General features: G+C 38.1%; 1 protein-coding gene across 2 annotated transcripts; it reads left to right on the forward strand.

Annotated features, from left to right (window-relative positions):
- Positions 1–704: 704 nt before the first annotated feature.
- On the forward strand, positions 705–222978 carry FTO (FTO alpha-ketoglutarate dependent dioxygenase). Of its 2 annotated transcripts, XM_066194285.1 has the most exons (10): positions 985–1039; positions 29806–29893; positions 39141–39218; positions 44148–44805; positions 52817–52960; positions 58986–59065; positions 59399–59536; positions 65234–65353; positions 97880–98004; positions 222384–222978. In XM_066194285.1, exons 2-10 carry the CDS (start codon positions 29867–29869, stop codon positions 222535–222537), a joined length of 1524 nt encoding a protein of 507 aa, XP_066050382.1. In that variant the 5' UTR covers positions 985–1039; positions 29806–29866; the 3' UTR covers positions 222538–222978. The 2 variants fall into 2 exon arrangements, with proteins under 2 accessions (XP_066050381.1, XP_066050382.1); XM_066194284.1 differs by lacking the exon at positions 29806–29893 and having other exon boundaries at positions 705–1039.
- The last annotated feature ends 65380 nt before the right edge of the window (positions 222979–288358 follow it).

The following is a 288358-nucleotide window of genomic DNA, read 5'->3' on the forward strand; positions in this document are numbered from 1 at the left end:
CCCACCTATTTTAGCTTATCACAGCTCTCTATTGAGTCCTTAAAATATATATGTTTGCACTTTATTGGTCTTGTAACCTAAAATAATCTCACTTATTACCTGGTAGAAATATACACACATATCATCTTTCAAACATCATGTGTTGCAGTGCTGTGTGCTTTGGGAGGTGGACAAGAAAAAAAAAAAAAAAAGAGAAGATATGGAAGCTATGGAAACGGGATCACAGCATCCTGCTGTTGCCTGAGGGATGAAACATCTCTCAGACCTGTTAGTCCTGATTCAACACAGAAAAATCGAAACAATCGTGTCTTGCCTTCAACATATTTTACCAAGCTTGCCAATTCTGATTCAGCCGCGCCGGCTCTGGCGGTGACAGACAGGGCTGGAAGGGGCAGGGTCGCAGGGAAGGCAGTTCCTCGTGAGGTTCCTCATGAAGGAACGCCTACAGCGCCCGGGCTGTCCCGCCCCCGGGCACAGGAGCTCAGCTCCCGCTTCAGCCCCGCAGCCTTTCCAGCTGCAAAACACACACAGGGCTACAGGCCTACTGTTAACCAAAGGCTGAGGCTCCCAGCCTTCTCCCACGGGCACCGAGCGAGGAGCCTCTCGGGTCTGGAAGCGCCGCCCGCAGCGCGGGACCCGCCAGCCCCGCTCCTCACCTCCCCGGCCGGGGGCCGCCCGCTCCAGGACACGGCGCCACAGCCCCGGACAGCTCCGGCGCCCCCGTCCTCCCCGCGCCGTGCCCCGAACAGGAGAAGCTCTGCCCATACTCACGGCCCCCGCCGGCCCCGGGTTCGCTCAGCGCTCCGTTAGCAGCTGCCGCTGGTGCCAGCCGGGCCCTTCCTCTTCCGGGCCGCCCTGGGCCTGCCGGGACTTGGAGTTCGGGGCAGGGCCGCGCACTGCCCGCGGAGCCGCGGTGCGGCCGCTGCCGGCGGGAGCTGCGCGGTGCCCCCGCGGTGCCCGGGGCGCTGCTCCGCTCCGGGCGGACGGCTAAGGCGGCACCATGAAGAGGAGAGCAGGGGAGCGGGAGAAAGAACTGAAGGTACCTTCCGTTTGCTTCCTGCTCCCCGCAGCCCCGAGGAGTGCGCCCGTGGCCAGCCCTCTCTCCGCCGCTCGTGGGGCCGTGCGGGGCAGAGCCCGCGGGGCTCCGATGGCTCCGGTGCCGGAGCCCCGAGCGAGGGGACTCCGAGGCCGCCGTGAAGTTCATTGTGAGAAGGAAAGAGCCCCGGCCCCGAGCTCGGCGACGCGGTCACAGAGCCGGGGGTGAGCTCGGCACGGCCGCGTGTGCCCGGCGCCGCCCCGCGCCCCCGGGGGCTCCGCCGCGGCTGCCCGCGCTGGGCGCGCTGCTTAGCCTGGACATGTCCGATCCCCCTCCCCCGAGCGACGGGCGCCTCGTACAGCGTTAGCAGGAGCTAGTGATGCCATCTGGGCAAGATATTTCAATTGAAAACAGAGTTCTGTGCTATATGAAAAAAATAACGTAAGGACTGTACGTTTGTTTTTGTCGAAACACTCACAGTGAGATGATGCACTGTGTAACTGCGCCGAATTCATAATTTTAAAAGTACTCTACACTAAGCCTGACCTAAATAAATACTTTTAAGTCTCTTACACCGCCCGAGCTTTAAAATGTTTCTTTTCTTGTTCACGTGTTTAGATGCAATGCTGTTACATGCTTACATTGAAGATGTTATTTCACTGTCTGTGGGAGCAAACAGGAGTGCTGAATGTTTGTTGTTTCACGTGCCTTTGAAGGGCTTGTTTTACTACATTGTACAATATTTTATTTCAGCTCTTTATGGTTGTTGTACTTCTGCTAATTTTATTTACAAAACAGTAGTACTGAGAATCAGTAAGCGACTTGTTTGAAGGCATACTGCTGATATTAGACGTGTTAATGAAAGGAAGGCTAATTCCATTATAAATGTAGAAGATGCCTTTGAAAATGGTAATCTCATACATCTGAACATGCTGGGTTTGGAACTAATTTACTATTCAGTATTAAATACACTATTCCCTGCAGAGGCAGGGAAAAGGTCTGATGTAAGTTTGCAACTAAGTATTTTACTAGAAAACTTTAGAGCCTTTTTGCCCTAGTAAGTTTCATAGCAACTCCCTAAGGACTACTTGGTCATTTTGTAATTTGTCTTTCTGCTGTCCCAAAGTGGACAGCATTACATCAGTGTTCATTACAGTGTTACATTAGTGTTCTGCCCTTTCCATATATGTCAAAACATATGCAGATGTCCCATCCCATACCTTACAGAAAAAACCTCAACCCATACTCTTTTTAGCCTGTTATATTTGTGCTGTCCATCCAAGGGCCTTTGGCATTTCAATGGGTCTTGAATGTATTTGGGAATCATTTGCGTTAGGAGAATAATGGCCTTTGATAAAAGAATCACTCGAGTACCTGTGAGGGTAAAAGGATGGTGCTGTGAACTCCTTTGGTGAAGGCTGTAGGAGGAAAGACACTTGAAGAGGTGTCAAGAACAATGTATGGGAAAAAATTGAGGTGAAGTGCAAGAGTACTGCTGTAGACACAACTCAGTGTTGTGGGTGAACAGACAGAGAAGAATGAAAGATAAAAGGGTCTTACAGAGAATTTAAAGATGTCAATACTTACAGAATGCCTTAGGGGGGATGTCTTAAGTTGGGTACTACTTGAGAGAAGCTGAGTATATTGAAAGTGAAGCTAAATGAGCCTGCAGAATGTCTTAGAATAAAGGCTGCCAAAGGGGAAAGCAGCAATGGAAGGGGGATATGCTAGAAGGAACATACGGGTTGTTTTGGATTTTTTTTCCATGGAAGCATCCTCATACTGATTATTTTCTACAACTTAATTGGAGATGTAATCTCTGGGGCCCTGGCAGTGTGCCAAGTCACCCATTCAGTCCATTGGCTTAGCCATTCCTAGTTCATGTTGATCACCTGAGAAATGCTGAAGACAAAGGAACAGTGTCTTTATTGTAGTAGTTCTGCCAAGACTGCCATTTAGGTACTGATTAAAATATTTTTTTTAGCAAACCAAATATTAGTGAGGTTAACCCAACCTCTTCTGGAGAGTAAGATTTATGAGGCCTTCTACTGAGAGGGAAGTGGCTGCATAGAGAAGCTGGTTTGGATTATGTGTCTCCTGGCAATGTCTCTTGTTTTCCAGAATTAAATCCTGAATAAAAGTTCTTGTTTTGCTATAATTGTGTACAGTTAAAAGCTGTCTTTCAGAATCCCACTGATTGGCTTTTGCATTGTAATTATGTAGTATGTTTCTTATGTGTGATAAACTTTTGTCTGGCTCAAATTTTCTTGTATATAGCAAGTTTAGATTTATGCTGTTATAGAAGACCATATCTGTTCCAAGTACATGTGGTAGAAGTTCTGTAGAGTGCAGTGCTGTCATACGGCAATTTCCACTTTGCAGATCACTCAGTTGGATTAAATGTGTGGCAGAAATGAAATTGTTTGTGCTAGTATTTGGTGTTCGAAGTCAAGAGGAGGAGCGTGCAAATTCATTCTTGGGAAGAGGGTCTGAAAAAAAAGTAGGAAAACCATAGCCAGAAGTTCTAAACACAATATTGGGTATGCTAATGTCCTGTAGAATATTTCTCTGGGTCTTAAGTGGACAGCAAAACACAGCTATTCTGACGTTTTTAAAGAGACCTTTGAAGCTGTTGCGAGCCATCAGCTACTCTGGTCTTCCCCATAGCAAATTTCTGTGCATAAAACCAGAGCTGTTAGAGTAGATGCTGGTCTTTAGCTGGAAAGGCATTTTTATAAAAGAGTCTGTTGTGGGGTTGTTCACACTTGTTTGTTTTAGCTTAAAATTCCATTTAAAGTAATACAGTTTATAGTTATTTTGATTCTTTTTTCTTTACATTGTTGGTCAGACTTGGTGACTTCTTTTTCACTGTGTGTAGAAATGTACCATGCAGACTAAAATCAAACAAGCCTTCTTTTTGGTGATCTAAGTAGGCTATTTCTTCCTTTTAGACTTGGGAAGAAAGCTTTTTGCTTTTAGGGTGTTTATTATCTTAACTGATGAATTTAAAAAGTTAATATTTAATGTAAAAATCTTCTCAAGACTTCTTCAAAGTGGATTTTTTAAAAGTAAGTTTCAGTATGACAGAGGCCAGGTTCTAGTTATTTCCTGTGTATGCTTCCTCTGCCACTCTTTGCATGTTAATACCCTGTGCCATTACCAGGTGAAAGAGAAGAGACTCAGCTAGTCTGGAGTATTATTTTCTTTTAAAGTAAAGGTATTATCTTGATGGGTCTTTGGAACAGACCACTAAACCCTGTTCACAATTACCTGATGTAGCTGTTTATGCTAATTCACATTATTGTGAATACTGACTGCAGAGAATGTATTCCACAGACACTACTGTTATGTTTATACAGCTCCTGGCACAGCTGGGACCCCAGTCCAATAAAGTTATTGCTGTACAAATAATAAATGCATCAATGTGCACATATCTGAATATTCACAAGGGCTTTTACAAAGATATTCATATGCAGTATCACATTTGTGAGACATGTTGGACAAAGTGGCAAGGAAATATAAAGCTTTAAATAACACAAAGCTTTGTATGTATTTTATTTACAAGGAGAAAAAGGGAATATACTGTGTTTTCTCTGAGATATCATTGAAGGTCCTATTTTCTGCATCATCCTCTTATTTTTTTAAAAGTCATTATTTTTGCTGCCTGCAAAATAATACATCTTTACAACGTAAAACAGATTGCTTCAACATATTAATGCTCAAGGAAAATGAGGAAAGTATTCTCAAAGCACTTCAAAGCATTAAGGGTTTGGTTTTAGAATTAATGCTGAAAGATGGTGCCCATACCATACAATGAAGTTTAAAAACATTGTTACCACAGTTTGTTCTAATATTACAATGATTTATCGCTTCCAGTTACTGTTCTACCTCTTAAGATAAAAAAAATTATTAAAAAGACCCAAACAAAATGAAATTTTCTAATTGACAGATTAGATTCTTTTAGAAGTTGTATTTAGGAAAATTAATGAAACAGCTTAGATGCAGTTAAATAAGCTTCTTGTCATGTCATATTTCTGCGTAGGTAAATGGTGTGCAAGTTTTAGCAGAATCAGCAACCAATACGCCAGTAGCAATTTTTGTGGTAATCACATTATTGGACCTTCCCATTATTAATGCGGCAATAATTAAGAAATAGTGTTGATAGTCACATAACACATGGTTTGTATATTGGAAATGGTCAGGTAGAAGCCTTGCATATGCAGAATAAAATACAAGAAAGAATGACTGGCAAATGTTTCTTGCTTTTAAATTCATCACATTCCTGCTGTTTAAATTGCCTCAGCTGCTAATGCTGGAACCATTACAGTAATGGACTCGGCAAATGAAGGAGAACCGAGACACACACTTTATTACTGGAGGGGTAATTTTCTCTTCATCTGTAATAGCAGCAGTGCCTAGTATTGATCAGACCATCAAGATACTAATCCTCTGTAAAATTACTTGTTATAACTGAAAATGTGTTAATCCAAATCAGTCTGTGTCCTGACTTTCTACTTACTATTGAATACAGACTATTAGATGGTTTATTTTTTGTGATTTAAAGCCTTTACATCGATAATAGTCAGAGCTTCCTTTGCAAGAGCATGTGCTTAATCTTAGCTATGGCCCAGGGTTGTCTTTTTGTTTTAACTAGAACATCACCCACTTAATTAAGAAGTGCAGGTCCACCTCTCTGCTTGGAATTATATTGGTACTTTAGGCTCTGCAGATTTATTAAACGTTGCTTTACATCCAGTCACTTGTTTTTTGCTGTAAATAAGGACAGATCTATGCTTCACATACTGGAATCTATGAAGATCTTGGAGCTAAGGATGTGAGGAGAAAGGCTGCTCAAAATATGAATTTGAGTTTTGTGGATGGTGGCCTGGGAGGCTCTTGTGGATGGGAGTAGTGTCAGGGAAGTTCAATGCTAGGAATCTAAAGGTCTTCAGTTTACTTCTGTTCTGGTGGTCCACGACATGAGACAGTCATATGGTGAGCTGTGCATATCCCAGTTCTGAATATGGGAAGGCTTCTTACTCTTTTTTTTTTTTTTTCTCCTCTGTTTTGTCTATTTTTTCATAGTCTTGCATGTTTAAAATGGAAGCTCACATCTGTAACTTGTATGGCCTCAGTGCAGTGGCCTTTCCCAGTGCACAACACCCTGCTGGACCTGAGTGTGGGAGATGGTTCCATGAACCTTTCATGGGACTCCCTACTCTGGGCTCCTGCCATGGACAGCCGTGGGTATCCTGCCAGCTCATGGTGGCAAGGAGCATCCTAGAGGTGAGGCAGGCTGCCCTACTGGTTCTTTATTTTAAAGACTCTGGTAGGCCATGCATTTTTAGAAAATTTTTATTGTTTTCTAAATTAGCATCTTGCTCTGGTAAAACAGTTTTTTATCTATCTAATTACCCTTCTGCTTTATTTCTTCATTATACTTTAACCAATTCCACTTGTACCATTTGGAGAGACTTCAAGTTCCTGAAAGGTATTGGACTATCAATACCTTTAGACGGATTTTGATTCCTTGCCTGCCTCGGAAGACTACATTTTCCCCTCTGTTCTGAGGAAGAATATGAACACAGCATATGATTCTTCCTAAATTCCACTTTCCTCAGTGAGAAGTCTCTTTACTCTAGTTGTCGAGCTGTAGACTAGAAATGTGTAGAGCACAGCATCTTGTGTAACAATGTGGTTTGGAGGAGTTCACTTATTCAGCTGAAAGCTCTGCTACCAAATATGAGGCGAACTTTAAAGTTTCCTGTTGTCTTAGTAAATTTCTACTTGACTGCTTTTAAACATGAGTATGTTCTCAGACAAGAACACTGAGACAAAGAAAACTGTCATTTACAAATCCAGTGTTAGACATGAATTTCTAAAAAGGTGGTGATAGTTCTTTACATTATTTTTCAAATATTTCTATAGCTTGTAGCATTCAGGAAAATTAAATTTGCCCCCAGCAATGAGGGAAAGTAAGTTCTGAAAATCCTTCCTGTTTTCTGTAGAAAAATAAAGCTTTATGTGAATAGAATTTTGGGGTTTGAATTAATATATTTCTGAAATCTTGAGAAGCTTGTTAGCAGATTATTCAGTTTCAGAAAGCCATGTAGTCACCCAAACCCCTTAGTCTTCTGGTTCTGAACTGAGCTTATAATCTTAGAAGTTTCAGATGGAAATTAGCATTTTTGAAATAAAGCCATAGTGAAATGTCTCTACTGGAGGTGCAGCACAGGGCCTACTTCCAATTTTATTTTTAGATTTTGAAAACATGTGATGAATAATGATTATACTTTTATTCTTTTACGTCAGAGAAGATTCAGTTTCAGCTGACCAATATTAGTGAAAATGAGACAGCTCAAACAGTGTTTGCCTAAAGCTTGGTTCTGTTCCCTTGCAGTTGATGATCAAACTTATACAGCCTTCAACCAAAGCAGGATTGACCTGTCATGCTTTTAATAATTCATCCATTTCTTAAATTATTTAATCACCTGTAATGACCAAGAGCATCCAAAATATCAGATGATCCTCTTTCCTACAGCCAAGGCTGAAAAGCTGTGTAGTGTTTTACGGTATTCTGTTAGGTTCACTAGTGAAGTGCAAACCATGGTTATGAGCATTTATTGGCATTTAAAGTATGGCACAGATTAAACATATAGTTGAAGCCTTCTGGAAAGAAAATTATAGTGCTGTAACTTCAAAACACTTGTGATTATTTACTGGAGTCTGAGTATGGGAGGAAACTTTCCTCTACCGTATTTAGCTTAGCATTTTTTTGCCTTTGTATACATGCTACCTCAATTTCTGAAAGAATTACATCTTTATTTCCTAGAACTTATTCGGCTTCATTTCGCCCTTTTATCTGCTGCTCTTCCCACCATTTTTATTTAAGACTGTAAAGTTACTTTAGTGAAACTGCTCTTGTCACCTTTGCCCTCAGCTAATCAAATAGTTTACCTTGAGGGAAGCATTTATCTCCCACTTTCATTATTATTATTTTCGTAGCTGTAAAGATATATATTTTATGTCTCCAGAAGGGTGTAACAGTGAAACGAGGTATTGATCTGCTGTATTTGGCAATTTCTTTCCACCTTGCCATCGATATCATGTCAGCCTCTGTCTGTACTGTGGTTGACCTCACAAATAGCTCTTTATGTTCCCATTGGATTCAAATGATATACTATGCTCAAAACTAAATCAATGAATGATTATAAAGTTTTTAGTATTATTTCATAACCCTCAGGCAACTGGTACTTCATGCAGTGAATATTTGAAAAGGTACCTGATTAAAATATGTTGTTGATTCTATTCTAAGGTTTAAAACTGTATTGAAATCAAACACCTTGTAATATTAAGAGATTCCATTCTTCGCTGACAAAAGATTTTACTTAAAATCTCCCACATCTCATGGGTGTTCTCTCCTCTGAGTGCAGAAATTTCATGTGCTGGATCTTGCCAGTGATAAATCATGATTGTACATACCCTGTATATGCTTATGGGGCGGGGGGGTGGGGTAAGGTGATAAAGATCAAATAAAGGTTTTCATCTCCAAAAAGTGAGAAGTAAGTTTAAACAACTTTTGGATTGGAAAACATTACTATTACTGCCATGTAAACCCATACACTTATATACAATTCTAACAGTTTAACTGGTAAAATACGTGTTAAAATGCACATTTAATAGTTTTTTTTTACTCTGATGGAAATAGGTAGGATTTTCACAAGCAGTTAAAGGTCTGTCGAAGCCCAGTCATAATGATCTTGAAAGTGCACTCAAGATCTGGAAAAATCATCAGATTCTATTCTGTGTTTACTTCTAATTTAAATTATGTCAGTGCAGCAGGTAGTGATGCTCTTGTGCTTAAAAGAAATGCTTCATTGTCTGATATCTAAACCATGTGATGACAAACAACTGCAGTTAGTAAAATACTGAGCTGTGATGTGTATGTACGTATGTAATCACTGAATAAAACCAGGACAAACTATTTAGTCTAATGATATTAGGTAGAAGAAAATTTTGGGGGCCTTCATTGTAAACAGTGCATGCAAACATCAGGAAAATTACTATCTTTCTGAGTTGGAAAGCTTATTTAGAGTCAGAACCTAAACAGAAATTCTTAATAAGCTGTTTTAAAGAAAATGAGCGTTTATCAACTGTATCACTTTTGCAAGATATTTATGCAAAAAAATTGTGGGAAGGTGTTCCAATTAGATTAGTTTCGAGTAAAATATTTTATTGTGTATTCTGAGACCATGTAAGTGCCATATTTTTGTATATAATATAAAACCACCAGAAATTATACCGAAGCTCTGATCAGTTTGGAGCTGTCTCTGTAGGCCTGGATGTTATCTAAAATGTAGAACGTTTTCTTTTAATGTACTGCAGCTATTAAGAACTTGTAACCAATTCTGTCTTCTATTTAGGAGCAAAAAAGTAACTTTTTACTAAATTTGTTATTTCAGATACTGTATTTGTTGAGTATAATGTAACTGACCTGACAGGAGGTAAGATCAAAAGGCAATTCTATTCCCCACTTTCCAGCCAATTCCCGTGTCAGTTATTTAGAATAAGATGGGTTGAATCAGTTATGTGGTTCTTTGCATTTGTGGTAGTGGGGAAGGGAAACTGTTTTGGTTTGGATGTTTTCCTGTGATGATTAGTTCAGTAGTCAGTTATCTTTTATAGTTGTTCAGTGCTCTGCTTTTTCGCCTCTGGCACGTGAAATGTAAAATGGGTACCATACTGGTGGTTTGCTTCTTTTTAAACATCATGCAGAAGATGGTAGTTGAGGAAAACTACAGGAACAACTGTTGGTTTGTGTAGACTTCCCCCATGCTTTAAACCAGAAGCCATTAAGCTTCTGCATTGAGAGGCATCTGGTATGTGCTGGCTGTCATTTCTTTGAGCTTCTGTTGCTGCTGTCCAGGAATAGTCCATGATACATTCATATGGACACCATCAATCTTGGTTCAATAGGAAGTGTTTATGGAAAGCATTTATAAGTAGGCATAAATGAAATAAAAACAGATTATGAGTACAGCCAATGTTTTTATTTCACAGTCTTGTATTCCATTTAAAAAAAACTTCAAAAATATTTTTCTTGCATTAGTAAAAACTCCTATTCCTGGGTGCCTATTTTGCTTGAATGTGCCATGGGGAATTTTTTTTTTTAAAGGGTTTCTTCTGAGTTTCTTTGCATTCTTGATATTCAAATTTTCAAGTTAGATTCCTTAAGATTCCATTTTCTCCAGTATTGTTGTAAAAAGGAGTTGAAACTTGTAGGAAATTTTCTGACCATGGGAAGCGGTACTTTAGAAAACTTGGTCATAATCACTTGACTTTAGCAGGTTGTGCTTGATGAGAATGTATAGCAAAGTTCTTAGTGGTGTTGTAGCTTAAACTTTTATAATGAACTGTAGATATTTGCCAGCATTCTCTGAACTGTCTTAAAAATGGCTTATGTTACTGAAGTATTTCTGAGTGATTGGGCATTGGAGGTGGTGGAATCACCGTCCCTGGAGGTGTTTAAGAAAAGGCTGCCTTTGGCACCTGGTACCATGGTCTAGTTGACAAGGTGGTGTTGTCACATTGATGGTCTTTCCCCAAATTTACGATTTCTGCTCTAGATAGGACAATCTTGTCTATGTAGAAAAGCTTTGAAATTTGCTATTCAGCCCAAAAAAGTTGAATTATAACTTTATGGTTCTGGCTACCTGAAAGTAATTCAGTGTGATCTGGGTAGTAGATTGGTCATTATCTGTGATTTCTGTGATTTGATAAGTGTTGATATTATGATTTGTGCAATAGAACATATGAATGTAATGCCTAAGGAGTTTGTGCTCTGTGTGTGTCTGTGTATGTGACAGACACATGGGTTTATGCTTTATGATCCAAACATATTCCTCATAAATAATGCCAATTCATTTTCTCTTCAGTTTGCAAAGCACAGTTTGTGATTAGGGTCTTTAAAGGCTTAGTGTCATGACAGAAAGTGGTCAAAGCAGTAATGTCGCAGGCAGGAGGATGCCAGTGACCCAGCGAAAGAAACAAGCACTTTGCATGTTGATCTGTTTTGTGAGAGGGCAATGTTTGGCCCTGTAAGTGCAGGAGAGATGGACTGTGCATGAAAAGGGCACAGAGAGCCAACCCGAATGATCCTTTGTCAGCCTGATTAAATTTAGTGTCAAGCGTTCATTCATATGAAAGATGAGACACATCACTGTTTATCTAATAGAAAAAAGTATTTCTATTTTTCCTGAAGTCTTTTATATGTTAATAGAGGCAAACATGACCATGATCACATAATTTAAATGTGTAAGTAAAAATATACATCTTTACCGGCAATGGTTTAAAAGTAAGATGTATATGGTTTATGCAAAATAATGCAATTTCGTTGTTAATCATGCTGTTCAAGCCATAACTCCACACAAAACAGTGCTTTTAAACAAATAGAATATACTGTTATTGGGCCATTTATAATAGAAATGCCTAGAATATTTAGAGACTGATGCAAAGTATTTATTTCGCATGCTTTAATGTATGCTTCTATTGTGATATTAATATACAAATGCAGAATTGAAATTCCAGGTATTAGACCTAATTGTAAGGTGTTACACTATGGTTTTCAATACTGGAAGAAACACCAATATTTAGAGCAAGGGTTACAATGGATATAATTTTGGAAATAAATGTGGGCATACAGGAAAATGGAAGAATTTCTTGTTAAATAATTGAATATTTAAAGAATGAGAAGGGAAAAAGTTTAGATGTCTTTCCCCTCACTCTTCCTACCCTACCAAATGTGGCCAGGAGTTCTGTTTAATCTTATACTTTGCATGCATTTGTGATTTGAAGTAAAGAAAAAAAAAAAAAAAAGCCAAATTTGAGAGAGACAGTTTGAATGGCATGCTGTCAGTTTGGCTCTTCGCGAATTGGCAGCGGTCTCATTTAGGACCTTCAAATATGTGTCTGCCTGGACAGAATGAGAACATTTTGCATGTTCTTGAGAAGACAACCACTCCTTGCTGCCTCACAGTACTCAGTGGTGCATGACAGTTGCCCTTCATCGCTGTCTTCTCCGAACTTAACCTTTGACCGCCCACTTTGTTGCCGCGCAACGCTTGGAGCAGGCCGAGGTGTTGGTGAATGACGGGCATTGGCCTGCAACGTGCTTGTCATTATTTGACTGTCAAAAGTAGCCTGCCATTGGGCTCCATCAAGGTTTGAAACCTATGTGCAGCAGTCCATATTACTTAACTTCCAGGACTGTCAACAGGACGATCGAATGTGCATAAAAAATGTGTGTTGAATATGTCTTTGATCATAATATAGGGAGATATTTTCTGTGTGTGCTAAATGTATTCATATGAGTTTCGCGGGGCCAAGAGGTTGATTCTGCTGCCATGGTAAAAAGTGAACTGTTGTCTCCTGTGGTCTAAGTTTCAAATAGCACAATTTAGATTTGAACAGCTCTGCCAGTTAAACTCTCAGCTTGTCTTGCGTGTCCTATCAGCTTTTCAGCCAGCAGTATAAGCAGCAAGATACCAGACCAGTGGTGCCTGAGGTTAGCTGTCAAACTGGAATGTTATTTTGGATCTTGCTGTAATGTAATATCATAGAAGGAGGTCAGGCTGTGTGATTTGTAAAGCAGTTGTGCAAACTTTAAATGACTGAAATGTTTATTTCAGGTACTATTTTCTCCATCTAAAAGAGTTGACGAGAAAATAGAATTTATCATAAAAAAACCCAAAGGCAATATAAAATGGTCATTTTTCTCTTGAGTACAGAATGCAGTGCATAAAAGAGCATCAAAATCCAATGTGAGGAGCCAGGCTGAAATTCACTATGTAATAAATGCTTGACATTGAAAATATTTAACAGGCAGATATCTGTGTATTTTCTGATAATGAATCCCGAAGAGATTTTGGATGAACCTCGTACTTCATTTAACAAATGGGAATTCTGAATATAATCTTGGTATTTAGGAAAATCACTTATGCAATCTATCATATATTAACAAATACTTTGAATTGCTTCCTGCTTGGAAGCATCATATCCTACTTCAGTGGAATATTTGCTATTCACTTGGGCAACAGTGATCTGTAACTGAAGTTTATTTTATTGAATTTGAAACTTGTTTGTTTTCTCTCAAAATATATCAATTCCTTTGTAATCCTTTGAAATGGTATATTAAAATGGCATCACAGAATATCATCTTAAGAAAACCAGAGATTCACTAGAGCTTGTTCTTAATGACTTCTTTCCAAACCAAAAAAGTAGCATTATCATGCAAGCTGGGTATCAAATTACTTTTTTTTCCCTTCAAGTTTCAAAACATCTTCATGCTAATTTAATAAAACCAGTACAATCACAGTAGTGGTTATTGGTTAGATTGCTTAGAAACAAAAACATGTTATTTTCACAATAGTTTTGCCCTCAGTGTATTTTCTGAACCAGATTTTTTCTGCTCACAGTATCACTTGCAAGAGACCTCAGTTCAGAGGCAACGATCTAAAATACTAGATTGTGTCATGGAGATCTTTTTGGTCTTCTTGCTCTTAAGGATAAATGCTGTTACTATTTAATAGCCCAATTCTTTTAGCCTTTGCCAGTGTGTTGACATCTGGCTACTCTGAAACAGAGTATAAAATACATGCATTCAGGAGTTTGTGTACATATATGTGCACGTGTGCCACAAATGTGCAAAATTCTTTGCCGAATGGACTGGTCTGTTATTAGATGTAGAAACTATTATCTTCTAAACTCTTTATCCTGCCCATGAAGTTGCTGTTAGTAAGTTTTGGTTTATGTTTCCCCTTTCTGGAGTGATGTATATATATGAAATATGCTTTCGTGAAGAGGGACTGAATTTTCAAAGTGTGCAAATATACAAAGGTGCAATCATTTAACTGCATTTAAGTAGACAAATAAATAATGAGCCCTTGTGTTGGTTGATATGGCCTCTGAATTCAGAACTCCTTTTCAGCCTCCACAGTTTAAAAAAAAATGCTACCAAAATTAACAGAAAAATTGACTCGGCTATTTTCAAACTAAAGGAATGTTTGTTGGGTTTTTTTTTTTTAATTTTAGAAAAATGTTACTCTTTTTTTCACTGTACAAATGAAGGTTTAATTTTTGCCGGGAGTTAATAATACTCTTTGTAGCTGTGTTACTGAGGGAGAAAAGTTTAAAATCTTCAAGTGGAAATTTAATTTTTCACTTGAAGTATGGAATACCCGTTCCTCCTCTAAAAAGCAGAGGTTGCTTTTTTTTCCTGTTTTGAAGTAACATTTTACACTCATGTGCAGGAGAAACTATGCATCATTATGCAGTTTATTGCAAGTGTGTTCACATCTTTATATTTTTCCAAATGGAACTACTTTATGAATTCTGTCCAGTCTGTGTCATAACTAAGAGTTTGCTGTGTTTTTGCTCTTGCCCTGCAGATCTTTTTATCTTATCACTATTTTAAAAAGGATATGGAGAAACCAGTTTATTAACATGAAATGCAATAAGAAGTAAGTTCTTATTGACTATTAGGAGCTAGTGTCTTTCCCCATTGCCTTAAAAGATAAAAGGAGCACTATAAAAGTGTTTTCTAACTTTCTTTGAACATTAGTATTTGAAAGTAAAAGCACAGTGAATAAAGATAACAGCAGTTAAGTGTCATTTTTTTGCTTGTGTTCTGAATTAAGAATATCCCAGATGAAAGCAAAATGTTTTAATCAGGCAAAGAAACTTCTGAGGTGGTTCTCAGGATGGCAGAAGGTGTCCATATGCTTTTTATTTCAACTTCCAAAAGTGTTCTAAAGCCATATAAGTGTATTGGAGAGGTTAAACATCCATGATGCTCTGTGGTGTTATAGGAACAAAATAAATCCTATTGCCCAAAATAAAAGAGAGGTAGATACCTTAAGGGAAGTGCTCTGTTGTCACCTATACCCTCTGCAATACAAATATAGCTTGTCGCAAAGGTTGAGACCTTTGTGGTGCATTCTTTCAGGGAACAGATCTGTCTTCTGGCTTTAATGTAAGAGCTGTGAAATATCTGTATTAGGTAAAATAGAGGTTAAGGCACCTTAAGGGCACTGAATTCTTATCTCTTTTTACTAGCAGGGGTGTCAACATGTACTAAAATGTGATGACCTACTGTCCTCTTTGATAAAAAGGAAAATGACCTGTCTACTGTGGATGGTGATAGAGTTGCCTGGGGCAGATTACGTTGTCACCTTCTTTAGTGTTGGTGTGTAGGAAAATAAAAAAGGCCAGGATAGTTCTGTTTACCACGGAAGTATTTGACATTTCTAGCTACTGATAAAATACACTCAGGGGTAGAAACAAGAAGCTGGTTTACAGTACTAAACAAGGTTGTGAAGAAAGGCAGGGATTGTTTATTGTGTGAGCCCTTGGTATCGGAGGATGTATGATCCGTATCAAGAGATTCCTTCTGACCACTTCAGACACTCACGGTTCAAGTTCTGCATTTAACCCTGCTCTCCACTTGTCCAGGGCCTTTTGGTACACAAAAGGCTGATGTGTCTTGGGTCACGTCTTGAAATTCTGATGTACCAGTGGACTGTGCAACTTAGAGAGTCTAATCATGGAATTAGCTGATACAAATAACGATATTTATTGTGTTCTAGAAATAACTGGTGTCACATTCAAGACCCTTTCCCAGTAGCATTTCAGAGCATTTATAATTTGTAACAATTAATTTAGAAGTCATTGTTAGTCATTGCCTGTTGCTGGGTGTGATGAAATACAAATAAATTAGAGAGCTGATTTAAATTGTAGAACTGAAACAAACTGTTAAGTGTACTTTAAACTTTAATTAATACTTCTTTGCAATTCTGTAAAGGAAGGTGTGCTTCCTGCTAATCAGAGACTGGACTTAAGGACAAAAGAAAGATTTCTGTTGCACTCTTTATCAGTATTTGAGTAGAATGGGTTTCAGCATTTCTTCATGTTTTGCACAATGACAATGAAATTTAGATGTCTTTTGTGTGAGTTCCTTGCATAATAATCTTGTCTCTTGTTTGCATAAATAAATTTTAGAAGTTTTGTTGTTAGAGGTGTGAGACTCCAAGGGATGGGAAATTGAATTCTTGTTGCCAAGCAGATACTGGTTTTTACATTGTTTAAAACTGAAATCTGTGCCCAAAATGAGTGAAATTATAAGTGAACATTCAGGAGAGACACTGAGAAAGTTTCTTTAAAAGGCATGGGAGCCTTTTAAAAGAAGCATAAACCCCCATAACTTTGGTCTAGTTTTGGCTGTTTGCAGGTCAAGCTCATGAAGGTATTTTTGGCCTAAAGCTTTAAGTATACATGAAGAAGGTAGAAATCTTTTGGTATTTGGTTTAATGTCAATAGGAGATGAAATTTAGAAAAATCAAGGTTAACTTATTTAAATCAGGTCAGTGAAGTGTGTCCTGTTAGATCCTGAAAATTCTGACATTATATTCATCTGAAGCGTAAATAATCAACTTTGTCTTTCCTAATTGTTTAGAATTTTTTTATAAGGCTGGTAGCTAAAGTAAAAGCCTATTGCTTTACAGAACTTTCCTCTTTCAATTTTTAAGTGTTTACAGAATTCAGTATTACGTTTGCTTGTACTTAACTGTCCATGATTTTACTTGCATTTGCAATTAAAGAGTGTTTTGAAGTGTACGTTAACAAGCCCATGTAGTTATCATATTTTTTGTTTGTTTCATAATCAGTGGAGGATTTGTTATTGCTTTCATCTAAATATTTTTATTCCAAGGAATTTAGGTAAAGAGCAGGAAATAATCCAGTTCTTACAAAAAAATTAGAGAATGAAGTCAGTAGAGAAGGTGGGCAATGAACAATGAAGGAACAAAATAACGCAAGAAAGAAAGACATGCTGAAAGATGATAAAATACTAAGGCAATGTGATATTTTGGAAGGAAGATTAGATAAGGAAAAAAGTAACACAGAACTGAATGATAGAGAATCAATAAGAAGTGAGTTACAAAGCCACATATTTGGTGGATTCCTGTGTAATATTCTAGCATTTATTTGACTGAAATGTAATGAGCCACTGTTGTGTACTGTATATATAAGTGAATTTACATATGTGGTTTGCTGTTTAAGAGAGGCTGTTTGGCAATGTAAGTCATCAAAAATTTTTAAAGCCAAGTTATTTTTCACTGCTGAATCATCTGCTGATTCTTTTTTTTGTGAGGAGTAGTGAGGGAAAGTAATTAATTGATACTGAGGAAAAAAATAGGAGTTTTTTTAAAGCATGGAATGTTAGCATAGCTACAAATAATAATAAAAATAAAGAAAAATTCAAACAAACAGTTGTGAAGAATACGTAACCTGCTTATGTATAAGTACCTGCTGGGCCTTGGCCATTGAGTCCTTTAGAGAGGTACCTGGCTGACATAGTCTGAACTGATTAGAATGGATTTATTATTCTTAGAAAATCCCCTTTGCATGTGGAATCTTCTCTATTATTGTGGCCCAGGGCCTGATCTTCTCTCCTTTCTAATTTAGTTTTGAAATTCTTTGAGAATTCCCAATTTCATCTGTGTGTGCAAAATGGCAGAACTTTGCATGCATAATAAAAGCTCAGTGACTTTTTGACAGTGCCAATGGTGTGATTAATTTTCTTGCATAAAATATTCAGTCATCCTATGCATATGCAGTGACAATATAAGCAAAGGGGACTGAAGGATCCCTATGGGTGATGTCTGGGGCAGAGCTCTTGTCTTGCTCTTGTCAAATACGTTTGTCTCTCCCCACGTCCCCACAGATTTCTTTCTCCTTGGGCTTTATGCCAATTGCAGCATCTTCCCCATCTGGTCAGTATCAGGAAGGTGGACCACACCTCAACCTCTTCCATCACGTGCTGGAAAGTTTGTATGACTCATGGTACAGAGGCAGAAAATAGAAGAAAGTTGGCATTTTCTTAGGGAGCCTTTATCTAATAACCCCTAGTGTTTGCCACATTGAGTCTTTTCCTGTTAAATAAATTAATAAATAAAAATAAATTGCTCTGTTTGCAGAAAATCATGCCAGGTGTTTTTTACTGAAGCAATTTTGCATTGGTGATGTAGTGCCTCATATCCCAAATGTTAGGGCTTTGATTGCATTTATTCTTAGGGATGATCCAGACCTTTCTTGGGTAGCCTTACAGTGTTAATTAATTGTGTTTGTAGCAGCCACATGGGGGTTTTTTGTGCTTCTAGAGTTAATTTCTTGGCATTATTCCAAGCACAGTAGTAAAAGTGTTAAGATTTTTAACTAGGATAACCAAAGCTCTCAAACTAGAAAGTTACTTCAATCTCTTTTCTGACATGAGCAGTTGCTCTTGCAGGCTCTAAACTGGGATTATGTGGTGCCTGTGAATGTTAACAAGAAGCCTTAGAGAACTTCTCCTGACAAGCCAGTATAGCTTTATGACACTGTGCTGGCAAAACTCTGTATGTCATGTTTGTATCTACATACGTGGAAAGGTACAGTGCATTTTGCTAGCTGTAGTTTTTAGGCAGGTATGGTGATTTGATGTCATGCTGCACATATTTCTGTATCATAGTAAACAAAATACTTGTATCTCATTAAATTAATAAATCAAGTAGATTTTGTAGCCGTGTTTTAGTAACTGGATAAAATATAATTTAAATTCTGGCTGGTTACCAATATTTATCAGTGATGACAAATTACAGATTAGTCTGTGTTTCTATAATCAGAACATTTACACAATGGATATATTGTTACAGTTGTCGTTTTAGTTCTGATTATTACTCAGTATGTCTATTGCAATTTTCTCATTTACAGCTGTTATTGAGCTTCATGTGTAATAGATGGAATTACTGTGTCTACCATTTATTTAATGAATAGCCTACAGAAACATTAGTGTTAATAATATTATCCACTTAATGTACAAAACAGTTTATAATATGGATAGATGAATAATGTGTTGCACTATTTAAATTTTATTGGAATGAGATAAATAGATCTAGAGGATTTTTGTTTGTAAATGCAATGGTGGAGTCATCTGGGGGATTTAAAAAAAGTTAATTCTAAGCAAAGTGATTGCAACTAGGCAGTTATCTAATATATAAATAAAATAGTTTATGCCTAAAGCTCTTTTTTTGGGGGAGGGTGAAATTTTTCTTTTTAAAATAAGTAAGAGTGTCAGCTGTTCAAGTTCATTCTTGATGGGGTTATTCTGCTAATAAGGAGAGCTGGGCTGGAAAACTAACAATTTGGTTTCTTTGCTCAGTAGCAAGGAAGTGTACATGAGACACACATTAAACAGAATTAACTGAATTTACCAATTTGATAAATATGACATGCAGGTCTGCATTAAATAGCATAGTAAGCAAAGTCAGGCCTTGTCCAATGCAGGCAGCTTTCTGGCTACTCTTGCTCTTTGTCTGCTTTTTTGGCTTAGATCAAAAGTAGAAAGGTTTGATTTTGTAAGCCTGAGGGGAAAATATTCCCCCCACCTCCATTTTGAGTAATTTTGATTGTATGCAAGAGGAACTCCTTGGCCTGATTTGTCAGACTTAGTAGGGCTTCTCTAAACGGACTCTTCAAGATAATATTTTTGAAAAAATTGTTGTATTACAGATAATAAAGATATGCTTTGATTTCATGAAAGAGCATGTAAAATTGAACAACCATAATTAAGGGGTTTCTCCTTTTTTTTTTTCTGAATAAATAGGCACTTAAGCAAAATCTTCAGTAAATGTTACGTAGAAGTTAGGCTGTTTGAGTCAGAAAATGTGGATTTTGAGTTTCTGACAGCAGTATTTAAATTCTGGCATTTTCCTTGCTGCGTTGAGACAAATTTGATAGGGAAAGGTAGTAATGTAATAGACCAACATGTAAGAGTATAAAAGCTAGACAAGGCTTATGTGTCCTAAAGCTAGACTGACCTTGCCTAGTGGCTCTGGGTGGTCCATGGCTATTGTAGCCCAATGTATTTTGGGTTAGTTGCCCCCACACCCCCAAAATGTTCTTTATAGCAGACAAGCTGTGCTGTGCAGACCAGTGAGTCTTTGCTGCTGAAGTTACACAGGTCACCTACTGTTTAATTCCACAGATCTCAGAGGAAATCTGAGAGATGTTGGCATATTCAATTGTGAAATTTTAATGGATTCTTTAATTATAGTTTTAACTCTGTGCTAAATGGTTTAAACTGAGTGTGTACAGAAAACAGTCTGTGCATTTATGTACATCTGAGGAGTTCTTCTACTAAGTAAAATACCCGCCAAATCTTCCTACCATAACACTTATGTCCTCATAGCTGTGTATCCAAAAATTCCTTAATGTAACCAACACTTTGTCATTTAAACACTCTTCATTCTCAGCTATGTTGTAGTGCAGGGACTCATGAGCAATGACCTGCCAGCATTTCAGGACTACCAGAGGACTGCGGAGAGCTGTCTGGTATTTTAACTCAAGTTCCCCAAAAATATCTGGTGTTTCAGAGAAGGTAAAACATGTGCATCACATACACATGCTTTTCTTCTGGCCAGTTGTACAATGTTGTGGTTTTCTTCCTTAAAAGAATGTGTTATGTGTTACTTATTTGGGCCATCTATAATTCTATTGCAATGTAAAGTAATTTACTTCCAGCTTTTATGTGATTATTTTCTCAAAAACGCAGGGCATTCCAGAAGTCCTGTAACATATCATATCACATGAAGAATAGCACAAAATTGATATTTTAGCAGAATAAATAATTTTGGTATCTTCAATGTTTCCTCTGGTTACTCTATCAGTTCTTTTCACAGATTTTTTTTTTCCTTTTTTGCTTACTACAGAAAAATTACATCAAATGCAGGATAACAGAACACTGTCAAACTAAGAAGGTTTTATATGGACAGCATTAGACAGGAGCAGAAAGATCCAGTGCGCTAATAGGCACGCTCACATGAGCTACCTAGTCCATTGACAGTTTTTTCCTTTGTTCTCCCTCTCGACCCACTTTCTGCCAGTGATTTGTGACATATTTTTTAAGAGATCAAATAAGCCCTTGACACTTGATTGCAATGTAGTGCTTGTTTACAGTTGCATTTTTGAAGGACCTCTAGACAAGATGGAAGGTTTAACTTAAAGTAATTAAATTTGCATCTGCTCTGTGACAGGAATTTTCTTATGTGTGTATCCTGTTGAGCAACTTCTACTGTAATTGGCCATGAAGTACCAAAAGAAGGATCCAGGTAGACAAAATCATTGTTGCCTACTACTAAAATCTGTCATGGTATTTCTTAAGGACTGGCTTGTACTTGGCTTGTGCCATGTTCTTTGAAATATAGTAATACCTACTTTACTTTTTTTTCCCCTGTTATTCTTAATGTGGACCCTGACTTGAAACACAAATTAAGCTGAACTCGATGAATCGCATTTTCTATTCACATTTTAAAATCTAAAGAACTATTTTATAGCTACTTTGAATTCAACATGATTAATTCATATCTGTTTTTTGTGGTATATTTTGGCCAGATTGATATTGTTGAATTTCCTCTGATCTGTGAGATTTGAAGATACCAGGATGTTCACCTAATACGAACTGAAGTGGTTTTATGAGGACCAAGAATTGTTTGCATCTTGCATTACCTGTCCTTATGGCTACTTTTGAGTACAGTATAGGTTAGAAGTAGTTATTTTCAGCCTACTGACTACAAGCAAGATTAATAGCTTTTGGAAGGGCTGTAATGAAAGGCTGACCCAACTGGCTTTTGTATTATACCTTGTTTATCCTGCTCTCATCTCTATCACCTTTGGGCTACAACAAAACGTAATTTATGTTAGCAATGCTTCATTGAAGGTGAAAGGTCACATTTTTAATGAGGGTAGCCCTGATTGGGATTCAGGTTTTAAAATGTTGTGTGGTAGAGTACAGTCAACAAAGTCCATGTAAAGAAAATGATTGCAGAAAGAGGTGAGAAGAGGGGGAAATAAGTCCATTTATTTTATTTAAAGTTCAACTAGCAGAAGTTAAACAGCTAGGAGAAGGAATTTAACAAAGTACCAGGAATGTGATGTTCAAGTTTAATAAGCCTTTATAATTTTGGCAGAGTGGTGGGCTGTTTGTACTGAGAAAAATACTTTGCAGGTAATCACTTTCCTCTTATTTTGATGCTGTTTGCTAGAAATATTCTCCCTCTCTCAAATCTTTGACATGAGTGGGACAGAAATGAAATGACCACCTGTGCTTGTTCCAGTGAGAACTTGTCTGTATTTGGAACAGTTAACCATAATGCCCAACTGGGTCTGACTTTTCCCTTTAGAAGGCCTTATGTTCATGAGATTGAGCAGTGGTGTCCATTAGTGGTATGCTTTAAAAATGATCCTGTTGAATGGTGTTAATATTAGAATTCACTTCGTTGACTCACATAACCAATTTTATGAAACATGCACTTTCTTATAGAAGCCAAAATCTTTTCGAGATAAGTTGAAACTTTAAGAGAATTCTCGTCAAAAGAAGTTTAGCAGGTACGTGGAGAAGTTTTAGGGTATAAGCAACAAAGCTAAAGTTGTCAACTCAGAGTAGTCAAAAGTTGATTTGAAAGAAGTTCTTGGATTTAGGTTTTACCAACATTCAAATACTTACCCTGTGTGACTGGTGCTTGCCAGGAATCTCACTCTTATCTTTCATTTACGTGTGTTGTTTGCAAGTGACAAAGTGCTTCAGATATGTTCAAGAAAGGAATGGGAAACACATCAGGGATTTTGAATTTCATTACTTTTTGTGGAAACGACTTCTAACCTGAGCTTAGTTCAAAGTTTTCATAGAGAAGAGTGGTGGAGTGGGCGTCTTTGGTTCTTCACAGCTAAATTGTCTTTCATGGAGACACAGATTATCAAAGCCTGAGCTTTTATATATATATTTTTTTAACTCTCTATATAGACTGTGTGACAGTAACCACTGTGAAAAATCTATGTAAGGCCCACAGGATTCACTTTGTGAATGAAGGTTTAGGAAGGCTGCAGGTTAGATTGCATGAGAGCTGCAATACTTTGAAGTGATACTGTGCCAATGTCAGAAGCTTTTTTCCCCAGTTTTGGATTGTTTTCTGTGTATCACGCTGCATCATAACTGGATATTGGATTGTGCCTCTATATGATAGGAACTTTTCTTTTTTCCCGTGGTGATATGTGAAGCAATCTATTGAGGCCGTGCTGTAGCAGTTCAAACACAGGGTTTCCTTTCCTTCTCCCCAGAATTCTCCTACAGCTCCTGTAGCTGCACTTGATTTTTAGCAGAGGCCAGCCTTGCAGTGCTCCTCCTGCAGTGCCTCTCCATCCCTCTCTCTGCCTTCTTCCCTACCACGGCACTCCCCTGTGCCTGGGCTCCTGCTGTCTCTTGGCAAGAAATAGAATCACACTGTGCTTTAAAGCAACATAATGTCGGGATTCCCCTTCTTTTCATCCGTGCCAATAGGTCTTGAACTATTAATGCAAATCTTCAAAATGATTCTTTTAAATTTACACTTGTTTTACATTATTTTATAATTAAGTTTTAGTGTTTAAAGAGAAGAAAGGAATAGAAGTTTTTGAAGTGATTAAATATTAATTTTATTCACATTTAACCCTAATTTACATTAAGGATGTTAACTGAAAGGCACATCTTTTGAATTCAACATTTTCATTTCCTTTTAGCCTCATTGATGAACAGTTAGATCTTGTCATATAAAGTGTCAGGGTCCACTGGGATAGAAGGAATAATTGTGCAGTCTTGTACTTGTTAGGATGGTCTGTTTGTGATGCTTACTAAGAGAATAAAACAAACAAATAAATCAAAAATATTTTGTCTAAACTAAAACTGAGATTTGAAGCAAAACCTTTTTTCAAACTGCTGGAGTCCTGCTTGAGGACTCTGGTGCTTCTTCTTGTCTGTCTTAACAGGACTTCTGTGACTTAAAAAGCTGATTTCTATTATATTTTACTGGAAGGTATATCAAAGGGTAATATTGGTGATGAAATCTTGTATTACATATGTGAGAGATATTTATATTACACCTAGGGCTATGAATTTAGATAAATACAAAAAAATTGTGCTGCATGCAGCCACAACTAGGTGTGAAACTGACCACTGATGTTTATTTCCTTTCAGAGAATAAATTAACTAAAATGCACTCTGTATCCTTCTGTTAAGATCTATAGTTCTTACCTGAGAATTCAGGAAATATAGGATTTATTTCTGTGGTTTAAATTGCTTATAGGATCCTGGATAAAAGTTCAGGTGTAGTATGAACTGCTGAAGCCTTTTGGATGTATTCAGTGCTTACACCTGCACAAGTAAAATCCTGTGAGCGATACAGGCCTTTGTGCCGTGTTTAATAAATTATGGAACTTTGAAGAATCTTTGAGAAGTGGGGCCTGCATGTGACTGAGCAGCAGACATGAATAAGTGTTATCCTCGAGTGTATCTAGCAGACAGTAATAGATGCTTGAACAGACAATATGAGCACTGAGTGAGTGATGGTAATAACATTAAATATTTACATATAGCAAAAGCATTTTGACAGCAGAAAAGAGACTGTCTCTGCAGTAAGGTGGGTAAACCCCAGTGTGATACAGTGCACCTTTCTATAGGACAACTTTATATTAATAACTAGCAGTGTTTCTCTGCAAGACAGATTCTATGATCTACTGTCATACAAGACAATTCTCAAGACTTTATTGGTGTAATCTCCAGGTGCCAATATCACTCCATACCTACCATAATGCAAAAACAATTACTGAGTTCAGAAATAAGAATTGATAATTGGATAATAGCTAAATGCTTAATACTAATCAAAGTAGATTTTAACCTGTTACCAAAAGCCCAGATTCACTCTACTTTGCCTTACCTCAGTTTTATGTTGCATTTTCCAACACAGGAGCTGTCTGGAGAACTGTGTCCTAAAGCATATTGTACTGTGGCTGTGCCTGAAAGAATTGATGAAAGCAAGAAGTCTCCTGCCCTCTCCACTGCTGAGCAGTTTCATAGGAATAAATCCATTTTATTGATTCTGGAGTTCTTGAAGTGCAGCATATTTGGTTTTGCTGCCCTTGTTTTGTTTTTTTTTGAGGGAACCTACAAATTATGATTATAGAACAGTTGATATTGCACTAGACTTGTTAAAATAGGTGATGCTTGATTCACACATAATTTTAAAGGGAAATTACTTTATCAGAAGCATAGGATAACAGTTTTTATGCTGAGGAACATATGAATATTGTTAGAGGTTTTTATCCCTGTAAATGCATTTCAAAAACCTTTCACTTATAGGAAAGAAATAAAACAATGGTGACAGTACATTGAATTTTTTTTAATACTGTATGAAGCTTGTATTACCATGATGAGCCTGCTTGCATTTAATGATCTGTCATGTCATGTAATTAAAACAAATTAATATTGAAAATGAACTAAAATTGAGTAGTATCAGGCCACTTTTTCATATATTCATTTTCTTGTCATAGCAAAAGACAACATAGACCACAATTCTAGAATTTTTTGCATTAAATCATCAGTAAGGTTGGTTTTTGTTTTGTTTCAATATTTTATGGCAAAGATAATTTTTTGGAAGTGGATAAGGGAAACTTGTAAAGATGATTGGCAATTCCTTTCTTAGTGGGTATCCAATCAATGTCTGTGAGTAATGTGCATCATTTGAGAGTATGAATAACTATGAATATCTGCAATATCTAAGGCATATGACTAGTTGAGCTTTGGTCAGTCGAGCATTTCATGAGCTATAAGGGCAAATACATTTTTACAGCTTTTAAGGAAAGAATCTTAATCCTGTGGAGGAAAGAGCTGGTATAATGGAAGAGGGAAAAAAATGTTCTATTCCTGAAAATATGTGAATGATATGCTTTGCAAAAGGGATGTGACAGAAATATAATGTGATGTGTTCTCTTCTTGGAGTTTTTCTTCGAGGCAAAAACTTTTGCAGGTGATAGCTGTTCTGAGGAGCATTCCTCTGTGGCTGTAAAATTGATGTGGGCTACAGAGCTAGAATGTTGATAACTTGATGCCAGTGGATGTGAGTTGAGATGTTTCGAGTGGGGACTGCACTGAAGATAAACCCAAGTGGGCTCATTTCACTGTCTAAAACTTTAACCATATTCCTTGTTTGTTTCTTGAATATCAAGAATTGGAAAATAAGCAGGATTTATATTTCAGATTAAATCTGGAATCTAGTACAGGAGCGTGCTGCTGGCTTTCAGAGGGCAGAACATCTCTGGTTCCTTAAGAAACAACACCTGTAATGGAGTAGATGATCTACGTGTGTTTTTCAAGACAACTACTAGTTTGGGATCTTTCTGGATTAAAACTTCTAACGTGCTGGTCAGAGTTACTCTAGTTTAAAATCCTGTTTCATTTTAACACCACCTCTGTATTAGAAATAAGTAAGTATTCTTGTAAAAACAATAAAACAACAGGTTCTTAAAAGCTGGAACAGTCTAATACTTCAGTGACCACCAGACTTTGCATATTTTTGTTCAATGCTGTGGTAAACAGGGGTTACACTTGGTTTTCTGCTGTTAATGCTGCCTTCTTGGTGGTGTGCTCTCTGCACTTCCTCACCATTTTTCAGTGCTTTGTATCAGCACATCTCCCCTCCCTCTGCTCATTTGAGCTTTCCAAGGTGTCAGGCAGTGAAAGGGCTCCAGAAAGGACACGTACTTTCTTTGAATCGGGAAGAGCAATTTTAGAAGCCATGAGCAGAATTTTATATGACGTAAGGAACGAGTTTATCTTCCTTTTTTAACTTCATATTTAAAGTAGGGACAATGTTGGTTCTTGTGGCAGCAGTTTAGGTCCTAAAGTAGGGTATAGGTTCAAATACTTATATTGTATTTACAGAAAAGGTTTCCAAACATAGAGCTTAGAGTTACAGTGTGCTCTGTGCAGTGTTCACTCACTGAGTGAAGTTTCTCCCATTTGGATTTCTAAGGGATTTTAGTACTAAATTTGGATTTCTAAGGGCTTTTTAGCAGTATTTATGCACTTCACATCATAACTGTTTACCTGATACAATGGAAGGTTTAGTCCATGCAGTCATACTGTCCTACTCTAACCATCAAAATGAGAATTCTCGTTTCAGAAACATCTTTCATCACACATAATTTCAGGGTTCCCTGATGCAGATACATAACTGAGTAAGATTCTGTGTTCATAATATAACCCTCAAAGTCTAGACCATGTAATGATCAGGACCTGAGATCATACAAAACTTTGCTGAAGTTTTATATTTCCATTTCACTGAGTTTGTGGTGGGAAAATTAAATTAGACAAACTCTGCAGCTGTCAGTCCGTTGTAGTCTGAATAATGTTTTCAGGAGCAGTGTTTTAAAACTTGTTATTCCTCCTCTTCATTCTCACCCCTCACACTTCTTGCAGCTTCAGAATTTGGAGAAATTATTTTTAAAGCAACCTTTAAGCACCTTGTGATACAAGTGCTATTTCAATCAGAACAGACATTTGGTGTCCTCCTGTAACAGAAAGCCTGCCTGGTGTGGATTTTTGATTTTTTTTCCCTTGTTTTGTAGTATACAGTTCTACATATGCTGAAGTACATTATTTTTGCTTAGTTTAATGAAGCACATGAAATTTGGAGTCATGAGATTCGAGTCATGGCAATTTAATGCCAGTAATAGGAAGCAGCTTGGTTGAGGGTGATTTTCTGCTGAAATTAGTACTATAAAGTATTAATATATTGCTGTTCATTTCATGATGATAGATGTGGGGTTCAGATGCAGCATTTTAAATTTATTCATCAGGATATATATAGAGTGTCCATAAAAAAATGCTGTCCGTGTGCTAAATGGCTAGAGAACACAGAGGTTTTTATTCCCTTTTCCTGTGAAAGTGTTGTGAAATAAAAATGTAGAGACTAATGGCAGGGATTGTACTTGCATCCTTTTTTGCAGTCTTTGCTTTTAACTTGATCTAAGCATGTAAGTGAATCTTTTAACTTGGTAGACAATTGTGCTGGTATTCACACTTTAATTTATATTCATCATGAAACATGAAACTCTTAATGCCTTTTCATGAGCGAGGTTGTGCTGCAGTTTAGTTTGTTTGCATAAACTTAAACACTGAGCAGAACAGAACCAGGGTAACGGACATGGGGGTGGCTGTGACTCCACTGTAGTGACAGTAAATATGATGGCAGGAGTAGTCCAAGTGTCAGCATGCAAGCAAGGAAAGGAAAACTGTGCAAGTTTGCAGGCTCTAGAATACTTTATTAAGCTGTGAAAGCACTCCAGATAATTAGTAGTGATAAGAGTCCATTCAACGCAGAGGGGGGGGGTGTTAAAAAAAAACAGTCGATGAAATATTTTCCTAAAATCAATGACAAAAACTGTCCAAAGCTTCCAGTGCGTAGTATAGGCTTTAAATCCACTGGCTTGGACTGCAAGGGCAGGCTGTAGTGGAACTGTGCAAAGCGTTCCCAGCTCTTTCAGGGCGGGTGGAAAGCAGGCAGGGTGCGTGTCCCCAGGCCCCCTTTGCCCGGTGTTCGGTGGCAGAGGGACACGGCTGTCCCGCAGTGCCGCGCCGGCCCCGGGGCGCTCTCCCCGCCCGGTGTGTGTCACTAGGTGGCACCGCGGCACCGCGGCACCGCCGAGCCTCGGGGAAATTGTTTTATTGGGGAAAGGGCACGGTGTAATGTATTCATCTCCATCCCAGGCAGCCATTAATGCCCCGAAACATGCCCTCTCACAGCTCTGGCCTGTTGACTATGCTTATTTGGTGTAATAATTAGCAGAATTTCTCGCTAACAGCGGTACTTACCAACACCTCGCATTTTCCTCTGTGTTTTTGTACGTGATGGATTGTGCATTCTATGAATAAAGTTAAGCGGGTCACAGCCTAAGCCCTGTACAACACAGCTATTTTCTGCACAATAGTTCTGAATAGATATATATTAACTCCTTTTTAATCCCCGTGGTGCGCAATGCAAACAACTTCGGGTCTTTTTGTAATGGGCCATTGAAAACTTGTAAGCACGGAACGCTTAACTTGTCAACTTAAAGAACAAAAAAAAGAGAAATGGAATGAGGAGCTACAGAAATCAGAGTACAGTATCTTTTACCGATGGCAGGCTTTAGGAGCCTGTTCCAGTGCTCCATGAGCTCGCTGTACCTTGTTCTAGAGGAACAATTCTCATATGCATGTTGAAGGTGATCGCTCTGCTGTCACGACGTTCAAAATTAATCTGCTTGGTATGAAAATAAAGGTTGGAATTCTAAGTTAAACATTTATTGGGTTTTGGTGTTTTTTTTTTTTTTTTTTTTTTTTTTGTTTTTTTTTTTTTTTTTGTTTTTTTTTTTTTTGTTTTTTTTTTTTTTTTTACATTTTCCTAGCTGAAAATTGTTTTGCTTAAATTTTTTGTGACGGAAATAAAAAGAAAAGGTTCCTGAATAAATGCTGTGGGTAGGGATCCTCATCATGGTTCTTTCCAAATGCATGTGCTGATAAAGTTAGGGGGTCCCAAAATTATTAAGTAAGTCTATTCTTTTTTCAGTTAAATCCCCAAGCAAAATGTAATGGAATCCTTATATAATGAATTAGCCCAACTAACAGTGGTTTGAGGCATATTTCATGTGGAAGTTCAGCTCTGCATGGAGACTATCAAGCCTTTGTCACTAGTTTAGTTGGGAATTGCAGCATATGTAGTGCCAAATGTGGGTCATAAGCTCTTACAGTTGTCGGTTATTTAATTTTAAAATCCTCCCTTTGAATATTTTTTTTTTTAAAATCCTACATTGTTCATTTTTCTTTTTTCATTCAGCCCTTCTTGAATTCGAGTTACTGCTGAAGCAGTTCCATTGTAGAAGGGGAAGTAATACAGCATGTTAAGCCAGCAAATAAGAACAAAGGTGGGTCTGGCAGCTTTCTCTTAATGTCAATTCCTTGCCCTCAGCATCCCTTATTAATGCAACTGAGCTGCTGTCACTCAGCTGGTTTTAACACAGACATGCAGGCTACGTGTCAGAAAGGGTGGCCTAGATTTTTGAATTTCAGGTTGAGAGTACCCCAACATACAAAACCACTGTATCAAATTATAAAATGGTTGACTCCAGTCCTGGCAGGCATTCTGAAGGAAGTGAAATTTATTTATTGTTGTCTTTGACATAACCTCTAAGGAAGCAAGAGAGTTTAGATTTTAAGGTGTCTGCAGTATTTTCAGTTGGATGGAGACTTTGCTGTGTGCCTTTAATTTTATGATAGTTCAGAACAATCCTTCTCTTTGTTAAGTTGTGCGTCCACATTAGGATTATTTTTTTGTGTGCTTATATCTCTTTATATAAAGGGTTTTTATGTTTTCTCACTGTTCCTTCACTTTTACTAATTTACTGTGGGCTTTTTGATAATGTTCTTATATATCATATACAGATATTTACTTAAAAATACAATCAGAAATTATTTGGTACTTTTTCTTTACTGGGTCATTTCATGGATTCAATTTTGATTGTCACCACACAGTTCATTAAACGTGTCTGTATTTTCCTATCAGTATGGCTGCCCCTCTTCCTTTGTTTAGACAACCAATCCAATCCATTCTAGAGTGAGTTAGTACTCTTGGCAGGAATTGTTTATTTATTAAATTTGGCAGAAGAAACATGCAGTAGTGTAAGTTTAGGATATTTTGTCAGCAGACGAGAGCAAGTAGGGCAAAGGAGAGTTGAAATGGTTGAAATCTGGAATGATCCTCCATGTGCCAGCCTCTCTCTTTTTCACCTTCAGAAATCCAGCCTGTGTTTGAGAATGACATGGAGAAGGGAAGAGATGATTTTGAAAAGATTTGTTTTTAGTTAATTACTTCACATTCTCAAAATAGAGGCAGAGGTAGCAGCAGGACTATTTAGATTCTTAGACCAGTTAGGAATGTAAGTGTATGGGAAGAAAGGACAAGCAAGAGTTTCCTGAACAAATGTACAAGGAAGACTTTAGAAATAATTTTTGTGCATCTCCATTTTAGTTGAGTATTGCTGCTCTACAAAATTATGCCTGAATATTGCAAGTGAGGGGAAAAGTTAACGAGAAATAAGGTCTGTATATGCAAATAATAGAAATGAAAACTGGAAATTAAGTATTAGCCTTTTCATAAGTCAGAATAGCTTTATTAAAACAGCATTATTTGATGATTTGGGAGTTCTTAAATTTGCTCAAAAAGTGTATTCTTAAGCAAAATGTTGATTTGCATTATGAAATTCGCCTGGATTTGGCCCAAAGAAAATGGCTTAGCAAATTTATTTTCATAGCACATCAGTGTTCTCTTGTATTTTACCTCTTATACCCTAACATTATTTATGTTGTGCAAAGATGGCCTAAGAATAAAATGTGAGTAGCCTTTCCTTTAGCTGTGGTTCTTTAACCTTATGATAGTACTGTAAATGTTCTCAGTACTGTGAGATACAGATCCCAAACTCCTGGTTTTTTGGCTTGTGAGGCAGAATGGAATTTCTAACACCAGGGTCTCCTGGTTCACTGACCACTGGTGACTGGCAAAGTGATTAATCAAAACCAAACTGAGGAACGAGATGCGTCAGACTTTCAGTCGGTGTGGCTCTGCTGCCTCCAGTTTATTTGGTTAGACTGTACGTGCAGAACTTCTCAAAGAAATATGGATGATTCTTTGAAGTCTGATGGTCTGAACAGTTTGGGAACCACTCATTTAGAAAAACTTCCAAATATGATATAAGAAAAAATTCCCATGAGGGAGAATTAAGGTTTCTCAGAAGTGCCTCTCCAATGCCTGATGATCCTTTTCTTTCAATTGCGCTCCCTGTTTCTGGTTTGAACTTGTCCAGCATTTCAGACCCCGAATTTTGCTAATTGTTGCCTGCCAACTTAACATTTGGATGTTAGCTTTTTGTCTACCCTGTGGCTTATTTACCATGAAGCCTTCAAGCTTCAAAATGAACCAGGTCTGAATTGTTCACTATGAGGTGATTCTTTAAATTACTTTTGTTGAAAAAAACCCCCCTTTTAATCAGCAAACCATATAGCAATATCTTCCTTTAATTTATATGCCAAAATTCAATCCAACAGTATTTTGTTAATAGCTGTCTTATTATAAAGCTGAGTCAACAACTGTAGTATATAAGTTTTCTAAGTGAGTGTTTCTACCATATTACTGACGGTGTAGTGCATGCAAAGTTAGGAAATTCGTATGTGATAAATACAGTCCAATGTCTGTGCATTTATTCCACAGGTCACTCTTATAAATCATAAAATCAAAAAATACCAGGTCGTAAAGGGACCTCAAGGATTCCCTCATCCAGTTGTGTAAAATGTTACAAATTGCACTTCACCTCACTTTAAACCGTCTTCCTGTCTTTGCATTCTGCACTGAAGAGTACAGTTATGCATTCTGCAAATATGTACATGTGATGTCTTGGAAGGCTGTAAAGGTCTTCAGATTTTCACCAAGTTTGTAAGTGCTTTTAGACTTTCATAGTGCTTACTGTGCTAATAAAATCTCTGGAAAATAATTTGGTTCTGTAAAAAATACCAAGAATCAACAATTTTGCAATGGCCTGCAAAGATGTTCAAATACTGTGTAATGGGCATGACAGTTACAGTATGTGAAATTTAATGCTCTAGCTCCTTATTGATCTTCCTTGTAGCCAATTGCATGGCACATGCATTTGCACTTAACACCTGCTCTTTCTACATTAACACTGTCTTCTGCCGTGTCACCAAGGGCAGGTTAGAAGCTGCATTTGATGCTAAACTAAAGTATTTAAGGAAATACCGATATATTTTCATATCCTTTTTACTTCACTTTTGACTGCTTACTCTTCTGGGTGATATTTTAACACTTGGAGTTTTTTCCCCCTTTTTAAAGTGTTCATATTAGACGTTGGTTGCTTCTACCATTACTTATCAATATATAGGGAGACCAGCAATCCTACCAGGCTTGTTATTTTCTGGAAATGATGTAAAAGTGAAAGAAGACTTATTTTATCTTTGATTTTGCTGATAGTTCTGAAAAACTGTATTAGTGTGACCTGCCAGTGTTTGTGCTGGAAAGTTCTTTGTCTGTATGTACAGAAGTTATGAGCCTGTTGTGAAGGTTCTGAATCTGCATTTTGAGCTGTCAGCCCTCGTGTTTCAGTCTGGAGGTCCTTAGTCTGTTCCGTGGTTGTTGGTCAGTGTGTTTGCTCTTACTTTGCTACATTAATTGGATACTGAATACCAGGGAGGGTTGTACGGTTCCACATTGCAGATATGCAATATTTCCCAAAATAATGTGGAGATTCTTAATGTTTCTTTCTGTTTCCTTGGGGCCTTCAGGGAGAAATAGCACCATGTCACCATTGTTTTCCATTCCTGAGCATCATATGCAGCTCCTAAGGCTACAGAGATCTAGTGTCATGTGTCCTAGTAATAGATTTCCATGGAAGTTAGGAACCAGCTGTATATTCATGTCATTAGAACATGAGGTGAATAGCAACACCAAATGTATCATTGTTTCAACATTAACCCTTGTTATAGTTTTTATTTTATCTGTCTGTAATCTTAATTGAATCTTTTGTCTGTCAAATACTGTTGCTTAGTATTTCACAGTCAGTCAAACCCCCTCTGTTTCTTGGGGCTGGGTGTGTAGGGCTATTTTTGCTAAATCATGGAGAATCAGTTATTGGTAACAGTCACTAAGGTTTCTGTCTGCTGAGTCTTTGGAGGTGAGCTGGTTAAGAATTGCTAGATTAAGAAATCTGGTCTCAGAATCTGTTGGCCAGCTTTTAGAAACTATGCAAAGAATGACATGCAGACATGCCTCAGTGTCCTTATCTGTTCATAAGGATTCACGGCCAGTTGAACTAGACACTGTCTTAAGTGTTTTCTTAAATACACGTGTGATCTTGTGTCCATATGTATAAGGAGAAATTAAGAACTGGAGATCTGATTAAAATTTGGTAAATTTGAAGTTTGAATGTTCTAACTTCTCACCTAATATAGAGCTGACCATTTACTAACTGCTACCTGCTGCAAGAGGATGCACAAATGCTGGGAGGGAGCCAGATGTGGATGATACTATCAGGATGCTTGCAGTCATGGTAGAAGAAGTAGAAGTTTATTCAGAATTACACAGAGGGGCCTTAGGAACATTTTGTCAGCCCAAAGCGTCTGTGTTTGAGCTATTTATTACTTCATATTTTTATTATGATTACTTACAGTGCTAATCCGTGTGTGACAAATCTGCACTCACCTAGGTAAGGAAATTGCCAGTTCTGTTTCATTAACAGCCACTGGCCAGAGGAACAATGTTCCTGTAGGTTAAAACAGTAATTAAGGGGCCCTTAACACTTCAAGGTGGGGAAAGAGGGGATACTGGCAGCAGACATTTTTCACACATTGCTAAGCTGCTTCAATGCATAAATTAACTCTTAGTTCAGTTACATCAGTTGAGTGTGTTGCGCATATGCATGACCGGTCTGTGAGTGTGTGAACCAAAACCTGGGCCTGTTGATTTATGGGAAAGGGTAAGAGAGGTTGAAATTAGTAAGCAAAGCCAAACAGTACCTTTGCAGCAGAGAATATCAAACAGGCTTTGAGACAGCTACTCACAGATGCTGATGTAAGGCCTGAGGTCTTTGCATGGCAGTGTGTTGTTCATTACGTAATTTTTTTCACGCCCAGGTCACTTGAACTGCATTTTGTTACTTCTGTAGCTGGATCCATTTGTTCAGTGGAAGAACAGGATTCACTGTGGTTATATTAAATTACAAGTATAATTGGAGTATAATTAGCAAGTGGATATATGAGGCATGAAGTACTGCTGGACTATCGTAGATATTTTTAATGAGTTTACATAGAATAATAATTAATAATAATAGTAATAATAATAATGAAGGTGATGATGCATATTTTTGCCCTTAACATAAAAATGTTTTTGACTTATATTAGGGGGAAAGGAGGGCAGCCTGTAGTATGCAAAGTGTGATACAGTATGGTCATATGTCTACCAGTGTTTTTGGGAGGCTGTATTGTAGAATGTGGCACAGACAAGGTTTTTGGTAAGTCTTGAGTGTAATGAAGAGTAGACTGGCAATATAACATTTTCATATCAGTAAATGGTGCTGTAAAATTGGCCAGTCCCTTAAGATCTTTTGATGAGTAGAGTTTACAGAAATTATTTGAAGAAAAAAGATTCTGAATTCTAATATATGTGATAATGGAGAAATAAAAGCTGTAATGGTACATTTGGGGTGTATTTTTTATTACTCTAGTTTCATTTCTGACATAACTTGTTTGAGTGAACCACGTGAATGATTTTGGTAGCTATGAAGTCTTAGTAGCTAACACTTGGAAAGCCTTGTAGTTCAAACAAATGTCAACTTCAAAATCACATTCCTTCCTTAAAAACTACCACAATTTTATTTTTTACAAAAAAACCCCTAATGTGTGAAAGGCTGTTAGGAGTTAATGTTTTGGAAGTTCCTGTAAAATGGTGGCTTTTTTCTTGATGGGGTCTTAGTATTGTGTCACAAAATTTTTGCTCTATGTTTAATCTTCCTCCTTTATAAAATTGTTTAATAAGCATTTCAGAGCACTAGGGCTTTGCTTCATGCGGGATTTGAAAGAAATGCATTTTTTATTAGAATTCATTAAAAAAAAAAAGAATGGAAGGGAAACACAGGCCCTAATGGACATTCTTATGTGGGTAAAAAAGGTAATAGGAAGGAGAGATTTTTGAGGAGCCAAAGGTTTGCATCTGAACTGTGAGTCAGATCTTTCTTTCATGACAACAGGCATTCTCAGGCATTCTAAACCTGGTAAATTTTGGAAAACAAAAGACTGTTGGGAAAAACTGTTGGAGAAGGAGATGATACTTTCTTATGCTTTGAATAGTGGCTCTTTTTTTAAAGATCTATCCCTGAAATTTCTGCAAAAACTTTGAGTTGCATTAAAACCAAAAAATTTCAAGTGTTTTTACTGGTTCTGGTCCCAAGTAGTGTCAGAAGTGTAAAAACTGCAGCAGGCAGTTCGCAGACTTTTTGAGATGAAAAAATGGGCAATGTTTTAAGAACTTCTGATGAAAAGAGTTGAGGCAGGGGGGCTGTTGTAGGCTGGGAGTGGAGAGGATGTTCCAAAGCTGCTACATCATCCTCTCTGCACTCTCACCTCTCATCTGTGGTTCTGTTCATTTTCTTGCACTGTGACATACAAGGCACCACTTCTCTTGCCAGGAAAAATAAATAATTACATGTACAGTGATTGAGAGATTCCAGTTATTAATATTCCACTTCCTGAATTTTACAACCAACCGTCTCATTAATAATCCTATTTATTATTAATAAATGAGCAGAGATTAATGTCTGCAGAATGTTCATTGCACACTCTAAAACTGGGCATTTGTGTTTCTTATCCTCATTGCAGTCACTTAAAATAGCTCCAGTAACACTCACAGCAGCCCACAAAATAAGTATTTTCGGAGGTTTTTTGCATTTCTGAAGGCCCAAGATGAACACTTAACAAAGTTTCTAAAGCAGTGCAGTGTGTGGGATGGTGCACATTAGATTGTCTTTCACGTACTGGCATCACTAATGTCTGTGTAAAAATCACATTGTTTTCTAAAACATAAGAAACATAATCTTGATATCCGAATAAACCATTACACTGCTGATAATTTTTAAAATTTAAAATGCAGATTTATAAAAATGCTTCTTAAGAAGCCTGCTACCTTCAAGTAAAAGGATTTTTTAGTTTTTACTTAGGGGGTTATGTGTTTGAAGAGCCAATACACAATGCTTATGTAACACTGCTTAGACTTTCACCTCAGCCAGCTGGTGTAGCCAGATACTCAGTTTTTCTTTTATTTTTCACTTTTTGGAGGTATTTGTGAGCAGCTTGATGTTTTTGACATTTGTGTGACAGCTTCTTGCATAAGAGATGAGCAGCGTGTTCTACCACCCAGCTGTGTGTATTAGTCTGCACATCAAGCTGAAGAGCAGCACTTAGCCAGATCTGACAATCAAATGTGAACTACTACTACCTATACACAAGAGTGCATTTTAATGTTGTGTGCTTTTTGCCAAGAGCCTGATACTTGACAAAGAAATTGTCAGAATCTCTCTTCTTCCCATTTTTTTTCTTCCCACAGATGTGAGTCCATGTTAAAATATCTTATTTTTTTATTTATTTCTTTTCCCTGCAGTTTAACATGGTTTGTCTTACAGATAACAAAGCCAACCTAATGTTTTCAGCAATTTCATGTCATAAAATTCTGACAAGCTTTCGATAATAGAGGAGTGTAATTGTTTTACAAAATGCAGGCAATCGGTGTGTCATTTTCTGCCAACTTAATCTGAAGTTACAATCTGCTGGGCTTCACCAGTGACTTCATGTCAACATACCAACAACCTGTCCCCAAAGAAAGCTGAGGACAGAAAGAAATTACACCACTAGTTGAGAAATGTCAGTGCTGCTCTTCTCAGGCTCGTTAAGAATTGGTGCTCAGCACGTGGTGAGTGTGGAGATGAGTGAGAGGCACCTGCTCTTATTGTAGTTTGACTCATCTATGAACCTTAAAATCCTCTACATCTCCACCTGACTTTAAGCCTCTGTTGTCTTCCTCGATGCTTAAATTTGGATAAATGGAATTCATTGTGACAGAATGCAGTTAAACTCCATAGCTCAGCTTTCCTTGTTTATGTGCTTGCTATAAGCCAGGAGTTAGTTAATACATGGGATTTCTCTTCCTTTTTTAAATAGTAGTGCCAGAATAACACAGATCTGTTTTGACCTTGTTTTGAACTTGGTTTTATGAAAGTGTTAGTCATCATACCTTTTTTTTACTTACTGTTTCCCTTTGTATTATACCCTTAATATTCTTTTAAAAACAGTGTTCCATTTCCATCTGGTCTTTCTCATACAACATAAAAATATTGAGTTGTTTCTTGTGCTAGTGTTTATGTAATTGAAAATATTGCAATAAAAATAAGAATTTGAATCCTGTTTTATATTTAAGCATTATGGCAGATACAGTTTTATGATCTTTGAGTTGCATATAAGTCAAAATTTGTTAATAATCAAAGTTTAATGTAAAAAGCAATCCTAGCAAGCTAAAAGAAAGAAGAAGAGGAAGGAGTTTATTAATTTTCTAGGCCAGAACTTCCGCTGTAATAATTTTTACGCTGTGGCTAATATGTGTTTATACTGAGTTAGTGTTGAGTTAGTCTGTGACTAGGTAAGTGTGAATGGATCTGTTATGGATCAGGATTGTTTAATTCCAAAAATTCTGATGGCATGTTTCACTCATCTATTGCACTTGGCAAATCATTAACACAATTAATTGTACACTGCCACAAAGAATCTGCTTTGATTAATAAAAACCTGAAAAATACAGTTTGGAGAGACATCAGGCTTTTATCTTAGCAATTTACTAGTGATCACATTGACACAAACCTGGGTGGAGATGCTCTCAGTCCAAACTAGAAGTAAAAGTGGAGTTAGGAGAACAAGGGGACAGAGAAAACCTGCTTTTACAGGCAGTTGGTTCTTTGTGCACTCCCAGCATCAAACGGGATTTCTGGCTGTCGCTGGGATGGCAGGTCTCGAGGATGGCATTTTAGATATTGTCATGCTGTGGGGGCTTCGGAGTACAGTGGCTTGTGCTTCCCTTTTCTTTCATAAACTATTTCAGGAAATATTTTAGAGTACCCCCAACATTGGGGCTTATTGTTTTGGTTATTGAGCCATTTGATGAAATATGAGCTTTAAACCTATTGGCTGCACAAATTGAAGTAAAAAAGAAAATGGAAAGGGAACAAGAAATTAATGTGTAGTTATAAAGCATGCCTAGATCTGGAGAACATAAGGCCTAGATGAATTTTGGTCAGTGTAACAAGGACTGATTATCTGAAAAAGAAGTTGGGAGTAAAAGTACTCATGAGCTCGAAAACTATCTAAACTGAATCACTGCTTTGTAAGCAGAGAAGTTCCCCTGGTGATTTTTTAATTTGTTTTTCCTTATGTAATTTTCCAGAATTGAAGGTAGGAAGAGAAGTAATTGCACCTGGTTTTGCCATTTGTATACAACTACTTTTATACTTCTCTGTTTATATCTTGTTTTTTAGTCTAATTTTCTGTTTCAATTTTACCCCTCCAAAACAGAAGAAAAAACTTCTTGAAGAACTTGGGGAGAATAGACTTCCATATCTGACACCAGCCGATGCTGATTTCCACCAGCTGGTAACGTATTTATTTTAAATCATTTTAAAGTAAAATGGCTGTTTGCACTGAACAACAAATAAATCTTCCTTCAAAGAGACACTGTGAAATCTGATACGAAAAAAGGTATCCTGATGGCTGATGGTGCACTTCCAGGTGGTGTGAAATAAGATCTCTAGAACTGGGATATTCACAAATGAGAACTTGGTGAACTTTCTTTATTTTAATGTGTGTGCCCTCACTACAAGTACTGTATAGCAGTTAATCACAGTTTGTTATGCTTTGTTGAAGCAAAATACATGTCACCATTCTTTTAATTTATTTTTTCTGAGTGGTGAAGAGACCTCTATAGCTCACGTTTGGCAAAATAGGGAAAATATTAACACAGAAATTTAAAGTTTGGGGGGCTTAATTCTACTTTCCAACAATAAGTAATTATTAATACTTTGCTTACAAAACAAACTGTGGAAACTGGTATGCCTCAAATGAAACCAAGCAGAAGTAAGGTCAGGCCCAGTAGCCACGTGGGTAGTAAACCAAGTGAGTGTATGCAAGAATATAATGATTAAATGGAATTTTCTGCATCTATCTTGGATCTTTCTAGATGAGCTACAGAACTCAGGGTAGGTTCAATCAGATCAAATTGGATCATGATAAGAGAAAAAGCCTAAGGAATACCCTGGTTGAACAGCTCCAGTGACCATGCTCACATTACACCACACAGGAGTGGTGCCTGCCTTGTGCTGATATATGGCTCAAAGATGTGCAAGTGTAGAAGAGCTGGGAGAATTTATAAGAGCAATACAGATGGATTTTATTATTTCTTTTTTCTTTACACAAAACCCCAAACATGTTCTTTTCAGTCTCAGGGCTCATGAAGAAACTCTTCTCCCTTTTAAGAACTGGGCAGCTGACTTTTCTCCTTCCTAGTCCTGTTGCATCCCCTCCTGTTTGTTGCCTTCTGCCTCTGATGCCGCCAAGAGCTGCTGTGCCCAGCATCTTTTTTCTTTTTCACATCTTTGTAAACTCAGCTTCTCATGGAGCTGGTGTAAAAAGAGGAGGTGGAGCCAAGGTTGCCCAAGTGACATCTTATTTGCTCTGGGTCGGGAACCCATAAATATAGAGGACAATGGGAACAAGATACGCAGTAAAATCACACCTGTTCAGTCCTTCATAAAGTTTTGACACATTCTTTTTGCAAATATAGAATTACCCTTTTTATGTAGTGTATGTGTAGACACTAGATATTTTTAAGCATGTACTCTAATCACAAGCATCACAAGCACCTTTTGAAATCTCTGGTGGTTATGAAATGTTACTGGAATCACAGCTGTAGAAATTGCAGGTTCCATGGTGCTTAAATGCACGGCAGCTGCAGAGGAAAAGAAGAGTGAGAGCTTGAAGACAACAAATCGGCAAAGTAAAATATCACATACAGTTTAGCTTTATAGTCTGTCTTTCCTGGACAGACCTGCCCTACTCCTTGAAGGATCTACCTCCTATAAAACAGTATTCTGTGAACATGTTGGAAAAGTTAGGGAGGATGCAACTGAAAAAAAAAAAACCTGTCTTATCCTGTCGGGTGTGGAAGTGTACAGCCTGAACTGAAGTAAGAAATTCCATCACAAGCAAAACTGACATCCTCTTTCAATGTGTTTTTCCTGATAAAGGATTTTGGAAATGGGCCCCAAGCCATAAGCTGAAACAATGTAGTGTTTAAAGCCAGTACAGAACAAGAAAGGGGCTTGAAGAAAGGTAGTTCACAAATATTTGAAGTATGGACTATCATTTCACGATGCACATAGCAGTTTGCTTATCAAGGGTCCTTGTTGCTGCTTCCTAACTTTATTCTGTCACTCAAGTCCATAGGGTGATTCTCTGTGTTGAGTGTCACCATCAGAAGTGAAAGCATATTTCAGATCTTGTGTGTAACGTTCACAAGAAGATTGGGGCATCAAATGTGCTTTTTTTTTTTTCTTTTCTTCTGTGCTGTAGTTGCTTGTAATGCTGCCACTTCTTTCAGAGTGAACAGTGAGTTGACCTTTAGTACTGGCTGTCAGAGTTACAACACAGAGTACATGATTGCTGCCCTTCCCCATCCCCCCGAAACAACAAGGTGTCCAGTGTGAACCCAGCAGTCACCCCATGTTCTGATCCTGTAATTCTTTCCTTATGGAGGGCACAGCACAGGCACTGGTTGGGGATTTAAAGAAGATCAGGCTGTTTTCATGTGTCGGAAATGTGTTTCCACTTCCTGATTCCTTTTGAGATACTTTAATGATAAAATAGTTCTTAAGCATGTGATCTTTAAGCACAACCCAAAGGTAACAGGCCTCTGACTTGGCTGGCAGCAAAATGTGCAAGGCATTTCCTCTGCAGTTCAGGAGGGGAATACAATGTTGTTGTGCCTTTGTAGAATCTGTGTTCTTCCTTTCTAGTGCATGTTTTCAGGGATTTAATTGCTTTACATCATATTGTTATTTCCCTCCTTCTGTTTCTAATAATTGTTTGGAATTTCGTGTGTGTGATTAATGTGAGAAATTCAGTGTGTTTATATTTTCATAGAAATGGTTTAGAAACATATTGTATTAGTGACTGTTCAAATATACCATAATAGCATATGTAATGTGGTATGAGTACAGTGTACAGAATTATTTAAAGAAATACTGGGGTACTGCTACAGAACTGTTAGAGCTCTTTCTTTAATATAGGGCATTTGCATAGTGAAAGAAATAATGAAGTAATAATCTTTATAGGTCATAACACCTAATATTTTGGCATTCTTAAGTAAGATTATGAAAGAATATTTCTGATTCCCATCAGCCTGTACCTTCACATCTGACTGCAGCCTGTAGCTCCAAGTCTTCAATTTACAGTTACTGATTTCACTAGTTGATGTTTTTAAGGATTTTATTCACTGCACTGTTCAAAGGCTGGAGATACGCAGCACTGATAGAAACAAGGGGCAGTTCAGTACCTCTAAAGGAATCATTTCAGGCTTTTGACAGGCTCAGGTGAATTTAGTTGATCTAGTTTGGATTAATTTCTTTGAATGAAAGCTGTCGTCCTGTGTTCTGGGGTTGTAGAGGGACCTTCACACAGATCTGGGACTGTCCTCAAGCTTTGGTGTTTGAAGCTAAGCATGTAAATACAATTGTCAGAAATCATTATCTGTAGATACTGTTACAGGGTTTGGGTTTTTTTCCCTTCTCTCTAGGAAGTTAATTTCTGGAACCATAAGAATGTATAAAGAAAAGGAGTTAGCGTCACTGTAAAAATTTCACAAGGAGTGGTGACGAGGTTTATAGATAAACCAAGATTTATTATATGTAATCATTATTTTTCAAATAGGCTTCCTTTTATGTTCTTCTTTTTAGTAGAAACAAATGATCCTATAAAGCCAGCTCTTCAGTATTTTAGGATAACAGTGCGTTATGGTCCAAAAGTCTGTTTTCATGCAGTGGAAATTGTGCACACTTACTGCCTGGTTTGTGTTTTTTAAGGGCACGTTCTTTATATTTGAAAATTCATTTCCTGAAAGGCAAGTTCAAATGAGACTTGGGAGTAGATAGTACTAGTAAAGGGGATTGAGCTGTACCAGAGGGAGCTCACAGATGGGTTGTAGGTCAGTGCGGTGTTTTGTGCCGGTGACTTTTATTTGTCTTTTTAAAAGCACTTTCAACATAAGCTAGTAGACTAATAAAAGTTTTGGCAGATCAGTTTTGCGCGTCCACGTGCTCTTTCCCCATTGCCTGATGCCTTCAGATTTCAGTCTACCTTAACACGTGTCCCCACACCACCATCAGTACCTACCTTTTCCCCAAAATACCGACTGATATCTGGACTAAAGGAAATAGGTGTGGTGAGTCCTTAGGAGCTTCACAAGTGCTAATTGTTGCCTGATACGCTCACATTACAGCCCTTCCCTTACGGAGGGCACTAGTGTGCATCTGTTTCTTTTGTTTATCTATTAATTTTAATGAAATACGTAAGAACTCAGTCTTTTAAAGAACTTACTCTCCAGCCTTTGTCTAGTTTGCCTAACAGTCTCAGCAGTAGCTGAAGCAGATTTACAGGCAACCAATAAAAGGTGTGATTATGTGATACTCACTTCCTTAGAAAACCAGATTAACAAAATAAAATTATCCAAGCCTTCCTGGAGTGGGAAGCAGTATTGTGCATACAAAGCAAGAAGCTGCTGATTAGCAGTGTTATACCTTGCTGGGAGTTCCTGCCTCCACACGCTGCTGGATTCTGAACTCCAGCTGATACCAGGGCTGGTGTGGTCACAGGAGGATGTGAGGAAAAAGGACACTACAGGTAGGGAGCTGGGGAGGAAAATAAGTTTGGACATTTTCTGTTATCAAAAGAGAGCTTTTGTATAAAATGAGAGATAATTGGCAGGCACTGGGGAATGTAAAAATAGAAAGCAGCAGAATGTTAACAGCACTTTTTTTTTTTTTTTAAATGTACATTTTGATTTTGTTATTTTCTCCCTGAAAAGTATTGTTATATAAAACTATTGAGTTGATAATTTAGCCCTCTAGGTTTCCGTACATCAGAATGAAACAGAAAGGGTCTTTGCTACTATTGCAAAAAGAGGAATCGCTTTCTTACTGCTTGATACTCTGTTGTTTATATACTTAAAGGTGGCATTATCTACAGATTCATCAGATGAGCTGTATGTTCTACTGACTTGTTCTAGAGTCTTTGTATTTATTTATTTATTTGGAGATTTGCCCTGGTTGAAGTCACTGGTACATATCCACAGTTTGTGCAATATACTGAAATATGAATATACAGGAAAAAGTGCTGGCATTTGTATCTTCACCACATTCTAGACTCATTCTTGTTAACTTGACAGCTTTGTCTTGTCTTAAAATATCTTGACTCCTGTAAAAAGAATAATTATTTTCTTCTTTTTGTTGTTTGGGTTTTTTCCTCCTGTAGTGGAAGACCAAGTATTCCAAGCTGATTTTCAGGAAATCTGATACAGTACCTGAGGAGCTCCATCAGATGGTACAAGAAAGCTTTCTGACCTTGCGAGAACACAACTGTTTCTTTCAAGATCTTGTAAGGATCAAAAGAAAAGACTTTCTTACTCCAGTGTCTCGTATATTAATTGGAAACCCGGGATGCACTTATAAGTACTTGAACACAAGATTATTTACAGTTCCTTGGCCTACAGAAGGTTATGATATAAAATATTGCAGTCCTCAAATACATGATGCTTGTAAAGCATTAATGAGACTTAATGACTACTTGCATATTGAAGCAGTCAGGGCATTACGAGGACAAAATTTGTCTGAGACCAAAGAAAGTAAAGCTACTACTGTAATAGATAGGGAGCAAAGTTCAGATACTTCTCTTATGGAGCAAGGGTCTGTTTCAAGAGATCAAAGCAGTGTTTGTGTACCAGAGGATGACAGAAGTCTAAAGAACAGAACATCTTATAACTTGACTTTGCTAAATTACATGGATCCACTACAAATGCTGTACTTGAAACAAGAGCCCTACTTTGGCATGGGGAACATGGCAGTGAGCTGGCACCATGACGAGAATCTGGTGGAAAGGTCAACGGTGGCTGTGTACAATTACAGCTGTGAAGGTGAGTGATGGGACTTGAGCAGTCACAAAAATACCTGGAATCCCTGAAGCTCTCCTGTGTTCCCTTGTGTGTACACACATCAGCATACCTGAATGCTGGTCTAGCCTTGTCACCTGCTTCTGAATGCATTGTGGTACCTGTTGTATTTAAGCCTTATCTTCATTTCCACTAAAACCTGTACAAAATACCTGTGTTTACCGCAGCTGGCTTAGCAGTTGTTCTCTAACTAGATTCAAAAACTGGTATAATTAACTCCCTGACTAAGAGCCAGGAAATCAAAATCTGTCAAATACCTTTCTTAGGTTAATGCATGTACAAGTTTTCTATCCTGTAAAATGTTTCACTGTGTTTGGCATCACCATTTTCATAGTGTTATTTATCATATACGGACTTGCTTTGCTTTATGCTGATTTTTCTGCTCTTCTTTCTTTAGAACGATCATTTTCGGTTCGTTTTGGATAGAAGTATTTACTTAGAAATATATGCATTTTGTCTAGGCATGCTGTAGTGTTAATGTGTGTTTCATGAAGGGTTTGCCAACATTTCTCTAGCTGGGAAGGGTGGACACTTTGCATTAAAACAACTGTTGTCTGACAGGCTTTGTAGACTCTTGCTTATTTTAAAACCAACTGCATACAGTATTTTAGGGGTGGTGATGGTAAAAGTGCAGTTGGAGCATCATGAAATATTTCATTTTTAGTTTAAAGCACCAGTCACGTTTTTATCTTTATCGAAGAGCAGACTTGAGGATTTTTTGTTTGTTTTTTTCCTAACAATGCTTGAACAAAGGCCTGGATATTTTTTTAATGACTCTTAGTTTTGCAAACATAAGATTAGAATTTAGACACTTGATCTGAATTTGCAAATGTTCTGTTATGTTTCATAATTCGCAGTGGATTTTTTTCTTTTTCCAAAGCCTTGTTATGTTTGCTTTAGAACAGGGGAAGAATTATGTTGACTTCTGTAGGTTTTGGCTAAAGACAGTAATATTAAACTAATAGTTTATACTCCCACGGGCATTCTCTTACTGGTTTTGTTATTAGTTTTGAAACGGCATGTTACTTTGTTACTTAATGTACAACTGAAGTCAGATTATTTATATTTTCCTGGATATAAAACATCAACTGGCTTAACAAATTGAGTAGAAGAGATTTCCTGACTGGGAAAAGTGTAAATTTCTTCATGAACTTCTTTCTGTCCTATTTGTCACTGGTGTCAAGTAGATGTGTTGGCATTTTTTCCATTAGTACTGTAGAGAAATATTTTTCCAGCAGGATTTTAACTTAAAGAAACCTAAACATGAACTTGAAGCAATAATGTTGTGTATGAGGATTTATTGTAGTATGCTTAAAACTTTTTTATTTTAACATAAAGTTTGATTATGGAGAGGGAAAAAAGTGACTCCCTTTAAGTTCTGAGAGCTATAAATTAACAAAAATGAAAGCTGCTATGTTTATTCATAACCTGTCAGTTGATTTTATTTATTTTATTCAGCAAGTTAAGTAAGTAAAAATTAAGGTGTTTTAAAACCACTGCAAATTCTGTAGAAGATTTGATTGATGTGGGTAGAAAGAAATTTTTTATATATTTAGGCTAAAAATAATTTTGATATCTATCTACAATTAATACAAGGTTTATTTCATAAATACAAGGTTTTTTTCATAAATACACTTACAATTAAAAGTTTGTATTTTTTTGTCTGAAAAGTTTGGAAATGGACATAAAAAAAAGAAGGCAGGATCTTTCTAGTAAATAAATTGATCTATCATTAAAAAAAAATTAAAGTCACTACTTGAAATTTTTCTGGTTTTGCATTGCACAAGTTGGGTCCTTGAGCTTTAGAGGGAGTTTCAGGCGCCTGCCATGGCTGTAGAGCATCGTGGAGAGATGTCCTGCAGTCCAGCTCTGCGTGCCGGCAGTTCACTCCCATCTGTGTTCAGGGTGTGGCTGTCATTGTATATCCCTAAAGCAATGACCTGCTTATTCATAAACTGGAGGAAATGGATCCTGTTTAGAGCTTAGGAATATGGTTTTGTAACTGGAATATCAGTAAATATCTGTTTATGTTAAAGTTTTGTACCCACTGCATCCAAGAGGATTTGAGTTTAGAGAAGTAGATTGTCTTTTTGCTCTTCTAATTTTCCATTTACAGCATTCCAGTGCTGGTGGTTATAAGCTCATCAATGTTTATAACATTATTCTTTCCAGTGCTATATATAATGTCAATGTTCTGATGGTTTCTGCAGTTCACAAAGACTTCCAATATCCCTATATTATCAGGTCTCCATAACCGTGAAACATGAGGAGCTCAACATCTTTTTGAAGAATATTGTTATATCTTTGTAGGATCATGTCTTGACTTCTCTTCTTATTTTCCACAAATATGGTTAGTTTTTATGCTGACATCTTTTATTAGTACTTACTCCATTAATTAATTTAGTATTGAATTAGCATTGAATTCTCAGTGTAGTGAAAAAAGACTGTCATAAATTCATTACAGAATACATAATAAAAATAAGAGATGTGGTCAGAATTTTTTTGTTGGAGCTATTTTTCCTTAGAAGATGTAGATGAGCCAGATTAGTAATTTTCTTGGAGAAAACATGGATTCTGTGAGAAATGCAAAAACAAATTAAGCATGTTGATTTTTGTTGGAACTGGTTTGATTCTGTTTTCTGCCAGGTTGTGCAAGTTTGCTTTGTCAGCTCTCAATTCCTCAAATCCTCACTGGTCTCTGAGGTACTGCAGACGCTGGGGGTCTGTGGCAGCTTTTGCACGTGGAAGCTCAGGCTTCCAGAGCTGCGTGGCTGCTACTGATCCACCCTGCTGCAAATGCAGAATCCCCAGGTTGGCAGAGTTGGAGCAGCAGGAGCCCTTGGAGTCAAGCAGTCTTACTGAGCTATGGCAGCTCTGTTAGATTGTTTGGAGATGCACAACTCAGGTTATATGGTTTTCTTTTTGCTTTCATTTACATATTTATATTAGCGTTTGCTTTGTACCTACTTACTGGATTAAATGGCATTAAAACAGATACTACTGTAATCAAACCAACTTGTTTTCTTGTTCATTTGTTCATTGTTTGATGCCATAATGAAAATTTCATGTTTGGAACTTTGATCAGTATTAATTGGAGTAGAAGCAGTTTTCAATATGCCAGAAAAGAAATTTAGACATCAACTTAAAGATATTGAAACAAGCTGATATTTTAATTGGTATCAGTGTTTATTTTCTTGTTTCCAGTGTAAAATTCTTTCAAAGCAACTTCAAATGAAGTAAATTTCTAACAACAAAATAAGGTAAACCTTTTGCTTGATGCTTTTCCTTACATTACTTTATGTTAAGAGTAGGTTGTCAAATGATGAGAATGGGGTGTCATAAAAATTTGAGAGGTTTCCTTTTAGTGTGTATGTTGCATGAAAGTGCATGAGTGGTAGTCAGGGTGCATATCCAGAACTGAATAGGTTACAGAATGTGTGTTCAATTAGACTGCCACTAACAGTATTTGGAATTAATTTACTTTTTAAAATTTATCAAGGAACAGGAATTTCAAATTTTGACCAATTCAGCATTTTTAATAACACATTAGCTTACAAGTAAGTATCCTGTCACCTGAGAGCATGAAGGTAAAAAATTGTTCAGGATTTTAATATAGTAAGCTAACAACCCATATTTATTTCCTTCTGCAGTTATAAAAGTGGATTGCAATCCAGTAGAATAAGGGCATTATCAAAAATTGGATTTTATCCATGAAAAGTTCCTAATGACTAGCTTTCCATCAGGTCAATGCAAGTTTTGTAGGAAGTTTTATTACTTAGCAGAGCACTAGTTGGTTCTAAATCTAAAGATGTTCTTTGAAATAGGGACTTGTTGCAGTTATGAACTTACAGGAGATAGAAAAAAATGTAAACACTTGAAGTGTGTCCATCTTGCTGTTACCTGGATTTCCCACAGAGAAAGAGATTAGGTAAGTAGTTTTCTCGGAGTTCTTTACCATGTCTAGTTTGCTTTCTTGCTCTAAGGCCTACTTGCCGTTTAACTTTTGAAATTTTGCACAACTGGCTCTGTCTGCTGACAAGGTAATGTTAAAACGTTTAACAAACTTACTGTTAGTGGCAGTGATGACTAATCTTCAAGGACTTTTTGTGCTTGTTTCTTTTGTGAAATGCTGTTTGTATGTTTTTACTCTGTGAAGTTAGAAGCAACGTCCTGGCATGTAGCCTAATGATGGCTATTTCATTTAATTGGGAGTAAAAATAATTGAGATGCGCTGCAGATGTATATTTCCCCACCATATTAAAAAAATATCCTGTAACTACAAAAGTTGTTCAGCATTGAAGTCAACCTGACTTTGTAGTTGACCAATAACCCTCTTTATGTACTGCTTAATGGGTAAAAGTAATGGAGTAGATGTTTTTCGCAAGATTGGAATGGTTTCTGATGTCAGTAATATAACAGAAATAACTACTTGTAACAGAAATAACAGAAGTGGTATGTAGAAAATTTTATATTACTTTTAAAGAAATGAGTAAGCGCATAAAATGGTCACAACTCTTAACTTGTAGAGTCTGACCAGTTTATGTTCTTAGAGTCACAAATTTTTGATGATCGTCTAACTTTCACAATAACAGATTAGAGTTCCTGTTGTCTAAAAAGAAATCATCACTTGGATAGACTCTTGTGGTTTGTGGGGTTTCTTTTAAACATGTTCCCACTGATGAAATGCAGCCTCTCCTTCAGAAATGAAGGGATGACAGAATATTGTTTGTTCTTCTTTTAATGCTTTTGTTCCTGATACATCTGGATACATTTGCATTCCAAACATGAATTGATAGGAAGATTTTTGGCAAAATATTACAATTTTTTGATTTTGTGAATGTCAGTTGCAAGAAAATTTCAAATATTAGTAGAATTTAACCTCTTATGCTATGGCTTTTCAGTAATGAAGTAGAGGAAATAACTTTGAGTAGATACTTCATCTTTCCCAGAAGCTGCTGAGAAGCAAAGCATGCTCTGCCTCTTTCACTTCTTGCATGTAACATGCATAAATTGCTATTGAAAGACAGTGATAAGTTATGTACTTGTTTAATTGAGGAACATGTGCCCAAATTCTTTTACATTCTGGAAAAAAATCAATCAATCTGTAAAAAAATAATATAACAATTGTCAGTTGGATTTAATGATGAAGTAAATGCTTACAGTCCTTGTCCTTAGTAATGTGTTGGCAGTGATTCTGTTGTCTTAAGAAATGGTGTGCAAGGTTACATTTAGGATATGATTTGGCATTGCAGTTTGTCTTGAAGAGAGATCATTTCGGTTTCAGAGCATCAAAAAGCCTCAAAGTCTGGAAGGTTTTGGAGCCAAATAGCAAAGAAACCTTTCAAAGCTACTTTTCCTTTCTGTGCTCTGGAACAATAACCAAAGTAGTTCCAGGAAAACAAGTTTCATATTGTTCTGAAACTAACCCTGACCCAAACCTGATAAGATCAGATCTAAGTGCTGGGACATCTCTGAAATTTGAGCTGTCTTCTTAAAAGCATACTGCTGTGGCCAATTTTCTACAGCTACATTCTCTCTTTCATGGTTCTCCCATAATTACAGGTTTGATGAGGTATTGTTGTTATGTTGTGGTAAGCTTTTTACTTCATTGCCCGATTTTATTTGGGATTCCAGCATAAAGGTTTCTTGCAGGCCCAAGTCTGTAAACCTCTGCTGACCAGAATTCAAATCTGCACATAGTTTTGTTAGACTTCCATTAAATAGTTTTATATTTGTCCATTTCTGTATGGCTTACTACAAAATAAGTTTGTGTTCTTAAGGTGATGGGTATGCGATCCATGATTTATTCACATGATTTATTCTCAAATACTTATGATTTAGATGTGTCCAAATGTTTTCACTTAAATGGCAACTGTAATTATACCAATAAATATACAGCATCCAGTCGTTCTTGAGGTGTCATAGAGAATTTAATAACAACTTCTTTTTATGTAGAAGTTTGTCAGTGCTACTTGGGGATATGCCACAAATGTTAAGGTGTCTATACTTTTTCCTTGCTCTCAGTTTCAGGGTAGCTCACCTTTAAAAGCAAGTAGCAGCTTGCTTCCATTTGTTACCAAAATAACATGGTAGGAGCAATCAGTTTCAATTGCTGCTGATAATTATAAGGTGCAATAATTGAGAATATAGAGAAAAGGAGACTGTGAGCTGTATTTGAACTCAGTACTTAAGCAATAAAAAATTTATCAAACTGCAAAAAATAAGTCATTTTAACGAGCACATTCCAAAGGTGCTGGATTTATGAGGAGACCCCAGGAAACTTTGATTGAAATTGCTGTCTCTGATTGTAGTTCTATATTTTATTGGTGCCATATTGTGAACAGTGCTGCTGCCAAAGTGAATGGGAAGGCAGCATAACAGGGAGAGTTAACCCAGAAAGGTTACTTCTTTTTATAATATCCATGATGTATGGCATTAAAAATGCCTTGAAAGCCATCCTATTTGCAGTTTTCAGAAAACATTTTTCTTAAATTAAGTTACGATTTATCTGAACAGGGTAGAAAATATGAAAGCCCCTTGAAGAGTTTAGTATTGATTTTCCTGAGTATTTGCTAGCTCTTGTTTTCTCATTCATGTGCTCCTTGATGGAAGGGCCTAGAGCTGCTCCTGAGCCAGAGCTTCACTTGGAGAACTGCAGCAGTGAAGGGAGGGAACCTGGGGACTCTAAGAATTTTCACTTAAGAACATTTAGATTGGCTCTTTAATAGGCTTTGTCTCTCTGCTTCCTGAATTTAGACAACATTTCATTGACATAATAGTTAATAAATTTTCTTAATTTTCTGAAGGCTGCCCCCAGCTAACCTGCAGTAACCATATGAGATAAATGACATGAGTATTTTAAAAGTGTGAGTTTCTGGTCACACTTTGTGTGTGCCTCTTATAATAAGAACCATGCATCTTTAATATTTTTCTTATAGAATTAAATTAAGACAAAGGTAAGTGGACAGTGAAATGGACACAGTTACTAAGTTGTAAGCAAGAATTGGGCATGGTGCATAGTTAATTTCTAAGTGTTCACTGTTGTTCTGTGCCAACTACTTATTAAAACTTCATCCCTCCTCTGTCAAAATGCACTGTTACTTAAGCTGTAAAACTGTTACACCATAGCTTCCAAATACCTTGTTATAAATGCTGACTGTATCTTTCAATTTATACTGCAGTGAAGTAAGCTTATGAAAATAGTTCTGAGGGATTAAGCTCTAAATACTATTTCTATGCAGTGGATTATTTTTTCCCCAAGCTCAACACGTTCATGTTGCATAATGATAAGAAAAGTGTTGTGACAAATGTATTGAAGCTTCATTGGCTCTTGCACATGTTATCTAGCGTGTTTGACTAGTAATTTTGAGAAAAGAATGACAGAGATGGTTCCAAGATTTGCTCTGTTGGTCTAGACTGTGTTTTGTAACCATTATTTCACCTTACTTTTCCCCAGTTTATGATTTGGTGAAATTGTGAGTACATAAACAAAAATAAATTGTTCCTGAAATGCTTTGGCAGTTTATGACTTGAAATTCTTTCAGAAGTTATCTACTGTTATATCAGTGTTGCGGCATTTTTTGATTTTTTTCTTCCATGCTTGTAGTTTTAGTAATGAAAAAAATGTAGTGATGCTTAACTGAAACTCCCCTTACATGTGCTTAAGAATTTCAGAAAACTTTGAGTCCATTACAAGCCTACACTTGATCAGCCTTCACTTGGTAGTTAACTTAAAGTTTTCATCTTGGGAAAGTTAGTTACAGAAAAAATTTGATCTCATATGGGGTTTTTTTTTCTTTTTTACATAGTGCACATTTTTGAATTTGGAGATGATGATTATAGCAAATGGAGACTATGGAATCTTTAGGCCTATTAAGATTGTACCAATATGGGATATCTTTAAGTCTAAACCAGATTTTGTGTTTATGATTCTTACCTGTTTCCTCATTTTTGTGGTCTCTTTCTCTCTCTCAAGATTCAGCCGTACAAGAAAGCCATGAACAAGAACTGAAGGGAAGAGATCCAGCTGTTTGGCACGTAGGCTTGAAGGTAGCATGGGACATAGAGACACCTGGGTTGGCAGTACCACTTCACCAAGGAGACATCTACTTGATGCTTGGTAATTTTCAAGGACTAAGAAGTTGAACTTTCTGTTGAAAATAGAGAAAATTATCCTATCTTAAAATAAGTTATCATACCTCCCTTACAGTTAGGACTTTTCTTATTTACTGTCTGGAATATATAGTAAATTCCTCCTCCTCTGCCTACTTCCTGAGTGTTTTGGGGAACTTTTTTTCCTAATATTTCTTTCACTTTACAGCTAAGAAAGAGATAGTCTTTTTTCATCTTTTCTGTCTGTCGTGCAGTCAGAATTACTAGTCTGAGTTAGGCTTCAGGCCAGAACTAGAATTTCCCCAGATTTTGCCAGAAGTTATGCTGTATCTGTCCCATCCTTGTGTTTCTAGATTCTTTTTGTATTCTTAACGCAGTTTTTCTGGGCATCCCTTATGTTCAACAAATGAGTTTCTGTTCTTCAGCTTGGCTTATCAAGTGACACCTCTATTATGTAAGATGTGAATGAATGTCCTAAAGTTTTCTGGTACCGTGTTCCTTGAGGTTTCAATCATTATGCCAATCTGTGGATATTTTATTAGTCACCTCACCTATTTTGCACAGACACTTCTCTTCTTTTGCTACTATGTCTGTATTCAAACATGCTGTTTTCTAGTAGTGGGATTATACTAAGATCATAATGAACACAGCTGTCTTACTCCAAGAATGAGTCTCAATGTCTCAAGCGTAGAGGATTAAAAAAAGAAAATTAAATTGAGTTAATTTGCTTGAGCAGCTGAGCTCGTGGGCTAAGGTTTATCCATTGAGAGAAACGAGGCGAGAACTGTTGCTAAGGTTTGTTGGCACAAAATCTGTTGCTTTCCCTTTGGATTCTGCTTTTCTTGGTTATAATTTTTTGTTGAAATAAATTTCGTTATAAATCACACAAAAACGAACAAGGCTTCTGACAACATCATGTTGGCCTGTATAGTGTCTTGGCTTGTCAGACATCGTCTTTGAAGACTGAGAGCACTTGCAGAGCACCCTGCTTTTGTGATTCTGGCTTGGAAGGCATATTCCATGGAATGTCCCTAGAATGAATTGTCTCACTCCCAACTTTATGGGCAGAACAGTCTTTTGAACTTTACCTTTCACAGTTTATATACTAAAAACAATGCCTTTATGAGCCGTCATAAAAACCGTGTACCATTCCTTGTTCTTAGTTATCAGATCTTCTGCACTGTCATCAGGGAATTGTTGCGTAAAAGTAATGGTCTAATTGTCCTCTGAAGTATATTCAGACATGGAAAGATCAGGTGTTAAGATGTGAGATCCTTTGGCACAGTGGTCTGGATGTGCCTCCTTTTTTTTTTGTAAGGTATAAAGTAGAAGCCTAAAGGGAAAGAGGGATAGTGAGAATGAAGTTTAAGTGGCAGCTGAACATTCCTAGAAAGGTTATTATAATCTATTTTTGTGCAATAGCAGTTAGGGCATCAAGTAAACTTCTTATCTAATCCTTGCTGACTGGAAACTTTGAGCATATAGAGCAATGCTGGCCAACAGATTCAGAAGGTATTTAATAAAAGAAGGGGACTAACTTTAGTATTTTATTGCAAAATACTCTAGATTGTAGTTGATTGAGTTACCAGATCATAAGGGTGTTTTTTATTCCCTAGTGGAATTTATATAGTAACTAAAGTATTTTCAGAGAATCTATATGAAGAGTAGATCAGAAAGTTAGTTTATTTAATGAGTAACATCATGAGCATGTTTAGATGGAAACAAAGGATATATTAAACATTCTTTTGAAGATGATGTGCAAATCACTTTCATATTAATACTTTTGAAGAGCTACAGATTTGAGCTCTGTAGGCCAGGTGTTTTTTTAATCTCTTCTGCATTTCCATGGTCTTTATATTTCTTTTCAATTACTTGGAAAAAAATTACTCTTCTAAATAGTCATAGAGAGTATTATGAAAATGACCCTTTTATTAGGTTTCTTTGTGTAGCAGAACTGCCTTTATCATTTTGACTTGGGGTGAAAGACAATATAAGGAAACGTGTAGTTTTAGTGCATTTTTTACTGTTCAGATTTTTTGCACTAATTTTTAAGAGGGGGCATCTTGAGGATGTCATCTAAAAGACAAAATATGAAAACTTTGTAAAAAAAGAAACTTGGCAATAATAATAATAACAATAATAATAATAATAATAAAAAATAATTTGTCGAATGCTTTTTTACATGCTATATTCCAGAACCTCATTTCAGTTAGCAGAGTCCTCTTACTGGCATTATGTTAAAAGCAGTGGCAGAATGCAAGACATCTAGAAAACAGAATCTGGAAGAGTCCTGCAGCTGATGGTGGTCCCTGTACAGACAGTCGTTGATAGGACTGGGAGGACTGGTTGTGGCCACCACTGACTCATCCACCCTAGCACAAAACTCAGCCACTCTGTAGGTCTGTTCTTCCAGCTGTTGGAGTGGTGTAGTGTTACTGCTTTATATGAATGTTGAAAATGCTGAAACATCACATTCAATATGTTGCTTATAATTTAAAAGTTAGGTCCTATCAATTCCTGTAGCTGTAATATCACTAGTATTTCCTGTGCTACATACACACAAATCTATAGAAGAAAGTGTGGTAACTGGATATTTCTTACAGTAATGTGCAATTACAGTAACTTGTAAATCAAGATCAATGAGTAGAGCAAAGTAATTTAAAAAAACCCTTTTTTTTTTCTTTTTAGTATTTCTAGTAGACATTTAATAATGTTTCTGTTCCTCTCTTCATTGGCTTTATAAATGTTTTTTGTTATTCTGGGGAGAATTTAGTAAAATGTCTTACAATTTAAATTTACATCTTCCTTCTCAGCAGCCCTCTTCAGATGAAATCATGAGCCGTAATTTAGATGTATGTTAATACTAAACATAAGATGATCACATCCATTCTTCTTGTAAGCTATTACAATAATAAAAATATATATTTTTAAGCAAAACCATCTAAACATCAAATTTACTTGAACTAATACAGACTTTTAAAAATAAGTTTTTAGGCTTTTCTTAATATGAAGAAAAAGGTCTGGTGAATGGCTGCAAGTCTGCTGCCTAAAGATTCAAATCTAAACTTTATATCACTCATGAAACGGAAACACTTTAGCTCAATTTAGAATAATATATTGGTCTGCAGAGGAAGTGCACCCTGAACCCTGCTGTCTCAAGTACACAGTCAAGGGGTGTCTAATACGAAACGTGTTGGGTGCATGCAATAAATCCAAAACGCGTGGAGGTGAGCAAAGGGCCCCATCTGCTCTGTCCTAGAGCATGCTTAACTAGGCTTGTCATGGTCCTACTATTAAATTGGAATTTTTCCCCTAATCTTTGAGTTAGACATGACCAGATTTGCAAGCAGATTTACAATTTTCACTAATTTTCCTACCATGACTTCAAAACATGCTTAACAAAAATACATTCTGGACTCTTTCAAAGGCAGATTTACTTTTCTGCAGCTGTTTCCCATAGATCAAACTCTTTCTTGAAGGTTAGGGTTTTAAAACAGCATGAAGATGAACTTTGAATCTTATACCACTCCCCACCCCCAGAAAATTATAGTTTGAGAAGCATCAAAAATTATTTTCATAACCAACCAGAAGTAGGGTGCACACATTGCAGAGGTTGGATTGTGGTTAAAGATAAGTATTTAATGGAAACACTTCCACATGTATATAGTGAATCATTAAACTATTTCTAGATATTTAATCTCCGTCTATTTTCACAAACTAACTTGAACCCTCTTTGCTCTCAAGCATCTTGAATGTGTTGGAGCTTTTCATCCCCCCCTCCCCTTTTTTTTTTGAGTCCACGTTTAATCCAAATGGTATATTCCCTACTATTAAGACTTAGAACTCCAGAAATGTATTTGTCATTACTAAACTTTGATCGTGAAGTTTGACAACTCTAACATACTTCTTTTAAATCCATTATTTTTTTAGTGTTTGGACTTTTAACCCATTCTGTTTTATTTGTGCATGGTTTTCTTGTTTGTTAAAGGTAGTTAAGAAAATTAATACCAAAAGTCTATTTCACTTTTGTTTGTAGATATTTGTGGTGGTTAGAATACCAAAGATTTTGTCAGTGCTTTAAACACCACTGTATCTTTTATTTGCCTCTTGAATTGTCTAAAAAGTTCAGGAGAAACACTAGTGAAGATAGAAAAGACTACATAAATCCCTGTTGGTAATTCTGGGAGCCATTTTTTTGTTATGATTTGTATTTTCCTGGGAAATACTTTACCTCCAAGTAATAAGTTTAGGGCCTTAAGGATTGGCTAAGAGTTTCTTATCTTTCTACCCTTCATTTGTGATGTTGCTGTAGTCTGCAGTGACAGGGGTGTAGAGTCGTTTCTCTTGAGGTGCTTCGGCTCCTCAGCTCACTGATAATTAGTTCAGTAGTAGAATAAGAATTAAGTGTATGTATGTTATTTCAGTGTTTGTGCACAGAAATATCCATTAGTCTGTTCTTCTGACAAAGGCTGTGCAAGCACAGGGCTTTTGGGGCTGCTGGTGGAGCCTAGGTCAGAAGGAAGCCCAGAGTGGACAGAGCAGGGGCAGGGACTGAGAACAGGATCAGAGAGCAAAGGGAGAAACTGGCAGTAGGTTGGAGGAGAGGAGAGGACTGTGCTGAGGTTCTGTGCTGGAGGCATGCATTTTGAGAAAACAAGAGGCAAAAATCCCTAGACGTCAGTACAGTGCTGGGAGAGACAGATCTGCCATGTGGACTTGCCTCCACAATTTAAAATTGAATATGCAACATCCAGATTCCAAAATGGATCTGCTATCTGTAAATAACAGGAAAATCGCTGAGAAGTTTTACTGATAGGGGGGTCCCACACAGAGACTAATAGCCTGCATTCTTTCCTGAAGAGTCTCTGTTTTGGTTTTGCAGACCTCTTGGGTCAGTGCTTAGTCATGTAAAACTGAGGCTGACTCCTTAAGTGTTGTTTTTTACTGAACCCCACAAGAGCACTATGGTACTTCCAACATGGGTGACCAAGGAATGGAACAGCTTTGGTTTGGCTCTAAAACCAAAATAGTCTTCTGGGTGTAGTGTTCTGTATCTGAATAAAAGCTTTTAGTGCCAGATGGACAACAGCCAATTTAACAAAGAGTGATTTTTCTTTTCAGTTAATATATATTTAGGAAAAAAAAAAATCTTTGCCACAATCTTTTAAGACCTCAAATGTTTTTTTTAAATATGCATTGAGGCATGCAATCGATGAAGCTTCAACTGTTTTTGTACAATTGGAGTTTTAGATTAATTGTAAACTCTTAAATTAAAATTACAGGCTTCTTTCTGAGATTGATAAAGGATTAGAGACAGTTGGAAGCAATTCCAAGGTGGAGCTCTACAATGAAAGATTTGCCAAGGGTTTGAATAAAGGTGCAAATCAAAATGTAATCAGTCCACTTCTATGTTTGCTACATACAACCACAAAGAATGGGCACTGAAAGGGGTAGTGGAAGTGTTTAGGTTTGTTTTCTCACACAATTCTTCTTGAAAGTGATTGCGGTATTTAAATATTGCAATGTCCAGAGATGATAATGTTCTGTGGCCCTTGCAAGACTGGGTTCTGTGCAATTTACCCTCATTTGTGTTTTCGTAAGTTACCCTATAGTTTTTTCATAAGTTCTTTTTTTTTATTTTGTAGCATTTTTTTCAAGAACTTTCAGTATTTTTTTAGTGATTTTGGGGAAAGAGATTGTAACTTCCTAATCATCTGTTTAATCTCCTCAGTAGTCTAGACTCAGTGTTCTCCTCAGCTTCGGAAGAATTAAGTTGTTTAGTTGAACTTTCCCTATAAGTAGTGGGAAAATTCCACTTCTAAATTGTCTTGGAGAAAACCAGTGTAAGTAGAAATATTTCTGACTCTAGGATAGTGAATAGTTATTATGCTCTGCAAAACATTGGAGCAATGTGAATGAATTCTCTGAGCATTAAAGCAAGAAAAGTAGTGTACTTAATTCGTGTTCAACCAGATTAACTTTTATTAAGTATAATTTTCCCCTGTACTTAAGGTTTTCTAATCTGTCTCTAGATGATCTCAATATGACACACCAGCACTGTGTTCTGGCTGGTTTATCACCTCGGTTCAGCTCAACTCACAGGGTGGCAGATGTAAGTATCAAAAACATTTCACTGTTTGGTCCCTCATAAAACCAATATCCTGGTGCCATATACGCAGCACCAGGGTGTCTTATCAGAATTGTGGTTCCTGTTATGTTTTTGACTCAAAGTCTTTTCATTAACAACTGCTGTTGTTTACTTTTGATTGAGGTACACTTGGTTCTGTGTTGGTAGTTGGCCTTAACTCCCAGGTAGACTTATCAGATGTGAGTTGAGAATGTGCTGCACCACACCTCATGGATTGCTGATGAAATACAGTTGAGAAATAGAAATTTTCTGAAGTGGCTATATATTTATTTTATATATTTTATTGTATCTTTCTAGTCTTCAAGAGGAACATTGGAATACATACTTGGACAGTGTGAACTGGCACTCCAGAATTTACAGACTGATTCTGATTCAATGTCTTTGAAATCACTGGAAGCTGCCGTGGTGAAGCAAGTAGAAGAAATACATAATGAGGTGAGATGATCTGCACTGAAAATACTTCAGCCAGATCTGAGCAGTGCAGTCTCCTCATGGAGTTAGTGGCAATTAAGTGTGTTCAGCTGCTCACAAGGCATTGCTTTGTACAAGTTTGCAGTGTGGCTTTTATGGGTACGCTAATTGGGATTATAGTGGAAGTTTTCATTTTTCCTTCTTAAGATCCCTCTGCTGGTAAAGTAAGAGAAGTTTCACAAAATCCTACACCAGAACTGACAGTGTGGTGGTCAAACAGACTACTCTAGCCCTTCTCTAGCAGAAAGGAAGAGAGAGCAGGGATTGGAGGATTAGAGGGGAGGTAGCAGGTAAATTTTTTCAGTTATTCCTCCTCCCTGGTTTCTGTTGAACCAGGTTTTTGTGTAATGCCATGGGTGGCACAATTGTGAGTGTGGGCTCTAAACTATGTTCTAAAGAAAATACAGTGGAAATAATTGTGAGGAACATATTTAAGCAGGTCATTTAGTGCTACAAAAGATGCAATGTATTCATGCACTTTAACAGGATTCCACTGGGGCTGGCAGTGCTTTCTTGCTTGGAGCTGTGCTGTACTTCTACTAAGATAAATTAGAAGCTCTGCACTGGTCATTTGCACTCAAATTAGAATTCGTGTGAAATGTTTAAATTGCTGTCTGCTGAGGAATATAATATTGTGTAGTGCTACTAAAACTTCGTAGAATGCATTTTTATCTGTATTGTGTTTACAGTTAGCAACATGGAGCATAGTGTTGGCAAAAGATTTGCGCCCTTGACTTTTACCAAAACAGCTCCTAGGGCAATTTAAAGAAGTCTGATGCATGCAGGGGTTTACAAAACATTAATCAGGCTCAGTCCATAAAACTACACGCATATGTGGTTTGCACAGCAAGGGCCACAGGCCCAGCTGGTGTAAATTTGCACGGGTCCTTTAACATCAAAGCCGTGTGCTGTTTACATCAGGTGAGAGAGTAGCCCCTGGTGTTTGCAGTCACCTGAATAATTTTGCAATGTGACATACAGAGATGTTTCCTGTTACACATATGGGAAATACTGTAACAGCAATCCTTGTTTAACTTGTACATATTGTGCACTTAGCAGACACACTGGATCTGTATTTAATTTGTAAAGAGACTACCCATCCACCTATTTTACTATCCTTTTCGTTTGTTTTTTTTTTCCTTAATTTTTTATCCCAAGGTCAAATCTTCACTTGCTACTAGAGTGCTACTTTAATTTTATTTATTGCTGCACAAGTAGACACAACTTCGAGAGGCTTGTCTCTGTGGTAAATGCCTATTTCTTTTACAAACATCACTGAGCTGAAAATACAAAGACCTTTGAAGCTAATGCAACTTTTCTTGCATATAAAAGCTTTCCACTTTCCTGTATAATAAATCTTTGTCTTTTTAGGCACTAATACAGGTTTTAGGTTCAAACTTTACCAGGCAGGTGGGAGAACAAGAGACTGTTTTGTTTCTTTAATCAAACTGCTTACTGATGAAAATGAGCCTTTCATTTCACTTTCCTAGTTAGCAATTTTTAATGAAAAATCAAAATAGCTCTAAAATCCAAATCTCCATAGGATTAATGAAGAACTGCCACCCAGTTTCCCAATTTTGCCTGTGTATTTCTGATGTACAGCTTTCTGTGCTATTCCTAAAGCTCCTTGTGATTTCTTTTTCCCTCTTTCTCTGAACCAAAGACCATGAGTTTGAAATGAGATAGTATATAGAGTTGATGATATTGTATTTTATTTTAAAATATTGTCATAACTGAAGTTCTTCAGTTTTAACTCTTATAACTAGATGCAACCATTCTTCTTGGTTCTTTATCTTCCTGAAATGCTACGGGTTCCTTCTTTTTACCCCCTTGCTGCTACCTCCAAAGCAATCATCAGAGAACATTAACCAGAACAGAACCATCACAGGACCAAGCTAAAATATACTAGTTTAGCAGATTCTCAGTCTGTGCTGAAATTAACTGCTCTGCCAAATGAGGCCTGGATGAATTATCTGTGTCTGCTCGAGGGAAGAAGCCTAAGAGTGGGTCTGAAAGAATGAGGAATGATTCTGTGCCTTCACTTTTGTACTCCCGGGCAGGAAAATTGACTTGCTGTGCTGATAAAGTGTGTTTGAACTGAGGATCTGAAGCATAGGTGGAGACTTCATTTTTTTCCAGTTTTGTGGTGGGCAGAGAAATCTCTGAAAGAGTATCTGGGGGGTGTCCTTACTTGATGTTAGATTTCCCAGAGTTCATTTGTCAGGGCCTTTTCTTGACAGAGGTATTCCTGCTGAAAAAGTGAGATGCTAACCTGAGGAGGATTTTAGCATCTCTAGTGGGCAGCCAGGTGGAAGTTTAATATTTCTTTAAACCTAGCTTTGTTGTCATGGTCTCCCTCACTACAACAGCCTTCAAAGGAATATCTGAGTAATTGCAAGGTATGTGCTGTGTGTTAGATGTGTGTCACTTCGCTCCCAGTGTGTGCTTTGTAGTTTTAAGTAAGGATAACCTTAATTAAGAGTATTCACGTGCAGTTTGTCTGCGTAGCTGATGGCCTTGCAGTCTGAACAAATACTTCAGTGGCAGGGGTGTAGCAGGGTGAACAGATGTAGTTACCTGCCAGGTGTGGAGCACAATAGCCTGACAGCTCGCACACAGTCACAATCAGATTGTTGTTTGGTCGGGAATAATTTATCCCAAAAGAAATGATCTTGCACAATTCTCTGAATGGGAACCTCTTGCTCCTACTACTACTTTCCTCCTGCTTGGCTTTCCTAAACTTATGCAGCTGCTGAATACATCTCAAACACAGCTACAGGCCGCCTGGGGAAAACCACTGGCAATTAAATTCTTTTTAAAGGAACTAAATACTGCTGGACAGATCATGTAAATGCTCATACACATAAAAATAAAATCTTCAGAAAAGATCTTCACCAGCCTATTCTTCACATTTCAAAGAAAATTTTTCTTGCTCTGACTAATGCGAAATCTGCTAATAGTTCATGTTGATGTGAGATATTTTCAAGGCTTCTGTATTTGCCAGCACCAAATATTCGGATGTCCTCAGTGTAGTAAACCACCAGAGGAAGTCTTCTTAGTGTGATGAGATTGTGTTGAAAGTATGGCAGGTTTCAAACTAAGTACTTAAGTTTGGGAGGCAGGGGTTTGTTCACGTCAGGGTGTTTGCTCAGCAGTGATAATCAGATCCTGGTTACCATGATTAAAACTAGACACTGAGTTGGTTGCCCTGTTGCTTGTGAGGTACAGTCACTTTTGCCTAGAGCAAACCTGGTTTTATGGCAGCAGTAGATAAATTGAGCTTGGAGAATGCACAGGGAGGTAGAAAACCTGGGCTAGCTGAGCTGAAGGGGTGTGGAGTTAGACACTGAGGTCACGGATGAGAAAGGGAGAGGTGTAGGCAGCCAAAGGAAGGTTAATATATTTAGCACATTACAGTGAGCTGGCAGCATGGTTGGTGGCTGCCTAGTATGGCAGAGAGAAAATATAGATCACCTACATGTGTGGCATTTAATAACCAGTACTTTTAAATAATTGACTGAGGAGCATTGCCTCACAAAATGTCAAATGCTACTGTTGGCCTTTTACTACCCAGTATTGACAATAACCTAAAATTGGCCTTTAATCATTGCTTAAAGGACAGCTTGAAAATTTGTTGAGATTAGACATATGAAGCCTGATTCTGAGCTTACTTGCACAGATGTAAGTCATAAATGAAAATCAGTTAAAAGATTAAAATTATTCCTCAGACACTCAGCCTATATATTTTTATGTGTAAATATATTTAAGCTGTGTCCTCTTCAGTCATGTAAAATACTTTCTAACGATAACTGAAGTTACTTCTCATGTGTGGGAGCCTCCAAATTAAAACTCTCTGACAAAATCCTTAACGTGAGCTGCTAAACTGAGAGTTTTGTCTCAGAAGATGAATGTTCTCTAACTTCCATTCCACTAGGGCTAGAAATGAGCTTTCTGTGTCTCTCCAGTATTTAGTGTTGAGGTTTTTTTACTTGTACAACTTCTCCTGTGCATGGAAGGAGACAAGCCAAGAGGAGTGAGTTCCTGCTACAGAAAAAAGTTATTACAGAAGAGAAATCATGTCACCCTGGCTTCATCAAGATAATTTTCTTTCTCAGAATCAACAGTTATCTGTTCAGAGGTCATAGTTCAGAGCAGACACTTGTCAAACAGCTTGGTGGCCACCTTGGAGGGTTAAATACTGTTTTTCTCCCCAACCCCAATTTATTAACCCAGGTTAGAGCTAAGCAGAGATGCTGTGAGATGAATGCAGAGCAGAGTTTGATAGCTGTGTGAGATGGCAGTCCACATCATTAAACAGCCTCTTGTTGCAATTACACACTGACCTCTGATGAGACCAGCTAATTCTGCAGAAAATGAATTAGCTTGTTGCTATACTTTATCTTAGACCTAAAAAGTGACTCTTTTGTGTCAAATTATAAATATTCTGTATGAGATCAAGATACATTTAAATTCTGGCCAATATGCCAGAGCAATTAGAGTGAAGTTATATAGATTATTGCAACAAATCAATATGACTAGGTAAAAATCAAATTGACTGAAATAGATCTATGAGGAGTCATATTTTAACATTGATTTTAATAAAAATTTTTTTCATTGATTAATGACCCCATGATTAATTTCATGGAACCTGTTTGCCAGACATCACGTGGTAGAGGCCAAGAAACTGAAAAAGAAGTGAAGAGAGAAAAAAAGTTCTTAAACTTCTGTGCTAAAAAGTCATTGGCTAGCAGTCAGGATGTTTTAAAAACATTTTAAGATCTGTGTCTGCCCACTAACCATGTTATATTTTACTAATAAATTTGCTTTAGTATTCTTTCTATATACTGAAAATTTAAGGTTTTTTAAATTGTGATCTTTAATGTCTTGTCCAAACCTTTAGTTAATGGACCACTTTCAGATTTCTGTAGCTGTTCAGTTTTCTCTTGCAGGAGAGGGAGTGTTAGGTGACAGCTTTGGGCTGTTTTCTTTATTCTTTCACCTTGGTGAGTTGTCTTTGTTACATCTTCAGAGTTGAGCAGGGATAAACAAATCTTCTTTGTGGTACAAATGATGATTAAAGCTGCTTTTAACTCGGTGTGAAACATAACTACCACAACAAAGATAAATAATGGAATTCTAAGCACCAGAACTATGGATTACTCTTAAAGAAAAGCAGCATCTCTGGTAACTGGGCTGTCTGGTGGAGGACGAGAGGCTGTGATTCCTTGTGGGCCAGCTTCTCATTCCACAGCAACTGGGCTGCACTCTAGCAGTGTTATTACTGCAAGTTGTTTTTTTTTCAATCTTCTGTGACTGAAACAGTTTGAAACCCACAGTGTTAATCAAAATAAGCCAGAGTTGGTGCATATTTGTCAGGAATTCTTTTGTGTTTGCTGTACATGTACACCATGTAAAAAGGGGGAAAAAAAGACAGTTGAATTTTGCAACTCTTGGGGTTTGAAGAGACTAGCTCAGGTCACAGATGGATGTGGAATAGAAATAAACAGCTGGGTGTAAGGGTGTGTTTAGGAATGGCCTGCTTTGGTAACTTTCTCCTTTTCTGTGGGACTGTTCAGGTATAGCTGGATTCTTGCATGACCCCATTCCTGCTCCGGATAAGGACTGTGGGTGTTTATGGTGCCATATGTTTTCATCTTGCAGGTTGAATTTGAGTGGCTTAGGCAGTTTTGGTTCCAAGGCAAGAGGTATTTGAAGTGCACTGATTGGTGGCTTAAGCCTATGGCTAAACTGGAAGAATTTTGGAGAAAACTGGAGATTATGGTAAGTACGAGTTTTAAAGTCTAAAGCCTCTACGGCCTAATTCTGAGAGCACTCACGATTGTGTTTTTAATTGTACTGTAGTAATGGGTTTTAAAGTTTATTCAGAACATATGAGAAGCAGAATCAATGTCAGCCTTTCAGTGTCTCCTCTTACTTTTATCCCCCAGTAGCCAGAAAAAATGTCAGCAAAATCAGATCCAAACCCCCAGGATTTTAGTTAGTTCTTGACTTTTCTTGTTTTTAAAGTTTGAAAGCGTCATAAAAGCCTCGTATGAGCCTTTTCGAGCCTCACAAGATGACAGCCGTATATTATACCACACAAATGCTGTGTGTTGTCAACTTTTTTGTACAACACCCAGACAGACGACTTTGCTCGTGTCAACAGTGGTGCATGTGTCTGAGGAAAGCTGGGAACAAAATTGGTGACCTGGAAGTACAACTGTCTGTGGTCCACCTGCACACTTAGACCCTAGCCAGAACCTGCAAGAGGGGATTATTTCAAGAGTAAATGTGATCATGATTTCTGGGTGCTTCAAAGTACATTGTGCATTCCCTGAAAAAGGGATTCAGTGCCAAACACTGTTATCCTGTTGCTGCTGCTGTCCATGTAGCGCCTCAGGTGAGAGCCCGTGCTGTGGAACTTTGAGAGCAGTCGCCAGCGTGCCTGTTCCTGGGTTTGCACTCACAAGGGGCTGTGCTGGCAAACCCGTTGTTCTCCTCTCCATCTGTCTGCAGCAGAAGCTGCTTCTTGGTCATTTCTGCTGGCCACAGCATAAATTAGCCTCACTTTGCCTGTGCTGGCTTGGAAGAGTTTGTACTGTAGCTGGGGGTGCTGAGTACGATTTGTATCAGGGGGGTGTTGGGGGCTCTGGAGATGTGATGCAACAAGAACGTGCTCTGGAGTCAACAGGAAATGTTGAGACTCAGCTGCACAAGCACATTGTGAGCTTCCCCAGCAGTGGCTGGTTTCAGACTTGGAAAAGTGGACATTTCTACTGCGGAATCAGTTGCCACAAGAAATCAGTGAACACTGAATTTTCCTACAAAGGGATAGAAAATCTGCTTGTGTGTTTGGGCTTTTTTCCCCTCATTTTTGTGTTCTTACGTGCTCACATTCTTGAATGACCCTTATAATTAAAAAAAAAAATCTTTTGGTTTGTTTTTCTTTCAAATGACAACTTACTCTCTTGTAACGCAGGCTTAGATGAGGTAGAGACAAGAATGTTTGATATTTTATATCCATTGTGTGTTGAAAACATGGAAATCCAGCAAACTCTGGAGCTCTCAAGGGTTAGGTTTTCTGCAATTGGTGTGACATTGCCATGTGTCTCCAATTAGAAACATGGTGGCGTCAGTGTATCTCCTTTCAACAGGCCTCGGGATGATATTTATCAGCGAACCCAAGCTTGGGCCAAGACAGAAGCTGCTTCTAATTTATATTTTAAGAATTGCTTTAATGTTTTATGACTTATAACATATTAATCACAATTAATCGCAGCTATTGGAGGAGACAGAGGAGAATGTTAATTGGGAATGGCTGTTTTGCCGAGTCTCTCTCTAGGTGAATTTTGGTGGCCGGGCTGTTTTCGGGGCCGGAGTTGTCGTTTTGGGCTGCGGCGCCGGCAGCGGCCGCCAGGGGGCAATGTTGAGCCGCAGTTCCCTCGCTGGGCGCCCGTGGCGGTGCGGCGTCCGCGTCCCGAGTTCTCCCCGTGGCTCCGAGTTAGCCCTGATCTCCGAGATTCCACAACACAGGAAATCAATTGCGGGTTAACAAATTCGGCGGCAATTTAACGTAAAAAAAGTGCAGCGTTTTGGTGCATGCTTAGCTTCCGCAGCTAAGCTAAATCAAGAGGGTATTTTTGAAGATACCCAGTAGCCTGCGGTCGATGGGTTGTTTTGGTTATTTTTTCCTTACAAATTTATAATTTTCGCTGGATGATTCCTTAAAAAAAAAAAAAAAAAAAAAAAAAATAGAGACAGAGAGCGAGTAATGTAAAATGCTAAAAGTAAAAATGGTGGTCTTGTTTTGGAAGAATTTTGCTGCTTAAAAGGAATTATTTCTTAAAAGAAAATATTTAAGCAATGTGTTTTTCCTTTGTGTGCGAGCCAAACAACTGTTGACTTGGTTTTTTTATACACATGTCTAGAGTGATGCAAAAGTCAGTGTCGGGGACCTTCTGTGTGTTTTTTTAGGTTTTCCCCATGTTTAATAAAACAGCTATAAAAGAGAAAAGAAAATTTCAACAGTTATCTCAGATTCTGCTAATTGTAATTGCGCTTCTATCACAGCAGAGTATGATATTGCAGGAAGTTTAGCCCAGTGTCTTCAGAGCTCTGGGCTTTATTTAATATTTTTGTGCATTATAGCAAGCACACAATTTTATCATAATGTTTATTCCTGGCATTTCTTTCCCTGAGGATAGTTTTACTTAGAGCTCACTCTTGTGATGTAAATGTTAAACCTTTCATTTGAATGACATTCTGATAAAACATCACATTTCCCACAATATTACCTCATGAATTTATGAGCCATTAAATCCGAAGCAGTTTAACCAATCTTCCTTTTTTTCTCCCCCTCCCTTGAAAATATGAAGGCTATTCATATGTTGGAGGGTTTTTTTTTAAAAGTCATCCAAGATTAACACGTTATCGCCTGCAACATCAGGATAAATGCTTGCAGAATTCAAAGGGAGAGTTACCATTTGAAAAAAGACCGTACAGGCTTTGCTTTCTGGGTAAAGAGAAGTCTGAAAAGCTGAAATCTCATGTGATGTGAGCAAGTCTTGCTGTAGCTGTTCTGAGATTCAGTGGAGAGACAATTTGTCTCTCAGGGTCTGATATCATGCAAACCTTGCAATCTGACATTTATTTTAGCGAAGAAAATCCGTAACCACCACACCAAATCTGTTAGAACTGCAGAAGTCTGACAGTCTTTTTTTGGCGATTTTGTTTTAGGTTGATTCACATGAGAAAAGTAAAATGCTGATCAATGAGATTATTTTTGTTTGCGGAATGAAAAGTAAACATACATGGGTACACTTGCATGTTGAATTTTTTGAAGGCTTTTTTAAACGTATCTAGTGGTCTTTAAAAAAAAAACGGGGAGGGGCTTACAGTGCTATATGGTGTGAATTGTATTTCCTGCTTTGACAGTCCATTTAGCAATGTAGCAATGTATTTATATGGCAGTTGGCCTTAATAACCTTTATTGACTTCAGTGGGAAAGAGCCAAGACTGGCATTATTAAAATGTATCAATTTCATTGCATTATAAAAGCACAACATATATAATTATGTTAGGTAGCCTAGGCTCCATTTAATCCCACCTATTTCAGCAGGAATTTGGCCAGACAAAAGAAAGTGTGGAACTGAAATGCAGAGAAAAGTATGAGTGACTTGGAGTTACATTTAACAGCACAACTGTTTGCCTGCAGAGAAGGGGCTACTTAAAGGAATGAAACATAGATCTTGAGGAAGTAATTTCGTAATGGGATAACTGAAACACAAGTAGTAGTTACACCATTTGTTTCATTTTTTGGTGTCTTAAAGCAGAGCTGATGATCATGAAATGCAGCACACCTTTTAATTTGTAGTAGTGCAAAAGCAGAAGCTTGCACACTTGGTGTAAGTAGAATGGTCGAAGTGGCATTTCATGCAGACTGGTATCTTCCTGCACAACTTTCATCTTGATTTGTAAAACTTCTTTAAAACTATCTTTAGTCTCGTTTTTACTGTTATTTTTAATAAGAGGCTTTTTGTCAGTTTACATAACTGAATGGAAATCAGAGAGCAAGACCATTTTATTGTAAAATTATTTTTCTTTCCTTTTTGAGGTCTGTTCCATTATTTGCTCCAATTGCTATATATGAAGTATGTCATAGTTTCAGCTATAAGCCACTATTGTCAGGGGCTTACAGCTTGACAGTTAGAATTGAGTCTACGCTGAAACTTGAGCTACAAAATCTCAGCCCAGAGCCTTTTTTTTTTTCTTTTTTTTCCCCCCAAATTAAAGCAAGGGTTTAAATATGTATTTAAATCAAGAGCATTTCAGTTCCCGGATAACCGTGAAAAGCTCTAAGAAAAAAAATTGCTTTTACAAGGAATTTTCCTAGCGTTTGTAGACTTTGGCACTTTAAACAACTAACCGATTATTTAAAAAAAAAAATAGATAATGGGATCACAAACAGGCTGATTGGTTGTTTAGCTTCTTTCAGAAATTGCATAGCAACTTAACTGACACTTGAATTGGTTTGACCTTGTCAGCCAAAATTCCAGGAACTCTGAGGTATTATTTTCATTTCTCCTCTGGTTTTCCCGTTGTGCTCAGATATTGCAGTGTCACACATTATTGGAGGGCCATGTGGCGATGGGTGATCGGATTTGCCTAATGAGCTGTGAAATGTAGGTACAACATGGCAGCTCAAAGACCCAAATTTTACCCATATTTATTGTCTTTTGGGGCTCTCCCTATCTGTTTAGGCCAGAGCCTTTAAATAAATGTATTTTTGGCAGATTATATTTTATGTACAGTGGAAGTCAGATGTTTCTGGAAGTGTATCTTTTATCTTAAACAACAACAACAAAACCTGATCCTGAAGACTTAGTTTTCTTTCTTCTTTTTTTTTTTTTTTTCCTTTTTCTGGCAGTAATTTCTTTGACCCCAATATTTTTAGCTGTCAGAAATGGGAGAAAGGATTTAGCATTGTCTGTAGTAGAATCACAATGAAACTGTAAAACGAAAAAAAAAAAAAAAAAGGTAAAATTGTATTGCACATCTTTGAGGAAAAAAATTATTTACAATTCTGAGGGAATTCAGACTTAAGCTTCCAAAACAACATGTGTGCTGAAAGCACAAAAGACTGTGTTTATGATTCTCTTTGAAGTGTTTCTGCAACAGGATAAGGAAAATTTTAGAAACTGTCTGATAGTGTTCAGGGTAAATACTTAAACCCCTTTAGAGAATTTCACACACAGATACTGTGCAGCAGAAAAAAGGATACTTATGTTTCCTAAAGCTGCTACAGCCTACAGCTTTGTACTTAAAGACAGAGGTGTTGAATAGAATTCTTCTGAGGATACATCCAGTGACAATATCTACAGGAACATCAGAGCAAACCAGTGGATAGCACTTTCTATTTTTAACCCTTACGTGAGCTGGTTGAGATCTGAGCTGCGTTGATATGAGCCGCGGTAACATTTCTGTTATAAACTGGAATTGTTCAAAGGGCAGCCTGCCCACCCCGACAGCATTCTGGGAAGATCACACCGGCAGCATTAAGGTGGTCATGTACCCTGGCATAATCCAGGAGAAGCTGAGGACCATTTCTGTCCTGGGGGACAGCGGGGAGGTGCGTTTCTGATGGCCCCGGCGGGAGCACCATGGGTGGGGTGTGTAGCTGTGCCCGTGGCGTGGTCCTGCCTCTGCCTTCCCCTCCAGGTGGGTTTGCACCTGAGTTACCAGTTTGACATTTGTAGGTGTTCTTGTGCACACAGCTGGATCTTGGTGAGCTGCAGGTTGGGATAACTAGAATTCGGTTGTCTAGTGCTTTATTCTTACTGTAGCAGGGCTTCTTTCTGTGATCCTCACTATTTTTATACTCTTGGGTGTATACACTTGTGTGTTCTAAATACCTGCACTTGCATGTAAAATGCGATGAGCTCTGTGCTAGTGTTCAAGGCATAAATGCACAAACCACAGTCAGCAGAGATCAAATTTGTTCTCCCAAAATGACGGGTACGCACTAGAATAACAGAAGATCTTTGTATCAATAGCGTGTTTATTGAGGCTTATTATTTGCTGCGGAAATAATGATGTTGTAGCACTGAGCTATTGTTTTATCAGTCTCACTGTTCTTTGCAAAGTCTTTCACAGGGGCATGGAGTGACAGAATGAGGGGGAATGGTTTTAAACTGTTGGAAGGCAGGTTTTGTTTGGATGTTAGGAAGAAATTGTTTACTGTGAGGCTGTCAAGGCCCTGGCACAGGTTGCTCAGAGAAGCTTTGGCTGCCCCATCCCTGGAAGTGTTCAGGGCCAAGTTGGACAGGGCTTGGAGCAGCCTGGGATTGTGGAAGGTGTCCCTGCCCATGGCAGGGGAGGTTGGAACTAAATTGTATTTAAGGTGCTTTCCAACCCAGACGATTCTATTATATGCTTTAATGTTCTCAGAAATCTAATTCCTAGTAGAAAAACTTAATAAAGGACTGTATTTGAAGACTGGGAATAGTATTTCTTGAAACGAAATTAATCTGTATTTATATATATATATATATGCTATATAGAAATTGATTAATTATTAACAATATATAAAATTATTTCTTGTTCTTATTTATTCAATCTTAGCAGTGATCATATTCAGAGCTTTTGGATTTGTATTTGTGTCTATATGTTTATGGACATGCTACACAGAAAGAAAGGATTTGGTTTGGTGTTAAAACTGTGAATTACAGTGGTTTGGCAGGAATAATTTGTACTGTGATTGTTATAAGCTGGGGTAAGTTGTGATTTTGAATGAAAGTGAAAGCGAATGGCAGTATGACTAAAATGTCACCATCTACATTGCTGTATTTTTTTCAATACAGCTAGTGTTGCTAATTGTGGTTTTATTGCTATTGTATTTTGGTGGGTCTGTAACCACTATAAAATAGAACACAGCTGCTTTACTTTCCAAATGGCTTTGGTAGGCGAAGGAGGTGACGTCTTCTGAAAAGCTGCAGTTGCTTCATTGGTACCTTTTCTTTCCTATCTGGTCATCAGTCCTTCGAATTCCTAACAAGATTATGGGTGAATAGTATTTTTGTAATGTGTTCTTTAACAGTTACTTCATCTTTGCTCAAAATTGCAGCTTTCATTTTATACATAAAGAAATATAACTTGGCTTCAGAAGTTGCTATGGAGAGCATTATGCCCTGATGAATTAGGTGCTAATTCTTTTACTGACCCTCTGTTTAACTTGTGCAAGTAACTTAGGTGTGCTTTTCAAAATCAGTCTGGCAATCAAAACATTGAGGTCTTACTTTGGTTTTAGATTGCAGACAATTTCTGATCTTAAATTCCTCCTCAATTAAGTGAGGCTATGATTTTTTCTGTATCTGGCAATTACTTATTGGCTATGTCCTAGGGAGACAACATCCTGCATCTGAAGGAAACCAACAAATTTCTGCCTCCCCATATCATGATCGGAAAGTGTAGATGGGGCCACATAGCTTTCTTTTTTTTTTTTTTTTTTTTTTTTTTTTTTTTTCCAGATGGACAAATTCTGTCTGTTTAAGAAAGAGGTTACTGTGTTTTGGCTGACCCTGATTGTCTTCTGGAAGTTCCCAGATCTCGTTCTCAGGAGATTTTGCATGAATCTTTTTTGCACTTTCTGTTTGTCACTACACATGCCTCTGCTTAATGATCCTCAAGCTGTTGTTATAATAATGTTTACTATTCTGCAGTAGAATGATAATTACTGACTTTTCTCAAATGTTACCAGTGAACATCAGATTTTGGCAGTTTTCCTTGGACTGCTAGTCAATATGAACTCTATATAATTTTCACAACAGAGGCACTAATATTAAGTTTAAATATAGCAAATCCTTTAAATTTTTCCAGTTAAATAATGTGATTGTTTATCACAATCAGCCCAGTTTTTGTAGAACTCATTTTGAATTTCTGTAATAGAGTAGAAAGATTAAGAGGATGGTGAGAACAGGCAGGATTGTTGCTGGGGGACAGGAATGGCAGCAGTGGAGCTGTGCTCAAGATGAATCCAGCTCTGTGCTTAGCATGCAGTGATCCACAAAGTGCACTGTTAATAGCTGGGAATAGTGCATCAGTTCATGTTGTCTAGCTGCCTAGGGATCAATATCATTGTGTAATAAACTGAAGTGATTATTTTTATGTGTCTGTGGATATATGTATGCATATACACACTGCTAATAATTACATTTTAGCTCCATCTTCAAGCTGTGTCCTACATGCTAATGGATTAGAGCTTCACCAGCTAGCTAGAAGGTCAATTGTTTTGTGATGTTGTGGTGAGACTCAGCTTGGATAACTGAATTATAAGACTTTTTTACATGGCAGAGGAAGTTAACTCATTGTGATCCTTTTGGTCTCCTCTGTCCAATGTCATGCTTCCATTTCATGTAACAGAAGCTCTTGTGCTGAAATCATTTGGAGTAGCAGGAACACGGAATTCACTCTTTTGCTCAGAAGTAGTGATTGGTTGTGTTGCTGATGGATGATAGAAATTATTTTACAATTAGTCTGTACAAACCAGTTTATGCTGATGCTGTGTGGTACCACACAGAGGTTGTACTTTCCAGGCTTCCGTGAGGTGACAGAAAATCTGAAAATCAGCAGAGCCTTACATTTCTTCATGTCTTCTCTTGTGGGCGAGAGGAAAGAGCATGATCGTGTTGCATGTCCAATGGTAATACATCTATCCTCAGGAAGCAGGGCTGAGGCAAGATGAAATTAGTTCTGTATTGCATTTATGTAGGTGCTCAAAGCAAAGACTAATGCAAGTCCTAACTGAGTCCTAGTCTGAAATGTTATGATGCTTTTGAGAGGATTAAAAAGAAACAGAATTAAGATTACTAATACTTCTCACTTTCAAAAGTCTTCCCCATAGGTGTTATCTTCATTAAGCAACCTTTCAGGGACTGGCATTGTCCCTCAGAGGAAGGACAGCAGAGAAAGGAGAGGTTGCCATGTATGTACACTTGTGCAGTCAAGGCTCTTCAAAACATTTTTCCGTTACTGATCTTTTGTTGGTTTTCATGTAGGGTGTACTTGATACACGTATTTATAAAATATTTATACATTCACGGGTCAATTCCACTGGTGGTTGTTATGCTAAAGGAATTGTGAATTTGCAATAATTAGTAATCTACTGGGGTAAGGCAACAGATGAATCAGTTTTGAAAACTCTTAAAATTTGTGGAGATGTTGAACAAAACAAAAAAATCTCACTAGTTTCTTTAAGAAATCCTAATGCTAAAAAACTTGGTAACAGGGCTGTTTTCTCAAGTTTTGTCTTTGCTTTTCATCTTCTACGTTTTCTTCTTAAATGTAAAATACTGTAATTGAATCACAGCATTAGCTGGCTTTTCCCAACAAAACAGCAGATTTGGGCTCTTTGCTGCTAGTTTCAAAAGTAATATGTGTGGAGTGAGAGTGCAAAGACAAAAATTGAGCACATAGATGTATAATCCCAAAGGAATAAACTGACTTCTACTAGACAAGCTGAAAGCTGATTAAAATATTTTTCATCCTTTGGGTATGCAACAGCTTTTGATGATGGAGAGTGTATTAATATTCAGCTTAGCTGCTTGTCGACACTGCAGACAGGTCCCAGGAAAGACTCTGATACTGACCAGGTTTTCTCACTCTGCCAGAAATCTTTATGAGACACAGAGCAGCAGCCTTGTACCAGGAAAAGCCAAGATAAGAATACTGCTATGTCTTTATTTTAGAAATTGCTTTTATAGATTTTAAAAGGATTGAAAGTTTTAAAGAATTCTTTTCATGATACCAACGCATTTAAATACAACAAAGGAGAAAGATTATTCTTAATTATTTTAAAATAAAGCTGCTGTAATCTATTCAATTTTCAGTTCGTCTGAGTTGTTTGTTAACTTACAAAGATCCCAGTAATAGTATCAGTGATCAGGATTTTTGGAGAGTGTGTTCCTACTTAAATTATTTTATAACAGTCAGATCTGAGGTGGTGGGGTTCTCTTAACTTTGTCTATTCCCTTGTAATGTAATACCTACCTTCCAGACAAGAATGAGATGTAAACAGCTGCTTTATCAGCTGAGACTTCTTCTGTTCTTTTGTTGGCATGCTGACATAGGGTGTTTGCTTTTCTCCCTTCCACAGTGACTAAATATGTACAGTATCTCTGGAAAACATGTCATATGCTGTGCGAGGTGCCTTTAGGATGGCTCCAGGGCTAAATACTTCCTGTAGTAGGTGAAAGAGCATGGCTTAATCAGCTTAGTTAACTTAATTAAGCTGTGCTTTTTCTCATGGTACAGTTTTAAAGTGTATTTTATTTAGAAACTGTATTTTCATAGTTGTGGAATGACACAAGGTTGGATAAATTCTGTGGGATTTTTATAATGGGCTTGAAAAGATAAGATTTGCTAGTTATTCTTCAATGGGAGGAAGTGAACTAAAGGAGTGTGTCCTTTTTATTGAAGATTTAAAGGGGAAATTCTAATGCAGTTTAGATTGTAAAGGCTTCTCAAACTGAGGAAGTCTACTCTCCTTTTTATCCCCATCTAAGTTTAAGATTTTTATACATGGTGAGAGCTGTCCATTTTCATCCCAGCCTTGGCTTGCCTGCTTGTAGATGTGTCACCAGATTCTATCGCTCTACATTCTTTTATTGTTCTTTGGAAGAAGTAAACTAAGGCAGTGTGGTTGTGAGAATGTGGATCTTTTCTCCACTGATCTTTGAGTCTCAGCAGAAAATACTATTACAAATTAAAGTAATTTCAATTCAGTTTTTCTTTCTTGAGATGAGTCGCTCTTTATATTCTTCCTGAGGAAGAGGGTTAGGAGCCTTCTGTTGGCAGAAGGACAGGACTGAAGGCAAGGGGAGTGAGGACTCCTGGGGCAGCAGCTTTGGAGTCAGTGCAGAAATGCTTGAAGACTTCAAACTGGGTGTCTGGGTGGAGTGGACCTTTGGGTACAGTGGGAATAGAAAACAAACTTGGCAGGAAGAACTTTGGAGGTTGAGAAAAAGTAGGAAAAGATGACAAAGGCTCGCAGGCAAAAAGGAGTGGCGTGAGGTCTCTATTTTGAGAGAAAATAGGACGGAGGGGCTTTGCAAGTGGGAAGTGGTTATGGGGAAGATGGCAGAAGATGAGGGTGTAGCTCTGTGTCTCCTTCAAAGCCAAATACTGTGGGTAGTGATTTCTTTGGTTTTTTTCCCCATCCCCTAAAAAACCTAGTGTTTTGATAGAATTCTCTTAATTGATACCTCTGTGCTGTAATAATACTACATTTAATGTGCTGCTGGCTTGTAGTACAGAATCAAATAAGGGAGAAACAATCTTTGTTAAAGCAAAAAATAATTATGTTGAATGCAGAAAACTATTTAAAGTATGTTGGAAAGTATTTGCTTTTGATTCCACAAACATAAAATTATTTCAAAAAACCAAGATTATCTATACATAGATTTTTTTAGAAGTTAAAAAATGCATATAATGGTTAAGGCTTGTGAAATTTTTTTGTGTGTTTATATGGCACATGAATGCATATATGTATGTATCTGTATATACAGCTATGTGCACACATGGAGGGAAAAATATTTGCCTGTTTAAGTACTGAGCTGCTCTCCATAACGCTTGAAGTTGCAGAATCTCTCTGAACTGATACAATGTGTTAAGTTTCTCATATTAGTACTTCTCATCCCACTGCTTGGGCATAGTTCTATTATAGACTTCAGTGTTTCTTGATTATATGGGGTGTTATAATTTCCTGATGACTGGTTATGTTATTTATAATACAGAGGGTGTTAATCCTTTGGTGATTAACACTCTATTTGAATTACCAGAGGTCAAAGGTACGTACTTTTATTTGGAGTTTGGGCTTTTTCAGTGGTTTTTTTCCTTTATTTTTTTTCTTTATCTAGAGGTTGTTTCATTCTCTGTTTTATCTGAAAATCATTTTGAAACAATTTAGGGTAAGTGGAGGAGAGAAGAGGAGCATGGTTCTTTCTCAGGGGCCCAAGTCTGTTGGAACTATAGGCATTAGAACATAAGTTCTCTTTGCACTGAACAGCTCCTCCAGAAATCCTCCATTTAAAAATAATGAAAATCTCATAACCAAAAGAATCATGGGAAAAAGCACATGGAAGAAGATATTCCCTACTTAAGCCTGTGAAAAAGTAGATACCTACCTGTGTCTCATTCTAAGCCTTTTTGCAAAGATTTATTAAAGATTATAAAAGTGTGTGCATATATATATATATATATATTTGTGTATGTATACATATAAACACACACTTTATAAGGTATAAAAATATATGGCTGTCATTTCAGGTGATGTGGAGATATTGCAGAGATTCTTGTCCAGCTGCCAGCTGTATCCCAGCCATTGTGGTTTCAGAATTGAGGAGCTATATTAAAAGCCTTCAGTTGTTTCAAAGGCTGTGGCTGTTCAGAAGTTACCCTTGCCCTAATATTTCAGTCCTTTCTCGAAATACCGTAGTGTTTTTTGTGTTTTTCTCAGCTGTGTTCTTTAAAGTGCTGGAGCTGACTGAGAGGGAAGCACCAAAGGCTTTTTTCTGTTTCGTTTTTCACACACTTCTGGGGTTGTGTAACCATTCCCACAGCACCAGGAGAATTCAGTTATGTGTCCCTGTTTGCTGAATTCCTGTGTCCACTTGCAAAACCTTTAGAGTGGCCTACAGCAATTGCCAGGGTACACCAAAGTGCTGTGACACTGGCTTTGCTCCCTTCTGTAAAGATGACCATAACACATTCCTTGACTGCAAATCTGAGGTACATGTTGGACCTGGAGATTTCTTCAGGCTGTGGTCATTCCAGCTACTCCAAATCTGGAAAAATGTGGGCATGATGGAAGACCTGCAAGAGTTCCCTCACTGGTGTTTTCCCACTCCAAAACCTCTCTGGTAGTACCTGAAACAGCGACAAGCCAGTTGGAGGAGGATTGTGTTGATGCAGCATAGCCCTCTGCAGTGTTCAGGACTTGAATGTAAACAAAGGAGATGGTCAAAGAGCAAAGGAAACACTAAATAAAGCTAGGAAGCCAAAAACGGAGGGAGAGGGGCTCGTCTGGTTGAGCTTGTAGATTGTTCTCAGCTCCAATGATGCCAACCTTGGAAGCTGTAACAGGGTGTAATAAGTCTCCCTCTGCAGTTTTCAATAGAGGCATAACTGCTCCTGACTTGCTGCTTTGAGAAAATTCCGCATCAGACCAGACTGAACCAATGTTAACAGTGTCTCTTTTGCAGGGCTGGGACATGAGTTCGCTGGGGTACAAAAGCTCTGTTTTAACTCAGTTACCACCATGGGCTTAATGCCTGAACTGCTGGATGAAGTCCTTCAGCCTGCCAGAAGATTGGAACATATTGTAGTAATTCTTAAACGTTTAATCTGCCTACCAAACCTGTGGGTGTTTTAATGTTGCTCTACAGCAGATAGGAGGGTTGTTAAATAAATGGAAGCACAGAGGCCAGTTGCTCCTGTCCGGCCTCGTTTGATGAGGCCTCATTTGACTCATCTGATGATTGTGTTTCACTGTCTGTGTGTGCTGGGTTTTTCTCTGCTTTGCTGTCTGGTGTTCTGCTCTGAGCTCAGTGAGGTGCTAAGATTAGTGCTGGTTTGCTTTTGTCATAATCTTTCATGTTTGCTGTGACGGATAGGTGAAAAAGTAGTATTTGTTCTGCTCCAGCATGCAAGGAATCCAGCTCAGACACTGAGGGCAATTAGTCCCTATGTTGTGGGATAAAAAGCAGACATGCTAAAATTTTAGGGGTTCATTTTTCCTGTACATGCTCCAGGGGAATACTGCACACTGCACTGTGGCTTCCTACGTGATTTCTCTGTTTAGGATTGCTGAAGTGCTGAGCCATTCAACTGCTGGCCTGTGGTTAGTGCATATACTAAATACTACACTGCCTTCATTCCTTGTGCCTTTAATGTTTCCCTTCCATTTTAATAGTTTCATTTACGCTTAGAAACTTTTTTCCCCCTATTTCTATGAGTAGTCTGGCACCACAAAATGTATTGAAAGCATTTGGAGTAGTTTGGTAGGAGGCAGAATTAAAGGTCAAAGTGGTTTTGTGAGCAAAGCAAGAAACTGGGAGGAAATAAGTTGCAGAAAAGAGGGAGTAACAATAACCAAGTGAGAGAAACAGGAATATATATAATGGAAGTATAAAGAGTCTTGGAAGTGCACAGGATGCTAGGGTTAAAAGATCTGAAGGTATTAATATGATGACCTGAACTTTCTTCTCTTAAACTTGGCTGCAGCATTTAGTAGGGTCTTGCTCTGGGGATATTAAATAATGTAAACTACTAATATAAATGATACAATTACTTAGAAATGTGAGTTCTGCGTGAATGTATAATTTCACAATATATGCCAAAATATGTTTTTGTCCGCTGACATAGTTCTGAGTCACCTTTCTTGAAGGAGTGGTTGTGTTACAGCCTCACAGTAGCAGAACACTGAGCTTGGAAGTCTGCAGATAGAACATTTGCAATAGTGTGTATGTGTGAAATTTTAAGTGATGAACTGTCTGATCAAAACCAGAATATGTTTTTACTCAAAATTGTTATTGGTTTAGTATAAATCCATTTTTAATACTAAAAAAAGAAAAAAAAAAGGCATGGGGGAGGGAAATAAATCAGTGGGTAGCAAGCAAGACTGAAAGAACATGCAACTAAAGGTTGAGAATAATAGCCATTTTACTAAATCAGATTTGCTTCATGAAAGATGGAGAAAGTTGTTTGCTGATTTAGCTGGTATAGCTAGAACAATGTACTTAGCTGTTTTCATACTGAAGATTATGTTCTGTACAAATACATAGTACATTAGAATTTTGCGAGTCCTGTTTCAAAGTCTGCTGAAATGTTTTATTTTCTTGGGTTGAGCCATAAATGTTTGTAGAAGTGCTGTAATCTTTTTTAAAAGCAACGATTTGAAAATTTGCATAATGGGCTTAAGTGAATAACATGACTTACCAGTGAGGCTATGAATCTGTTGCCTGTGATGCTCTTTTTTGGTGACTTGTACCATAATCAGAATATATATAATTAAATTCATTACTAGACATTCAAGTTAAATACATTAATATATATTATGTTACATTACTAGACATTAAAATATGCTTAGAGATTTACATCAGAAATATTAATTATTTTTATCCTGTTTTCATTTTACACCTACTTTTGCCTTACATTTGTACTAACCCAGTCAATAAGCATATATAAACCATGTCAACTTTTGCTGTTTCATTGCATTTTTGCTATTTAATTGCATTTTTCAAATAAATTTTAATCAAAAAATATTTTACTGCTTGTTTGCACCGCACATCTCCTAAATCTAAGCCACCACTGGGGTCAGAAAATAGCAGGTAGACTATCCAGTGTTTGAACTGGTACTCCAGTTCCTGGTTTCCTGAGGATAAATGTGATTGCTCCAATATAAATGTTTTAGATCACAGTGACAGCTGTGGAAATTAAACATAGCCAGCAAAATCTATTTTCTGTCTAGCTAAGTAAAGGAGAAGACAGATGAAAAAATTCCCTGGGCGAATGAATTCTTATGAACAGTGATGAATCTTTTCCCTTTGCTATATTAATTTTATTGTATTGTTAGGAAAAAAGAATCTGACTTGGATTTCTGTGTATGTTTTTCATATTCAAGTTTATCATATTAAGGTGAAAAATTTAGAATATCTCTCCTCCATGTTGTAGCACACATTACAAACACTTTTCTCACCACAGGGAAAAGTTAGCCTTTAGGATAGCTTCCAGAGAATTGCAATGGTTTGTGAATGGAATAGACTTTAAAATTCTATGAAAATCTGGGGCTTGGGGAGAGGTGAAAAACTTAAAATTTCCCAGGAATTTCCTTTCTCCTAATTTATTACGAACAATATTTTGTTTTCAGAAGCTTTGCCTTTTCTTGCCTTAAAGTATCTTAAAATTTTGGGTCTACAATTTTGTTTCTTAACCACAAGCTTTGATACCTGCTTCAGAGGCTACTGTCATGCAGAAAAATGCGGAATTTTCTCATACAGGCTGCGCAGCGGATTGGGCGCCGAGGAAGAATAAGAAGAGAGAGATTTAGATTTCCCTGCTGAACAGTAAACCTTTGAGTCATTTTCATCACTGGTTTGTTTTCTGCCTGGTGTGGTCCTGGCCTCTGGTTCTGGAGGGTTCCTTTTCCCTTCCAGTGAAACTGCTCAGTCTTGACCAGTGGTTTGAGTCCACTGTATGCACTGAGAGGAGACAAAACAATTCTACCTTTTCAGGTGCTTCTTTCAGCTGGGGCTTGGGTGCTGCTGTTCGTGAGCTTACACTCCTCCTCTCTGAGCCAATTCTTTCTTGTTTCCACAACTACTTCTTAAGTAACTTCCTCTAGCAAAGTGTGCTTCGTAGAAACTCGCCATTAGAAGCAGTTTGATAGTCTTTTTTGTGAACTATGCCAGTCACTGGATATTTCTGTTTGGGCTGAAAAGTCAAAATGAACTATGGAGTGCTCAGTTGTTGCATTGTGATTTTTTTTTTAATTTTTCTTTTTTTTCTGAAGTAGAGGACTTAATATAGGTTGTAGCTCAGAAGTGAGGCTATGGGACATTATTTGTATTTTTTTTTAAATTAGTATATTGTGACTCTTAAGATATATAGGCACTTCTTTTTTTTTTAAGGAGAAAAAAAGCAGCTCTCTTTAAAAAGTTTATTGCCAAGTAAATGGTTAAAACGGAGCTGCAGTTACTTGAAAGAGACAAATATACATTCATTATTTCCTGAGTATGTTGTTTTTACAGGAAAGCAAAGGAAGCAATGGCTGGGTGTCATTAAGGAGTAGCTCGTGGAAAGCGGTGAAATGAGCAATGAGACTTGTAAAGTGTCATGAAAACTGAAACACCAGGGTACAAAGTACTGCTTATCCTCCCAGATATGGATACCATATGGCAACGTGAAGGGAAGTAGAGAGTAGGAGACAAGAATCCTATTATTCCTCACACTTTCATTTGCTTGCTATTTGCTTTGGGCAAATGACTTAAGAAGTTGTGCCTGAACCTTCTTCTGGCACAGTATTTATTGACAAGACACCTGTCTTCCCTGTCAGGTTCCTTGAAGTTTCTTTGGTGTAATTCCAGCCTTGGCACTTCTAAATATAAAGTTATTGTTTTTCTAATAGTGTTGAAATAATCTCTTATTGACTGTTCCTAAGTTAAAATCTATATTAATTTTCTGGTAGGGTATCCCTTTCTTCTCTTACAGCATTTCACTCATTTTCCTGAAAGAAGACAATCTGCTATATCTGCAAGTTGCCATTTCTAGACAACTTTCTGCATTTCTCTTTTATGTATCTTTGGAATCAAATGGACTGATTGGGGGTGCTGGGAAAGATGTGGAAGGGATATGACTTCTGGAACGATAGCTCTGTGGTCCAGGTACCTTTGAAATGGCACAGAGAAGAGTCTTCATCAGCTCTCCAGGGGCTGACACGGCTCTGGGAAGATTCTGGGAAGTCACTTCCTCCCTCACCTGTTTTCTCTGTTCCACCCCCTGAGTACACACCTCTCTACCACCCAGTGTTTTCTTCATTTATAACAGTTTCCCAACAGTTTCATATTTCTCTGAAATTAACAGATCTTCCTTGAATATTGTTAAGCTAAGTCTTACCAATATACAGCACAGTTATCTTCACTGTAGTAGTTGATTGAAATGACAATTCTGGCAAGTTTCACCTTTGCACTTCTGACTTGGTGAAACTATACATGAGGATTTCTGATTATGTCCCCCGAAGTTAATGGTTGGTAGATAAAAAAACGCAAAAGCTGGGAGTGTTGCAAGAGCAGGGAGAGCATGCTTACCCACTCTTTCACTGTTACTCACACTGAAACTTTCACCTATTTTGCCTCATACCATCTGAGGGGATCATTAATGTATTTGGCTTTGCCTTCGCCCTAAGGCTGTGGAAATGAGCAGCTATTTGACTGCATTGAAGCAAGAAAATGTGATTTTAAGAGCAGGTCCTTTTGTCACAGCAATGCATGCTGTGTCAAGAAAGAACATGAAAAGCTGCCCAGAAAGGTGGTATGAGAGGTCTAGAAAATCATGCAAAACTCAACAGAAGATGTTACAAAGGGAGCCCCTGATGTATAAGGTTTATGCTTTGTGTCTTGCAATTCTGAAAATTAATGCTTCGTGTGTCATATCAGGCGGTTGTGGGCATGTAGTGGTGAAATTACAGATAATAAATTACTACTATTTCTACTGAAGCTATATAACCTTCTCCTAATTTTAGCACCACAAGGAAATGCAGTTTAGTGGTTCTCTATGTTATGGAGTTTAGTGCAAATGTTTGAACTTTCCTGTGGTCTAGGAAAGCTGGCATTTTAAGAAGTACTTCATAGCTGCAAAGGTTACCATTACAGCATTATAATGACTTTGCAGTGCTTTGTTCTGTAGAACACTAGCCTATTTGTGGGGGAAAAATGTCCAAAGGACATCCTAACTTCTGTTCTCTACAGAAGTGTTTGATACGACACAGCATTAAGGGATAGAAACAACCCCATACATTCTCAATTTCAGAAAGAGGGGAAAAAACTGAAATCCGAAGCTATTCCCACTAGAAATGTTGTAAATCTTACAAAATATATAAGCTTTCCTCTTGAACATACATCAAAGGCATAAAACTTGGGAGATTAAAATATGTTTTTAATCTTGGTTTGATGAGCAAAACTTTCACTGTAATATTTATTATGAGAGGCTCTACTTGTGTTGCCTCTTCCCTTTGTTCTGTTTATATATGACTTCCTTTCTTCCAAAAAAAAGTAGGAAGTATCGTTTTCACAAAGCTGGAGGATATTGCAATGGTTTGTTCATTTAAGCAGAGTTGTAGGCCCACGTGGCAGACACAAACTTTTCTTTTATTGTCCTGGGTCCCAGAGGACAAGCAATGCTTTCTGATGGCTTCCCATGAATGCCTTTCATTTGTGGAGGAGTTTCAGTGGCTTATGCTGACTGTACAAAGATCAAACAGGCAGGAAAATTGTGGTTTTATGAAACTTAGCCAAGATCTTTGTTATTTTCTCAGAAGTTTTTCTTCTCTAACCCTATTTTTTAAGGACAATATTAGGACAATTAGTTTTAGCGACTGGTGGAAAAAAAAAAAAGATTGTTCTGTCATTTTCTCTTTAAAATTTAAGTGTTTTCTTGGTTATTAGAAAATTTGTAGGCATGTTTAAAGAAACTACTGACCATAATTGCAGTCTGTCTTTATTGCATTTGGAATCAATGGTATCCAAAATTAAGCTTAAAAAAAATATTGTGGCTGTTTGGTCCTGCAATTTGATCTATTTTGGGCCACTGCGCCTGCAGAGTTTTGCTGAAATCGCCCAGTTGGGTTGTTTTTTTTTCGCCTGAGTACAAAGGTCTGTCAAACAGATTTGATTTTGATTTGACCTGTCAAAGTCTCATTTGTTTCAAGAACAGTATTTTTTTTTTCTCAACAGGTTCTCTTAGCATTCGTTACAGAGAGCTCCTTTTTGCTCAGCTGTTGGCAAGCTTAACTATTGGAGAGAGATGTGCAGACCACAACGTCTTTTTAACTGCAGCGATGGCATGTTTTGCCACCAGAACATGATTTTCCTTGTGTTACTCATATAAAACCTCATGTTTGTCATACAAATTCAGTTTTTGTTGAAGGATTACTTTAATAAAACTAAAATGGCCTAAGTTTCTGAAGTGAAACCTGTAGCATCTTTAGGGGTCAGACGTTGCTGTAACTTGAACAGCTGTACAACATGCATCCTAGATTGTTTTTAATTGTCTTCCCTTTCTCTAACAGCAGTAATTCTTGTTTATATTGTCAAGAACCTTTCCACTGAGCACAAGAGCACCATACTTTAAGGTCACATGCTTAACCCCACTGCGGGGTTACAATGTAAATGGGCCCCCTTTGTTTTCATTAATGTGTGAGGGGTGGGTGCAAGGCGAGGCTGTTCACAAGGCTTAAATAACTTATTGTAAAAGTGTCTTAAAGAAAGCATATTTTGTCTCCATACCACAGTTGTTTAGCATTACTCTTGTGCATCCAACCGACAGCCAGTTTGCAATGGATTTTTGTGTGTCATTTTGTTCTTTTGACCTGTGATACTTTTTTCTTTCTTTTTTTTTTTTTTTCTTTTAAACCGAGCTAATGGATTCACCTCAAATAATACAAAATGAAGCAGCTTTTTCTCCTTCTGTTCCTGATAGCCTAAAAGGTAGTAGACAAAGCTGGAACTGCTCTTTTCCGCACCAAACCCTTTACATAACAATTTGCCAGCTACTGTTTCTGTGCTGATGAATAGGTTTTAAATTAGGACTCTCTAAAAATGTCAAATTAAAATAGTATTCTCAGTGCTTCTAATCAGTTAAAAATTAACAAAGTGTAGCCTTTTGAAATGGCTTCAGGAGTTTGAAGTCTTTTTTCTGCCTGTCACTGATGTGTGGAGGAAGAAATCTATTGAAATAAAACAGGTTGTTTTGATTATCTAGAATTTGCCCTGAGTCCCAAGATTTTAGATGATTTCAAACCCAGTCCTGATGGTATTTTTTGGCTGGCACCTTCCGTTGGTTTTGTAGGCCAAATTAACTTCAATAAAGTTGAAGTCATGCTTTTAAGTGCTGCACAGTGTAAAAAATGGAGCCGTTTGGGGGGGATATCTCATTTTTTTCACAGGATGAAAACTCTTCAAGATGAACTTAAGTTCACAGTGTTTGGTTGCTCTATTTTAAATGGAAATGCAGTGATAAGTTTTCACAAATGCTTTTCAAAATACTTCTTTTGCTCCTAATAACTGCTGGGCTTTTGGACTTCGGGCAGGGAAATTTTGTCTTGGGTTTTAATTTTGTTACACTTCATTTCTAGTAAGAGCAACTCACTATACCTAGTGATGTCTCCAGTATGGCAATGACTGATTTGACTAGTTGTGAGCAGCATGAAATCTGCCAACCTTGAAAGATTATTTAGTACTCAAGAACATAGTGGTAGTTTGATATTTAAAGAGTTCTGGTAATAAATATTTAAGAAAAAATTTTTGCGAAACATAAAATAATGTATAGCATTTAAAACAGCAGTAAATATGAGTCTTTCAGCATGCAGTCTTGACAGAGTTGTTACTAAATAGGAAAAAATGGTCAAATATTGTTTAAAAGCAGTCCATATCCTAATGAAAATGTTTGGGGTTGTTTTTGGTTTTTGGTTGGTGTTTCTTTTTTTTTTTTCTAGAGGAATGTAGTTATCCCTGGAGATTGATTTGGTACACATAGAAAGATTGCATAATGAAATTTTAAATTCAAAATTTAAAAGTAGAAGAAAAACAAAGAACACCGACTCCAGCATTCAAATGCTGAGGAGAGACACCAGATTATCAAATTACGTGTTTTCCTCTTTAAGAAGAGAAATATTTTTATAAACTACATTAATAGTGTAGGTGATTGTTGACCTAGGCTGCAGCTCTTATGTGTGGGCTCTGAATGCTGTGAAGTGTGATTTTCCCTGTGGCATCATGGTAAAGCAAGAAGGGGAAGCAGGTAGACAGTAACAGTACATGGAGATCTTTAGAGCTCTGGCAGAGCTTCTCATGATGTATCTTTAACGGTAGAGGTTTTTGTATGAGAGAACACATTTCTGCAGCAGCCCAGGAGATACAAAAGCTTTTCTGGGCTAGTGGAGAACATCTCCATTGTGGCCTGTACTCAGGACGTGTCTGTTAAGGATGCTCAGCCAGTTTGTGTTAATGCATCCTTGACACTGCTTTTTTACCAGTGAATTAACGGTTCCTTCTGGAAGAGCGCAGAGGTGATTAGTCAGCCACCTCTGACCTCTCTCTTAAGTTGGACTTGGCAGCTGAACTTGAGAACCCATATCTTGTTTCACGTGCCTGTAGAAGGAAGCTTGATGAGTAGTGAGGCAGGGGCTGGGAGTGTCGTGGTGCAGAGTAACAGAATGCACTGTTGCAGGGTGTCTGAGCTGTAACAGTGTTGTCTGTTTTCCAAATTGCATTGTCAAAATTTGTGAGCACATCATGCAAATGTCCTCTCTGTTGACTTGCCAGAACCTGCAGCATGTGATTTTTGTTTCAGAGAGAAATCAGTGTGCACATGATTGTGTATGTTTGATCTGGTGATCACACTGTTGATTTTCTTTGTTAGGCACATGAATCAGATGAATAAAATTTATTTTCCCTGACTGAGTGCTGTCATACTAATGAAAATTGTCTATATAATTTTTTTTGATAAAGTGAAATTGTCAAATAGTTGGACATTCAATCTTCTTCTTCAGTGCTGTAGCATGGTGTTTTACTGGAACAAGAGCTCAATCCGACTAATCAATACCTGCCTACAGCTGGCATTAACAGCCTTATAAAATGTAGGTTTTACAGATACATTGCATTCAGAAGAATATAAAGAGCAATATATGTTACTGAGTTCCTGGCAGAATGGAAGTTGGCAACTGAGTCAAAAGGATGAGAACCTCGGTGGGAATTGCTGTGTCCTCAGAAGGATTGGAGGTATCCCTGAGTGTTCCTTGGGTTAATGAACCAATCCATGATGCTGCCCTGAAATTAAGTGGAATGTGATGAAACAGTAGCTGCGGGTGTGTGCTGTCTTGGTGTGTATATAATACAGCAAATATGAGTTTACACATATAAGATTAGACAGAGTTTTAATATTCTTTAGTTTAGGAGGAGCTGTGCTTTGTATATTTTTTTAGATTTTTTTACTCTGGAAAAAAATATGTAGTTTTCTTTTGAGCCTACAGGGTATAAAGTTTGATCAGACATATTAACTATGGTTCAACATTGTAATTTTGCAATTATCTTTTTTTCTTGTAACATTTGTTACCTTTATAAATTAGTAAGATATATTCCCCTTTATAACTTGTAATAGAAAATTAATGTCCATATCTAAGTGGCATATATATATTACAGGTTTATGTAATTTTATGTTCTAATAAGTCAGAATGACATGTGAAAAACTTTATTCCTGAACATGCTCTGAATGCAAGAGAATTAGGAGTAAGTACTTGCCTTGTTCTTTTAGAAGGAATCCATATTTAGTGTAAGTACTGAATCCAAACTAGTGATGGTACATATTTTGGGCAACTGTTTGAAATAAGTTAAATCAGTAGGCTTTTCTGTTTGTTCTCCTTTGACAGCTCCCCCATTTTTAAAATTTGCTAGTACATTGCATTTTATTATACATTTCACACTGCACATCATCAGCATTTTCATGGCCTGTAGGTGAAGTACCTAGCCCATTGTTTGGTGGAAAATATAGTTATGTACTGTAACACAACTGGAGGAGAATAAGGCAGTGAAATCAGCCTAGTTTTCCATTGAGGAATGAGGATCATAGCTTCCAAAAAAGTTTATTTCCTAATGCTGTTGTCATCAGGTACTGGCAATGTCTGGTGGTGTTCTCCTTGCTGCTTGACAATGCCATATTCCCCACACATTAAATACACGTAGTGTACCAGGCTCTGTTTTGGTTTTATTTCCCGTGTTCTTCCCAGCAGTGTGCTCTCAATTCTCTTTCTGTCTGTTTTGCCATGACAGCTGGTATCACTACTGCATTTAAATGATTATGAATTTTAAATCTTCACAGCCGTGTGCCATGGTGTCACTGGGGGTAATGAAGTTGTTACTTGATCCAAGTGTGACAAAACTTTCATTTTTGAAAAAACATGGTGAGAATCCCATTCTCACAGGGCTATCCACAGACCTGGTGCCTTTAGTGCTGTGAGGATGATAAAGGCATTGAACCCCTTATGTCATTTGAAGATATGATTCAGCTGTATGTGGTTATCTTGCATATGTACTAAATTGCTATTCTGCTATGGCATGTGTCTTAGACAAAGCATGCCCACAGGCACTTCTGGACATGTGGCTTGCTGTTTCATTTGATTGTGGCTTGCAGCTTCTTCATTCTGCAGTGTTTAACCCATTCTGTAACTTGGATTTCTGTTTTAAATTATTTCAATAAAACTAATGACACTGGAAATACACTTCAAATTTCTGCACAACTATATTTTAGTAGACAGTGTGTTAAAAGGTGTTAAGACTAAGGCAGTAAGTAGCTTAATGGCAACAGGTAGTGGCTTCAGTGATAGGAGAAAAATGCTGATATTCTAGACTTTTCCATACTGAATAGATGCTGAGATGTGCTGTTCAAGAAAATCAGTAATGTGACATGTAATTAAACACTAAAAGATAATAAAAATAAAAATGTAATAATGATTTCGTAATCTAGCATTCACTGCTTTCCATTTTCCTTTGTAGCTTGGGGATGTTTAAAATTTGGTTTTGGTGACTATTACTGTTACCTTTAGAGATTCCAGTTTGCATTTTGAGTACTATAACGAGCAGTGATTTAGTTTGGGGATTTTGGTACAAGTTTGCATCTATAAGATGCAAATATTTTAAGAAAAGCTCGTATGTAGCTTAGAGAATTAAGGCTTCAGTATAAATTAGGATGAGTCAAAGCAATGCCTCATGTCTTGAATTATTTCATTAGAATCAGTAAAATTATATAACTATTTAATTTGAACTACAGTTCATTTCAGTGTCTGTGGGATAGTATTACCTACTTCTGGCTTTGAAGCCCATAATTTTTTTTCTCTTCTTTCTCTTCCACCCTAAATTATTCATAATAGTTGATGATGTTAATTTTGAGATGCTAAGAAAATTACAGGGTACTCTTTCGACTTTTTTTTGAATGCTTAAAATCATTTGTTGTATAATTCTTCAGTGCTTATTCGAACTGCACATAATTGTTGATGATGAAAATTCAGACTGCTGGCTGAGTGAGCATGTGCAGGTTGTACTCAGCGTGATTCAGCACTGCAAAATCTAAGCTGTCCAGAGTGCAGATTAGCCAAGTGAGTCTTGTAGTGCATCTTAGCTCAACTGATTTCAGCAATAGTAGATAATCAGTGAAGCATACACTGCTGTGCAGTCCTTCAGGACTTAAGTGTTCAGCGTAACTACTGTTTGCATGTGACCAAAATGGAGAAAGGGAGGTGTATACAAAGGAGTGAATTATAACAAAGAACACTTTCTGCTTCAGTTCTTGTTCAGAAAACATATGTTCAGCCATGCAGGCAACAGTTGGGGTAAAGACACACTGTAGGTTTGGAAACAAAAGGCGTGTTCTTTTCTTGCATTCACAATGTTTTCAAACATATTCACTTGTTAGGGACTGGCCTGTCAGCTGGATCTTCTTGCAAGCGTGATTTCTTTTTCCTGACTTCTTTCAAAAGCTTTTCCCCCACAATGTTTTACACTTCATATAATCCACTATGCATGCTAGGCCTGCCTCTGTTTTTGTGCTATTGATGACTCAGAGGTGGAGGGGCCATGCTCTGGGAGAATGTGGCTGAAGGGTAACCTTTCAGTCACCCATACATCTGAAGATGCTAAGCCACTCTTATTCCAAATATCTTCAGTGGTTTAGTTGCTCTTTCATGATGAGGTAGGTTATACTTCACCTTTAGAACACCGCCAAACTGATTAGTGCAGCAAAAATATTTTGAAAGTGTTGATCTTTTTACATTTTTTAGTTTGTAACTACATGTTGAAAATCTTACAGACTCATCATAACTGCTTAAATCATCCAGTAAAAAGAATTATTTTTCTCAATTGGAAATTTATTCAGTTGTGGCATGCCAGAGTAACCAAAAATTACTCGGGCATTACTTCTGTTTGGATTCCTTTTTCCTAAATATATGGTTCAAGACCCAGGTATAAATATTCTTATATAGGCATAACGGTAATGCTTATTTCCAAATAAGCCCAACCTGGTTTAATTTATGCCTTTTAAACTCATATAGCTGGAAAATGTACTGCTTTAGCTCCACAGGTATAGATAAATGGAACAACTTTCTAGTGCAGACAAGACCTACAGTTTCTTTGGAAATGTCGAAGTGATCTACTCGCTGTAGGTTTTTCTGGGTCAAACTACTCATCTATCAAGTCAGGTATTCATCCTTTGTTGTCGGCAGTGAATACCTCAAAGCGAGGCAGGGCTGCCTACATTTTAATGCCTGTAGACTTGTATATAGAGCTTAAGCATATGTCTGACTTTAAGCATTCTGCTCTATAATTGGGTTATGTACATGTTTAGTTTTGAAGTGCACCATTGAATATAGTGGTAGGGGGGAATGTATAATCTTTGTGGTGATGGTTTCACACCAGCAACTTGAGTTTCCATTCCTTTTATGCTACAGAAATGACACTTCTTTTGTAAAATTATCTAATTTTTATATTTTATTTAAAAACAGCCATAATGTTTGTCTTAAAACCCCCGATTTTATGTTGAAAGTTCTCAATCAATAACCAGAACAGTTAGGGAGTTTTAGCTGGCTTGCAGATTATTCCTGTGTTTTGTTGGAGTATTAATAGTGTTATCTGAATTCTCAGCCTGTGAAATTACCACTGATAAATGTCCAGTGATTAGAATTCCCCATATAAGGCCCTTTAGACCTGGAAGATCATTTACTCCACTAGAAAATCCTCAGACAAGAAAATTCCATGTAAATATTTTCTTTTGGAAGGTGCCAGCAAATGCATCCTTGCCAACGTACGTCAAAACTGCCAGAAGATCTGTGAGGATGGGGATTAACTTTTTAGCACTGTCATCTTAAGAGCTTTGACAGGGAAACATTATTTAAATGTTTTTTCTTTGACTGCGTATGACTGAAAAGATGTTAACAGTAGATAAAACTAATATAAAACAGTTAATGATACTGACATATATTCCAGGTCTGCACCTTTTTCTTTTCTTGAGGTCTGTGTCAGAAATCCTTAAGAATACTACGGCTTTAAATTGTCCTTCCTTCTCGAATGAAATTTGATGATTTGTCTCCAGTCTGATAAAAGAAAGCACATGGTAGTATATTGCTTCTTTTGAGGAATTTTTTGTTTTGTTTTATAGGCTCCTTAAAAATAAATTATGTTTTAGATGTTACAGTGACTTCTCTGAATCTCAGAAAGAAAATAGTTAATAATAATTTCTTTCCTTTCAGTTCCCATGAGCCTACCTCCATTGCACAGTTTGCATATAACAGCTAGTAAGAGTAGAATGTACTGAACCTTAAACAAATCTATTAGGATCACCATGGCAAGAAACCGGGAAAATGGCAGGGAGAACGAACAATGATTTTGTAAACCCTCCAAAGGTCAGAAAAAGGCTTTCAGTAAGTATGCAGAGGCTAGAAATCAAATCCCATTTCCTATCATAAGAAACCAGTTGTTTTAGCAGCAGTGGTTAATGTACTGTATGTGAAAGATTTAAGACTAGTTGGAAAGCTTTGCTTCTGTTTTATTAGGCTGCTATTGAAAAGCCAACAGCATAACTTCAACTAGGTGCTTTGAGATTTCTTAATGGGCTGTCAAGGGCAAGACACCAGGTCTGTGCTATACTAGCTCTTTCCTGTACATTAAAACAACAGGGGCCAAATGATCATATACAGAAGTATGAATTACTTGATGCTTTCTCTGTTCCATATGGTCAGCCATGTCTTTAGCAATTAATCATGTACAGAATCAGTTGAGTGCTCTCTGAAGCATTGAAGTCAACATTTAGCTGTACCTGTGCCAGTGGGGGCAGTGGGGGTTGCGAGCGTAAAATAGCAGGATGAGGAGCTGCTGGCGCCGAAGCCAGAGCAGCTGGCTTCTATAAACAACACTTTTTTCTTTTTTACCTTTTTTTTTTTTTAAACTTTCTTTGACAAACATGACTCATTTTTCAATATCATCCAGAACATGAGGGTTGCTGAGTGAGGCTGTGATATCTGGCATAGTGGATTAATAAACAAAAGGCAGAGAATTGGGTTTAATGTGCCCAAATTACTGGGTGATAACTTAAACCATGCTGGCTGTTTCCATCGTATCAATGAAAATGAGTGCATTTGCTGATATTTTAAGTAGAAATTTTAAAAGTAAAGGAGAAATGAGCAGGGTTTTTTAATCAATTACTAGTTATTTTTATCATGGAGGAGTTACAACATATTAAATTAATGTGGCTTAATAGATTTCAGGTTCTTTTTCTCTTCTTTCTAAAAGGGACCATGTTCTAGTTTCATAGAATTTCATCAGGATACTTCTTTCACTGAAAGGAAATAAAATGACAGAAATAACAGGGAAAATACGCAATAACATTTTAGCCCCGTTTACAGATTTTCCTCTTTGTTTTTTCTTTCTCTATTAGTTACTGATTTTTTAGACATGACTGCTATGTTAAAGTAGAAGTGGTTGGTAAAGATTCAGAAGCTTATCCTATTTAAACTGGTGCTGGGTAAATTAAGTCTTAATTTAGGGTGAAAAATCTGATTTGTTGACCCAATAAAGTAGGACCAAGTGGCAAACTCTCCCAAGTGCCACTTTAGTTCAGATTGAAGGCTAATTTGTTTGACAGAACACTAAGCTTCATGTCTCCAGTTATACAGTGTTTCTAACCTTATGTCTGACTCTTCATGAGGTCTGTATTGAAGGAAGGAAAGAATCTAGTTTTATAAGATTGAAAATGTACCAGTGTGGGGTTTGGAATGTTCAGATGTTGGTTTTTCCTTGCTGCTTGTGATATTCACCCAGGACACACAGTAGAGCAGGGTAGTGGCCTATGGATGTTAAAATAGAGTTTCTTCTGCTGCGTATCTAAGGAAAAAATATTACTGTAATCCTGTTACAATACCTAGATTAGCTTTATTAGGTATCTAATTTTGTGTGTATATCCTGGGTGAATAGAAAGACTTGGTTATAGCAGTTTCTATTCAGTCCTGTGTCACTGATAAATTTTGTTGGTGATAATGAGAGAAATAGGGTGTTGGTCTCTTGAAATCTAATCTTAGAACCTTCCTTTCTTACATAATGAGAGAAGATGCTCTGATGGCTCTTGCCTGATATGCCTAAATTTAGCTCTGCTGCTGTACCAGGAGGAAGGCAAAGAGTGCAGTTTCCTAAATACCATGTTTAATGTAGAAGATTGGATTTGCTCCTGATGCACGTGTACATACCCATATACATACATGTATATACGTGTGTGTGTGTGTGTCTGTGCGTGAGTGTACATGGCTTTGGGCTTTTTGAGAGGTGAGTTGTATGTATGTTTTTGAGACTTTGTGCCATTTGGGTTTTACTGGGAAAGCCCTAAATACACTAATAGATCTGTAAGGAGAATTGGGTAAGATTTACTGAAAATATGAGCGGTACTGCTTATTAAATAGGTATGCTGGCCAATGAGATTGGAAGTTGCTTCCCACAAGTGATAAGTGATTTGTGTAATCTCGTTGCTTAGGTTGTCCAGGATATGTTTTTGCCAGCTCAGGAAGCAGAAGAAAGAAAGTTTCACCAGTTTGTAAACATTACCACCCTCAAGAATCTCTGTGAACACAAGGATGAGATAAGACAGGCTGTAGGGCTGGTTGCATTGTTTATTTATTCTACTGTCCTGCAGTCCCAAGTGTGCTGAAAAACCCTGAGTCAGTGCTGAGTCCAGATCAGAATTGTGAAGGCTTCACTCAGCATTGGGCAAAGGGAGCCTCTGCAGGCAATTATCTGTCATTAAAAGAATTGAGACACAAGATCAGATTTTCTTTGATGGGATGTGCAACTGTAGTGATGTTCAAAAGAAGGTCATTCCTGCTCTTTAGAGCAGGGGTGGTATCAGCCAGGTTTCTGATGGATTTTTATCAGTGTTGATGTGAGGAAATGGCTTTCCCAGCTGATAACATCTTTGACCGAGTTTCTTGAACCCTTGACCTTTATCAGTCAAGGTATATATTGAATCCCCTTGTTAAAAATAAATCCCAAAACAAGTTACATGAAAAAAACAACTTTCAAAGGAACATGCTTTATAGTATTATTTTACCCAGAATCCTGCTTTGTTACAATTCAAGTTTTTTATTGCGATTATAAGAATAGCAAGTTATTAAGAAATGCCTCCATAAATGCTACACATCAAGCCCTGCACTGGCATTCCAGGTGACCTTACTGCCCTTTCAGCACTCTTAGAAAACAAGTAAATCAGTTAAATTGCTATGTATTGTTGTTGTATGTTGCTTAATAATACTATTTCACCCTCCAGGTAGCTGTGACTGTACTCACAGGGCTCAATAAAGAAGCGTTTTATGATGTCAGTGTCAAACTATGCGTTTGACTTGAGCCATGTACATCACCACATAAATGAAAGGTGTCAACAGAAGGCTGGAGCAATATAATTGTTCTCTCAGTAAAAAATAAATTATTTTCCGTTTCCGGAATGATGATGTTTCTGTACATGGAGGGGACTTCACTTAATGAAACTCAGGACCAAACTTGCAATTTGACCAGGTCAACAGAATTCATACCATATCACATACAGTGTGATTGTTAGTACTTGGAGAAGTAATCACCCATCTCTGACTGATAATACTCTATTAACATCTTTTCATCAGATTGTAACTGAAAATTCTTCAGCAACTCCCAGTTCTCCATGCTCTGCACTTTCTGAATCATTTATTTCGGAGATCTTGATGTTTGTTGCAGCAAATAACTGTACTTTCAGCTTTGTGAGGCATGGCATCATTAAACTTGGGACTTTCCTGAGAAGCAGACATCTCACCATCACCAGTGGATTTTTCTGTCCCTCTGTGAGTAAAATGGCCATCCAAACATTCTGGAAGGGAAGTCTTGGAGGACTTTGGCCTAGGTGTATGGCTGCAATCTGATCATCCTATAATACAGAGGTAAACTCTGGCTGTAGTGCTCTGTCAAGACTTGTACACAATAAACATGAAAGTTAAAGGCTTAGTAGGTATATTTATTGTGAATGACCAGGAGCGTTAATTTTCACCATTAAAGAATATACACCAGCTCATGTGAGTGTGTTTCACTTGCTGAATTCCTCTATCAAACCCTGCTTTAAACTGTGCAGCTGCTGGAAGTGAGGCTCTAAGGTCAGGATTGTTGAAGTTGGCGGATATTAGAGCTTGTGGAAAAGATGTTGTAGGTCAGTGCAAGGGAAACCCATGTCAGAGAATCCTTATCTGAAAATGCTCTCTGGCTTTTTGTTTGCTTTGTAATGTCAAAGCAGGGTCAAGAATGTGATCTGTATAGACAGAGTTTTGAACATTTGGAGTTTTTACAAGAAAATGTTCTTTTTGATGTTTAAGTCCCATATGATGGGATAATGCCTTTTGGTAGGCCAACTGATAGAGCTGGGAGGTGGGGAGAAAGATGCTTTTTGTCCTTTGCATGTGTTGTTGGTGCAATAAAGTTATTTTCTGTCTCTCTGAACCCTGTCATGCTTCTCTCTTGGAACAACCATAGCAGTAAATCCTACTTTACATAGCTTAAGGAGTGTATAATCTGCATGTTATTGTTTCTTGTGGAAAAAAAAAAAAAAAAAAACAAACAAAAACAAAAAACCCCAAACCTATCAGAATGAGGATAGATCTCTCTGTTTTCACAAACTGAAGATAGTAAGAATAATTTAATAATTTCTCTTGCAGAGTTCCCAGAGGGAATTAGTTGGGCAGGACAAAATGTAATGTGTATGTGATGTTGAGGAGTAGACAAAATGCCATGTGTTTTGTCACGTTGTTCCAGTAAGGGTGGTTATGCTAGGAATAGGAATTGCAGCTCTTTGTTATGTTTGGTTGTGCTTTCAAACTCACATGCACAACTTCCCAGGCTAGAAACTTACTTTTTTGCCTCCTCCTCTATGAACAGAAAACAGGTTTGTGCAGTAATTCCATCTGTTCTACCATCTTTCCCAAAAGCATTTAGATGCTTTGATACATTTGCAGAATGTGTGACTGAAGGTTAGAATATCAAAAATAATTGCATGTATATTGGAGGCTGGTTAAGGTGAAAAAGGCAATATAATATCATCATTTAGGGAAAAGACTCTCAGTTTCTGCCATGGAGACACTGCTGCACATCGAGGAGATGTTGGCACTGGTGGATATAGGACTGGTTGGTCGCTGAGCATCAACTGTTTCCTTCCCAGCTTGGCAGATGTGGGGAAGTGCAGGGAAAGAAGAGGAGAAAATGGTGCAGGATTCAGTAAGCAAAGATGGAGTGGGGGAGCTGGAATTAGCTTGGTGGGAGGATGAAGGGTGGTAAGACCATCCCCAGTTCTCTTACATCAACATTACCTGTCAGTACAAAGTTTGGGAAGGCCAGTACCATTTCATCTGCAGAGACTGTCATCCTTCTTCACAGATTATTTAAATCCATTGCATGTATATAGGTATATGTATATTTTTGAGCAGTTTTTAATTTATTTCATATGTGAAAAGACTTTATTACTTGTTTATTTGAAGTATTTAATGATAAAGAGAACATGTGGACATCAGCAGAAATTGCATTCAGCAGATAATATACAAACAGGTATTTTCTTCAACAGCTTTACCAAGGAGCAAAGGGGAGGGTGAAATCCCCCAAACAAATGCTGCGTTGTGGAAAATACTTCTGATATTATTTGATACAAGATAATATTTAGAAAATAACTATGCCTCAAGAAGGTGTGGGCTAGAATGCACAATGTCTTAGTGTGATACTTAAGGCAAAGAGATTTTAAGGTTTACCTTATGTGCCATGTATATTGATTAAATACCAAATATATGGTGGCCATTTCTAACCATCATTTACTGTATTGATTTGTCAGCAGTGGAACTGTAATAAAAAAGCTATTGATTTACTGTCCTTATTTGCTTATGGGCTTTTTATGAATTTTACACATTGTTTCCTATTTCTAGATTATAATTTTTATGTGTTTCCTCCCTTTAAGACAAGTCTGGTCCTCTCTGAAGTTAGAAAAGAGCAACAAATTGAGGAAGAAAGGAATGAGACCATCAGCTGCTTCCTGCTCCTTCTTAAGGAGAGACAAAACCTGCGTAAAGAATGGACAGCCAGGTGAGAGATACCCCTATAAATCTCCTTGAGTGGGGAAAAGTGACTAAATTTTCACTCTTCAAATAGTAATTCCTTGAATGGGATAGTCCGTGTTCCTGTGGGGTAGACTGCTCCCTTGTTCACAGCACAGGCCACTGATAACAGCTCGGTAGGCAGCACTCAGATCTGAGGAGTGGTGCCACCTGTGGTGCCCTCAGGTTTTCCACCTATTGCTGACAGAATGAGCCATGCTCTTTGCTGGAATGCTCTGCTAAAACTCCACTTCTTGGCTGCTTCCCTCGTGTTTCCCTGTGGTGTCCTACTGGTGTGAACGGGGTGGTGTTGGGTGAGATGGGCAGTCGCGTGTGTACTGCTGGAGTTCATCTCGTGGGATGTTCTACTGCATCCGGGCTCTGAAAGAGAGCTCACTGCTGTACATCAGGAGATGCTATTGGCAGTGTTTGAAAATTGTTCATGTTTGTACTCGGAAAGGTTTGTGTTACTGGAATGTAAACAGCTGAAGGCGTTTCAGAAGCACCAGATACACCGTACTTTTGGTTTGTTCAGAAACAGGTGAATGAAAGAGGATTTCCACCATGTTCCACCTTGTCCTTCTCTTAGGCTGCTGGATGAGTTGATGTCACCTTTTTTCTCACCTATGTCTAAAAACTATAGGTTTATACTAATTTTGTAATCTCTTACTATTTTCTTATTTGATATTTACATAAAATATCTAGCAGTCTATGACTTTTTCTGCCAAATATACAGCTTTTTAAAAAACCAGGAGATGTTCCTTACTTTGAATACAGTTTTTAGTCAAAAGTATTTTTAAATCAGATTTTTGTTATTCAAATTTCGCACTTAACTGGCATAATTGTTTTACTTGCACTAATTAAAGTTAAGGGGGATCTCTTGCATTTTGCTGGTGTAGTTCCTGAAGACTGAGATTGCTTTTAAAATGTTTTCTGTAGATTTTGGGTCCGACACTTGGGTACCTTTTCTGCTCCAAATAATTACAGCAACTGAAACTCAAACATTTTAGGAATTTTAGATAAATTTGAACATATTTACACGTAATTATTTTACTAATTGCAGGCTATGTTTTATAAGTTTGTGTTCCAGTGAGTATTTGTATACTACTCATTTAAGATCTCAGAGTAAGCTGGCTCTAAAATATTTTCCATATTATCATGTGGGGTTTACGTATTTCTTCTGGAACAATTTAAGTCATTTTTATGGGGGTTTTGTTGGTTTTGTAAATTTTTTTTTCAGTTGGTTGGGTTTTTTTTTTTGGTGAGGGGTGGTGTTTGGTTTTTTGCCTTCCATCACCATGCTTACTAAATAATGCAGACGTTTTAGCTATGTTAGAAACAGAGGAAATCACTTAAAGCTTTTCTATGGGACATGTTCATCTTCGTTGTGAAACAGAAAAGAAAGCTTCTAATGAGTGGAGTACCTTTTTAGAGTTAATTTTGTCTAACAATGATTTCCTAATACACAAAGTCATCAGAAACCATGGCAATAATGAGTAATTTAGAAGTACTGTGGGTTCCAGTGTGCCTGGCCTGGCTTGCTGCTCCCAGGGAGCTCCGGGGCTGCAGCCAGGGCTGCAGTTGGAGACGTAGCCCAGCCTCTGACACAGCAAAGCTGCAGCTCCTGGGGGCTGGGAGAGGCACAAGCAGATGAAGTGCAGGCCTTCTTAAAACTAAACACCTGAAAGAAAATTTCAAGAGCGTTGTGCCTTGAAAGTTCTAAAAGAAAGTGTCCTTTGAGTATTAAATATCCATAATCCTTTTTCTTTCCATTTGATGTTTCCCATCCCAGTGACCTATCTGGGAGTCTCATCCATATGATCTGCATAAAGAGGCTGTTACTGTACACCTCACTTGGCTCCATCAAAGCCTCAGCTCAGTGTCTGGAATGAAACACTGGCTGTGGCAGCCATGGAGCACACAGTGCTGAAAGTTATAAAACGTCCGCCGTGGTACGAGCAGGGCTGCCCATGTTTTAGAGATCAGTCTATTGTGTACTTTGGAATTACATGAGAAAAATGTGCTTGGACAGGAAATAATTAGCACTTGTCAAAGGGCAGGCAATAGGTTACAGTACTTTACTTTCAACAGGCTATCAGGGGATCAGCTAGATTAGATAATAGAATTTTTTTTCTTGTGGAAGTTAAATACAGATGACTCTAATTACCTTACATTGTGCATTAGAGAGCAGATTATGAACAGTACAACTTCAAGAAATTTAGGTCAATGAAAGGAGGGCAGCTGGCAGAAAACTGCACTTGGTCTTTGTAGAGTCATGTAGTCATTCTGTTCTTTCTTGTGTTTTATTTGTATCATTAACACCTGAAATGAAAAAATAATAATAATAAAAAAAGACATACCAAAACCAACATACATGTTGGGAACTGGTGACACAGACTGACTGAACTTTTGGAAATTTATCCTTTCCCAGAGAAAGGCATATGAACTGTTCTGACATGTACCTACTGAGTTAAAGCATATTCTTGTGTTATTTGCTTTAAGTTGTACTAGTGTTTCTGCATATTAATGAGCTGAAATGACTCCTTAAGATATTATTCCGGCCCCACAGCCCAAAACACATGGCAATGTGCTTAGTGTTGCACTCACCATTTCATAGACTTGTGATGCAAAGATGTCATCAGAATCTTAAGTATCTGAGCACGACTTCCAGGGATTCAAGTTGTTCTCTGAGTGGTAGTGATCCAAAATACTTCAGGTAGGACTCAGTGAATGTCCTCTGAGTGTTAACAGAAACGGTCCAGAGTTTCCAAAGCCCCAGATTTGTTTATACTGTGTGATAGTGCCTGATGGACAGGTTGTTATAGCTGTTAAAGAGCTGCTCTAGCCCTTTGAACTGACCCCTTCTTGACCTCTGCCTACAGAAGGTCACTGTTCAGCTTATAAAGTGAGGGGAACCTCAGATTCTACTGTAACAAATAGAGGGTGAAGGGAACAGCTGTGAATTTTGGACTAACCATGCAAACCTGGATAGACTTTTTAGGGTCACTGTATGATAATGAAAATTGTTACCAAATTATATGGAAATTTAACAGCAATAGTGGGAAAGAGAGGGTGGAGTCTAATGCATTGGGTTTGATAAATGAAGTGTGAAGTTACCCATCTGGCTCTAGACAGCCCTCTTTTTCTCTACGAAAGGGAAACATTTAAAAATAACCATGGTACATCTAGAATCAATGACCCATACAGAGAGCTGGAATAGATCAAGATTTAATGGTGACTGTGGAAGAAATTATCATTTGAAAAGTGAGACAAAGGATGAGAAAGTACAGTTCAATATCTGCACCTGATTCATTTTTTAAAAAGGCCTTAATATTTTTCCCTGTTGATGATGTTATTGACATTTTTTATTTTACTTTTTAACTGGAACCAGAAAAGTTGTTATATCACAAAGAAACAGGGGAAAAAGAAAAAGTACTTGAATTTCAAGAGAGGATGATGCACTTTTCCTGATCAGTAAATGCCTGACAGAGCTGGGGTGTAGTTAAATAAAATTGTATTTCTCCTAATCGAACTTGTATCATGTTATAATAGCATTGTCTTTAATGCTTGCATGACATACTGCACTTAATTGCTAGTAGGTTTTTGTTGTATTTTTCATAGACATACATTTACTACCAAACTAATTTGTCATCAATAAATCAACAAGAGATTAAATTAAAGGGTAGTGTTTAACTGCAATGAAAATATTGACTGCTGGAAAAAGCATGGTTAGTTAAACCATCACTAAAGTATGGGGTTTTCAAATGGAAAAATTGTATTAGGCCAAAATGGTTTTATTATAACACAGACTCTGATGTCCATTTTACTATTTCCCTCAGTGAAATTGTACCATTTCTCCTAGGGGAAATTTAACTAGATACTGGAAAATGTGAAGTTTTGGAAAAAGACATAATGAAGTGGAAAGTTTGGTAAAATTATTTATGACTGTTGAATTTTCATAGTTGTGCAACTTATCCAAATTGTGAAAACTTAGCTTCTCTCTAAATCATCATCTAATGACGAATTGACATAGTGAAAACAGAAAAAATATTCAATAAATAATCTGTACCAAAGTAAGCACAAAATTCTTCTGGTTCATGAGATAAACTGCAGAAAAGTGTTAATTGATTATATCTTGTAAAAATCAATAACTTATAACCTTGCATCATCAAAATAACACAACGAAAATTTCTTTTTATGGGGTCATTGTATAACCCATAATATTTTGTGGACTGGGTCACTATTTCTAGAATTTTTATATTCTTGCATTTTTGCATGGCAGTGGAAGAAAGAACCTCTTACTTGTGACAAATCATGTTAGTTTCAGGTTTCAAGTCAGATGAGAGCTGTAATTCCTCAGCAATTTTTGCCTTTGTCAAACCTCTTCTTAGATCTCACAATTTTGTCACAACGATTTAAAGGCATATATTTTTTTCCTAGGTAAAATGAACACTTATACTACAGAGGTAGTCTTAGCTCTCAACAATGAAATCTGGATTTTTTGTGTTGATATTTACATAGGAATATAAATTACCAGTACCTAGTGAGAAAATTGAGTCCTAATCTGGATGAAAATCTTCAATTCTATAATAAAAAAATGAAGTATCTTAGAGTGGAAGCCTGAAATAGTGTGCATGTTAAACATGATACAAAGTGGAAGATATTATATATTTTATTTTCTGTTTTGAAAAAAAAAAAAAGTTCATTTTTTCTTCTTATGCCTAACCTCCCTATACCTTGGAATTTTAGATCGTAACTAAGGAGGTAATTGAGATAGATTTTTACTCATTTTAGCTCCAGTAGGAGAAAGTGGTCTTGATGTAAAGAAAGACTGTGTTTCCTCTGTAGCTGAGGAAATGTTGATGGGTTAAGAAGTTAACACGGGCTTTGAGAAAATCAGAGCTTTTTTTTCCTTTCTGTCACAGGCTTTGTGTATTTTCAGGAACCCATAAATGCTATTTTTCAAATGAAATGTGATAATACCAGTTCAAAGACTGGTTGAAGAACATTGAAATTTTTTTTTAACTCTCACAGACCTGGCAAGATGATAAGTATACAAAATAATGTGAACTCCTAAGAAAATACAACAATGGGAGCTACACCAGTTCCCAAGATTTTACAAACCAGAGATATCAAAGTTTGTCAGAGAGCAGGGGGAAGTATTTGTGTTGTTTAAAACTTGTGATTATTTAGTGTAAGATGAGAATGACAGATTTCTTTTTCTTTCCCATGTTGTGGAATCCGGTATCCATGTTTCTGCTATTAGTGAGGATCTCAGTACATACAGCTGTATGATCTCCAGTGTGTTTTTTGATAACAGTTGTCCTCTCTGGACAATGGGTCTCAGTAAGTTAGCAATGAGCATACACCAACATTTTGATTCACCATTTTGGAAATCAGGGGGAGAAAAGGAGAAAATTACATTTGGATTCTTTGACATTCATGCTTTAGGTGTATATGGTGACTTCTCCTTAAAAGAAGAAAATGAAAGTAAGATAAACCAGGTTTTCAGAATGTAAATATATTTAGACAATATGTGGAGAAGGTAATTTGTGGCTGAGTAATCATGAATACTGTATATTAATCAAGAAGATGCTTGGAGTCAGACTGAAAACCAACATTGCAGGTTTCAAATGAATGGAGAAAACACTGCAAAGTCGATGAAGTTGTCCGGTCTCCTGCTGTAGTTATGCTTAGACATCAGCTGCCTTGATTGACCTTTGACTTTCCTCCAGTTGCTTAATGCCAGATTTCTTTTGCTCCTCGTGACCCTTCCTGTTTTACTGCCTCTCTCTTTCACCTGTGTTCCTTGTATGGAGGAGTCTTTGAAGCAGCCAAGCTTGGGATCAATAGGTACAAGTACTCTTCCGAACAATGGAAATGCAGCTTGATTAAATGCTGCTGTTTAGCTGTTCCTTTGAAACTGTCTTGACCCTTTACCCTTGGAAAGGCTATGTGTTTACAAGCTGTGGCTTCTTACAGAAAATCCTGCCTCTTACCTTGTGATGTCACTAGATACACAGAAATATGGTGCAAAAAAGTTACCCGGTGTAGCAAAATGGTATTTTAGGGCAGGCTAAGAAAAGCTGCAGAACTTCAGCTCTGTGTCTCTGTGTGCAGCTTTTGTTTGTGTCACCCTGTCATTAAGGCACTTTGTAGGGATTGTTTACTCTGAGTGTTTACTTAATCATTCTAGTTTAATTTTAATTTTTCACTTCTGAAATCCATAGACAGATGCATCATCCTATACCCGAGTAACTACCAAATGAAACTTCTTTGACATTTTTCTTTTTTGATTTCATGATTTTTTCTTCTTGTGCTAGTCGAGTTTTTCGAATAATTCAATGGCACTTCCAAAACTGGAAATTTACACAAATTTAGCCTTTATTTATACTGTAATTAAGGCTTCAAAAAAAATATGATAAAGAATTTTCCCACTGTACCAGACATTAGACAGTTATTTATGATTTTTATGTTTGGTTTTACTTGGAGAGGCTTTTAAAGTCAGCATGGGTGAAATTTCCTTATTTATGTAAGCTTCCATAATTGCAGTACAAGAAAGATAGTGTTGTTTTTCCAGTGGCTTGACAGTGATTTGTTCACTACCATTGGAAGACTTGAATGCTGGAAATGGAGATTATTGCATTTCCAGGCTACAGGATACTGGAGATTGACTAGATCACAGAGGTGACAAATTTATAATCTGTGGAGACCAAGTGTTAGCCACATCATCAGACAGTTGAACCACAAAGTAGCATTAGCATCAGCTGTCATCCTTTCTGCAGGAGAGAATGGTGTCTACCAGAGGCAGGGGAAAAGGAGAAAGGCTGGGAGAGTTCAGAGTGTTTTACTGTGCTCTCTGGCTGCCCACATTAGATAAAGACCTGGTGTTACAAACTAGGGATAAGGTGTGAGTGGTGCAGTGAATGAAAAATTATCATAGATTTCTTTTACTTTATCCACTGAGGTCTATTTCTTCTGCAGTATCAATCCATTCTTTCCTTTGCCTTCAGCAGAATGTGCTAATGTCATCGTATGTGACATCCATTAAACTACTGGCAAACTTACTGTGAACTAAAACTTTGTCTAAAACTAGACATTTAAAATTAAAAGAGTCTGAAGACAGAGTTCTTTCTTCTGTAAAAAAATAGAAGCCTGATCCAAACAGGACTTTAATGATTTTAGTACCATTATTGTTATAGCTTTACCTGTCATAAAGCTGAATTAAATGTTGAATTTGGAAGTGTGTTAAATAATCTGTATCCTTTACCAGTGGTGGTAACAGAGGGCAACTTAAAGGGTTTACCCAGCCAAATGGTGCTGATCACGTCATACCATGAGTGTGAGTCAGCAGATGCTTACATAAGTTCATGACTTAAGCCTTAAAGGCTGTCAGCCTTGTGTTAGTAAAGTTTTTCCACATACATAGAACTTGATGGCTCCAGGGATTGGCAATGAAATACAAAGCCTTTTGTTTTCAGGTCAGCAGTTTAAATCCGGTTCAGGTAGGTGGTGCCAAGGACCATTCCCATTGGGTATCTGTGTTTGATGGCCTTTGTAAAATGCATCTTTTCTCCAGCCCTGGTAGGCAGGTGCGTGTAACACATAAGGCAACTGCTGCAGCTGACACTAGTTGGTACCCTTGCTGGCGCTTCTGGAGCAGCCAAAAATCAAATGGATGTTGAAACTGAGCAAGGTGCTGTCAGTGCTCTGAGCAGTCCAGGCCATAGTGGTGAGGGGGTGATAAGCCAATGAATGTCATGGATCACTGCGGGTAAAAAAGAGGATCAGGCTGTTGCATTGTTCTACAGTGTACTTTCATTAAAGTTGTGGTAGCACGTGCAGATAATCATGTGCTGGGAGAGGGGGTGCATTCCTGGGCAATCCTAACAGGATTGGTGAGAGAGGGAAGTGCAGTCCACAAGGAGGTCAAAGAATGGCTTGGGGATGTATCAACTAATGTGAGAAAATAAGATGAACCAGAGAATAGGATTTGATTTACTTGCTTATTTTCACTACTAATGAGATCTTTTGGGCATTTGAAGAGTTTGATTTGGCTACTATTATTTCTTCCTTTTATTTTGTATGAATTTTCAATACTTAATGTATCACTGCTGTGGAATTATTAAATTATAAAGTATGCTGATATTTTAATATAGCTAAAAAGGGAATTTGGCATTTCTTAATCATAAGAGGTTCGGTAAAAACAGAGAACTTGGGGACCTGTTACAGTGAATAAGTTGTTTTTATTATATTTGTCTTATTTTGGTAAATGACAGCAGCCACAAATGAGAATAGTGCTTAGAGCATATGTAATAAAAATAGAAGAAAGTCCTATTATAACTTACTTGAGCAGTGCAGAGTTTGTGGGACAAGCCAAGAAAAGTCTATTGAGTGTTAAAGTGAGGGCGGTAATACCAGGAGAAAAGAGTATTCTGTCGGAAAATGAGAGTTCTGAGCATTCTAAGAGCTACCAATAAGAGGGCAAGCTGAATGGATCCATCAGTTATGCCCATGATACGCTGTTCAATTTAGCGCCAAATTATGCTGGAGGGTATTTTTTGTACAGGTTTAGACAATACTGTTAAAAATTTTGCCAGTTGTTTTTTGGCGAGCCAACATTTTCTCGTTTTTATTTTCTCGTATTTAATGTCAGCATTTGGTCTTCCTGAGATATAAAAAATATTTTTATCAGAATTATTTTTGACCACCTAGTTAACATGAATTTGAGCAAGTGCCCAAGAGAGGTGAAGCAATCCAAGTACCCACTGCAGTGTAGATGACTTGCTGGCTGCACAGCATGTTTACTATAAGGCGTAGTGTACTGCATAAAAGATCTAAGTATTTTATATTAGACCATCCTGAAAGCACTTTAGGTATTTGCCCTTCTTTTTCTACTTGGAGATCTGGATAATCCCCAAATCCAGATGTGTATTATTAGGGATTGAGGGGGAGATTGGAGGAGGGGAGGAGAAGGATTTGAGAGGTAAGAGGGTGCAATATTGGAGGAGGTTTTTGACTGTTTTGCTTGCCTGTAGGTGACACTGTTGTATCATTTATCTGTACGTTTTCACGTATGTTGTCCAGGGACAAAAAAAGAAGTTTCATCGAAATAATTTGAAGGATTCAAAAAAATAAATTTCACTAATGATTCTTTAAGCCTTGGCTAGAGTGTAGAGTCTTAGATACAGGTACACGAATTGCATGTTCACCTTCCCAAAGATGGCAGCAGTTTATAATATTATTTCTGATTAACTAGCATTGCATCTTCAGTTCTGTATTCCCTTGAAAGGTGAGATTCTAAAAAGATTGCTCTGCTTTTTTCTAAAGACTAATGTAATAAACCAAAATGATAATACACTGATGAAAAAAAAAATCTTAATTTGCTGCTAAGTTACAGCAATATAAAGTTAAAATGTTTTTCTTTGCTCAAGTCATTTAAATTAATAATGTGTGTCATTAAGTGAAATCTCACAGAGGATTTTTTCTTCTTTGCCATTAAGTCTGCTGGCTGCAGCGAAAATGAAATATTCTATGAGGCTTGAGCAATCATCTATCTCTAAGCTACAGTGTGCCTGCTGCCAGATGTTCAGGTGCTGGTGCTGCTGCTTTGACATGTATATCTCTTCCAGGCAAAAAAAACAATATATACATCAGTCCAGGTGCAACGTGGCCTTGCCAGCAAACCTGCCTCCTCCTAGCTGTGACACTCATCCACTCCCCGTCAGAGTGTGTACGTTGGAAGGGGATTGTAATTAACCCCTGGAAAGCATAGGTTTCACTAAAGTGATGTGCACAGTAATGATATTGTTAGCTTCCTTAATTTCCAGTTTCACCATCAATTATGCCATGTGTTTCATCCAGTTGGTGCTACCCTCCCAGTGTTAATTATAACCTACAAGACTGTTACAGTTAATTTTATGGCAAGCATATTGTCTCTTCAAGGCTCCACAGCAGCTCATAAATTATCTTGAAGGTAAAATGTAACTTGGGGAACTAGTTATGAAAATTCCATCCATCTCGCTTAGGAGGTGCAGCTGCTACTGTCAGCTGCCTCGCTGTTGCATTGTGAAGGAATTATGGTGGGTCAGGTTTAAGAGGCGAGGCCCAGGCTGTCACTGAGGAGAAAGGCTGTCCTGGCCCTGTCAGACAAGTACCTTCTGCCAGTCCCTTGTGGTTTCACTTTGCAGGCAGTAAAAGGCAGGCAGTGCAGGTGGATAGTCCCCAAGCTGTCTCTATTCATTACTTTACAGAAACTTGTTTTAGGTAGGCAGGTACGGAGACCTTTTCACTGTTGTCATAATGTTAGGCATCATCTGCAAAGTGCAAGATAGATAACTCTATAAATAACTCGCTGTTCTGTTGGGCTGGGCTGGTAAAGAAAGGATGATTAGCACTGTAGAGGCCCATGAAATAGCTCGCTGGTTTGTAAAATGACTGTTGGTTTAATTGTAGCAATAGCTTGGTCTGGAAGAGCACATCTGTTCGCCTTTATTTTGCATACACAATAAGAGGAGGGGCAATTTCACTGCTAAGTAATTTGTGTTGGAGTTTCACATTAAATAAATTAGCATGGGCTTATATGGGCATTATTTATGACATCTGTGTGTGTGTCCTGTTTTTTTTGCTGAAGGAACTGCAAACACTCATTTCTTAAAGAGAAAAGTGAGGGGGAATAATAAAAATAAAGCAGCCCATTGCTCAGAACAATGAGATTGGCATTCAGTGCTATTTATCTTTTAGTAATACACTTTTATTATTAGTATAATGCCATATTCCGCTCTTTGTAGCAATAACACAAGACTGCCATAGACCATAATGCCTTGTTCTGCTGTCTTTTCCTTTAATATTTTGTATTTCGGTAGTTTTAAATGCTGTTAAGATTTGGGCGCTCCTTTAAGAATAAAGCCAAAGTGCAAATCAAATTTCCTGAGAGGCTTTTTATTCTTCCACTCTTTTGCCTTTTGAAAGGCCTTCTGTGTTTATGGTGTTGTTTCCTAACCTCATTTACAGCTGGGAGGGCACGTGAGAAGGAATACTGAAAGCTGATACTTTTCCATAGGTAACCACCGTGCAGATGTGAATGTACAGACCCATTGTGAGTGAGTAAATGTTATGAATTCAATTGAGAAAATGAACAAACACAATAATGAAAAACATTAAGGATAATTCATCTAAATAGATATTGTTTGTTTGTTTTGACAGTCTTCATTCAGTTTTAATTATTTTTGGTTATTCATTACACAGGGAAGAAAACATTTTCAAAATAGTGCTGACATTGTAAATTAGACCTCTTATATGTTTAAAAAGGGGGGGAAAAGGCTCAGAGCCTGTAAATCACTACACTTCTAATGTATGGTCTTTATTTCTTTTCCCTTGGAATTTACAGTAAATGTGGCTTGTGGTGTCTTTTAGAGTTCCATCCTTTGAGTCAACAGCACACATTTTGATTTATTCCCAGAAGAAACCACTACATTTCAACTGACCAGTACCCTGTATTTCTATTTGTTTAGTTTATTTAGAGGGAAGGTCTGCATTAGGCAGAGCCTTGGGCAAAACAGGATCACCTCAAGAGTAAACCCAGAGGTGTTGCTTCTCAAAGTTCCGTTTTGGCTTCATCTTTTCCTCACCTCCCACAAAAGAGAAGGGGAAAAGTTCTGTAGTGTTGCTGGAATATTCCATTTAACGTGGGGTTGCTTCACCAGGTCATGTGTGCTATTTTCTCCTACGCTGTAGGATGCCAACCTGTAAACAGAAATTATCCATAAATATTGCCACAGCAATTCCTGTCTTGTGGGGTACTCCCAGTTAGGATTCTGCATCACAGCTGGGGGGGATCTGCAGCTGCTGTAGTGTAATTCTCATCACTTTGTGTATGTGCAGAAGGCTGAGACAGGAGAGAGCTCTGAGAATTCAGGTGTCCATATTGTTTTCTTAGGAGATAGCTTGACTGCTGAGTATCCAAAACTGTAACATTTATTTTATTTAAAGTCGTGTGAAAGTATCTGGATTATTGTCATCATTGTCTCTTCCCAGCTTGATTTTTGCACCATTGCAATAATGCTGAGTTTAAGAGTGTTACTCTTGATTTAAGTTACTGGGGTTGAGAATAGAATTAGAGCACAAGTCTTGATGAATATCCTTCACATTTTCTGGTGATGGAATCTCAGGCTTTGGTTTCGATACTGTTGCAGAAAGGGATGCATCTGATTTGAGAAATCTTTGTGTTTTTAATTTGACACATTAAAAGTGTGTTCTTTTTTAAATACAAGATTTTTTTTAAATTTTGTTTTTTCAATTTAAATGCAATTGAATGAGGAAACCTTTTTTTTTGATAGGAAAAATTGGCATTTGGAAAGAAAACTATGAAGTGTTGAAAAATCATTTTTTACAAAAATGGATTGAATTAGCTGTAGCATAATTGGTGAGAGAACAACTCAGGAGTTGGATCTGAACCACTTAGTTTCACAGGCAGACACATTTAAAAAATATTGCTGTTTCTTGCTTGACATGACTCAATATGTTCTATTATCAACCCTAGAAAAACTGAATTTTCAAAATAGCCTCAGTGCTAGTCATTAGGTTCCAAAAAACACTTGGAAAATAAGGATTTGAGGGATTGGCTTGTGACTTTAGTCTTATTTATGGCACAGAATTTAGACTTTTTTTTTGTTGTAAAATAATTAATTTAAAAGAATACAAACTGAAATGTTTACCAGTTAAGTGCACTATCAGGCAAATGAATTTCCAAGAATAAAAATAATTGTAGCTCAAATATACATGAATATAAAAGGGATTTAAATCTGTGACAGGTTGTGCAAATCAGTGTTGAAGCTTGATGCTTCAAAATGTATAAAGAAATTGCAATTTTAATTGACAAACAAATGGGGATTATAATTTTCTGCTTGTTAATAATTTTAAGCTCAAGTAGCATGGGGGGGAAGGCTGCCCTTTTAAGGCCCTCTGACCTGGTTTTTCTCTAAGTCAGCCATTCTATAATTTGCCTTGGCTGGGAAGTGTACAACTTTGAGTAGGATTGCCTGGCTGCCATAATATTATGCACATTTAGTTGTGTAATCAAACTTGCATGATTAATAAACAAGATGTTGATATGCATTTGGTTCCTGACTCAGCAGAAGTATGAAACAAAATCATTTCAAGAACATTTATAGTTTCTTTGAAGGAAAACAGCTTGAAACAATATAAACAGAATCATGTATGTGAGTTTTCACATGTTCGAGGCAAGCTAAGTGTTTCTCTGATTTTTGCATGAACTCAGGTCCTCTTGTCATTCGGTGTAGCTGCGCACAGAAGTACTTTGTTAGAGACATTCCATTCATGGAGTTGGTCTGTACTTTTCTTGCTGTGTACATTGTCTCTACAAGGAAATCCTCCGGGTATCTCATCAGAGTATTTTAAAGCAAACAAAATCCAGCAAAAGAAAGCCAACCCCCCCTTGAACTTTATTATGTAATTCTGTTTATGAAATATGTGACTTCTCTTTTTTCTCACTGGAACCTATTGGTATATGCATTAGTGTGCCAACATAAATGGTGATCCTAAAAAGTGTTGACTGACTTCTTCTGCACGCTCTTAATTGCTAACTGATACGGAAAACTCTTCCTTCAGTTTTTGCTAATTCTTATTTTTATTCTACGAAAGAAACTGTAAGAAAGCAGTCTCCTATCAAATATTTTTTTAAAAAAAATTTAAGCATACAACTTTTAAAAATGTATCAGTTATTATGAGTTATTATTCAACTGCCATTGAAGATGAATACAGAAAAATAATTTTGTTTGCCTGCTCAATTTTTACTCAAATCTTGGCCTTTATTTAAGCATATTATTTTTCTGTGTCACACACAAAAAAATAACCCTACAAGATTTATTGGCGTTTGTATGGAAAAAATGAAAGGATTTTCATGTTTTGTAAGAAACTTAATACACTCTCACAGATGGCCCAGCTCAGGTGTGATTTTAATTATGAGATAAAACAAAGCCCAACACAGTAGGAAGTAGTCTTAATAAACGGCCTGAAGCTTTTGTCTTCATGTGTCAAAAAAGCCTTTTTATTGTGTGATGAATTTTTTTTTTCCTAACTGTTTCTAAAAATTGGTTGAAAAAAACACAAGGGCTTCCAAAGTTCAAGTGAATTATTTTGGTAAAGTTAAAAATAGGATATTTTTTTTTTTTTTCACTTTTCCTCCTAACAAGTTTAGACTTCTGGCAAATGGTAGAAGAAAATGCATTCATAATAATTAAACCTGCAAGGACAAAAATGCTTTATTTATAAGTAGAATAATTTTCTAATTAGATGTCATCATTGTTTATTGCAGAATCACATTGCTTAGTAGTAACAAAGACTGAGAATTTGCTAAGCTTGGCTTAAACTGCAGTATCAGAAACTAATACTAATTTAAGCCTGGCTATGGTATTCAGCATTCATTATTAAAACACAAATAGTATGATCCTGTTGTTAAATATTACTAATATATTCTAATAATGTTGTACTGTCTTTCCCTTAGTGGGAATTATGAGGACCTCATGTTAGGACCTCAGTGTCCTGACATAGTTAATTATCCATAGATAATGGTTTTCAGCAGTGGCTGTTCTGAACATCACAACCTCACTGTTAAGGGCTTAATAAATATTTGCAGACTCAGGTGCAGAGCACCTATGTCCTCCTCTGCAGAAGCAAACAGCTGTGGTTGCCTTCCTGTGCCATACATCACCCCCAGCCTCTCATTTGTCCTGGCAAACCTAATGGTGCAAATGGCAAGTTTTATGTCCTGTGCTGGACTGGGGTAATGTTTGCTGCAGAAATGCTAGCTTACCTTTCAGGAGTCATCTGTCTTTTCTAATGTAGAAATATCTTAGGAGGCTGAGACTTCAGGGGTTTGTTATTTGAATGCTGTGTGTATTGATGAAATTATTTAAAATGTCACTTTAGAGTGTGTGACTGCTATCGCCACCCATGCTGGAAGGTGGAAAACTACAACCAGATGGTTCACAATTGAAATCTGTATCCACAAGCTTACTTTTAGGGGACAGTTATTTGTAATAATTATTTTAATTATAGGACAGTGAAGAGCTTAATCATAATGAGGTTTTACAAGTAATACAGGTTAGGGATTTTTTTTTTTTTTTTCCTGTGTGGTTGAATACATCTCATGGGAGGAAGTACCCATAAGTTCCAGGTAGCCGTGTATCACCTTGAATTAGGGCCTGGAGTAATGGGTGATTCTTACATAGCATCCCAACTGTAATTGCTGTTGAATAATGGAGTGATAGGAGGAAACTCTAGGTTTATGTACATGGAAGTGAGCCACATTCAGACAGAGACATTCTAGAAATGGCATAACTTACATGGCCTTTGATGATTAGTAGTCAGCGAGCTTCTCTGTCTAACCAGTTACTATAGCAGTCATATTTGAAATGCTACTCAAAAACTCCTGGCATTCAGTCCAAAAGAAACCCACCAGCTTAACTTCTTCATGTTTTTCTTACAGATTTCAATGTTTTCAGCAAAAGCCCCAAGGGGAAGTCCTTGGGTTTTTTCCTCAGAAATTTTTATTCTCTGCTTCCTCCTTGCCTTGCCATCCATGCATTGTTGGTCTTCATCCTTTTCCATTTTTGGATTTTTAATTAATCTTGTCAGGACATATTCGTCATGTATTATGAGAGGGTATAATATAAAGAGTAATTTATAATAAATTAATAATGATGTGGTTCAAGTTTTTGACCATGTGCTGATTAAAGGACCATTTGGAAGAATACTGTATGGTCTATATTCTACAGAATTTATAGTACAGTTTAGACATTAAAATGATCCTTGTCTGTCCTGTTCTGTACTAAGCACTCTGATTCTCAGATTTTCTAGGAGATCAGTTATTGCTGAGCAGGGGAAGCAATCATGGTTGACTTGCATAGATTTCTGTGAGGCGTGGATCCTCAGGATTGGTTACTTTGGTCTCTGGAACACTCCTAACTGGTTTCTTGTTGTCAAACACACAAATTTTATTTTTCTCACCACTCAGCAAACTGTATTGACTACTGGAAATCAGTCTTATGAGTGCTGTGAGCTTTATGTTTCAATTGCAGTTGTGTTTATGGTATTGCTTATTCAGGTATGAATTTGGTACAAATCTAGAGAAAGGAATTTTAATTCTGATGTCTGATTGTCTTTCCTACGTATTAATCCAGCCCTGGTGACCAACTAAGGGCGAAACACAAGCCGGCATTACTGGTCTGTGTTACACTCACAGATGCTGCATTCTCCTTCTGCTCTAACATGTCACTAACCTGGCCTGGATATTATTATCCAAGAAGTTATTAATGTCACATAAAAACCCCAAAGTCAACAAAGGTGCTGTGTTTCAGTAGTGCTAGGCTGTTAGTCCTAAGTGTTATGTCTCCCCATCAAACAGAAAATGCAATGGCAGTGCTCGCTTTCCCTTAACTTTTAATGGTACAAATGCAAAAGTTACATGAAAAACACAGACGTTACTCCAGGATCAAACTCAGTAATTTAAGTCAATCATATTCCTTTCGGATTGGCTGCACTTTAAATTGTGTTGTAACTTTTCTGTTGGTAGCCTGTATCCCTTTGAGTCATTAAGAAAATGTAACTGATCTTCATCTGTTTGGTTGGAGAGGGTGGGGGGTTTAATCTTCAAAATAATCAAGGCAAGAAGCTTTTGGGTCATGAAAGAAAATGTTTTCGATCCTTTGTTGTCAGATACCACAATTTTCTCCACAGCAAACTTAGATGAAACAGAAAACTGATACACTGAGCCACTGGAATTGCAGTCTTGTAATTTAGAAATATCCACTTTATCCTTTATAATTCACTAAGATTCTTCAGTCTGAATCTGATATAGGTAGGAGCCAAGACAAACAGTAACCATTTATAATCATTCAGAACAGTTTGCATTTCCCTAGAATGTAAAGCCAAAGAGTTCTTGGCTTTGTTTCATAAGGATAGAAAGTGTATTTAGATTGTAGTATTCACCATAGCTACATGTTTCTGTAGTATCTGCAAGCTTTTATTTTCGGCATTATAAAGATGTGAAAATATTGTTCACTGAAGTTTCTCACTTTACCAGCCGAAGAACTCGATTTAAGGTCTTTTAACTTGCTAGAAATGCTGTTTACAAAAAGCTGTCTGCAGTCTTTCAAGCAGGAGTGAGGATGCAGTGATACCAGGACTGCCATACGTGTGCTTATATGAAGTAAAGGGCAGGTGTGCATCCCTTCTGTGCGGGGCATTGCCCCGCAGTGCTGACACCTATTAAAAGTTTTGATCCTTCAGAATACTTCTGAATTAACAGCTGACTTGCTGGACTTTTAAAGAACAAGTTCTGCAGCAGAGAGTATTTGCAGGACTGAGCCATAAAATTGCCTTTTTTTTTTTTCCTGTGATTTACTTGTTTTAGAGGTATTTGCCAACTAGCTATAGCTTTGAGTGAGGGTTCCAGTTGCACAGGATAAAAATGGAAACTACATTTATTTTGCCTCAGGAGTTTTAGTCCTAAAATTATAAAGGCTATCAAAATAGGTTCTGCCCCCATTTTTGTATGTTACTGACCTCCCACCCGATACGTGTGTGCGTGCACACCTGACTTCCAGGTAGGTATGTGGAATTGATACACAAAGAGTCCTTCTAGTGAAGAGAGTTTGCCAGAATATCATTCAGAATTTGTCTTGTCTTGCGCTGTCCTTCTGAATTAAAAGTTACTGAAGAATCAGAGCAACAGTGTAATTGCTCTATACCTCCAGAAAGTTCTTTTTAGTGTAGGATAAACTGTTTATTCTACCTTATATGGCATTTTGAAATTCCTAGACGAAATTGCCAACATATATGACAATGAAAAAGAGAGAAGCCTCATGTTTACAAAATCCATGCTGGGAAAGCATTATGGCAAAAAACATTGTAGTACTCTACCCTTTACAACTGAAATTTGTGAAATGTTTTGCCCCTGGACATAGGTAAGTTTGTGGTGAGCTTTCCACGTCTGGGGTCAAGCACCAGCAAAAGTTGTGTTTTCCTTAGATGTGAGCTGGGCTGGCATTTCTGACAGACGTGCAAACAGATGCAAGCGTTGTTGCTAATGACAGGTGATTATAAGTGGCGTGGGTGCCAAGGTAATTAAACCATGCCTTGACAGGAACATTTGGTGAAATGGTATTTCAGCATTAGAAAAATTGTTGCAACACTTTTTTTCCCTGCTAAGCTCTAACCTGAATATCATTCATTCTGATTCTTTGGCCTCAGTGCTCCCAAACCTGCTCCCTGCTTTATGTATAGAGGTATTGAGAAATAGCTGAATAGCACCAATACATATCAGTGGGGTTTTGGAGCTTGGAATTGAAGCATCTGCTTCTAAGAAGGTTTTTAGCATATAAATGCAGTATAAAGTCCAGCATGGAGGGATTGGTGATGTATTATCTTACTTTATGACATGACAATGGTTATTGTGCCAGATTTATTAATGGCTGAATTATTGTGCTACTGTTTGTCATATATTTCTTATTGGACATCTTAACTGCTTTTACTGCTGTGAATTGTAGTTTCTAAATCTATTTAAGATTTTTTTGTGCGTGTGAATGTACTTCACAGTGAAATACAGTTTATTCTTAAAGTGAAAATAATGGTTGCTTCAGAAGTAATGCACTTGGTATTAGAACTTTTATGAACTTCAGGCAGTATCTTCTCAGCTCTTCATACTGCAATTTCACAGTTTAAGATGACTTTATCTTTTCCAATTTCTGTAGCTGATAGTGAATAATGCTAAAGTTCCTTATTGATCTCAGAATTCCAAGCAACACTTTATTTAAAATATTCACTCACATATTGCATCAGAGCAGTGCAAAAATCTGGTTTAATCCTATAAATTAATCAAAATTGATTTAATAAAATATGAAAGATCTAGTTTAGGGATATTTTTCCATTATTCTGTATGAAATTCATTATAATCTGAGGATGGAATCTAGCTCTTCACATTATTGATGTTCCTTTGGTTTTTGCTTCAGCCTTGAAGCAATAAGTGTTTAATATAATAATCTCAGCTGAAATTCTGGGCTTCTACGAAATTTGGGAGCAGAATTTAATCCTGTTCATTTTTTGTTCAGGGCACTCAGGATGGAAAGAAATTATTTCTCTCTGCTCGTTGATCAGGACATCATTAAGCAGAATAAGAACTGCTACAAATATTCAGTTGTAGCTAATACAGTCTTAACATGTGGGCTGCGTACTTAGCAAAGGGTCTTTGAAATCGAGCCACTTTCTGTTTGAAGGTGGTTCTTAAAAATGAAGTTTTAAATATGGTGAATTTTCACATCACTTACTTGGAGAGATGTAGTTCAATTGTTTCTTATGTACCTTTCTTCCACATTCTTTTAAGAAGGTAAAATTGAGGTAAACCCATCAAGATGACAAGGAAATTTTCATTGTCTTTTGTTGCCTTTTTATTTCTTTCACTGATCACCCAATTCAAGTCTCTCAACTTTGCATCCCCTGAATTCTAGTGAATGGGATAATAGAATGTTGATGTTCAGCTCATACAATTGCAGCGTTTTAAGCCTGAGAAAGATCCTGTAAATAATTTGTATCGTTCAAAGAAGCTGCCTTGAATGCATCTGATGAATTCAAGTGTGGCAGAGGTGAGTGGTGCTCCTGTCAAATGCTGCAGCAATGACCTAGCAAAGTGAAGTTGTGTTTTTCTACAGAAAAAATAACTTAGGGGATCACTTGTAAGGATTGTAAAGCTGAGAAGAGAGAGGGTAACTGGCATTTTTGCATTTAGAATTTCTACGTACAGGAGTGTTTCAGAGGTTAGAAAAGCTTGGCTGTTTTCCATTGTCTTCAGTGAAACAAGGTGTGCAAGTTGTGCTCCTGTTACTGTTTGCAGCTTATAAGTAAAAAAACCATAGCAGAGAGAAAAGGATTTGGATGCCCATAGTTAAGAGAGGTGTAATATTTGTAAAGCCTATCCGAAATAAAATCAATGTCATATTGAGGTCCAGAATTAAGTGTGTGTTTATACCTACAACTTTTTCAGAGGATTTTAGTGTTATGTGCAAGTAACATCGGAGCTGCCAGTTCATTTTATTTCTGATGTTGCCTGCTAGTCCCTGAAGCAGATAAACGATGGATTTTTTTTTGATCTTCCATTTGCGAGGCTTTCGTTATATTGTGGTTACAGTCACAATGTCAACACATAAAATGTTAAACATCACTGGTCTGAAAGAAGCTTCCATTGTCTTCTACTTCTGGTGCCTGGGGATTCTTTCTAGTCTTGCAGTGGTGGTTCTGTCAGTGTAACATGTCATGAAGCATTTCTCAGTAATGACAGACATTGAATATGAGTGACAGGAACTCTGACCGAGTGAAATGGGTTCAATTACCAGAGATGTAGGGTTACCTGAGATAAAACCAAATGGTCCAATTGTGCTCGGTTTTGACCCTGTGACTCCCAACTATCCAGCAGCAAAGACAAATGGCTGATTAACCATCCCCTAACCCTCCTTTTCTGTGATAAACTTGTTTGGATTTCCTTGTCTGAATAAAAATCTAAGTGTGGCATGTTTCTAAAAGGAAATATGATAGGAAAACAATAGATACTGGTGCTAGTCATTTTCTTCTCTTACCGATACCAAACAGAAAGCTGTCATTCTATCTTGGAATGTATCTAGGACATAGTGTCCAGAAATCAATACAAGATAAATGATTGCGCTCTTAACCTCACCTTTCTTCTGCTGCAGCGGTTACGTTGCTCCTGTTCACCTGTAGCCAACCTGACGCCAGAATAAATGAGAGAACCTGCCATGAAAAGTATCTTCTTGGGTTTTTTTTGTGTGTTGGAGGGTTTTTGTTGGCTGGGGGGGGGCAGGGGTTGCTAGTCAGTATTGAGAGCCGTTTTACACTTGTTCTAGTCCAGTGCCTACAGCTCCCAGATAGAGTTATAGCAAGCTCCCTAATTAAACTGTCGCTGTCTGCCCTCACTTGACTGCCTTTACAAAGTCATTTAGCTAACAGACATTCCTGACTATTAAAGCTGGGAGCTGCGTGTCTCCAGTGCTGGAGATAAAATGAATGAAATTTGTTAATCTCCACTGACACTTGATCCTAGATGTTGAACTAATGCTGTTGCACCTGAACTTTTTCTTTATTGTAATTACTTCTCGTGTTATTATTTCATGTAATAAATTGGAAGAAAATTTCAACAGGTATTAAATTATTCAAGCCGATTTATGGATGCTGAGTGAGTATGACATTCATCTTGTGCATTCTTCAAAAGCACAATTCAGTGGATGTTCAGAGCTGGATTCAAGGTTTACACTAATAGAAAATGGTAGTGAGAGGATGTATTTCCTTCATCTGAAAGGAATGCCTTTTTAAAGTCTCTACCTTTAGTAATGAAGATAAATGTTGTCTTTGTGATTTTATCTACTCTTAATTTAAGCAAATACTTGGTTGAAAATTTAATACGTTTTCAAATAGCGCATCTAAAAAATTGTATTGCATTGGTAAAATTAGAGGAGCTTGAATTACAGGGTAGCATTCAGTATTGTTTGAAGGAGCAAACACTCTAAAGGAAGATTTGTAGTTTATTTTCCACCTTCTCTATTTGTTTGGTGTTCTTTTTCTGTCATAGATTTTAGGTCCAGAAGGGACATTTAGACCATCTGGTTTGAGCTCCTGTATATTTGAGGAAGTTACATTTCACTTAGCCCTTTTTTTGGGCCCAGTGATTTGTCTTTGGGTTTAAATGCATTTTTCAGAATCGTATCCATAGGTTTGAGGATAGTGGGAAATAGGAATCTACCATTTCTCTGGAAATGGAATCAATTACTAATTAGCCTCACAACTTAAAAGTTGTATTTTCTGTTTCCTGTTGGAATGCTTTGCTTTAGCAGCCTTTCTGTACTACTTCCTTCCTATGACTTTTTCTGCTGGAAGGAAAAAACCCGACATTAGTACTTTCTGTACATTCTGTACTTTCTGCAGAAGGATGTGTAAGCTGCAGTCATTTCAGTCTTCTCTCATTCCCAAACAATAGGGCAGACTGAGATCTAGGAGAGTTTATATTTCATATGAGCTACAGGCAAGAGATGCTGCCGTCAGTCTGTGAGGTTACACCATGTTAGCTCAAGGCTCTGCAACACCTTCTGTAGCATACTTTAAGTCCTGTCTTTCCAGTGCTGTGAAGCTTCTGTGGGATCTTTACTGTTTATCATCTGAAAGGGCACAGCAAGCAAAATACAATTGTTATTATTACTACTACTACTAATTTTCTCTTCCTCCTCTTTAGGAACTCTCAGATTACCTAGTTGTGTGGTTCATTTGAAAATCTTATACACAGCACGTGATAATTCATAAAGCTTTTGATTCCCAGTGAACTTTTACAAGTTCATCACTGTCTTCATCACTTGGTTGTGCTCCTTATTTCCAGGTCAGAGAGTTACATTTTGAACCTTTCTGACTTTTCTGTACAGTGTACTAATAAAGGTGTAAATACTAGGAGATTTGGTTGTTCATATTTCAGCATATTTTTTCCTGCTGGCTTGGAAGGCAGATGTTTCTTTAAAGCACCTAAACACTGTCTTTCCACCCTAGAGATACTTTAATGAACTTCCTTCTGCTAAAAAAAAAAAATAGTAATGACAGTAGAGACTGAGACAGCAATTTGTTGGTCTAAACCAGTGGATGCAATTACTGAGCTCAGGACTTTGGGTGATGATATATATGGTCAATCATTGGTGGTTAAATGTCATTATTTTCCTTAAAAAAAGTTTCTTTACAAGATCCAGCTGTGTTTCCTTCTAGATAGATCAGTAGTAGAAATATTATTTTGTTGTTTTTAAGTTATACCTGAAAGCTTTACTGTAAACCTTCTTGTATAAAAGAATATTAATCACTTGCTTTTAATGGCTTCTTGCATCTGCTGCTGGAACAATGTTGTGTTTTACTCAAGTCCTGGAAGCAGTGGACAACCATGAACTACCTTGTTCACATATTTTCTTTTGTGTGACAGGTAGTGTATCTGGTGCAGTTTTTTTGCTTTAAAAAACTGTTAACTTTTTTTTCATTCACAAATATTGTCCCTGCCACACATAAACAGAGTTCTAGAGAACTTCTGCTGATTGCTGGGTGTTATCTGCCCTCTGTCCTTTACAACTAACAGCAGCCAATAAAAAACCAGTCTGTTTTCTTTTTGGAATAGGATTTGGTCATATAGGATTAGGTTTCTTGAAATAGATGGGTCGTGACCAATATCAATTCTGTTCATGCCAGAAAAAGCTTGGATACAGCTCATCTTTTCTGTTGTATTTTTGCAGGAGAGACTAATGCTGAGTTTGACAGTGACTCAGCAAAAAGCTGTATGCTTATCTACACAGTCTACTTTGTAGAAGAGAAAGGCATCTCCAGGAAGGTCTCTCAGTCTTTCACCTGGTCATAATAATTGCTTAATTCCTCACATCTTTTAATGCCTGTGAATTTGCATCCCCAGTGCAGCTTTGGTGTCCCCACTGTGCCTACCTAAGCAGTGGTTTTCAGATGAGAGATGTGTGGCTGCAAAAGGGCAGTGCAATAAGTTTAGTGGAGTCTTCAGCCGGTTGTACTGTTATTTTTCAAATAAATAAATGGTTTGTTTTTTTTTAGTTGATGCAAAATCTGTCATATTTTGAATTGAATTTACTCTGTTTTAAGTCAGGCCTTTAGGGCTGTTCACAGAAACAGAATGTTCAACATATCAGCTTTTGCAGGACCAAAATACTGAACATCAGCGATAGCAGCCAGAGATGGATTAAAATACATGCATCTTTATTTACAAATCTGAATAAAATATGTATCTGCAAACTTCTTTATAGTATCTATCCAAAAGTGTATATAGTAAGTAGTCTTCTCTGAATATGAGAAATATTTCAATAGCACTGGAGTAGGGAATAGTGTAAATGCTTACTTGCCAGTTATAAATCTACACTTTTTTCCTTAATTTTATTACAGTGTTGTGATAATGTTTCTATGACATCCTTTCTTTGCCTCCTCTTTCCTATTTTGACCTTTTACTCATACCATTATAATTTGTTGTAATTTACAAGATAAATTCTGTGAGAATCAGTGCTTTGGTTGATGTATATTCTTTTTTTCCCCTCGCGTTCCACAGCATCCAACATATTTACAAAAACCGTATCAATATATTGCGGATTCCAGTCCCACGCTGCTCTTGCCTGTGCAGCTATCCAATAAAAATGCCTTCCACAGCTGTCAGGATGGAAGTTTGCAGGAAACAAGCCATTGCATCCCACTTGGAGCACTGTTTGTGCACTGCTCCCCCTGAGCCTTGCGGGCCAAAGTGAACAGTGGGAGCTGTTGATCGATGGATAATATTCAGTTCCAAGCTTCCACAGCACCTTATTCTGAGGCTGACTCATTCACCAGTTCGTGTTCTGTGCCATGAGAAGTCTGGAAAAAATACCCTGGTATTTTGGCATTCAGAAGATTTAATAAGATTGTATGTGTTGAATTATTTTACTCTGTTGTGTGAAGAGCAGTGGATATGGAGTTAAAAGTATGTGACACCATGTCTTTTTAAAAAAAATGATAACGTGTCCAATAGTATATTGTCAAGATTTAAATATGAGCTAGCGAAATCATCCTTCAGTGCCAGGTACACTTTTGGGAGGGCAGTGTGCACACAGTGGTTTATTCACTGTTTTGGGGGGATGTGGGGTGTGTGTGTGTGGTGTTTGGTTTTTTTAAACCAGTAGATCTCCACTTAAATAATTGTGTGTTGAATTAGTAGTATTCTTGTGGTAGTTAGAATGCATTTTATGACTATAAAAATATGTACAGAGCAGGTTTTTCTCTCCTTTCCTAGAGGCCTGTATTTAAAACCAAACTAACCGACCAAAGCAAGCAAAAAACCTCACCCTCTATTATTTCTTAAACTGTGTGTCACAGGCTCTGTTAAAGAAAGCTCTGCTTAATGCAAGGTTCAGGAACACTATGGATTTCCTACATTACTGTAAAGGCTACAGGTACAGTCCCTTGTGTGGCCACCAAAGAATACTTGTCTTTGTGTGTGTAGGACTGTCAGGTGAAAAAAAATTTGTAAATATTTATTGTACTGAAAAGCCAGTTTTTTTTGCAGTCCTGTAAATGGTCAGTGTAAGACGACCTCTTGGGTTTCTTTCACTTTATCTTCCTTTGGAGAGGTTGCCACAATCAGGTTCATAGGTTTAAAAACACAAATCACAAAAAATGCCAGAAAAAGAGGGTCCACGAGGTACAAGTTCAAATATGGAGAATTAGCTTGAAGATTAAACTGATGGAGTAGATATCTTTTTATATAAATGTTGTATTATGCTGGTTCTTCAAATGTGTATTTGAGAAGGGCACAAATTTAAAAATGAAATTTATCTATTAGATAAAATTACCAAGCTTTATCAATGGAATGAATACCTTGGTACTTGGAATAACCCAAAAATATTTTTAGTATTGTAAGCTATATATTAATTAAAAATCATAGTGCAGCTATCATATTTCTAATTATATATTTCCATATAGTAAAATTCTGTGAAAAATAGTATGAAGTTGATCTTTTGGAATCTAATTGACATAATTTTGGTATTGATATTCATTGTATTAGTAGGAAATAATGTCTACATTTCTTTGGCACATTTAGTGAGGGTGAAGTTTCTTTTCACAGATTCTAAAACAGTCATGTGGTCTAGTGAAACTGCTTTATTAGCATTTCTGTAAGGTCAAATTCATTTCATTAAGAGAATAGGACATTTTCAATGCTGTATTTTCTGCATAACCACGAAATTTGGGGAGGATGGGTGAGCATTTTCCCTCGCAGAGACTTCGACCTTTGTTGTTCTGCAAGCTGAACTATATCTCGGTGCAACTTTGTTCGGTGGGTATCCACAAGTACGCACAGTCCTGTTAATTTTAAAATTCTTCTGCTTTAAATCCGCGTCCTCTCGCACTTCATCTGTGTAAATAAAGCTCCTCGTGCAAGCCGGCCAGGAAAACATATGATACCATTTGCGATTGCAGAATGCGGCATGCTGTTCTTCTGTAATTATAATGGCCTGAGCAGTGAGGGGTTGGTTAGCCTTCCTTAACAATCATTAATCTAGCCAGTCTTGGGTACAGTGGCCCATCTTGGAGAACAGCAGTCCTTGGCATGAGGCACCTTGGGCTGCGAGTTTGCTGCGAGCGAGGGATCGCCTTGTTTGTTACATGCTGCTGCTCGCCGCTCCCTCAGGAGTCTGGGAGGAGGCTTTTGCTGTCTCCTGCTTGCTGCCTGCCCTCTCCCTCACTCTCTCGCTTGTCCCTTTATTTCTCCTTGTTGTGAAAGTTTCTTTCTGTGTGACTGGGAGTCTGTTTAGCAGACCATATTGCAAGTGAAGGTGCATCGTTTGTTGCCTGATTTTGGCAACGCTGGGCAGTCAGCTGGGATGTAATTAAGACTCTGAGAACAGGCTGTCTTCTCCACAGGAAGGGCATGTTAGATGTTGCTGGGATTTGGGGCTGTCAGTTTGGCCAAGGCTGGAAACTGAGAGCTAGGGACAGTGATCTTTTCTTTCATTTATAATCCCTTTATGTACAGTGTATGCACTTGGCAAAGTTTACATGTAACCTAGTGGCTGGAGCTTGCAAGCCAGTGTGGCTGAATTAGCATATGTTACATGTATATTTTAGTAATATTTTAAAGCAAGTGCAAATTTCCAAAGTGAATTATGCATGTATGACAGAAATAGGGTTGTGTTGCATTGGGTGTCAAATCCCACAACTTTTTGTCAAGACCATGGATTTTACATTAAAAAGGCAGAGAGACTAAACGAGGTAAAACAGTTTTAATTTTTAACAGTTTGTTCCAGCCCAAGGAACTGCTCTCTGACAGTTATAACTGACATTTGAATAATTGGATTAATTCAGAGAGGGGCAAATCCTGTATTGATGGCTGTGCTTGTTCTATATATTTTTTAACTTAGGGAAGGAGTCGAATGGTTTAATTATTAAAAGGACACTTCTTGCAATATAAAATACTGCTGGTTTGAAACTTTGGTCTAAAATCAAGGAGGAAAAATATTTGTATTATTTCATTCTTTACATATAAAAGCTTAAGGAAAGAAAAAAAAAAGAAACTTACTGCTTTGTGGTTTTTAGGCCAATGTAAAGAAAAACAGGAGAGGCAGAAATTATCATTTGTGGCCCAAAGCACCAGAAATGGAGATGAGCCTGATTTAGTCAAGTAGATTCCAATCTTTTTTAGGGAAGTGTAAACCCTCAGTAATAATCACATTACACTGCAATGCAAGATATTCAATCAACATCATTGCAAAAAGGACAGCTCCCAGTTTCTTTAAGCTAATACGTTGTTTCTTCTTTTATTCAGACTCCTTTTTTTGTTGTTGTTGTTTTGTTTTGTTTAATGAGAAATTTAAATTTATGAAAGTAAATTTTACTGTGCTGAAAACCAAGGGTAGGAAGGGTAAATATTGTCAGGGACGGTTCAGAACACTGGTTTGGTTCTGGCTGTTTACCCAGCAGGACATAAAGAGTATTAACACTCAAGGAGAAAATGTGGATTCACAGCTTACGAAATTAACACCCTGGAAATGAAGTATGAAACATGCCTATGAAATGTCACATGCATATATGGATGCATATATGATTTTAGACAGGCAGAAGTGCTTTTTTAAAGGATTGTGCAATGTGCTTTGGTTTTGTTAGTTCATGTTGCAAAACAAGCAACACCTTTCCTAAGCATTCCTGGCTTCCAGGTTGCATTTATATGTCATACTACCTTAAATTCTGCTAACAAAATTCTGTTTTCCAAAAGGTTTGTTTCAAAATATTTATGTATAAATAACCAAATGAAATTTGAAAGTGCATGAGTGAATTTTAATTTTTTATTCTTAGATGGCAAGGAAGTATTAATGAAAGTGAATATTATTTAGAGCGAATTTTGTAAATTGGCATCCTTAGGAGTTTCTGTAGAGTCTTCAAATGTTTTATCATTTGCTTCGCAAACAAGACAGTTCAGCTTTCCTGTGTCCAGACTATCATTCCTTTGGGAATACTCAAAGCCTTTTAAAATTGTGGGGGTTTTGGTGTTGGTTTTGTTTTGTGTTGTTGGTTGTTTTTTTGGTGTTTTTTGTGGTTTTTTGTTTGTTGTTTTTTTTTTCTGGGGCAGTCTAAGGAAGTCCCAGGAGTGAAGTTGCCATCTGTCCTCTATATTAAAAGAATCTTCTATATTATATACCTGATGTTCTTGTCCCAGAGATAAATGTTGATAATTAAAAGAACAGCATTTGTCCTTTATTCTGGATTAAAAATTCTTTCTTACAGTTACAAAACTTATGAACAATTTTTAGGTTCTTTAAGCTCCTGTTTTCTAGTCTCTGTCCTTTTTTCTCATTACAGAGTTTTGATAAGTATTGGCAAGTAAATCAAATAGTTTATTAATCTAAGCATGTGCTTGTATGATTTAAGGAAGGCTTCAGCAATGCTGAATACAATTGAGTTGTAGATAAATTATTGTTACAGATAACTGTCTTGTGGTAGAGTGGAGGGGAAAGCCATGGACTGAGAATGAGAGATTTACATAAGTCAGACACTAATTTTGGGAATGTTTCCTCCATATAAATTGCAAGTTAGAGACTCCACCTCCCCCTTCAGGAAAGGAACCTTCTTCACTGTACGAACTTCCTTCCCCATCACACATTTGCCCAGGAACAATTCTGCATCTTTATACTTCAGCTGCAGCTCATTAGTGTCCCTAGTTGCTCCTGATAGTCCCTCCTTTCAGAGCATCGTGGCGCATGCATGGCCTGAATACCAAGTACTTCTGTTCTAAGTATTGCACTCATGCAAGGCAAGATTAATATTTTTTAAGTATCATCCTTGTTTCTTGTTTTAGTATTCTCTCCATTTGTGCTTTAAGACAATAATGTAAAGAATATGTCTATCAATAAGAAAGAGTTAGGGCAGAAGAATGCTGTGAAGTTTCTGTAATAATCTGTTGTGCTGCTCTCTTTCCCCCATGGTGAGCAACACCAAGCCAGGTCAGACCAAAAGCCTTTCTAGCTCAGTGCCACACAGTGAGGGACAATAGCACACAGCAAAAGAAAATTTAAAAAGAAAAGGGGAATAAGTGATTTTTTTCTCTGGTTATTGACCTGGCCCAGATAATTTGTGGCTAGCAGAATTTTTGATGCAAAGGTGATACCTTTAGTGGTCCTGCATAGATAGTCGTTCTCAGTGGATTTATGCAGTAGTTTTTAATTCATGTGGACTTTTAACAGCCTTGCTATTCTTTTCCGAGCTATGGCTCTACATACTAAAGATTATAACCAGAGCCTCCCCTACTCCCTCCACCCCAAAAGAGCCAAAACAAACCACCAAACCCAAAAATTCCACAAAACAAAAAATCCCTCCAAACCAGAAGTTCTATCTCCTTATAAAAGCTTGTTGCTTTTATAAGAAAAGAGCAAAAACTTAATTCCCTAGGTAGTTTGGGGGTTGAATTGTGGTTTTTTGTTCATTCATGAAATTAATTAATTTTTCATACAGAGTCCTCTATGCATCAGTCATTCTTGTCTTTCTTAATTTTATTGTATCTGCTTTGTGGCAGGGACCAAAACTATTTAGTTCTTCATGCTTTGCCACCTAATCATATCCAAACTGCACCATATTCCTATAAATTACTTCATTTTCTTCATAGTTTGGATGTGTTTTTACTTCTAATTTGTTTAAAAGATCCTGTGTTTTTTTTGTGAAGTGAAATGTCAGACACAGGATTAATAATTGTTTTCACAACACAGTACAAGTCCAATATCTGCTACGCAGATCTAAAATTGTGTCATTAAGTACACAAGGTGGAACTGAAGTCAGATCAGAGTTTATTTACCTGCCTTAAAAGGTAAAAGGATGAAGACAGTTATGATCTCTTTTCTCGACAGAATACTGGTGTTGGTGTGTCAGTGTACAGGTGAAGGAGCTCCATAAGTATCTGCTCCAAACTGAGGTTGTATTCTATCTGGCATACCTTGAATATAGAAAAAGTGCAGAAATTAAATTCAGGACCTGTGCTAACAAGACTCCTCCTTATAAACAGGCCACTGAAGAATTATATAGAACTTCATACTAATATTTAGTTCATGAAGCTTGTTTGCATGCAGTGACTATCATTTCATTTTAGTGCCAGACTATCAGCCACCAAAATTCTTATACTGACTCCCAAAAACTTCTGTGCAGCAGTTCTGTATATTTCTCTCACAAACCAGTCTTTTATTAAGATAGCAACTGTTGTTAAGTTTAGTTACTACAGATTTTCTTTCAGTAATTTTTAAAAATTATATATTTAAAATGTTAGTCGTCTGAAAAGCATGGAAATGTGTTAACATTCATTATTGCTTTCAGATTTACTCTGACTGCCGTATGTAGTCAGTAAATTTTTGGGTAATCACTTTGCTTCATGTGAAGATAAAATATTTTGCATCGTCCTTAATGGCATAATATTAGGCAAATGTATTCTGTATACAGATCCAGCTATTCCACCTTTTACTCATGTTGTTCCCACAGAGGATTCCTGCTTAGCAGTTTTGGGTGCAGTGAGTTTCCTGCTGTGATATGCCTACAGGACGCCTGTTTTTATGATTCTATGTAGTGAGAAATGGCTTAATTCAATATTTGTTCTTCAGCTCCTTAAGAGTTACTTGTTCAATTTCTGACACCAAGTTTTGGTTTAGTGTATGTGAGGTGGCAGTGCCCAATTGATTAATGACCTTCCAGTGCATGTACAGCATTGTTTGTCTCTTCTTAAATTCATTCCTTGCAGATTTTCTTTTAGACAGCATGCATCTATCTGATGCTGTAATCTGTATGATTATTGAAAACTTAATTAAAAGAAATTCTGTTCCCCAACAGCTTCTAATGCAGCAGGTTTTGTTACCTTAACATTTTTCTTTCATTAATATTGATTAAACTGTAAAGGGTTTCATTGCTGTTAATGGGGGGCACATTTTAAATTTTAGATCATTAACATTTAAATAGATTTTAATTGTTGCATTTAACAAATTTATGCAGGTAAAGATTCAATTTCTTCAATTAATTTACATTTACACGTTCAGAGATCTTTCGCTAGGGCTATTCTCATAAAACTTTAAGGGTCCCAGAAGGATCTCTCTGTACTTATATTCTTTTCATTTTATCCCTGCTACTCTCTCCATATTATGTCTTTGAAATTACTAGGCTTATTTCCATGTGCTACTTAATAAAATAAAAATTCTTTTAGCCTTTTAAGAGGAGGTTTGTTTCAACAGATTTATGTATAAAGAATCAAGTGAAAATTATGTATATGAATGAATTTTAAATTATACAAGTTTCAGATTTGATCATCTTCTCCATCATGCCGTACGTGGGCAAAAAGAAGTACCTGCTTGTTTGATGTAACATGCAAATCAGTCAAAGAATCAATTCCTGGGACTCCTCTTCCATCCCTACAGGTTCCTGAAATCCAAATGATAATAGGTAAACTTAGTTTGGTACTTTATCTTGTACAATAAAGGAAAATTCAGAAAGATGGTATTATGTCTTCCTTGGCCTGGGTCTGGCATTTCTCTGGACCATATTATCCTGGGTGTTGCCACTTTCTACACAGGATATAAACATATAGGATAAGTTTTTATCAGTTCGGTAAAAAGTCACATGTTTTACGTTACCAAACTAATTGACTTGCATGATATCAAAATAAAACATAGTATAGAGCAAGGACAGGAAAGCAGAGGTGGTGAACATCTTATATCTTATGAACAAGAATGCAAGTATCTCTTGCAACATTAAATTTCACCAAGAAGGGAGACAAATTTCTTCATTTTCTTAGAAACAGCCAGATCAGGTCATAATTGCATAAGTATGCTCCCAAATAAATTTCCAGTGAAGATTACATGTGACATATTTTATATTTCTAAATGTTACTGTGTGTCTTGAAGTAATCTTCTGAATTACCTAACCCAACATGGAAAAACAGGGACTCAAGGGATTGTAGAAGATGGATCAGTCGTTTGAAGTTTTTAAGTTGATAAGAAATTTGCAGAGTTGTCAGGGGCACGATGTGAATTTGACAGTGGGGTCAAATCAATATACAGCAAAGTGTTTATTATGTTGGAAAGCAACAGTTTAATACATTCCATGTGGAGGAACTGGTCACTTGAGGAGATGAGTGGACCAAGAATGGGGCAGGGGAGGACAAGGGCCTGCTAGATGACAGTATCAAACTGTGGAAGAGAATATCAAATTAATATCAAATTAATCTTAAATACTCAAACACAAACACATTTTTAGGACTTTGGGTCCAGCAAGATTAAGGCAAATAAAGGAGAATAAAGGTGCACGGAAATAGTGAACGCTCTTAAAATTCTCAAGGCAATTATTACACAGAAACTTGTCACAAAGGTAGTAAATGGATATTCAGTGCATATAAGAGGAATAAAAATGGAGGTAACATTGAAAAGGAAATTGAGACCTAAGATACCTTTTTTTACTCATGATAATAAAACTTAATGTTTTGAGAGGATTTTGCTGATAAGGAGTGAAAAGATGACTGAAAGAAAAAGAAATTAAGATAGGGAAAAGAAAGGACTTCAGCATGATAGAATAGTTCATATGATTGTTAGTTGACAAAATGATGTGATCAAAAGGAGACTATTAGAATATACTGACCATTAATGAACAAAAGTATATAGATGTCTTGAGAGGACCTTGTCTTATGTTACGAAAGGCAGCTTGTGTCAGGGGATGGAGTGTTTATCCTGGTCGTTATTTGTCCTGTCAGACAGTATCGATTTTAATTGTGTAGGAGGTACTAGAGAAAAAACCCAGCAGCTCCACCAGGCTGGGACTTAGTGATGCAAGGTTACCAGAGTTCTAGGAAGAACTGGTGGCTTCAGTTCTGGCAGCATTCAGAAATGTAATTATGGTTTGTGAGGGGCAGAAACTCACTTGAAAGTGTGGAGGTCGCTTGGAAACTGAAAAGGAATTTAAAATAATTCTTCACTGGGTGAATTTCTTGACTTTCTGATAATCAGTGTTCTATATGGCCCCCTCCAAAAACAGGAGTTGCAGAACTATATATTTGTAGAAGAAATATGGCTAAGTTGGAAAGAGATGTAAATTATCTCACAGCATAGATACAATTCAAAACAAAGGATATTTCCCTCCCAGAGACAAGAATATAAAAATGTCTTTCTTCAGCTTTTTGCTGAAGAATTTTCTTATTCATATTTATGATTCTACATTTGTCCATTACCAAATGCAAACATGATTTTTTGCATTTAAGACAGGAGAAGACAATCTGATTTCCAAGAAGGAAAGTCTTTCGTATTAAAGCATCATGTTAGTCTTGGGCTTCTGCTAATGTGAAAATAAGAATGTTTGCTGCTGAGGGACTGAGATCTCCACATAAAATATCTATGAAGGAAATAAATATTTTAAAATGCAAGCACTAAAGTGGTATTGGCACTTCAAAATAGGGTCAGAGGCTGATTCCTCCTTTAGAAGTGTCAGTGTTCTAATGCTTGTGGCTGGATACACTGAACCTTTCATGATAAAGTAACTGCTGTTGATTTTTTCCAATGGAAAAAACACACAGTTCTTTTTTTTTCATTCAGATCACAAGTTTTCTATAAATAGTAATACAGGGCCTCATGTACTGTGAAAATGGAAGTTTTTACAAAAATGATTTATTCTAACCAGACCACCAGAATAACATCTGCCTGGCAAGTTTATTCGTGTTTCATTTAATGAAGATTGTTTCTTTACAATGAGCGAAGAATAGGCTGTGCTTTTGCAAGATAAATGTGTCTTTTCTAGATGATCTAGATCTCATACTGAAACATGTAAAAATGTACTTCAGCCTGTATGTACTCAGCCTCAGTGCACCAAAGGAGAGGTATTGTAAGCCAGGAATTTCTTCAGCCTGCTGTCATCAGCTCTGACTCCTCTTCGTTCTAGGTTGCATAAAGGATGGAGGAGGAGACCAAACCTTTGCTTCAAAAAACTATCTACCTTTTAAGACAGACTGATAATAAATAATAGGACTTTCCAGTCGTCCTATTTCCTTCTGATGAACAGCAGCAACAGGGAATACTCAAATCTCCTTCGTGGCTTTGCATATTCCCCCAAAACTGGTTTGCGCCTCAAAGCACATGGTTTTGGTTTCAACTTTTGGTTTCAAGGTCACATTTTTGTACAGAATCAAAATGTTTATTATTTATTAAATAATTGTCTGTAAATATTAATCTTCTGGTAGTCATGTCTGGATGCATGAAAACAAGAGAAGAGTAGACTATTAATAAAATAGAATGAAAGAATACATATTTTGAAGACCCTAAGCATGAATTTCACTTGGGTCCTGAGCTCAACACATGCTGAGTACCTGTAATTAAATTCTGAGCAATCTGAACTTCATTGACCTTGGAACTGAAGTTTCAAATGTGTCTCTTATCATTTCAACAACCCCCAAGTTTCTCCTGCAAATTACATATGGATTTGGATAAGTGGGAAGGCTGAATACCTTGTGCTTTTACTTACCTTGTCCTGCACTCAAACTGCTGGCAGATGAAACACATGTTCAGCTGTGTTACTCCTTAGAGTTTGCTATAGCTCAAGACTGAAATAACAAAGAGGATGAGAGGGTGGTTTAGCAGGGAGTGGCCACCTCGAGTCAGTCTGGTCAGATGCTGCTGCTTGCAGTGGCAGCAGAGCAAGCTCACAGACAAAAGCACTTCCCAGGTGACATTTGGGGTGTTGATTAGATGTTAGGCAGAGATTCTTCCCTGTGAGGTGGATGAGCCACTGGAAGAGATTCCCAGAGAAGCTGTGGCTGCCCTGGAGGTGCTCAGGGCCAGGTTGGGTGGGGCTTTGCTCAACCTGGGATAGTGGAAGGTTGTAGGAGGCTGGAAAAAGATGATCCTTAAGGTCACTTCCAACCCAAAGAATTCTATGATTTTATTGCTGTTCTTAACTGTTTCTTTAATAGAAAAATAATTTCTTAGGATAACAAAAGGCCTGCTTTTGCATGTTCCTACCAAACTCTGCTAATCAGCTTGTTGAACGTTCATTAGCCATGTGCAGCCTAACAAGTACATAGGAATGTAATAGGATACAAAGAACAATCTCTAACAAAGTGTAGATGTACACAAAAAACCTGCGTAAGAGCTGGTTCATGGCAGGAGATATAAATTTCTTAAACTTATTATCTGCCTACACAAGTCTGTACAAGTACCTTGGATGGAAAAGCATGCAGATGGCAAATTCCATAAAAGTGTGAACAAATAAGGTAATTAAAAGATAGGTTTTATTGCAGATAAAAATATATGATTACGTTTCCCCTCAAGTGGTACTCCAATAGAAGTCACAGCTTTTTCCATGCAATGCAAATATTTTGATACAAAACATTGCCACTATCTTAAGTTCCTGAGAGTGACAGTAGGAATACAGAGTGCTGTATTTGTGTTTCCTTTTCCAGGCTATCTCACTTATGCTTAGATGTACCTTACCAATGCAAGTCACCCTTTTGTATCCAGGCTTTGAAATTCTAGCCCTTTCTGGTAAATGAGTTTGAATGAAAATTAGATTTATTTTCCCTTCATTAAATAATCAAGGAGAGTTGATTTTAGTCCTTTCACTGTACACATTACACTATTCTTCTTATTATTATTAGTCACTCAGATTTATGTCTAGTAAATTTATGTTTGCATACATGGAAATAGAAGTAAATACGGTAACTATTCTGAGATTTTAGCAATTCTCTGCTAAAAATAAAAAAAATCATACTCAGGTTAAATGTTAGGTTGTGATTCCCGAGTCCAGCCAGTTCAGACAGGTCTGCCTAAAACTATAATCAAGTTGAATGCATTGCGTTAGTATTCTAATTTCCAGTTTGGGATTTTGCTACATAAACTCTAGTAGAGTATGTCTAGTCTTTATGAGACCCAAAGTCTCTGTATATACTCCCTGAATTTCCCTCCATGTGTCCCTGCTAAACTGAGATGTGTCTTCTGGCTGAGTTGTAGAGACATTAAATTACTGAGTAAATCAATACAGTGCTGTTATGTCACTGTATCTTTTTCAAAGACCAGCTCAAATTTTGTGTGCTGTAGCTTTGATCCCTTTCATTTAATTCTAAGAACACTTGTTATTATAGTAACTGTTGTTTGTATGTTATTTTAGCTTTTTACTTAAGTAGCTATTTAGCAATTTAAATGAAAATGTAATTGGGTTACATCTGTTTTACATGCATGTAATACCACGCAGATGTAAACTTATATTAAAACCATATTTTCTTTTTGGCAAAAAGACATAAAAATAGAATTGTAGCAATCATGCAATAATTTTTTTTTTTTTTAAGTAGTGTACACAAGATGTATTCCAGTGTTTATGTTGTGATGGTAACAGCCCTTTCTATTTTTATGAGAGCTAATTGGTATAGCTGTACAAGGACAAGTACACTGTTATGCTGGTGTAAATCCAAAGGAACTCCATTGAAGTTAGTTAAAATTCCTTACCAAACTTATCAGTTTCAATAACTGACTCATTCCAGAGTCAAATTCCACTCCAAGGATCTGCACTGAAATAAGGAATCTTTGTGAGGCTACACAGTTATGAATGACACTGATATTTGGTTTCCAATAGCTTTATTTTAAACAAAGATGAACTTCGTGCTGGCTGATCTTACAAAGTGTTGAGTGCCCTCGGCTATTGTTGATTTTGATTGGATTGTTTTCTATGCTATGGAAAGAGAGATAAAAGATATGGATTCAATTCCAGCCTTCTCTCAGCTTTTGTATAGGTACTTAGGGAAGGTACTTAATGTCTCTGTACTGCTGTAATCATAACGCAGAATTTCTTCTGCCCTATTTGTCCTGTCCTTTTTTTTTTTTTACTCTAGATTCTTCATAGCTGATTATTATTCTTTGTTTTTGTGGCGTCTAGCACTATGTTGGGATTGTGAGGAGTATCTATTGGTACAGGTGTAAGTCCCAAGTGAAATACAGGAATGAATTAGGATGCCTGGCAATTCTCTAAAATAACTGGGATCTTTAAAGACATTGGAATTTCTTTAGAATAGCTCTTTTGTCTATCAGCAGTCTAAAAATATTAAGTATTATGTTTATTCTGTAGTCTAGCACGCAGCTTTTTCATAATGGAATGCCTTTAAGCCTGTGTTAGTAAGGGAAGACTTCTTACTCCCTTAGTTTCACTTATAGAAGCCTAAATTCCAAATAAACCATGTGTATTTTACTTGGAGCAAGGATATATTTAACAGACTTTTATTATTTCAATTTATGTTCCTGTTCAATAACTCTGCCTTTTTAAAGAGTAATTGTAAAGCATGCATAGGAAAACTGTTGCACGTTTTTCATCTTGCTTTTTACCTATGAACATTTAAGGCCCTGATTCTATATCCTTGAACATAAACATGTGAGGCTATGGAGGCAGAATCAGATTATAATTTGAATTTATTCCAGTTCTTCATTATTAAGTACTTTTAATAAAAAACTAGATCCTGTTGCTCTGAAGTGGGAATTTGGCCCATGTGAGGACTTTAGGATTGTCTCTGCAGTGTACTTAGGCAGGTAATTTGCAAATGACCAATGAAAAGGTGATAGGAAGCCACAGAGAATCAGTATTAAGATATTGTTTCTCAATTGTGCCCAGTAGCTCTGCTACAGTTTCTGTTTGCTGCAAGGTTTGTATTTCAAGAGTCAGTAATGAATTTATTCTGAACAATCTGTAACGATCCACTCAAAATAATGTTCTTTGAACACTTAGTTTCTTTTCCCTTATTTGTTTGAATTAGCTAAGCCTGGGTCTTCACGGCAAGTCGGCAATCCAAGTCTTGTTTAAAAATTGTTACTAAGTAGTTTTGTAAGTACTGACAATTCATATTTTTGTGAGCATATAGAGTAAACATTTTGAAGTGCTTTACACTGTGTAACTCCTAAGTTTTGTCATTTCATGGAATTTATCTTCTGCTTTTGTGTTAACTGAGCCCAGTTAACTTTGCTGTATAAGATATACTTAATTTTCTTCATAAGTTTGCCAGAGAAATTGATGAATGCAGAAATCTTTACTTCCTACATGCAGACTTCAGTTAATTGGTTGTCTGTTACGCAGTTAAGAGTTGGACTCAAAGATCCTTGTGGGTGCCTTCCAACTCAGAATATTCTGTGATTATACGAATGGTGTGTACATAGGATGGTAATATTAACAGAAAAGAAACACAAAGAAGTTTTATAAGCTTTGTCAGGTAAAGACTGGAAGCTGGGATACTCCACATATTTCCCCTTCCTTTCTGCATGGAAATAATTTTTTTCCCCTTTCAGTGCCATTCTCCTTCCCTGTGGACTGGGCTGTGAATGCCCTCGAGATAATGACTTATAGAAATAGATATAGATATAGATATATATAGATGTATAAATATACACAGAGAGATGTATATATACAGATGTATAAATATCTGTCCAGGGAGATGTACATGTACATTTTTAAAACCTCTCGAGTTTTAGGAATTTTTTGTGGCCCAAAGCCATGCTCTCAGTACTGTAGGAACTGTCTCGGTTTCCAGACCGCTGGTGCCAAGGGCCCTCAGCTGCTGCTGCTGGGGATAACTCTGCTCTCTGCACCTCTCATGGTTTTTGCAGACTGAGTAAACTCTGCAGAGAATGATTCACTGTTAACTCACGTGGTGACTGCCTGTATGATTTATGGAGATTTTCAGTAGGAACTTAGTATGTACAGTGGTTTCTTTCTATTTCTGTTTCCTTCTGGACAGCCGTACCTCCTTTTATTCCGTGTAAAAACTTAACTGCCTGTGCTTGGCAAGGAAAGCCACCTCAGAGGTGTGCTGGGGAGACTTAGAACCTCTAAGTACCCTATCCTGGATCCACAGCTGGTCCAGCCATGCTACTGAGGCATTCCCTCTTTTGGCAATGAGACAGAACTTGTCTCTAACCTGCCCTTTTAGGCCAGTGTGATGTAATGCCTGTGGTAAATAAAAATCATTGTAGTTGAGAATTAATGTCAACTTTGATTGCTGACATCCTGAGTTGACTAAGACAGACCTCTGATTATTAGAATTTTTTAAATAGTCTTACAAAGATACAGAATGTATTTTAAGTTCAATATATTGAGTGGAGGGTGAGAACATAGTTAGATGATTAATAACAATTATTAAAGCACTTGATGTGGCATGTAACATCTTTTCCTTTATGCTATGACAACTTCCTTTGCTGAAGAGGTAAATGAGTGTCTGGTACAAGTGCCAGAGTGGGAAAAGAGCATTGAAACTTGGACTCAGTATCAGATCATGTTTCACTAACAGAACAAGATTGATTTATTGTGTTACATCAGGGTTAGATGGACCTAGTACTGCTTCACCACATGCTATTTCATTCCCTTGTCTACTAAGTATGCAAGTACAAACAGTTTTAACACAATTCTTTACCTAGAAACAAGCCTGAGGCTTCATCCAAATACTTTTAACATATGAAAATTGAGCTGCTTTGAACTTGTATGTTTTTGATAACTGCTTGGTATGCTTCCTGGAGGATCACCTGTAGGCTTTTCTTTCCAAATCCTAATCCCTTTGATTAAGTGCCAGGACAGATAGCTCTCATTGAATAACTCCAGTCTCGTAATTCTTCCTTCATTCAGAGTTGAAAGGGAGCTGCTCAAGCTTCAATAGGTAAATCCTCAGATTTAGTTAAAGCAATTCAGACACTTAGAAACTGAAATTGTTTTGTTCTGAAACAGGGTTCAGATGGGCTACTGAACATTTACATACCACTTGCTGCCAGAAGCTGTAGGATGAAAAAAAAACCAACAAAAAACCAACAAATTTTTTAGCAAAAAGGATTAAGAGCAGGCAAACTTTGAGAACCAGACATTAAAGACAACCTGGCATGGAAATTTAAAGCCAGAAATAGGAACAGAGTTACTTTGCTTGACTGCTCTTGTGGGGTTTTTTTCTGCAAGATCAGACTGTGATGCTGGGCTAAACATTCCATTCCTTCCTTGGCCCTTCTTGTTAGAAACTACCAAAATAGGGAGTAAGCAGGGGGAAAAAAAATTCTTAGTCTTTTTATCATTACAAGTATGCCTGCTGGGAGCAAACCTGAGCCAGTTCAAGATTCTTCTATTTAAAAGTGTTTGTGGCAGATGAGTATGACAGGGAATTAGAACTAAACCTGTTAGCTGCTGATATCTGGGGGAAATAGAGCTATCTATTGCACATACAGTTTTGCACACGTCAGTTTGCCTATGCGCATAATGAAGCAGTTTTCTCTGTGGAGGACTTGCTGTTCACCTAGGAAATGAGAATATTTCCACATGAATAATTTGCCTTGGTTAATTCTAGTACAGCCAGAAATGGAGCAGAACAATTAGAGAAACTACATTCAGTTTGTGTGATACAGATTTTCATAACGCCTTCAGCCTGAAAATCTGTTATATTTAGCAGAATGCAACCTGCCAAAATAGTACATGAAACTGAGTTTTGTGGCACTGTCCTAAAGAGCTGCCCACTCTGTTAACAAGGAATGTGGCTTCCATGGCTATTAGGAGTTTATAGTTAAACTTGAACAAAACCCATTGGGTGACTGTGCACCTTGTTAGCACTAGACTTTCAGTCAGATCCTTTTGCCTCTTTGCCACCAGATTGTTCCAAAATATTCATATGCGGTCATTTACTCTTGTAGGTAAAAAAAAAGATAAATTCTTATACTGCCTCCTTTGTTGTTGTCATGGCAGGCAGTGGTGTTATTTTTCCAGTTCTTTGGCAGGTAAGATGTGTGATCCATTTGAAGATGTGGCTTTACCCTGAAAACAAACCAGCAGTGGAATTAAGTATAGATTTAAACGCTGTAAGATTAGATTAAAAATCAGGAAATATGGAAAGAAAACTGGCCCCACAAGTCTGGGGTAGATCTGTCTGTTCAGATTGCTTTCCATTGTGGCAGTCAATTTTCAGCTTGATCTTTTTCTTTTAAGAGTACTGGGGGTTTTTTCTAATCATATACCACATATCAAGAGATTTGTAATTGAGTTGCAGCTCAGTTGCATCAATACAGTTAAGTCTGGAAAAATAATGTAATGGTATCCAGCTGCTACTAATAAGCAAAGGTAGGCAGGATGACATAAATGAGCTAGAATTTATAAGGACACAAGTACTAATTTCTTTGATCTAGAAAATAATTACACAGGGTAGAGGATTAGGATTTCAGTCTTTTCTGGGAGATCTTGCTGCAAACAGCAGAGCAGCACCTATGGTCTCAAATCAGTACAAACTCAGTGTTGCATCCAGACAAGTTCATCTCAGTCTGATAACATGAGGTTTTTAAAGTTGTTAGGTCTAGCTTATTATTTTTTTCCCTAACTAATTTAATAAATGAATCCAGTAGGTATTAGAACTGTTATTAGGGCAGTGACAACTTGAGGTTTCTGGTTAATAAGATAAAAATAAAGTACTGTGGTTAAATAAACTTTGAAGCGGAAAGCCTGAAGGCCTCTTGTTATTACCTCATTAACAAAAAATGCCATTAAGTTATTATTATTATTATTATCCTGTAATTTTTCTCCTTATCACTCTTGCATTCTGATCAGCAGGGACATTTAATGAAATAGCAATAAATTTTAAGAAATTACATGTACCAAGGCAAGACTATAAAGTAAAAATGGAAATAGAAAGATTTAACTTTTGAACATACACTTTTGAAATGAGAAAAGATTCTGCATGTTCTTACAACAAAGCTTTGGAATGAAAGCAAAAGTTTATGACACATTTTATTAGACCTGTAAATCTGAAAGCTTGGCTGTAGTTTTTAATTTTTATTTTGCCTCCATAACTATTTTTATACGCTCTTTATAGTTGACTGGTCCAAATAAGTTCTGCTAGGAGTCTCTGCCCCATTAGTCTTCTATAATAAAACGTGAACCTGGCTAAAATAAAACATGATGCCTTAAGAGCAATTAAGAATGGTCTTTTGTAGATAACTGTAGCATGAAATACAGTCACTGTTTTTATTAATGGATTTGGGAAAAATAGCTTAGTGATTTATAGCCCAGGAAAGAGTTATTTTACATTTCTATTTCTTTTATTTTATGTCTCACTCTTCAGAAAACCTTTTAAGACTCCTGAAATAATCAAAATCTGTGTTTCTAATGTTTATCATGTTAATGTGAACCTTGGTATCCATTTTATTTATTTAGTGCTAAGGTGACAGCTAAGAAGGTGTCCTTTTTTTGCTGTTACTCCATTCCAAAAAGTGTTGGTTTTGAAAGAAAATCTTGTTGAATGTTTTATAAGAGTGATAAAATGTAAAAGCTATGCATTGTGCTTATAAAGGCAGGATTTGAAGGACACAGACATAATCTACTGGGCATTGTCTGAACACAAAGCACAGCATTTAATTAACAAATAGTTTCTTAAAAAATGTTAGCACAGTTGACATGTGTCTTTCTAATTGTATGGTAATTGTTTCTTTGTGATTATTACATTAAGCTTCTAATAACTTGAAGTCTTCAAGATCAGTGTTTATTATGGCTGGGAATAGGATCAGCACTGTTAAATGTGGAGTTGTTCTTACGTTTGGCACATTTAGAAAAATTCTATCTGGATTTACGTTGTACTAAATATGGCGTTTGCAAGTAAAATTGTAAATTTGCCATCATTATGAATGGGGGGAGAAGGACAGAGAAGAAGAAAGGTCTAAAATGAACAGTGTCTTTTCTTATCTTCTTGAGACTGCAAAGGCTGCCAGTGTGTTCTGTGGGCTCTGTGCTCCTTTGGAGGCTTTCCCAAAGCCCTGAAAGCTCCTCCTGGGTTCCTCCTGACAAAGCAGGTAGCTGGAGGGCTGTCCCACACTGTCCTTCACATCCAGTCTACATCTGTGGGGATTTGTGGATTTATGAAGTCTTGAGGCAGCTCAATCTTGGTTACACAGAGTTAGGAACGTGTTTTCTAGACTTTGTACTAGTGTATTGGTATCTCCAGTAAGAAATCGATTATTATGTGGTAGTAAGTTTTTGAATAAAGGCAGCTCATTTGGTCTGTGTAACCTTTTTCCACAGCAGAGCTGAGTGCAGCTTTAAAAGCCATCAGTGTAAGAGAGAAGGGCCACAGCAATATCCCTCACAGGGTGACTGCTGGCATTTAGCACATCCAGACTCAAAATAAGATGTGCCTTGTAAAGAATGGAGTATGCACTCCTTCAGGCTAGGTAAGTCTAAGTTCTATCTGATGAAACTGAGCTAAATTTCATGTCTGATAATAACAAATGAAAAGCAATCCAAATCACATTAGCAAAACTTTTCTTCAGGTAAATATGCGTACAGTGTTTATGTACATATATGTGTGCATATGTATGTGTAATTTATGCAGATATATTTGGGGGGAGTGGGTATTTTAGTGTACAAGAGGCTCTTTATGCTTCTGAAGGGTAGTAGGGGTATGATCACTGACCTTGTTGTGCTCTTTGTTTCATCTTCCTTAAGGAACAGCAAGTTTAAATGAAGTTTCTTCCACAGGAAATTCTGCCTCCACCACTGTGGAAGAACATGATAAAAATCAGTAGCCGTACACTACACTTCTGCACTTACAGTATAGTTGCAAATGAAGCAATTTATTTGATTTGTAAGCTCATTCACAAATGTTTCGACAACCTTCTAGTTTACTCCACAAATTGTGTGGTAGCGGTGACTTCTGGGGTTAAACTTCCTGGCCCAAACCCAGGGGTGGCCTTAACTGTCTTTGCATGCTTGGCCCACAGTATTATTTGGTAGGGACAAATAGTAGCTGACATACACTGTGCTAGTAATATCCTCTGTCTGCTATAACAAGATCCTTCCCCAGCCAGTGCAGTGCCCTATTTTTGGAATGTGCTGGCTGGCAGTACAAAGTGGGCAGTTAGTCACCTTGAGTTCCACCCGCTTGACTTTCACTCCCCAGGGTCTCAGCTCCGTGCTCAGTGCTAGCTACTGTTGGCACAGGCCTTGAGTCAGTCAAAATTCTGTTCATTCTTCAAGATAAGATCTGAAATAAATGTGCCTTTTGAAAACTTGTGTGGTTGCCATGGCCATAGGAATGCAGCCTTCATTTAAAATCAGCAGCACATCAGAGTTGCTGTCTGTGTCTTTCAGAAAATGTTACGTGGGGTTATCCAGACATTCAGTCTAGAGAATGAGGAGGGACGTGCATTTCCTTAGCTTAGACTACTTCAGAAAGGTAGCAAAGAAATGTTAGACTAAATCAAGAAGATTCAAAGAGTCTGGTGTGCAGATTCTCTTTAAAAGTGATAGAATTGTGCTCTGAACTCATCTAGGACAGCTCTGAAACGTGCCACAGATAGTCAAACGGAGATAAAGGGTAAAGTATCCTAGGAAAAATGACTGCATTGAGACTCAGACTGTGCAAATCCATTTGCCCTAAATCCACCTCCAGAAGAGGCAAGGGAACACTGGGTCCTGTAGGAACACAGGGGTTGTTATGTTATGCTGCATCATCTGAGGTAATTTGGTAATGAAGAACTCAGTTCTGTCTCTGGCAAATCTGAATATAATGGCATTAATGTACATGATAGAATGATCCCCACCAAATTCACACAGGGGTGTAAAATTTGAGGAAAGATATTTACCTTGGCATCATACCACAGGAGCATGAAAGTATTATGTTACTGGTTTAAAAAGTTATATGCTAGATATTTTTCCTTTCTCTACATGGCTCTGAATCGAAATGAATGATAATTGTCATTTTGCTATAGTTATTTATAAGCATTAGTGTAATAGTTCTAGTCAGCTTTCACTTCTAGTGTCAACATGGCCAGTTTCCAAGGGTTTGTCCATGGTTGGTGAAAATGTACTTTCATGTGATCTCTCTCTTATTGCAACTGTCAACACAGTTGGGAGATCTGGAGGATAATTTAATTCTGTTTTTTTTCACATTAAGGTAATTAAAAACGACTTGCAGAACAAGTCAAACAGTTAAACATACTCATACAGGCTAAGAAGAATTCTTGAAGACTAATAGTTCATGTTTGGAGACAGGAGTGGCTGTGGCTGAAGGGAGTGTGTGATTACTGTATGGTTACTGCTCATCACAGATAACCACTTTTTTGTTTTTCTGTCTTTTCATCTTTGCTAAGACAGTTATTAAATGGTTCCTATAAATGCAATAATTCGTCTTTTTTTAATCTTTAGTATTTTTAAACATTCAGACATTATTGAAGGACACCGTACAGTGGAAATACCATGGATTGCATTAAACAAAGTGGTTCTTTGGTCTCTTAGTAGTCGTATTGACTTGAGAGTGAATAATAATGAGATTTAAGATGTATAAATCCATTCAGGGCCTTTGCTTGAGAATTTGTGTTGATGCAGTTCACATGTTTTTTCACTCTCCCTATCTGCTGTTCAGCCTTTTACCTTCAAAACAGGTAGTAGGATTCAGGGATTAGCTCCTTTTTTTTTTTTTTTTTAACTGGAATTTGACATTTTTTATTAATATTTCCATCATTTGAGTTTCCTAACATGAAGAAATCCAGGGCTACTTGGATGTCTGTGAGAACATTGCTGTTAACAACAGCAGGGGCTGGGATTTCATTCAGGTGTTTCACAGAGATTTTTCTTGTAGCAGGTGCAGAGCTTCAAATACTGTCCAGAATCATAGAGAGCATGTGTATCACATCTCAGAATAAGTGACTAATGATCTTTTGGAAAATCAGATGCATGCTAGAGGTCAATTAAGTAGAAATGGGTGTTGGGAATGTTCAAGTTTAGAATTCAGATTCTAGATACTTGGGTTCATTGTTTTCCTGTCGTGCACATACCTAGCCAACACCAGCTAATTATAGTGTTTATGGCACATTTGATGAGGTGGCTGTTCACAAACTAGTGAACAAAAACTGTCATCACTACATAGCATTCTTGGCATTTTCTGTTGGCATTTAATGTATTTTATATATTCTGATGTGTAAGTACTTATTATAGTATCCCAGAATAATTTTTTTCAAGATAACAAAAGAAGGTGGAGGACCGTATGCAGAAACAATGTGTCTATGTAGAATCAGTAAATATATTTGTATATTCATTGAGTTCAGGTGTATTTTAAATTCTGTTGCTGTTAGGTATTCTGTACTGAAGAAAGGTTTTTTGCTCCTTATGAACAGATAATAGGTAAGTGAAGCTTAGTTTGATTTTGATTTATAGGACCAATCATTGATATTCTTTGTTGATGCACAGTAAGACATACCTTCAGCTCCCTCTACGAACAACAGATCTCCAATTGACTCTGTGCTACTTTGCACATATGCAACAGCTTTATTTTCAGCCTACTGTGTTTCCATTCAAGTCTCTGCCTACAACTCATGCCTGTGGTGGGATGCTATTTTCAATTTTTGCAAGTACAGAGTACTTAGGGTAAAGCTTAATTATTAAAATAATAGTTCATAAAAGACCTATACTTTTATATAGAGAACTGAAAATATACGTTTTCCTGTCCACTTAGTTGTTGAGTAGAAGAAGCACAAAAATATTTTTTAATCAATTTCTCTCAGATCTTCGTGTTCTCTGCTAGAAAATCGTTTTGCTTTTTCATAATTCACAGAAGTTACCTTGGGCATGTGCCAGTGTGTGTGACGCTCAGTTCTGCACTGCTTCTACTGAGACACCTAAGTTGTTTATATTGTCCTCTTAAATACCATAAGTGATATGAAATATGCACTAAGGACTTGCACAGAGAGAGAAATACTTCCTTAAAATTTAGTTTACACAGGTTTGGGATGAAACAACCCACAGCGCAGTTGCTGAGATTGCATACACAGACCTTGTGCTCTCTGTAATTTTTAATTGCTTTTTAAATTATAGACTAGAAACTGTTTGATGTCTTGAAAAGGGCTGAGTCTTTCTGTGGTTCGTGCTCTGGTTTGGGGGCTCTGGTTGAAATTTCATAGTCCTTTCAGGAATGCCCTCAGTGAGTTTGGAGGAGTCTCTTCATGAAATGTGAGAAAGCACTAGTTAGCTAACTGTGCAGAGCAGCTTGTACAGACAGGAGAGTGGATGTCTCCAGCCTCCATACATAAGGTATATTTAAAATCATATTCACTTACAAGCTAAATGGTATGTTTGCACTACACTAACATATTATGTTTAGCGGATGCTGGAAACACCACTGATAATCAAAGGATTTTTAGAGAGATGTGTTAGTGCATCGAGGCTGGGTTGAGATACTCGAGTATGAGCGTTCTTTCAGCCAGAGATATTAAACTTGTTTGTGTTCCTTCACTTGAGGCCAAATGTCAGATCATCTTTCAGTAATGCTAGATCTTTTCTGTTCCTTTTTTTTTTTTTTTTTTTTTTTTTTTGCTAGGGCAGATAATGTTGTGACAGTGTTTCAGTGCTGTTATTCCCATAAATTACATTCTGAATGAAAATGTGTCAAGAGTATCAACTGTCTACTGTAAAAGTGTATTTGTTCTGCTGACCTGAATCCTCCTATTTCCCTTGCAAAATTTCTTTGAAAGTCTGTAAAATAATTTTGTGTATTGTCTGTAGATTATAAATAGAAAAGGTACACAGAAGAGGGGGATGGAAGAGCATTTCAATTATGTGATAAATAGAAATGCTTATGTCCTTTTTGTAAAAAAAAATCAGCTCTGTGTGTTTCAGAGTATATTACTGGAGTGGCACACTGAGAGGCTTCCTGCACAAGGGTGAATTTAATCTTTGTGTTGTGTTGGACACTGCCTACACTGGCTCTGAAAGCTGTTTTTTTTTGAGAATATAGTTGCTTTGAGTCAGATGAAAATGGTACTAAGAATGCAATAATGTTGGTAAAATGGAGTTCTCGGGAGCACTGCGTTATCCCTGCTTGGAAAGTTTTAGTAGTTTGATTTTCTCTCAGAATAAACAAGAGGTGAAAGATGACTAGGTCCTACTGATTATGTGCAAGCTTTATCACTCAGCTATTACCATCTGAAGCCTTGTGTAAACAGCTGGACCGCAGGGGACGTTCTCTGAATTGTGAGGTCTTCCTGGTTTGCTACCACAGGACGCTGACTGCAAGTCAATCTCTGCCAGCTCCTGTTAGGACAGTCCCTGTGTTAGGTCATCTACTAGAGATACATCTCCCTTCTTAATCAAATTAAGCTTTTTCTGGGCATCTGCTTTTTATCATCAAGATTTTTAAACCGCTAACACTCATTACCAGGAACAAAGTTGTCTTACTTTGAGGACTTAGTAGCTGCGTATGGGTTTCCTATGCTTTGGACATGAATTTCCATGCTGTATCTACATGCCTTTGAGGAAAGAGGCATTTTGTTGATCTGCTTGGGCTCGTGTTTGTGTCATTACTGCGAATGCTTTGAAGAAATAAAATTTGCTTGTGATTGAAGTTGTGAAGTTAAGGAGACTTCTTGGCCTCAATTGTAAAATTTTTTGTGAGAGCTACCTGCTAGAAGGGCTGAGCAGGACTGGCTGAGAAAGCTACAAGAAATCATTGGTTTTGTTTGTCCTCTTCAGGTCCTGTTGAAAACGTACTAGAAAAAAGTTATGTAGAGACATAAGGGTCTGTGTTGTTAATAAATATAAAGGCAAGTTTAAATATGTTATGTAGAAGTTAGAGAAAGTAAAAAGAAAATCAGTGTAAGGAAATTAACAAACACTGGCATTTTTATTTGTATCATTCTGCTTTAAAATAAATATGTGAAAATCAACATGAGGCTGTACAGACATCTTAAGATCAATGAAACCTAATAATGAAGCAGCAAACTTGTTTACAGCTCAAGTGCTAAAGTCAGATGGCTGAAGGAGTTAAACACCTGGAGCAAGGCTGCCAAACTGCTAAGCTGGCTTTTGGCAGCAGTGGCAGCATGCAGAGAGAGTTTTCCCTTCATTATGGTTCACTGACTAATTCATTCAAAGCTGAGAAACCAATTGAGAGTTGAAAATACAGGAAAGCTTCTTTTCCTATTCTAACCTTTATATATATTGATATGTAAGAGGACTTGATCTGCTGGTTTTAAATGCTTGCTGGTTGTGAAAGACAAAAATAAAAGAATTAGGGTTTTTTTTTCCGTAGCATATCAAATGCACTAAGTTTTATTTTAATTGAAAAACAACTATTCAAGAAATTATCATCTTGTACATATTCAATTTTTCCTAAAGGTAGATGTAAATAATATTTTTTTATCATTTTTACTAAATATTTAAATAGTTAGTAATTATTTCCGTAGTAGTAAAATGTATAAATTGGCTAAATAAGTATGCATTATGTAGAATTGACAAAATGCATTTCTATCAATATGGTAGTTATCATATTGAGTTGTAAAACAATTTTTTTTTAATAGTTACTGGTCAGTTAGCAGTATTTTTGTGAGAAAACAAAAATTAAAACTTTCAGAAAACTGAAAGTTTTAATTATCACTCCTTGGCTTCTTACAAATAATCCCTTCTTTTGGTATTTACTTTGTCGTTCCTCTAAAACTATTCTTCCATGACAAAATATAAGGGTTTTATGTCAGATCTTGAGCATTCACAGATAACAGTAATTGGTTTATGAAAGTATCTCAGGTTTGCCTATTTGAAAATAAATACTACTTTTCAAAGGCTAGAGGTCATATATGTTTTGATAAATTGTATTTTTTAACCGGATCTTTTTTCATTCTGCCTCTACTTGTAAAGGCAAGGAAAAAGTCTCATGTACGTTCTTAAGTTCAATTTAAGCCCACTGCCAAATTTGTTGAATATGTTTGAAAAATTTGGGGTAGACTTCTGGATAAACAGGTGGACTTACAGAGAGTTGAATGACAGGAATACTCAGTTTGCCGTTTTAATTTTAGTTATTCCTCACCTTTGGATTCGGGAAGTAAGACATAAGTTAGAATACTTCAAATTTAATATCTACTTTTGGCTGTGATCTTTTAGTTACCTAAACAAAGACTTAGAGCAGTGTTCACAGGAATGCATCAAGTATTGGTTGGTTAAGATTTCAAACATTTTTGTAGTTGTTTTTTTAAGAGAAGATTGCAATTGTAGATGAGTATTTTTCTAGCTTATTAAGCTCTGTTTCATCCCTCTATAATTTCAAGTTTCATAACCTTTCCCTCTTATTTCCAGAGATATTTTGTATATGAAAAGATCATGTCAAAACTTAGCTCTACCCTTCATCAGGCTTTTTAAAATCTGAGTTAGAATTCTGTTTCTAAGATAAACAGATTTGGATCAGAAAGATTTTCAACTAGCTAGTATTCATTTTGGCTGAGGGTTCAAGCAACATCTTTAATCATATTTTTGTTGATTATTTATTAGTTTCTGTGGGAAATCAAAGGACAGACAACCTAAAATACATCTTCCGTAAGATACATCATGAATCAGAAGCTGTAGCAAAGAATTTCTCGGATGTGCCTTTCATGTATTTATATGAACTGATTGAGAGATAAAATATACATCTTTAGTGTGTGTATAACATGCAGATGAAGGCTGACCCAAAAATGGAACACACCAATATCTGGCTGGAGTAGGATTTGGTTTTCATTACCAGAGTAAGAAAATCCGTTGTGGGAGGAAACAGTATTTCTTTTCTGTTCCTTGGTATCTGAAGGACAGTGGTTATCACTAATGCAAAACATCAAAGAAAATTGGCATAAAAATGTGCATTAAGAAGACATTGTCTACCTTTGGAAATCTTGCAAAACGTGCGTTTCCACAATTGACGTGTACTTGTATGGGGTAGTAATAAAATTTGATATCATCCCAATGTATCTATGAGACCCCCATGAACTTTTAGCAGTCACTGTTATGTACTTTTGAATTATGACAGTCAAAGACTGACCTTAGTACTGATACTGATAAGGAGACAACAGTCTCTTCTTGGAAAATACTCTTTGCATTTTAATGGACTCATCAGTGGTAGAAAAAAAATCAGTTAATTGAAAATGTGATTATGAGAAACTAATTCTGCATTTTGAAACTGCTGCTAAAAAAAAAATTCTAAGATTTTTACAGCTTTAGTAACCCACGTTTCATTCAGGAGGTTCTGTGGCCAGGGAGAAACACCATTGTCTAACAGAACGAGTAAGAGGCATTTAGCTCATTTCTAGCTGCCAGTTCAAGTCTCTGAGCTTTTCTAGCTTCTTCAGCTTGCAGGGGATTTGTCTCCTTCCTGCCTTCCCTTCCCCAGTCTTTCTTGGTGAACATTTCCTAGGTTTCCTACTTCTCTAGGAACAGGGTACCTGTCATCAGTGATGGAAAGTTTTACTGCAATAATTTGTTGATAAAAACAGAGCAGACAAAATGTCCCTCATCAAATGCTCCACCAGGATGCTGCTGGCTGCCGAGAGAAGGACTGAAACATTGAGGAAGTGATGGGTGCCCCTAGCAAAAATGCTAGAGGAAAAATAAATGGTGAGCAGATTGATGCCAGCTTTGTTGTGGAATTTGGATTTGCTTCCAAAATGTACTGACAGTTTAACAAAAATAATTTAAGCGTGGAATTTTATCATTAAAGCCAATTATTTTTCTCATCTTCATTTCCAGTGTGAGTAGCAGATACATTTTTCTCTGTGTATACCAGTTTGGCGGTAGAAATAATTCTATTTTTTTCCCTCCAACACAGGATAATAGAAACCAAAAGACAAATATAAAATTTTTATAAAATAAATAATATAACACATTCTTCATTTTTTTTTATTGGAAAACAATCAAATATCTTCGTACAATAATATTTTTCCATAAAATACATCGAGTTTTTTTTCCAAAAGCTCTTTCTTGTGTGGGGGGAGGTAATGATTTAATTTCAATCTTTGGCTTTTCCTTGTGAAGGTTTCCGAAGGGCAGAGTCTGCTGGAGTATTAAAACAGAGGTTTAGTGCTGTATTTGGAATTGGGTGGTATTTGGCAGTCTGGAGATCAGTGCTGCCAAATATAATATGATTCAAACACCACTAATAGTTTCTACTTAGCCATATGTGCGATTTTGTAAATGTCTATGGAAATTGTGCAATACTCATTTTTTTGGGATGATCCATACAGGCAAACACAAACTGTGTCCTCGTTCTGCTTCCTAAGGCAAGATCTCCAAATAAGAGAAAGTACGAGCCACTAGCCACAGTACAGCATAGCTTTTATTTTGAGGGCTGGTGCCATCTTCAGTGCAGAAGTTCTGTCTATCCAAAAATAAATTCATTACCTTATGCTTCATTTTCATCCAATGAGCCAAATCCTTGAGGAAAGCATCAACTCTTAATTAGAGAATTAAATAAGAATAATTAAAGAATAAATTATACCCAGCCCCATGTTTGCATGCCTTTGTCAAGAAGGTGAGAGAAGCTACTGCAGTTTATTTGTCTTGCATCTTAAAATGAAAGCAAAGCCTGCTGTGTTTTCCTCTGCCCTTTTCATAAATACTTTTTTTTTTCTTCTTTATTGGTGTGATTTAAGGACACTTGGGACTAAGAATTTTATTTTTTTAGAATAGTCATTATTTAGTTTCTAGAAGTATTGGTGAGGAAACAAAGATTACCTTGTTCATAAGGGAATTGGTGCCCCAGGTTAATGTCCAGGTGTTCTTTCAACTGATGGCTGAGACTAATTTCTTCCTGGCCCTCTGGTAACCAGCTGAAGCAGAGCCCAGCTGGTATATCTTCACTCTTGCATACCAACATCTTTCACTGATTCACAGATTTCCTTATATCCTCAGTACTTCCTCTGCTGCTTAACAATCTTTGAGCAGTAGTTTGAAGATAAATGCTGTTTTGCCTTGCAATGGCTGCATCTGAACCAAGGAATTAATTTATTTTTTTGCTTTGGTTTTTTTTTTAATCATAATCTTATAATGATCCTTGTAAGCTCCATTTGTCAAAAGGTCATAAATTTGAGAGCCCATCAAAGGTTTGCTAAAGAAATACTTAACACTGAATATTATCTGGTTTGAATCATGTGAGTTTGCATGGCATTTCAGCAGGTAATGCTACAAAGAAGAGTTTCTGATACGTTTAAGTTAAGTGTTCAGTCTCTTATTTTCTCACACATACTCATGCACACTTTTCTATTACCACCTATCAAAGTTCACAATTTGAGTCAGATTTTGCCTGCTACACATAGAATATGTCAGTCTAAAAATACACTGAGCAGCAGGAACATCTGATGTTTCCTTGTATTCTGGATTTTAGGGTGCATATATCATGTGCCTAGTTTTTAAGCTTCCTTGCAAGGTTTACAGTTTCTTTGTATTCACCATTTGGTGTGTGCTCTGCTTGAATAAGGGAGGTAGTAAATGTTAGATGGGAGCAGGGAGGGGACAGCAAATGGGATGCCATCAGTTTTAATTGCATCTTAGAAAGAATACGCTTACCCCGAGGGTACATGGAAAGTGAAAGCTTCAGAGTTGGAGTTTCTTGTGGGAAAAGGTGGCAAGCAAAGTGATCTTTGCAGGTGGGGTTGACCAGTGAAGTAGGGAGAAGGCAGTTCACTATCTGTGTGGTGGAAAATGTATGATAGGATTGCACAGAATAGAGACAAATAAATTTAACCTCATGCTGTAAACACCAGCTGGAAGAAATAGACTCTGAAGACCATTGTCAGGGCAAAACAGCACAGTCATGAGGGATTCACTGCAGTAGAATAGCTTCAGAGCTTTCATATGAGCCAGAATAAAACTTCACAGTCCTGAGTGCTGCTCAGCACTACTGTAGAGGTATTGGTGTGGTGTTACTTGGCTGTATAGAATTGAATATACAGGCTACGTACATTTGGACATTTAGACCAAATTGAATTCAGAGCGAATTACACGTAACTGCACTGGCTATGAAGGACTCGTAATTAAGATGTGGAAAGAGAAGGAAGTCCTTATTCACCAGAATGTCCATAAAACTCCGTGCCTGCTTTCATTTTGTCATTCAAGACTTTTCTATCCCTGACAGCAGGAGAAACATTTAAATTTAAAATTAAATATTGACAACTGTAGAAGAGGGAAGGTGGAAGCTACCTATAATGGTTTGTGTAAAGGATTTCTCTTTGAACAACTCTTTTGAGAGAACTTCTGAAATTGTTCCTTTTGTATTCTGTAAAAAGTGCAATTCAGTGAGTTATGTTAATTCTCTCAGGGCTGTGTACAGTAGCTTCTGAGGATTCTTCAGTTCCACAAGGACCTTCACAGCATAGCTGCATGTTCTAATTATATAATCACACATTTACACCTCTTATGTCATTAAGTACAATTGCACGTGCCATGTGAACATGCAGTTATAGAGAAAAAATTACTTTTACGAAAATGATACAACAGAATCTTAAAAAAGACATTAAATCTGCAAGACATACTTACCAAAATAAAGTATAAACTAGGGGCTAAGAACTCCAGTGTTGCACAGATATTTGCAAAATCTCAGTGTTTTCTAATGCAAGCACTTGTGAAACATTTGTCTTAATTTGGCTGCAGTTTTTGTCCTTAAACTCATCTAATGTCTGGGCTACACAGAAATAATACTGGTTGTTGAGAACTGTAATTCTGGATGTAGGCTGTTAAACCTTTGTGTATGGATTCTACCATCCTGTTTAGCTAAGGAAATATGATCTAAATAGCTTGATAGTTTTACAAGACTAAAGTTACAGAAAAACATGGTGCAAGAGTTAGTGTGGCACAAGTCTGCAAGTGGCACTCTCCGTTCTGTCCCTGGTGTGGTATTGTCAGTGGGAGCTGTTGTTCCACTGCTGGTTCTGGATGAGACAAAAGTTTGGTCTTTAAGGTATTGGGAAGATTCCTAGCATGTATTCCACAAGCACTCTAGGAAGAGAAGAGCCTTGGTCCCAATGGCCATGCAGATAGGTGCACTCAGACTCATTCCCCACACTTTTTCATATGGATCCCGATACATCTTTTCCTAAAACTGTTGATTTGTGTTGAACAGCTGTTCCCTTTTATTCAGACCTGGCTGGAGTTCAGCAATTTATCTGAAGTTGTGAAGGTAGTCTAAGACAAGTCATCAAAGGCTCAGCAAAAACAGTTTCTTAATGGGAAGTAATTTTCCAATCACCATATAACAGAGCTGTAATAATACATTGGAGTATCCTTTGATGTAGCTTAAGGCATACAGTTGCCTAATAAGAATGCCTAATTGTGAAGGTTTCATTGTACACAGCTGAGGAACAATTTTAAATAGCTTCTAAGGTATTATGAGTTACTTTTGACTGAAATTTAAATTCAAGATTATATCATATAATGAAAATGGAGACATGCTGCATTAGCATAATTATATCTCTCTAGTTGTAAATATTTATATAACAATACTGCAAAGACCAAATATAGCTATGTGCTTTTATTCCGGTTGGTCTAAACATTCAAGAAAAACTAGTTCTTCAGCAGTTCTAGGAACAGTTTACTGTCAAGTTACAAATAAACTTTTAGAGAATTTAGGTTCACCTAAATTCAAGCATAGATTATTTTTTTTTTCCCTTCAAAAATTTCCCTCTTTTTTTAATGGTATCCCATGGAATCTCTTGTACTTCTAAAGAGACTTTTAAAAGTAAGGCACTTTTAAGGGAAAGTTTCTGTTGGAAAAGCATGTTTATAAAGCTCACCTGTACCTTTCTTTCAAAGAGAAGCCCAGAGAAGGGACATTGTCTGCTAGGTATCTCTCTGAACATATGGGCTGAATTACTCAGCAAAGAATTGAACTACACTGTTTCAGATTGGTTACGGTGGTAAAAACTGCCTCGCACTGCTCTGCAGAAGAGGGATGGATAAAATGCTCTTTGAACAGTCAAGATTTTTTAAAAATGTCAGTGCAGAGGGCTTGCATTTGTGTTTGGCTTGCTAGACCTGCCTCTTGACCTTCTAATTACTTGATTTGAAACAGCACTGAGGGTATAATAAAACTGGAGGTTGTCTCTCGTTTGCTTTATCATAAATTAAAGCTGTTAGTTTGGTGAGGTGAAAGTAAAGGCAGAGTGTTCATTACTGCTCAAGTGACGGCTTGTCAATAGCACTGCCTTTTAGTTTGTTCTAGTCAGCACTTGCTGTGCATTTTGTTGGACCACTGGGAAATAAATACAACAAGATTATACATTTGGAATACCACAAGAGTTCATGAAGGGAAAAACCAAAAAAAAATCCAACCAGATGATAAATTATACACTTGGTAGAAAGTGACATGCTATCTTGTGCTATTAACAACCAGAGATAATTGCAGTGAATTGTAATTGCAGTTTGCAACTTACAGTACAGTGTGTCCAACATCAATCTTAATAGTGAACAAAGCAATTTATATTAAAAGTTAATTCACTTGGTAAGTTTCGGCTGTATACAAGGGAGCTAACAGATGTAGCTTTTCAGAAAGTTCAAAGGCATTTGGAACATGGAGAGAAATGCTAATGTAGTAAGCCTCAGAGAAATATTGCATTACTACTTGTAATGAAAACAAATGTATGCCATTATATCCCAGTTTGTGTTTATTTAATAAACTATGCAGTTTTGTACATTGAAGAAATTCTGTTCTTGAACGTAACAAAACCAGATTTTTACTCATAGATTACACAAGAATAGCAATTACATATGTATATATCAAATGGGGGTGTAGATTTCCATGTATTTGATTCTATATTCAATTTTAACCTAATCCTTTTATGAGTCACTACTAAAAGGAGTGTGTTTGCGTATGTGTTTATATATTACTGTAATTTTTAAATCTAGTCTTTTCTTCTGGAATTGTGCAGTAGTGCTCTGAGTATTTGCTAGGTTGTCTGGTCATAATTACCCCAGATTTTGAGCGATATCTTTAATTGGTTTTAATTAAAGTGAAACTTTATTTTGGGAGAGCCTAACACCCCTTCTCATGGAGATGATAATCTAGCATTCACTGACCATCCAGTGGTGCCCTCCTGTCTGGGAGAGCTTCTGCGTACCCACTGACTTTGTTTTGTGGGCTACAGCACTTCACATTTACTTTAACAAGCGTTACCACTCTGAGTGTTGTGGTCAGTCCCTGGTGGTCATCAAATGACAGAGAATTCCCTGATCTGCAGAGTCATGTTCCAAACACGTAGTGACTGCTGTGCTCTGGGACTGGCTGTGCGTTGGTGGGTGACCATCGATGCAGTTTGATGACTCAGGGTAAAAGTGCTGCCATTTTCGATAGTTAGCTGGCAACGTATGAAAATCTCCAAATTCAGACATGGTTATATTTGCCTAACGGAATAATTGCTACGCTTTTTGGAATGTGGAAAAACATTGAGAGGGAAGGGGGTTGAGGAGGGCCTTTTGCTTACTGTCGCCTTACAGATGCTCACTCCATTCAGAGGGTTCCTCCAGCAGAAGGAAGCATTCCTCCACATTTTGTACCATCTTGCTTTTTCATAGTCTTGTCCTTGTGAGAGAGCAGAGTTAGTTTCTGTATAAGCCTTGTCTAGGGTTTTACCCGGTGTCAACTGCTTTAGTTCTACTGAATTCAGTGGAACGAAGACATTTAACACTAGCTAATGATTGATTCTCACAGGAGTTTGGGGAGTAGCTGAAAAGCTGGACTGAGGCTATTTTTCTTCTTCATGTCATTTTTATTTATTTATATATTTATTTTATTTTTGTTCGGTAGGTAAGAGTGTGTAATTCAGAACTAACAATCTTGTTTAGATGAATAGCTTGGAGCTTTGCTTGTGTCTGCTCAAGGAAGTCCAGGGCTGCCTAAATGTCTTATATGTGTATCTTGTATTGTCTCTCTTATACAATATACACATGTGCATTAGGCAGGGGTTTGATTTCAGGAAAGATTTAATATCCTGTTAAAAAGACAATCTTAAATTATTTAATCATTAAAGTTTTAATATGGATGTTAACTAGTGGTATGTATTAGCACACTTTTAAATTTGATTCTAAACTCTTGGATGGAATTTTTAGAATGATATAGAAAATAAAAAAAAAAAACAAACCAAACTTTTGCTTTTTTGCTGGTAATTAATTTTCTCCTGTATAACTACATACTGAATCTGACATAAATTGGCAGGAAAAGTAATTTGAGAAACAAAGCTTAGAATGTTGCATATAATTTTCCATTTGTTTTAGCAAAAGTCGTCTATAGATCTAAGGGATGTTTTGACAGCCAGTCATTCTGGATGTACGTTATCCAGTTCAAATTATTTTTGTTTACTTTTTCATAGGTAATACAGAAAATTATATTTTCCTTAATTTTATGCAAGTTTCTACATATGTGTTACGCTATATATTGTAATTCATTTTGCAGAAAAGGGCATGTGGTGCTGCCTGTAGATATATATATATGCACACACACACACACACACATATATATATATACATATTTTATATGTCATAATAGCAATTGAGTTACTTCCCTTAGCTTTGTGACTGTAAATGCATCTTCCATGTATTATTCTGCTAGCAGAACACCTGTCCAAAAAAAAAATCAAATTAATCCTAAAATGTATGCCTAGTCTGCAACCTGTTTTACACTGAAGAGTAGAGGGAAGCTGGACAGGGGGATGTGTGGCATCACTGCTCCTGGCACTGGAACATCTGCCTGCCAGCGTGGAAACGTGCATAAGCACAGGAATAGTGCTCTAAGTTCAGAGCAAGGATCCCTCGAACTCCTGTTCTGCCTGCAGAAATGGGGCCACGTGGCCATGCATGGGGCCATGTGCAAATACGTAGGGAATAAGAACAGGGCAGGAACAAATGGTATTTTTTTCAGTCTCTAGGTATGAATGAAGGGGATTCTTATCTTATTCAAGGCCCCAGTTCTGTGTCTGGGAAGCTGTTCCAGGTGTGTGCTGCAGTAGCCTTGGGGTGACCAACGCCTGCGCTGGGGCAGGGATGGAGTCCTGCCCACCAGGGACTTGCTTTCCCTCTCTGCGGGTAGCACTGGGATACAGCAGCAGTGCTTGTGCTGGGCAGCACAGGCTGCAATGGAGTAAGATTGCCTTGCAGGAAAAAAGAATTGGAAAACACAGGGAATCAAATTTCTGAAAAGCTCAGCAGTTAAGACTTTCTATTTAACAATCTGGTTAAAGGAGACAGGTTTTCACAGGTGTTCACGTTCCATGTATGTATTTACTGTCCTTATATATACATTCCGTAAAAAGGTGTGCCTGTCTTCTTCCCCAGGCGCTCTTTGAGAAATGTCAAAAGTCCAATTATAGAAATAGACTACTTGGGACCTAGACCTCATTCACCTGGAAATTAACATAAATCATAATCTGGGAACAAACTTTATTCCTAGGTTTTATTGTCTCCCACCAGAACAGTTAAATGGCCAGACATCAAAATTACTGAGTTGTTAGAAACTCTTCACCCAGAACAGGATTTATTTGGTTTTTACACATGCATATCTGTAGAAGGAAAATTCCTGAAAATTAGTCTCGTGAGTCAGACGTGGCTTAGTATTGCCCTTTCTTTATGCAAATGGTGTCACTTTGTCCATTAATGAGAAGTTTAGCATTAATTTGTAGTATCCTTAGCACCTACTTTGGAGAAAAAATTGCAAAGTGTTAAAAAAAGAAACTTAGTGTCAGGAATTTATTAATAATGAAAATGAGCAACATGGGGAAAGCCTGAAGGATTCTACAAGATAAGTAATGGAGCATGCCATGAAATACCTTTTAATGTAATTGAAATGGAAGTAATTTACAGTATTCCTGAAACAGAAAACTGTAAGTGATGGAAGAATCTGCAATGATATTTTTATTTCTTCAAAACTGAAATATATTAGGTTTAAGGAGATGAACAGAAAGCAGAAGACACTGACTAGCAACTTCTTTTTAAATATTAGGGTACTGAAACTAGATTAACTGGTTTTTTTAGTGGAATTGGGGAAATAAAAAGAATAAATTTGATAGTTACAAATTTTAAGTTCCTCTTATTTCTTCACAAGATTCCAAGAAATTGTGTCCAAATATAAGGAAATACTTTTACATTTTGGTAAAAATTCAGTGCCTTGAATTATAGTTTTATGTTTGCATTCTGTGTTCACTGATACAAACAGCATTATCTTACTTCTTCCATATTATTTTTTGGCAGTAGGTCTCTGAACATCTTACTAAGAGATAAATAATGTTACATTTGAGGAAACTGATGAACGAAGAACTCATTCAAAGTGACTTTGAAACATGGTGGTGTTACTTTATTTAACAACTTTTAATTATCCATTCAAACAGTCAAACCAGTATCCTATTTGGATAGCGTGCCACATAATGGAAATGAAAAATACGCACTACAAGAAACAAGATTATAGAGACCGTTGTCTGAAAACAATTTGCTGAAAGCATTTAGGCCATTCTTGCAAAATAAGGATGTGTTAAAAAAAATTTATATTCCTGTAAGGAATTTTAATAAGACTCTCTTTGAACTTGAACCTAGTTCCAGTTCTTAGGACTTTTGTGGGGAAAAACAAGTCTAACTCTGGTTACATCAAGACAAATGAAACCAGGTCAGGAAACCCAGCTCCTCCACCACTACAGTCTGTGAAAACACAATTCAGCCTGAATATTTGGTGTGGTGTCTGTGCTAGGAAGAAGCATGAACAATTCTGGTAAAGTAGTGATAATCGGAATTTGGGGTTTGGATGAGGGTTTTTTTGTTATTATGAAATATGCAAAATGGGTGAAGTTGTTGCAAGCTGGATGTTTGCTACAGTGCATTTGTGTTTCAGGTTCACAAGTTGCTCTCTGGTTTTAGGCATCAGAAAAGAGATGTCAGTGGGGATTTTTTTATTTTTTTTAAGTAAACAGACAAGTAGCAGGGTTAAACAAAGAAAAGTTTAGGTTATTAAATAAAGTTCCAATACTTCTTACTCGCTCAAGGTATTTGCAGCAAGTTCTCTGGAGTAGAAAATGAAGGGAATGTGCCATGCAATTTTTCTTTAGCCTTTTTGCAATGCAACAGGGCAATCGATACAAATCTTTGCAGTAATCATATATTGATTTTCCTAGAATATAACTCCATTTAAAGCATTTTTATCCCCAGGAGTGAAAGCATTGGAGGCTATCAAAGGAGGAAGTAGCTTTCCTTGACCCCATCTGCAGTTCACATTGATTAACAGAGGCTAGGTAAAATAAATAAATATGTGTGAGAGAGAATAAAGAAGAAAGAGTCACAGAAAGGTTAATACTGGCTGGGGAGAAACATAATTATAGTGCATTAGGGTTTTTGTAAAATTATTAGGTCAGGATAAGCTAACAAGTGACTTGGAGAAGGTGGATTCTTCATTAAATCAGAGCCAAATATTTCACTACCTATTTTTCACTGACTGTGCTACAAATTCAAATAATGTGGAGCTTTCTAATGATCTGCCCCTGTGCACATGCAGGTATCAGGACAGTGAAATTGAGTTGAAACTGGTAGGTTTTCACTTTACCCTGTAATGGAACGTCTGCTGTGATATACTGAGCCTGGGACAAATTCATAGTGAGTGTGCAGAGGTGGCATTGAAAGAAGCTTGATGAATCTATGACATTTTATTTTCATTAATTGTAAAAATGCTGTTATTGTAGATGCAACTTTTTAAAAGTCGCAAAAACACAATAGATTTGTTTTCTTTTTTATTTAATTTTATGAAACATTAAAAATAATGCAAGATTTTGTAACACTGAAGCAAGTCTTTTTGATTTTCAACCACTTGCTTTATTCGCTGGAACTGCAAAGTGGATGATGTCACATCTCATGTAAGTGTCACACTCTCCTAGGAGACAGTAAAACCAAAGCCATATGCCATAATTTTTGAATCATATTTTTCTCAAAGCCAGGAATTTTGGGATTTTGTGATTCATCTTAGCTCCCCCAAAAGTCCCTGTTGCCCATCCCATGCTTCTCTACACTTTCAGTCTGGCAGTTTTACCTCCTCTTCTGCCATTTTGGTAATTTCATATTTTTTGTGGCTGAAGCTAAAATCTCATAGATCAGCCTTTATTAAATTAAAAGGTGCATGTAGCCTCATTATCCTTTGCAGTGAGTTGTAGTTGATACTGTTTGTTTTACCAGCAGCTTCAGAGCTTTTTTTGCTTCAGGCAAAGTAACTACTACACATTGTCAGATAAAGTACCTTATCTGTCAGCAGCACTCTTGTGAATTAATCATAATTCAATAGGTTTGCTAATCAAGATTTGAGATGAATGTTTTGATAGAGCAATCAGATTTGTCCAATCTATCATTACTTGACAGTTGCTTTAGGCAGAGTGCTAACTTGGCATTAGGACCTGGTTTGGATCAGTTTGGCCCCACCAGTCAGTGGCATCAGCTATTGAAGTGATGGACTTCTGCATAGATACTAATTAGAGTTCTTTTTCAGTTTTGAGAGAGACTGGAGTGAAGCTGAGATCAGGCAGCTCACATCTACTCTGTTCCACATTATCAAAACATTTTTGAACCAGGAGTTCACTTTGTAATTTTTACAAATAACAAAACTACTCCAAGCTCATTGACAAATCTGAGACATGATTTATGGTAGCATATGCAAACATTGCTCAGGACACAAAGGGTCACTGCAATAGAAAGGAGATAAAGTTAATATATTGTTAAATGTTGCTAATTATGAATCAAGTCACGTCTGATGTCACTAAAATTTGTTCTTTTTTTTGCCTAGTTAAACATTCTTGGGGGTAATTTACAACATAGCTTGCAGCAGTTTCCTCAATTTGAAAGCATAAATGAAGGCTTTCATTGTATATTGACATATTTTTCTTGTTAAGCAATGTTTAAAGTACTGATACAAGGTGCTGTAATAGTGGGTTAGACTGCAAGTGCAAGTTTGGTACATTGTAGTCAATAATGCATTAGTGTGGGAAAATGAAGAGGAGAATTGATGTGTTTGTTTTTTTTTAACAGGGGTGGAGAAGAAAGGAGAAAAAGTCTTCAAACACCCACAGCTAAATATAGACCCATTTTCCTAGCTAGTGCAATTTTAGGGTATGTGTTAGTATGAACACAATATATGTGTGGACATCTAGTTTCATCATCATTTCAACACATATTCTTTATCTCATGCTAATCTTCTGGTACTTGTGACTTTGGGGAGAGCATTTACGTGGTGGTGTGATGGGAAGCCCACTGTGCACTGTTCTCTGTACAGACAGTGGCTGGAGCTGAAGCCTGTTCTTGTGCAGCAGGTGCTGAGAACCTGTCTACGGATTGCATTCTGTTGAAGCTTAACGCAGAGCTAAAACCAGTCCCCTCCCAGTCAGCTCTTCTGTCTAGTACAGTTTCTCTTTTAATAATATGAAAACTTGAAATACATTAGGTGAAAGAAGAAGCTAAAAAGTACTACTTCTAATATAGATAACCAAAAATGTGCAGGCTTAACATTTTATACAGCAGGAATGAGTGTCCAAATGCCTTTACTGTTCCAGTTGGAGTTTAGTACAATGTCAGGGTAACTTGCATTGCTGATATTTTGGTAGCAGTGTCAGTTAGTCATGAGTTCAGAAGACTGTGGTATAAATATTTATGCTCACTTGATGCTAAATAGGCAATAAGAATAGATCTTTGCTATTTTTGCTAGATCTTTGCAGCCTGCTTTAGTTGCTTCCCTGGAGCGATCTGTGAGCTCCAAAGGTTCACTAACTTTCAGAATACCTGCACAGCTGATTTCTAAAGTCCTGCTGCAAACACTTCTTGGAAACTGTGCTGGAATAAGGCTGCCAGCAGCACTAAAGTGTATTGGCAGGTGAACTGAGCCACAGTCTAATGCTCACCTGACCTGTATTGAATCTGTGGCAGACAGTGAGGACAGTAACTCCTCTCAGTAATGATCAGTGAAATAGTTTTCTGCTTAACTTCAGCATGAGTGGAATGCCTTCAGTATCTGCTGCTTGTCAGGGAGAACGTTCCTGTGTCATCTTGTAAAGCAACACTGACTAGTAAAAAAGCCCCAAAGTGATACTCAAGTGCAAGTTAAAATGAACCTCTAATTTTAACATTTTGGATGTTTTTTAGCATAGCTTGCCAAATTAAAAAAGAAAAGAAAATCCATTTTATAACTTTTATTTTAAAAAGAATTTTGTATTTTTGCCAGTCACTGCTGTGCTAAAAGCCAAAATGAATATTATTTGTACTCACTGCTCATAAAATACCATAGGCCTGTTTCTGTGGAGTGATGAGAATTACATTGACTCTGCCACCACAGGATTCCTTCTAATATCCTGTCAACATTCTCGTGCCCTGCATTTACTGCTGTGCTCAAATCCCATCTCTCCATAACATTTAAAGGAAAAATGAAAGAGCATCTTTGCCAATACTAAACTACCCCATTTTTTCATTTGTGCACTGGACTGCTGTTGATTACTTTGCAAGTTCACTCTACCTGATAAACTACCTGGCTGAGAATTTTTTCTCTGCAAATTTGGATGAAGAAAGCTTTTTGATGATCAATGAAGTCCCGTGTATGTAAAGTGGTTAATTAAATTTCTTTCCTTCCTCCATCAAATTCTGCAAGTTAAAAATCCCATTCTGAGGTTCTCCACTCACTCAAAACCCTAGTGCCTTGACAGCTACCTTTGACTTAATTTTCTTCTTGATAAAATCTATCATCTCACGCAAGAGTGACTTGCTCATGCGAGATGAATGATGGTCCTTCATGCTTACCACGGTAACATGAGATTAACATAGATCAAAGATTTGCTAGAGTTATTAAGAGTAGGCAGTCTCCACATACCCAATATATCTGTATTTTTTTCTCTTTTGCTAGTTAACATATCAAACTAATAAATAGCAATGCGTCATTCTGCTTTTTTCCCCCTTTAGAATGCTAATAAATGCATATGAGTTGACAGTTTTATAATGGTGAAGAGATAAAAAATGTTCTCAGTAAAAAGATGCTCTGTGTGAATACTTGTATGCATTTCTGTTCACATGGTCATATATCTAGCACCTGTGTGATCCCTCAGGCAATTCAGTCACTCATTTTTCCTGCCAATTTGCTTGCTTCATTTTGATCTATGTTTGCCATCATTTGTCATCTGACATCTTTAGCATGTTTTCACATCAGTTGTTTTGAGAACATGAATGCTGATAATTACATCAGTGCTGCCCCATTGCAGAAGTATAGACTAGATATTCACCTGGGACTGTTTTTTTATAAGTTATTTAACAGTTATTAATTTCTGGTTTTCATGTATTGCAAAACTGCTGGTTTCTTTGTCCATGTCTCTCATGGCAGGTTTGTAGCAGTAACTACGGCGCCTCTGTTAAGTGCGTGTAAACAATGGCTTCAGTATTGGAGCTTTTGGTTGGGTCTTTTCCCCAGCTGTGTGTCTCCTGCCTTCCCTTAAATAGATGTCAAAGAGCTAAAGAGTAGTCTTGGTTTCCAGTGCCTCAGTTTTTCTCAAGTTCCGTAGTTTAAAGCAGGGTTCCCCAGAGTTTGTGCATGCACACAACCACCAGCTCTGCATTCCTAAATTTCCATGAAAGACCAGTCTTTTTCATGACTTACTGAGATTCCCTTAGGGCTTCATGCAAATATTCTTAATAGTGTCAGGTATTCCTTGTAGTTTCTGGGTTTTTTCTCATTACCATGGTAGTACCATCATCCAGTTCCAGGTGCTGGTTGTTCTTCCTTTCTGTAAGAACAGTCTTCTCTCTAGGGTTCAGTTTTGAAAGTGAGTGTAGGTGAGATCTAGACCAAAACTGTGGTTTCCATTCATTTATGGCTTTGCACAAACAAGATGTCCCAGAAGACTCCTTGCCAAAATTAATTTCCATTTTAGTCAACTGATTCATATGGTTTTCTTCCTCAAACCTCATGCCTTGAAAATGGAAGTGTTCAGTGCAAGGAGTAACTTGTCCTTTTGTGTATGTTGGACTAAACATTTCACCAAAATCTTCTCTTTTTATTTAGACAAAGATCAAAAGACATCATGAAATAAGCCAGAAACTCATTGAAACAGAATTACATCACTGTAACAGAAACACATTTTGTATCTAAGCAGTAGGTGAAGCTCCTTAACACAAGCTTTAAATAAAACAAGAATTGTTCCAGTAGTGTTAAACACTGCTACTGCTTTAAAAGAGACTTACCCCAAAGGGCTTATTACCACAATTTTCCAAGTCTTTAATTTATTATGTGCTTGGTGTTTTACTACCTTTCCCAGATTTTAGTTATCTCAGCCCCACTCTTGAGTGCTGGAAGGTCAAGAGGTGCACTGCAAAGGCTGTGAGTGGAAAGACACATCAATGCTAAAATGTTTAGACTATTTGAAATTGAGGAAAACAATATAAAGCTGTTGACTTCTAAACTGCTTATGCATATTGTGAAATCCAGCATAAACCCTCTTTAAACATTATAATGTGTAATTAGCATTTACCTTTGTATCTGTGCATTTCTTCATCAGTGTCTAGAATGGGATTTACTGTGAATTCAGTATGGGTCCATCAGGTTTTCAGACTGAAATCTAAATGTATGAGTTGTGTGGTTATGTTTTCTCTCTTTTTTTTCTTGTTTTTTTTTTTTTTTTTAACTGAAATTTTGGCTTTTTAGTATGTCAAGGAGACAGAGTGATAAGGCATGCACAACAAAAAGGCTGTCTGCAGACATCTAGATGTACATGTGTTGTAGGGGGGAGACAATTTTGTTGTTTAAAAATACAAATAAATAAATATATAAATATATAAATAAATTTATGTAGCACCTTTTATCCCCAAGGATCCCAATGTATTTTAGAAAACTCTTAACATATGTTGGAACACATAGCATACCACTAAAGTATTGGCAACTGTTGTACAAAGAACAGTAGCCTTTAAAAAAAGGAAAATAATTTTTAAAAATATAGATACAAAAGATGATAAGCATCCAGGTCAAATGACACTGAAGTCTTCCCATCAATTTTGATGGGAGTATGCAAGAAAAAATTCAGGATATGCCACCATTTTATATGGCAGATTAAAAAAAAAAAGCATTTTCCACTTTTCTCCCCCTCCCCAAATCTGTAGTTTTACAGCATCATTAGTTTACTGCTTATGATTTCAGATCATAAGGAGACTTTAAAATCATCTCAGTTTAGCTTCAGTTGTGTGTATTTAAATTTCCACTGTCCAGCTCCTGCATCTGGGGAAGGGACAGGGTTTGGGACAGAGGTGCAGCTGGCACCTGGAGGTGGGGCACAGGTTGGGGTGGCATGATCACTCCATGGTAACACCAGTCGTGTTAACTCTTTTCTGGAAAAAAATATCCTTTATCAAGGACAAATGGTCTTGGGGAAGACTTCTGATAATATATAATGCATTATCATTATTAAAAATGTATTTCACTTGATTTGTTGGAATAGCCACTTCTGGGAAGACAGATGAAAAATGCTCTTCTGAAAGTCCAGTGGATTTAGCTTAGCTTTGGGAAACTTGGTACTCAGCAGTAGCCATCCCAGGCATGTTTTTAACTCTTGGAAAACATCTGTGTGAAAGAGGTTTTTAATTTCTGATGTAATGGTTTTAGTTAAGAAACCTCATTTTTTTTGGCAGTTGCTTGAATGAGTTTAATTTTTATAATTAAAATACTTTGATTAATTTGTTTCATTTCAGTGAAAATGTCAACAACATTGATTACATTTAGATATTTTTCAGTCTAAACTAAGTGGTAAATATTTTTGTAAATGAATTCATCTGTTGTTTAGAGAACTTACAAGTGTAAAAGAAAACAGTTAATTTGTTTCTTACCCCATTGACCATCCTGCTAATATTCACCATCCCTTTGTAGCACAAGTTACAAAGTGTTTAATACCTTAAGCCTGAAAACTATGTTGGCATCCTTACAGGGCCCTTTTAAATATATCTGTGGCTTGGGAATGTTTCCAACCCAACGTATCTTCCTCAAAATCCCCTCCAAAGAGAAGTAGTTTTAAATCATGATTAGCCTTTATCTAAGACTAATGTTTAGCAGAGTGGGATGGAAGTGGTATAATTGCTTAATGTCATTATGTATAATATAAACCCAACTAGGAACTGAAAGATGTGATTATTTTTTTTCTAATTTTTTCTCCTTACAAAGGCAAAGGGCAAAGTGGAATAAGGCAGCCATTGCTCTAGGAAATAATTTAAGAAATATCCATGATTATCCTGTATCTGTTTCATTGATTTCATGCAAATAATGCCTTCTGCATGTTTTTAGGGATGCTGGTTGGGTGTCATGAGAAATTAATATGCTTTGGAATATGTCCAAAATAATAATGCCATTTTATTTTAATACTACTTATTAAATATTCAATAGTTAAAATAGGTGACAGCTGAGTGTTGATTAGGGTAGGATAAATCAGAGCAAATATTAATATAACTTGCTTGTGTTCTGGATGGGCAAAATTTCAAGTCAATGATAAAATATTGTTAATCAGTGAATTGATTTGACCATAAAGTTGTTGTAAGTTGATGCAGTTGAAGCATTAAATTTGAACATTGTCGTCTCTGTGTGTCTGCGATCTGAAAGCCACATTCTACACCATGAATTCCCCAGTATTGATGGTAATGGAGATACCACCCTCCACAGAAAGGAAAGGGAAGAAGTTCTCTAATGAATATGATGCAAGATGATCAAAGCAGATCATCAAAGTATGCAGGAGGTACTGCACCCGTCATATCTCTACTAATGGCCCTTGCTGAATGCCTGCCACTGAACTGTCGAGAGGGAGAGGGGAAAAGTACTTCAGAGGACAAAGTAACATGGTGGGGAGGTTATTTTCCCACACACATTCATGATATTTGAGTCCCTGAATCTGAAATGGCAGGTCAGAGTATTGAGCAGAAATTTTACATGTATTACCAGATGTATTACTGTTACTGAGCTGGAAGTTGTAGTTCAGGGGACTCTGAGGTCCAGGTTTAATTCTCCAAGAAGTACTGTATGGATATTTATATTGACATTACTCATACACTGATTCACAACCAAAAGCTTTGTCACTTGTAAACTTCTGTTAGAAGTGGGTTTTCATCAGGTGGTCTCTCATGACAAAGGAGTTGCACTGAGATTGGACAACAACTTTGTTTCAAAATAAAGGGACATTTGAGTCTAGGCACGAGGGAAAATGTCTGCTCTTTGCCTCTTTAGCACCTCTCAAATCCATTGGAATATGTTTATTAGTTCTCTGAAGACTATAAAGTCTTTGAATTGTCAGTGGCACACGTAGTCACACACAGAAATCTGAGAGAAGCTGGAACTTTTGTTTTGACTGGCACTTGCGAGACATCAGCTAAGTGAAATGCAGTATGTAATGCAGTCAGTCACTGTGAACAATTTCCTCCTCCTTTTTTTGTGTTCATATTTTATCTACTGTAGCTTGCTCTCAGTGCTCCAAATAATCTTAAAATAAATCTGATCCTATTTGATAAGACCAACAGCTTCTTCCCATCTTCTCTCTTCAAATCCAATCAAATTCCTTATCAGCCTAAAAATAATCAGAGCAAGTCTCTTGAGAATTCCCCACAGACATTACCTGACTTTGCCCAGAATATTTCCTCATGTCTTAGGGAGAAGGGAGTGCCAAAAAAATGCCAATAGTCTGGCTTCAAAGAAGGAGATCTCACTCACTGACTGGTATTGGTCTTCCTGGGGGCTTCTGTGAGCAGTTGCAGCAGTTTCTACTGTGGGCAAATTAAAAAGAGAGGAAGGGCATCTAGACAGGTAATTCCCCAGTTTTGGTAATACACAGGAAAAACCACATTTTAAAAGGTGCTTAAAAGACAGCAGTAAATAGAAATTTCCATTGCAAAGCTTTGCAATATTTAGGGGACCATCACTTAGACAAATTGCACACTCGTTACATTTTTCAGATGGACTCGTTCTAGATGCAAAACATTACGGAATTGTCATTGTCATGTTTTCTGGTGAAAATGGAGTCATCATTCAGCAGAAAACAGAACCAAGCAAAAATAAGTGGTGTGGAGTCCATTGCTCGGGAACAATTCTGAAGCATGGCACAGCAGTTTAAATAAGCAGAAAACTTGTGTGTACAGTAATGCTGTACTGCATGGATAAGCATCCCAAATGAAGTCAGAACAATTAAAGAATGAAAAGTTGTGTTTAACTGTATTTTTTTCCAAAGCTATGCATGTTGTAATGACATATAGAAATTCATCTCTAATTGGGGTAACAATGTTCATCACAATGTATGGTGGTGAACAGATGCCCGAGTGTCTGAAATTAAAGGAATTGAATGGCCCTTTCTGTAGTCAGAACCATAAAGGAAAGAGAGACTTACTCAAGGCCATGTAGTGAGTTCCTGGGTGTACCAAGAATCTTGTATGGAAAGATGCTCCAGCTTCCTCCAGGTCAGCTCTTTGATTCATGAGCTCTGACCATAACTGAGTGGTGCTGTTGATGTAGAATGTGAATTCTTGCATTTTTACTTCTATGAAATGTAACTCAATGAAAGACATGAACTGAATGGGAAAGCTGCCATTGGACTCATGAATACTTGTTTCCTCTTTTGGGCTCAGCAAAAACAATAGTAAGGGCCAAGTCATTTGATCACCATTATGTGTAGTAATTTGTCTGAAATTGTGCTTTGGAAAAAAAACCCAACATAACAGGGCTGAAAGGGACAGTTTACAGCTGTTTTTAATAATTCATTTTAGCAGTGACATGTGACAGAAAATCTCCATTTGAGCTCAGAGGTTGAAAGCTATTTCATAGCAAAAGGAAGCGACTTGTTTGCACTGGTTTCTTAATACAGAATGCTTAAAGCAGCAGGAACTACATTAGTAAAACTGCATGAAATAAATACAAATAAATTGAGGGGATTTGGGAAATGCAGTTTGTGAAAGAGTCTATACGAGGACAGAAATGAAACCCGTACTATTTGGGTAGAGATTGTTCCTTAGGCTGCAAACTGCCTTTAGGTCCATACGCTCCTCTCATCTGCAAGTACAAAGGAGGCTGTGCACAGGGGAGGAGAGAAATGTGGCCCTTTATGATGAGTGAATTGAGAGCTTGAGTACACATAAGCACTGTTCTATTAGCACAGCCCAAGACCAAAGGTATTGCAAATTAATTGAGCAAAAGAATTTGTGTACAGTTGGCATGTCTGTTCTTACATGAATCAAAAGGAGGAATTGGACAGAGCTCCTTTTAGGAAGAAAAGAAAAACATATGTTAATTATTGTATTGAGAGGATGTTTTTATGAGAAAAGGGGATGCTGCTTCATTAATAACTGACATGTCACACCAATTCTGGTAGGTCTGATAGATTAAACATGAACCTCTCATTATTCAAGCAGCTGAAATGTATTGGCTGCTTTGCCCACCTAATATTTATTCCTTGCACAGTATAACTACAAAATTGACATCTTCTTTTAAATTTGTTTGGCTGTAATAAATATAAAACTTTCACTGCTGATGTAAAGCATCGCTAGCTGGCATCATTTCCTATCCCTTTTTAATTATTCTTGACACTGTGGAGAAACATCTAATATAAATCTGTAATGTGCTCTGATGACAAACTACACGGTTGGAAGACCATGTAATCTCTCCACAATTAATTAAAGTGCACAGAGCTGCTTTTTTTTCCCTTTTTTTTTTTTTCCCCTTATTTTCCAACCCCCCCAGCAACCAGATGCCACTGACTGGCTCAAATAACGTTGCTGTCAACTGTAAAAAATTAAGATCCAAACGCTAAGAAAAGTACTTAAATAAAGGAACCAGATGCCAGGTTACTTTTTGATACTATGTCATACATCTTAGTGGAAGGCACTATTGTTCAACATCTGTAGCTTTACATACTTAATTACTGACATAGCAAATCTGTTGGCACTTTATTTCTACAAGTATCTGTCACTTCAACAAATCTTTTATTTCCTCTATTGAAAACTGAACGATGCCAATCAGTGTGAATAGTTCACCAGCACGCCTAGAGCAATGAAATTAAGGAGGATTTGGCTGCTGTTTGTTCAATGGGCATAGCCTTTTGTTTTTGAATGGGTATGAATCTGCTTCAGAAGAGCTTCAGCTCTGTGCTAGAAGCACTTAGCAGTCCTGTAAGGCTTGTGGACACATGGAGTTGATCAAATGCAAATTAATAACAATTTTTAGACCACATAATCAGGTTGTTGTAACATTTATTGACTATTATAATACTGTGGATGCAAGACAGGTTAATAAAAAAGTGTTTATTAAATATTATTTTAGCACCATATGACTTTTGGTAGTGAAGTCTATAGCCACAGGAAACTGCAGGTGCAGGTTAATTTGCAAGATAGCAGCAAAAGTTCAGAACTAATAATTAACATTACAAGAAAGAATTTCATAAGCACAGTCTTTTTTTTTTTTTGTTGACATTAAGTATGAAAAAAATCACCTCCAATTTATTATTTAACATAGCTTTTTTGATAGAAATATTTGACATGCATTGATTTGCTTTCTGCTGTTTCTGTAACAATAGAATGAAAAGAATGATACGCTGGTATCTGGTTTTCCTACCCACCTTGCAGGTGTATCTAGATCAACAAAGTAGAATGTTTGGGGGTCACAGTTGTTCAGACAAACTCCACTAGGCTTCATTACTTTTCAGTAGGGGTTGTTTTATTATTAGAAAGAGTTTTTCACGCATCGCAAAATAAATCGATGTGGTTGTTAGCAGGGCCTTTTGCGGGTGGAACGTGGCAAGCAGGGGGTTCCCCATCCCCATCCCCGTCCCAGTCCTCGTCCCGATTCCGAGCGCTCGCAGCTCGTTCTTTGTGCCCCGGACCGGCTGTAGGGCAGATGTCCCGACAATCCATCTCCTCAGAATCAGCGGCTCCATGGCTATGGAGCCGTGTGACCCCTCTATCTCAGCTGGTTATGCAGGACTGAAGGTCTTTAGTTCTGCCGTGTTTTGGGGAGGTTTCTCTCTACGGAATAGTGGCAGTGTTTGTAAACTGAGTTCTCTTAATGCACAACTCAACTTTTGATTCACATTTCACTTTATGCCATTCACTCACTCCTCACACGTAATATAAATCAATAGCATTACAGTCCATTTCCTGGCTGTGTGGTGTATTTTTTGAAAGAAATTACTGCTATTGCTAGAGACAGAGGTGGGTTTTTTCCTGCAAGACAGTTGGCACAGCTAGAACTTAAGCTGCACTACTTGTTCTTGTTTCTCTTGGAGAGGAAACTCCCTTTTAGCAAACTGTACTGACTCATCTGCTTTCTGATTCAGCTTGCAGTGCTTCCACTGAAAAGGTTTTTAAAATAGAGCAATCAAAACTAGAGAGCAGTTCCTAAATGGGGAATATGGATGCAATGTGGTGCTGTAAATCTATGTGAAACTGATACAAACAATATGCTTTTCTGTGCTGGTTATTTTTGCTATGTTTTTTAAAAATACTTTGTGTTCTGTCAAGGGGTTTAGTGTATTGTCAATAATAAACTTTTTTGAATCATCTTATTTCAGGTTATATACAGCATAATCATGTTATTTATACTTGCATTATAGTTGAGGGATTTGAAACTGTGTCACAAACTGTGGATCAAATTTCACTATCTAGTACCTCCAAGAAATCCCATTAGTTTCACCCATTTTAGTGGGCTGTAGCTGAGAGCGTGTAGAGATCCAGATGAACGTGTTCACGTGCAAGGCAGTCCTTGCAACCATTTGAGGACTGGACGCGGCACCCAGAGTGCAGAGCAGGCAGAGGAGACTTCTCCCTGCAGAAATCAGGAACAGAGCATTAAACTTGTGCATTAAAAAACATTCCAGTTTGGGCAAAATCAACATTCTAAGGGCACAGTAATTGCCAGGGGATTTTAGTGACCGCAAATGGTTAGGAACTTGGTTTTCCATCTCATCTGACCAATGGTTTATGACGTGCTGTGGTTTTTGCTTTTCTGTAACAACATGTTTCTTGGATCGTTTAAAGTATTTGGCTTGCAACACCTCTGAGGCATGGGTTAGCTCACAGTAATGCATACTTTGATGTGTCTTATTGTTAAATTATATAGTGCGTACAATATTTCATTTTATTTAATACAAATCATTTTTATTTACTTAAAAGGAGCAAGCTGTCTTATTATATGTGTTTGGCTTAGAAACAAAGGAATTATATTCTTTTAAGAGGTGTTTTATGTTTTATGGTTACTGAGAGAATAAATGGCCTTTTAATAGGCATTTATATAAGTGGGATCCATGTCTCCACTCTATTATATATTTTCAAATAATTAAAAGTGCTATACAAATGCTATATGATAGCCTTCCAGAAAAAGAAAAAGAAAAAAAAAAAGAGGGAAAACCCATGTGGTTTAAGATATCATGAAAATAATCCTGTTTCTTGGGGAGGGGAGAGGCAGAAAGGTTTATTAGGGTAATTTAATTTCTACTGATGCTACAAACATGCATGGGATGAGGATGTGGGAGTTCAAATGTAGACGCTGCCTGTGCTGTTCCCTATGGTGACCTGTTCTTCATTGAGACAGTCAATTGACACAGACGCCAGTGCATTTATTACTGAGTCTACTGTAAATGAGGCTTTCAGTCTTGCCAGGGATAGATTTTTTTCCTGTGTTCACCACTATCACACATCACGTTTTGAGGACGGAGGGAAAGGAACTTTTAAAACAATAATATCAAACAACTTGGGGAAAAAATGTTAAATATTACCATATGAAGAACTGATTAAATTTGTATGGTTTTCTTTCAGTAAAAATTGATATGTGATGAAACACAGTGCAGCTGGATAACTTGTTTTGGCTAACGTTCCAGTGTTCTCTGATCTCTTTACCCAACTCTATATAAAAAAGAAACCGTATCAGCATCCTTGTTCCTGTTGTACAGGCTCTGACATAAATGCCCCCTTTTGGTTTGCCCCGTGCCATCTGGACTGTAAAAAACCTGAGTTTGCCAGCGAGGTAGTTTATCTACAGATCTTCTTCATATTCAGATCTACTCTCAAATACCATTTTTTTCAGTCTACTCTACAGTTTTCATGCATTTAATTTGTAAAAACTACTGCACATTGGTATTCCAAATCCATCAGTGCTGGAGAACCAAGGAGCAGATGTTGCTCAAATTTCCTTTTCAGTGTAGCCCAGAGAAAAGCTTGTTCTGGAACCTGGGAACCAAAGACTAGGTCTCATATTCAGATATTGTCTTGTTCAGTCCCTCAGACTTCACGAGGTCTTATACAGAGTCATTAATTACTGAAAATGCTACAGGTTTAGGTACCTCTTCTTTTTTTCCTTGCAATACAATATTTTTACTTGTTTGTGCATATACTGTGTTTATAATTGCGGTATTTTTTGTGTGTTGGAGAAATTCAGCAACACTTCTTCCATGAGGATAATGTGTTCAAAAAGTCAGCTCATTTTTGAACAGGCATAAAACCTCTGTCAAAGTGATAAACTTCTGCTTGTCAATATCAGAGGTTATTTTAAAATTCATATTCCTTATGACTATTCCTCAGCACCTGAAATGCAGGATTGTGAGTTTAGGCTAGTTTGCTTACTTTAAATTCCTTTCTTCAGCCAAATGTCCTTATATTGCAGGCTTTTTGGCTGGCACAGGAAGATCAGACTTCCTGCTCATTGATGTACATAGAATTTTTCTTTTATTTTGGGAGTGGCAGGGGGTTGCTACAAAGTTTAATTTTCCATTTTGTTAACTAAGAACATATGCCAAGGGTCTTGGACTCTCTGAAGTACTGACTGACATAAAATATAATGGCAATCCAGCATGGGCTGGGGCTGAAAAATTTTGGATATTGTCCCATTAGATACTGGAAGACTGCAGGTTTTTTTTTTAACTGGGATAGATAGCATGGGTAATTTGCTCTTCACTTTGGCACACTCTGTTTAATTGCAACTACAGCAGAGCAAAACCATCTGCTAAAGTGATCAAGGTCGTAGGTTTTGAGTTATGAACATTAGAGAAAGTCATAGATACCGTTCTTCCTGTCATTTCTTGTGGTGGAACCCCACGGAGAGATCCCCATCCGTGGTCTGTAGTGGTTGTCTCTGTTGTTTGGGAAGTGCCAGGCATGTGCTCCATCCCCTGCCAGCCCCGTGCTGCTGCAGCTGCCACCACACCGTGCTGCTTCTGCTTGCTCTGCTTGTCACTGTTCTTCCTAACCCTTCTGTATTTTTCAAGGGTGTTTGGTGCAAACCAGTGTTGGAAAATAAGAAAAAAAACAAAGGAAAGCTTCGTAACCAAGTTAGGAACATCTGGAGCAATGAGATTTTCCACACTTTGTAAAAACAAAGCTCTGTTTTAGCCATTTTAATCAGATTTTTTGCCTTTGATGCTATCACAACATTCTTTGCTTAGGAAAAGTTTGTGCCTGTGGCATCCTTGGACTGTCCATGAGGACTGCAAAAGGAATGATTCCTCTATTCTAGTGTTTGTCACTGCTCATCACTCTGTTGGCTTTCAAACTGCTCTTCATTCTCAACATAAATTTGCTCTGCAAACATCTCCACAGATTTCTTGTTGTTGTTGCTGTATTCAGAATGGAAAAAAACTTCCCTCAGAAAAAAAAAAAATAATACCTGTAAGGCCCCCAACAGAGAATTAAATCAGAATTTATATCCCTGCAAGAATTATCTGGATTTAAAAGGAAATACCTGCACTTCACATACTATTAACACATTAATTCTGAAGCAAGCTTTCCATTTCTAATAATTCGATTCTCGGTAAATCCTATTGAACTTTTATGTTAAATTGGATACATTTTCTGTTTTAAGTGAGGAAGGCTTAATATTATTTATTGAATGGCAAGACAGAAAAGACTGAAATGTACCTTTATCCCCAAAACACTCAGAGCAGAATTCTGACATTCTGATGATGTTCTCATTGTGTTTAGCCTTCTTGAGCATGTTTGTTCTATAAGGATATTGCACCCCTTTTCTTTGTCACTGCAATGCACAATTATACTTGTGGGTTGTCTGTGCTCAGAGCTCATACTGTGTAAATGAAAAACGTTTCAGAACTAGTTTTATTGTCCAAACTCCTAACCATGGACAGGAAGGCTGATATTCTAAAAGGAGCAATCAGTAATTTCTACTTTTTGAACAAAATTCTGGTGCAGTTGTAACCATTTTCTGTACACATAAAGAAAGATCTTGGCCTTTTATGCCCTTTAAAACTTGCTTGTTTCATTTTTCTGTCTTACCACTGCTACCATAGCTCTCTTTCTGTTCATATCAGTTAATGTTATATTTGTGTTGCCAACTTAACCTTCTAGGGAAAAGAGTATCTCAGTCATAAGATTATAAAAACTGCTATGGAAATTCAGGTGAAAGGTTCACGTAATTCTGCAATCCAATGTGAACTGTGTCTAGTTTTGAAAGCATAGAGAAAGAATGAAGAGAGGAGTCTTGAAGGCAAAAACTGTTTTTCCACATCTCAAACTTACTGGACATTTATTGTATTGATATAACTAAGTGGAAGTTAAATCTGTTGAAATGCAGTAGAAATTTGTAAAAATAAAATTCATGTACCATTCTGTGCCCATAATTTCATTCAGATGTGTGTGTATTAATTCTGATTTCAACATGGTGTGATGTATATGCTAAGTTATGACTGATAACCTAAAATTAGAATTTCAGTTTGTACAAAGAAAAACAAATTATTTAATAGATGTACAGAACTGAGGAAGCAATTATATAAATTCTGTGTTACCTTTGTTCACTCAGAGGAATACTACACATTCTCTGCAGTAAGGTTCACTCTTTAGATTTATAGGTTAAATAATAGACTTTATGAAGTCAAGTAATTTTAACAAGGCTCAGCTGCTTCTTTGCAGAAGAGCATTGTCTGATCTGTAAACTTTTATTCACAATTACTGCCAGCCCCCAAAATTACATTATGTTATTCTAAAGCCCAGCTAAGCAAAGTTCTGTATCCGTGTGTATATGGGATGATTTTTTTTTTCATTGGAAGAAAGCAAATGTTCAATTTTTAGACTCTTTTAGAATACCTTTTACATTTTTCCTTTAAATAACAGCCCTGAAGCATAAATCATTGGAAGGAGCATATTTTAAAATGGTGCATATGTGCTCCTTCTGAGCAGTGGCTACTGCCTGAACTTTGTGGCTACTCCATTGTTTTAGTTCTAAAATACTGGTTCTGACATGATACAGAGACAGCAGAAATGGCCGAGAGAAGGTAGGAATCAGCTAAAACAAAGCAGAACAAGTGCAAGGGACCAGTGAAAAGATTTTTCTTCTATCAGTTCAAAGTCTTGTCCATCTGCTCTGAATTTACTGTCATGCAGACATTGGATCTTTCACTGCTGTTGGGCCACACAATTAATCAAATCCTGTTTCCTAATTTTCACCATTTTAAGTTACATTCCTAGGAAATGGAATTCTGCAGTTTCTTGCCTCTCTTCATGACAGCTGGAGCAAAGGAATGAGGTGAAGAGAGAAACCTGGCAGTGCAGACCTTTCACTTGGCACTTACCTGGGTCCCTCACTTTGGCTTGCAAAGTGTTGAGGTTTTGTGTGTCTTTGACAGGCTTTAGGTAAGGACTTTCTGTGGCCATTCCATTCTCTCTTTGCTAGGGTACAACTGTGAAGAATTTGTTTTATTTTTGATAGATGCTAGTCAATGTTTTAATGTTATTTCTTAGGAATAAAGGTGAAAATGTTCTGTGGCTGAATAGAAAAAGAAAACCCAGATGGCTTGCTTCATGCATTACTTAACTGTCCTCTTCCAATAAAGTCAAAATTACTTGAAAACCTTGGAGTATCCCTTCTCAGATTTTATTTGATGATTTCAATATGCCTGATTTCTTTATTTCAATGATGTTGAATTAAGGATATATATAGTTGGGAAAGAATTTTAAATAAAGTTTGGGCTCAAAAAGACTCATGGATCTGCTTAAAGGTTAACTGCTTTTCATAAGATGTGAGAGGAATTTGGTATGAAGAGACACAAGTCTGGGTATTAGGCTTGTTGTAAAGATATGAAGCTGCAGTCGCTGCTCTGTTGTGTTCTCCAAGTGTCTGTGCATCAGAATTTGCAATTATTGCGATTTAAGAGTGCCCACACTTCATGTGCACTGACTAGGCAAAGTGCAGATAAAACCAAGACAGACTTTGGATACTTCTGGATGACAGAGCAAGGGAGGTTTTGGCAGATGGTATCCAGGTCTGCTTGGAGTGTCTGTGTATGGTATATGGTGAATCCACAGAGTATGTGATGCTTATGTTTGATTTCAGCCTGTAATTACATCGTGAGGTCATTATCTGATACCTTTAGTTTAAAACTGTCAGTTTTAAAATACAGACAGCTTGATGGGCAAAATTGTGCACCAGTCTCTGCGCAGACCAATCCCATTTGAAGCAAAATAAAGGGTACAGGACAAGGAAAGACTTTGAGCACTTGTGTTATGTACTACAGTGAAGTACAACTATTGTGAAATTGCCTTTATTGTGGCGAATGTCTGTAGCAGACTTCCTTTCCCCAAAAAAGCATTTTGAGAAGACATTGTTGTCTCAACTCTCAGAAGAGCTTTCCAAATTAATTTTTAAAATCTAAGCAATTAATTTACTTATTATGTTGCATTTATGTAGGCTGTTAAATGTAAATGCTTCACTTCCAAGGGAAACCTAAATCATTTGTACGTTGTGGTGTAATCGTTTTCCATCAGAATCAGAAGAGTTTCCAGCAGGGCTTTTTCCCACACAGAGTCAGTATGCAGCCCCTCTCCTTACACATCCTGGTGTAGGTTTTTCCGTGAACACTTTTTGCTCTTTAGTTATTTGTTGTAATTATCAAGTTCATTTTTCTCTAATAGATGTGATTAAGTATATTTAGCACTGTGTAATGAGTTTTCTGCCTGGTTGCATTCTGGCTAATAAGGAATTCCTCAGAGTCTCTTCTGACAGCTGCTGTGGATCCCAGGTTTGTGCTGCCACAAGAGACCTCTTCCATGAATTGCTAACATTAGAGAAATTAACTCGGTTAGACTAACCATAAAATCTGGGCTGAAATTTGATTACTAATAGATCTTGTGCTAGCTTTCAGCAGCACCGATATTGTGGTGTTCTCTTGCACAGAAAGACCCACAAAAAATCAACACCATTCAAAAAGTCTTTTGCATGCACACATAGTGAGTATGCAAACTTCTTTGTGCAGGCTGTACTGATTAAAAAGAAAAAAGGTTGAAAATAATATTGCCAATAATTTTTCAGTGTTCTTGTTACAGTAGTTTTGTTTTGTTGTTTTTTTTTTTTAGCTCTTATGATCCATCTGCTAACTTACCTGTCCATGGATAATGGTTTTGTTATCCATACTACTCCCTATTATTACACCAGCTCCCAAATTTGTGAGGCTGAAAATGATGGGAGCAATCTGTACTTGGTGATGCAGTGCTGTGGCTGAGTTGCTTAGCAACAACGGCTGCAGCCCCTGCGCCTGCTCTCCGGAAGGGGGATACAGAGACAGGGAGATGGAATAAATGCACCTTCAATGGGGCTGACTTGAGCAGGGAATGATGAAGGTTGGAAGTTATTTTTCTGCCAAGTGCCAGCGACTGTGGGAAAACTCTTCTCTAAACAGGTCCTGTGAAAAAGGAAAAAAAATGGAAAGTGGTCACTTGACTTTCTGAATTACTGGAAGAGAATGAAAATCCAGCAGTAAATGGGTTTTCTTGCTAACTGTGAGCCTGTGCTGCACTATGAGGTCTTTTCTACTGTGGTGCATAATCATAACAGAAAATGCGTAATCATAACCATGTGTCTTCTATTTATCACTACAATTGAGTACCAAATTCATGGAGAATAGGGATTGAAAATTAATGCCAAGTACCTCTTAAATTCCCCGCTGGTATGTTAATTACATAAAGACTGTTCATAATAGGGTTAGTGGTAATGTAATAAATATGGATGGGTCCACAGTTTTAAATTCTTTTGAGATCTGAACAGCTCTACATTTAGGATCACACAGTATTAATTGCTAGAAACTATATTTCAATCCTCTTCTGGTTTCCAGTCAAATATTTTACAAAGACTTGTGTGATTACTGAAGTATCACAGTGTTCAGTGTTATTTTCAGTTCCGTATATCCCACACCCTCAAGCCTTTGGAAATCATCTGTGCTTGAAGCCTCTCTGTATAGAGAGGTATCACTTTGCTACGATATTTAGTACAAAATATCAGCCTTTAGGAAGCGTAAAATGTGGAAGGGGGTAGGAAGTAAGTTGATGCAGATATACCCAAGTTTGTTAAGGGCTTCTTATCTGCAGTCACCAGCATCGCACGGGATTTTTCCAAGTGTTAGTTATTGCTGCTGCTCAGAGCTGCCTTGTAATTAGTGTTGGAGCACCTTGATAAGGTGGATATATAGGAACTAAGACCAGATAACATAAATGCAAACAAAGAAATTTCAATCTTTCAACCTCCTTTGTACCTGTTTATTTCTGAACTGACTCTTAAGCGAGCGAGCAAAATGGGGTTGCTTTTTTTGGTTCCTTTGCAGGAAAAATAGGTCCAGAAATTTAGGAAGATCTAATTTTTTAAGAGTTTGTATTGCTTCACCTCCATATTTTTCAGATGGTGCTGTACCCATCATAAGCTTGGTCCTAAAATTTATCGTAAGAAAGACACTGCTTATCATAAAAGCAGAGGTTTCGATCTAAGTGGGAGTCTGTGGGCTCATTTTTAGAAGGTCAGATTGATAGACAATATCTCACAGCCTAGATAGTGACTCTATCAAACTAATTCTTAAACACATAGTAGTACAATGAATTATTCCTGTCTTGGAAGTATGGTTTATGACCTTTCTGCCCCAGGTATTATTGCTGATTATTATCTGAGAATGGGTAGTAGCATGCTTTTTGTTTCATTGGGTTTTGTGGTTGATTTGAGGGTTTTTTATTTTAACTCAGATTTGTTTTTTAAGCAAATCTGTTTTATGAACCACTTAATGCAGCAGATTTATGATAAAATAAATTTATCTTATAGCATGGTAATAAAGAAATGCCCTTCACCTTCCTTTTCTCCTAGAGGTTATTGTTTAAACTATCTCATGTTGTACAGATAAATAGTTCTGTGACCTTTTATTTTCCTTATTTTTTTAACACCAATTTGCAGAAAAATGTGAGCATTTTAGAATATTTTCATTTATTTTGCAAAATCTACACTTCCTAATTGCCTGCTTTTCAAAAACAAAATGGTAGAATTCTTCATACGAGGCTGCATAAAAGATGGACCTATTTTGTATATAGAATATTGCCTGTCCTTTAGATCTATGTGTTTTGCTTATGGAATAAACCAAAGTAGGAGAGATAAACTAATATTTTGTATAAGCTCAGCCAGACAATACACATGATAAAGATGTTTCATCTTCTTATGTATGCAGAAAATATGAAAAATTGTAGTTTACACATATTTTCTCAATTCAAGTGTAAAATTGGGCCCCCAGATTGCCCTGGGCCACGGTGGTTGTGTTAAAGAAGCACTATTTACCTAGCAGCTGAGTGAAAAATGATCAGAATATTAGACTCATCTAGGCCACATTAAGGAGCCATTGCATTTCCCGACAATTTTATGCTATCTCAATATGAAAACAGAGCAATTTCAGCTCATATCAGGTTATGATCGGCAATTACAGTTGCATAATTCACCTAGTCGTCTCTTTTCAGGGCCTTTATTTTCCCTCTTGGTGACATTCCTGAGAAAGTGCCTGATAAAAATGTCATATATCATCCCGGCTTTAAAACTCGTAAGGGGGTAATCTGCTATGCCTTGCTGAGCCTATATTCATCACTAGATTTTTGACTTGGAGGGGTCATGACACTCATAATTTCCTTTTTGATATTGTCCTCACTAGATATGACAAGGGGCTGTAAAAGCTGCGTTGTAGGCTGTGGTTAAGAGCCGTTCCAGTGGGGCTCATCACCAGCAATAACAGTGCATTACTGGGGATTGTGCAGTACTTGGCCGTTTCGAAGATAATTAGATTTGATGTCAACATTTCTTTATCACCTGCATCCTTTTGTGCATCTGCGTGTCAAGTTGTTATTTCCGGATTTATTAGCACCCTCAGAGCTACTATCTATCTGTCAGCTTGTGTGGTGTTTGTGTTGACAGTTGTAAAGTTAATTACTAGTACTAATGAGCATCGGGCTTTTGGTGGACATGGCATTTTGGGCATTTAAAACTGTAATTAGATTTTTTTTTTCCCTTTGTGTACAGCCACAGGAAAAATGCAGAAAAAGAAACTGAAACTGAGCACCCTGACCTCAAATCTCCATCTCCAATTTGACATTGTTTGCAGTATCTCTAATTCAAAAAACTCAAACAGGCAGTTTGCTTTGTGCTGCATTTTCTTCTCATCATTAACTCCGTGAATATTTGTTTTATCATGTCATCCAAACCCAGATCTTAAAGGAAAAAAAGTTTTTAGATGATTTTATTAAAAACATGTCCACATAGCGTATGTATCAGCTGTTCCTTTTTCTGTAAAAGTATTTGTATTTTAGCCCACAGACAATATAAGTATTGTGGTTAAAAATAATTTTCTAACAACATCAAAATTAGCCCGTCTTCTGATCCTTCTCCTTTTAATATAATAATGTATTAAACCCAGTGAACACATAGGCACTTCTCGTTTATTGTAGAGTGGTAAATCCCAAGTAATTTCAGTGGAGTGGGATTAACAGAAATGTAACAGAAAGAAGAATTTTGATACTTATTTGCCTTGCATACATGTTAAATTTCCTATCCTGTAAATCATATTACCAGCTCTTTTATGTGATGTTCCAAGTAACATATAAGTCATAGGATTTAGAATAATGGCACTTATATGTGACATATACTTTATGTAAGTATATTGTTTATTCTGCTGCTGCAACTAAGAACCACTCCCTTGCTGCTGTTTCTATTTGTTTTCTATTTATCATTATCTGCCATTTTGTTAAACAACTACCCTTCCCAGACATAAATCATCTGTAAAAATACTCTGGCTCAGAGAAAATTTCACCCTGGCACTGAAATGATGAGATAACCATTTTCATCTCTTGTTGACGCATTGAGATTTATTGGGCTTTGATGGGCTACAGACCAGACATCATTCTCTCCTAAACAGACTCCCACTTGCATTTATTCTTATTGCATTTAGCAATTCAAAATGGAGCTCCCAAAGTCCCCGCAGAGCCCCTTCCCAGCTTAGGTGGGGCACAGGACGTCAGTGTTATTACTTTATATTAGATAAGGAAGGGACACACACTGAGGCATGTGGTGATTCAGATGATTTTTTATTTCCGTTTAGCGGTGATGACAGAATGTCATAGTGAAATGACTTCAAAAGTCATTTTTCCCTCTGCCCTGGTTCTGCAGCCTTGTCCCTCGAGGGCACTTCCATTGTACAGTTATATTAATTCTGCTAACTTTCAGACTTCATTGCTGACAATAGGCCTTTTGGCTTTCTCAGACTATTACATTAGATTTCCCATCAAACCATGTCAGCCTCTGAGGTCAGAGATTCCAGGAGAAGCTTTAGATATTTTGCCTTTTTGACTTCATGGGCAGGTATTTCTAAATTGCTTTTAGCTTTGTTTTTCCAGTGTCAGAAATCATATTGAACCTGTCTGAGAACCCAGACAATGAGTGTTTGTCAGGTGAAGGACAAATGGTCCGAGGGGTGGGGAGGGTGTGCACGGACGGCCAAACATGTGTTTGTGGGAACACTTCTGTCCTCGGCTGTGGCAGTGTCACTGGGGGTCAGCTACCCTTGCTCCAGCTGCGTTTCTCCAGGCAGCAGTCCCTGACCATGCATTTCGCACACACAGACACCCTGGGTTGTTCTCTAAATGTTTGTCTTCCGAAAGAAAAGGCTTTTGTTTTAGCTCAGTGCACTTTTAACACCGACTACTTTCACTACTCCGCAGGATTTTTGCCATTTTAACAGGAAAATTTGGTGTAACAATCTTCAGGTCACAGCTAGGGAAACTGAGGCACAGAGAGATGAGCTGATATAACAAAGTGATGAAGGGACAAAACCACAGGAGCTCTCCTTCACGGACTGCTGTCCACTGTCAGTGTCTGGAAACAGTTACCTTGAGGGTGTTTTGAAGAATTTAAGTACAGTGGACTTAAACAAGGCAGAACTTACTTCCATAAAACATGGTTCATGTAAGAATCACTGAAATCTTAGATTGTACTGTGTGACCATGAAGCAGTTTTTAGATTATTGAACAAGCTTTGCTGCTGCAGCATTTTTTTTTTCTCTGTAATTATCAAGATTCTCAGCCTTCTTCAAATAGTGTATAAATTGTTTTACCTTGATGAATATTTTTTTCTTTTCTCTTTGGAATGATTTTACATTATGAGGAGGGAAAAGTTTTTAAACCAGCACTTGTCAAATGAGATTTTAAATTTATCACAGATAAACACCCAATGTTGAGCTGGAGAACCTGTTATTTTAAAAAAGGTGTTGTTCTGCCGCGTGCAGAATACAATTAAGTAAAAAATGCAACAGAATTATAGGGAAAAATCCCAGGCTTTCATTGATAGAAAAACACATTAAAAAATCAGGAGCATGGATTGCATGTAGAATTCAGCAAAAATCAGTGTGCCCTTATTTTTTATCCACTATTTTGAATTTGTAATCATGGTTTCTATATTTAGAAAACAGGAATTCTGCAGCGTATTCTTACCCCAAAAGTGTATTATTTAATAAGGAAAATGAAAAAATATTTCGACCTGAAAGCAAACTCCACTCTCTTTTTTTGGTGGTAATTTTAAAGTACCAAAATTAGAACTGCCTTAATTCCTAGCTGAGGTTTCCACCCGAGGAGGGGAATGTGTGTGCAGAATAACAGGCGGGTGGCAGGGCTGGAGAAAGATGAGCTGAGGAAGGCAGTGTCGATGTGTTACTACCTGCTTGCAGCCATAAGGCCGGGGAGTCATTTGTGACACTCTGGGGACAGTTTTGTCACCCTGACAGTAATGCTGTTATGCACCAACTTGACACACAGGAAGAATCCATAAAGACAGATAAGTAACTGTGAAAGTGGCTGGGGATCAGCCTGAGTGCTACCACTCACCTGCAGTGACAAATAGATAGTCATGAAGGATTGAAAATCCTGCCCAACACAGAGATATGTCAGTCCAAAGCCAGAACGCTGCGTGGTTACATGGAGGTTGTAGTAAAAATACGCTTAAAGCACATGCACAAAAGGGCCCCCAGGCATAAGTATGAGAAGGTCAACTTCAAATATTAGTTCTTCTTTGTAGTTTTTTTTTCTTAAGAATACTTGATGTCTTTCACAGTTGGATGAAATTCTTTTATTAATTGCATTTGATTGGGCTAATTCCTGCAATTTTAATTGAAATGGGTACATGTTAACGTTGGTGTAATGAAAATGAGATTTTGGCCATTGTGATTTTTGTGGGAGCCAATGGGTCTGTCTCCAGGTGTCATTTTTTTAGTAATTATTTTATACCAATAGAGGTCCCCATCTGCAAATCCAATGAAGAAACTTGTGACTTAAGAAATACGTTCTGCTTTTAAAAATGCAGTCAACCATAAGTGCTAAAAATCAGTGCCAAACTGTTTGCTGTTTGTTATGTTCAAAACTGTGTTAACTCCTAGTGCAAATGCATTTCTTTTGGGGAAAAAAAAAAAGTGATTTGCAGTTTAAAAAATATTTTATAGAAAGCTAATGGTAGTTTTATTGCTTTTTTGGTTTGCTTGTTTGTTTAAGACAAAGGGATGTAATCTAACCTTGAAGACCACTTTTGAATTCAGTCACTCTTTTGTGACTTCAATTTCATTATTCTTGTTTGATAATTTAAAGTTTATTTCTCAGGAAAAAATGAGTTACAGCCAAAGACAGATGATGTGGTTGAGTTTCTATTTTGTTTACTTCATAATCTCTGCTTTTCTCCTTTTCTTCTCCGTCTGGCCACCAGCTTCCACGTTTAAGGGGCTTCCCTTTGTAGGCAGTCTCTGAAGTAATTTTGATCCCTGGAAGAGGGACTAAAAAATCCTGTCAAGCATACATTTCCTTACGTCCCACATGCTCAGTATTTTTTTTTTCCTATGTGTTTTCTTCTTTTATTCCAATCTGTGAGTTCCTTGTTGTGTCCCCAGTTCCTTTGCATGGTGTCAGCTTTGAGCAGAGTCTGCAGAGCTCCCTTCAGTCCCGAGCAGAGCTCAGTGGGGTGTGATGGGTCTGAGGCTCAGCCCCAGTGCCAATCCCAACCTCCTTGCTGAGCACTTCCACACGTCACATGCACATCTCCCACTGAACTATTTAGTTCATGCATTGCCAGTTTATTTTTAATTCCTTGCCTCTTTGGCCCAGTGTTGGGCAGAGACTGCCTGGGCGGTTTGTGCAAGGTGGGGTGTGGTGCATTTGGTCTCCTCCCCACATGACCTGCTCTGAATTTCCTCCAGTCACCCTTTTCTTGAGCTGCTCTGGCAGGAGCATTTTGTTCTCTTGATAATGCCCTCCTCTGGAGACCCTGAAGAATGAGAGTTTGGGTTAGCTGGGGAATCAGTCCCAGTAATGACAAGTCACATAATGAACTTTTGTCCAGTAAGATACACTGGTCATCATTATCAGCACTTTCAAACTATTTAGCAAACACCTACCTGGCTTCTCAATGGCTATATTTTATTTGAAGCACAGATAAACCTAATAAACCAAAATGACAAAACCTATTTTCTCCCTTGGCCCCTACCCCATCTCGAGTTCCTTGTCACAGAATGCTTTTTAGGATTAAAATATCTCTACCATGCTGGATCTTATCCCTTACATTCCTGCACTGTTTTTTCCTTTTCTGTTTGTTTTGTTCTTTTATTTCCTGTTGCCCACCCCTTGTGGTAGAGTACCTGTTCAGACAAGCTTTCCATGGCTTGCAGGTCTTCTCTTGTGCACTACCAGCCTGGACAAGTGGTGGATTTTGTTTGCACGCTTCCTTCTTGTCCAAGGCAATAACAAGTGTTGCCTTTGTTAAGAATCATGTGTAGCCACTTTAGCCTAGCGTAAGACTTTTTTCTGATTTTTTCTAGTTGTTGCAGCAGTTTGGAGTACCTAGAGAACAGTTTTACTGTAAGAAATGTCTCAGGAGAAAAAGGAATTTATAAATTTGGGTTAAACAGATGTTAGTTTATCTCACAAGTGTTGCTGAGATGGTGTCATCCTCCCTGTTCAGGCCTGGCCCCAGCCCCAGATATACATTTTCAGCTTCTTTAAGACCATTCCTAATGTGTTTTCAGTTTGTATTTTGAGCAGGTAGAATTTATATTTCCATTGCAATCTTGAACAGTAAAGCCTTTTTAAAGATGTCAAGATTCATGTCTTATCCAAGTATAGGAATTATTCAATAAAGATGTAGCAAATACTCTGAAATTTGAGTGGTAAGAGTTAGCACAGCAGTATCTATTCGCATTTTACCATATTTTTTACTGAGTCACAATCATCTAAGCTAATCAAAATTAAGGTCAAATACTTCTTCACCAAAAAGTGCAATTTTTTACAGAGCTGAAGCTTCCCATGATAAATCTCTGTTTTGTTAAAAGAAAATCTGTTTAATTTTTGAGTTTGATCTAAAGTTCAGGTTTTTGATTATTCAAAAAAAATCAATTTTGTGGCACTTGAAATTGCCTTCTAGAAGGGTAGATCAAACTCCCATTTTGTTCATTTTGTTCAGGTCCTTGGTAAAAATACTTTATCTTTGATGTTTTTTGGACTTTATAAGCTAAAGCCGTGTAATGGCCTGTAGGAGTTAAATGACTGCTGAATAAATTATGGGAGATGTCAACTCATCCCACAGGGGATGTCAACTATAGTGGGAATGTGAATGTCAGACTCACCTGCCACAAGTCCCATCAAGCTGAACATCACCACAAAGAAAACAGCCCAGTGTTCTGCTGACTAAAAACCAAGTGCTTCAGCTCAGTTCTACGAATCAGATTGAGTTTTGCAATTTGGAATTATTTGGCCATTATTTTATAAAATAAATGCAATGTATAAAAAAGCAATGGAAATTTCAAAATTTCCTCTGGCACGGAGATTTGCGGTGTCACTCAGCTTATGTGCAATATGCCATTGGCAAAGCAATTCCATTCTATAGTCAATTGCTCTTGTTGGTTGAACTGAATGCTAATGCAGGAACTTTTATCTCATTTGAAACATATTAGTCAGAGCCCAGAGAGCAAGAAGATACTGCCAAAAGGTGTCTTGTATTGACAGCAAAACTTCTAACTTTGGAGCTCATCTCTCCCATTTTCATTCTAATCTTAGCTCTAATTTGAGTAAGGAAAATACAGTTGTTTCCTGTCACTACCTAGGAATTCCGTAAAAAAAAAAGTTTGTTTCACATTTTACTTCTGGTTTTGTAGTGCCTCTACCCAGAATGTACATAATTACTACTGTGTTCATGTTTTGAATGGTGTTAAAGCAGTAGTTGTGCTTTACTACCTCATGGATTTGCAGAGGGTATTGGAAGACTTTTTTTTATACTGTATTCCATACACTCGTGAAAAAATTGAATGTAATAATTCAATGGATTGGAAACATATTGCTTAGCCAAGATCTTTTTTAATACTGAAGTCTGGATCTCACAATGATTACCTCTTCAGACTGGACTGGAAATGAGTAGAATGGTGTGGTCATTTGTCATCAGGAGATTGAAAATTATAGGCTTAGATAACCTGAAATTCAGTATGTGTGGTGATTGCTACATCTCCCTTTGTTAACTGTGATTATTGGTGTGTTTTCTTGGTGATTGCAAGCAGACTACTTACACTTTTGTATTTTCTTCTTAAGAAAAATAAAAATGGTATATCTTCTTTTTAGCAAAGATCCATACTAAACTCATAGGTCCAGTGCTTTGGCTGGCACACATTCTTCAGGTACAATGTAAGTTGAATTGATGGAAAAAACAGTACAATCCAGGGAAAGCATCTCATCTTTGACTGACTTGATCCCAAGTAGGGCATGTTTACTGTGCTCCACTGGCTGCCATGACACTGCCTGACTTTATGTCATTTAATGTCACTTTCAAGGTTACTATAAAATCCAAATTTAAAAAAAAATGTAGGTTGCACCTTCCCTGGAAAGGCAATATGTTAGTAATTTTGTGGCATGAGACTTACAAGGCTGGATAGTTTTCTATAGCACTCTACATTTTTGCCTTATATACACACGGAAGTAATACCTTGAGCCATTGTGTTTAGTCATCTGCTGCAAAGCTCAGTATCCAACTTCTTTATTGTCCATGCTAATCTAGGGTTCTTCCAGAAAGGGAGAAGCATAAATTGGAATCAGGAGAATCTGGATTGCATTTGTTTCCAAACTTGCTGATCATTTGATACTTCAAGCTGCTTTATCAACCATCTTAAGCATTTTCTGAAAGACACCTCAAATCATATTTTTTTTTCTGGGTGGGTCGGTAGTCATTGTCTAAAGAAGATACCAATGGGGTCACAAGTGACAAGTGTAGCAGGGTTTTGTTTTGTTTTGTAAGATCAGAAAATTTGATATGTTGGCTACTATAGGCCTTTGTGATTACCATAGGCCATACCATAGTTCCTGATTAGCAGAGGAGTTATCTGTGAAATGTTTCTACTAAGAATGCCCATGTCCAAAGGCAGGGAATGGAAGGAAAGCTGGATTTGTGGGGGTTTGGTCAGAGACCCATGGTGGTTCCAAGCCAGTAGGACATGGGATGGCTGACAATTCAGAAAAGTGCTGTCCACTGAATAAGCAATGTGAACACAAGGAATTGTTTTGCAGGAATTTCTAGTGGGAATTGAAGTTAGGAAACACCACACGTGTTCTACTGCAGAGAAGGCTGGAGTTGTGCACAGAAGCAGAAAAGTCACCGTGTTATGAGAAGGGCTCACAGAGGTCAAACCCTCCATTACAGACTGAATAGATTGTAAGTAATACACGTAGGTCACAGACATACCTCTTTTTCCAATGATTAATTATGCAAATCTGGTATTCTATCTCAGGTCAGTTCTCTGACCATGTAGTTCGCTCCTTTATTGTGGAAAATTTCTGAATTTTGCCCTCTCCTCCCTAAAAGAAGCTACTAGTAGAGTTTCAGAATTTTCAAGCTGCATTTTTTGCTAATTTATTTCAAGCAAAGTGCCTTTTATGGGCTCATCTACTATTTTTTTTGCATTAAAACACAAGCAGAACTCAACCAACTTGAACAGGTTGAGTGCCACATCTGTGCAGAAGATATCAGCACACTTATTTATGGCTCAAAGAAACAGAGTCTAAATTAAAGCAGCTATTGCTATAGAATGGATAAGCGGCCATTATGAATTATCCTTAATTATAGCGATTTCCTAAACTAATAAACCTGCTAAATCTTTTTTGCAAAGGTTAGTTTACACAGTGCATATAAAATCCGCATGTGCTACGCATCAACCACCAGCTGTCTGACAGTGTGTTGCTATTGCAGTGAGTGTTCACATAAATTTTATGTTGGTTATATTAACAGTCAGTCCATATCACTACCCACAGATGCCAGTAGACATAAAAATTGCTCTCCAGTGAGCCTAAATATCCCTAGAAGCTAGTTGTGTCTAATGTTCCATGTAGTATTTGTACGTGAAAGCAGCAGATTGAAAAGTTATTTACAGATGAATATTTCAATCGAGTTAGTTCATATTGGCCTACTTAGGGTTCTTTGCTGGTTTATTTGTATGCTAAATAATTCACTAAAGGTTCTTGTTTACTTTCAAAAGTAGTTTCTATGAAATGCAAACAACAGAGCCAACTTTAGGTGCTCTAAAGGCTAAGCAGCCCTGTTTTAAATGCAGGTCAGAGCTACAGACAGCATCTTGCAGATGGGCTGTCACTCGCAGTTTTACCCTTTTAGTTGCTGGGTCTTTAAAGAATTTACTGGGATTTGATGCTTTAATATAAATATTCTGCAATAATGGGCTATTTTTTCTTACTCAGGCCTTTTCTATGGACAAATGTGAAGTCCTTGAGGATCTTCCCATTAAGCAGACAGAGCTGGCACGTTGTGGGCTAGTTAGATGGATTCTTGACAGTGCACAGGACTAGCAGGTGCAGTAGATATGTGGTTCCTCCTGCTGTAGGACATAAATACATTTTCATATGGATGCCTATGGTCTAATGGTTGCATGCCATTTGTTGTATATTTTGATTTCATCATTAATCAGAGCACTGGACAAATGCAGTGATTGTCTGTTCTTTTACTGAGATGCAGGAAGTTAGCAACACTCCTAACACAGCACTGTCTACATCACAGTGTTCGTCTGTGTGCTAACTTTTTTATTTTATAATATTGATTTTATAATTTTTACTGTTTGTAATAGGAGTTGCTTTATTGATATTTACTCAACCCCTCTTTGTGCAAACGCTGTGGAATACTTTGTTGCAGGTATTGACATACATTTGCTGGTTGCTTCACCAGCATCAGCTTATTTCACCCAAATGGTATTCAGATGCTGAAATTGTTTCTTGTTATTGATTTTAGATTGCATTTATGACATGCTTCCAGAGACCATGGCACACATGCTGAGTCTGGCTATAGCTTTAGTTCATCCTTTTCAACAAGAATGTAAATCACGCATATTAAAATTGCAAAGCCATAATGGTTTAAGTCTTGATTTGCTTTTCAAAGATCTCTCAAGAAAGATGGAGACCAGTCAGTTCTTGATAGATTGTGAAGGAGTATCTTACTGCTTCCTAAAGAATTCTGAGCTATTAATGAGTATTCTGGCATAATACTAGGGATGATATTCCGTCAGTGCTGATCTGTTTTAGTCCAAATATGTCGTTGCTCAGGCACAGGTTAACAAAGACATTTAAGACTGAGTTATTTTGTTGCCTGCATGTCCTACCATTTGTAAAATGAGGACTTTTGGGCAAATCATATCTTTAACAATTACTCTGGGGGAGTGTTGAGTGCAACATGCCTTCTGCAAGAGCTTCTTTAAAGAATGTGTGATTTCACTTGACTTATGCTCAAGTCTCACTCAGTCTTTCCACAGAAATCTTTATTAATAAGTTGACCTGCCAATGTGCCATGGAGACACAGGCCTTTAGTGGCATCTCCCAGAAAGTGAAAATCCCAAATATAAATCAAATTAATTTCGGTAGGAAATACCCAAAGATGAAGGAGAAGCCTATGATATCACCTGAGAACATTAACCAATTAAACATGCATAATGTGTCTAGTGACTTTTATCTATTACATTTTTATTTATTTATTAGCCAACAACAGTAGACCAGAATTACAAATTTAGATAAAATTTAGAAACTTGACATAACCTTCTAAAAAATCAGAATAAATGTAGGTGCTATAAAACCTAGGAAAATTTCTTCTCTTGTGACCCTAATGTAGGAGATGACTTCTGATTTATTTATTTATTACTCATTTAACTGGTGGTGCATTTTGGACAGCAAGTGCTGTATTCCCATGTTGGTATAACTTTACGTATCTATAGAACATCTCTTTGAAGAACTGAATAGTAGCTTTTGAAATTAATTTGCATACTTGTTTTTGGAAACTGAGCAGCATTTTAATAAAAGAAGTGTGGTGCATTAAATACAGTTAAAAAAGAATCTCCAGGAAGGTTCATGAGGGTTTGTACCAAAAGTACAGATTGGTCCAACTGGTCAGATTCAAAGATTTCACTGGCATTAAGAAAAATTTAAAAAGGAGCATTTCATAAACATGCAGGAGTGTATGTTTATGTGGAGGGAAATGTCACTACATGGGGAATTAGTTTTCCCAAAAAGTGAGTTGAACACTGTTGGTATTAAAATACAAAACCCATTTGCCAAGATATCAGCAATCAAATGCAGTCCTCATGTGATTGCACCAAATAGAAAACTCTGCCCCATGGTGTTATCAGTGAGCAAAGACAAATCAGCAGCTCTTCTACAGCAGACAGGCAAAGAAAAAAGCCATTATGAAATATTAGTGAACATGTCATGAGACATCAGTAGTTTGCAGAAGCTGTCCCGTTTGTCAGTGCTGCCCTAGTTGCTTAGAACGCATGTATTTAAGAAAAAATCCTGTGTAATTTTTATATGAGAAGAAAAACCTGAATTCGTTCCAACTCATCAAGAAACACAAGTGTTATGAAAAGAATTAAATTGCATGCTTTGTATTTAGGTAAGAATGTAAATGTTTTGCAAGTGTACTAAATATTTAGAATACAGCATTTTAGGGTGGAGAAACTGTGGCATCTTCAGAGGGATTCTCAGCTTTCTGCTTCCTGAGAGCTTTTCCTGAGTTCAGAGGAGGTTTCCTCTGGGCAAGGAGCTCAGGACTGGGCTCTGTCATCGTCAGTTAATTGGGCAGAAATCTGAAAATGGCAGTGTTTGAAAGAAGTGTGTATGAAGGCAGACAGGCATCCTGCAGCAACTAATTCACCCACATAGCACATCTTTGAACTGTCTAAGGCATAGCTAACTGTTTACATGCTACCAACAAGAGTAAATTCTCTGAACAGAAGGAAGAGACAGAGTTGCTGTGAATAAAGAAAAAGATTACAAGACAGCCCATCTGCTAGAGAGTACCTGTCACCTCCAGTTACAAGCTGGAGGCAGCCGTACCTCGGAGCAACTAGAGAGACCAGTTTATTATTCAAACAGGAGAGAGGGAGAAGCTAACTTAGACCCTCACTTTCTGTCTGATACAGAAAATGTCAACATATCAGTTGCAGGGAATTTTGTGGACAGAACAGTGAGGATAAGTTGAGTCTAAACACTAACAAGAAACAGCTAAAAGAACTGCTTCAGCAGAGTTAAATGGCTCTCCCAGCTAATAGCTATGCAGGGGATTGAACACCCTGGCTCTCAGGTGTAAACAAGAATTCTGCCAAGGAATGTACTACTGGCAACAAGGATAAGGATTATATTAATAGCTAAGGCAATCTTGTTACCCTTAAGAATCCTGATTATAGTAATTTAAGAAACAATCACCTGGTTGTCATTCTACTGCAAGCCTGACAAAGGCAATTTTAGAGGGGCTTAAGCCACATAATTTCCTTTTCTCTTTGGAATACCTATTGTTTTTATATAAATACTATAGCAGAGATTGGAATGCCTATTGTCTTTGGAAACCTATTCTTGTTGTCTACAGCCAGGTCCAGTTTCCCTCCTTCCATTACCATTGTCAAGACCAGGTACGGTGGTCACAGGCAGTTTTCCCTCTTACAATGTGTGAGGAACCAATTTAATTTTTATTTAGGCTTCAACGCTGTCCAATTTTATTTCTTGAACTGTGGGTTAAGAATCCATTTTTTGACAGCAGGTGGAAAATTTCTAGAGAAGCTGTACACCACATTCTGAGAGCCCTAACACGCGGCACGTGTAGAGGTCAGCTAGAGGTGTGGCGGGGGTGAAATTACAGTCTCTAAGCAGGACCCTTGTAGAAAATGGAGGGAAGCTCTCTCTCTGCGGAGAATTCACCTGACAGCCATCAGGGGAGAGAAAACTGCCACCACTGGGCTGCAGGTGACTCCCCTGAGAGGTGGGAAACTCCTGCTGCTATGGGACAATTCCCCTGACTAGCCAATGGCCATCCTCAAGGGATATAGCACTGTGGGATTAAGGCTAAGGAGCCTTAGCATATAAAAGCAATTAAATCAGTCATAAGTGGGTCCCATCCAGTTTTTGGTTCACTTGTCCACTCGTTCATCCCCCTTTTGCTCCTGTCCTTGCCCTGCCTGCATTCTGTCTCCCTGCAGTCCACCGTGCTTTGTCCCTGCTTGCCTTCCCTGTCCACACCTGTTCTGTCTACCCTGCTTCACCACTCCACAGGGCTGTCTGCACTGCCCACAGCAGCCTGCTGCTTCCCCAAAAAACCTCTTCAGTCTGTGCCACCTGGAGCCATGAGGACCTCTATCCCACTGCCTTCAGGCTTAGGGTCAGACTTGAGAGAGCCAAAGAGCCTACAGGTCCAGGAACACTGAGGCTGGAAGAGACTTGCCACAGCAATCCCATCAGCACCCCACCATTGCTGGTCCTACATCTTTCTGATCTTCAGCACCTGATTTAGTGCAAGGATGTCACCCAGGATTGCCCCCATTCCCACCAGGGTTGATGGCACCTCCCACTCACAACACAGTCGATTTGGTCACAAGGTTGGCAGAAGGGAATCCCAAAAAAACTAATGGATGGTCTGCCCATGGACACGTTAGAGAAGGTGGTATTATGTCAGACAAAATGTGTGAGAAACCAAGCTCCGAGAATTGTAGTATGAACCTGAGCACACGCCCTTTCAGTGGCTGAGGTGGGGAAGAAGTTGTGCTGCCACAGGTCGCAGCACACACCCTTGTCCTGCTGGTTGGAAGCCAACAGTACACCCTGGGATTCTGGTGGTTCTGTCCCTGTCTTTCTTTTTCTGTCTTGGTCTCTCTTTCCCCCTCTCTGCTTAGTTTTCTCTTCCTCTCTTGTAGGGACACATATCCTTCATTATCAGTAAATGGTTCTCAGATACAATGTTTGCCTTGATGTGCTTGATTTCATCCAAGAAATCTGGTAAAAAGGATCTCCCCCACGATACAGCAGAATGTTAAAAAGAATCCTCTCCCTTATAGCAGAATGCAACAAAATGTTTTTGTTTTACCTATTGTCTCTTGAGGAATGGACAAATTGGGTGCAGACATGTAGCAGGCCATCTTGACATTGATTTTTGAAGGTTCATTAGATAAATGCTGACATCACAGATTGATGTCTCTTTAAAACAGTGCCTGGCACAAAACCATTGGGAGAATCAAAAATATCGACTTATCATGTTTGTGCAGGAGGCCCATGGAGATCTCCTGCATTAATGGGTCTATCAATTTAAGTATTCTTTAATTATTCTAATTGTACACCTTGCAGCTGGAAAGTGGCTTTATTAGGGCTTCTGGCTAGGTAGTCACACCTTTCAAAGAGAAGAAATAGGGGTGCATTATCTACTTTGTCACCTCATCTTGAATTGTTCAGGGGGTTTTTCAGTTTGTTTCTTTTTCTTTATTTTGTGCTAATTTGCCTGTGTAATGTGGTGGTGAAAATGAACAGGGATGCAGTGGTGGGCCGATGCAGAGGCCAAAATGCCATGTGGTAGTTTAGAAAAATAGATGCTGGTAAAATAAAGTTGATGGTTTTGTTCGTGTTTAACCCCTCACCCTGGCACCATCAATAGATTGAAGACATCATTTGTATCTGCAAGTGTTTGTTTAATTAAGACCTCCTAAAAATCTTTGCTATTGATTCATTCCATTATCTTATTGATTAACTGCACTGGATCATGTACTTGCTCTTTAGTGGAAGGCAACAGTTTCAGCCTGCTGTCATTTACCCACAGATGTGAACAGTAAGCAATGTTCAGCATCCATGTCTGCCAAAGTGTCTTGTGTTTTAATGAAGTACTGGCTGCAATTCCCTGTATTACATGAGAAAAGCCAGTTGTCTCCTGCTGGTGGTGTGACCAAGCATAAAGGTTTTCTTCCAGTTATTCATAAAGCAGCTGCTTACCAGGGAATGTTGGAAAGTTGTGCTTTGCATTTCTGTGTTTAAATCTAGAGGTTTGAGTCAGAGCAGCAAATTAACACAGATGACCTGCATATCTCATTTTCAAGGTTTGTAGTTTGTTTTTTTTCTGTACTGGAAAATAATGTAAACCAGCACTTTTTATAATACAATGTCAAATTTGTGCCTTGCAGCTTCACCTTGTGGAGTTTTCTGCATAACCAACTATGAATATGTGCATAAATATGATAAAAGCATCTCACCACTGCCTCTCTGAAGATTTTTCTCAGGAAAATGATTCAGTAGCAATATTCTGACTGCCCAAGAATTGCACTGTCTGGCTACATTTGTGCAGCCGCACGTGTCCTTGTTTGTCGGCTCTTTGTCTTTGGGTTTTTTTTTAGAGAGGAATCCTTTTCTTATACCGTTGTGATAGCAGTGTGACATGTAGTACCTCATTTTACAATTCCAGAAATGAGTTTCTGTGTTGGAAGTGGGAGTCCAACAACTCCAACCTGGGGACCAGCTGCCAGAAGGTCACACAAGTGTAATGACCTCAGCTGCTTGCCCACTCTGGGGTGGGCTGAGTGCTGCTCTCAGAATTGCTCATGCCACCTCTCAGATTTTTAGGGAATACCATTAGTGGCAGGAAAAAGGTGGTGACTGACAGTAAAATTATTGGTAAGTCTAAAGCAAGGGGAAAAATACCCAGCCCAGCATTTTCTCTTTCTGTCCTGACGTTTGAGTGACAATCCAGATTGGACCAGGGTAACAGCCAATATTTCAGTGGAAAATTTTAAGGCATTATGCATGCCATGTTGAGGTGTTCCATAGGAAATAGGGCATATATTCTTTATTTTCACATGCAGCTCACTCTTGACATTTCCAATATACTATAGGTACTGTGGGTGGTCTCCTAGCGAATGCCAGCGGCTTCTTTGCTGCCCTTGTGAAGGAGGGGCTCAGAAACTCCCACCATGACAAAATCACTACTTTTTCCTCCCTTTTTTATATAAAATGAAAACTTCTCTACTTGAGCTCTTTTAAAATTCTAGCTCAGTTGAGACTTTTGTGTTTAGTTAAGTTTATATATCTGCTGGCATGCTTTGTTAATTTAAGCCAAACCCTCAACTTTACCTTGGCAGGATCACTGATTTTGTTGGGTTCCCTGCACCCTATTAAATGAGCTAGCACCGAAACAACATCCAGTGGACAGATGACTCTGTTCTGATTACTTTTCAGAGTCTTTAATGGCAGCAGTTGGTCCTGACAGCCTTTTTGACACCTTACCAAGGCAATTTTTAGTGCCTCAGGTTATTTGTAACTGCATAAATGCTAAAATTAAATCACAAAGTACAAGTTCTTTAAGTTCTTGTTCTTTAAGCCATCTCTGAGGAAATGTTGTACAGCCTTTTTTCTTCCTTTTTTTTTTCAGAATCCATTTATGTGCAAATAATAGGTTCTTCTGTTTGCTGTCATAAATAACTGTAATATTTATGATTTAGGTATGTAATATGTATCACATATGAGAAGTTGCTGGTCAGGTTCTGGAATTGTGCAAGACAGGGTAGAAAAGACTATCTTGTTCCAGGAATAGTCGTTGTTTCCCTTCTGGTCCTGAATCATTAATTTTTTCTGTTTATTTAACCCAAATGACTGCATCACTTTGGGGTTGCTGTTGTGGGAGATCCTGGCGACCTCTGAGGTGGCTGGTAATATCCTAGGAGGCTTTGTCTCAGAGCAGATCTGGAGCTGAAGTTTGTGTTTGGTGGGGAATCGGTAGGAACACAAATCTTTGCCTGACAGGCCCGCAGGAGGCTGAAGGACTGAGGCAGCAGCTGCAGGCATGGGACAGCGTGGGTCTTGTTCCTTCCCCTGACAGGCCTTGCTCAACTGCACAGGCTTGGCATCTGTGTGATATTCTTTCTGTGCCATGCTTGGCTTGGATTTTTTGCTTAGCTGCAGTCTGCTGCTTTTCTTAGGTTCTGAGCACTTAGTGTGATTAGAGAACGCTCAGCCAGAATGGGCTCTGTCCAGTTCTCACCAATAATTGAAATGATGGGAGAGAAGCTCCATGTGTCCTTTATTCCATCTCTGGGAGGGCCGGTCAGACTGACTGTTTGCAGTAAATTCACCTTAGGTAATTGTACCCTTGATGGCTTTAAATGAGCCGCAGGAGGTTTTGGTGAAGTCCAACTGCACCATGTCCATCACCTTGTTGAGGGCCCAGTTTACTTTGCCAGATCAGAAAAGCACTGTTGGATAAACTGTTAGGGGTATCCTGGCTAGCTCAGGGATGCTTTGGGAAATAGGATCACACATTTAAAATTTATTAAAAAATTCACAATTTTTTTAATTGTAAAAAATTACAGTTTTGGATTGTAAATTAGGCTTTATTCATTTCTGTTCACAGAAGTAAAGGACAGTACAGTTTCAGCGTTTTTCTGGAAAACACAATGGTTTTGTTTCTAAAATCCAATTACTTTGTAATCTTTAGTAATTAATTTATGTCTCTGAAGGAAAATGTAAATAGTAGTAAGGAATGCTGATATAAAAGGCAGTTGTAAGTCCTGGGGAAAATGGCAGCATTTGAGACAGTTTCTATAAGGACAAAAAGTCAAATTCTTAAAAATTTACCATAACTTTTAATTCAGAAGACACTTCAGCACAGGTTAGTGAAAGTAATTAGTTCCAAAAATATTCATGACTTTGGAGAGATCTTTTGGATATATTTAGCTAAATGTAAGTTACTTGTTTTGAATATGTTAAAATGAATTTTTTTTTTTTTTTTTACAATTGGAAATGTCTTTCCAAAATATCTTTGAAACATTTAATAAATCGGAACCAACCCATTCCATCAACTTTTATGGTTTCAAGAAATTAAGATTTTCTGGCAAAAACATGTTTCATTGAAAAGATCCCAGCTAAATCTATTGAAGATTTATTATTTATCATGGACCAAATCTTGCTTTCTGTACCTACATAAATAGTTAATGAAAGTGCTTCCAAGCATAAAGCATGAACTATTTGGACCAATGTTATAAAGTGCTTTGAGCTGGGAGAAATAGAAGCTGAAACATGGAAGTTACATTATAAGCAGAGTTATTTTTGTTCTGCAGAGAAACTTTTAATTGTCAAAGACTTAAAAAGAAAGTATTTTTCCCCTTTTGAATTCTACAAGAGTTAACTTCAACACACATCTAATATTATATTGCAGTTGTCAAAAACTCAATGCTACTGTTTTGATTACTGAAACATAGGTGGAGACCAACTGAACACTTATAACCTCCAAATAACATTTCAGGTATTGTCAAACTGAACATGAGCTTCCAGTGGAAAGGACTTATTTTAAAGTGGAAATTTTGGTGTATAATGTCTTTACCAGTTTACAGCTTTGTTGACTGGAGTATAGAAAGGTATTTCACAAAACACAACATCTTGGTCTTTTCTGGAGAGTGAGCTTACTACATTCGTATAATAGAAATCTGAACTCATGTGTCTTCATGTAACATTGATTAAAATAGGGGATTTTAGAAGAAATAATTGCTGAAACTGGCACAAGTGACTGCAGTACTTTGAAATCTGAATAGAAAGAAAAGAACAGTTTGAAGTGAGGTCTGCATTAAAACATAAAGATAATCCAGCATTTTCGGGAGAGAAAATTTATAGGATTAATCTTGCTGGATTTCTCCCCAAAATGACTGTTTGCCATTTAAAATAAATTAATTCTGAACATGCTTCCTATATAAAACTGAACACTCTCAAAGTGAATGGGTGTCTTGTCTGAATGAGAACAGCAGAATAAGACCGTATACATTAATATGAGGCATTACAAACTGAAAGTTGTATGTTTGAAAAAAGTAAATGAAAGCTTCACAGATCTTTCTTGTTAACTATATCCACTCTACACATACGAGACAGCTTTCTCAACATAAGGGGACTGCTGGTAGTAAATGTAGTTGGGCAAAGCATGTCTAAGAACTCGGGACATCATCCTATTCTGAGCCCTTCATTGCTGTCAGTATATCAGCAATTTCCAGATTAATTTTCACATAGAATCCTACAGAATAGAACTATCCTAAAACAAATGCCTCCTATTCAGGCATTCTTTGATTTCCTATAGAACCTGTGCAGTTCAGGTGCAAAATGTGACTATCCTTGTAACTATCATGTTTGCCAAAACGTTACTTTCTACAGATACGACAGTCAGAATTTTCACTGCTGTGGGTAGGTTCTTGTTATTTGCTTGTATTTGCTTATACTATTGGTGAGCTTGCCCTTCCAGCAGAGATTTTGGTAGGTCATTCCAGACCAATGAGGAAAAAAGTGCACAACAGCACAATCTAAAAGTAAATAAACAAAAGCCTCGGTGGAATTTCTGCTCCTTAAAACACTGTGTTGCGAAGATTTCTTTCTATCTTCCCTTTTTTTCCCTCCATCCGAGCCCAGATATAAGTCCATTAGGATTTCTTGGAGGCTGTAGCAGGCTAAAACAATCCTTGCTGTGATTGCTGGTGCTCTTGTGTGGTGCTGCCCCTTTTTCCCCGTAGACAGAAATGTACATTTTTCAGAACCTTTGGCCAGGGCTACCCCAGCAGCCTTCTGTAAATGGGAGATACTTTGGAAGAAGGATCCAAGGGTGTATAACTGCATGTTGATTTTCATGCACCCCAAAAGACTGGACTGTTTCTATTTTTCCCCCTGGCAATTACACCATCTCTCTGTAGGTAGGCAAATAATTTCTCACCTGGAAATGAAACAATGAGCAAACTTGTTATGAATTGCTTTTGCTTCCTGACCACTTATTGCTAAAGCACTGAAGTTTAGTTTTAATCTTGTCTGTACTTCTAGAGGGTCCCCAGGGGAAAGGAGCTGTTTTATGTACAGCTTAGCCTGAAGCACTTGCGTCACTGTTCAGTTTTGTATTGCTTGTTTAATAGACCACAAAAGTCAACATCTCTTTGGAAGAACAATTTGTGTTTAAAGCAGTCACAAATTCCAAGAGATCCTGTTGAGGCAAGATGTGAGGGACCCAAAGTTCGTACAAAACCTCTTGTTCCCTAATTATAATGTTAATTCTTAGGAAAACTGAAGCCAGTCTCTGTTGGTTTATGTCAATAAAGGTTTGGGTTTTTTCTTTCTTTCTTGTTCATCCTTCTTTGGGAAGCTGGAAGTAAGTCAACATTTTTTACCTTCAATATAAGAATGATTCAGTTGCATATTATTATGAAAACAGATTGCATCTCTGAAAAGAGACAATCTGCTTTAAAAATATCTTTAATGAAAAGAGGTCAAAAACTTTAGTTCACAGATTTATAGAATAAGTGAAATTGAAAGGGATTTCAGGAGTTGCATAGACTAACCTCTTGCTCAAAGCACTATTATCAGTGAGGTCAGATCAGAATTCTCAGGGTTTTAGCCAGTCAGAGCTTGAACACCCTCAAAGATGGAGGTAGTGCAACTTCTTTGGGCAACCTGTTCTACTACTTGGCTGCTTCCATGGGAAAAAAATGTTTGTTTTTTTTTTACTATCTGGTTGAAATATCTCTTGTTTCAGTTTTGATCCGTTACCCCTTGTCTTCTCTGAAGAGCCTGGCTCCAACATTTCCTTGCATGAATCTCTGTGCTACTTTGTTGGTTTTTGTCATGCAGGTGGAATGCAAACCATTAACCTCTTTGCTCTGAGTTCTCAGAGTAATTTTTGCTTTGCCTTTCTAGGTGTCCATTCAACCTGGGATGACCTTTTTTTTCCTGCAGTTGTAGGTGTCTGTCAGATAAATCCTGCCTTTGGTCACTAGCACTAAACATTTGATTGTTTAGTGTCTTAGTTAGGTTCTTTACAGGTGAAATGCAACTAAGTCACTGATTTTCATAGGATGGGGCATGTAATGAATGCACTTACAAAAGTGCACAGTATATACACTTACACAGAAAAGTAAGCAATGAAGCTAATATAAGATTGATGAGAAAAAGCTCACTGTCAGCATGTCATAGTATTACAAGCTGTATCAGGTTTGTGTGCCCAGCATTAGGTTTAAAGAAAGCACATTAAAAGCAATGTATGGTTGCCTGGTTTCTTCTTCAACTATCAAATACAAAGCCACACATGAGCAATTTTGAGAGCTGAATATAACCCCTCTGACAATATCAAACTCTTGAGTTCTTCTGACAGCCACTGGTGAAGCCAGCTGATTTGTAGAATAGCACATTGTCCTTTCCTTCAGACAAGTAAAATTACTCTCCTCACCTGGCCATATTGAAATGATTTAATTGATTTCAGGAAAATCCATTTCTAACCACCTACAACCTTTTAACAGTTTCTGTTGTGATAGATAGTTTTACAGATTTTAGACAGCAACCAGAGCTTCTATCCTCCTGTAGACATGCTGGATAGTTCTTTGTATACACTCATGTCTCTGTTACACATGTTTTGTTCCACAAATTGCTGAACATTCCAGGCCTGCTTATGCAGGCTGTGCGTAAGAGATTCAGGAGTTCTGTTGAGACCCATGTCTGACAGTGAGTGTGTGGTGAATGACTCAGAACCGGAGTATGCAAAACATTGTGGGGTTGTTAACAGTTTGACAAGATCCTAAATGTCTAGATTTTATATTCATCTTGAACTTCCCATCAAAAAATATTTCCACAACTGTGCTTTCACTCTTTTTGAAGGGAAAAATGAATGTCAGCTTTTAAAAGGTGGCATGACCAAGATAATCATGTTATATAGTTTATGCATCTAGAAACATTAATTACTAACAGCTTAAGGAGAAGAGAGTACAGCACCTAGGGAGAAAAACAGTGTTTGCCTCTCTGTTTTATTTTCTAAGATTTAGTTTCAATAACCAAGGTAAAACAAGCTGAACACAGGCAAAGCTAATTAAATAGAAAAACAAACAAGCAAACAAAACAAAACAAAACCAAAACCAAAGTGGTTTCCATCTGTTTGAGGACTCAACACTTATGGCAAAGGAAATTCAGCAGCCCTGTGGAATAAAATATTAAGGCATATTTTTTAGGTGGACCACGGAGTGGCCGATGTACTAAAACGTGATAACAACCTGAGGGAGATGTGTAAAGAGGCAAATGTATGAACATGGAACCAGGCACGTCTAAAGCCAGAAGAAGCAGCAAAAAGGGTCCGAAAGACCACTGAAGTGTCTTTTGGAAGCTCATTGTTTTGGACCTTGGTCTTATGCTAGACAAAGAGGGCAGGGAGCAATAGTAATTGAGTTGAAGATACTTAATATGAATTACAGCAACAGACAAAAACATACTGCTGATGTAAAATGGAGCAAATCATGAGGTTAGCAGAGGACCTTTAGGGTTCACAGGGATGAGCAGATTTTTTTATTATTATTAAATATTAATTCTGTTTTTTTCCTGTAATAGCATGCAAAATTTCTATCATACAGTCACATTTTTTTCAACTAATTGAATCCATTATTTACATCATTATAAAATACATGGAAGGGAGAAATTTTTGAAGGATATTATAAAAGATATGACTTATGTGGTCATTCCAGGTTGCTGGGATCAATTTTGAAAGCAGCTTGCTCAGATTTCTAGGCTGCTGTGCCCCAGCCCCTTGAAAGGTGCCTGTTATTTCCTACCCATTTGTTACAGTATCGTGTTCTTGGCAGAATGCCTGCTATTTAAGGTTACTTTCATTAATTAGCCATAAGTTAATTTCTTTGCAGGCAGAATCTCTGATCTCATTATGTTGTCTTTAAAGCTGAAGACCTCAGGTTGTTTTATTTTTACTTTGATACTACTGTAAAAAGATAGACTTAAGTTAAAGAATTGTGTCTCTGAGGAATCATTTGGTAATCTTTGAAAAAGTGACAAATTGGACAATCGTGAAGCAATATGCTCATCTTTAGTTAAAAGTTACATAATTCAGTGACTGATACATTTCTGGAATGTGGATCATATCCTCAAAATAACAAGCACTCTATGGATCGCCTTGCAAATTAGAATTATTCTCACAGATTGCCTTGTGTGTGGGCTAAACACAAAATTAAGTCAATGATAACATGAGAAAATCATTTTTCCCGCCCAGTGACACATGATTGTTTTACTCAGGGTTATGTGCATATTGTAGCTTGTAGCTGTGACTCTCTTTGTTGTACTTCTTTCTGATTTTTTTTAATAGCAGTCAACATGTTTGAAAGTTTATAGACTGATCCATGACTCCCATGCAGTGAAATTCTGCTTTGAAATGTTGCTTTTTTCTTTTTCTAACAGGCTGATCTTTTTCTTTTTTCTTTTTTTTTCTTTTCCCTTTTTTCTTTTTATTCCTTTTTCCTTTTTCCTTTTTTTCTTCTTTTTTTCTTTTTTCTTTTTTCTTTTTTCTTTTTTTTTCTTTTTTCTTTTTTCTTTTTTCTTTTTTCTTTTTTCTTTTTTCCTTTTTCTTTTTTCTTTTTCCTTTTCTTTTTCTTTTTCCTTTTCTTTTTCTTTTTCTTTTTCTTTTTCTTTTTCTTTTTCTTTTTCTTTTTCTTTTTCTTTTTCTTTTTCTTTTTCTTTTTCTTTTTCTTTTTCTTTTTCTTTTTCTTTTTCTTTTTCTTTTTCTTTTTCTTTTTCTTTTTCTATAGATGGCCATTACCAGTACATGGGAACAGCAGTCTGACTTGATATGTTGCATATACTATGAGTTTAATGTTTTTTTTCCATTGCACTTCATTTCCCTAATGCTACCTGAGGTACTTCAAGACACATGCATCCCTGTCTTCTGTCTTTGAGAGTTAACTTCAACTGGAGCAATAAAATCTGGGTGCTTTTTAGAGCATTAAATCAGGCGAGTTGATATTTGTCATGATGTCTTTCAGGACCACCAGGTGTATGTCAGGGAGTGGGAAAGTTGCTCCACAGGTAACTCAAATCTCTGTGAGCAAGCCTAGTACATGAAGAAGCCATTTGTATCCCACTGAGTCCCATAATGTTGGGAACATTGCTGAGATTTACACGGGTGCAATCTCTGCAGCTGATGAGAAGGGCGGCTGCAGCAGGGCGGCGTGCGTGTGACCTGGATCCCTGCTTCTCATGCTTCACAGTGGCACTAGTGGGGTTTTTGGGTTTTTATTTGTTGTGGTTTTAGCTGGGTCAAAGCTACTGCAGAGGGTGCATTTTATTAAACCAGGCAGCTGGAAAGTGGTTACAGTGGGAGAGCTCAGGAAGGGGAGCCATGCTGCCTCTGGGGGATGGAGTGGGAATGCTGGGTCAAAGGGAGTGTATTGGCAAAGGCCCCGAATGCCTGTTCCCATAGCTTACTTAGGACTGCCCCAATGCTTTTAGACAGAATTGTTGTCAATGGTATTGATCAGATGTTCTGATAATCCAGCAAGCTTCCTGATGTGTTAAATTCCCTTCTTTCACGTGGTGTTAAGTGTGGAAGAAGTATATGTAACTCTCAGTGGACACCACCAAAGGATGACTGCTTGCCATCAATTGTGCTGCACATGCCAATTCCAATTAGTCATTTACTAGCCACTTTTAACACTTTCTAGCAATGCTGTGTACCCCTTCAAATATGCTTTGTACTTCTGGAGTTTTCGTTTATGTTTTTATCAGAAGAATTATACAGAAAGTTTTATTTTCATCAGACATAAAAAATGCTGAGTTAAATTTCTGCTGCCCATGCATATAAGTGTATATTCAAAGTGTATATTCAAACTGAAAAGAGGACAAAGAAGTTATCAACTGCAGAGAAGCAAAATTTTGTATTTATACCAATATAAATACAATAAACTGGACCAAATGTAACATTTGAATGGAAGCTAAAATTTGGAATGCATCTTAGAAGGAAACTTAACTTTGCTTAAGCTTGTGATTTCTTTTTCATACTTGCTCGATAGTTTTATGAACAACTTCTTTCTAGAGAAAATATCACGTTTTCAGTCTACTTTTCCTTGTGCCTTGAAGCGATTACAATGTAAGAGGAAGAGTGAGATTTTCAAGACCTCTTCCTTTTTATTTGCGTGCAATGCATGTACCGTAACAGCTTCCAGGTTTCCCGTTCTCCATCACCACGAGCTCGGAAGAGCTGTTGGTGCAGATAAGATCAGATGTCATCACCAGTATGGTCTAAAGGGTCTTGTGTGATGTCCCTCCTTATCAGCACCTCCTCCCTTGCTCTGCAGTGGAGAAGCACAGGAGTGGAGCCCATGAGCCTTGGGAAGGCATCCAAAATTCCCCTTTAGTCAAAATGAGACTTAATACAGCAAGAAATGGGTTAATGATTGTATCTCCACTTCAGCAAATGTGCAATAAAGAGGTAGATTAGGAGAGATGAAAAATTTATTGCAAAAGTGGCACAGTATTATGAAAAACAAAATGATTTCAATGAGCAGGAGTTCTGTTACCATAATCCTAACAATAAACTCCGTTACAATAATAATAGGAGAAAAACTAATTGCAGCAAGGACAAGACAAATCTTTTTTAATCCTCCTTGTCATCTCAACTAAATCCAAACCTATTTGTATTAACCTTTGCTGACAGAGTCACATGATGGACATAATTTCTAGTAATTTACCAGCAGTAGATCTAACCTTTCTTCATCAAATATTCATAAAGGCATGATTCTCAATGATTTTCTGTCTCTTTTCATATTTACAGCTTGTTGTCTTCTTCCTTTTTACTATAATTTGAACACAATTGAAGTCAGATGGAATTAAAGTGGAATTGCTATAGTGGCTACAGTACCTGAAAGCAAAGAATAACTAATTGAAATTTCTTATAAGTCGAGATCATGCTGTACTCTGATGGGACTGCATTAAACAGTCCACGTGTCCTTGCCTTTTGAGGGGTTAAAAACTCAACCCAGATTAAATGGCATCAGTTCTTGGCTTTTGCATAACTGTTTAAAATGTGGGTGCCATGCATCTACAGAAACACACGTGGAGTTGGAATTATGAACTTTTACTGAATCCTTGGACAAGGTATTTGATTCATGAAAAGAAATGCTGTGGGCTCAATTCTTTCTTTAGGTGTAAATAAGACTGACCATTGAACTCTATTCAATTGTGCTAGTGTAAAGCTGGTGTAAAAGGCTGTAGATAAATCAGTTTGATTGAGGCAGTGTAGTACTAGTATGAAATCTGGACTGTGCATCTCTTGCCTTCTAGGAAATTTAAATCTGAAATTTGATTATATATTACCTGTAAAATGATCACATGTCACAGTAGTTTTTGTTTCTAATGAAGTAATTAGACACTTTCAAATATAAAGTATAATGGAAAATATTAAACAGAGATTGATATCCATAAAATATTATGTGATAAATTCTCAGAAATACTTTAGACTGGTATATTTGAGTTTAAGATGATTGGCATATTGCTGTAAACATCCTTTGCATCATGCTATGAACTGAAACTGCCTGTGGGTAGCTCTGGTAGACAATGTGGTGTCACTGTGCTCATTCTCACCAGAAGAGATTGTGGATAAGTGGAAACATTAGAAATTATTTAAAATAAAGACCAGCTTTTTCAATAAGTACAGTGTGCAGAGGATTTTAGATTATTTTTTCTTGACTGGCTCAGATGCTGATTTTCCATGCATTGGGAGCATGTTATTGTGGCACCAGAAGGGGGTTTGGTGTTGATGAGGGCGTAGAAAGTAGTTAAATATGCTCTAGAAGGAGATGAGCTTCCAGGTAAGTGCTATCTACTGGAGCAGTTGATATGCCTTAATTACAACATTTGGTATATTTAAAGTTAGGTGTACAGGTTTTAAGAAATTCATTAACTGAAACTAAATTAAATACTTTGGAGAAAAATGCAAGAAAGCTGTCTTGGAAATAGAAAAAGTTGTTTAAAAAGGCATAAAGACATATATAAAGCTGTTGCTTCACTTCAGCTTTGCAGAGAATTAGAGCAAATCATATGTATCACTTCAGTTATTCCATCCTTTGTCTAAGAAAAGCCCTTTTTATAGCCATAGTAATTATGAAATAAGAGGAATTATTCCATAAATGACAAATATGCTTATTTGAATGCTCAAAACTACTAATTTTCAGAAATTAAATTTTTAATTACCAAAATTAAAAGCTGTCCTAATTTTCCACCATTTTAGAATAAAACTGAAGTAAGTGCCCTTGTTTCTATATAATTAGAGCTTTAAATTAATTGTATAGGGCTTTAAATAAAAGAATTTTATCGGAATGTGTAAAACTGCACTTCCTTTCAGGTGACAACTTTAACTATTACAGATAAAACGTTTATAAACTCCATAAGTAACCTCAATGGCATTTTCAGGTCTGTCTCATATAGGTTCTGATTGCGTGAACTCACAGCTGGTTTATCTTTAGAGGTACATCCAGTGAACTCCTGAAAGTGCAGACTGCTTTAAAGAAGAGAAAGCCAAACAATTAAACATAACTAACATCCTCTAATCAGTTATTGATATGGAGCTATGGTTTATTCTTTACAGCTCAGAACACTGCAGCACCATAAAGTTAAATGAGATACCCCAGACCATATTCCAATTTGGGGACAGAGTCAGAAGTTACACAGAAAGTCCATGAAAGGAGGTGTGTGCGCTCTCACCATTATTCAGTATTTGCTTCTTTCTCAGAAATAAACCCTCAAAAATCATAAAAATATACCACACATATTTATTCATTGTTTGTGCCTAAATTAGCAGAATTCTACTGGGAAAATTATGGTGAAAATACCATATTTTTACTATGACCAACATAGGAAGAACTTCAATGGGCTTTTCATAGATTCATGACAAAGAAAATATCTTCAAAGGGTTTATAGTAAATAAAGAAAGAACCTCGTTATTCACTAGCACATGGGATGTAATAAAGAGAATCTGAAACCAAATATTGGTGTGGAAGAACTGGTTAAAACCAAGAGATTCCCGCCCTCTCTTTTCCATATCACCTTATTTTATGAGGTTCTGGCAGTCTGAAAATTTACAATAACCAGTTGTTGATGCAATGAAATGGTCACCAGCATTCTAGTGCAGTTGATTACTCAATCATAATAAAGATATAGAAGGAAACTGCACTGGGCTCTAATACATTTCATATTATATATGTAATTTGTTTTCTGTAGTGAGCTAATTATGTTTTAATAAGTCAAACTGCTTACTCTCGTGGGAATATGAGGGAGGATTCAGTACAGGGAAAACACACAGAGTTTGTAATTTAGGCACATATTGAAAGCATGGGTTTAGTCTGTTTGTATTGTGAAGACAGTGCTTTAAAGTGTCTGGCATGTGTTTACAGGTTATTTCCTGTTAACACTTCCTTCCTGGTTATTGTGCCAAAGTTATGCTCCTCTTTAGCTGACAGAATCTTGACACGGACTCTGAGTTTAGAATGTTTTCACGTTTAGAGAATTTGGGATTATCAGTGTAATTATACTTAGTGAATATAATAAATATAATTAGTGCAGTGAGTGTGGCTTAGTGCTCCAGGTGAATCTCAGGCCTTTCACCTCTGTAACTGCATCCTAAGAGTGACCACCCAGTCAGCAGCCTCCTGAGAAACTGGTTTTCTCTCAGTCCCTTAGCAAGGGCAGAAGGTTACTGGGGCTAATCAAGTTGGTCTTGTGGGTAGCCAGTCAGGCTTTATGGCTTCCCAGGTGACCTTGGTCCTGTAATGTACCGTAAAGGACTGGATTTCTCCATTAATAGTTTGTTTGTGAGAGCTGGAAAGGCAACTTGTAATACAGCTGCTTTTCCTGCTTCTTCCATAATGACATTCTGAACAAGCAAGATGATGTCCTTTGATTCAATGTGACCTTGTATTTTTGGTGATTGCATGATGTCTTTAGAGAAAATAAGTAAATGAAGATATAAACATGCTGTTTAGTTATATATTCCATATATTTAATTTTTTCATAAATTACATCACAAAATGTAATATTAATTAAGTATGTGTGTGTGTACATACCTTTTGGGCAATTCTCTTTTCAGTTAAACCTATGTGTATTAAACATTAGACTTATACCTGTCTATATCAACTATAAGGGAATGGGGGATATGATGCTTCCCAAAAGGTTTTTTTTTCCCCACATAAGGGTTTTTCTCTCCCTGGTGGTGTTGGCTTCAAAGGCTAAACTGATTTCTTTGGGGCTTTGAGAACTCTTCTGTCTTCTTTCATTCTCCTGGGCATCTTTTCCACTTAGAATGTATAATTTTACAGCAGGATCTATTACAAGGAGCTTTGAAAGTCTTATTCAAAGTAAGCTCATTAAAGAATGGATATAGGAAAGTTTGGGCATCATTGTATTTGGGATTTTTATGTCAGTTGTTTTGACTTCTAACACAAGCTACTGAATTTTGTTCCTTTATGACTGTGCTAGCTGTGTAACTGCATGGTTTCCAGGCCAGAATCTTTTCTTGATTTGCAGATGTCAGAAATTAGGAATGTTCTGTTTCTTTAACAGTTTTTCCCAGTGTGTGATTGACTTCACTGTAAAAAACAGGCATATTTGAATATCTCTGGGTTCTTTTTCAAATTTCAGGCCCCACTGCTACACTCTTCCATGCAAGATAGTTTCCTTCAATCTATCATTTTAAATCTGATAAGTGAAGAAAATTGAATAGATTATCATTATCATATGTTTTTCACCTGTCTCCGCAGTCTCTTTTCACTGCTTCCTTCAACTTACTTCTAATAGGCTGGAAAGATGGTTATTCCATGTTATTCTCATTTTGTTTGTCCATCAACATTTGTTTTCCGGAAAAAGTGCACTGATTTTCATGTTTTATATATTCATGTTATCTGTCAAATGAGTCCTGTACCAGATTTTCTATTGCCTGATGAACTGCTACAGAGCCTGTGGATCCCAGGAGCACTCCATCTCCCTTGTCATGATAGTGGTGCTCTAACAGTTTATAGTTTCCAGAATTCAAATCAGCGTTATTAGGCCACAGAGTTCTTCAGTCTGGTCCAAGTTAATTACCCAACATAGTGCCAGATATCAACATCTCCAAGAGGCTGTGTGCAAAGGTGGACGTGGTTTGTGTGGATGTATTCTGGAACAAGCTGAGAAAAAACAGGTTTGAACACTGCTAAAAACTTGGTGGCACAGCCTGAGCTGACTTCTGCCAAATGGGAGTTTTGCATTGGTGGTGAATTATTTAATTCCTAAAATTCAGCAATGCAGAGAACACCCTTTGTTGCTGTTTAAAGCCCAAAGTTGTCATAATGCAAAGGTGTTCTCTTGAAGGTATTTAAAGACTTCTGGTTAAAAAGGCCACAAATATATCAAGAAGATTTGCCTAGTTTAAATTATGAGACAAATGTAAATGGGCAGTATTTTTCTAATATCTTGTCAGGAGGAACACAGGAAAAAAAAGCAATAAGTGCAAGGAGCATTCCTGAGGGGCCTGAAAGAACAGGTGGTTAGAGTGTGATTTCACCTTGGCTGTGCAGACAAGCCAAGATTAGGTAAACTGGACCTGATGAAGTCATTATGTCTTGGAAAAGGGAGATAAAGCTGATAGCTGTTATCAGAAATAGCTGAGCCAGGCCTGTCAGTGTTGGGGCAGGCAGCAGTGTCCTCCCTGCTCAGTCGTGGTGAAATGCTGGAAAAGCTCGAGTGAAAGTGCAAAGGACGAACTCTGTAGGAGAAGGTCTAAGTAAATGGGCTTCTCATCTTCCTGAGGAATGTCATTGACTTCCCCAGATACTCCTACTGCACTTCAGTGAGCAGGATAGAGGGTGAAATTTCCGTGTAGAACTGCATATATCTGAAAAGTACGAACTACAGATTTATAACTCCTCAAGAGCATTCAAGAATTGAAGAAAGAAAAAGGGACACCTGCTGTTTGGACTGAAAAGAGGAGGATTATAATGCTGCTGCCAAAACCCTTAAAGTTTCCATTCATTTCTTGGCATTGTGACAGGCTGGAGTAATAGCATTTCAGCAGAGAAAAAGGTGACCACATTGCATTGTAGATTGATTTGATCACAATATTATTTGAAAAAGCAAACAGTGTAGGAGGGATATTAGGTCAGTTGCATACTCAGGGAAGCAGTTTTTCTTGTAACAGGAAGATAAAAAATTTCACCAGCAGTTCATTGTAAGGAAGCTCAGCTGGCAACCTATAAACTAGGAAAAATGGAGTCTGAAATATAACATTCCTAGACAAAATAAAACAAATAGAAGGCCAAATTCATCCACTTTTCATAAAGTTGAAATAACTATTCTTTAGCAGACACAGAACAAAGGAAGACAAAACAGTAGGTCTCTTACGTGAGTAGTGAAATGGATATTTTCCATGATGTATATATCTTGATTTTCCATGAATTTGCACAAAATATCAAGGGATGGACAGTAAATGGCACCCAACAACAAAAGATTTCTGTTTACTTGGCATCAAAAAATTATACCATTATCCAAAGAATTTCAACCTGACAGTGTAATGTAGGTTACTTGACAGAAACCCCCGAGAAGTTCCTCTGGTAGGTTACTGAAATCCTGCATTACTTCAGGTAACATGCAGCAGATTTTTGCCCGTGAGTTGGAACATTCAGTGTAGCACAGGGACTAGAGACTAAATGCAGAGAGGGATTGGGGTAGAGATAGGATGGCTGCCTCAGGTCCTTAAGAGAAGTTGCAGATAATCCTGTATATGTGTGTGGCTGTGCTTTGTGCACCTCCCAGGCCCTACACAGTGGAGATTTTCAACCTGTGCTGAACCCGAAATATGTTTGAAAGTTCCACTGAGCTAAATGAGATTTGAATGTGTGACTATGCATTTTGCTCAGAACTGAGAGAAGATTGAATCAGGTCCTTAATTAACTAATATAAGAGGTCTTTGGAATTCTGGTGTGGTGTTTTGGGAGGAATTATATGATAAAATAACGTGAATAGCCTTGCAGGTCCGGCAGCACAGCAGATGTTGGCCTTTCTTGTTAGCAAACTTTGGGTTTTCTCACCATTTCATGGTAAAGAGTAAGTCAAGAGAAAGCACCTAGTTGAATTGTGCCTTGCAAATACTACAAAATAACCCATCTGAACTACTCATAAGGCATTAGCACCATATACTTTATTATAATTGGACTGTTTCCTGTGGCAATAACTTCAAGAAGAATTTCAAGAGTAGTTGCATTATCTATTGAGAAGCAATTTTTTACTTTCTTTGGAGGCAAGATAGTTTTACGAATAACTCTGAAGTTGGCTCTGAAGGCCACTTCAGTCATCCATAGATCTTACAATATTATGTTACCTTCTTTCGTTTCAAATTCACAGCATAAGAAAGAAAAAGAATGACATAAATTGGATGTTAGAAGAGTTCTGAAGATAGACATCAGAAGAATTCAAGAGTAAGAAGAGAACTCAGCATTATTTGTTATTTTCTGTCCTAAAGTAAAAAGAGAACAAAGCATCAAAAGCATCAGTAGTGAGAGAGTGAGCTCAAAGCCAGGACTATATATCATAACATATAAAACAAGTGAGTTGGCACCACCAGAAGGTCTAAAGTCTTAGTCTGTGGTTTAAAGTCATTGATATTGCAGTCAGAAAGATCTTTCAACTGCAGAAGTAAGATGAAGAGCTGTATGCATTTGTTGCAGTAGAAATTTTAGGTTTTGCCTGCTAGTAGCATTTTGGTACTCATTAGGGTGAATAAGTGTTCATGGTGCTGAGAGAATTCAAGTCCACTGATAGGATGGACTACCAGTGGATATAGATCAGAATCTTGCTCTTTTTGTAAGTACTTTTGAGAATAATGGCTGTGAATGTAGGCCAGGATCAGGTACATGTACTTTATCTTGTGTTTAAATGGATTGAATGCAATCACATTCCATAAACTAGAGCATATTCCAGTCTAATAACTTTAAATCATCATCCAGTCTTTACTGGAATTTTCGTTGGTTTTTAAAAATATTGCAGAATTACCTTAATTCAAAAATTTTGAAGTATAGCGATGCTGAACATGAAAGCAAGTAAAGAAATATATTTCTTCATATTGTATCTGGGCAATGGTAATTATTTACAAATGAAAGTAGAAAAGGATATTTCAAATCTCTATATAATGCTTGCAGGTATTTGAAATGCAAAGGGTAATAGAAAAAGTTCTGACGTCTTGCTTGGTAGTCAGAAGGATTTATTCCACTTGTAGAGAAGAAGCTTGTTGAGCATATTGTTGCCATATTATTTTTATTTGCGCCTGGAAGTACTGTCACATTTCCTGGGATATCAAGTCTATTTCTCTGCCAGCACTGGAATTTTTTTTTTTTTTCTGGTATGTTTTTATAGTGATTTATCCATAAAATATCACTGAATAAAGCAGCAGCCATGGAGAAATTCTGCAGTGGTTGAAATGTGATTTGTTACATGAGGCTTCCTTTATTTATTCCTGAAGTCCTACTTCCTCTTGGGCCTCTCTGCTCTTCTGGTATCTGTTTTCTCATTTCCCTATTACTTGTTCCCTCTTGCATCCATTTCACCTCATGTTGACCTTAAAGAAACTGTGTTTTAGCCCACAGGATTGCATTGCTCTTACAGTAGGAGTTCCAATATATGTTATAAACATTCTGGTTGCAGGCTACAGCCAAGGTGCACAACACAGGGAAGACAGTGTCGTTCTGCTGCACAATAAACCTTCAGTTTTGTTTGTTTCTTTGTTTCCTAAGCCTCTTAGGAGTTCAAGGCCGTAGCTCTTGATAGAAGATGTGGTAAAAACTCCTCTTATATGTCTGTGAGTGTATATAATGTATATATGTGTAAAGAGAGAGATGTATGTATGTGCATACCTGTATTTATGCCTCAAGTTATAGTGATAAACAAGATTTTAATTTCAGTCTTGAGAGAGTCTTGGAGTTGTTTGGCTCTCGCATGTGGTGCTTGGTATCCATCTGTCATGCTATCTATCATCTATCATCTATCCAAGCTTCCTTTTGGCTACTGAAATGTGCAAATTCACTGAAATGGAGCAAAACAGGCAAGAGGTGCATCTTAGTAAGATTCTGAGAGGATCCAGGTAGTTTCTGAGGCAGGATCTCCATCTGGTGTCACTGTTCCTTGTGAGCCATACATACACTAAAGGACTGCTCCGTGTACAATCCACCTGGAGTCCTTGCACAGTGGTTACTACACATGTCTAAGGTCTACAGTTGCATTCAGCTGCCAAGTGCTGCCACTTCTGCATCACCCTTGCTTTGGTCCTGATGGAAGTTGGGGGATTTTGGGGGTGGGTTGTATTTGCAGCCAGCAGGAGTGGTGCAAGAAGGATTACATTGCTTTGATGCTGAGAAGATACAGATCCTTTCTCTCCAGACTGATTTAAGGATCAAGTAATGTGGTTGCTGTTAGTTGCATTCAGTCATGTTTCCTTTGATTTTACTTTCCTTATGTAACAGGGATTTGTCATACAGCAGTTGACTTTTATTAATGTGAAAAGGTGCCTTATGGAAAAACATACACTCAAAAGGAAAATGTTTTAGCTTTCTTGCAGTAGGGCAGAGCCTCCAGATCCTGAAGTTCTTTGGAAAATGGGATGGTTTCTTTTAAATGAGGTGGCATTAAATGGGAGGGCCATCCTCCTGCTGTGTCATTTAAAATGATCCTATGTTTACATTTTTGCTTACCTATATGACTTTCACATAAAAAGAGTGCAAAAAATAAAGTGAAAGAGTAAATGATGCTGGAAGGATCGTTAACTTTTCAGATTACATTCTTTTGGAAAATACGGTGCCTTTCAAAAAACGTGCCATATGATGCCTCAGCCCCAGATCTTCCAGCAGTCTAGTACTGGCAAGGGAGGGCATCTGTAGCCCCCTGGGAAGTGGGCTGTGGGGATTTCCTTTTCTCCTCTTTGTTGGTTTTTATTTCCATTTCCTTTTCCTCTCTTTTTTTCAGTCATTTAACGCTGTTCTGCACAACAGAGGGGAGCATCTGGCCCCGAGTAAACACCCAATAAAATAAGTGGGGGAAGTTCACAGCTCCCTTGGTGCTATTGCGTCTGTCTGTCTGGTTGTGGACTCAACAAGATAACCGTGCATCAAATTACATTGTCCAGGCTATCTTCACAACCAGAAGTGCTTGAAACCTTATTTTAATAGAAGCTTAGATTCTGGAGAATACTGTAAAATCTCTCCGAAGGCCCTAAATCAGCAATTCCATCTGTGTTTCTGCAAATGTAGAGGAACAATGCCCCAGCTGATTATGCAAACGGAATGAAAATAGTTATTTTAAAAGTGCATAAAATCGATACTTTGGGGAAAACAAGTCAGCTGTGTTTATACTCAGCATATAGCAGACATTTTGCTTCTTTGTCTGAGAAAATCATAGGAAAGCGAGGATTGCAAGTGAAATAAAACAGCCGATCATACAGTGCAGCAGAGGGGACTGGAACATCAGATGTCTCAGAAAAGGCTTAGAGAATTTTAGGTTCCTTCTGAGAGAATATAAATTATATTGAGGTTGATATATTTGTACGTTTGAAGTCAAAGCCAAATATTCTTAACACGGTGGGAATAACTCCCTTCCCGTTGCTGATCATGAAAAGTATGTAACTAAATCTATGTCTGTAGTGCTGAAAATTTCCTCCTAAATGCTGTCTCTTCTGGACTAATGGGATTTTTTGCAAGTATTGGTGTGAAGGGGTGTGCATATAAATATGTATAAACGTGCTTCTCATACAGTCAGGATACATTTCTTGTACACATATTATTCTTAAAACAGGAAACAAAGGCATCTGAGAAACAGGACTGAAAGGGAACAATTTTTAGATCTTTAAGTTAAATTGGATTAAACTTCATCTTTCAGCAAATGCCATGTTATTTATTCAGTGTTTCTCTGGGGGATTTCCCTCCCCCCTACACTTTATAGTGAGTAGCGATGTTCCTTAATTAAAAAATCAAACAAACATGGAATTGAGGCTGCCCCACACAGACGTTCTCCTGTGGGAATAGGAGGTGCTGGTTTTCTCATGGACAGTTTCTGGGTCTGTTGGACACAAAGGAGGGGAAAAGCTGTGTCTGGGGAAGTCAAATTCACATCATGCCTCTGATGCCTGGACTGTTCTCTGTGCTGCAGGGCTATCCCCTAGGTGTTGCCCTTTACAGGGGAGAGCTGGTGGACATGGTGAGGGAGGTCACTGATAAACTCATCAGAAGTCGGATAGATTTCTGTTTATTAATTACCCCACAGTCGAGATTACTGTCTTGGAGACAGGAGATTCTTGTTTCCTGTTTTCTTTCATTCTTTCCACCCAGAGCTGGAATGTTTCTGAGGTTTCAGGGCTTTACAATCCCCACTCTGTAGCTGAAACAAACCATTATCCTTTTCCTTAGTTTCTGAGCTAAATAGTTTGGAAAGACTGAAGTACATTTTGACAGATTTTAATTAGTATTGTGGGAGGAAAGTATTTTAAGTTCTTTACAGTTAAGACAAAGCAAAATGGGTTTTTTAAAAAGTTTTTTGAGTTTTATCTATTTCTGCAAATGCATATGGAGTGCATTGGTGCACCACTTGAAAAGTCTTTTGGTTGGACTTCACCAGTGCTTTGGTTGCTGTCATTTCAACATGTGGAGGGTTTTTCTCATATTCACCTGGTTTACTATTTGAGTAATAATAGAAACTCTGACATTTTCAAGCTGATGCAACTGTCGTTTCACCCTGTTTAGTGTCAGGTTCATTGATCTCTTCCCTGCCTCTCTGTGGAACAGCAAAATGCACTCTGCAGGCCAGTGTTAAAGATGGATTCTGCTATAGATTCACTTTGTCAAAATGCACACAAGGCTGGCTGTTTTCAGGCTATCCTACTTTGTCATCAGTGATGCCTCAGGATATTGTAGCCAGCATCCTCATTTCCAGTGGAATGGTTTATTTTGAAGGCATAAAGCTCTTGAGTCAGTGACTGTAAACTTTGGTTCTGTGGTAAGGGCCAAAAGCACCAGTGACATGAGCCATTATCAACTTCTGAAAGAAGCAGACGGAGAGATCATCTGACGTGCCAGTAAATGTATTTGTTCTTGCATCTTTGTGCAGCTGATACTTCTTTTTTCTTAGATTAATATTTAGCTGACATTTTCTTTTCAAGTTTCTTATCTGGAAACAAACTCATTTTGTCCCCTCTATAAATGCAGTCCTGGTCTCAGCCATTATTTATGTCTGGGCACACTGTAGTTACAGCACATGAAAGAACATCAGCAATGACTTATTGTAAATGGGACAGACTTCATGGGAATGCACTGGGGATTAGATGTCCAAAAGAATGAAGCACTGCACTCTTTCCATCTGGCCACTTCATTTCACTGCCTGTTTGGGACCAGTACTTCTAAAATCTAGTTTTCAAAGTCAAATATTGATTTAATTTGTTTTGTTCTTAAAAGGTAAAGAGTAAACCTGGGAAGGTTTTATGTGTGCAGAGTCGCAGGAGGGACAAGCAGGAAAGAACTGAAAGAAATGCTTTCTGCCTAAGTTGGAAATTTTCTGATTGATTAATTTAAAAAACTAAGAAAATCTTTGGTCTAGAGTGGACTCAGTAACTTTTAAAATGTCAGTTTTGGCACGAAAAATTGGAATTTTTTTGTGATATAGGCATATAACAAAAGTATTTCAGTATATTCATATTTTCTCCATCCTCTGATTTTCAGTAAATAGTCTTTAGGGTGTTCTAGCTGAAATACTGATTCTATATGTGCTATTTCTTCTAAAATTAGTTAACTCAGAAGTCAAGCTTTCAATATTTTTTGACTATAAACAAGTTAAGCTCCAGCTCCCTGTGTAGATCGCGTGTCTTGGATTAGTTCTCCAGAAAAAAACTCTGGGACAGCATAGAACGGGTTTCCCTTGGATACAGGGGTTCCAGGCTGGAGTACTGAATGCATTGGTGTTAGTAAAGGGATCCAAATGCTTTTTTCTCCCTGAGCCATTGTTTTAAAAGTTACCCTGAAGTTTTGAATAATAGTACAGTAACACCTTTATTCCAGCATGAATGGAGGGAGAAAATAGCTCCCCATATAAAACATAACACTTCAGGAATGCTGGAGGAAGTGTGTATGGGTGAGTGAGTGCTTTTGTACCTGCAGGGCAAATGTCCCATCCTCCTTTTCTGACCATATCAGTGCATGGGGAAATTAGCCAGACCCATTTTCCTTGTCTTACCCTATGAATTTCCATGTTGTCTCCATTGGTCTTTGAACTGCCTGGCATAGGCAACTAAATTAGTTCCATCTTGGAAACAGGACTGTTTGTATCCTCTCCTCACTCTTAATGTGCCTGTGCAGTCAGTCTGAGCCACAGATTGACCCCTATTGATCTGATTTGACTAGACTTCTGTGGAGTAGACAAACAGTGCAAGAGAATCCAGGGACTCTAACTCACAGTACCTTATTTAGGTTCCTAGGTAATAATTCTTATTTGCATTAATCACATTCATTAGCAGAACCCGAGGCTGCCTCTTGCCTTCTGTGCATTCCTGTTCCTGACAACAGAACAAAAAGGTATCTGCTCTGAAGAAAGTGTTTTAAGTATATTGACAGCTGATACTTAATAGTTGCAAAACTTAACTATTAGAAAAAAGAGGTTTTTTTCAAATCAATGACTCACGCATTACTGTAAAATATATTGATTAAAAACAAAGTCATTTAGTCAGTAGAGTGATGCAATACTGAAATAAATTTATCCTTTGACTTTTGCATTAACCTTTTATTGACTGCTTGCATACTCATAATTAACACACTTTAGCTAGCTTGGTTAATTTTAGCATTGTGATCAGTGTCCTCTAATGTAGATGACACCCTGATCATCAAAAATCAGTGCAGTCCAGGGAACCATGACCAGGCAAGAGTCTGTCTCAGGGAATGCACACCTGCCCATGGAGATATCAGCCACCTTCCAGGGAAAGCATCGTGTGCTGTTATGCAAACAGTCAAACAGTCACAGAAATGTTTGTCATCACTTAGTTGAACATTGGTAAATATTAATGAGCAAAGTCCATTTGTCAAAAACAGACAAAAAGGTTATGAAAAATCTGAGAACTTTAGAGGGTAGAGGTAGTGAGAACGTGCTCTTCAACAGTAACTAAAAATGAGCTTTTTAAATTGGAACTGTCACAAGTCTTGATTGTTCTAGTAAGAAAATAGGGACCATGGTGTTTTGTGCATTCTATAAACAAACAATTCTTTCTGTAATATGTTGTGGGACACTTACTGTCAAGGTGTTGCAGCTAAATTGATCTGAAATATATCACAGCAGTTTTCCTGTTCTCCCGCTGCAGATAAAGTATTCAAGGTATCTATTCTGTATTTCAGAGTTTGTGTGATTTCCACTCTTTACACACTTTTTACATATAATATGCACAGGTTAGTCCTATTTTCTTTTGGAGTTTTGACTCTAGTAAATCAACAGTTTTTAATTGATATGGAATATTCTCATTACTTACAATATTGTAAGCCTTCATACTTTCCCACCACCACTGCAGCTCGATGTTTGAACACTCTTTTTCTTTACTTTTATTTATCAGGAGTTATTGTTGCTAAATCGTATTAACTGTCAGATACAAAGAATTTTAAATAGTTCTGTGCAATCGTTTAGATGTCTTTGATTGTTCTGCTTCAGTTTAAAATGTTACTATGCTTTTGACAAGATCTTCAGCTCTGTTCCACTGCAAGTCTGAGGGCCTGACACACTTCCATTCCTCTAATCCTTCACATGGAATAGGCTACAGCTAAAACCTCCCAGCTGCATGATTGCCTGGAAGTTCAGGCACGTGCCTGGTTGTGGGGAGACCTCTCTGGTAACAAATACAGAGAAGGGAAAGTAGCAAGTAGTGGCTCTTGGGCTGTCCTGGCGCAGCATCACCGTGACTGCTACCACGTTTACAGCAACAAAATGTGAGGGAAAAGCTGGTCAATCTGTTTGTGTGAGAGTGCAAGGAAAAAAAAGACATGAAAGGTAAAAAAAGGGCTCTGAAATGCTGAGGAAGCTAAAGGTTGATGTATCTTTTCTCTCAGTGAAAACTGTTGATAATAAATGTGGGAGAGAGAGAATGTTTATTTTTATTATGATTATTAGCTGAGTTTTGTGGATCACATAACATGCCTGTAGTATTTACTGTCTGAGCTTTGTGATTTGTCATCTGCAATAATCTCTACATGGTTAATTTATCCATTTTTAGATGGAAATGCTTAAACTGGAATGTCTTATACTACTCACCAAACTGAGTGTATTATTTTGTGCCAAGACAGAAAATAAAGCAAGCTTTTAAAAGCCTTATAGAGTTATGCTGTAATTAGTTTCAGCTTCCTCTGCATATTAATTTTCTCCCATTCCTTTATATAATTTGGAAAATGTCTTCAGAACATGATGGCACAATCAGTTAAGTACCTTTCAGAACTCACACACTAAACTGCATTTGCTATAACAACTATTATAAAGCAGCCAGCAAAACAAATCCTCTGTTATTCTGTACAGTGCAGCTTATCAATGCAAACAGTTTAATATTTATGCTAAGAGGATTGTCACAAGTAGCTTCTGTTCCTTTAATTCTTGTTTTAAATAAATAATGAGAACATTTAAACACATTACTCTTCCCAGGGCCCTGAGGTCGGCTAATCTTATTATTTATGAAGTGATGTGCTACATAATAGTACTTAGTGCATGTTAACAGATGCTATTATCAGGGGCTGATGTGGAGAGCTGAAGATATATTGGAATGCTATGTGTTAATACTGTCCTTGTAGTGTAATGTACGATGGATTGAGTGCCCGGGATGCTGGTGCAGCAATTAACCACCCACCAACATGGGTGTAAAGCTGAAGTATGTTTTCTCATGGGGATTACACTGCTATTAATAATTCCCAGGAGAAGAAGACATCTTTCATTTGGCAACAGTCTCTTCCAGAAGGTCAATGGTGTGGACAAGGAAGTTGCCTCTGTCAGTATTCTTAGAGTTCATTCTACTGAGGTGAAAGACACATGTATGTTTAAAACAACTTTAAAGTTCTTACAAAAAATGTTGTAGAACATGAATTTTAAAAAATGTCACACAAGAGATAAAAGTGTGTTACTGCAATTTGGTTGTTATCTCTTTAAAGAGCTATATGGACCTGCAGTATTTACCAAAATTTAGGTAATTCTCAGAATTTTTCTTTGTTCTGCCCCACTGCAAATATATTAACTGATTAATCAGCAATGTGCAAATTATTTGAGGGGAAGGGAAATGAGAGAAGAGGAAATCCTCCTTGAACTGTGACAATGTTTTTGATGCAGCATGTATTACAGTCTAATCTTTAGAGATGTGATGGTTGCCACTTATAAAAACTTTCCTCTGCAGGCTGCGGTTCAGTTGAATATTATAATTAGACTTCACTAGTATTGATGAATAATCCATTTAATAAAAAACATTGTAATTTAAACATTTTCTCTGGGGACTAACATACACTAACCTCTTAATTTAATTTTATTGAAGTTTTGCCCACCCATTCATCATTGAAAGTTGTTATTAACCTCCATTTCCATTTTTCTTTATAGAATTTTCTCTTTTTATATTGCTTTTTTCAGTGCTAAGCAGGTTGATACACTTGTAAATCTCCAGAATCTACAAAGCTAGTCTGGCTTCTTTAATGTTGTTTAATCTATCCCCCCTGACCTTAATGCAGTAAATTCAGTTTAATCTTTCTCAATAATCTAGTAATACATTGGAAACCAGCAAACATTTAAATCTGATAATGATTTAATCACATACTTTAAATAACAGCTGAGATAATGAAAAAATAATTCACCATATAAAGGAACACTAACTGAGTTTTCTCTGTGATTGGCTTTTTGAGAAATCCCTATAGAAAATACAAAGCCTACAACAGAAATCAACCTCACTGGAAATGTGCAATCCGTTTGGTGTCAGAAGATGTCGTATTTCTTTTTTATTATCATCTTTCCCTTTAAATTAATGCTCAAATGTATCCTTGCTGAGTATTCAGTTTCTTGATACAGTTTTACTTAAGTGGTTTGTCTGCTTACCTTTCTTTTCAGATGCCAGTCAGACGCAGCAGAGAGCTTGCCAGAAGACCAGAAACCAGAATGCCATCCCTTCTGGACAGATGATGATGAATGTAATATGCCTCTGCCATATGATCTAGAAGAAGTAATTGCTTATCTGCAAAATCTTGTTCAATGGATAGAATAACAAGTGACCTTCCAGCCTAGAATTATTGATGTTGGTCATCTGGGGAGAAGCTTTGTCGTTATCATAAATCTTTTCAGCTTTATGATTCCTTGATCATATGTTATTTTTTGTGTCAATGCAGATTTTGCCAGTCTTTACACAGTACCTTAGTTACTGTCTCACAATAAAAAGACCAGCCCCCAGATTTACAGAAGTGTGTGTTTTTTGAGACCTGAAGTCCAGAACACCAGCCTTAGTTCCCTCCTCTTCCACTCCAATTCCCATTGACTCAGGGATATCTGTGTTTCACAGGATGACAGAATGGGTCAGGTTTGAAGGGACCACAGTGGGAACATCTGGTCCAACTCCCTGCTCAAGGAGAATTACTCAGAGCCCAGGATTGTATCCAGCCAGTTCTGGAATGTCCCCAGTGAGGGAGACTCCACAGGCTCTGGCCAGTCTGTTCAGTGCTCGGGCACTGCACAGCAAAGGAGTCCTTGCTCATCTCCAGGTGGAACTTCCTGGGCATCAGCTCCTGCCCCTTCCCCTTCTCCCATTGCTGGGCACCAGGAGCAGAGCCTGGTCCATCCTCTGACACCTCCTGCAGACACTGACAGACATCAATAATGTCCCCTCTCAGCCAGCTCTTCTTGAGGCTGAGCAGGCCCAGCTCTGCCATGTTTTGGCATGTTCCCTTGGTGTCTAAATTTCACCTTCCATGAGTGCCTAGAACTGTCTCTGGCCTGGCAGGTTTGAGCAACCAAGGTGTAGCTCACACCTGTGGCAAAGCATGTCCTGGGCATCCTGATGAGAGGCCAGCTTGGGGTGAGCCTGCTGGAGATCTTCAAAACAGAGCTGGGAATTCTCCATCCAGTGACACAAAGGGGCAGGAGGTACTGGAGATACTCCTTCGTGCAGTGGCTCCTTCTTAGACCATTTCTTCAGATGAGGAATTCTGTAGGAGCATTCTAATGTATACCCCAAGACTTTCTTATTGTTTTGCCTCATGGCAACTGAGTACTACAAAGAGAGGTTTCTGATGTGAATCTATACCTCCTGGGCTCCCTGCAATTCAGAATTCAGTTCCCAATCATTGCTTTGTTTCTGCATGTTGTCAATCCTGTTCTGAGGTCAAGTTTCCCAGTGCTTTGCCTAAAGAGCTTATGGAACTAAGTAAGACCTTTCATTTGGGTTGTTTGGTCCACTGAGAAACTAGATCTAGATTGTGTGATACTGGGTATTGCAGCATCAAGTGAGATACATGAGCACAAACCCAGAAAACTATGAGAAATGAAGCTGTTTGTGATGTTTTGTCGTAATGTGCTACAGAAAGGGCAGTTCTGTGTGGGATGATACAGGGTGCTCCTGAATGAGATAGAGAATTTTGATTTGGTAAATTACTGTTTTAACTGAACTGGTTGGACTGGTGTCCAACTTTGCCACAAAAAGCAGAAAATCATTACGGTGAAAAAGCACTCAGGCTGTATTACCACTACAAAAGAAGCCAGCAAGATTCAGAGTTTGACGTTGGCACCAAGAAATGAATATGCCTCCTCTGTTAATGTGGTGTTTAAAGTCTCTGCTGAGGCCAGACTCACCCAGAACACACCAGCTTTCTGTATTGGTAATGTGCTGTGTGTGTGGATGAGGCTTGTACTCCTGAAAATTGTGCTTTTGACAGTATAACATATGCCAGACCTCCCTGGAGCTAAGGAAGCTGTGCCAGTAAAAATTCAGTTTTAGTGGTATAAAACTATGTCCGCACCTACCAGCTTTTGCCAGGACAATCATATCAAGGAGAGATTGTACCTCATAAGACTTTTGGTAAAGCTGTGCCAGCAAAAGTATAAATATCTGAATCAAGTGTTTCCATTGTAGTCCTGGGCTTCTGTGAAAACTTCTAGTTACCCTGTCAAATGTAAAGACTCTCTGAAGAGTAACTTATTACTTAAACTAGGTTTGGTAATATTACCTTGATCCACACATTTATCTGTTGTCTCTTGTGCCACAGATTTCATAATATTTGGAAATACTGCCATGGGCATAGTTTTCACTTTCCTGCACTAGCTAAAGCTGGCTTTACCAGTGGGCAAATAGCACATATTTGGATTAGTGCCACAGTAAACACTGTTTACTTTGGAGATCGCTTAGAGAAAAGCTAGCTGAAGATGTGGGAATTCTGCTTTTGTAAAGGCAGTTCTCAGAAACAGATATTGCTTTGGAAATGAGCAATATGAATTCAGACAAGCTAATGATGTAACAGTGTTAGCACAGTGTTTAGGGGGACTATTTATTTGTGCTGTTACTTTATGATTACTTTGTGCTTAATTAAGCGCTGCTAAAATCCATGGGGATCACACTATTGAAAGAAATCTGACCACCACAAAGAGTGGAGAAATCACATCAATGATGTAGTTTGTAGCTGAAGTGGAGGCAAAGCTATAAAAAAAAATGATTGGCAAATAATTATTTCCAGCAGCAGTAAAAATAAAGCCAAACCAAAACAACCCCAAACCTATTAGGAGACTGCTGGCAGTAATAATAGGATTTTTAGAATACATGTTCCCAGGTCTTGCCTATGCTTGAAGATTTAAGGTAGTGAATTAGCTGACCTAGTACTAGTCTCAGTGCGCTCAGATAGCCCTTATCTAGGCCATGGATAGCAATGACATGAATGAACACCTTTGGAATGAATAAGACTGACAAAATACCAATAACAAGTGGTTTAGGGCTCTGTGTTGCGTTCCAGTTTTGCATCATCTGAATCAGTATAACCTGATTGAGTTCAGTTGAAATGCACAAGTATGAGAAGATTTCATATCTCCAAAGCCCACAGGAGTTGATAGCAATAACATGAGTAAGATGGTGGAACTGTTTGAAGCACACAGTAATGCCAAAGGGTACCCCAAAAGGAGAACACAGTTAAAGGTAAATATATATAAAAAGCATGAGAGATCAAGTGTAAATTATTGCTGTGTTTAGATTATGTGTTAGAAGCTGACAAATACTTTGAAGATTTCTTTTTTCTATTCAAGTGGTTATAATTTAGCTTGTTTCAATGATTCTTTAGCAATCCATTTATATTCCAGCATAAGATAACCCACTTCCTTTTTGGTTGTGCTGGAAGACACAGCCTCCAAATAATGTTCTGTGTATAGTAATTGTTTACCAAGCCTGGATGCTTTAGGAGCATGAGGACCAAGGTCAAGTTTTTTCAAGGAGGAGGTGAGAGCATAAATTAACTTCTGACATTAAATTCAGTGGTTCTTTTAAAACGGTGAAGTTCACGACTTTGCTTGCATTTACTTTTCCTCAGCCAGGACTGAATTGAGGTAAAATAGTTCACTTGCACGTGTGCGTCAGGCTAAATGGATTGCAGAAGATACAGATCTGTTTGCCTGTCTGCACTTGCCTTTAGACAATATTCATCAATTTTACAAAAGCTACTGACTAAACATGGAACCAGTACAAATGAAATGCTCAAGGCAAGGGCTTTCTTTTATAAATCTGATACAGAGTTAGTTTTACACTGATAGAAAGAAAATGTTGGCAGAAAATGAAAAACTTCTATTGTTTCTGTAATTTGGGGGATGAAAGATGCAGACTGTTTTTAAGTATTTGATAGAAAACTGCTGTGTTATGCAATGTAATTAGAAATGTTTTTATAATGCTTTGTTCATATTCCTGTATATGAAGATATTTTATCCCATAGGTCCTTTCTTCTATTGAAAAGGTTATGAAAATAAATAAAATTAATCTCAATACAGTAGATTTTAAAGGCACATTACTTATGTTCTAAGCTTTACAGAAGGTTCTGATTATTTAAAGGGTAAATAAGAATGCCATGAGTAATCACCGACTGAAAACTCTGCAGGATGGGTTAGATGCACCATAATAAATATCTAAATCAATTTGCTTATTATTATCTGAATATGGTTTTAGATTCACTGGTAGTGGTACAAGATGCATTATAAAACCATACTGGGCTACTTAATGCAGTGGGGCAGATTCAGGGATTCCATTCATGTAACTGCACAGAAATCAAAATATTATTAATATCCATCATGAAAGGTGGATTAAAATACTGTAGTGTGTTAAGAGTTGGCATTGCTCCTTCCTCAGTTATGGCACTGCTGTTCCATTAGTCCTGTGCCATGCAGTGGAGTTTGGGCTGTTGGATATTCAACCAGGCCAGGCTTAGGCTTAGCCTTGAGAGCAGGGGAAGAGAGATGAGGTGAGATGCACATGAGACCCAAGGGATGTGCTTTCTCAAGGCCACAACTTCATTAACTGGACTCATATGGGAGTCATTGAGCTCAAACTTGTACAGTGCAGGTCAGGATCTCTCCCTTAATTGCTACCACCTGGTGCGAAGTTAATGTTGGCTCCCTAAACCCCTTCCTGCCCCTGACAGCCTGTCCTCAGCTTTCTGCTGGGAGCTGACCACTCTCAGCTCACACCAAGATTACAGAGGTGGGGAGAGGGGTTGTTCCACTGTAGTGACAGGGATGACAAACTCTCATCCCCAGCTTCAGCTTCCACCTCTGTCCTGATACAGCTCCACGGACTGAGTACCTCCAAACATTCTGTTTCTCATTTGATATTCAAGCTGCTGCAGCTCATCTTCTGTCCTGTCCCACCACGACAGTGATCTGACACAGGGAAGGGTCAGACAACATGAGGCTCCTCATCAAAACAGACAACCATTGCACTCCCCGTAAGAGTGAAAAGTTCAGGCTTACAGTAATCTCCCTGTAGAGGGTGGGAGCTGCTAGGGAGTGATGAAGGACTCTGGCTAAACCATCAGCATTTGTTGTTTTGTAGGACTCCCATCCTGCCCAGTTCTGGCTCACCCCACCTGTACAGGCAGAGGCAATCCTGAATAGAGCCACTGCTCTCTTTCCTGTCCAAACTGACTCTTCACCTTCAATGTGGCTGGGCTTGCACCTTCATTTACATTCATCTGTCCCCTTCATCTTAGGCTGAGGGTATTCATTGAACAAGAGAAGATAATTTATACAATTGCAAAAAGCCTGTACATAGAAACGCTACAGAACTGGCTGAATAACATGCAAAATAAAAGCCAAGAAATAACTGATAAAATTAGCACATTAAAATGCTGATATTTAGGCATAAGCACTTCACATCACAGGAACTATCATTTCTCTTCTTGTTGCTTAGGAGATAACATTGATAATCCAAAAGGATGTATTATGCTGTGGTTTACATCCTCTAAATCTCCACTGGTTTTACAGGGCTTGTCCATGATGATCAAGAATTTGGTCACAAAAGTTGTTCTCCTCCCCCTCCCTATCGTCAAATTCTTGCTTTCATGCCAACACATCTTGGTCTGATTAGTCCCCTTGATTACAGGCTAAAGTAAAAAGTCAGGTGTATAAGATTCCCATTATCCTTTATTCCACTGCTTCTAAGAACAGGTCAGATAGAGTTATTTCAGTGAAAATGTGAACAATCAACTTCTGTTTACCATTAACCTTCAGTTTTCTTTTCTTAAAATCAAATCAGGGCTTGGTAGGCAGTTATTTTCATACATGTCCCTTGATCAGTGGAACAATCTGTCAAAAGCCATTAAAGCCTCTATTAGGTTGAATTGCATTCAAAGTTAAGCTCTCCAATCATCTGAAGGGCTGTGATGATTGTTTTTAATATAGTATACATTGATTTCTCTCTCAGAGTAGCAAGATAACTTTGAAACTAAGCGTGTATGACTTGAGCATTTTGCTCTCCAGTATGTCTTGAGAAGCTTTGTTTCTTGTGGAAGATGAATGTCTACATAAAAAAAAAAAAAAGGAAAAAACAAATGCAGTGAAATCACCTCTTTATTGTCACGAGTTTTTAACTTTTCCTAGTTCATTGTAACCCTCAAGGTGTAACATATGAAATAGAAAGAAATTTTCCAGGGTCCGTTTCCTCAATGACTTCACTGAAAATTTATCTAATTGTACTGATATTTTAACAGTGGCTCTTTATCTTAAAATATCAGGATGCTTTACACAGAGAAACTGAGGCAGAGGTCAAAAGTGCAGCTGGGATCTGAGTGCCAACACTGGAATGACTGTTACGTAACCCTCTGTGGCTGGCATATCTCTGTTACTTCCAGTAATCAGCTCAATTTACAGATTAAGGATGCTCTCATAGAGCTTGTTGTCCTCCAAAGTTATATCTGAAAGTTGAGCTGGAATCCGTCCTACTTATGTCATATTTAGCACAATATTTAATTGCATAACATACAATAGTATATCTCATATAATAGAGATCTTTCATACCTCCTAAGGTTTGATTAAAACTTTCCAGTGAATCTTTTAGTTACATTCCAAGTCCCTGAGCTCTCAGTGGGAAAGATAGATCTTATTGGAATTAAATGATTCCATGGAGAATATGCAGTATACAATATAATACAATATAATACAATACTATCCCCGCTCTTCTAGATCTATTTTAGGTATTTCCACTGCATGCCCCACAAGATGGTACGGCTGCTGTATTAGGAAACTCTTAAGAAAATACCCTGTTGGTGTTTGTGCTATTTTTAGCAAGGTAAAGGTGAGCTGCTGAAACAAACTGGAATGCTGGTTATGCACCTGTTAGCACTTTGGTCTGGTACTTACTTGGTAGTCTTGTAGGACTTCACTGAGAGCACTGTTTTACTAGCTGTTTTGATGAACATCCTAATAAATTATTATCCAACATCTAAGGATTCCACAATTCTTTTATTGCTGTTCCTTCTCGTCTATTGACTGATGCCTCTTCTTTCCCTTTTGCTCAGTATTAACAGTAATGTTATTAACAAGTTTTATTCTTTGTTAGGCGGTTTTTACCTTGAAGTGAGAAAACTTTAGAATTTTATATCAGATACATAATCAGATCCCTGTAGTACATTTCTTTCCAAACCGTTTTATTAGGTTATTTTGACTCCTTTTTCATTTGCTACTGCTACTTTTTATTGACCTCCTTATAGAACTCTGCAAGAAACACAGTGATATGTAAGTTTGTGTTATTTACTTACTAATTTACTGACATTTATCAAATAAACTGCTTAAAGAATCTTTATCTGTTATTTGCCCTTCAGAAGGTGTTAGCCCTTGTCTTCAATACCTCATTATTGCAGTGCATGGAAGTTCAGGTGCATCAGTGACAAAATTGGTTTCTGTAAGCTCTCTAAATGCCAAATAGTGAGAGAAAAACTTTGTCAAAGCAGCAAACTCGAAGATGCTGAGTCTAGTCTTCAGTGGCACCTTGCTCACAACCTGAACTGTGTGTCAAGTCCAAGTGCATAGTTATCCTCATCTGCCTTTGCTGGCAATTTAATAATGGTAAATAGATAAAATGGATGGAGGAGGGTCTGTCTTTATTCTTGAACTGACAGAATAAAATACTGGTTGTATTGCAAATCTTCTAGTAAGGAAGGCAGAATAATTTCAGTGCCTTTGGTAAGACTCATATCATACGTGAGTATGACTGACTTCTACTCCCTGTAACAGTGTTTCCTTCAACAAAAAATTATGTCTCTGCTAGGTTTAGAACACATTCTTCTGGCAATGCAACCTTACACTTCCCACTGTTACTTTATGTGAGTAGTAGGAACTCAGTACCCACCAACACTCCATCAACCTGTTTGAGTGTGTAGACTATTTGTTCCATGTTTATTGCAGTACAGCTTGCAATTTAAAACATGTGGAGTCATGTTAAACAAGGCGATGTCAAAGAAACGCGTCTTGTACATAGACTAAGAGGAAGTGAGGTTTGTGATGTCCATTATTTCTAAAGAGTTCAATTTCGCAGGTTTATATACACCCACATCGGATTTTGTGTAGGGTTCTACTGTGTCAGAGGAATAGTTGTCATTAGCTTCTCTTTCCCAGTGGAAAGCTGTGTCCATGCTACCCCAGATTCAAGTGGGAGCGCAAGGCAAGCAGTGATACTGCAGATTTCCTGTGATGCTCTGACAGGAGCCATTGTAGAGATCATCAGTGATTTGATGTGCACATGGCCGTGTGGCTGAGGTGCGCTGCAGTGTTCTGTGAGTCCTGGAGTTCCCTTAAGGCCAAAGGCTCTGTGCGCAGATTATTCTGCATTAGCAGATTCCAGCCAAGAGGTGATGGAAATATGAATAATGTCGGCCAGGATGGAATGGAGGCTCCAAGTAAAAAAGTTGTCAGAGAACATTATTAACACACACTCCAGCTCAGAGTCAGCAAGGCATCCAAGAGGTGAGAAATTTTATTTCTTAGCCTAGAACATTCTTTCCTTGGCTTTAGAAAAGGTTTAATTGATTTAAGTAAAAGCCAGGCAACTGGATGGAGAACCATTTGCAAAACCAGTGTTAGTCTGAAACATTTCTTACAATCCACTGTGATATATCCTGTACATATCTAGAAGACCAAGATATGTGTCCCTGGGATCTAGAGTGCCTTGAGCTGTTCCTTTTTTTTTTTTTTCCTTTTTTTTTACTCTCAGAGCATCCTTTCTTTTCCTCAACTTTTCCTAAGAATTGGTAAAACACATGGCAGTAGTGACCTTTAAAAAAAAAGATAAATAAATAAATAAGATGCAATAATCAGGGTCTTTGCTGGAGGGACACAAGCACAAGGATACTCAAGAAAAAACATCTTCTATGGGGGTGCACAAGGAGACTCAAGAAAAAAAACATCTTCTATGGGGGTTAAGGTGCTCTTCCAGCATCTCCATTGCAGAGCAGCTGGTCTTAATTGAGGCAGAGACTAATCAGGATTCAGCGTTTGTTGAATTTTGATTTTTTACCCTAATTCCATTCTTTCTATAGGAAATCTGTAATGAGAACCTAAATTCTCCTTGAGGAGACAGACTCTCTTCACCATAAAGGCTCTTGCAGCCTCTTACCTGCAGTCATCACTCTGCAAATGAGAGTATCGTAAGGTTGTACACTCCGCTATAGCTGAAAGATATTCTTTTCATTTGGTGATGAAACTTCATTTCTGATCTAAAAGGTCTCAAGTTATATTGCTGAAGTTGCAGATGTGCAGTTTACCTATCATCCAATCTCTGTATTTTGTGGTCATACAATCATAGTTCAAAGTGAGTTTTTGCTAAACATTTTTAAGTGTTGGATTATTTTATTCCAAGATCATTCATATAAAAGAACTGTCATCTCAAACCAGAAGAACTACACTGAGTTTGTAAATAGGTAAAAAGAAGTAAAGAAAGTTTGTATCACTGTGGATTCTTGCTTTTTTAGTGGGTCCAGAGTATGATTTTAGAGTTTGTAACTGAATCAGCTCATCCACCAAACACACGTGCAAGTTTTCATCTAATCTGTGTGATACCCTCTTTGCACAATCATACTTTATTTCAGCTCGTCTGTATGAAACTTGCTGCATAATTACCACTAAGATTTTGGAACTAACAGCACTTCATTAATTAGGTTTCTGTTATCCTGTTCCTAGTTGCATGTTAATTATAAGGGTGAAAATAAAGGGCGCTTTTCATAAGCCTTCACATTTTCTGTTTACCAGTATTTTGTTAACATCTAATAAAATTAATGGCCTTTAACAACAAGAGGAAGTGAAATCCTACTTAGCAAATTCATAGCTTTTCAATGTATCTTGTGGCTTTATGGTATGTCAAACTGTAGGAATGTAAAAGCGGTTTATGGAGCTGTTGCTGGGTTCAACTAACTGCAGAAACTTTTTAAGTTATTTTTATTTCTCCTTTACTGCTTAACCTCTGGGGCCTGAGTCTGGGCTACTTGATAAAGCAGTCATTCAGGAGCTTGAAACTATACAAGCTTTGACTTGATAGACAGAACAACATCTTGTATTAAACACACATTTTAAAATATAATTTCAAATCTGGAAATTGATTGTGGCTTGACCTGTATATACTGAAGAGCTCACTGTTCCTTACTTTCTTTGCTTTACTGATATTAGATCTATTGTTCTTTTACCAGAACTCCCAGCTGATAGAAGAAAAATCAATGTAGAGGAAAGCATATTGGACAACAGCACTTTCATTAGAGTCAGGGCCACAACTGACTAACTAAGACTAAGTTATGACATTTCCACTTTTAAAGGTTGCAAATGCTTGTATTATGCATTTTCTGGTATTCTCAGGGGGTCAGAGTCAAACATGCATGAAGCAAGCTTGGAACAGAGCAGTCTTTTAAAAAAATTCAATATAACAGTGATTTTTTGTACATGCCAATATGAGGATTATAAATCACAAGGAATTTCTCTCCCATGCTTTTTTTAAACATAGCATACATCCAAAGTTACACTTCCCAGCATTTTATATTTATCTGCATACCCTTACATTCACTCGTTTCAATGAGCTGCTGGACACAGTGATCTCTCAGGTCCCCATTGCAGTGTGCATTCAGCACCTGCCTAGTGCAGAGCAGGATGCAAAGGGATCTCTGAGGATGCATCCCTTCCACACACCATTGCCTGAGCTAGCTCATCTTGGATTGAGGATGCTCAGAGGTCTGCAGTTCAAACACACGTCTGCCCAGCTAATGGGGTCAGAACATCTCCTTCCAATAATGGATTGGTTCTCTCCAGGGTAAAGTGCCTCTAAGAGAAATTGAGAGGAGATCCATCCTTAAATAAGATTTGATGCAGCCCAGGAGAATGACAATTACATCTCTTGCTGACACTATTTCTAAGGCAAAGTCATGCTTTGTAGGAAACAGGATGATGGAATTCTTGGGGAGATTTTTGCAGTGTAGTGACTAGTAGAGAGGTCCATGCTGTAGAAGAGTTCTGTGAGAGAGAAAATGAAACTTATGTAAGTGGCTCTTCTGTTGCAGACAGAGAAAAGTGTCCCTCTGTGGGTCATCTTAGTAAAGTCTGGGTTATTTTCTTCTTGGACTAAGTGCAGCTGGTGACAGCAGGAGATATTTTTATTCAACAGATGGAATACACAAGAGACACTCCTAGGGTTAAAGTCCAGGGACCCAGCTGAGATGTACAGTAGAAGAGGCACTCAGAAAGGGCTGCCAAAATCAAGTTAGAGCTTCATTTAGAATTCATACCTGGATAGTCCTTTGCTGTGTCCTGTCGCTCCCATAGCATAAACCTCAGCCGAGGGCCTGGGGTAGGGCTGGGCAGGGATGATTTCATTGGAGGCAGTGAGCTGTGTCTACACTGAATTTTCTCCCTCTCAGACTCACACATATTGTTTCCCCACACAGTGCAGGACTGTGCACACTCTAGCAGCCGACCTGCCCCAGAGTCACCAGCACAGGGAGGACACCATGGCTGGTTAGTAATCCCGTGACAGGGAAGGGAGACCCCAGCAATTAAAGGGCATTAGAACCACCACTGAGCTCACGTGGATCTGAACAGAAGCAGGGTGAGTTTGCCCCCCTGATTCCCAGATTACTGATTCACAGAAAGGCATCTTCAACCATTATTCTTAAATCCTGATTTTCATGGCAGGTCTGTGGCTGAAATATAAATTGGAGGTGGGGGCAGTAGCTGAAATTTTGCCTGTCTCTGACCACTTAATTTTCTATTTTGTAATTCCACAGCCTTCTGCACATGTCAGTTTAACATGCAAGATGTAGCAGTGGGCTCTCCAGTCATTGATCCTGACTTAACTGCTGTCAGTCATCCATTTTGGACACTTGCATAATCCTCCTGGCCCACACTCCTACATCAGCAGTGTCTTGTCAGAAATTCAAGTTGCACAGCAGCACCTGAACCCCTTCAGAAATGTGGCTGCAGCCCCCTGCTCTCCCCTTCCTGCTGCCACCCGGTGTGGAGAGGGCAGAGTTCTCCCTCTCACCCTCGTTGTCTCTTTCCCAGCTTTTTCATACGTACTTGCACTCACTGCTGGCTTTGACCCTGTGAGGAGGGTCCTTTTCCTTGAAGAAACGTAACTCAGTGGCAGTGAACTCTGGGAATAGGTTTCCCAGAGAAGCTGTGAATGTCCCAGCACTGGAAGTGTTGGAGGCCAGGTCAGCTGGGGTCTGGGGAAGGTGTCCCTGCCCAGTGCAGGGAGCTTGGAACAAGTTGAGCTGTAAGGTCCATTCCAACCCCAGCCATTCTGTGGTTTTGAGAGTCAGCTGCCTCTGCTCACTGTGACGGTTCCCCTGGGACTGCTGATGACACTGGGCTGTCTGCTCCCCTGCTGTCCTGCCTGACCTTACCTGCTCTCTGTGTGACACCTGCTGATTCCACCTACAACTGTGTCCTGTCCCGTTTTCCCGTTTTGATGGGGTGTTTATTTGGCTCCAGCCCAGTGGTTCTGGCAGCAGCAGAGTGGTGGGGCAGTGCTGGGGATGCCTGGGGAGGGCAGCCAGACACTGTTGCTGGCACATCCCCTTTGCATCACTTCAGCTCTCAGCTGGCAGTATATGTGAAAAGACATCTCGACATCAAGGCTGTCTTTGTGTAAGGGTTTGACACAACGTGGCACACTAAACTGCAGATAATGTTTTGTGCCTTTTTTTTCCTCTTTGAGAACAAACACGTAGCTCCTTGTTAGTTGTTAATAAACAGGAACAGAAAAATCTCTCCAGCTATACATTCAAAAGTTTGCATTCTGTGGGCAAGGAGGGAGTTAAATGTACAGGTATCTGATGGAGCCATAAAATGGTTACAAAAGAGCTGCATAAGCAAATGAATGTCTGTGTGGCTCTTTACCCCTCAGAACCCCACAAGAGAACAAAAAGGGGCTGATCTGAAGGTAGTTGCAGGCTGGGATTTCAGCATACCTGTGGGGTACCTGCCCTGCCCCTGCCCATCTGCCAGTGCCACTTGTGTTGTAGTTCTGTAGCCTCCATCCTCTGCTCCCTTTGGTGTTGCCAAGGCTAAGCAGCCCTCCAGCATCAGTGTTTGCTTCCTGAGGCAGCCCTCTGACTGCTCCCAGTCACCACCTGAGCAGTGGATGGGCATTGCTGAGCACTGTGCCACTCCTTCCTAATTCTCATTTACTGTGTGTACCTTTCAGAGCCTCACGGGGCAAAAGATAAAAGAATACAAATTCCTGTAGTGTAAATAGAAAATCCCAGTGCTAAGGAGCAATCTTGAAATATACTGCAGGAATTTCTATTATTTAGAAACACTGTAAATCATTATTTCATGAAGTAGAATATGTAAAAACATTTCTGTATAGTTCTTTTCTAAATCTGACACAGCAGCCTTTTCCCTCTTTTTTTAAAGCAACCATTTAATAAAGTCTGACACTTAGCAATGTTTTGAAATAATTTTTGCTGCTCTGCCAGCAGTTAGCTTTGCTGTGAATCTCTAAAGACAAATCCATCTACAGTGAATCTAGCAAAATTCAGCTCTGTGTTGTATGTCAGGGTTGAGGACTACTTGTCAGCTCTGGCACTGTCAGATTTTATCTTTAAATATGACAGGCAATTTGTTCAGGGAGCACTTCTGAATGACAAGATATAGTGGTGTTGTAAAACATGGCACCTGTGTGGTATGCCCTGCCTCTGTGGACATCAGAAGCTATTGTTTCCTTTGCTATTAGACAGCCACAGTCACACAATAAGGTGTGTAAAATGTTCACAGAAACCTTTTAAATAGAGTAGCAGGAAAGTAGATACCCTCCGGTCATTTAAGTCAGGCCATTTATCATTTTATCTTATAAAACACAACATTCGCTAAAATGCGATGTAAAGAGAAAGCCAAACGCTCTGCTGAGCAATGTCGGTGCAAGCCAAGGGTTGGAGCCATGCTCTAATAAAAGAGGGTTATCTTTAAAGTGAAATGCAATAGAAAAATTAGGATTTTAACTCCTTCCCGGTCAGACAGCTAGCAAGAGCCATGCAGAGGGCTGTTGTTGGCATATGGGATGAATATGGTCCCACTGAAAAATCCTCTGTTACTACAGTGGGGCTTCCTGGAATGGGGCAGGCAGAGCAGATGATGAAACATTAACACACCTAAGGTGTTTGGTTTAAAAATAAATAAATAGAGGGTCATTTAGGACAATTTTCTTGAAATATAAACCCAGATCAAACTGGGAGAATTAAAGTGGAGACATCATGGGTATGCCACTGCTGAAGGCAAGAGAGGGCTTTTCCACCCTGCAAGAGCCATGTGTTCATAGGGCTGGTGAGCAGCCTTCCTCAGGACATGAATGTAAAGCTGAGTGAGTCTAGCACAGTCTGATGCTGCCGAGGCACTGCATGCAGGCATACCCCAATACCCCTGTGCTACTGCTCTTGCCCTGCTGGCAGGGAGTGGTGCCTGTGGTCTGAAGGAGGTGGGACAGGGCCAGCTCACTCTTTTAAAATTAAAAAGAATTCGCTTTAGGCTTTTGTGTTGGCCTGTTTCTGTTACCAAAAAGGTAAAAGAAAGTGTTGCTTCCTGAAGGCTGAGTGTCTGTGCAATTTCCTGTCAGCCAGGACAGTGCTGTGTCTGTCCAGTGGAGCTTCTCCCTTGCCTGTACAGGACTTGCAACCTTTGCACATGAGCCAACTCCTGAGCCCACCCCTTCTCAACCAGCACCACTGCCCTGCCCCTCCCTGTCCTTGCTTCTCTGCCAGTCAGTGAAACTGCTTTACAGCCAGGGCAGGAGGTGCAGGTTTGCCCTTAGGGGAAAGAAGGGATTTAATCCCTGATGTACATTCCAGTTGTCCTTGTGGCCAGGCAGAGTCTAGGCTCAGGTAGATCTGAGATTAAGGCCACTCTTTGTAGATTGTCCAAGAAGAGGGGAAATGTCAAATGATAGGGGTTTGATTAGCAGTAACACTGTGATCAAATCATACTAATGTCCAATGGTCACCTGGAAGGCATGCAGTATTTGGGATTTTACTAAAAGTCTCAAGCCCTGGAAATGAGGGATTCTGTAAGAACACTGTTTTAGCTTTCATGTAAGAGGCAAGTGTTTGGACTTCAGGTTTACAGCTGAATGGAGTAGAAGTGAACTCTGCAAACTCAAACGCTAGGTGGCAAATACAGTACCATCAGTTAAACCCTAATATTAGTAGCCTACATTCTCCATTTTTGCAGCCTGCCCTGTTAATAGCCTTTAGTGATGGTAGTAGTGGTGTTCACATAGCTGTGGCATGGCAGCTGGAACAAAAGTAAAAGGAATACAGGGTGGTGGGTGATAGTATGGGTTTGGTAGTTAGAAAGATGCAGAATATGTACAAACAGACCCCTCATTAAGAAGGACTTGGCACAGTTTAAATATACCTTTTTGTTTCTTATTATGAAAAGAAAATAAGTAATGTCTTTTTACCTTGGTGTAACTACTTTAGAGGAAATTCTCTAGATGAAGCAGAGAGGTAGCCTGTGCTATTTCTTTTTTGGCAGACACAACTGTCATCTTCACTCTTAGTATGATTTCCTCCCCTTCAGTAAAAAAAAATAATACTTTTGTTTTTTTAAAGTGGCATGACTGTGTTCAGATATTTATAAACTCTCCTCAGATATTTTTATGTGTTCCTTTTTAACATACAAGGTTGCCATAATTTTAGAACCACTGGGAAATTGAACATTCATCTTATCTAAGCAAAGGTCTTTTGATGATTAGCTCTATATTTCGAGATGGTTTCCATAGTGAATGGATAGCAAGAAGCATCTCCAGAGGGTTAATCATTCCACCTGGATTTGGTATTTACGTCATGTTAGCATGAACTGTTGTTGAAGAAGTCTATCTCTTCCCATTGAGTCTGGAGAGAGATGAGGCAACTTGCCTGTGTAACTTTCTGCTAAATTTGGCTGAGAAAAGTCATCTTTAGTCACCTAAATCCCCTGACTTTCTCCCCGACATCGCAGCCTAGATAGATGACCCAGGTGTTTTCAAGAATGTTTGCCTTCTCCTTGTTCACCAGCATTTGCCCATCTGTGATACAGCTTCATAATGGAAGCTAATTCAAAGGGCTTTTAAAAACGAGGAGAAAGACTTTTTTGTTATTAATAGTGATGGATAACTGGTATGGTCACACAGAGCGACATAAATCTTTGTGCCATGCCCAGTGCTAAAAAGCTGACAAACTCTAGCTCAGGGAACTCGGGTACTTAAGCATAGGAAAGTCATACAGGGAAAGGAGTTTAGCCCTCACGTCCATTAGGAGGGCAGACAAACACCCAGTGAAGTAATTTTGCCTGCCCATCACCAAATAACGTAGTCTGAAAGGAAGTGCTGCACTTCAGTTCCACGCTCCTCAAGCAAGTGGTCTTGCCAGCAGTTTTGGAGAGAATGCAGTCAGAAAGAAAAAGCCCCTCAAACACTAAAAAGCTACATACATCAAAGTAACTGCCACAAATCAGAAGCAGTTGTGAGTAATAATCAGTTATCTACCAGGGGATTCTCATGAGGAATGAGATATAAAATACTTCATATATATTTCAAAAGCTGTGTATTTACCGGGGTGTATGTTATAGAGTTGTATAAGAAGTACTAGTATCAAGGAGTAAGAAGGTCTTTTTTTAAAGGTAAAAATTGAAAATTTGGGATAAAAGTGAATTGACCAGCAATGAAAAAAATACATAGACATCTCACAAACTGTGTGCCAGTATATAATCTTTTGCTGCTACAGCAATTTCTTCTCTTAAATACTTTCATTTGAATATTGCTGTTACAGGAAACCTGAGATGTGCCAGGTAGGAAGGGGTAGTTAATCATATTATGCACTCTACAAATGGTGAGCATGCTTTATTAATTTCTTCTATAGATAAAATTAAGTGATATCTTGGAAGTATCTGCAATAAAGGTATTTTGGGTTTGGGTGGGTTTTTTTTGCTTTAGTAGTCTACTTGTGTCCTCAATTTGCCTTTTCTAAGCCATGAAAGTGATTATCATATAAGTTGGGCCTAGGTGGGAATCAAAATAATGGCATCAAATACACAGGAACAGACTTCTTTTTTAGGGAAAATTGCAATTCATTGATGCACAAGAGGCCACCCCTCTGTGGGCCCAAACCACAATGGAAATGGTTATCCACAGCTGGAGTTAGTCTGAGATGACAGGAAATGGGAGCACAGGTACAGAAACTTCATTTATTTATTTCCCAGCTGTCCAGGAGAATGGCCTCAGTCTGTGGTAATGAGGGGAACTAGAAATATGATGGGGAGGAACTCAAGGAGTCTGGAAGAAGCTGATGGACATGCCTGAAAGCAGAAAGGCTAGTGGGAGTGTTTCTCCATGCTCCTGAGTTTACTACGGTGTTTTGCACAAAGTCTTGCCTTTGGTAGAGTAAATAATTGAATATGTTCTGTGATTAATAGAGGGATCAAATTCAGGTGTGGACACTTTTCACCAGGACTCCTCCATCTGTAGGCACAAGGCTTTATATCCCTCAGGACGAAGCTTGGCTGGGGAGCTCTCTTTACTGGTGCTTCTTAACTCATTGTCCTTAAGGCTGTTGAATTTATGGCCAGGTTTAATCAGATGTGAAACAAAAATGCAAGTCTCAGCAACTGAAGTTCTGAAATTGTTTTGTGAAGTTTGGACTGTGGCAAAACAAGAGTGGCTGGCAGCAGTGTCCCTTCTGAGGAGGAGCCGGCAGGAAGTGCCCATCACTGTCCCTTTGGAGCAGCCAGCTGGTCAGTCAGCCACAGCAGGGGCTGTGTCCTGTGCAGAGGAAACACTAAGCAACAGGGAGAAAGCAGAACTGTTGTGGTGAGGGCATAGGGGCAGGATTTTGGTGACAAAGAATTTGAATTTATGGGAAATTAGTCTTCATTAGTTCTGCTATTCACACAACCTCTTTCTGGTAAACCTGAGAAAACTGGGGCTTTCTCTGTTTTACACTAATAAAACCAGGGTAATGTTATTTAAAATGCTTTGGCTGTACAGCAGTTTCCCATAAGCTTCCAGCAATTATCCACAATGGATGCACATTCTTAACTCATGTTTGATTTTAATAGTCAGTGTGACACTGAGTAGAATTGGATTGGGCATTGAGCTTTTCAGTCCCAAACCACCAGTGCACTTGGGGGTATATTTAGATTTAAATTGCATGAGTTTCAGTGGGGAAAATGTGTAAGTGCTTTGCTGGATCCAAGCTGGTGCTTGGTATCTCTGTTTCGTGAGTTTTTGAGGAGAGGTTTTTCCATAAGAATAAATCATTTCACGTGGTTTCCTAAAGAAGTGTGTTTGCAGTTGTGCTATGTGCTCAGACAAGGACCGATTTAAACCAAAATGAATTGAATAGCAGAATAAGTTTCTGCTGGTTTTATGAGAATGGAAGGGAGGCATTAGTAATGCCTGTAAGGAAAGAGCTGTTTTGAGAACTCAGTCCTACTAGAAATCAGCTCACCTACACAGGTGTGAAATTATGAGCCTGAACTCCACAGCAAGTGGGAATTCATGGGTGTTGTGGCTCAGGAAGCGATCTCTGGTTTTACTGTGATAAAGCTTTGAAAGCAAACACTACTCAAAACAACTGTTCAGAATGTTTCACCCAAAATGAGGATTTTTTTCTTGCTAAGGGACATGTGTGGCAGGCTGAAAATTAATGCAGATCTTAGTGTTATCCAGAAGCATCCCAAGAACATCTGTGGCTCTGCTGATACTGAAGGCTCATGCACCCACTGACCTCAGCCTTCCTCCCCTCTTCACCTCCTAAACGAAGGGGAACACTGGGGAGAAAGGTGACCCAGGCATGCTAATGTGAGTGTTAGGATGAAGAACAAATAGATTGTCAAACAGCAGGATTGTCTGAGCTAATCAAAGAATCATAGACTTATTAGGGGTGGGAAAGACTTTTAGGATTGAGTCCACCAGTACCCCCAGTACAGTCAAGCCCATCACTAACCCATGTCATTAAGTTCCACGTCCACACAGCTTTTAAATACCTACAGGAATGGTGACTCCATCACTTCCCTGGGCACCCTGTTTCTCTCATTCCTACAGAAAGCTGGCAATTACATTGCAGCTTTATTTTATTTTGCTCTTCTTAAAAATCAACTGAATATCAATCTACAATCAATAAAGAAAGTTGCCTATAGGCAGTTCTAACTTCAAATCTACTCCATGGATCAGCTGCTGGTAATCTATACACAGTCAATAAGACACATTTCAAAAGTGAGGTTTTTCTCCCAAAAGGCAAAACTGCTCTAATTTACAGTTGGATATGAACTGGGCAAACAGTATACACCTGAAGTAAATGTAATTTCCAATTTACAAGAAACTCTGGTGAAAGATTAGATCTGATCTTCTCTCTATGCAAGTAATCTATGGATATTTATATTATGATAACTGGAGAGCACAAATTGCTTTGGTTTTTCCTTTTGGGTATCTTTTTCATTTGTTTGTTTAGCAAAACCTGCAGGGGAAACTTGAACAGCTATAATTACAGTCACAGTTACAAGTTGTGGAGGTCTGTAGATAATAAGCTACAAGGCTTTTTTTATTGTGCTCTTTTATTATTATTTGGTTAAAGAATGCTTTTTTTCCCAAGACAATCCATCTGTATTTTGTAGGAAGGAGAATCAAAGCAATAGCTGTCAAATATCAGTGAGATAGCAGATTTACAAATTAATCCCATTGCTTTGTATTTCCACAAAGGTTGAAATCTATAATTGGTGCTAGAAACTATAATTAACTTATTAGAAACACTCAGGCAGCTAGGTGTGCAAAATGGCAGCAGGTGTGTAATATCATTAGAAATATACTGTATTAAAAACACCTCAGAGTTTTATCCCTTTAGTTTCATGCTACCAGCTGCCAATTTGATTGGTTAAGTAGTTTTGGGCCATGCAATACTCTTTCTTTCGGATTGATGTGTTTATTACTTTTTATGACAGGGGATCCCAAGGCAGATGTTCAATAAAGAAACAAGCTGCTACAGACCAGAGTAAAGAGATAGGTGGTGTAGATGCAGGAAATTGGGAAAGTTATCATATGCGCTAAGTTGTTATTGAAGATTTTGCTCCCAGCATTTGTAGCAGTTGTGTTATATGCTCTTCCACAGACAGTAATCTAACAGGGAATTATTGAAAGCCAAGTGCCAAGATTTCAAATTGCAGTATATGATGTGGAGCTGCTACTTGAGCAGGGAGCTGGAGCTTTGAAATGATAAAGATGTGGCCATGCCATTTTTCGGAGCTGTGTGGGAGCAGTGAGAGCTGCTGTGCTCCTGCAGAGCCTTTTCTCACTGAGACACAGCTGAGGGTCTGCTCTTCCTTTGCACTTTGTGCAATCCTTGGTGAAATCAGTTACAATACTTCATCACAGGGAGGGAAAATTGCTACTGGGAAGGAATATTATTCAGAATTTGGGTAAAGGGTGAACAAATTATGGTTGTATAGATCTGGATCAATCAAAGCCAAATTCTGCTCTGTCCTCACCAGTAAAAATACAGGCTCATCATATTTAAATGGATTGGAACATACAGATGGGTACATGGGCAAAACCAAAAAAAAGAGACAGGTTTTTAGTTCATATAACTGCTTATCATTGGTTTGTTTTGCTTAGTGCTAAGGGGGGAGAGTAAATATAAGTTTCATGGCTTTTGGAAACTTCTGAATACTTCTGTAGGGGAAAAGCAAGTATTTTCTAGAGAGGCTTCCTGGCATAAACCATTTCTTTTTCAGTGTTTTAAAAGGAAGCAATAGACTGTGATTGACATAAAAATTTTCTCTTTAATTGATTTAGTATATTTTGCTGGTTTTGTGCCTTTAATTTAATCTATTACAACCAGATATGAGGAGAGCTAATAATTCATGAGAGGTGTTATTTTCTAATTAGATTTTTATGAATGCCCCTAAAGCTTCTGCCCAGAAGTGGAAGCTGGCCAGAAAATTTGAATTATATTGAGAGAAAACTGTTCTGCTGTCTATATTCTTTGATCCACTGCTTTCCTTTGGTTTCTTGGTGTCATGGCATCATCCCTGAAATAGTATTTTTCCCCTGTGTTTGGAAGGGATATCTCATTCCTCCTTTCACCACCTCTGTGACACTTCCTGTCCTACGCCTGCAATCTCCTCTTGACTTTCTGAGGCTCAGCTCTTCAAACTGCACTGGGCACAAAATCCTTTTTTCTCTTGCAGACAAGAAGGCGTGACTTGTGCCATCCCGAATCTTCCCACTCCTGTGTGTGTCAATAGCCACTTAAAACCCCCCCTTCTTTGGCAATAAGGCTGTATCTTTCCATGCCTTCTCCTGCTGTTTGTGAATTATGGCATGGCTACTAGGGAGAAAAAGGAAATGTGTGGTGGGATCTTGCTGTCTGTGGGGAGAAAAGTTGTTCAGATTGAGACAGCCCTATGGTCTGCAGGATTTCTCTGGCCTGAAATGGCAAATTTCATGGGCCAAGACAAGTATTCCAGGTCACATCTCAGCTATTCCATCCTCTTCGAAGCTATTGCAGCCTTAAGGAGGGAAGAAACATAAGTTATCAAATTTAGGCTATTTGTCAGACTAGTCTAACCAACAATCCAAATGCTGCTCTGGATTTCTGATGGTTGCAGTTCAGTTGGCAGGAGGCACTGAGACAGGTCAGGGAAGGCTGAGGCTGTGTGGGGTCAGCTCAGAGAAATGCCAGGGATGTACTGAACACGTGAGGCAGAAATGAGAGACTGTGACAATGGAGTTGTGTTAGAGCAGCGGCTGAACGTAAAACTCATGGGTACTTTCAGTAACAGGATGTTTTTTGATGCACAAACAAAGGCAGTGAAAGAGACAATTCAGACCTTGGGAGCTGAGGAACATGGGAAAGGGGAATCATGCTAAAAAGCAATATGAACCATTGTGGGAAGTGACGTTTTAAAAACAAACCACAGTGGTTGCTGCATTGTACAAACCTAATAAGACATAGTGAAAAATATTGGATTTATTTTTACAAGTTAAAAGTGACCTTGTTGGCCTTATGAATGGATTCACTTCTCACAGTACCTCTTAAGGGCATTAGGGTTATGACTAACTCATAAAAATAAATCCAATATTTTCCCCTTGGCCATGTCATATCCAATGTTGGAATTCAGCTGTGAGAACTGGTGGGGCTCCGACTTTCATTTAGTTTGACCTCCTATTATGAGAAGTACCTGGCTCTCAATCCTGGTGGGCTGCAGCATAGTTCCAACAGTGGTTATACATACAGAGTGAAAACAGAAAATATCTGAGAAGGGCTGCAAATAGAGGGTCGTGCAACACAACATGTAACCAAAAAAAACACGTGAAAGGAATAAGGGTTTCAAATACAGATAGGTTTTCTTCCTTTCCTCTTTTTCATTTGACCAGCAGAACAGATCAAGGCAGGACTGTCAGTTTAGTCCTAGACTGTCTGTGGGGGAGGCAGAATCCAAGCTGATGACTGAGCTTGTACAGATGTTCATTTCTGTTGGAGGCAAAGGAACTCTAAACACTCCAGTCAAGAAAATAACAAGAGAACAAGTGATTTAAAAATGAGTTGAGAGCTTTAAAGGTGACAAACACGCCTATCTAGTATTTTTGATGGCACAAGGCCTGTCCTGAGCAACAATCTAGTCCATCACAGTAGGAAAAAAGTAGTACAAACTGTTTTCAGCACCCATGGATGTCCACAGCTACAAGTCTGAAGCTTTATTGCTGTGGCTTAGTGGGTTCTCTCAGTCATTGAGGGCTTCTATTGGTTCCACACATCCAAGTGACTGCAGTGTGAGGTGCTCCCTGTCATGTATCCATGAGAAAATGTTCATTTAAGTGCATAGCAGATGTCCTCTTTTTATAACTCTGCATTCTGCTTATCTGCTCCGCCTGATAACCCTTCCCTTTCCAATAGGCTCAGATGAGTTCACCTTCCTTTTGGCTGAAGAACTTTAAAAGGTCCAGTCCATGCGCCTGGATATGGTCCAGGGTGGCTGGCTCCAGGTGGCCTTGCATGAGAATGGGGTTTGGACTGGGTGGTTCCAGCCCCAACCATTCAGTGATTCCATGATCTTAAATCCAAGCTGTGACAGCAAAAACTTCTGTGTAAGCTCATTTACTCTGTCAAGAAATGCAGAGTGGGAATTTTGGACTGAAAACCAGTTGATGACATAGGAGTGAAGGTGCTATGGGATTAATAAGAATGTTTGCCAGATACAATTAATCAGGCTAAGCCAAAATAGAAGCAGAATGAGATCAAATATTTCTTGCATTGTGACTGTCCTTGCAGGGGGGAAACCCTTATCTAGGGTAATTTGGATTAAATATAAACTCAAGTGCAAAGACTATATAAATCCATTTATCTGTGTTTATCTGAAGCCAAGTTGGATTCTGGCTTTGGTTACTGAAAAGTTAATTTTGCCATTGTTCAGTGTGGCCTTTTGTCTCCACAAATTTTCTCCCAACAACTTGAGTAGCATGTTGAATTATAACTGTAGAAAATCATGAATGACATGCATATGTTGTAGGCATTTTTGAGGTTGCGAGGCTAACAGTAAACATTCACACTTAAAATATTGAATTTAGGTTTATATGCCATGGAAATGTGGAGTACCTTCTTTGCTTTGTTTCCTCTGCCTCTGCTTTTCCCATGATTCTTTTATTACATTGAACAAGTTCCGTATCTGTAACATACAGAAGTTGACATGTTCTCATATTGCGTTTCCTTATTTTCTCTGAACAAGTTTCAATGAGTATTATTTTACCTGCATCATTTTGGTGTCCAAAGCATTCCCATAGTCAGATCAATCATGGGAAAATTTTCATTCCTTAGAAGCGTTTCGGATCCAGAGATGGCGGTTCCCCAAGTGCCTGAGTTTCAGCCTTGCCCTGCTGTACTCTGTGCAGCACATGAGCTGGTGGCTCTGCTGTGGAGCAGCCCCTGCACCCCAGCACTGCCCCAGACCAGGCAACCCCTGCTCTGAGCATCGTGGCCACTGCTGCAGTAGCTACCACATATTGAAAAGGTGTGTGGGCAAGCAAGCCACAACCACAGATTTAAGATTTCTTTTATGAGACAGCTTTGTCAGGATTTAAAGGTGTTTTTTCCTTAACATGAAAAATAAGCCTGCTGAAGCAGCTAAGAACGCTTATTTATATAAACTGGCGCTGATGTTACCTTGTGTAAAATATGTTTAATTTTAGCCAATGCGTATTTGAGTTATAGTTTCCATAAATATTTGTGAATACATTATGATAAAATCTAAAACCTTGGCAACAGTTAAGAGAAGAGTTTGTGGATAAAAATCAACATTGCCTGCAGTATCCCAGGAGATCATACTGCTAGTGAAGTTTAAATTAGCTTTGCTCTAAAATCTAAGACATTCCTGCAGCACACTTTAAAGCATCTTAAAGTGTGAAGGAGTTAAGCTAATTACTGTAGCATTTGAAGACAAGACATTTGTAAAATTAATAGGCTGGAGTCTGCAGTCTTTCATTCAGCAAAAATTCCTGCTGCAATTGTGCATTTATTGTGGAGGAACTGCACAATTCAGTCCTCTGTTTTATAGCAGTGACATCTTGACAAAATATTGTCCAAATACTGGGCGGTCAGGAAAGGTGTGTGATTTCTGGTCACACAATGAGAAAAGGAGGAACATGGACCATTTAACTTCTAGCATCTCTTCATGCTATCTGCCTGTGATAACAGAGCAGAGGCTCTGCCTGCACCATTTCCACTGAGCAGATTTGGTCTCCTCACCAGCTGCTGTGTTTGTCCTTTGCTGTCCCTGGTCCACAGGGCCAAGCCTACACAGATGAAAATCATGCAACCCAGTCAGAGCAGCCCTGGAAAGCAAAGCATGTGCTGCTAAAGGCCCAAAGGCCACACTGTGGATGTTTCAGGGAGGCTACTGTAAGTCAGCTCAGGGCTGTGCCTATACACAAAGTGTGTGCTGATAGGTGGAGAACATCAGGTTTAGTTTCACCTGAAAAGGTTCCAGTTCATTCTGTGGCTTTCTGCTCCAGACAGGAGGTGGTGGTGGTCAGGAAAATCACCCCAGCAGTGAGCTCCCCATATGTACTGACTCCCCAGGCAGGTGTGTCCCCGTGCCCTAAGGATACCTCCCATTCACACAGGGGGCTGTGGCTGCTCTGCAGCGATTGGGGTGTCCTCGCTCTGCAGTGATTGGGGTGTCCTCACTCTGCAGGAATTGGGGTGTCCTCACTCTGCAGTGATTGGGGTGTCCTCACTCTGCAGGAACTGGGTTGTCCTCACTCTGCAGGAATTGGCAGCATCACCTGCTGAAGAGGGCAGTGAGAATAACAGGATTCCAGGCTCTGCTGCTTCACCAAGGCAGGGGAATCTCTGCAGATGTGATGTCTGTGCCCTGCATGCAAGGCAGACTGGTAGGGCCATTGCTGCAAGGTTGCTGTGTCTCCTTGCACACAGGAGAGGTGAGCAGAGTAGCTGCTGAGAGGACAGCAATGTTTATCAGGAGGACACAAAGTGTTTGGTTTGAACATGAGCTCTGTTCAGCAGCTTTTCTCTTTTTCAGCCTTCAGTGTTCTCACACAGGGACATGGCTACAGAACACAGATGTATAGGAAGGGATTCAGTTAACAGTTTCCTTTGTGAGGTGTTAGAAGGATTCAATTCTCTGTTAAAGTATTTATAGGGCAAAGCACTGGTTCCCTGCAATTGACTGGTGCTATTCACTGTAAAAATCACTGAGCTCGGGCTTAGGAAGGTGAGTTGTTTGCTATTCAATTGATCCCAGTCCATTTTTCCTCTAAACCAGTCCAAGTCAGTAGTGCAATTACAGAGAAGACTGAAACAACTTCCTCTGCCCCCTTAACAACAAGTAGCCTTGTTCCTTCCAGGCTACTGAGACATTTCATCCGCAATTGGTTTTTGACTGAAGATTTTTTACAAAGCATTCACAAATGTGAAAAAAGAATAGCATGTTATGTGAAAATTTTTCCAGCTGCATCTTGACAGGTTTTATGTTGGTTATTGAAGCTGCTGGCTAGAAATGGGTCAGTAGAACTGTAGCAGACTTCTTGCTTATTGCTGTTTAACTGAAAGAGTCCAGATTTTACTCACCTTAAGAAAAAACCCTGCTTTGATTTCCTAACTGAGGTAGAACTCAGTTAATGGAAGTTAAGAGCTGGTTTGAAGGTGAGTGGCTGGATGGGGAGAGGATTGCTGCTTGAGAATTTACAGCAGGGACTCTCTTGGAAAATGCTAAGGTATGTTTCACATTTTTATCTAAATATAATTTTGTTACTGAGTGTTGGCCAGATGAAAAGAAACAGTGCACCAGATGCAGTTTATAGACACACACATACATGCATGTGTGCCTTTGATGTTTATAGAAAAATTTTCTCCTTCCAGTAGATTCATTTTCAGATGAGTTTGCTTGCCTTTGCTCAATTCAAGGCTGTAGTCAACAACTGAAGTTAAGCTGGCAGAGATGGTACTGAAAATTGCTCAGGTTCATGAAAAAAGTGTGATAATTGCACCTTTTATAGCTGTCATCCAATGCAGTTCTGTTTCACTGGACCAGCAACTGTTAGTATTTCATTCTTTCCAACCATTATTTGGAGAAGGTTTTTAAAAAAAATTTTTCCAAGTGTTCCTTAGCCTTTTGCAATGTTTTTTTATAGTTCAGTGCAATATTCCAAATAACAAGTCTTTATTATTTTAAAACTGACATTAGAAATTGCTTATGCATTAGCTATACAGCTCATCAGCTTTTTTCAGGGCACCTTCTGTGCCTGTTCACTTAGAGTTTATTGATTAGAAACACATTCTGAATCTGTCCTCTGCCTTTAAATTCCTTTAGCTTCTCTTGATGTGCCATTGACATATGAGTCTTTTACCTTTTTTATTGTGTCTGCGCCATGTCTCAAGCACCTTTTTGGCATGTAGTAGGAGCCTTCAAGCTTCTTACAGACAAGCAGCTCAAGGAAGGTGTAATGGCAAGGCCTGGGACCTGGAGCCCTGGCAGGGAGGACTCCCGTTCATCCCCAGCAGCTGCCCTTTCAGAGCAGGTGGCAGAGCTGAGTCTCCTTGGCAGACTCCTGTGTGTCCTTTCTGAATTGTTTCTTCCCTCGGGCAGACTGAAGGAATATGCCTCAGATGACCGTGTTCAAGCAAATCTCACTCTTACATTTGACTTGAGTCAATTTAAATCTCACCCTTTATGCTGTAGCCAAAGCCATCAGCCCATGTCATCCTTCACTGTAATGTAGATATTCTCCTACCTCATTACAATGTGCATAGCTCTACCACAGGGTCTGATACACACATCCAGAGCTATACTGAATTATTAAGGGTTTCACTTAAACCAGCAAGACCGGGGAAGTTTCGAAACTCTGTCTTTAGTGTGACCTGTAAGGTTGAAGTTCTCGAGGTCTCTCTGAACAGTTGATGTTTTTATTACGTTCTGTGTGGCACTTCAGAACTGTATAATTACATGGATTTTGAAAGAGAGATATATATTCTGACTTTGGACAACTCTGGCTTTATTGCAGCTTGGATGCAACAAAAAATCTAAAGACCTTTTCCTCTTATATACATAAACAATGAAATCCTTAAATCTTCCTTGTCAGATGAAAGCCTGGGCATTCCATAATAATATTTTTCATGTGCTTACAGTAGGAATTATTTTGAGTGCTCAACTTTGACTTAGTAGGTCAAAGATGATATTCTTTTTATACAGATCTTTAATATAAGCAATATTCTCTTTCACCCCTGACTCATAATACAGCAGTTTTCCTTCAAAGCGTAAATTAAAGTGAAGCCACAAAAGGGTCATTAATGGACTTGGTAGAGTCAATACTGAGGGTATCATGTACTGCCTGTTTAATATTAAAAGTGAAGTCAATGGAAGTATGGTCTTAATATATATGGGCTTTGTGAGTGCCGAGAGAGAGCAGAAAGTTTAAACTTGGGAGTGTGCAGAGAGATGAAACAGCTTGCAATGCAGCATAATGTTGGGGTTCGTTCCTGAAAACCCAGGAAAATATATGCCTGCAGCTAAAGGTCAGAAACTATTAGTGAGGATTAGGATGGTGTCATGCACTGTATTTCATATGTGGAATTTTAAAAAAAAATTCTAATGGAAGGAAGAGATTTGTAATTCCAGAGCTACCAGTTAAGCAGTAATATCCAAATCATTGGCTAATCTTTTCCTTCAAATTAATGAATAGAAAGGCCAGAATGCCAGAGCAAAATCCCCTGCAGAGCATACTTTGTGAGAGCACTAATAAGACACACACTGTATAACTTTATTCTGCTTACAGTATGGAAGACTTTTAAAGGACCAATTAAAAGAGACTTAAAATGCAATTAAAGTGGAAATCACTTGGCAACAAGGCATTAGCCATCCCTCCCATCAGCCCTGCATTAGTGAGCCTTTAGCAAGAGATCTGCTGGTGGATAACATATTTGTGAAGCATAATAGTAGGACTGAGCCCAGGCAACAGAGAGAAGGCTAAAGCCAAGCTGACCTCCAGGGAAAGGCCTGGGATTGCCTCTCCTTGCTGTTCTGAGATGTAAATGGTGGCAGGTGATGGGAAAGAGAAGCAGCTTCTGAAAGATGGCTGCACTGGAGGACAGAGGGCACAACCTGTGGGAGCTTTTACACCCCTCTGATAAATGGTGCTGCAGCAGGGAGCCCATCTGTTTCTCCAGCTGACAGTGCAGATTTCTTTTTAATACCAGCCTCTCTTTCCTTGAGAGGAGGCAGGCAGTATTGCCATGGCTGGTTTTGTCCCAGGGGATCCCTCACCAGATGTGTAGGGGAACAGACAAGCAAGGAGGTGAATGGAGACACCAGTGGCCAGTGTGTGATTAGCTCTTATCCTCAAAGTGCACCTTTGTATTGGGATAGGGGGATATTTCTGACATACTTAAAGGCTGTGTGTTGGAATCTCAGCCAGGGACCTGTAAAATAGAAAATTTTGCAATTCTGTAAAGGTAAGAAGAACTGCTTGTACTAAAAAAAAGCCAATGGCAGAAAAAAATATGGAGTTTGGCTTTTTTATTTAAAGAACAAATCAGCAAGTAGTAGGTTTGTGTGTGTAAATCCAGGGGAGGAAAAAGAAAACACACAAAAAAACCTTATTTTGAAATGAAGTTAAAAATTGCAGCCACAGAACTGAGTTTAAGACCTGGAGACCTGATTCAGGCGATGCTCCTTGCCTGGGGGAGGGACTGCTAGCACAGGGCCTTAGGCTAAATAATGTCTAATATTCTCATTAATATTAAGTGATGAATGCCACAAATTCAGCCACATCAGGAGATGAGAAATGTCATTTTAAATATGTACATGCTGCCTGGGCAATTAAAGATAAAGTGCGTGTGTGCATGGGGGCTTTCGGGTGCTCCGTGCTGAGAACCTTGCTCAGTCAGAGGTTGACTCTGCTGGCTCAGCCCTATGCCAAATGTGTGCCTGCAATCTGCAAACGTGGTTTGAAATGTCTGTAATGTGTGGCAGTGAGTCGTGACAACAAACTGCTTCCAAGCCCCTCACGGCAGAGCTGACCCCTGGGCAGGTGCAGCTGGCCAGACTTCCCCAGCTCTGGGTTATGGACTGACAAACCCCTCGCTGCTGCTGCCACGGGCCGTGGGAGAGGTGCCTGGGACAGGATTCCTGTAAGAGCAGCCAAGCCATGAACCAAAAGGCTGAGTAACTGGTCTGTGCTATTTACAAAAAGACACCCTAGACAGGCAAGTCCAGGATTTGTGCGCCTCCTTTCTCCCTGATAAGTAGCTGTTGGTCACATGCTACTGCTAATAATTTTCAGAAATGAACATTAATAATTTATTTTTCCTTTTCCACTGTTGATTATGTTACAGACACAACCTGAGTGTCTCTTAGCAAAATGGTGCTGCAGATTTGCATAATTACAACCATGATGCATTTTCAAATTTTAATAGTGGATAATTAGATGGATTTTTTTTTTTTTTTTTTTTTTTTTTTTTTTTTTTTTTTTTTTTTTTTTGTGACGGGAAATACCTTAAGAGAAGGCAAATCAGAAGCTTGGCCATTTTATTTTAAGCCACATGGAATGGACAATGAAGAATAACTAAGTCTTCCAGGCTTTACCTAAATGAAAGAAATTATGGGTTAATATTCCTTGTCTCACAATGGAGGAGAGCCCTAAAAGGCCACATGTCTAACCAAAGCACTGCAGGCCCTGACTGGTGAAGCTCCTCCACAAAGTATGGGGCTGACATTCCAATTTAGAAGCATCACATAAAATCTTAATCAGTGCAACCAAATTAGCAGAGAGAAGCTTTTAGACCATGTTCCTTGTTTATGCTTATCATCCTTAATAAATTCTAAATGCTTTTACAGGTGTGGAAATAGGCTATTACCAAGATAATTTTCTTAATCATAGACATCTTAGATTGAGATGTGACATTTGCCATAATTCCCTTGCTCTATCTCATAGCTTTCTGAAAGCTGTCCACATTTCCAACACCATCTCTGCGGTAGAAGCGGTCTCTTGACTGATGTATGTCCAAATAAGCCTTTGAATACTTTTCCATACTGGCCTTGAAATAATTCAGATGTCAAATTACCTCTCTCCAGACTTCCTGACTCCACCAGGCCCCTTGAATATGTTTTTTAAAAAGTATTTAGGGGGAAAATATTAAATTTTTCTTAGCTGGGTCAGGGTTCATAGAATTTGCTAATAAAGAGGCAGGCAAGGAAGATATTTACTTGGGGAAGGCTTTGAGTATATTTTGTGTAACAGCTGCAGGTTGAGGCAGCCTTTAGTTTGTGTTTCTGAGTTTGCATGCCTCCAAGCTTTTGGCATCTTTGCTCTTTTTTTCCCCCCTCCTGTTTTCCTTTCAAGACAAATAAGGAAACAATTTCAGTCTTTTCACACCAAGCCTTTTAGCACGGTCCACATATTCAAACCTCGGGATGAACCACTTCTCAGTTTCACAAGGAATATCCTCCAGCTTCTCATTTTGTTCTCTTCAAAACGCCCTTACAGCTGAAATGCGTTGAGAGCCCAGAGCTGGGAGGGTCCTGTCAGCCAGGTGTGCTGCAGGCCACAGCACTCCAGCAGTTGCTCTGCGTAACATTTGTGTGATAGAACTGATCCGGAGAAATGACTCCTGCTGTTGTTCTGGTCAGCAGTCAGCTGTGTCTCCCAAAGCTTTGGAACAGTTTTTTGTTTGATGTTTGTCCTAATTACTCATTTCTCTCTCTCACTGGATGTTGTTATAAATTCCCTATTACTGCCCAAGCACCAGATTGTACAATTGTACTGGCCCAGGGGCAAATTTTGACTTTCAGCAAAAAATCCTGGGTATGTTTTGGGAGAACTTTGCAACCATGATGGCAAACGGCCACTGCCTGTTTCTGTGGAGGATTAACACAGCAGCCCCTCTGCCACAGCTGCTGCCGGGGCTCTTTGTAGGGTGGCTTTGCATATCCCCATCAATCGAGTCATGTGAGTTTAGGAGAGAACAGGGGCTGGCTGGCCTCCCCATGCTGTATTAAAAACTGCCTCCAGAGAAAGGTGCAAAGTGAAAAAGGTTTTCATCTCAAGATAAAAACTTTTCCACATTGGTCCTTCTGGATGGGTTCACTGTGGTCAGTTCCCGTCTGAACCCAGCACAGGGGGTGTCTCCTGATGGGCCTGGAGCAGGGCACGGCTTTCCCTAATCGTTGCTCAGGAAATTGTCTCAAAATGCTCCACCCTTTGGGGTTTTGTTGTTCTTAAGTGAGAAAAAGATGATGAAACAAGTTTCACCAAGATGTTGTTCTCCAGTTCAGTGGTGTTTCTGCTGAAATCTTGCATGTGGGCATGTAAGCCAGGGGTAGGAAATGTAAATAAAATTCAAACCTGGCTTCATCTTGTCTGTATTAAGATCATGACATTACAAATACTATGAAATAAAACTATCAGAAGCTTAATTACTTAGAATTAACTATTTCCAGAAAGATATCAAGATGGTTGCTAATTGATTAAATATTTCAAGTTGGATAAGAAACTTTAAGGTCCAACACAACAACACAGAACTGACCTATTATATGCTGAGATGGAATCTGATGCCTATATTTTTAATAAAATTAAAACAAAAACGTATCTGGGGTTTATTTTCTTTAAATAATGCACTAAGAATGCTAAACTGAAGCAAAAGTAACATTAAGGTAATGCATGTGGAGTAGGGTAAAAAATACTTTTTAATTGTCTTCATTTTAATAATCTTCAGTGTGATTAAACATGTATAAGGAAATGTGCTTATTTGCTCTCTCTGTTACTAAATTTGGTGTCCCTCTTTCATGCTCTTTATCTAGTTTGCCCTCTGTGTTTTGCACCTACCACTTGAAAAAGGGGTTAATTGAAATTTATCACTATTAAGAATGTGTTTGCTGCAAGCATGTGATATTTGTCAGGTGGTACAGAATTTGTTCAGAACCATTGACCTAAAATGCCCACAAGTATTGTTTCCTTTAAAGTATTAGCCTTATCTTATAGTGTAGACTCAAGCAATGTGAAAGGTAAATAATCAAAGAAAAGCTATTACCCAAGACTGCTTACAGTTCTTCAAATCAAGTGTCTCTGCAAGGGTAGAGATGCTGTAGGTAATTTTAGAAACAAGCATGTGACAGCAGGTACATACACAGGCTCAAAAATGTTAAATTCAGTGATTATAATCAAAAAGTAATTATACACAGCATTGAGAAGAGACAGTTCAATGCATCTCAGAGATCAGTTACAACCAAAATCTGTGAACAGAAGGAGTGAGCTTGTATGACTGTCACACAAAGCCCCTCCAAATTACTATTCACTTCGATTAACTTTCAGTGGCTGTGTCTATAGGCTGCTTGGTTAATGGTTTTCTGTCAATACTGTAAAAATGCTAACCTGTCTTTACATCTAATCAATTTTGAAATGGCTCTTTACATAAATGGTCTATTCCTTTACTTCATTAAAAAAAAAAAACCACACACACAAAAAAAAAAACCCAACCAGAAGCAATCAAATAGGATTGAACTGAACAAGCATTTGTAAAAAAAATACAATAATTAATTTTAAGTCTGTGTATTTTGAAGTAGTTGTCCTTGAGTATTGTCTTAATCACCATTTTTTAAAGGGCATTGAAAATCAATGTTTCATTTTACTATCATCCATCTTTATGTAGTAATAAATTAAGTGGAAAATATTGATATTTTTGACTGAGCTTTTAAAATTTACATACTAATGACAATTGTACCCTTGTGACTTTTTATTTCTGTTGCTGTTTACTGACACTGACTAGAGGGAAATTTCAGTCATCTGGGGACCATTTTTCCTCTGAAGGAATAAGACAGTGTCATGTCTCTGGTTTTATATTATGCTCAAGATCTTAGCCATGGTATCTCTTGCTGGACGTCTTTTCATAAAACAGTGTAGGCAGCAAAGGTGGTTGAAATGCTTATCATGTTGCTCTGTCTTTGTGTGTTCCAGCTACAGGGATGTACACTGCAAGCACAGCTAGTGGACCACAGGAAAGCCAGGCAGAGAACTGATAATAAATATGCTGGTGACAAAGTGGAGATGCCTCCATGTGCCTTTGGAAATGCAGCTGGTCTTGGGGAGACCAGGACCCCTATCCTGGCAAGTGTTTGGATGCGGGGTTGAGGAATATGAACCTAGGATTGTTGGTCAAATCTTATCCTTTCTGGCTATTTTTCCTTTGTACGCCAGACTCATAAGTAATGTCTGGGAAGCGTGATAGCCGAAGAACCCTAAATCCAATTTATAAAGGAAGGAAGCCTTTGCGGCTTCTATGATCCTTTTAAAATTTATTATTTAGAGTATAGCTTATGAATGGAGCAGGAAGTTCAGAGGGGTTATTTTTAGCTATGTGTGAATACTTGAAAAAAATTTGTGTATTATTTCAAGTGAAAGCTGCAAGTGACGTTGACAGTATTTGCTCCACCTTTGTTCACTTCCTGGGAACATTATGAGCTCTTTTCTGTGAATGAAAACATTTGCAGACAGAACTCATGATTGTAAATTAGTGGTGTCAAAAGTATGTGGCTATCCAGTGCATTCCTTGCTAGCATGGGATTCTGCTAACCCCATACAGCAGGGAGAGAGGGAAAATGCTGCCTGGCTCAGGTGAGGAAGTGCTGAGCACAAGGAGTTGATTGCCCAAAGGACATATATTCAAAGTAATAGTTGTGGTAAGAAACCTGGCAGCAGTTTGCTGACATGATCCATTTGCTGAGTAATTCTAAAGAGCAAATAGACACACAAGCTCCTGCTCTATTTATGGATAGTTTGCAAACATGGAGTCACATTTTTTTAATAACTAGTTCATTACACATATCTCACTAATAGTTATTTTCTGCTGTTTATTCTCTACAAAATAAATTCTGTAACATTTCTTCTGCTAACTGCATGATTTGTTGAGGCAGGCAGGATTTATTTTCACTTTTGAGTATCTTCTAATTAATGTGATGCGTATCAATTCTTAGTATATTGACTAAAAATGTCCATTGCTGTGTCAGTTCTCCCTTTTAGTAACATGCAGGTAGAAAACGAACAACTTTGCACTGTACAATAAAACTAAATATTAACAGGGCAGCTTTGCTGGATTTTCTGAAAAGAATATCCACCTACTTCTGGATATAAGTAGATGTGTTCATGTAAGAGTGTGCAAATACTGTACTGGAATATGTTAAGTGAGTACAGAAGTTTAATGACAAATAGTATGCCAACGGCCCAATTCTGAAATGCTGTAGCATGATCTTATTCCAAAAATCTGTCTCACAGAAGTAAAAGGGTAACTCATGAGGGGTTTGTAATTTGGGCAGGAAAGGGTCTTGGGAGGTCTCTTGTCCAACCTCCGGCTGAAAGAAGTCAGTTGTGGTCTTTGAAGTGGTTATTCAGGGCTTTTCTTGTTGGTCTTGAAAACCTTTAAGCTTGGAGCTTGTATTACCTCCCTGGGCAACCCATGCCCTTGCTTGTCTCTCCTCATTTCCAGTCCTTATGTCACCCCTTGCCCACAGTGCCTCATTTTCCCCACGTATACCACTGTGGCCTGGCCCTGGCACTCTCTCCTTGCTAACGCCCTCACAGGCTCTGGTCCCCCAAGGTCTTCTCTTCCTTAGCCCCGGTGAGTGCACTGCCCAAGCCAGCCCTTGCAGGGCAAGCATTCCATCCACAGTTGTCTGCTGGACCTGCCCTCTACGCTGCCAGGGGTGGGAGCTGTGCCCGCTGCTCTGGGGTGTGTCAGCACCAAAAGCACCTGCTGAGCCCCCCCAGTGGCACAGCAGCACCTCTGCCACTGCTTGCTTGGCAGTGAGCTCTCTCCTCTGGCCAAGGGGTTGGCTACAGGCTCCAGGGCAAAATCTCAGGTGGTCAATTCTACCTTCACAGTGCTGAGTAGCTCTCTGACTCTGGTGCCACTTCTCCCTCAGGTGGGTGCTAAACCGTCTGGAAGTGAGCCCTGGGACACGAGCTAAGTCTCGGTGTGCTCGCAGAAAATGGTTTGGTAGCTGCACTGTACTCATGCCAGGTTTGTTTGGTTTTTTTTTTCCCCATGAGCAAACAGTGGCTCAGTCATAAAGGCTAATTTTCACAGTAATATTGATTGCCTGCAACACGCTCAATTCTAGTTTAGATTCCGCAGGATAAAGACGCAGCAGCACCGATGTGTTTTTTCCCTCTGGAACTTGAAGGGTACTGGAAAAGACAAATACAAAAGAAATTGTGCACCAAGGTACAGACAAACCATATGTTGGCTGCAGCTCTCCCCAGGGCAAGGTGCTAAGTTTTGTTTACATTTTGCCAAGACAGCAATAAAATTGTTTGTTTACAGATGACAGGGAGAAATGGGATGTCCTTAAAGGCAAGCTATGCACGGGGATGCAAACAGCACACAGAGGCATAGCTTGGAGCGAAATGCAATCAATGCTTCCTGGAAAGCCCCCAACCCCCTCCATTTCGGGGGTTAGCCAATCCTGTGGGTCATTATGCAGGATTATAAAAATATTAAGGCTGATGAAAGTTTGCCTTCTCCAGTTTCCCAGCGAACGATGTATTGCGCTATTAGATCCCACTGACCAGGATGTGCCTCGCAGCCCTGTCTGTGTGCAGAGGACAGAAAATATGAGAGGTGTGGAGAAGGACTCACTTTCATCAAAGTATCAGTTTCCAGGATAGTTTGGAAGCCCACAGCATTATTGTATTACACATTGCACAGAAGCGTGCCTTGTTCATTTTTTTTAGTGTTTTAGAAATAAAAGACTTTTCTTCCAAATTGCGCTGGGAGGCAAATTCTTCAACACTGTAATAGAAAATGTTAGACAATATTCCTTACTGGAGCTATTGACATTTTTGGTAGTCGTGACACTTTGATTTTTCTCAAAACATATGGATCAAGCCTGAGTGTGTTATTGGACAGGAAGATCTGATGAAAGGCCTTCCTTTATCTTTCTTTGTATTTCTTTCCTCCTCTGTTTGTTCATGGCTTTCTCTCTGAATATAATCGCGGTTTTCTTATGCTGCCCAGGGAGTCGTTATTGCCTTACTAAATATTTTATAGTGCACAGTGCACCATACCTGCCAACTGGTTATTATTTGTTATATGAAAAAAATCGGGGGTAGCATCTGAAAAGGAGCGTGCGTTAAAATTTCAAAACTACACACAGAATAATTTTAAACCCTTAAGTTGGATGTCAGACTGGGTTTGTTTTTTTGGTTCAGATTTTTTTGTTTGTTTGTTTGCTTGAAAAGGATCTGTATGGTTTTGGGGAGGTTCCCTTCTCTTTTTGGTATTGTGCCTCTCTGATTCCAAGCACTTGTTTCCTCACAGTTTCACTTCCTATTTGTTCAAAAGGGAAAAGTTCAAAGCCACTCTGACAGCTGAGGGAAAAGCTTGCTGAATACTAACCCTCAAGTGTCTGTCTTGTCCTGACCTTGAGAAAGTAGCAGTAAACTGTTCTATTGCAAACACCACATGTGTGTTTTGTTAGACCAGGTTAGGAGGGGTCAGAGCTCACCTGAGGCTTGGACTGCAGATTTAGACTGCTTCTCAGCAGCATAATGTATTTTTAAAAAGGGACATTCTCGCCTTTGTATGGGCCTAATATAGGCTCTGTTTAAAAACCTGTCAAAATCCCAAGCACACACTCCATAAAATATAAATAAGTACTTACTGTTTGCAGATGTTGCTTGTTTTTCATAATGTTTGCATTTGAAGTCCTGAATCCCCGCTTCCTGTCAGAGCCAGCCCTGTTGCTTTAGTCCATTTATTTCTGAAGGAACGGGAAGGACTTCAAAATGCAATTTCTCAATGAAGACACTTTCTGTCAGACCTGTCAGCATTCGCAGCACAATTACCTTTTTTCAGACCAAGGCTAGTGTTTATGGCTTTGACTGCATGCACAACCTCTCTTCCCCCCAGCTCAGCTAAAGCGGTTGCTGTTTTTTAAAATACTCCCACTTGCCATAAATTGTGCCTTTAGGTCCTTTCAAAGCAACAGGATAACTTAGCAGACCTTTCTCCTATTTGCATGTTTTAATTCCTTTGATAATGGATACGAAGCATATTGTGGGGAACAATTCTGTCCTGGGAAAAGGGATAGATCAGATTTTTTCATGTGCAATCTATCAAGCATCTCCCTCGGTAAGGTGAGCTCTGTCGAGCCATTTCTCAAAAGAGGAGAAAAAAGACAGGGGAAAAAGAATTGTTTCAGAAACACGGTGACCAGCTCACCTCGAAAGAAAAACAGCATTTTCTGACCTACTATCTGTCTGAAGAGTAGGTATAGATCATTTTTAGGGGACCATCAAACTTAGTCCCAAGAGAATTTTCTCAGATTTGGACTGAGATCCTGTTCTACCCACATTAGAAGAAATAGTGCTTTTGATAGTTAATTTATCTGGGATTATTCAAGGTATTTTTTGATTTATTTCTCATACCAAAAACTTGAATCATCTGGGTCGAGGGCTTCGGAAGTACTTCTTATGCTCAAACCTTTTTGTGTAGGGGTGTGTTTTCCACATGTGATGGGTATGTATGGGCTGAGGTGAACAGCATAACAGATAATTCCTGGGCATCCCACTGCTCGGCCCTCCTCCAGAATCCCACAGCACTAGGAGAGTGTTTTATCTGCAGTGTGTATTTCCCCATTCAGTGAGGAAACCTTGCCTTCATCTGCCTGCGCTAGCCACCATTTTTTCCTATTAAGTTCCTTTCTCTAAGTGCCTCCTCTTCCAGGTTAACCTCTCCTCTAGCAGCAGGCTCTTCAATGTGCAATGCCACCACACTGCTGGCAAGGAGAGGGGGAGAAGAAAAGCCTCTCCTTTGTATTACAAATTCAAAGGGTCATTATTCCATCGCTCCCTATGGACGAATGTGTGAAGATTATTGTGGGAAGTTAGTATTTATTCTGAAACCCTAATATGATCCTCTTGAACATTTTAATAATGCATTCTCTGGGGTCCGTGCTGCAAGTGTTTAAAAGAAAGCAGAATGGGTTAGCATTGGATGGCTGCCGCTTTGCTGGAAGAGCCTAAGTTGTGGGGTTGCTTTTGATCAGTCCCTGCCAAAAAAAAAAAAAAAAAAAAAAAAAAAAAAAAAAAAAAAAAAAGCAGAAGTCCCTTTGCCCCCTTCCTCACCAGCCTAGAGTTCTTTTATCAGTTACATTGATCTAGAAGCAAGAACAAGGCCATGGTATTATATGTCCCCATTTGTTACACTGATTTACGAGTTTCTTAATTCTAAGACCCTTACCTTATCAATGGCCTCAGGAAGTGCTAAATCCCTGATATTAAGCAGAGAAAGAAAACATTTAGCATCAAAATAGGTGGGGTTTTTTATTTTTATTTTTTTCTCTTGGAGACAAATACAGGATAAACAGCGTTCAGTTGCAATTTGCTGCTTTCACTGGAATTTTAAAGCTTCCCCAACATGCGTTTTTTCTATAGGGTCTGATTATAAACATATGTGTGGGACAATGCACATGCATGCTCGGATCAGGTCAGTGGAGGTTTCTTCATCTTTAAAGCTCAAAAACCATAAATCAAGATGAAAATACTCCAGCCAGGAGCTTTACCAATTGATACAATTTTAAAATAGGCCGCTGCTAAGGCTTGGGGGAAAGCTGACATGATGACTTTTATAATAGCAGAACGTTTAAGGTTATAGAAATAAAAGGAAGAGGATGAAATCAGTCGCGTTGATCTTAGCCTGCAGGCTCTCTCAGCTAACTCGAAGCTCCAGCAATTATTTCTGCTCTGGCTTTTCCCCCTTTTTTTCAGCAGTCTGTTTGAAATGAAGCAGAACCAGGCATGGCAAGCTTATCAGTGTCGTTAGCTGACAGGGAGCACATCACACCTGCTTTTACTTGCTAGTTTTTCAGGCACTTTATGCCACAGAAGAATGTTGATTTTGTTCTTATAATGTGTAAAGATTCATTTATTTCACCTTTTGAACTTGACAGAGCCACTCAGTTTTGATGGGAGTTTGTTTTCAACCTGGCATTTGGAAAACCCTGGCAATTACTGGACTGTGGCCCAAGGCTGCCTTGAGAAAATGTAGAGATGATCAAACCCAACAGACCATGGGTCTGGCCCAGCTAAAGCACCCAGCCCACTGAGAGCCCCTGGGACTAAGGCTGAGGCTCAGATGTGCCAGTGTCACCTTGGTCATGGTGTAGCTGTTCCCATGGACACTCACCAGAGCATCAGGACACGGTCAGGGCTTGGGACCCTGCAGGACCAGTGGGAGAGTCCTGGGGAGAAGTGATAGCAAAGGTAGGGCCAGAACGCTTCTCCTCATGCTTGTCACCTTTGGGAGTCTTAGTCTTACCTGAATTTTCTAATTTCTCTTTAGAGAAAACCTGGAGTGTTACAGTTGTTGCCTGATGTGTAGTTGTTTTAGCATCTCCTACCCAGCTTGTTATGGAATCATGAAAGATTAGGAGGATCATAATCCACAATAAGAGGTCTAACCCATCTTTTCCAAAAACCTGTTCCCATCTGTGATACAGATAGGTCATTCTTTCTGTGCTTTGCAGTCAGGCCCATCTAATCACACTGCTCAAGGAGCAAAGGAATTCATTCACCCAAAGGGTCCCATTACAAGATATTCTGTCATCTCCATTTTAAACCTGTGAAAGCCTTATTTTGAGTGCCACTGCCAAATGTGATAACAGGAGTCTTGCCCCGCTGAAGAGAGCTCAAGTATCTGGGATCAGTGCTATGTAATTGTTCTTACACAGACCTACTTTCAGTTGCACAATGATGCTTGCAGGATTTGAGCTTGTAGCATTGAAAGCAGCAGGATCCTCTCTGCTGACTTTTAATGAGAACAGCTCAGACCTTCACTAAAGCTGGCACTCGGGCAAAAGATTTCATACGTTTCTTGCAGCTATTGTTGTTTTCTAGCCAAACAACCGACTAGTGACAATTTTGTAACTCTCAAATACTTGCAGATAACTGGCTAACAGACAGACATGCCATGTCTAAATTCCAGGTGCTCTTTCAGAGCTCCGTCAGTGCTCTTCTTTCCAGATGCAGGCAGTCAGGTTCTGGATATATCCTTACTGATTGATCTTTACATGTGGTCATTGGGAGTGAATTTCATTGAAGAAATTCAGAATTAATCTGGACCTTGAGCATGTAATGTCAACATACCCAATCACACTCTCTAAAATGGTGAGATATAAAAGCCAGGGAAAGAGCCAGATGTACAAGCATTTCTGGTGATTGTTTGCTTAGAGAACAGCTAAATATTCATATACGTATGAAATAATTTGGTGTGCCTGAGATTGAATCCTTGGCACAATATAAACTATTTTAATAAATTCCTGCAATCAAATCTAAATTACAAAACAAAGTGCTCGGGTTGTTTATAGGAGTGAGGGGAGCTGATCAATGGCTGGACTGTGCCATGAGCTGGCAGTTCTGTGTTGCCCTTGGAGCAGACAGGAGGGAGCCTGGCTCCCTAAATCATCTTTTCCTTCCTCCACCCCTCTGTGATAGACCCCATCTGAAGGGATATTCTCCACAGCCCCTGTGGGCTACAGAGGAAAGAGGGGGAAGCCTGAGGCTGCAGAAACCCTTGCACACTCCCAGATTTACCACATGGGACATAATGCCTCTCCTCCTGAGCAAGGATGGAGAGAAAAGGAAGGGCTGAAACTTTTATTTTGAGCTGAGTTTGGGAACCCAAAAGAACATTTTTGGGAATGACCTCGAGGAGGTGTCTGCAAAACCTGGGCTTCAGGAGAGCCTGTGGTCTGTGTGGGCAGGATTTGGCTCTTTGTCTTAATTTGAGGAGTGTCTGTGACTCCACCTAATGCTTATTTTCCTGAGTCCAGTGATAAATATCTCAAAGGACTGTATGATAGACATGCAGCAGAAACAATTTAAGTGCTGCTTATAGTGTCATGAAACAAAACCAGATTCTCTGCCAGCTGCTTCCTTTATCAGCTCTTCTGGGAAGATTTTCCTGTGTTTTGAAACACATGGCTGTTTTTTAAAGTGCCAAACAAGGGTTTTAAATGAACCTGGATAATTTACTGGTTTATTTGGTTAATTATCGGGATCAAAATCATATTTAAAAAAACCCCAAACCCAAAAATACATATTTTTAGCAGGTGATAATTCAGCAGTATTACTGCATTATTATTGTTCAGCTGTATTACTTAATACATTATTTTTCTGTTTGTAAGGTATTTTAAATCTGAAACAGTTAATCTGGGAATGTCTGAAATTTCACCATTAAAGATGTGATTACAGATGAAACAAAGTTTGAAAATGGAAATATCAAGGTTGCTTATTTTCTGGACCTTTTTCCATCCTCCTTAAAGAATGCCTTGTGAGAAGGACTGGCCTAAAAATGCACAATATTTACTCCTTCCTTTCCCCACCATTCACAAGCACCCAGGTTTTCTAGACTATGTATAAGGGATAAAGAGACTGTAAACATGCCAGAAAGCTTTATAAGTCTGCTACCATTCCACAATCAGCTGTAACTGTCCAGCATAATATGTTACACACAGGCATAAAATATGCTCCTATGTGCCTTTATAGACTATGTCTTGATGAATATTTATTATATCTCATTATTGCAAAATGTTCCTGCGAAAGCATCTGATTGACAATTAGTTTATTACTGTTTTGTATCATTTTTGCTTTGGCAGAGCCTTAAAAACTGACAAGCATTTTATTATCTGTATTTGGCTTCAGAAAGCTTCTGAAAATTTACTGAAAATGTATACATTTAAAAACAAATACCCAAAGCAAAGTAATCTTTTTTTGACCCTAGGTTATGTTTTGTGGTATCCTAATACCACCTCCATTATTCTCTTTAGTTTAAACTAACGGGCTGATATTATGCTGGGCAACTTTAATTAGGGTGTCTATTGCTTAGTAGGCAGCATTTTTTGCTTTCAGGCAAGTATGACATGTTGTACAGTAGAGACTTAATTCCTGTTTAGGGAAAAACCATAATACATCTCAGTTGCCAAGTGCATCGTAAGCAACCACTCTTAGAGAGAAAAAAATTTTAAAAATGTATTCTCTCCTAGATACAAAACACCCATAATCCCATTAATGTAAATGAGTGATTACATGAGTGCGCATCACTGGGAGAATACATTGTCAGGAGATGCCAGAATTTTAGATGAGATAGAAATAGCTCATGGTATATCATTTAATGAAGAATCCAAATATTCCTGAGAAGAAAGTTCTGTGTTACTGTCAAGGTGGAATCTCTGGATTTTTATTTTTATTGTTTCATTAGAATTATAGGAGAAATAATCTCTAAGGCTTTATTTCTATATTAATAATTTTTTTATCTCCAGCTTTCCTTTCATAGCTTTTTAGATTTGCCTTGCAAATTCAAGCTCACATTTACTGGAGATGACTTTAATGAAAGGTGAGTTTGTTAGATGACATTGTGGGTGCACATATATTTCTGGAGATATTTTGTTGAAATGTTACAGTCCCTAGGACACATCATACAATTCAATATCAGTGTTACTGACATATCTGTGAAAACAATCACAAAGATAAAGAAGGTGCTCCATCATGTGTTCATTTCCATCAAATTAATAATACATGAAGTTCACATAGTACAAAATGTCAATTATTTATTTTTTGTATATGCAAAAACCAAAAAGAACTGTGCAGGAAGAATTTTTGTTGTCAGAAAAAGAATATGAATTTAAAAGATCAATGGTAATTGTTCCATTCTAAAGCAAAATATATTATTTTTACAATAGAGGAGAAGATGCTAAAAAAATGTTTGTTTATACTATATTGTTGGGCATTTTGTGAAAGCGGACAGAGATTTATACTTCAGTTCTTTCAGAATATACATTATAAAAAATTAAGATGTACACTGCCATATTCCTAACCTTTTGCATGAAAGGAATAAGGATGGAATATTTCAGTAAAAACAAGCAGTGATTTTTAAGTTATAGTAAGACATTAAGACTGCAAAAACAGGTGAAAAAAAAACCCCACTGTAAACATAATGAAGGTATTGATTTTAATTTTCTGCCTTTCCCATTGAAGAATGAAGCATCTGTGTAGGATAGCTGAAACAGAAAAGTGAAGGAATTGGAAATCTAGAGCAGATCTAGTGGGGGGGCTTCCATAGCTTTAAGATATATGATTTTTATTTTTTTCATACACTTGACTGGGAACAAAAAAGTACTGAACAGTAGCATTTATGTAACTGTGTCTCCCCAAGTATGGACATATTTCTCATTGGTATTCAAGTGTCTATATGCCGGTCAGTTTAGACCATTTAGCAATAAAATGAAATTTATTCTGAAAATCCAGACTCCTTTTCCTGTTCACAAGTGAAAACAACCACACAAAAGCTCAGTCTTGGGAAGGTTGGAGGTTTAGTGTGAATTCAATGACCATGCCCTAGATTCTTATCTGATTCTAATCTCACAAGTTATTTAGTATCTTTATGCCAAAAAAATAACAAATAATTTCTTGCTCATAAATAGACCTGTTGTAAAGTTGGTTGTATGGAAGAGGTAATTATTTCCTACAATGAAGTTTTCAGCAAATGCATATTTTGTAGCTCTGTTGCTAAAATTGTTATATGAAAAATGCTGACTAAACCAGTTTCTTTTGGATTATATTATGATTTTCTGTGGAAGTTTAGCATTCTGTGCAATTGAAAAATTGCAAGTCAAAATTTTTTATAATATTGAAAAGTTTCTATTCTGGTACATTAAAAATCTGTGAAGAAATTCAAACCAGAAGTCATAGAAAGATGTCTGAGCTGCAATGCAGACATATGAACATCAAGGAAATGGAAATTCTGGGGTGTTTTTTCCATTTTTTGCTGTGTCTCTGACCTAAATAGAGATTTGCTTTATCTCTGCTTTTGTTTTCTATCTCTACAACAGTGCTGTGAAGATTAATCCATTAGTGATTGTAAAGGGCTCGTATTAGTAGTGGTGGTGTAGTCATGATAGTCTTAGAATAAAAGTGAGGCAAGATATTTAGGGAAGATTCAGTATCTCTTATTAGTTATAGGCGTTATAGACATTAGAGTTATAATAGACATACTTATGGAGAAGCAGATGAAAGATGGACATGCAAACCCACTTTTCAGGTCTGAAATACAAGCAGCAACCTTGTTTGTTCTGGGACTCACAGAACTCTCCACTATCCAGCCAGCCCCCAGCTCCCCTGTCAGCCTTGGAGGGCCAGGGCTGCTGAGAAAAGCTGTGGGAATGCTCAGCATTGCTGCTACCAGAACCTTCAGAACTTAGGGTAATAGCCCTGGTAGCTGAGAAGCAAGAAAAAGGTTGTGGGAAGCATGTCAGGGGTCTTGTGCATCAGATTCCCATTGGAGTGAGAAGTTAGAGACCCACTTGCTAAGCACAGTCAGTGGAAAATGGAGTTCCTCTTGCAGGACACAGGAGTTACTGCTGCCTGTGCTGGCTGTATATAAAACCATCATTGCCAGCAAAAAAAGGATGACTACATGAAGTCAAATTTGTGTGCACATTCATATTTGTGGGGGAGTCCACTGTCGAACTTCTTTGAGAAATATACCAAATTTGCATGCTCGTAAGTAAGACAATAGTATCCCCAAATGAAGATCACTTTCTTCTCTTAAAATAAAGGAATGACATTTAGTGATTCTTTGGCAAAAGAGGTAGAGACAGGACATCATGTCTCATTTACAGCATTCTGGTGTTGAGGAGCTGTGGTTACAGACTCAAATGCTTCACTGGGTTCAAGAACATCATTGTGCTTGGTGCTGTACAAGCAGAGCTGATAGGCAGCTCAGTGCTGTGAGTCAGGAAAACAGAAATACACAAACAACACTGAGGGTCAGAGGAACAAGCAGAGGCTTTAGCACGTCTAAGCTACACAGGAGTTGCCACACTCTGTATGGGTACAACAGCAAAGAAGCTTGAGAAGGAACGTGATGGAGACTTCTGCTGTCTTGTTCTTCTGAAGGTCAGCTGTGTTCTGTAGGTGAGGAATTTTGGGGAGTGCTTAGTGATGTGTGATTGATGAGGTGCGTTTGGGGGTGTGGGAGCTTACATGCCAGGGTTTGCTGACAAAGGGACAGGAAAGAGGGGACAAGCTGCAGGACAGCTGGCAAACAGGGCAGGAAGAATGCCACCTACAGCCCCTGCCCCAGCTTCTCTTCCAAGTTCAGCTTTGGCTCTGGAGCTGTAAGGAGCTGATTCTACAGGGAAGTGATGGCTCTTTAGGCACCAACACAACTAAGATAACCCATGGTAATCAAAGTACAGTCAGAGGCTTCAATCCTGCAATCCTTACTGGCACAGCTAATCAGGGCTCAATCCAGGGGCTACAGCTGTGCACAGGACCACAGCCTGGCTGTTCACTAACTGGTTGAGCATTTAGTGTTTTCCATCAGGTTTTTGTGCAAAGCAGCATGGCACAGTAACTCCAGGGAAATGTGTAATGCAGAGAGAGGGTTACTGAGTCTGCCCAGCTTCTTTGAGGTTAGAGGTCTCGGGAAACTGTGAGTCACCCTGAAAATAGGATTCATAAAGTCATTACGGCATTTGAGATGGCTGAAAACGTTTCAGTTGCCAGTTCTTGTGTACAGACACGGAGCATAATTAATCAGTGACGTGGAGCTCCTGTTGGGATGCAGCACTGCAGCTTTGTGGCAGGCGTTGCATGGGGCAGAGCTGCTGGGTGAGGCAAAACCCTCCTGCAGCATCAGCACTGACTGCCATCAATGAAACAGCATCTCAGTGAGATGTGCAGCATCCCTCATTACACAGTGAGCCTCATTTCCCTTCTTAAGTACCTTAACTTGGCTGGAGCTCTATGACTGTGTTGTGGTTGAGAGAGGAAACACCAGATTTAATTCTTTACTCTAGCTGTGACGGATTTTCCATCTACTCATTCCATTCTTATGCTGACGTGTCACCACTGACTTCAGGTAGTTTCTTCTGAATTGTACTACTGGAAAAAGAGAAACAAATCTATAAGATGGAATAATCTCTATCTCTGGAATAATTTTTAAGGAACACCTATAAAGATTATCTGTATAGATTCCAAAAATCTGTGTTCCTAGGTTTTCAGATTAATTTAAATTAACATATATTAAGTTTTCAGACTTCTAGTTATTTCACTTTTAAAAAATCCAACTCTTCTCACAAACATTGCTACTAAGGACAAACATGAAAATATAGTTGTCATCTCTGACAAATGTTTGCATGAAACTATAGGACTGAGAAAACTACCATAATTTTTTTCCTCCTCCATTCTCTCTCCTTGATCCTTGACAGAAATTCTGAGGGTCCATGGTCTCTGAGCATATTGATTCAATCCAAAGCACCCCCATCTGAAGAAGCACTGTAGTAGGCTGGCACAGAGGCAATGCAACAGCCAGCTGGAACGGACCCTCCAGGCTTCTGGGAGTGAACCTCAGGCACTCACTGTGACAAACATCTCAGCACAAGCACTTGTGATGATTTCCCAATGCCTCCGTCTAGGAAAATGTTTAGTCCATCAATTACTATTAACACTTTACAGACACCCCCACCCCCCGAAAAAAAAAATTAAATTAAATCAACACAAAATCTACACAGAAATGTCCTATATCAGCAGGATGTGGACCTTCAAAGTTATTGATGGTTTTATGAGAGCCTTAAAAATTATTAACAAGGAAGAAAACATGAATTCTTTTTGTATACCTAGGCTTTTCAAGTCTCTAAGGTCACATTTGCAAGCTCTTTTATTCTATGTGTTTGGACAAGCAATAGCCTTACACTTTTTCAGCTGCAGAGTTCTAATCAGAAAGTTTTTTTGAAAATGAAGTTACAATTCTCACACCATTCTCTGGCTCCAGAAGTTCAAGTACAAGAACAACAAATATTACGAGATGCTTGATAAAAATGTTAACATTCGCAATAGCAGCTTGATCTCTTTGTTTGCAAATGTAGTGTGGCGTGGCTGTTCAGGGCAGGTGCCTGCTCTGGATGCTGGGCTTTGGTGAAGGTGATGGCAGAGCAGCCCAGCCCTCCAGGCTCAGCAGGGACTGATACAGCCAGGGTAGGGGTGGGAAGGCAGCTGTAACCTGGAGCTGGCCTGCTGATGGAGGGGGAGGGCAGCAGCAGGCTCAGGTGGTCCTGTTTCTGTCCAGGATTTCCTGGAGTGAAATATGTGCTCATGTGCAGAGCAGATGCTGTGTGCATTTGCAGCAAAGCTGTGGAACTGCAGAGCTCCAGCACGTGCCCTGTGCCCTCGATGGGTGCTCGTGCTGGACACTTGGTCCATGCTTGCTCAGGAGCCACTGGTTTGGCATTTCTGCATGTCCATCAGTCTGCAAGTCATTACTTTTGTCTGGGTTGCCAGAAATCCTAGAACAATGTCCAGAGTGTTTACATTCAGCCCAGGCAAAATTTCCAGGGGGGAGAAAAGAGGGCAAGTCCACAGCAAAGCTATTGTACACTGACATAAAAACTTCTAACACCTGGAAAATGTTCATACTTTTAATATACTATTGGTTTTCTGGAGGCAACCCACCCCCTCAATGAATTTTGCAAAGATAACCTTCTATGTGAAAGAAAAGCAACTTTTTAGTCTGAAGTAACCAGGCAGAATGATAGTATTAAACTATTAGTAGCTCTCATGGCACAGGGTGCCAGACACTGGTGCATGTTCCACTCTAAGCATAGCTCCTCCAGTGATCTGGGGGTTCTTACTTGAGAAATTGTACTTACCACACACGCCCTCAAAAAAAAATTTTTTTTTCATATGATTTTGAGAGGATCTTTTCAATCCAGACTGAATGGGTTCTTCTGTAATACCACTAAATTGCCTCTGAGTGTCTCTACAGTTCATCTCCTTCTAGGAGCAGCCAAGCAGGAATAATGCAAGAGAAATGAATCACTGAAATTTATTGGTGTCAGCTTTGGTTTTGTATTCATAACATCTTTTACTGTTATTTTTAAGGATATTGCAGATTGAAACAAGGGAGGATCAAGTGTCCCAGTTGTGTTTGAAGGAAGTAAATCTTTAAGAAATTATTGTGAAACAGATGTTAAATAAATGATTTTGAGTTCAGATCTGTGACAGAGCAGTTACCTAGGGAGACCCTTTAATAGCAAAATTTAGTGATTTAAACCTATGGCTGATGAAGGGAAATCAGGCTTTTTATTGTTATAACTACATAATGCAGTGATTTAACATGCAAGTAGAAAATTGGATTGCTGAGTCTCCTACATTATTTTAAGCCAATGATCACTTATTTTAAGAGAGCATCCTAGTATGTGTCAGGTGAAGGTTCACTGAGGATTGCAGGTGAAATTCCAGTGGCCTTTGGTTATGCCCGACACTGAGATGGGTGTGTTGGTCAGAGTGGGTAGAACTGGAAATTGTATGTGTCTTTATCAGAGTGGGAATCAGACTTTGAAAACAAGTATCTTTAGCAGATAGTAAGAACTTGCTATGTGGTTGTCAATGAGGCTTTGATATGAACAATATCTATGCAAAAAAAGAAAACACTGTGCACATGTGTAGTTTGTACAAGTGACCTATACGTACGATTGCTCAGTAGCACATAGTTGAATAAATGTCCTAAGGAATAACCAAACCCCTTTTCACAGGGGAAAAAACCCAAGCACATTAAGTGGACAAGGCATACTAGGTATAGCTTTGAAACTGAAGTCAATCTTATTCAGATAATTTTATCAAGAAGACATTTCATGACGAGGTTTCTTCAGGACAGTTCAGTTACATTGTGGGCCTTACAACTGAACTGGCCATTCACAGGCACAGCAGCAAATATTTTGTTTGAAGAGGCAACTGAAGCATTAACAAAATGGAATTTCTTTCTATTGAGAGATTTTGTTGCTGCTGTATTACATATTGACTCACCTTTGCATCATAAGTTGTATGCAGAAATCACTATGGAGAGAAATGAAAGCTGAATTTGTGCTCCTTGGTCTGATGTTTACAGTAGAAATATTTCTCAACCTCAAATGTGAAGCCTCTCATGAACCGAAGAACAATTGATGCATTCAGTCAAACCTGGAGAATGTAGACACTTGTGTTGTTACAGCTCGATGGAATACAGTGTTATGGAATAGAGGGAAATACAAACATTTACCTTTTGCATGGTAACAACACTGGCTACAGTATATACAAAGAGGGACAGAAAAAGATGCAGCTTGTCTCATTCTGATGATGAAGGTTGAGGATTTTGAGATTACGTGGAAGAATAGCAAATATTTTTTAAATAAAATGCTACATATTCATTCCTCTCTAGGAAAATTTTACACCCTTCAGTGAGGGAAGTAATTTGGCCTGTAGTATATAAAAAGATACCTTGTTCTGTTCTCTTTGAAAGAGCTCTTATGCTCATTGTTTGAGGCAGGGATGTGTTCCTTCCAAAAAAAATAAGTATTATGCCTTGATAATAAGTTTGATAAGGTTAGACTCATGCTAATAGTTTTGCATACTTTTCACAGTAAGAATGACAATACGGCTGAAGAAAATGAGATCTTAGTGTCCTAGGCCTTAGAAAATGGTTTTGTTTTCCCTTCCTCTGCACTTTGTACATCACTGCATGTATGAGAACTTTGGGGAGCTCTCAGTGATCACACATCTGTCTTGGCAATGGTCTCTCTGTCCTCAGCATCAGCTACTTTAACCTGGAGAAAAGGAGCCTGAGATCAGAAAGGGGGCTCTGCAGCAGGCTTTCACAGGCACAATTTCAATAATTGTCCACCTTGCAGCTGAGGTGTGCCTGTGTATTTCCTGCGGTTGGTAGAGTCCTCCATCCTGGTCTTCTCCATCCCTGCTGCTGAGGGACATCTGGGCAAAACTGTTGTTGCCCTGGGAAGTTTTCCCTGCCTACCTCAGACTGCAGAAACCGCCTGGGAGATGGGGACTTGCAGAGCAGAGGCAATCTTCAGCATGAATCTGTTGGAAGTATCAGATGACAGCACAGCAAAAATGAGTGTTGTAACACAGTGTGCATTTGAGCTTTCCCAAAGGCTGCTGTGTGTGTTGGAACAGTGTCCCACACGCATCCTCTGTGGCGCGGTTTGCGCAATGGAACCTTGCAGCTTTGCAATGACCAACCTCTTACTCACCTGCACTGTGACAAAGGTGCTGTGTGTACTCTTGGGTTGTGCAATGCAGAAATGCACAAAATGCTGTGACTCAAGGATGCAATTGAAAAGGAGGAAAGTGAATGAAGAGCATCTGCCAGATGATAACTGCTTGTACGTGCCTATTGGAATAGACTTCCCCGTGCTTTCAGAAGCCACCAGGTGCTGATCCACTCTGCTTAAAATCTATGCTAAGAGTTTCTGAGACAGATTTGTACTGAGCACTAAACTTCTCCTACTGGAGTTGAAAATCATTCTTTAAATTTTACTTCTGTGAGAAACCTTCCTGTGTGCAAACCCTGGCGTGCAAGTCCACAAGCAGTATTGGTGAGAACCACGGGGCAGGCTGGATGTTCAAGCCCTCGAAATGCACATGTGACCCATGGCCCTGTCCTGCACAGTGCAGGGAAGGACCCTTCTGTTCCAGCTGGAATGGTTGTTGAAAGCAATGGGAAATGTAATGGATAAGGGGCTTGGCACTTCAAAAGAGGCGGCCTAATTTGTGCACACAATGGCAGTCATCCAAATATTAAGCAAACATGTCAGAGATAAAATTTGCAAATTGTAAAATTGAAGAAATATATTGTGCAGCGTGGGAAAAAGAAAAAATGAAATTCAGACAGACTAAAAATGTGTGCCATAATAATTTATATTCTACTACATTATTATGCAATCTATCTTTTTCTAAAAATGCAAAAAAAATCATACAAAATAAATCTGCTGAAGAAATTAACTACTTGTCAAATTTCAGGTTTGAAACACAAATCATTTGATTACAAAAGAGCACTTCAAGCCACTGATGTATGCTATTTGCTTTGCCTTTGCATAATTTAAGAACCCAATTGACATGTCTTAATTTGGTACTTTATGAAATTCCCTCCAGGGCCAAGACCTTTCTTTCCAGATTTCCTCCAAGTACAAATTTTGCTATGGAAAGTTCTCAGCTCTTGACACAGGCTTAACAATAGCAATACAAATATGTTACTATAAGGATCCCATTCCCTTCAATTTTTCCCTTTTCATCACATTGAAAGCACAGAGAGAAAACATGAGCTTCTCCACATGGAATTTTAAAGAGGTAAAGATGGAGCCATGTCAGTTGAGATGCTGCTGAGGACTGAGACACTGGGGAATCTCAGGGCAAGCATGTGACAGAGCTGTTTTAAAAAGGCAGTTTAAACCTATGAATTTTAAGTTTTGACTTTATTCCTCAGATTTCTCCTTTTGATGTGAGCAAAAAGGGACTAGGTAAGAGCAACAGACAATAACTGTGTGATTTTAGGAAAAAAAATAGAGTGATTTTATTTGTTAGCAGTATTGTGACTGTCATTGGGATATTCTTGATCACTGGGGCTTTGAAAAATGAGTTCTGGAGCAGCGGGTCTGTCTGAACAGAGACAGAAAGCAAGTCCCCAAACCTGAGACCTAGGTATGAGTGAGACTTTTACCAAGTTACCTGCAGCTGGCTCTGCTTTTGCCTTGCTTCATCATTTAACGTGTGTGCACCATCTTACTTAGCTGAAATTAGTATGCGAGAAAAGATGCATCAAAGGCAGCAATTGAAGTGACTTCATCTAACTTGTTGAGACAGTTGAGTAACTGTGTTTGATTTTGCTTAGGAAATCATTACCACCTTAACAGAAGGCAGGAAGCTTTGATCAAGATGTGATAGATGCAGATCAATATAACGTGTAAAGATTTTATTTGGCTCTAGTATTGACACCTGGTAAAAGAACTGGCTTATGGACAGTTCTCTTGGAAAGTTTACAGAATTGTTCAATGCTGGCCTAGTGTTTTACGTGGGAAATGACTAAACCAGAACTCGTGTTACAGCTTATATTCTTTTTTTCCTGCAAAGACTGTTTATCTGTATTTCAAGGGATTTTTTTATGAGTTTTATGAGTTCAAGGGATTTTTTACTGGAACATAACCTGTTCCAGTCAGAGAGGTATTCCAATGGGGGTATAACTGACCAGACACGCTTGGCACAGGAAGACGGAAACAGCCACATTGTGAAACTGGGGGACACAGCAGGGCTGAGCCAGCTATGTCATCCTGTGTGAACTGAGTGGGGTTAGGGGAACCAGGAGCTTTACACACACATACTCTTGCCTTGCTAAAGGTCACTGTCTGTCATATCTCCTGGAAAAAGGGTGCATATTTCTCAGTTGTACCTTATCAGAATTATCTGCTTTAATTTAACTTTATTTTCCTAAGTCAATGACTCTGACAGAGCAGATGAGGGAGCAGCCAGTGGGCTCGGTGAAGGCGAGCATTACAGGGGAACCCCCAGGCTTCTTTGAGATTATCTGTAAGTAGCCTGTGGGGAATAAGCAGGAATTTTCCCTCCCTTCAGGCTGGAGCACCTCTGTGCTGGTCTGGTTTGGGGTGCAGAGGGTGCAGTCCTGGGTGAATACTTGTGCTCAGCAGAGTTGAGCCCGGCCACCTGCATGAACCCAGAGATGTCTTCTAGCTCTGCACCCCCAGCTTTGCTTTTACCCCCTGATGGAGCTGCTTGTGCACATATTTTGATGGATTTAAAGGGATTCAGCTCTATGTAGCAAGGTAGTTACACTATCCATCACAGAAATGTTGTAGGCTATGTTCATATCTTCATTGTCCTTTAGATTTCTTTCTGTTGCCTGAAGCTGTGAGTGGTTTGGAAAAGTCCTACAGCACTACCTTATTCCTCAAATCACTGGCTGGAGACCTCACTTGTGTGGTACTCCCATAACAAAATGCTTAAAATGTTTGTTCACCTGGAGGGTAACAAAGGGAATTTTCTTTATTAAATGCACTTTAGAATTTTTAGGATTTTTGAGAAGGGACAGGGGACTTTTGGCTACCTTCTCATTTTATGCTATCTGTATTGCTTTAAGCTGCTCTCTTTTATCAGGATCTTGTTAATGTAGTTTCCTGGCTCTGTTGGATCTGTACAGCATTTCCTTTGGAAGACAGGCATTTGAAATTCTTTATTTAACTTAAAGGTACGGTCACATAAGAGTGTTTAGTGTTCTCAAGGGAAGGAAAGCTTAAATGGAGGGTTGATTTATGTGAATAATCAGGTTGGCATGAATAATTATGGTATTTAATAGAAGAGAAACTTTAAACACCTTAGCAAATGTGTCACTGTGTGAAGTTATAGAGCAGTTTGATGACTTGTTCAGGTCTGAATTTATGTTGGACTCGGCTCTGCAGAGCATTGCAAGGGAGTGAAATTCCAGGCTGGCTGCAGTCAGCAGGAATTGAAGACAGCAGTGCTTGGCTCAGTAGTACTCACATCTCTTTCTGGCTTGAGCCCTTCCCACTATGTGAAGATAATACTATTTACTGAGGCGGATATTGCAGTGATTACTTAACCTTTACAATGCGCTTCTAGGATGAAGATTCCTTCTTTGTCAACTTCTATGAGTTTCTCTATGTCTTATGATAGATGAAGTTTGTTGGACCCCAGCTTTAAGATTTCATTTAAAATACACACAAAAATTTGTTACCTACCTGGTAATGGAGAAAATTACAAAAAAATTTAAGTGTAAGAAAGTTAGCATTGGAGAAAAGAGAACAAGATCTAGGCTGATTTTAGTTTTTCAGAATTTCTTATGGCAATGATTAAAGGGAGGATAGTAGTGTTGACATCAACAGAACCCAGATACACAATGAGTATTGCTTAATATAGGGAATCCATACATCCATGTACTTAGAGACTAGCTAGTACCTATTTTGAAATCATGCTCAATGGAGCCAGCAAGTTCAATAATCCAGTAAGCCTGACACCTTGGAGAGGCTAGGGATGGGCTGAATCCCTTTTCCATTGTAACTAAAGGAGGGCTTATATGGACATATACTGCAACCTTCCAGAGATATCACAGCTCAGCTATGATGTGAATAGGCTGACCCTTGAATAGGGGATAAGGATGCATCCATACCTCCTACAGGAGGGATGGCAACACACCCCCTCCTGCAGCCCAGAACAGGAGGGCTTACAAAGCGAGAGGAGAAAACTGCATTACTCCAAATGCAGTGTCCTAATAATGGACACTGGCACTTGAAGTGAGAATCGCCCCATCACTTTTACATCTGTGTGTTTTGGCTTTTCAGCCTGAGTAAGATCCAAGTCTCAGATGGAACGAGTTCAAGAGTGAAAGAAGACCAGAAGTACATGAGTAACACACGTGCACACAAACCAAGTTTTTCTCCAGTTCCTGGTTCACATCCTTTGAAGTATTCTGCTTTTCCTCCCTTCCTAGAAAAAGCATTGGGGACAGAGAAAGAGCAATAAAATATTTCCAAATAACCCCTCACAGCTACAAATTATAAATATTTCATATTTTGAGTTATTTCTGTTTCATGTGTTCCCAAATAGCATTTAATTTCTTCCTCTCTTCCTGCCTCTAGCTTTAATTAAGTCTCATCCCTTGCCTGTCAAACCTTGATGCCCCCTTTGTAACAGCTTGCTTCCAGGTGAGTTTTCCTGGGCTAATTCAGACCTGTTCCGTGTTTTCAGAGATTCATGGTAAGACTGTCTCTGTAGCCCAGCTCTGACCAAGTGATTAGCAAGGAATTTCCAATTCATGCTTCTCCTTGACTCACAAAATTGAGCTGGTACAGAATAAAGCAAAATAAACAAGAAGCTAGCCAAATATTTCAGAAGAGGGATCTCAGCTTGACTTAAGTGTCATCTGCCTCATATCTGCTATGAAAATGGTAGGTTTAAATTCCAGCTTTAATGTGCAGACTGCCCACACACTGGATTTTATTTCTCTGTACACATCTGTCATCTGGCAACAGATTCATCTCCAGTGCTGAGCTCACTCTTTGAGCTGGAGCTGCATGTGCTCAGTGTCTCCCCAGCTGGTTGGTGCTGTTGTGGCCCAGGGTCCCTCCAGCTGCTTTGGTCTCTCTGGAAAATTTCCATTCTTGTTTGTGGAGGGACTTTGGATTTGCAGTGCTTTGAACGATGATTCAAATCAATAATCTGTGATCATCTCAGAACATTAATTTGATTATATATCAGATGTCATTTATTAAAATGAATTTTTGCCCTGTATATTCTGCAGTGGAGAGACAAATTTTTCTAATTTAGTAGCTACTCCCATTCACGTGCTATCTCCATGGAAAGTCTTGAGGGTCAGGTCCTTGATGGTGTCAATGTGTTCTCAGAGGCAGGACAGATGTAACTGTACATATGAAATACAGAGCTTTGAACTACAGCAAGACAGACACTTCCACAGGGAAAAATTGCTATACATAGAAACACAGGATTTTGCACTGTAATTTTAATTGTACTCCATGTAAAGTCTTTCTGTAATCCTAGGTGGGCAGTCCAGTTTCATGTTGCCTGTACCCAGTCTGCTTGCTGTGCTGCAGCACTCAGGTGCTGCACACCCTCCTCCTTGTTGTCTTACAGACTTTTTCAATATATATCAGCCGATTCAGACTGTTAAAGGAATATCCAGTTTGTGATCTCACAGGTGTGGGAGGCAGGGAGAGAACACAGAAGGGATGGAAATGGTAGGCTAAAATTCCTTTTCTTTTCTGGCTTCATATGTTTCGATCAGCTGGGGTCCAGCAGTGCCTCATGTTCAGCGCCCATATTGGACATAGTCTCCTCTTAAAAAATTAATGTCACAAGTGGCTCTTGGAGGTAAGAGCTGATATGAACAGGCTGACTGGCATCTTCTCTATGCTTTGCTTCTTCATGCCTCCACGGGTGTTGCTACACGTAGCAATCTAATGAAGGGAACGCAACTTTCACTCAAACATATTTTTCTCAAATATAGTTTTACTCTGTTTTACAACTCATGTTCTGAACAGGCCTGCCCAGGGTGAAAAATTGTGTAGGTTTGGACCAAAAACGGAGCAATCCATAATAGGCTGAAGTGAATGTTTTTAGAGGTGGTGTTATTTATATGCCTCACCGATCTATATTGTGGCTCATGTGCTATGTTACACGTTAAGTCTTCTCAGTATCTTTTAGTTGAACCTCCCCCCCCAATATTTTTTCCTGATTAAGAGCTGATGCTCTTCATCACAAGCTCTTTGTACCCCTAATAAAGCCTGCTTTCTCCCAGGCAATCTTGAGGTATGCTGGGACCATGCAGACGGCTGTGTCCTCTCACTCCAGTGCTGGCCTATGACCTTACAAGTAGGGTCAGTCAACACGCTACAAAGCTTTCCTTGCCATTTATCAAATAACAAAGCAAACCAAATTACATAGTTTCTATAGCAGGCCACTACAGTATGTAAACTGCAGAGAGGGCTTACACTGCTGGCTCATTCTGAGGTGCCGACAACATGAAAGGCCCTTTCGTTCCAGTGCCCAGAGCCTGTATTTGCCTATCTCACCTATTACCAGGGAACAAAGGGGCTGCAGAGGTTGAGCAAGCAAATGGAAAATGAAAATGGAAGAAAAAACAACTGCCTGTCTTCGAAGAAATGTTTGTCTAAAATGTATGCAGACATGTCTCGGGCAGTTTATAGGTGCTGAGGGCCCCTTTCTCTGGCTGAGAGCTGCTCTCCTTCTGCAGTAATGGAGTCAAAGAAAGGTTGAGGCAACGTCTCCTTTAACTGTATAATGTATTTATCCTCCCAACTGGTGAAATGCTCAATAGCTGTCATGATTAATCAATTGTATTAGTATTTCATCTCAGCCAGTCCCAGTCATGCGTATCACTACAGATGTATTTTCTGAGATGTGCAGCAGCATTGCCAGTGCTGCCAAAATCAGCTTTCCTAGTCTTGGAGCAGTGAGAACATATCATCAGGTGAAATTTGTCATTATTCAGAAAGTCTACTCAAAGCTGCGAATGAATTAAGCTGTGGAGAATCATTCCCTTCAAAATCTATCTGCTTCACTGAGAGAAGCTACTGCTCCAGGGTATGGATTTCCATTCCCTATCCACTCTCAGGCTTTACTGCCTTTGCTGATCTGCCAGGGAGCTTAGTTCATGTCAGGTGAGTATGGCTGGATGGGCACAGACCAGTCATGTAAATGGTGTAAACAAATCCTCTTTATTTTGCCTGAGCTCTATAAAGTGTCTGTATCCTCCACAGGGGAAGTGGTCACAGGCATTTGAGGTTTGTCACCTGCCTGCTAATGGAGCTGGACTCGGAAGAAAATGTGTGCCCAGTCCAGGACGTGGCTGGTTGCTGACTTTTGTGAAGGATAAAGTTAATTGACAAATGGTGCTAAGGGCATGTGTTCCCTCTCTGCTCAGCAGTGGTGAGGCCACATCTGCCTGATGTGGCCTGATATGGGTACAGAAATAGTAGTACAGGAGAGATGGGTGTGAGTGAGCCCAGAAAAAGGCTGAAAAGATGGTGAAAGGTTTGGAACATTTGTGGTATGAGGAGAGGCTGAGAGGGCTGGGATTTTTCAGTCTTGAGAAGAGAAGGCTCAGGGAGGCCTTGCTTGTGAATAATTACTTGATGGCAGGGTAGTAAAGAAGATGGACAGCCAGGATCTTCACAGCAGTGTCCAGTGAAAAGATTGGAGGCAAGGCACATAAACTGAAAGAAGTTTGGTTTAAAAGTAAGATCTATTTTACCATGAGGATGATTGAACAATGGGACAAGTTTCCCAGGGAGGTTGTGGAGTGTTTACCCCCGGAGATGTTCAGAAGTCCACTGGACACAGTCCTGCACACCCTTCTTCTGCTCAGTCAGGGGTGGGGTGAGGTGACTTACAGAGGTTTCTTCCCACTTCATCTATCCCGGATGATTCTCTGGTTTAGTGCCCAACAGTGAGCATGGAACCTCCTCTGAATCCAAGTTTCAGTGCTGCTGAAGAGCTTCCAAGGATGGAAGGGATGAATGTACATGTAGAGGGTAAACTTTGAAAAGGAGCTAATATTTATTGGCATGAGGATATCTGCATACATCCACAGAGAAAACTTTTCCAACTTTTTCTTTTTTTGAATCAGCAAAACAGTTGTTTTAATGAAAGAAGCTTATCTAGGCAGAAAGTAGGAAAGAGAAGCAAGGGATGAGTGCAGTGGGATGAATGGTGATTGCACAAGAGTTGGCAAATGCAACTATTTCCAAATATAATGGCATTAAGTGTTCATTGTGAAATTAGATCAGCTTTTTAAGAGCTGCAGGGTGAAAAAAACACAGTATTCAGCTAATTAGACAAAGTAAAAAGATAATGTTAAATTCTTTTCCTTCAAAAAGTATTTGTCTGCACTACCATGAATTTTAAAATAGAACTGCTAGAGATGGCAGCGTTATCAAGTGATCTGCCATTAAAGGAATTATAATTCAGGTCTTTTTAATTCCCTATTGTGGAAATCTTTAAATTAGAATATATCTAAACTGTACAAATCTGTAGTTCTCCTAGAACAATGCTGACACAGTTCTCTGATGTTCATTAAAAATTTTTATGCCTTGATTTCTATATAATGGAACATGAAGAAATTTAACTACATTTACTGGGTTTTCTGCCCAATCCAGCTAATTACTAAAGTATCTTCCCAACTTCCAACATGTAAGTAGTTTAATCAAAGTTGGTAAGACTACTGGCATGCTTAAATGAACTGAAATTCCAGCTGCCATTCTTCATTTTGAGTGTTATGAGTCAAAGGCTATCACTCTTAAGAATCCAAGTCACAGAATATGCTGAGCTGGAAGGGACCTAAAAGGACCATCGGGTCCAGCTCCTGGCCCTGGCCAGGACACCCCAAGAGTCACACCATGTGCCTGAGAGCCTGGTCCAAACATTTCTTGAACTCTGTCAGGCTTGGGACTGTGACCACTGCCCTGGGGAGCTGCTCCAGCACCCAACTGCCCTCTGAGTAAAGAACTTTTTCCTAAGTCAAGAAGTTAAACATCAAATGTATATCAAGTTGAGAATATTACAACTGACATCAAATGAGTTTAGTTTTGATAACTTACATCTGTACAGTTAAAACATTACTCTTGTATGTGTTTATTGGCAGTTAAAAGTGCTTTCCTCTGAAACTTTGAGGTTCTTTCATAGACTCTAGCAGCAAGAAATCTTGGTGATCAAGCTCCTTGAAAATTAAAATTTAAAAAAATCCTATTTATCAGAGGAAAATTGTGATTTCAATAGATACTTTATAGTCTTTCATTAAGAAAGCGATTTGACCATTGTTTTTTTTTCCTTTATCCAAGGAATATAACGTTAACTACTGTAGCATAAATAATGTTACTGAGTGTATACTTCCTTTCTGTTTGGCTTTTAACTTTTTTCTATCTTTTTTTGTTGCTAAAGCTCTTTGAGACTGAAAGGGTTGGTGCAGGATTGGGGCATAATTTGAAACAGACATTTGGTTAGTACTGGAAATTTATTGTCTAGGGTTTTTTTTTGAGTTTGGATGAGATTTGCTATCCTTCTCCTAAAGATACCATGCATCCAATTTACTTATTTTGCTCCTCTTATCCCAGATACAAAAAATTTTAGTGATGCAGTTATCCTTAAGCACGTGTTACATATACCCTTGTGTAAGGATGTGAGTGTGTACTGGGGTGGCTTGTTGAATTAAGAGCCAGAAGCACACACATAGTAATTTGAGTATAAAATATACTTGTCTGTCCCTGGGGGCCATGGGCGTACTTTTCATTGTTAGTATAACATTTCCAGTATTTGCTGCAAGCATTGTCACCACAAAACAAATCTGAAAATAATTTCACAACTGGTAGCACTGGTCTGTGTTAGGACATGTTGTCTGTTGATGGGGAGGCAATGAGCTGCTCCTGTCAGACCTGTGGCCAGGGCAGGGCTCAGCCTTGGGACAAACCTTGTCATGATCAGGGCCACCCCGTGCTCAGGGCTCTGGAAAATGTGCCCAACTCTCTCACAATCTGTGGGCCATAAGGAGCTACTGAGATGCATTGGTTCAGATAATTAAAGGTATGTTTTCAAACAATAATTCTCAGGTCATGCACTGCCATTCAAATATTTGATTTCATGTAATTGAACGGTGTGTTACTTTTCCTAACAGATACATTCTATCTTATGAGTTTTGTGTTGCTGCTTTTATTTGGGCCATATCTGGAGAGTATTGTGCCTGGCATGGAAGTTAGTTACTAGCTTACTGGAAGCTTTTTTCAGAGTTGTAAGGGATTTTCTTAGCCTGTCTCAAATTAACCGAGTGTACTTAAAAGAAACTTGCAGTACTTTGTTTGCAGATGGAAAGACTCCCACAGGCTTCTGTAGAAGCTAGTTTGGGTGTAGAGATGAAAAAGATTCTTAATGCTGATGAAACCTTGCATATATGGAAAACATTGAAGAACTCTCTTTGTAAATGATCTGCCCAGTGCAGTCCTGAATAAATTAGTCCAAACATAAGTAATATTACCAGTCAACAACAACTAAAACCAATTGTTCATCAGTAGTTCTCTATTATTTTATAACTCAGAACAACTGCACACTAATTTTGTAATGTGTTTACATATCATATTTTTTAAAAAATGGTTGAGGATAAAGCTTTCTTTATGATTTTTTTTTTTTTTTTACATTTTTCAGATCATCTCTAATGGAATGATAAAGTATTTTCTGAAGGAGAAAAGCCCAAACATGTCCTGGACAAATGGTACTTGCTTTGAGACTGTTTTCATTATTATTAAACTAGCAATTAGTTAGAATCAGTGGTCTATGAAGTTTCAGTTGGAAACAAAAGAAATCATAAGAATTTGCCTGTTTACTAAAGCTAGATTCTCTCTCACTAGAAATGGTTTCTGCTAATGTGAGAGCACCATAATGTAAACTTGCACAGTGTGTAAATAACACTTCATTAAGTTCCTTTTTCCTTCTGAAAGTATCTTGTCTTGAGCAGAAGGGCAAATTCTACCAAGTGGAACTGCTTTCACCTTTGCATGATAGGGATGTAATTGAAAGTAGCCCTAGGTGTTCTTCTTGTTCTATTTATTTAAGGTGTTTATACAAGAATAAAAACCATTGAGATGAAACCTCACATATCTAGAGTAGTCCGTCTGCAGTAAGGATAATATTGATTGCTATGGCAGAAAACTCTGAAACCAGGTCACTTTCCAGCCATTGATTGTCTTCTTTCAGACTGCAAATGATGGCTGCATTAATTGCATTGCTGAACTTAGCAATTTCTTATGTTTTTCTTATTTCAGCTCCACCCATTTTCCTAAAATGATTGAAATGTAAAAAAAAAAAACAAAAAAAAAACAAAAAAACCCACGAAACAAAACAAAACAAAAAACCAAAAAAAACCCCAACAAAATACCGCCCCAAAACCCCCCAAAAAACAAAAAAACCCACTCAAACCTTGAAATAGAAGCTAGAGGAGTTTTAAAGAAAAGTATTTTTTGAATGCTAATCAACAACATTAAATAAAATCACTGGCTTTCCTTTGACAAGCCATAGCCCAATTTGAGAACATGGGCAGAAAAGAAAACCAGGAAAGAAGGTACTGGGTTGCTTGGGAAAGATTCCTGGAAAACAGCAAAAAAAAAAAAAAAAAAAGAGGAGCTGATCTGCAGTCCCATATTGGATATTTTAATCTGAAAGTTTATTTCATTTAAGGTAGGGCTTCCTGACATTAATCTGTCTTTATTGCAAAAGTATTTACATGCTTACACCTATTTTAGCTGTTTTTCTTCACTTGTGTGTGTGTGTGTATCTGTAAAATGGATAACACAGTCTGTGATCGAAAGATGATGTTTGTTCAGTTCCATAAATAATAATGATAAAGGAAAAGACTCCATATTTTTTTCACAGTTTGCAACAAAACAGCTTTACTGCCAGGAGATTTGGCTGGAGTTGTTACAATCTGATTCTAGACAAATTTTGTTATGTGCTCCTTTAAAATTCATAATAAAGAATAGGGCTATTCAGAATCCCCAGTCTTAGATCCTGTAATGGGTTTTAAGTTTGGATTGTGAGAGTTGATTGAGTCTAAGTGTCAGCATGGAGAATGGTTTTCCAAAGAAATGTGATGAAGAAGGTCTCCCAGAGCATCCTCAAGGTTTGTTCAAACCCACTGCCCAACTATCCAAGGATTTGTGTCCCATCATCAAACCCTTCTCACCAATTACAACTGCAACTATGGGCAAGAGGAAAGGAAAAGAAACTAAACTGTGACTAAAAGAGACTAAACTGTGTCCAGCAATACAGCCTATGAACCTACAGAACCTCTACAAACGCAGGTGTGGTTTGTATGTCTGGGCAGCACTGCAGAGCAGAAACCTTTCTTCAAAGTGGGAGACTGCCATGGAGGAAAGGCATTGAGTTCTCAAAAGAAAAAGCTGGAGCACAGCAAGGCTCCAGGAGACACCTTGAAGATGGTTTTTTCACTCTTTTGGTATCCCCAGCCCTAATGTTGGCGGTTTATATCCCCAAATCAAGATGTTTCTCTGTGTCAGTGCTTTTAAAGCCTGAACAAGCCACTGATAACCATTTATAGCCATTTTCTGTTAACCTTCTCCAGCTCACCTGTGATGCTGCAGTTTTCTACAGTCTTCAAGTGAACATTGCGTCCTCAAGCAGACCTGGAAACTACACCTTCATCTTTTTTCCCTCTTTGAAATTCTCAGCTGATTTCAGCAACATTGACTCATTTGAAAATATCAAGATATTTGTGGTTCCATGTAGCAAAATAAAATCACAAATTTCTTTAGCTATTGGGTTTATTGAATTAGGTACACTGATGTTGCTTTTTACTCAGTTTCCTAATTTAAGAGCATTTGACATACATTTTTCAAACTAATGTATTTATATGTTCATTTGATTCTTAATAAGGAGGATAAAAAATATTATTTTTTCTTTTATATGAGCACTTATATAGAAGTCAGGTGAGGCTTCAAAGAGCTTGCTATGAGTGTATATATTGCTTGCTAAGAGTGTAAGTCTTGCTATGCTGAGAGTGTAAGTCCAGACACCTTACACATGCCAGAAAAAGAACATCTGTAAATGCTGTTATGAGGGGGCAGATGTGCCATGAAGTTTCAAAGGCTTGGAGAGGGATGTGGAAGCTGCCTCAGATAATACACAGATGACAAATTAACAAATTTGGGTATGAAGCTCTGTTTAAACGTTTTTTTTTTTTATTAACACGTGGACAAAGTACAATTAAAGAGCTGATATGTTGGGTTGTTGCAATGACAGTTCCAATACCCAATGTGAAAGGCCACCTCCCCTTCAAATGTCTTGTAATGGAATACATTTCATAAACATAGTGGAAAAGAAAAAGCTCTCTCACCCCTTCCTCTGCCTAGGTGAAATATTCCTTAGGGAAATTTGTCCAGTGAGACTGATTTCCAGGCTGGTGCTACACAACAGATATGCCTGCTATATTCACTTCTGTTGTCTTTCCTACATTGATCGTAAAACCAAATGTAAGTCCCTTTGTATCCATCCCTCTTACAGACAGCTGCAGCTTTGGTGTGGTGTCTTGTTTAGGAGCAGCAACAGCTGCCCAAGGGTCAGGATTTGCCTCTTCCTTCAAATCATACACAATCTACTTAGAAACCTTTTTTTTTTTCTTCCCCCCCCCCCCCCCCCAGAGGATTTGATAAATAAAAATGAGGATGGTAGTATTGTTATCTGAGAAGATCATATGTGTCATGTAAGCTGTAGAGTCAGGCACCTGCATCCATCAAATATTTACAAAAACATCTTAGGATAAAATGCAGCACCATTCTTTAATTTTAAAATCTCTTCCCAGAGCACAAAAGCCATCCTCATAGATACTTAGTTTCTAAAGAAAAGAAGACTTAAAATGAGATTTGATAATCAAATTTCTCCACCTCTATCCTTGTTCTTTAAATCTATATTTTAAAATAAGTAAGAATACTTTTCCCCAAACTTCAGTCAATATTTTACCTTTATAAGATGTTTTTTTCAACACAACCCAACCACTCTCTATATTGCTTGAATTTTTTTACAGCCAACAAATTTAAATGTGGGTAAAGTACTAAACACTAAAGTGCTGTTCTAGTGTTACACATAGTGCTCAATGGAAACATAAATTCAGAATTAGCATCACACTGAGGAGTAGCTGAAGACATTTTAAGAAATGTCCCAAATTACTTCAGTGTCTATAGCCAGACAGAAAGGAAATGCACACACATCGCAAGATGTTCTGAACCTTTCTATCAAAAATAATAAATGGAGATGTTTGTTAAGGTTGTTGGGTTACAGTTCGACCCAGAGCACTGCAAAAGAGATTAGACTGGGGGGAACATATTCGATAGTCCTGTTGAATAACATCTATCTACTAATTGCAGCCACTTAGGAAAAAGTAAAAGATCCAGCTCTGTTTCATCTGATTTTGTAAATGAACCAAAAATGGTGCATGATTTTGATACAGAAGGACATCTGTAAATGATGAGAGCTTTACTGAAGTATTTCATTTCAGTAGCAGTAAAAAGAGCCTACTGCTCAAATCATTAAGTGGCTAAAAATCTAGCATTCTTCTGGAAGACTTTGCAAGTTTGCATTAAGCATGCTTTCAGTTGTCAAGCTCCTGTTGTGACATATTGTTTGAGTCAGACTTCATCAATCTACAAAGCATTACTTGAGGTCTGATGGCATGTGCCTACACCCAACATACTATGTACAAATGGAAGTGATACAGGATTCTGTAATTGCTGCATTTCTTTGTAACCCATAAATATTTGGTACACTAAATTTCTGCCCTGAATTTTTCAGAAACCAATTAGTTGGTTGCTTTATCTGTGCAAAGTAGATAAAATATTGTGGTATTGATGATTTTTCATGTGCACATGTTTTGATTTTAGCACATCTGTATGCAATAAATCTATTTTCTGTGTAGAAATCGTATTTTATTATATGATTTAGTATGGAATGTTGAATAAATAATTTAAATTGAAATTCTTTCTTTGGGAGCACACCAGAATTATTTGCAATAGCTGATCATACCACATATATCCTTCTTTGCACAAAAATACATTAGCCAATTGTTTTTAAAAAAGCACCAGTTTTGCTAATATTACTTTACACACAGTTGAATAAATGTGAAAAATGGTCTTATGTGTAGTCTGCCTGGATTTTAGTTGTTTCTTATGTTTCTTTCATTATAGATGTGCTAGTGTAGCAGACTGGGTTTGCAGCTAGAATGTGGTGTTGGCTCTAAGGAGTAGAAATTAGTGCATAGGGAAAGAGTGGAAATGTTGGCTTCCTTCTGTCTGTCTTCTGTTAGTCATCTGTGAGCCAGGGCAGGGCTTTGCAAATTCAAAGTAAAGCCTCCTGTGTTATAAACCCTATGTAAATCAGCCTCTAAGGACAAATTTTCTACATAGTGAGTGGAGTGAGCAGTGAGGCTCCCAGCCCTGGCAGAACACTTGGCTACAACCCACAACCTGGTAATTCAGCCATGAGTAACCAAGACTGGGTTTTGATTAGTTTTGCACTGTAATCATAAATACCAAATACACTGAGACTAAATCATTAGGCCAGTGCAAAGGTTGCAGGACGTGGGAGCAGCACAGGAAGGCACCATGTCCCATTCCTC

This window comes from Chamaea fasciata, unplaced genomic scaffold (assembly GCF_029207755.1).
Source record: "Chamaea fasciata isolate MVZ Bird 193981 ecotype frontalis unplaced genomic scaffold, bChaFas1.0.hap1 SCAF_12, whole genome shotgun sequence".
Lineage (NCBI taxonomy): Eukaryota > Metazoa > Chordata > Aves > Passeriformes > Sylviidae > Chamaea > Chamaea fasciata.

Bases quoted from the DNA above. Each gene is read 5' to 3' on its own strand.
- FTO (XM_066194284.1), top strand. From the start codon at position 1,001: ATGAAGAGGAGAGCAGGGGAGCGGGAGAAAGAACTGAAG. The intron at 1,040-39,140 runs GTACCTTCCGTT...CCTCCAAAACAG, and splicing joins AGCGGGAGAAAGAACTGAAG to AAGAAAAAACTTCTTGAAGA. The intron at 39,219-44,147 runs GTAACGTATTTA...TTCCTCCTGTAG, and splicing joins ATGCTGATTTCCACCAGCTG to TGGAAGACCAAGTATTCCAA.